General features: G+C 39.2%; 2 protein-coding genes and 1 long non-coding RNA gene across 5 annotated transcripts in view; all 3 read left to right on the plus strand.

Moving 5' to 3' along the window:
- The first annotated feature begins 15,184 nt into the window (after positions 1 to 15,184).
- DNER (delta/notch like EGF repeat containing) lies at positions 15,185 to 149,271 on the plus strand. Its single transcript, XM_074877636.1, has 13 exons — positions 15,185 to 15,537; positions 69,209 to 69,505; positions 80,712 to 80,806; positions 83,254 to 83,420; positions 97,804 to 97,949; positions 104,756 to 104,909; positions 109,686 to 109,799; positions 119,542 to 119,766; positions 130,509 to 130,631; positions 133,864 to 133,977; positions 135,073 to 135,204; positions 141,068 to 141,314; positions 148,186 to 149,271. Exons 1-13 carry the CDS (start codon positions 15,277 to 15,279, stop codon positions 148,295 to 148,297), a joined length of 2,187 nt encoding a protein of 728 aa, XP_074733737.1. The 5' UTR covers positions 15,185 to 15,276; the 3' UTR covers positions 148,298 to 149,271.
- Positions 149,272 to 167,821: 18,550 nt separating this feature from the next.
- Positions 167,822 to 255,648, plus strand: PID1 (phosphotyrosine interaction domain containing 1). 3 transcript variants are annotated; one of them, XM_074878233.1, is made up of 3 exons: positions 167,822 to 167,920; positions 202,230 to 202,376; positions 253,659 to 255,648. In XM_074878233.1, the coding sequence occupies exons 1-3, from the start codon at positions 167,891 to 167,893 to the stop codon at positions 254,133 to 254,135; spliced, it is 654 nt and encodes a 217-aa protein (XP_074734334.1). In that variant the 5' UTR covers positions 167,822 to 167,890; the 3' UTR covers positions 254,136 to 255,648. The 3 variants fall into 3 exon arrangements, with proteins under 3 accessions (XP_074734334.1, XP_074734336.1, XP_074734335.1); XM_074878235.1 differs by lacking the exon at positions 167,822 to 167,920 and adding an exon at positions 170,866 to 171,325; XM_074878234.1 differs by lacking the exon at positions 167,822 to 167,920 and adding an exon at positions 182,008 to 182,121.
- A 17,730-nt stretch (positions 255,649 to 273,378) lies between these two features.
- The window catches only part of LOC141947215 (uncharacterized), a 16,201-nt gene continuing 1,221 nt past the window's right edge, over positions 273,379 to 288,358 (plus strand). Inside the window, exons 1-2 of the long non-coding RNA XR_012630054.1 lie at positions 273,379 to 273,487; positions 286,710 to 286,865. This is a non-coding gene — a long non-coding RNA (uncharacterized LOC141947215). The remainder of the gene's footprint in view (positions 273,488 to 286,709; positions 286,866 to 288,358) is intronic.

A 288,358-nucleotide genomic window follows, 5' to 3' on the forward strand; every position in this document is an offset into this window, starting at 1 on the left:
TAGGAAAATGTACAAGAATTAATTCCAAAGCATGTGTAAAAATCCCCATGCCCATTGCCAAACTTAATCAGATATTCAAATTTTCATATGCAGACTGCTTCTGTTATTGAATTGACTAGCTTCTTCCTTTTTTTCCCCTCAACGTTATCCTTAGTTTTTTTTCTATCTCCTTTCCCTTACTGAGCTCTCTGGGTGGTGGGTGCCTAAGGGTAGGGACTGATGAAATTCCAAGTGCCTGCTGTCACTTGTGCCCTCTTCTCTGGCCATTGCTGGAGGTAGGTCTGTCATCCACAGAGGTTCTGGGCCCTGTCCCACCTGTTTTCAGCAACCTGTCTTCAAATGAGTAATACCAGTTCCCATCATTTGAGAAGCCTGTACCCCTGCAGAGGGCTTTCCAACAGGAAATTAAATAAACAGTCTACTTCAGGGATAACGCCTTGTTTTTAATGTGAATGTGCCTCCCCCAAGCCAAAGTGCTTTTCTGTAGCTAAAGCTGTTGGCAGAATGGAGAAAAACAAAAAGCTTTGCTGAGACAGATTAGAATAAAAAGTTTGGAAGGGCAGCAAAATCTTACTGGTAGTTGACCCTTTTCAGGAATTGACCTGTCTTTCTTGTACTTTACTTTCCTAGTCTCTTCATGGTTTTGAACTGGAAAACCTCATGCCATGTGATATCTTTCTGTGATCTTGCAGGAATTTCACAGCTCTGTGCTCTCAACTTGCTGTATCTCTCCCATTGCATTGTGTTTTTAACAGCTTTTCTCAGAGGGGTGTGGTTGGCTGCTCCAAGAGTAGCAGTAGTCTCTCCACCGCAGTGCACAAGCCTAGGCTGTACAGTCACATGCATTTTAATAGAACATTAGGAACAAACTGGGAACAACAGGAAACAAATTTCATAGCTCTGCTGCTTGTGACCAACGGTGAATGGCTCAAGGAGTAACTGCTTCAGGGGACTGGGGTAAAAGATACCTTTAGAGGAATACTATGTCCTTCTGGTACTGAAATGTGCATGTATTGATGGGACATCAAAGCTGCTTGGGGGGTGGAGGAGGGACAGGTGTGGGCATCTACTTTGTTGTGTGTATCTGGGGAGTCATGAAGTCTTGAACCATGAACAGAACTAAGTGGAGGGAGAACAGTGAGGATACATCTAGTATTTTCAAGGCACTAGATTAAAGGTCCTGAGAGCCTTAGCAAGCAACTTCTAGAAACCTGATTCAAAGAGGAAACACCACCCTGCCCCTCCCCCCCCCCCCCCCAAACTCTCAAACAAAACCAAACCACCCTGAAAAGTATAACAGAGATTAAAGTGTGCACCCCCCCGAAAACCAAAAAAGGGTGGGGGGAAATTCCTAACTCTTGTGACATCTTTCTGTAGCTATAAAGGAAACTGTCCAGTTCAAGCTGTAACAGCATGTTGGGGTAAAGCAATGTGTGTTGTGGGTTGTTTCTTTTTTTTTAGTTTTCTGGTCCTGTCTGTCTCTGTCTTATTCCCCCTCCTCCCCTTTAGTATTAGGCTGTGGCTTTTGCTAAGACCCCATCAAAGACAGGTAGGTAAGCCTGGGAGAAATTGTTACGAGACAGCAACCACCCTGCCCTGAGAACAGGAAAAGGTGAAAGGAAGAGGTTTCCCTTTGTAAAGGTAAGCTTAAACACAATATATTCTTACATACTGAAAGCCAAGGCAGTTTGATGCTATGGAGATACTTAAAAATAATGCAATTATCCCACCTCAATAGGTATTTCTCAAATGTACAACTGAGAGAAAGGTAGAGAGAAAAGATGGTGGGATTTCATAAGCTATCTATAGAGCACTCTTGGCCATTACCTGCTTTTAACTGTCCTGGATGGTGTGATCCTACAGGAAGGGAAAATAACAAATTTTTAGACTCGTGCCATAGTATGGAAAACTACTACAACAAATTACAGCAGAAATTGTGGTAAATAGCTAACTGCATTCAACATTTTTGTGGTATTTAAGTCAGGAGCTAGACATTAGACTCCTGCTTCATCACTTTGCATGTCCTTCCGTTCTTTAATTCCCCTCTATTCCTATGGCTTCTTGTGGCTGTTTCATATGGTAGATGAGGTTAAATACTGTGTTTAATGTAATAATTTCTGACAGAATCAGGGTACATTTCATAGATCTTTGGTAAAGGAAAACCTATGCTTAACTGATGCTTTGTAGTGAGTTAGTGAAATGGGTCATAGGAGTAGAAACAGAATTTAGTGATATTTTGTCTGTTTTAGGAGGCCCCTGGGCTACAGATGATGGGAAACAATATTTAGGGCAAATATCATGTATGTGGCTTTACTCTTTAGCTGCTATGCAAAGTATTTTAGGCTATATATAGGCCTGGTCTGACTGCAGCTCTTCTGTTCTTAGGACTTCTTGTATGCAGAAGCCTCTTTGGCAGACAGGCGATGCAAGCAGTGATCCAGAAATAGTTAGCCAGTCTAGGAGGTAGCACTTTATTTCCCAGCCTCTTCCAACCTTTTTTCACAGACTATTATTTCTATGTATTGAAACTATTGAGACATTGGCTAAACAATGAAAATTTCCTACCTAATTTTTTTTTCCTTAAGCTGGTGTTTCCTGTAGTCTGTACTACGCTTCTCAAACAAATGGCAGAATTTAATCTTTATGCCTTCGCTTTGTAGCTTGCTGTGCTTAATTTACCGAAAGTGTTGATGTTGCTAATCATTCAGAAGGGTTTCCCATGGTTTTGATTATTTCTTTGGTATACAAAGGAGCAAGCCTTGTTCTGGGACACTAGAAGTATAAATGCTATTCAAAAAAGGGGAAGAAAAAAGTAGCTTTAAAATGGTTATCAAACAGCAATGTTATCCCACCTTTAGTAACGCTGAGTTCTAAGACTGGTAATTTCCAATTTATGGCCAGCAGTATCAGCTACTTCTGCTACACCAGAAATTAGAGGTAAAGGAAGAAACTGGCTGGAGAGGAGCTCTGCTGAAAAGGGCTGGACAGAGGTCAGCAGTGTGCCCTGGCAGCAAGGGAAGGCACAGCATCCCATGTTACGTTAACAGGAGCACAGCTGGTAGAGCAAGGGAAATTCCCCTTTGCTTCACATTCCCAGAGAAGAGATTGTGCAGTCTCCGTGCATTTTTCAAGACCCAACTGGATAAATCTGTTTGTTTTACTGAAACATGTTGCAATTCTAAAATTAGCTATCTTTAGAATTTAAAAACAAAACTATGCAGGCATTTACTAATGACTGAGAATCAAAAAAAGTTGATACGCATCTTAAACAGTCTTGCACTGTTTTGTGCTACATCAGTCCTATCAATTTAAATAAGTTCAATGGGAGAAATTGATATGCAGAGAGAAAGGTTTTCCAAATTTTCAGATAAAATGAATAGAAATGACAAGGGTCTTTGTTACAGCTGCAGATCTTGAGTAATCTCCAGAGGACTCTGCTTCAACTGACTGAAAATTACAGGCCCTAATTACTTCTGCTTTTCTTAAAAGGGTTTCAACTTTCAAAAGTTTTTCTGGTATCTTATTTCTGTTTGTAATATTAAGTGAAGTGGCCTTTACCTGTGTTCAGAAGCTGCTGTGTCTGTATGTTCATCTCTGTCCCAACAGGTAGCTGGTCATTTCCAGTTTCTTCCAGGTTAAGTAGTTAACATCATTTGACAGCAATTATGGAGAGATGCCATAATTCCATATACAGGACTTTCTAGAAAGAGCTGTTCTCATGGCTATTAACCAAAAATAACATCCTGAAAACTGCCTAAAACTTGAAAGGTTGCATAGAATTAGGAATGTGAAATGCAAAAGACAGGAGAAAGTTCTACTCCCATCCTATATGTGGAATTTGAAAAATGAATACTGATAGGTGAGTGACCACAGCAGTGCTGTGTATGTCCATGGTGATGCTCAAGATGTTTATGATCAGATTATAGAATTAACTGTCTGTTTTACTGTGCTCTTGCAAATTTTTAGTAATATGTAGCAAAATACATTTTCTACAAAAAGCTCATTGTGCAGTTTACAAACAGATTAATCTAGCTTTGATCCTATGAAGTGGATGAGCAAAAGAACAGAATAAGATGCTGTTTGATGTCAGATGTCCATCTTTCTGAGACCATTGTACACTCCAGCTGACAGTAAAATTTGATATTGTTTTTGACAATTGTGGGATGCCTGATTTTGAGTTGATACAGATCCTGCATGTCCGTAACAGTGTAAACAGAAAAGGGTGTATCAATAAGCTTTTAATTAGTTGAGATCAAGTAGGATTTCACTCTGTGTATCAATTATTTGGGTAGAGGTATTTATGGATTTACCAAGCCATCTTTGTTAATGCAGTTTTGTAGAAAACCATTTGTTTTGTGAATGACGGTGAAAAAACAAGGATGGGAGTTAAAGCTAGAAAGACAGCATGTTATAGGAGGAACATATGTGCTTCGTGAGCTAAACAAAGTTGACACTGTAACTCGGCAGCTATCTGCCTCTTCTCTAGCAGAGATATGATGTCTCTTAGATACGATATTTACCTATTTCAAAAGTAAGAGTATATGTACAAGAGAAGTTGAATTAGGTAGAGTGGACAGCTTTACAACAAATTCTTCAACTTGAATGTGGAAAGCAATATTAGTAATAGGCGGAGATTGTGCAGTACCAACTTTATATAACTATACATTACTTCTATCTTTTGTTATCATCATTGTTGCTACATACATTATATGTTACAATTACTGTCCCCATTCTTGGTTTCCTGTTTTTCTGTCAAAGCTTATTTTTCAGTAATCTTACACTCGAACAGATTCAACTGCTACCTTCATAATAATGACTTTAAAGGTTTTATCCTTCTGTGCTGGAGCAGACTATTTCCAACCGAATTCCAGTCTTGATGTAACACCACTGATGTCCAGATGGTTAATATCTGTAAGTCCAAATAAGGCTTTTAATCATTCTTCCAAGAGCTTTACCTTTTTTTTTTTTTTTAATACACCCATCCTCTCTGTCAGCCTGGACTCAAAAATAGATTCTTGCATCCATACTGGATTTGAATGTGCTGATGCTTTCTGCTTAACAGGTCTTCTCCTATCCACATACATCTTTCAATGGATATATCCGTTATGTAACTGGCACTTTTGTTTAGGTTTTCATTTTTTTAACTAGTAAAGACAGTAATGGGAATAAAATGCTTATTCCCATTCAAGGGACAGATATGCAGACCACTTTTAGTCTATTGCTTTGCTTGTGTCAATCATCTCTTCTCTCCAAGTGTATCTCTTTTCTCCATGACATTAAATATAAAGTTCTTGTCTTCCAGTGCTCCAAAAAAAGAACCTTTGTTCCCTCCTGTTCAACTCACACCTGTACGTATTCTCGGGTTACCCCAGACACCTTAAAATTAATCTTTAAAGAGCTGCTTTGCCATAAATGTTTAGCCTCAAAATGATCATGATAAATGACAATTGCTGTCTATGCTTATGGCTTGTTGTGACAGTCAATATTGTCCCATTGTGTCCTTCATGCTGTGTTGTCTTGCTGTAATGCTTGGCTTTGCCCTCTCTTGTGCTTTAATGGTAAGCTTTTTATAGTGGGGAGCTCTTTTGTCCTTTCTATGTAGAGGGTCAAACAGAACATAGTTGCAAGTATCTCAGAACTGCTACCAAATCTGGAAATAGGAGCAAAAAATTACCAGCTCTCAGGGATTTACTTTTTAATCTTTTGAGAGAAAATCTAACTATTAAACTTCAATTTGATTGTTATCTAAGGGAAATAGTTTAATAGCAAAAGCTTCAGCTTTTTAATAATTCTCAAATGGAATTAGGCGATTCCAGTTGTCAATATAAATACTCTCATCAAAGATGTCTCTTTCTGTTATTTCTTTCAGGAGGCGTACTTCTTTGGTTCTTAATCATGGAAATGCATCTGTTCACACCTGAATCCATGTGAAGATCAGAATAATATATAATACTGTGTAATAATGTCTTTAACACGTCATGTTATGGTAATATAGTTCTAAAATGTTTTAAGAAATCTAGTCTATACTTGCTTTGTATTACACAATATCAGCAAAACATTTTTCCAAAGGGCAAATCTACAACTTTCAGTTTTTATAGTAAAATTACTCTCAGTGCAATGTAGTCTTCTTACCTGGCCAAGGCCATTTATGAAATTCACTGGCAAATTCAATTAAGCAATCTCCTGCAGAGCTTGCCTCACTTTTCATTTGTTGGAGCTTTGTTTAAGTATATGACTTTGACCTCCAGAGCAACAGGGATTAGGTATTTTCCATTTGCTGCTTGGCGGTACGCAGCACGGATATGCACTGTACTGCTGCTCTTCTAAACAGTGTCATTTGCCAGAGAGACTGAGCTATAGCACCTATGCACGTAGCTGAAGCTGTCAAATGGATGACACAGATTATTTCTGCCATATGCTTTTTTAAAGTCAGTATTTAATATCTTGCCTTTTTGACTATGGAGAGTAGAAAAGAAATCATGTGACAGTGGAAAACCAGACACCATGAGATTTATTCCTTGTTCTATATGCAAAGATAGCACTTCAGTTTTCAAGTTCACAGTTTATGTATCTTTATTTAAAAATCTTCAGTAAACTTGCTAATAACAGTAATTCTGTTCCTCTGGTTTTTCATAATTATGCCAATTTTTTGCAGAACTGATAACCGCTGAGGAAATGAACTTTAAAGTGATCAACATCTTGGCATTGTGTTCTGCAAAATCAACCAGCCATACTCCTAAAAGCAAAAGCTTCCTTTACAGAGGTACCACTTAATGCAAAAAGGCCTGCCTGCCTGATAAAGGTCATTTATAACACACTAGCACACACCAAAAATGTGTGTGCTAGATGTTGAGATAACTAGACATATATCTTTGAGATAGCATGCCAAGTTTTTATGACTTAGATTTCTCATTACTTGAATAAAAACCTATTTGCTAGGGACTTCAGTATGTGCCTGTCTACTCTGGAGAATCCTGTAAGCATACTTTCATTCCTTGTAGTTAATAGACATACAAACACTTTAAATCAAAAAAAGAAAAATGAGGTGAAGCTGAATATGGAATATGAATGAATGATTCTGCATTTCCTATTTTGAATTATTGACTTGTTAAACCATGTAAGACCATGAACTTTATATATAGCTACTTACAGAGCTAAGCAAGAAGACATTAAGAAAAAATAAACAGTTTGCTGTTGTTCTGTTTCTATACTAGACAGTAGGATAGTATGAATAGTTGTCACTGCTGTATTACTACAAAAATGTCTGGTGTATAGCCATATCTAATGCTTTTATTACTGTAGGTTTCTTTAATTTTTGTAGTAATTTCAGAAACATAAAACATTAATATATAATTTATTCACCCAGAGCTAAAAGTAAAGGGAGTAATTCCACCCCCTAATGTGTTATATAGGATCTGCCAGCCTGACAAAAGCCAGGTTGGCATATTCAAGTCACTCCCTAAGATTTTTGAGTTGAGGTATGATACGTCCTAAATCACTTTTTGTCTGATGATCTCAAAGACTGAATGATTCTAGTACTAAGGCACAGATTAAGGATGTCTATATTTTGAGTTTCCAAGTCCCAAAAGACATCCAGGTTTCAAGGGTTACAGCCATGTCTGCATAATACTGCAGCTGATCTAGTGAACACCTAGCAGACAGTACCTATCCTGCTATGATTACTGAAAGCAATTAAGAATCTTTCTATTTGCATTAGTAATACATTTCACACCAGGTATTATATTTATTTTTTTTTATTGTAACTTATGTACATGTGACATTTACATAGCCTAATGTTTATTTCTGAAGATTTTTATGGTGTAAGGAAATGCCCATGTAATTTTTGGCCTATTCCCTATGAAGTTTTTACAGGCCCACAGTAAGCTAGGTATATTGCCTGTTTCCTCAGAAACCCAGTACTTGTTAAGGGGAGATGACTGCATGAAGAAAATGTATTTGCAGTGATTATACAAGGAGAAATGGTGAGTATTTAAGTTTTATTGCCATGAAATGTCCATGTGAGCTACAGTACGTTAGTCTCATTAAATACAGCGACCAAAAGATGTTCAGTTCACCTAAAGGCATGTTAACAAATGGCTTGATCTTGGTGTAGAATCACCTGCAGAGGTAAAAATGCTACATAAATGACTCTGATAGCATGTAGCTCCTTAGTCTGTGGGAAAAAAAAGTAAAACTAGATCCAATGGGTGACTGATGAAACTAGATTAATTTGGATTAAAATTGATTTAAGTTCTTGAGAAAAATATACCTAGAGTCTTCATCACTTGTGGTCTTCAGATAAAGACTGGATACTGTAATTTATGCATATTTCTAGTCTTGACATAAATGAGAGAGGTTCTTTATGTGGGAGGCCCAATGAAAACTGACCCAGAACTGTCTTAAAATATTACCATTTTGTATTCAAAGGTTTCAAAAGGTTTTAAGAAACAGTGGATACAATATATAACAGGCTATCATTAACTCTGACTATTGACTATGTGGAATACCAGTACACATCCACTCCCTCTGCAAATGGCACCAATATCTTGAATCTGTTGAGTCTCCTTTTCCCTGACTTTCAACTATGTTAACAACACATATATTGCACAGTGCCCCCCTTTTCAGTGTAAGTGCTGTCATACTGGGTTCATTGTTTTCCTATAAATAGCACATATGTGACATTCTTTATTTTTACAGAATTTAGAGCCTTATTGTTTTCTATAGCAAGCTTTCTCATTGTGTTAAGTCAGTAGTTCAGAGCTATAGGATGAGTTTTCTACTTACCACTGGCTTTCTGTAGGATGTTAGGCAAGAATCTAACTTGTTGGTTAGGTGTCTAAATAGTTTAGAATCTGGGCTGGAGCTTGAGCTGTATAAATGGGATAATATCGCTTCCCCACCTCAGTGGAGGGCAGTGAGGAGGTGGTCAGTCATGATCAGCACTGAATAAGTTAACCGGGAGCCTGGAGATTCAACCTGTAAAGGAGTCAAGGTATTTTGTGGATCCACATTTACTGAAATACATGTATACATGTCTTATTTGAAAGAAATGCTTAGGGAGAGAATTAAATTGAAAAGACAAGCTTGGGCTGAGCCATAATCTACTACTTATAAATGACATGTAAGAGAACACAGATAGAAACACAGTGACATTTATCTGTGAATTTTAAATCTAGTGAGGGTGATATTACTGAGCAATAATAAATTGAAAAACCTGAAATTATTACTTGAAAAATCAGGTTTGAAAGAATAATGGCATGAAGGAAAAAAACCCCACAAATTCATTTTGTATTTGCTGTGAAATTTTGTGTTGAGATTAAAACAATAAAAGCAGTTCTCTGATATTTTTTTCTGATTATTTCTGAGATTTTTGCTGCTGCCTTGAGAATCCCAGGTGCTGGCTCTTTTGTGACTGCAAACCAAACAAAAGCATTGCCTTTTTGTTTACTGCTCAGGAAGAGTAACAAGGAGAAACATGAAGCCTTAAAACCTCTCACTAGATTACCTTATGACTTCTTTTTTTTCAGGTAAAATGTTTACTGATATTTTACTTATTCTTTTCTTCTGTACAGCCTCTAATGTGTAAGGTTTTCCAGTTAACCAGAACATAGATGTCATGTCCTCTGCTATATGAACTTGAAATTCATAGAAATAAGATGTCATTTACTTACTGGATATAAGAATAGCTGCTCTTCAGATATAGTACTTCTTTGAAGTTCTCATGGTCAAATACTTGTTCTGATAACTGTCATACTAAGCACATCATTTGAATTACTGAAATATCTATGTAAATTCTAAGATAAAGACTTAAGATAATTGACATTATTTAAGATTCTGTGCTTTGCACTTGCTCTGTTTCTTTGGCTAAAAATTACTGTCTGTATGAATTATACATTATAAATTTTTTTATCTCTACTGAAATTGTAGTCCCATCAGATCATTATTTGAAAGCTGATGTCATGGCTTAAGAATAGAGTGGAAGACTGTAAATGGCAAAACCTATACATTCTTTCTTAAATTATTTTGTTGTATCCATATCATGGATAAAACACCAAGCACTTGTTTTGTGGTGTTACTTTCCGAGAGACTTTTCGAACAAGCTCCTTAGAAGTTGATTCAAACTTGGTATAAATATGCAGGATTTTACCCAGTGCAGTTTTATTTGCCTAAAGGTGGGTCCAGATCAGTCTTTTTGTAAGATGAATTTCTCATTTTATGAAGTACAGTAGTATTTGCTGTAGTGTCACACAGCGTGGTGATAAAAAACTTTGTAAGAGTATAAAAAGCACATCTTTGCTGCAGAAGTGTCTGTTTTCAAATTACGTGTACAGCTTTTTGGTGAAGAATGCCATAGCTATTGAGACAATTTTTCTGGCAACTTTTAGAGAAAGATCCTTCTTAAATAGCTGACAGTAATTTTGTCTGCAAAAGATCTATACTGTGTAGAGATAAGGATTCATTTTATTCCATTGTTCTAAAAATATATAAAAAATACATAGGACAATAAAGGTTCCTATGAGCTAAAGAAATAGATGAAGATGTGGGAAATACTGCCACTCCTGAATTGTCTGTCTGCCACTGATAAAACAGGCATCATGGATTTTCACAGCACAATGATTTTGCACTCCCCAATATAAGAGTTTAACTTCCGCTTTATGGATATTCTCTTAAAACATGATTTATGATTCCCAGGATTTTATGATTCCCATGATAAAGAATGTTTCTGTACATACTCTCTCTTGATAGTAGTTGTATCAACACCTCTCTACTTGTACTGCAGATCCCCTGAGCAGCAGCCATTAAATAATGACATATATTTTCACTGACAACAGTGGTAAACAAATGAGCATGGTTATCACCAGTTTCATATATCAAAGTTAGCAAACAAAAAGAAGAAAACATGCAAGCTTCAAACAGCTGAATAAAGTGGAGAAAAGTAAAATAAATGCAAATGCAAGAGCTGGGGAGGAAGGCAGATAAATTCATACACATTGTCAGGGATCAGGGTGCCAGGCTCTGTCAAGATAAAAGAAAAATAGCAATTATTCAGGTACATATGAAAATAAAGCAACATTTCCCTCTCATCCAGCTATGGAAGTGAACAATGTATTTTTTAAAACTTCTTCTCTGTTTAGTGTCTTAGACTACCTAACCCAAGATTAGTAGCTAAAAACTACCCTCAGAAACCTATGAACAACATCCAAAATAAGTTCCACTGTGAAGCACCTGAGCATGAAACTTCCGAGGTGAGTATTCTTACTGAATTACATGGGCTGCTTACATGTTTAAATGTGTACTTCAATATTTTGATAAATTGAGGCACGGATCATTCAAACAGTTATATTAATAGAATTTGCTGGAATAGAAACTATGTGCTTGGAAAAAGAGAGTTTAATATGCATACAAAACATTTTGAATAAATGTATTTTACACCTTATGAAACACAATGTTAAAAGTAATAGTTTCAGTGAGTGCGGCAATGATTTTCAAAAGGATTTAGCTTTAAGTTTGGCAGGTGTTGGATATGTGATTGCGAACATGGTGTGCGATTTCAGAAATTGGACTCCAGTTGTGTGAGTGAGACCTTTCTGAAATTTCTCAAATGAAATTAAAACCGCAGTTCTCCTGGTAGATTAGAAGTGAAACTTCTGAGATGCTTTAAAGCAGGCACAAGCTGAGGGAGAGATGAGGAAATGTCAGTTCTGCACTCTGCAAACCAATATCCTAAAGACATGATTGCACCCTGACCCAAAACATGAAACAGAAATGAATCACGGTCCAGACACTGTTCAGAAAAGGCTCAACAGTAACTGTCTCATCTAAATTAACTCCAGTCGTAGTAAAGAAAAGCATAACTAATAGTTAGTGGTTTTAAAAGAACTCATCAATATTTAGAAAAAAAATCGTTGTTATGGGAGACATTTAAAGCACATAAATTCCTCTTAGGAAATCACAGAGATTTTTGTTCCTTGCTAAATATTTAATCAGAACAGATAAAAAAAATCTCTGCAAAATCTTCTTCAAGCCACTAGAGGATGAGTACTTCTCCATCAAAATAAATAGTTAAGATGTAATGTAGCTTATCTAATCCACACTAATAAGCTATTAGACTGGTAATACAATTCAAATTCTAGCAAGTGTAAATGAGGCAGACAGTTCAAATCCTTATTGAATACTATGATTAGTAATTTGTTTATGGAAAGCTGACTGTAAGATTATTTAACTATGCATACTGGAACATTAAAATGCATAAAAATACACAACATTTTGGAAAATCACTAGCTAATTAGGTAAGCATAATATTTTCTGTTGTACAGTTAAATATTATGAAAATGGCAATTCTAAAGGTTGCTCGTATATTCTGTAAAATGCTAAGGAAACTCATGTGATATAGCTATGTCTGGTCTGGCTCAGAACACCGTGTTATATCCTGCTCTGTTGGTTGTGTTGGTTGACTAGCTTATTTCTAAAGTTGTTCTTTTCTGCAAATACCATGCTACTCCATCAACAGTATTCATTACCTGATCTAGTTGTCAGTCGTGAAACCATCTTTTCCAATACTTATCTATATAAAAAGCCTCAGATATAGACCAGAATTACTGAACCCCTTTGGGGGTACCAAGAACAGTTATAAAATAGGGCCACTACATAACCAGTCTATTCAGGCATCCTGACTGTTACAATGGTTGGTCATCTTGTCAACATAATTAGCATCAGCCATGAGAAGAGCTTGAGCAAAAAGAAAGATTGGTTAGGGAGTAGAACATCTTTTCAGCTTGTCTGGTTCTGCAGACTTGTTCTAGAAGATGTTTAAAGAACTGGCGGAAGCTAGTTGTTAACAACTGTCTTTGATAATCTCTGTGGAAAAGGACTGTCATGGTTTAACCCCAGCCAGAAACTAAGCCTGATACAGCCCTATGCTCACTCCCCACCCCCCAGTGGGATTGGGAAGAGAATCAGAAGGGTGAAAATGAGAAAACTCATGGGCTGAGATAGAGACAGTTTAACAGATAAAGCAGAAGCTATGTGCACAAGAAAAAGCAAGGAATTTGTTCATCACTTCCCATTGCGGGCAGGTGCTCGGCCATCTCCAGGACAGCTGGGCTCCATCATGCATAACAGTGACTTGGGAAGACAAAGGTCATCACTTTGAATGTTGCCCTCTTCTTCCTTCTTCCCCCAGCTTTCTATGCTGAGCATGATGCCACATGGTCTGGGATGTCCCTGGGGTCAGGTGGGGTCAGCTATCCTGGCTGTGCCCCCTCCCAGCCTCCTTGCTGGTGGGGTGAGGAGCAGAAAAGGCCTTGACTCTGTGTAAGCCCTGCCAGGCAATAACGAAAACATCCCTGTGGTAGCAACACTGTTTCCAGCACAAATCCAAACCATAGCTCCATGCTAGCTACTGTGAAGAAAGTTAACTCTATTCCAGCCAGCACAAGGATAAACATTTTTACAGAGAAGGAGGACGGAGAGAATTACAACCCAGCTGCTTTAACATCAAATGCCACAGCAACCTGAGATATATATACAAGTTACTTCAGAGCACTTGGAAGATAACAAGAAGACAAGTAGCAGCTCTCTGTGGATTTATCAAGAACAAATCGTGTCAAACCAAATTATTTTCTTGTAGAACAAGGCAACAGATATTGTGAATGGAACAGAATGAACAAACAGTTATTACAACTTGACATGGACAAAGCCTTTGGCATTGCTTTCCACAACATTCTTATGAACAAGCTTAGCCGTTTAATGAAGTGTTTCTTATGGTTGCAAAATGGGTTGGAAAAAAAACATGCTTAAAGAACAGTAAGTATTTCCGTTTCAAACTAATGTTTTCCAAGTCCCTAGATTTCCCTGAGATGCAACCTTTGATAATGATCAGTAAAGAAAAGAAGACGATGAACTTGTCTGGTAAGTACAGCGTGGGGTTTTTGTCTCAGCCTGTGCAGGGCTCTGGTGAACAAATACTGGTAGAAAAAGTAACCTTAAGGAGAAGATAGTTGTAAAATAAAGAAACAACTTAATCCAAGTATATATGGCTAGCATTGTTTTTTATGTGTATTACTACCGTGCCTGTGGGCTGTAGTAAACGTCAGCCCCCGGCGGCGGTTGGGCTCAGGGCCGCTCCGAGCCGGGGCGGCAGCCGGCCCCGCCGCCAGCGCGGGGGGAAAGCGGGTCTGGGGGAGCAGCAGTGGTGCTTCAGAGCGCGTTCAGGCTGCTAGAAACCTTGATGAATTTTCAGTTCAATTAGCACCACCAGTTATTTCTGCTTGGAGTACAGGTTTCAGCCCTACGTTCGTGAAAATTGTAGCGTGTTGGTGCCAGCAATCCTCCTGCATCCTATGATGGAGAAGCGAGAAGGCGGTAGGGACGAGAGATTTCAATACTTCACTTTTGCAGAAGCAAATTAATAGAAGGCCAGAGAATGTGGATTATCTTCCTGCTGTCCGTTAAGTGATTTACAAACCATGTGTTTTAGTTCTAATCCGAGCCCGTAAAAAAATCCCTAAAAGACTACCAAAATATGAATCGATTTTTAAAAATCAGCTGCAGCTACCCTCAGCCGAGCAAACACACAGCTATTTTTTTTTTTTTTTGCACTATGAGACATGACAGGATTAATTTACATGGCTCTACTTCGGTCTTAATAGAATTTTAAAGTAATTATCAGCACATTACACTTGTCAAACAGTAAGAAGCGAAGGGCGCCTTGCCCCGATCCCGGCGTTTCTCTCCCGGGGCGTTTGTCGCGCCCCGCGGGCCCGGCCGCTCCCGCGTTGCCGTTCCGAGCCGCGGCGCGGGCAGCCGGGCGATGCCTCCCGGGCCCGGCAGGAACGCGCCGCTCCCGTTCCAACCCGCCGCGCTGCGTCCCCCGCCCCGAGCCGCTCGGCGCAGCCCGGCCGCCCTTCCCCCGCCGAGGGAAGACGGGGCGCGGGCGCAGCCCCCCCGTCCGCTCCGACCGGAGCTCAGCCGTGGCCCTGGGGCGGGGATCGCACCGGCGCTGCCGCCCCCCGGGCCCCGCCGCCCACCCGCCCCGGCTGTCCCGCGGGGCCGCCGCCTCCGCCCGGGGCCGGGGCCGGGGCGCGCTGCGGGCGGGCGCCCCCTGCCGGGCTCGCGGCGGCGCGGCGGCCGGCTCCTCCCCGCCCAGTCCCCGCCCGCCCGTTGCCTGGGGAACAGGGGCAGGGAGCAGCCGGGCGGCCGCTGCCTCCATCCCCTCCGTCCCTCCCCGCCGCTGCCCGCAGCCGAGCGGCACCCGCACCCGGACGCCCCGCCGCCATGTCCCGAGCCGCCCCCAGCCTCCTCCTGCTGCTGCTGCTCGCCCTGGCCCAGCGCCGCGCCTGCCTTCCCGGGCCGGCCACCACCGCGCCGCCCGGCCGGGACCCCTGCCTCAGCCAGCCCTGCCGCAACAACGGCACCTGCTCGCCCGTGCCGGCCCGGGGCCCCGCCGCGCCCCGCCGCCTCCAGCCGCTGCCGCCCCAGCCTCCGGCCGCCTACAGCTGTGCCTGCCCCGCGGGGGTCACCGGTACCTCCTGCCAGGTAAGGGGCGCGCCGAGAGCGCCCTGCGCGGCCCCCCCCGGGGTGCCCCCGCCTCAGCGCCTCCCTCCCGCCCCGCGTCCTTGTGCCCGTCCCTGCCCTTGGGTGTCCCCGCTCGGGCTGCGGCTGGCTCCCTCCGCTCCTCGGACCGCCGCGCCCCTACCCCGGCTGCGGGCGCCTCCGCCCGCCCTGCCTCGCTCCGCGCCGTGCCGGTGCCGGTTTGCCCGTCCGGTGCCCGCTCCCCGGGTGAGCGGCGCCCCCCCCCCCCGCCCCCTTCCCCGCGCGCGGCCGCTCCCTCCCGCCGGCTCCTCGCGCGGCGGCCGTTGGTGCCGTTAACGGGCCCCCAGGGCGGCCTCGGCTCCCCCCCCGCGCTCTCCAGGGGGCCGGCGGCGGTTCCTGCCGGTGGACGCGTGAAGCGGGTGCCGGTGCTGCGGGCGACGGGCTCGGAGCCGCACCGTGGAAGGGCGCCCGAGCCGAGGGGAGAGCCGCTGCCCCGGCAGGGAACGGGCGGCCGGCGTGTGAGGGGCTCGGTCAGAGGCGGGGAGGTGGACGGGGCTGAGCTCGGCCCGTGCCTTCCAGGGTAACCTCCGTCCTAGAGCCCCCCGCCCCGCGTCCAGTCCTCGCAAATTATTTAGTACTGACTTAGTGAAAGGATGAAAAGGATGGTCCTTGGAAGTGGATCCTGTATCGCATTGAATACTAATCATTAAATCGTGTCTCCAGTGGTCATTTTCATCGGCTAGGAAAGCTTGCTCCCACGTTTCGGGTGCTTCTTGGATTGATTTTGAATTTTGGAAGGTCAGAATGCTCAGAGTAGGGTCGGTGATTTAAAATACAGAGAGGCAGTAAGCAGTATCTTTCTAACGTGCTTGGTCATATTGGGATTTATTGTAATAACAGAATCGAATTTAATTATTGTCACGTGAAGATTGTAATTTTTCTTTTTTTGTCTCTAGTGTTAGTGATGAAAATCTTTGTTATCAGGTTCAGAAATTCACAAAAACTTAATCTTCCATATCTTCAGATAAGGAAGAGCGGGCAGAGGGACAAAGAGGTTTGTTTCCTGCATATCTCTGTGATGGGTTACTTTCTGTGACGGAGGCGTACAAAAGGCTGTATGGATTGGCAACCGTTTCTTTATCAGTGCTCTCTCTTTTAAGTTGATTTGACATAAAAGCAAATGAATTCAAGTAAACTCAGTGTGCTTTTCAGTTTGATTTCTCTTTTTTAATGTTACTTGGTCATGTAGTATCAGAACTATACTGTTGAACGGATGAAAGGGATGATACATTTACTGAAGACTTAATGTGTAGGTGAGTATAAAAGTCATTGTAAAGTAGGAGCACTATGTTCTGTGCTTGCCTTGAAATGTCTCAGCCGATTCAGTGTAACAATGAAAGTGAAAATATTTACACTAATGAGATTCTGTAAAATCAGAGAGATGAAAAGTGGATTAAACAGATTTCTCTTTGGCTAATTTTAGCTCTTGTCCTCTTAAGAGTTTACTATGTTTCTATCACTACAAAGAGAGAAGGAGCATGCTGCATGTTTGCTTCTGCTTGTTGCTGTTAGACTTGAGTGTCTGAGATCCATGACTGAAAGATTAATGACCTTTTTAAAGACTTAGAAGAATGTAACACTTGCTGGCATCATACCTCCTGTGAAGTATCGTGCCTGGGGAACTGGATTTAATTGTTTTTCTAATAATAGAGGTAGGCAATATTTTCATAGCAGTTATGCTTTTTATTAACTAATAAGAGAAGGCTTACAGTGTCACTTTTTTTTTTCTTTTTATAAAATACTGAGTAATGACCCTTGCAAAGAAAACTGGTAAACAAATGAATGCCATTTCTAGCTATCATGTCAGCAGCTGAAGTGTGGATATCAGTTAGCTATGAAAAGTTAATATAGTTTTGAAATGTAACTTTAACTAGAGAGCAGGCAGTTTTTTTAAAGGAGTAATATAAATACAGTATATCTATAGTTGAGGTTTTGCTCATTTTATTGAAATAGGAAATAAGTATTGTACAAATGCATTAATTCTTGTGTTGCTCTGTCATTCAAATGCCTAACAGCTTAACAGATGCCTAATGGCTTAAACTTTTACAAAGAAAGGTAAAACCAATCATGTTTTCTAATTCAATGATAATAAATAATTGTAAGGATTTTAAAATAACTATAGGATTTTTTTCTTGTATCCCTTAAGAGTTATGAGAAAAATATGGGCTAAGTCAGGAGATCATTGGGATGTATCTAGACAGGGGGTTTTCATGAGGTTATTACTGAACAGTTGGACTTGCAGAGGGGAATGCCAAGAGGGGAAAAAAACCCAGGAAGTATTATGCTTGAATACCCAAGATCATGGAAGGTAAGTTTGCATTTTTGGAATTTGTGATGGAGCTGGACATCTTTGGGAACCCTACTTCCCTAAAAATATAGAATTACTTTCATCTTACTTCTTGTAGTGAAGGCAACATTTCACCACTTCTACTCAGATGTGTTGCGATGTAGAATGAAGAAAAAATGTTGTAAATGTGCCTAAAGTCAACTGGGCACAGTGAAGTTGATAATGTAGGAGGATTGCTAACAGTCAAAGTTGGAGATTGCCCACAAGTTGTGTTACTGAAGTTTTTACTTTAACTGGTTTTGATGCACTAGACGCTGGTGCTGGCATGGGAAAAGAATAAAACTGGCTTAACGTACACATGAGATACTTCTAAAGGTCTAGAGCTTTTCTGTCATCAAGTGACTTATTTAACTTGAACTTAAACCAATTCCATGATCTTATAATTGATTTAGTAACTCATTATTTATTTAACAACAGAAATTATAGGTCCTCTTAGTATATCCATTCCATGAATTATGCATGTGTATATATTTCACATTACTTAGGGTTTGAATATACTTTGTTTTGCAGACTTCAGGTTTGTTTTGTTATGGATTGTTTGGTTTCACATTGAATTTAATGCCATTTTCATGGTTGTGAGGTTTTTTTCCCCATGGTTCTGATTTTTTTCCCCACTTCTCTTTACCATACTTCTAGTCTCTGTAAAGAAGAAGTAGAATGAATGTGTTGAAGTATCTTAAACTTTAGTGAGTGAAGAAATCGTGTATTCCAAAGAAAATTGTACAAAAATTATAGTAAATTCAACTGCCTCTGTAGGAATTTGAAATTGGCCAATTCTTAGCTTTACACTGAGAGACTTTGATGAAGTAAATTGAAATGAACTGAGTAACAGATATTAAAGTTCCCTAAACTTTATATTCCCTACACTTTTACTTACATTTTACTTTGAAAAGCAAACTTTCACCTTTATGTCTAATGACTACTCTGTTATTTCAAATGATGTGTATAATCTAATAAAATTGTTTTTCTTGATCAGGAAAGTTTTATGTAAAAAATGATTTGTGTTACTGCCCTATGAAATAATTTTAGAGACATGAGGTACAAAATAACTAGGAAATGAAAAATTTCATGATAGACTTGGTCACTTGCTTAAAAATACAGAATCTGAACAGCTAATTGCATTAAATTGCATGATGTTTATTTGGTTCCATGCTAATGCTAATTTCATTAAAAGACATGAAGAAACATTAATTTATTAATATTTTAAAAAACACTATCATACATGCTTTGTTTGATTTAGTTGCCTCTTTGTGTTTTGGTTTTTATTTTTTTCTTCTCCTTTGGTTGAGAATTTTCCCTCATTCTTTTACTTTGGTGCTTTTCAATATACTTTTAGTTATTTTATAGATTGGGTCAGCAACCAAAATGAGAAAACAAGTAGTGTCCAAGCATACAGAACCAGCATTCTGGCTTTGCAGCGCTTCTCTTCTATGTAGTCTGATTAGTGATGACTGGATGTTCCATTTCTGAGCACGATGTGATAGCCACCGATGTAATACCATTTTTGAGTCAGTATTGAAATTGTTATTTTAGTAGCAAAAAGAACTCTTTGGTCTTGGGGAGGATTTGTTGTGTTCACTCTAATGGCTATCTTTCCACACCTGTAGCAGAAATATTTTTTAAATATAATTGTGGACATCTTATTTAAAATGGAATTTTAGAAAGGTGTAACCTGAGTTTAAAAAAGTCAAGGAAGGAACTGATATTGTAAAAACTAATACAGATGGACAGTAGATTATCTTTTAAGCTCTGTTCTTAGAATTATTCCCCCCCCACCACCCCAAATTTCTGCCCAAATATGTTTTTCTTCATTCTCTCCCCATTTTTTGTACTTTTGAATGCTAGGTGAATTTATTTTTGTCTTTGATCATGGTATTTGAATATTTATAGATTATACTGCAGTGATTTCATTCTTTTGCTCTGTGCCCCCTGCTTCTGTTTTTTAATCCTGAGTTGAGTTTTTGTTTCTTTTTCTTTGAATTTATTTCTGTTCTCAGTAGATTTCTGATAATGTCCTGTTTAATGCTAAATGCAGAAATCCAGGGTTAGCAAACTGCTGCACAAAAAAGGATTATTGTTTCTTGACTCACTGGTCTAATACTTTAGAGTAAGTGGTACAAAATTTTATTGGCCAGGTTATATCAGGTTGCACTGGGCAGTGCTGTGTAAAAGGACATCCTTTAACTGCTAAATCACCTTCATGTCAGTATCCTGATTAATACTTCAAGCGATTTTGTTTTCTATTAAGTGCTGACATCCCTTCTGAAAGGTCTCTAAATGATCCTTGAATTGACAAGAATTCTCTAGCATATTTAAAATGCTATTTTTTCCATTCTGTACTCATTAATGAAAGGTATATACTTAGATTATGTGGTTATTGTGATGCAAGTGTTTTGTTATGTGACCACTCTGTTTGCTCTTTTATCTTTTAATGAGAGTAAATTGTAGTTAGCAGATGCCCTGGAGTTTTCTTGCTTCATCTGGACGTAGTTTAGCTTGAATTCTTAGGTACCATGTCATTTCCTGCTAACTAACTCTGCTAATTCTTGCAGTGCTTTCAAGTTGAAGAATTTAAATATTTGCATTGATGTGCAAATATTACTGTGTGTGAGAAGAGGGTGCGAGAGCTCAGCTTGTTTTTTTTGGAGAAGAGGAGGGGGAATGAAGTGCCATTCTCAGCTATCTAATGGGTGGCCATAGAGAAGATGGAGCAAGATTTTTCTTGGATGTGGTCAGTGAAAGGACGGCAGGTGACACACGTGTTATAGTAGGGGAAGTTCCAGTTAAATCTAATGAAAAAAATTCCTCACAATGATAGCGGTTAAACACTGGAACAGGCACTTAGAACAGTTGTGGGATCTCCATCCTTGGAGATCTGTGGCTTGAGCGGCCAAGACCACAAGCACCTTTGCCTAGCATTAGCCTTGGCCTGAGCAGGGGTTGGACCAGAGAACTCCCTCAGGTCCCTTCCAGCCTAAACCATTGTGTGATTCTGTTCTGTGATTCCGTATATACACACACCTGTATATATCTCTTTTTTTCTAGATTTTGCATTTACCTATTACTCTTGTTCTGTTCTTTCTCCCCTTCTCTGGATATTTAAATTATTTCCATGTTATTATACATATATGTTTTACATCAAGTCTAGACTGTACCTGGAAGCTGACAAACTTGTGTGCAGTGCAAGCAGGAGTTCTAAGATGGCTATATTACTATTAGATAAAACATCCAAAAAATCTTTAGTATTAATTTCAAGACACTGTTTACAGCTCCTTTAGTCACAAATTAGTATACTCACATTTCACAGTTATTGTTGATTTATTTTTTTTTTCAAGTTACAGTTGTATGTCACGCAGGACTGAGGGATATTACTTGTTTTCTGTGAGTTTTTGTGATCTATAAGTGAAGTTTTGTTCAGGTCCCTCAAGAACTTTGATCTCCATGGTTGCAGTGGAACTGATGAAGTTCTGCAGTATGGCGATGTGAGGTATCAAATATAGGGAACATTAGCACAGAATAAATGAATGTGGAAAACAGTTTCTCCACCCAATTTATTTTAGCTATTATAACATCTGTTTTCTCTTAGTACAAATATATTTCCAGTCAGAAATGTAAGCTTTTCAAATTAGTATCTTGCCTTGAAGCGTATAATGTGAAAATATGTGAGTGAGAACTATAATTCAGCAATTTCCAAAGCAGTCAATAAAGAATTGAGCTGTGATTTTTGCCATGGGATCTAAGTAAATTTATTCTAGATTTCTGTAGAATAAAACTGGAATAATGTAATAACCCAAACTGTCTCAATTATATAAGTGGTCATTGTTTGGGTATCATCTGCAGACTAACCTTTGTCAGTCTTTGTATTTTCTCTTTCAATGTCTTGAAATACTCCCTTTAAATCTGTTCAAAATAGTTCTTTTAAAATGCCAGTCAGGTCATTACATAGTGCAAATTATTTGGTTCTGAAAAATTCCATCATATAAGTGAAAGTTTCAAGTATTAGTTTTAATAATTTTTTGCGATTAAAGATTGCAAAGAGATGGATCAGGTGTAAAGTAACTGAGTAATAGAAGATATGCTGTACTAAGATGCTTCAGCTTTTTCATATGTCATATTTCATTGCAGTCTATGTTCTTTGATCTGAGAGAATTACTTTGCAATGATATGTGTTTAAAAACTAGTGTTGCTTTGCTTTCCTTTGAAATACCTAACGTGATATTGTCATTTGTATATATGTAGCTCTGGAAATCCTCTTTAGTGGAGCAGGTTCCCAATGTACTAGGAGAATACCTTATCCTGAATACAAGATAAGAAACAACAGAATATGGACGAGAATACAAATAAACAAGAATATTGCTTAAAGTACTGGAGTTCTATGACTTGATTCAGTATTACAGGAGGTAGAAATACTCCCCTCTTTTTGAGGGCTCTCATAGGATCTTCTACATATTGCCCTTCTGAGAAGTACTTGCTTGAAATCAATAATTTCGGAAGTGGCATTTAGCAGGATTTCAGCTTGATTGTGGGATCACGAGGCCACAAATCTTAGAAGATGATGCAAGAAATTCCATTTTAATAGGCAGACACGAGTCTGCTGAAAGTAGTGTCCACTTAACCCTAAACATAGGTCGGTGGTTTTTTGTTTTTGTTTTTTTGATACATGCTCTCATAGATCACTCTGCTCTTCTTGAGTATCAAGTCCTTCATTTATTCCTAGTGACTCTTTCTGACTGTGATACATTTGTGTTCCAATTAATCCCACAGATTGATTGCATGGAAAACATAATTTTATTAGTTTTTATGTTCTGTCTTTCAATTTAATTGAATTTCTCTGTTGTATTTTTTTCTCTTTTAAAAGTGAGTTATTCCACTCTCTCTGTGCATGTAGTGAATATTTTTCTTTTTCTGCAGTGTCCTTTCTGAGCTGAATAGATTGAGTTAATAACAATATTCCTGTTGGTTGGTGGTTAATCTAAATATAGTCTCTTTCGCACAATGCTAAATCCCATTTTTTATGTACACTGAGAGGTTACCTGTTCTTTTGACAACTGCATTAGAGGGAAGGCTTCAATAATATCCATAGATTGTTTGTTGTTTGTTTTTTTTTTTTTTTATTTAGCTTTTGGTTGATACAGGTGAATTGAGCTCAGCAGCCTACCTAGAGGTGTCTGATTGTGGTGGAGTGATCCCCAAATGAAAGCATCTGTATTTATAGTGCATCCACGTCAATTGAAAGCACAGTGTTTGGCAAGAATAGCGATAATTTCATTAAAAATTTCTTAGAGGCATTTAGGTCAAAATCTGAAACTAAAAGCAGTTTAGTATGTGCATTTAACATTGTAGAGCATCATTTATTAAGAGTCTTAATTGGTTCTCTGTTTTTTAAGAAAAAATAGTTTTGTTCAACTTTTTGTTTCTCTATGGTTTTGTCAATTTGTATGTTACAGGAATAATGCAAACACTGAAATAAATGTCCTGTGGAGAGAAACTTGTCATGCATCAATATAAGCTAGACAAAACATAAAATATAATTGTATTATTAGGAAAAAGATCTTACACTGCAATACAGTTGAAATTTTCCAACAGTTTTGTAACAGTAGAAACACACATCAAGTTACAGAATCATAGAATCACAGAATGGTTTGGGTTGGAGGGGACTTTAAAGGTCATCTATTTCCAACCCCCCTGTCATGGACAGGGACACCTTCCTCTAGACCAGGTTGCTCAAAGCCCCATCCAACCTGGCCTTGAACCCTTCCAGGGAGGGGGCAGCCACAGCTTCTCTGGGCAACCTGTGCCAGTGTCTCACCACCCTCACGGTAAAGAATTTCTTCCTTACGTCTGATCTAACTCTGCCCTCTTTCAGTTTAAAATGGTTACCCCTTGTACTATCCCTACACCGCATTATAAAGAGTCCCTCCCCACCTTTCCTGTAGCCCCTTTTAAGTCCTGGGAAGCCACTATAAGGTCTCCCCGGAGCCTTCTCTTCTCCAGGCTGAACAACCCCAACTCTCTCAGCCTGTCCTCATAAGGGAGGTGCTCCAGCCCCTGATCATCTTCATGGCCTCCTCTGGACCCACTCGAGCAGGTCCATGTCCTTCTGATGTTGGCGGCCCCAGAGCTGAACACAGGTGGGGGCTCATGAGAGCAGAATAGAGGGGGAGAATCACATTGAGAAAAGTAATGTTTGCTTGTCTTTAATTTGTTCTATTGGTTGAGTATAATCTCTTACAGAGAAGCACTTTTGCATTCAAAAACTGATTTGTGTGCTACATATGTAGCCTGTTTGAGTTCGGCAATACATATCACTGCCCTATATTATTTTTCAAGTTTGCCTTGGTTTGTTTTACAATTGTATGGGCCATTGTAAGTGTAACAATTATACTGTATTATTTAATATTATATTCTGCTGTAAACCTGAAAAAATAGCTGTAAACTCTAGAGAAAGGTCTGAAAGTGATACATCCTACTAGGAATGGGAATATTAGAGCTTGGTGCTTGGAATTCTCACTGCTTTGCTGAGTCACGCAGGGCAAAACTCTTACACCTTCTTACTTGGATTTCTCCTCTATAAATTCAGATAATCCTGCATGTTCAAAAGGTTAATTTGTGAATGTGTATGAAGGCTTTAAGAATGTTGAGTGAAAAGCACTTTATAAGGAAGCATACTATGGAAATGACAGGTTCTGAATTACATGTCAGCAGCCTATCAGATTATATTTAAATTGTAAGGAAAAAAGCCTTCTTATTAAAAAAATCAACCTGGCAAATATTCAGGCTATCGCTCTACAGATTAATTTAGTTTTGTAATGTTTTTTGCCCCTGGAAGCAGGGGCAATAGATCAGTGATCAGTATTTCAAAGACTTCTGTAGCAAAGGTGTTTGAGAACAAGGTGCTCTTAAATAAGGTAAGAACAGGATTCGATTTGACTGTGAAAGTAGGGTTGTTATACTGAGATAAGGTCACTGAATGTTAATGATTTGGGGAACTTTGTTGTACTTCATGTATTAGTTACAACAGCAACCGTATTGTCAGTTTGAGAAGACTTTTGGGTATCTTCAGGAACAGTAGCTGTAGAAAGAGTAACAAGATATGATTCCTTTTCTTTACAAGCCTCATTTTTTCAGTCTAGGTTGCCCTTATGTGGTCCTTTGTACTGGACCTAACAAAGCTGAAGCTTTTTGTTGACAAATGCATGAGAGAAGGAATAACTTCAGCTAACCACGCATATTCTGAATAAACTCTGATTATTTGGGAGGAATACCCATATGTTCTGGTGGTGATGTGTTGAATAATCCTCACTGAGCCTGAATGCTCAAAATGCAAATAATTTAAAGATGTGCAGATAATGTCACAAGAGAACAGAAGCTGTTTTAGAATGCTGTTCCCTTCTATGAATGAATACTACTTAATCCTCTGAAATCAAATTCAGGTAAGTTTACTTATAAGATAGAGAGGGCAGAAATAGATATGACCCAGAGAAAGGGCACCAGAAGTGATCAGTAGATGTGGAATGGCTTGAATAACCTGGGAGAAACAACTTGTTCACTTTTATACAGAGACAAACAAGAAGAGTTTGAATGAAAGGTAATATTGTGACAAGGACAATGCTTTAAAAAAAAAACCATCAGGAATGAGACAGTAAAATTCTCCTGGGCATCTGCTAATAATCAACTAATGTGGCTAAGAAAAATATATGGACAATTTTCTGTCATTTTCCAGACCTGGTACATTGCTGTGATCTCCCTTTGAAGTATTTGGTAGGGGCATTTGTCAATAAGGACAACCCCATAAACTATGTGGCAATTCTTGTGTTTCTTATTCAGCCCTAATGATTTGTGCTTTAAGTTCAGCAAATCTGTAAAAATTCATGCAAATTTTATTTGTATTTTGGTTTTGAAGTTTTTAACAGATGTATGGTTTCGTCTGCTCAAGAAATTAGGCAAATTGTTAAATACTTTTTATCAAAATCAAATTAATTAATCTCAGTAATGGTAAACCAAAATATTGGCTTAGGCTTTATACAGACCTAGCAGTCTATTACTAACTTGTGATTGACTATATACGTGTACTTTTATTGTAATCTAATTTTCAGGCAAATGTAACTGCACATTATTAAACAGAAGAAAGTAAAGATGGCCATGTAGAATCTAATAATTTATGATCTAGGTGCCTTTTGTGTTGCGAGTCCAAATTCTGCTGTCTGGTTGCAAGAGAGTTGTTTTCTGGCACTTATTGTCACTGTGGAACACCACAGTTGTGTTCTTGTATGTAGGGATCTGAGAAACTTTCTCACTTGAGAATGCCTTTGAATTTCAGTGAGTTGAGTTACATGAGGTTGACTGACATAGGTAGGGTCTGTAAGACCAGATACTTGATTAATTTTTTTTTAAGGCTACAGAGTACTGTATGATGATGGCATATGTGACAACTGAAGAAAATGGTGTTGAGTCCTCTGGGAAATTAACATGTTTAATTGAAGGAAGGATAAATTGACTTAATTTACATAACTGTAATAGGACTCTAATGTTAAAATTTGGCTAACTATTGCCTCTTAAAAGTAATGGAAAGGTACTGGGTTGATGTTACAAAAATTCTTAATATTTCTGAGGGTGTAGGGGGATCTGGCTTTTATAGAGCGTGCTAAAAATGTGGAACATCTTCTTTAAAGGGCTGCTTGAGACTCCCCTATGACATCTCTTAAAGGTGAAATAAAGTGATAGTCATTTCTTTGTCTATAAAAATAAGAAATGTAAGTTTAGAACTAGTTATTTTAGTAACTATTTGAGCTTGTTGGTGTTCCTGAAATGTAGCAAAGAAATTCTGTAAGGTGAATGAATGCAGGAGCAAGGTCAGCTGTGCCACTTGCTTCCGAAACACCTTTCTCCCAATTAAGTATCTTCCCTTGCAACACCAAATTTTAACTTTTTTCTGCAGGTGAGTGAGAAAGGCTGGATTAATAGATACAGTGATTCTGCCTTTTCACAGAGGCCTGCTTAAGAACAGCATGATAGATTTATCAGTTACAGCTATGCCCTCTGATTATCCAGTCCTGCTAGCAGTAGCATGTAGCAAACCAGGGTATGGGCCAGAACCTCACTATATTTGATTTTGGAATATGGAGGATTTTCTGTTAGCATAACATCTTAGTGAGTGAGGGATTTAACCATATTTTATATTTGTATGAGATAATCAGTTGAAGGATACTCTGAAATGACAGCTGTGCTAGCAAACCTTACTGTGTAAATGACATATAGCAAACACAACTGTAGCACCTTAGTTGATTTCTGCATGATGTATAATGCTTTTCACTTTGTAATCAGTACTGCAGCAGCTTCCAACTTGAGATTTCTAGTTCTGAGGACAACATTTTTATTTTTCAAGATATACTTACATCTAGTTCTATTCTGTATTCTCAGATTTTCTAAGCTCCTTGCCTAGGGTGTGAAAGTAGACCCTTCCTTGGAGGTGGGGCCTTTACTGCAAGCAGCTATTGAGCCCTGAGAGCTGCTGGCTGGTAGAAGCTCTTCCAAGCTCCTTGACACTAAGCAGGTCAGTTCTGTGAAGCTGAGAAGTCTTGAGAGCTTCAAGCCTTATGTGACTTTGAGAGCAGGGCTGCAGCTCAGGGCTTCAAGGTGCTGTGTTACCAGATCTTCGAGCAGAGCACTAGTGCTGCAGTAGGGAGGGTAACTTTGCCAGAAGGCTTCCATGAGAAACTTATCTGTGATTTGGCCTCCCCTGATCCAAGGTGCCAGCACAAAAATCTTTTTAATCAATGAACTGTCATTTTCTGATAACTCCTATGTTCAGTCAGAAGGTTCTACCAACTGTAATAAGTGTGGCACAGTGGTGTCTAGTGGGAAAAGTTCCTGAGTATTTGTGTATTAATTTGATGTTAACATTGCCATTATCTTATCTAATTTTGGAGATAATTGTGGAACTTTAGGGTATCAGTTGTTGATCTGCACAGTTTATTTTCTCTGTCTTTTTAAAATAACACAGATGAGGTTCTCTGTTTTTCAAGGATATTGTAAAGGTATTAGGCTGATTTTAGAAAACTTTAATAAACAGATGCATAAAAGCAAGACTGCAAAGATCTGGGTGTAAATTTGCTACCTATGTAGTTATGTTCGTGCTATCGATGCTATTAGTGTTAATGCTACACTGAAGTTGGATTGAAATAGCTTATGTGTGCTTACTATGGGGTGCAACTATGTCAGTATGTGTCTTAAAGTAGCTGATGCTCTGCAAGCTCATCTGTTTTATCCTGTAGTAACTTGCCTGTTTGTTTATGGAAACAAACATAAATTAAACTTATTCCTAAGATCTAACAATGCTGGCCGTTGGAAGCAGGATGAACAACAAATGATTTTTTTGGCAGAGCTGAGATGATGTAGGTTTTGTGTATTTCTTATGTTAGGATCTGTGGTTTACTTTGGTTAAGAAAATATTTAGTTACTTTTTTCCATACTCTATATCCAAAGTATCTTCCTTTTTCATTGTACCAAATTATTTTTTGTCCTACAGATCTCAAGTTACCTTAATAATGCAGCTGGTTTTCAATTACTGACCTTCAATGTTCTCTTTTTTTTTTTTTTTTTTTTTTTTTTTTGGTCTTCCCAGTGTATTAACAAAAAACGTCACATGGGAAAGTTGCTGATGGAACTTGTATCCCTTATTTTAGGATAATTTTCTTTCTTGTTTTCTAAAGACAATAGTGCCAAACCCAGAGGAAACAAAAGTTGGTGAAGGGATGTTTCAGTGCAGAAACTGATTTGGTTGCAGTTATTGAATTGTGGGATGAGTAGAATAATAAGTCATTCACAGTCCCTTTAGACTTCATGAAATAAGTGGGATGAAGAGTATAGAATATGTTGCTGTGTGTTTCCATTTCTTTACTTAAGACATGAAATAGATGCAGCGTCAGGGAAAAAAGGACAAAAATTAAACTTTATGTTGGATATTAAGCTTGTATATCTGATAAGCTGAAATATTTGCCATAGATATTCATAAGAGAATGAAGAAATCGATATATTCCGGCTTAATCACAGAGCACTTGTGGCTGTGTTGTGGAATTTGGCAGTTATAGAAGTTTATCATGTAAAAAATACACTCTGAGCAAGGGAAGTGTGCATTGCTGTTTGCTAGTTTGGAAAGGAAGAACTGGGCTGGGGTCCTAGTCTGTCGTCCACATCTACAGCAGTGCTGCTCCAGAACCACCAAACTGCCCTTTCCTTTGACCTTTGCAGTGTTTGGAATAATCTTGAGTATACTAGCTAGATGAGTAAATAAATACAAGAAGCAACCATTAGAAGGCAATCTATTTGAAATAATTTCCACGTACGTTTTCCTAGTTTTGTTCTACCTTTATAAGAATAACATCTGTTCCAATTCCCAGTTCGTTTGATGCTTAGGCATCTGTTCAGTGCCGAAGATTTTTTTTCATTGTAGTTGCAGGAACGTAATTTATGTAGCTTCTGTTGATATCTTTTGGCCCTGAGTTGCATAAATAAAGTTAACTTCTAAAAATAATGTTTATTTTCTTTTTAGACAAAGAGGATTCAGATGCTGAAAAAATCTGATAGCTTCTTTTCTTGAATTTCATTTCAATGGCATTGTGGGATTTTCATTTCACTACTGACAGTTCTTCAGGTATAAGTAAAATGATAGTTGGTTTGAATTTTCTATGTCTCAGCTAGGTGAATTCACATAACGTATCTCAAAGAATTTGACTGTTGGCCTTTTCTTCAGCACTTGCCTGTATTCCAGGTCCGAATAAATGAATTAATGATGCTGCATAGTGTGCCAGGTGTCTTTCTTACTCTCATGGGTATGAAAGGATTATGAATTTCTGTGTTCCTATTGTATGTTATGTACCATTGTTCAAGCAGATTCAGCAATCCAAATTATTTTTAGTCGTCTGTATGGTTTTCTAAATTTTACTTCTTAAAACAGCATTGTTCTAAAATACAGAAGCAGACATAGTTAGACATCTGCCGTAGGATTTCACATGAATAGAAATAGTAAGAACTAATTTTTGGCACCAGGGTATGAATTGGAATATACAAGAAGCAGATAGTTTAGAGAAAAAGTAATTATTTTTCATTGCTGATGACTTTCCAAATGTAATGCTATTTTATTCTCCTTTCCTTTTTTCTGTAGCAAATCTAATTCACATTTCCATAGTGAATGCTAGAGAACTAACTGGGGTGATTTCATTTAGTCCTATTAGACAAATTATGGACTTTTCATAGGTAAAATATTATTGCTCAGCAGTAGTCATTACAGCAGTGACTTAACCCTAGTTTTATCTGTCAGACTGATTTTCTAGGGACTAAGGCCTTTAATGAGTTTTTCCAGATGTGCTTGCAGCTTGGTAATTGTTCTACTGTTTCTGTTTTCTTATGAAAAAGTACTTCTGGAGCAAGTAGGTGGCTTGTATCACCAAGGAGGATGGCTCATACACAAGAGTGGGAATTGTACCTGCACATCCTGTGAAGCACAGAGGCATCATTGTGAACAAATTTGTTTTCAGTATTTTAATGTTAAAGTAAAAATGTGTTCTGGAAAATCAGGTGACAAAAGTACTGTGCATCTCTTACTAGTGTTACAATTCAGCTTCTTGCTTTAAGTAACTAAACGATATAGCAACTTCCTTTCTATACTTGAGATAACTCAGTGTACCTTGCTAGTGTAAGTAAAATCTAAGATTCAATTTTTGTATAGTTTTTGGAATAGATCTTGAATAGTCTATCGTTGAAGCTGTGTAACAGTAACTTCTTCCTAGCAATATTTTAAATAATTACCTACAATGAGACATTTGAGTTTAACAATTGTCCTAGACTCCCATCATTAACGTGTATATATAAATCCACTAAAAATGGTGAGCCAACTGGGGTTTAATTTTTTGAGTGAGCAGTGGTGCTGCTGACATTCTTAAAGAAGCCTATTTCTCATTAACAATCAGTTATGCCCTGATTGTCCAGGTACTCTGAAATGACTTGATTTCAGCAGTGCAGCTCAGAGGCCTTGCTCCGAAACCTTGCGTCATTTGCTGAGTTGTATAGATGTGGTAAGCACAGTTTGTCCTAGCTACCCTTGTCTTTTATGCTTTCACTGTGCATTGCTATAGCGTGAGTTCTATGTCTGATTCTATGTGAAGATAAAAGATTTGATATGACTTGAGATGAAGGAAGGTAGAACGAAATGAGTCTGTTTCGCAGGCACATTTAAATTAATAATTAAAGACTGCTTCCCTTGCTTTCAGCTGATTGTGGATTGGATCAATAGTCTGCAATAGGGATCAGTATCCGCAAGATCGCATTGTTGGTCAATTCATATAAAAGAGTTCTGGCTACAAATAATTATTAGATGTAGGAAAAAACCCTGCCCCTGCCCTCCTTTTTCTTCCTTGCCTCCTGCCTGATCTGTTAACATTGTCTTTTTGATCTAAAGGTTTGGAAACTTGGTCTTGCAAGCTTTGGTTTATAGTCTGCCCCTAGAAATTTTCTCAAAATATTCTTCAACATCAAAAGCTTCTGTATCTCTATAAAGTTGGAAAAAAAGTGTTCACACTTCACTCTGCAAATCTCCTGATATTATGAGAAAAATGTAGATCTTCAGACCACAAAACTGGTGCTGTAATTTTAATTTCAAATGTAGTACAAACTTCCTTATACAATCTCACAATATGGTGACCTTTTAGAGCCCATAGAGATGTTCTTCAGAGCTGATAGATATTGTGGTTTTTCCCCTGCCAGTACTAATTTACTTTCATTACAGTCCATTTCAGATTTATTCTAGAAGGTTTTTGGTATATGATCTAGTAATCTGGTGGATTTTGGTTCTGTATTTAGTTGTGGCAAGGTCTTACTTTAGTCCCTCTTTTATTTTTACTTTTCCCACTTTACCTTGTCACAGGACATTATTCTAGTGAATTGTTTTATCAAGTTTGTCTTAATTTCTGCAGAGTGGCTATGTGTCCCTGGAGATGTTCCCTTGCATGGACTATAAACTTCTAGAATGCTCAGTAATGGTTAAAACTCTTCTCATTATAATCAGACATTTTCCCTCTATTGTAACAAGCACACCAAATGCACATTTTATTTTTTATTTTATTGCAGGTTTTTATTTGTGCACCTGTGACAATGCAAAAGGGTCTGCTTTCTGCTACAGGTTAATTTTTCTAACCTCCTCTTTTCCTTGTACGTGTTTTGGGGGAAGTATGTACAGAAGGGCTGAAACTAGAGTGGGACATCTTTGCAAGTAGTCACTTTCCATTATCTTTATTACTGGGAAAATGGCATACTTCACATGGAAGAAAACTCCAGGGTACTGGTGAGGATCATGTGGAGTCACCTACATTTGTCTGTGTAGAGCTGAGCTTTATTTAGAATGGCTAATGCTGATCAGGAGCTAACAAAGCTCCTGACTCCCCGCCAGCTCCATGCACAATTACTCTGGTCCCTGGAGTGTGGTGCTGAGGCACTGCAGCTGACTAGTAATGCAGCATCATGCCAGAATTAACCCTGCTGAGCCAGCTCCAATATTTTCCCCATCTGTAGTCTGCTTATTTTCCAACCTGAAAAATCTGCTAACAACTGAAAGCTGAATGTAGTCATCAAATTGTTCACATGAAATTCCTCTTATTTTTTATGAATATGAACCAGTTCTAATATTATGTCCTAGGAGATTTCACAGAATGCTCTGTGCTAATTACAGCAACCTACAGATGCAGAAATCTTTTTCTGCTCATTGTTCCCTGGCTGCCAGGTCAGCTCACTGTAAAGTTTGATGCATATCCAGCTTTCTCCCAGCTGATTGCCTACAAAATACAAAAGTCAACATTTGAATGTCAGCAAATCACCCTTTCTGGAGTTGGTTGAAGTCAAGAAATTTTTCTTGGGAGTTGGGCTTTGCAAATAGTAAATGGAATTTTTGGCAATAAGAATCCATATTTGTGTCAGTTTCTCCTTGCCCCCCTGGATCCCATGCCATCATTGACTTCTGTAATGGTCTGCTACATAGAATGAGCCTTCTCCAGGAGAATCTCCTCACAGATGATGTGTGGATCACCTGAAAAGAAGTCAATTTTGGTGTATGACTGCTTTAACAGCTTTGCTGTTGGTAGATCAGAGAGACAGTGTTTTATGGAAAAGGTAGACCTTGTTCAATTCTCCATTCTTCTGCAATTAAACTTATTCAGGTATCTGGATTGTTGAAGTATATTGGAACAAGAATTTTGAATGAGCCATGAAAACTATCATGTAGATTCACAAAGTGTATCTTAGCATTTGTTTATTAATTAAAAAATTAGAAATACCTCACAACTTTTGAACAAAACATGCAAAATTTAGGAATTTGAATATGTATATGTAAGATGTAACTAGTTAGACAAAGAACTTTGTATAGGTATAATGGGTCGGCCTTAATCACAAAAGGTGCCGAACTTGATGTGATAGCTGTAGTAATAAAAAAGTTATTCTTAATGGTTATCAGTCACTGCATGTAATCTCTTCTTTATGAAAGCATATTAAAACTAGAAGTTAAAAGTACTATTCAGCACATTTTTAAAATTATGGTTTCCTAATTGTAGAGTTTTGCAATTAATGTCTTTTGATTTACACATCAGTCACTGTCATGGCAACGTATTTTGGACTACTTTGACAAGACCTCCTACTTCACCTTCTATGTCAGTTCAGTCCTTTGTGCAACTGGTAAAACCAGTAAAAATGTCCATTAATACAAGTTTTGAGGCTGGTGCCCTGATATACTTTTAGGTCTCTATCTGGCAAATTACCCTCATATTTCAATAACTTTAAGTGTTTATGAGATCGTGCTAGGGTATGTTCTACTCATGAGAGATCTTTGTCTCCTTAAAATTAACCTAAAAAATTCAGAATTCATTCTGAATATGGGTAGCTAATTATTTACAAGTACTTCTGTTTATCTGGCTTCTAAATGGGTCTTTAAATGGTTGTGTTAAATAAAACGTTGCATTACAGTGAAAAGCACTGAATGATAAGTATTTTTCTGTTGAATCATAATTCAACTCTGTTTCTTAAGAAATTCAGAATCAACTTATTCCTGTAATAAGCATACTATTTTATCCATTTTTTCATTTTGTGCGTATATGTAATTCTGAAAACCAAAGTATTTCTTTTGCTGCTGGAAACAGATCCATATGGTAATAAAAAGTGACAAAACCAGTTGGATTTCTCCAAAGAAATCCTTCTGCACTGGACAAATAAGTAATGGACACTGTATATTCTTGTCTTACACTAGTGTTCTTTGGGGAAATTATTGATGCTGTCTCAGCACCATGGTTGAATGCTCAGTTGATTTTTTTTTTTTAGGAATGAAATAAACTTTCTCCAAAGAAAGAATTGCTTGTAAACACTCTGGTTATATAGCTGTCCATAAAGTAACTGTTCTTGAAGTCTTAAAATATGCTTTAAAAAGCATTAATTTCATATTGATAGTCCAAAAGTATAAACACGATGCCTTGTTTGTAGGTGTATTTTAAACTCTCAGATAAAAGGAATATTGAAAAGTAAGTTTTACATGCTTTCTTTATTTCAGAAGGCAGACTGCATGATTTCAAACTGAGTGAGTCCGGTTGAGAATCATTGCTTTATTTCAGTAGATTTTCCTGGATTCTGAAAAAATGGAGACTAATCAGCACCTCTGGGTCTTAATTGTTTGAGTCATCCATGCATTAACCAATGCACATGCAAAGCAATTAAATGCTATCAGTGTGAAGTCTGTTTATGCAGCTTTGTTGTAAGATCTGGAGAAGAACTTAAAATAGTAAAATCTAATAATAGAGAACCTATAATAGAAAGACTTAATAATGCGGAACAATTCTTTCCAAAGAGGAATTCCCAAACTGCACACAGATCTTTTAGTATTGGATAACTGCTAAATACTCATATTGAACAGGTGCGTATCACTTTTTGTAAACTCACCTTTACTAGAAATTTAGTTAGGCTGCGGTCCTTGATGCTCCTTTGGTATAGCAGGAGCACCAGTCGTGCCTAAGCTCTCTGAAGTAAATCTGTTGCCAGCCTGGTTAGCAGTGGACCTTTAGTTGATTCAACAGCAAATTAATTTCCACGGTTGAATGTGTCACCTATCAGCAGAGAGAATCCATGACAAAAATCCCACTGATAATGGTTGGAAAATGAACTCTTCCCGTCATCAGGAGACAACTGCGGCGTTAAGAGCACTATCAATTCCACAGCTATGGTGTGTGCCAATGCCAGCCAGCCCATCCTGGTCCTGTCCCCTCTGTCCTTCAGCCTAGGCAAGGCTGCTCGTTGCTAAGCGACTGTGTGTGAAGGCCTCTAACCTTGGCGGCCTGCTGCTGCACAGCTACTGTCCCTGGGGAGCTGGAGAATCAGTGGGGATAAAAATACTTCGCTGATTGTAATAATTCAATGATTAACAAAAGATTTCAGTCTAGGAAATATTTTCATCTGTAGACACAAGTTCTCATTTTACTGCAATGCCATCTGCACCCTTTCTTTCCAGTCTCCTGAAATACCTTTACTGCGCTATTTGCACTTTACAGATGTTTGAGATGTGCACAATTAGTAAAGCAAATTTAATGTGACCTCTTATGTTAAAATAAAATGGAAAAAGGTTTATAAAATTGGGAAATATGGAGTTAGACCTGGAGGTTTTCTTACTTGTCTGTTTGTGAGTAGGAGGAAACAAGTGTTTTTTGCTAAGTTTCTTTAATTGTAAAAACAGTAACAATAGGTCATTCTAATATTGCTGCATGCAGGGAAAGGAAAAAAATATTTTCCTTTTACAAATGGGTGAATGATTAAGATTTCACGTGTTTAAGCATTTAATCTTCAATCTCTGATTTCAGCAATGACAGAAGTTATTGGCATATGCTTGATTCTGCACAGAGATAGTTTATTTCAATCTTCCATTCATCTGATGATCTCTTGCAGCAAAGGAAAGAAGGGGGAATGAAAAAAGGAGAAAGAGGAAAGTTCACTTACATAAAGGGCTTTACTTACTATGGTATTGCTGCAATGGATGATAGCAGTTGAAGTTAGATGAAGAAGAAATGTTAGTTTAAGAAGTTACATTGACAGCTGAAACTCAAACCACTGATTAATTCCTGCAACAGTAGCTTGCATGTGTTTCTGCATCTGTGTTCAAAAAGGGTAAAAGCTGTTTACGACATCATATTCAGACCTACCTTTATGAAATGAAATAAACAATTTTGTCAAATGAACACTAGAGTCTGCTTTGGTCTAGAATGCTAGGTTAGCTGTCCAGCTTCATTGTCACATTATCTGAAATCTGTGCTCCCCCTAAGCGTGAGATATTTTGCTGGATTGCACAATTTCAGGTAATGGTAGTTTCTGTTGAAAACCGTCAACCATGCTGGATCGTAGTGTCCGTTATCAGGAAAACACGTTTTCTAGATTGCATTTCGCTCATGAATGCTTAGTCTTGCCCAGATGCAGATAGGTCAGTGAACTGGTTCACTGATGTAATATCCCAAGCATGTGTTTTCTGGACACTTATAAAAATATAAAACCTTTGAAGTTTTATCAAGGTTGTAAGTCAAAATTCAGATTGCTTTTGGCCCAAAAGCTGCAGTGCTTAATGACTTGTGTGCTTGAAATTATGTAAAGTTTTGTATGGTAAAAAAATAATAAATGAAATTGTCAGCAGCATATGCAGTGACACAATTTCTATTCCATTGCATTTCATTTGAGACAGGTTTATATGTAAGGAATTAAATCTAAAGGATTTACATCTATTGGGAAGAGGATTATGTTTTTAAAAGCAAACAGGCCTTTTTTTCTTGAATTACAGAAAATCCAGCCCTTCTGATTTTGAAACCCAGTGTTAAGGTTTTCCTAGTTCTGAAATGTGCTCTTCTATCTGGCTGTCTAATTAAGGATTTTAACCTTTGCTTAGTTGGCAAATTATAGCTTACTTTTTAACCACTGCCAAAAGTATATGTAGTACTACACTCTACATTATCTTTCTTAAATTGAAACAATATATATCTTGCATCTCTTAGAACATTAATTCTGTGGCCTGTTCTTATTTGCCTATCTGACAGATAGGTACTTTTTGGTCTTCTTACCTTGTGGCTGAAGGGCTGAGCTGTAATTTTTTTGAACTCTACTCAGTGAATATGGATGAGCCATTCTAAAGTGATATGACACACATTTCATATGAGGAAGTTATTCTTAATAATAAATAATATTACCAATTAAGAAATAATATAAAAATAGGAAATTGGGGGAGGAGGGAAGGAGTTGTGTTACTTATAGTTTCAGGATGTTATAGTCAAAGTGCATTATGACTGTCTCCTTTTGTGCCAGTGTGGTGGCATAGTATAGTGTCACTTCTGATATATCCTACCTTGATTGATTTTTTGAGATTTTGGTTCCGTATCTAAGATGGTGATTGGTGGTAATTCCTCATTAGCCTCCGTTTATTTCTCGATTTGCTTATTCACTTTAATAATACTCCTCAATCTTGCTCTATGTTATATAGCAAATAAAAAATGCTGAGAAACATTCCTTGCTTAGTATTATAGTAATGATGATATACTTCTAGAATTATTAGAAGTATTATTTTACTCATCTCTTCCTGCCCCCAGAAGTATTTGACTCTCCTTTTTGTAATACATGCCTCAATGTTACTGATGTAGTGGAATTTGCATTTTTTATTTTTTTTTCAAGTTATAGTTGACTATCACTGTCTTGATTGCTTCAGCCTTTTAGTAATAATATGTTCTTCCTTTTGTCTTTTTGCTTTTTAATAGGTAGGCATAGGGTTAAATTTTAACATTCTTTAATAGACAAATTTGACAAGCACGGAAGTTAATGAGATAGTAACAAATGTTCTTAATAACTTTTTTACAAGTATTTACATGTGATTTGAGATCTTGCCAGTTACCTTAGACCTGATTTTAATATCATATTTGTAATTAAAAATGGAAGTTTAATCAAGGTATGTTTGTAAGCTAGGGAGCACTTTCTGCTGTGGTGTTTTGTTTTGGTTTCATTAAAAAGTAAATGGTCCTACACATATGATTCAATAGGTAATGAATTCTCAATTATGGGTTTTAATCTGAATATAAATGGAGAAGTCTGGCATTATGCGTTATGGAGAAATTGAATCCAAATATATGTCAGTCATTGTGCTGACCAAAATTGTGTCTTTTAGATTTTTCTTCTAACATAATATATTAGTAACAGTGAACATTGTTTCTGGATCATTTCAATTTTTTTACATTTTTTCATACTCTTAAAAACTCAGTGAACATTTACTTTGCATAAAATAACAGCAGCTGGATAGACAAAGTTGAACACTATAGTGAAAAGAGAAATAATTTTATTGTCAGGATGCAAATGAGAAAATTTAGATTAATTTTTTTTTCCTTGATTTGACCATCATCATATGGATGACATATGGGTTTATGTTTATGACAGAATTTGAGTTTAAGTCGATGGGAGAATTCATAATAAACAATGTATAACATTTCAATCATTTTTTTGAATCTTTTGTGTTGGGCCTTTTTATTTCTAAGAGAAACTGATGGGGTGCTAATTTTAATAAAGGATTTAAAAAGACAATCTTCTAAGTTGCTTTGTTTACTAGAAGATCTGTGCTTGACAGAGGGTGAAAACAAGTACATATAGGAAGATATTTCTCAAACATTTTTATTCTGTAAGTCATACTCTCCCAACAAGAAACTAAAACCACTTGCACCTAGTGATTTTTATGTTGCTGCTACTGCTTTTTTGTACATGGTTCCACAGCTGCTAAACCAACTTTTTAAGTCAAACAGTTTTGTTACTGTCCTTTTATGCAACCTTTTTTTGGGTAGGATCATTAACTACTGTCCTGATCCCAACTCAAACAAGTGGCACTGGAAAGACTTCTTGAGTTTAACGTATAAACCCTATAAAACACCAAACAGCTTACAAATAGTGTACTAATGTTGGGCTGGTGAAAATTTAATTTAGAAAATGAATCTAATTGGCATTGTGGTGTCTAACAATATTGAATGTTTGAATAGGCATCCAACATAGTATTAATATTGCAGAAGGTAATGTGGGACAGGACTGAAGAAATTGCCAGAAATTATAAGAAAAATCTTCAGAAGAAATTGTTTTCCAAAGCCTTGTTATATGCCGTCATAACAAATTCATTTTCTTTTTTTATTGTTTCAGGAGGTGTATGTACACTTTTTGAAAGTGAATAAAGTAGCATTTTGTAACATAGCATATTTTCTGAAAAAAAAAAATCTGAGTTCTACCAGAGGGAAAAGTTAACGAGAGGTTTCTGAAGCTGGTAAGCTCATGACTGAAGGCTGTTAAATGCAGTGTTGTCTTGTTCTTGCTCACAGAGCATGCAGATTGTATTAGGAAAAGTGTGTCTTCAGTTACCCCTTCTATCAGACTATCGGGATTTGATTTCTTCTACATGTATGGGTTCATATATCCGAATCAACTAATTAACTGAATGGTCTAATAATGGAAAACCAAGCCCTCAAAGCAATATTCACCAACCTTGGCTAATGTTGGCTAGAGTTGTGGTTGTTACCATGTTAGTTGAAAAGTAGTGAAAAGAGGGGTTATTCTGTGAACTTTCAGCCCTCAAAAAGGGGAAATGTAAGTTTTATATATATAAGAACTAAATGTGACAGCAAAACTTTTGGACAGTTTTTTCCCAGCATGAGTGACTATTAATCTATGTCTCTTTCTGTTAGCTGGCTGTTCATTCTGGATAGCCATTTAAGAGTTAAACACTGTTAAATGTAAATAGAGAAATAATTTTAATTAAGTAAACTATTGGCTGTAACAAAGCATGCTTTCAACTGCTTGGTTACTTCTGCATTTCATGTAGGCTGCAGGAATATTTGGGTTCAAAATAGGATTTATTTTTATTTTGTTTCCTAAGACACTGACTTTTTCTTTCCCCTGCAGATTTTTTATAGGTTACCTGAGGTAATTCTTGAGACATTTAAGCTCTAAATATAGAATGGCCACAATAGAATTCCAAATGAAAGCTTTGAGTGTGTTCCTACATGTTTTATTTAACAGCTTCTCACTTTAGGGTCACATGTTTTGGATTCCAGCTAGTTAAATTTTTAGTAGTGTTTATAATATAATGTATGAAGCTTTTGCATTTAGGCTTTCTTATGGTAGATATTCTCAGGTGTAATAGCTGAAAAGCAAAATGTAATTTTTCCTAAGCTACCTTTAGATAGAACTTTTGAGTTATTGAACTGTTTTTCTTGGATGTAGAATCCCTTCCAGATAATAATCAGTGAAGTATATCCTTCTTGGGTCAGATAGTTTTAGGCAGACAGTATAAAATATGTTCTAAAACTCTTATGCTCATGTTGAGAGCTCTTCAAACTGATCTATGTTGTTGAGAGGTGGAGTTTGCATAGCCTGTTAAATTTGGGTCATTTAAGATCACTGCAATAACCTCCCAAATAACATTCTGAATTTTCAGCCATGGTATCAACCAAGACTGTCATTTGATAGCAATCCTGCTCGTAATAGTTCATATATGTTGTTGTAGCATCTAGAAAATAAGCCATGAATGAGGATCCTGCTGTACTTGTGTAAGCACAGAAGGAAAGAATGGTTCCTATGTGAAAAGATTCCAGTTTGTCACAAAAGAAAATGGATGGTGTGACATAGAGACCTAGCAGTGTTTGCTCCATGGCTGGTTTATCATGACAGTGCAGAAAAAAATACAGTTAAAAGCTTGGTTAATATCACATGAACATGAAATATTTTGGATGTTTTCTAAAGTTCCTGGGAAAGCTGCCTGTCTCCAGTCTAATAATCCTCTTGCCCTATTTCCCCTCTTCCTGTCTTCCACCAGCAATAAAAGCATAGGATTTTGAAGCCAAAAGTTCTCTTTAGTAGGATTATATAAAATTCTCAACGAGAATGGCACAACTTTACAGATACGATTTAAGTTGAAATAACTGTATGAAAACCTATTACAAAAGAGTTCTTGCACAAATAACATATTAGTTTAACAAAACCTATTTCAGTTAACCTGGCATGACTTCTGAGTATGGCCAATAACCCGATTTCATGGGAATTGCATGCGTTCTGCTACCCCTGTGTCAGTGATTCATGGTTGCTGTCTAAACACTGTTTTCTAGTTAGTGTATTTTTCCTCCTCAGATTCTCAGAGTTGAGGTTGCTGGTTTTGGTCTTGCTAAACACTGAGGCCTACGTTTATTCCTTTCTGACTGTCTGACATGTCCTAACACAGATGTGTGCAGTAGCCCTTTGCAGGTTCCTCCTCTGTCTTTTTACCCTTTTACTGCAGTGAAGTAAGACTTGGCTGATAGATTTATTCCACATCATATTTCAGGCAAGTGTGACTCTTTATTTCACCAGTGTCTGCTCTTTATTGTCTTATCTGACCTGATATCTGACCTTATCTGATCTACAACTACTTCTCTATAACTACCTGAATGGAGGTTGTAGTGAAGTGGGTGTCTGTCTCTTCTCCCAGGTGATAGGATGAGAGGAAATGACCTCAAGGGAAGGTTTAGTTTGGATATTAGGGAAAATTTTGTCACTGAAAGGGTTATCAAGCGTTGGAACAGGCTGCCCAGGAAAGTGGTTGAGTCACCATCCCTGGAGGTATTTAAAAGACATGTGGCACTTAGGGACATGGTTTAGTGGTGGACTTGACCGTATTAGGTTTAGAGTGGGACTCGATGGTCTTAAGGGTCTTTTCCAACCTAAATGATTTCCAAAAATATAACTATTTTCCAGATATACAGTACTAGATAAGTTCCAGATTTTATTTGGTCTCTAGAATTTATCCTAAAGAAGGATCAAAGGGTGCAGTGTCCCAGGCTGCCTGTTTACTCTGCACTCTTCCAAAGAATAGTGGTCCGGTTTGTGGTTTATTACTAGAACGCAAGACTGAATGTTAGGAAAGCATGGGGTGAGGGAGGCTTTCTACTGTCAGTCAGCACTATTTTCTGCTTGATTTCCTCGTTGGAGAGGGTTTTGGTTCATGCACATTAGATTAGCTATTTTGATACTGAGTTATTAAAACTATAATTATTAATTGCTAAAAAATAGCAGGTTAGTTTTTTATTTTATATTTCAGATGTTACATAAATTGATCTACAGTATCTTTCTCCAACGATATGCAATCTCACTTTACAATCCCACTTTGTTGATGATATGAAGATTGATCCAAATTTGTGAAGGGAAAGGCCTGTGGTTACCCAAGGTGAAAAAGATATGAAAGTGTCCTTTTAACTGTCAAGAAAGCATTTTTCAGGTCATTGTGTGTATATCGTCTCAGAGTCATGGGATCCTGGGTTTCGGGAAGAGTGCAGTCTCTTATTCTGCATACCAACTACTTCAGCTAATAATGTGTGTGTGATACAGAGCTATCTTATTTGTAGCCCTGAACTGGTTGCGGAAATAAAACTTGCACTGAACACAAGTCTTTAATTAAAATATTGGAGACAACATATGGGGAAAAAGGACTTCTTATAGGTAGAATAACCTTTTCATTCATAAGGTTAATCCAAGTTGGTATAGACTGCTAAACAATATTTGAGTAAACACTCCTCTTGAATTTCACAAAATATAAGAGAGTTTTATTTCTTGTTGTTTGGTACTTTTTCATTTTGTAGTTCCCTTGATTTGCTTTCTTTAAAGAATTTAACGTCCAACAACATCAAAAGCTGTCTACATTAAATATTTTATGTAAATGTATTGGCATTATTGTCCATGTTGTGACTTGCAAAATACACAGCAAAGTAGCGGGCCCGTTGTAAATCGGCATCCTCCTTCATTATTTCCTTACTCACCTCATTGTTTCCTTCAGTATGTATCCTCAAATGAAATCTTTTGAAAGTATCTCATTAAAAACTAAAGTTAAAATACCTATTTTATTTAAAAATACCCTTATGCTTTTTCTCCTCTGCTTTTCAAAGTATAGAGGTGTGACTGCTTTGGTTAGTTTTGGCAATTCAGAGATATGTAAAGTCTTATGGGGACATAAAATAAGGGACCAAATTACAAAACCTTGAAACATGATGAGGCAGACTTATTTCTTCTGTAGTAAGGTAAATTTTAAAAATAAAAGACCAGAATCCATTCTTTTTTGTCTTATGTAACAGATGATATTATTAACTTGGTAAACTTTCTTAAACTTTTCAGTAGAAATTTAGGAAAGTTATTTTTAAGCAGCCTAAGCTTTCATATATTACTGAAAATAAGCTGCTTGCTAAAGAGGGCAGCTGTAGTTTGTGAGACTTTTTCCATATTGCCCGCTTTTTTTAACTTCAGTGCTTTTATCTCATCTGTTTTACACACACCTGTGGTGAAAATCATCCCTATTTTTGGACCATGATAACATCTTTGTTTTGGCTGGGGTTCTTGAGCTAATATATGTCTTTTTCTCGGAAGTGCAGCACTCTTGGCACACTACTCTCACAATGTGAAACACACTTTTGCTGCTTTGGAGACGAGACACAGTTCAGTAAAGATTACTAATGATTTTTGTTCCATTACTACATGAGAGTATGTTGAGACAAGATTTCCAAAATGTGTCATGAATGCAAGGAAATGGGAGAAGAGAGAAAAATATTAAAATTCCTGAAATACGGAAGAGAAAACTTTTATTCAAATCCAACTAGAGGAATATGACTCATAGGGTAGGAATCAATCTGCATGCTGTCAGTAAGATTGGGAAATAATGCATGGTTGGTAGTAATGAACTGAACTTACAGCATCTGTCTTATATCCATTTTCTGCTGTCAATTAAAAGATGAGGAGCCCTAAAAGAACTAATTTGCAACCACTGTTTTTAATTTTGAGCTGTTGTGTTTTCCGCTTTCCACATGGGAACTTAATGAACTGCATGCAAACTGCAGTATTGCTCGTTAGATTTTAGGAATGTTAATTTCTTGTGATAAGGATATGTATTTATAATAAGTAGTTCCTGTTTATAATACGAGACAGTGTCGCTCTCAATAGAATATTGTAAGGCAACATGGAAATGAGCAGTTCATGTCCTGAAAACACAAAAATATGTTTGACTGTCTTCTAAGGATACAACAGTTTCTGTTGGAATATGGTTTAGGCCTTGTTAGGAAAAGTAAGTCAGGAATTGCTATTGAAATCAGTGGAATCGGAGCACATACCAAAAAAGGTACGTGCATTTTTTCCTGAATTGGGGTTTTGATGTTTGTTGCTAAACAGGCCATTTTTAATTAAAAAAAAAAAAAAAAAGGGAGTGGTGGTTGTAGTAATGCATGCTCCAGTCCTGAGAAAGTTATTTGTGCATTACACTTAAGTATTGTACTTTTATGTCTACAGATGGATGTGGAGGCATTGGTGTATAAATATATTCGTGTCTTTCTTTAGTAAGGGGTGTATTTCTGAGAATTATATATACAGAGGCAGGAGGATTACAGCTGTAACTACATTTATTTATAAAATATATGTACTGTGTCCTATAATTATTTTTGTGAGCACATAGATACACTTGTTCCAAGCAACAAGGAAAGATTCTTCCCACATGGTGTTTTTTTGTGTTTTTTTTTTTTTTTAAAAATTTTTATTTTTAAATACTTACTAGAGTTATGAAGGGCACTTTGGTTGTGATTGCAGCAGAAGTAGGGACCAAATAGATTTCTGGATCAAGGTAATGAATTAGCCAAGATTGATTGTTGCAATCTAAGATGCTGACCAAGTGGATTCTAGTAGGATTTTAAAAAATATTTATAGCAATTAGAAATTTCAGTGTGAGATGCAGAAATATCACTTTTTTTTTTTTTTTTAAAGCCTTCTTTTCTTACTCTGGAACTACTGAGTCACTGTAGTCCAAATTTTTTTTAAGGATTTTATACTTCTAAAAACATTATTAGGGAAAAAGTAACTTCATGGTATCAGAGAGCTAGAATTGTATTACTTTATTAAAATGAAATTTTTGAAAGGTCATTTTTTGGACCAGATTTTTATACCTGTCAGTTGCAAGTAGTAGCTATATCTAGAACAATATTTCTAGGATTTTTTTCTTTTAAAAAATTAGCTATAGAGCATGTTATGAAACCTTTGCTTCCACATGACACATGCAATTTAAACTGAATCGTGTTTTCTGTAGTCCACCTTACTAATATTTTATAAGCAAAACAGCTTTTAAGTGGGAAAATATAGATAAAATTAATCTAATTTGATATATTTTTTTGAGGCCCAAAAGCTTGGTTTTCAATGTTTTATGACAGCATACATGTAGATGACATTTGTATTATATGGTATAAGGCTGTGAAGCAAAATATGTATGTGCCGGTTTTGGCTGAAGTTTGATGTTTTTAGGTTGTTGCTGTCACTACTGTTTTGTTCTGAAACACGTTAAATATCCTTCAAGTAATTTTTTTCTTTTAATCTCAGTTATTTTCTTAGATATTATTTAGAAAGAATGGAAAAGATACAAAATACACATTTCATATGCTTGTATAAAATGTAGATGTGGCCCTTAAGCATAGATTATACATGGAGCTAAGAGTTCTACCTAATCCTGCTATTTTACTTTATTTGCTGATAACCCCAAGTGTTTTGATATGGATGAGCTTTGTGATGGCTTCTAGATGGAAACGCATGTAGTTGAAGATTTTGTTGTCAGGTGTAGTCAATTCATATTGATGCACAAATCAGAAGGCTCATGTATGTAGACACTTAAAATATTGGTAGGTAATCTAAGAAATTCTGACAAATTGGTCACTTCTGTAGCTCATCAAAGCCCTGGAGGTCCAGTAGAATTGCCAGTACTGGGAGTATATAGACTTTGAAACTGCAAAAGTCAATTCTAAGAGATGATGAACAAACCTCTTAAAGCTGTGATATCTGTTTCTGTGGTAAAGTTGTATTACTGCTCTCTTAACACAGAAGCACCAGCAAGTGTGTGTAGGGAACATTGTTTCATTTACCCTAGAGCTGTCAGAGAAGTGCAGTTTTTAGTGTCTTTTACACAAAAGTGAAAAGCTCAGCCTAGGGCCATAAATTTGAAGAGAAATTAACAAATAAAGCTAAGTATTCCTAAAACTGAGGTAGGTCTAAACCAAAAATTGGAAATAAGTTAAAGACATGTACTGATCTCTTTACCTCAGATATGCTTAGAAATGAGAAGTTTGGAGAGGTTTCATCAGAAGTTCCTAAGCTTCTTTCAATGAATTACACATGGAGGAAAATTATCTTTGGGATGGCCTATTATAGAACTTTTCATGTTGAAGTTCTGTCAGGATGGAGAGAAAATATAGGGACCAAGGCTGGGTGGTTGTGGTATTATAAACGCTTGAAGATTGACGTGTTAGATGCATCCAAGAAAGTATTTATGCACAATGCAGGTCCCAAGGGTACTTCAGATTTCAAGAGAATGAGGGAGAATGAATGAACTATTGTCCTCTGACTTCTCATTCAGTTAATAAGATGAAAGTAATGCTCACAGTTTTTAGTCTTGCTGAAATTTTCTGTGCTCTCAGGCTGAAAATATTTTGTGTTATGCTTTCCTTGTTCTGCTGATCAGTGTTGGGTCACTGGAATATAACATCTTGTTAAAGTATATGTGAACTGGTAATCTAAGATAATTCACTATCTATTTTTTGGATGATGTCTGTGTATGTGCTTGCTAGAGTTCTAGGAATTCTATGGATTTTCCATGACTAGACTCACTCATTAATTTTTTTATATGGTGTATGAAGTATCCTCTCCTGTATTCACAAACAATGTCAACAGAAGCTACTTTACTTCGCCGCCCCCACCCTGCCCTTTGTAAGAACATGAAATCCGTGAGGAGTGTGTTCCTGAATGACTGGATGGACTTTAATTTGTATGGGCAGAAGAGGTTAGAAGGATAAAAGTATCAATTAGAAATTTTTTTTTTTTCTTTCCCCAAATCCTGCTTATTTCTGTATAGTTGAACTTCACATTTTTACCAACCCCTGTTTTCAAAGCACTGGTGAGGACAGCCCATTTCTGTCTTATTTCAAAGGAACACTTTCCTGCTTGACTTTAAAACTACAGGCTCTTACTACAGCTGTGGCTTCGATTCATCAATTACAGCCAGTTCTGGGTGCTACAGAATTCTGATAATGAGACTTTGTCATTTTATATAGGTCATCACAAGGACCCAAGAACAGAAATCAGATAACAGGAAGCAATTGGAAAGAAAATGTGAAAATCCAGGAACTATATCTTTTAACAGGGAGCTAATTGGGTAAAACTTTTATTCCAGAAATTTGATTATCAAAGCCTCAATTATAATTTAAGACATTATATTCTATGGCCTTCCAATTCTGCATGGAAAATATTTTGTGCGGTTCATAGATTCAAGCACTTTCATCAGAAGGATACAAGTCCTTTAAAATGCAGAGGTTCACTGTACATGCCAGGTTTTTTCATATAATCCAAGTGAACACAAATGTTAGTGAACATTTAATGTTTTTGCAGGGATAATCACTATGCAGAAGACTACATATTGCTAAGGTTCTCTCCTCCTCCCCCTAATTTTAAGCATCTTCTGGTTGACTTAAAAATGTAGCATTTAGCAGCCAAGGATATCCTGTAGTGTATGAAGTCCCCCAGAGAAACAAGGGGGTTTTGTGTAGCAAGTGGATTAGTATCATCCATTTGAGGAGTTTTCTTTGATCTTTGAGAAATTACAAAATTATGATGATCCACTTAACAGAGGATCCAAATATAATTCAGTAGATCATTAGTAAAATAAGTATTGGTGGTAGCACTAAAAGGCCAAGTCAGGCTTGGATTAAACTATGATTTAGCATTATACAAATACAAAAAGAGATTTAGAACATAGTTCAGAAACTTACGTCTGGTGTAAATTATAACCAGCTGATACACCAAGAAGGGAATTCATTAGGAAAGTCACTTGCCTGGGTTTTGATAAACTTTTAAGTGCCTACTCTGATAGATACATAATTACCTGTCTGATATAAAACAGTGTTAACAGGTGAAGCAGAGACCTACTCCAGAATAGCTATTATGCTGAAAGCCAGGACACTAACGTAAGGTACATGGGTGAGATTCACGTATTCATTCTCAGACCTTACCAACACAGAAGATAATGAGAAGATTTTCATTTTTGAAATCTAGTTATTCTGGCTCATCCTTCAAAAACTTACTATATTGACAGTAAGTGGAGAAAAATGTAAATCCATTTTTATTTGTAAAGAAGTAAATATAAAAAAATCTTCTACAGTTTTCTGTCTTGAAAGATAAAAGGGCCCTGAGTTAAAAAAAAAAAAAAAAGTTAAGTTGAAAGTATTTTAAAATGGAATACATTTTGGGAATAGATAGACAAAAATTTATAACTGAACATTTTTTTGCTATTTGTGTAAGGTTCTCTTTACCAGTGTGGAATTTACTACTGTTCCATCTTATCTCTAAGAAAATGCTTAGAAAATTTAGGCTGCATTTTCTTTAAAAGAACCTTTCAAGGATTAGTATGATGAAGTAAAATTGTGCCTAAATGTAGTTATACACAGTCAAAACTCATCAATATTTAGTTGTGGAGTTACAGCAAGTGTGTAGAAAGGTACATATTTCTGCTAAGACATACTATAAGAATTTAGCTTTGGGTGGTAGTGGAGTAGGAGAGTGGGGAGTTTTCATCTTTGGCTAAAGTGGGACCAAAGTTATATAGTGAACTGCAGTGGAAACTGTCTGAAATGAAGATTTCTGAACTCAAGAATGAGTTACAGAAGCCTTTGCTTGAGAGTGACATGTTCCCTGATTACCAAGACACGCTATAATGTATTCCATTAATATCAAAGGATTGTGAATGGAGTAAATTCCGATTTAGTTCAACAAGCAGTGGAGTGAAATGTGACATTCTCCCATTTGATCAAGGTGGGAAGGGAGGGTGAATGCAACATGGATGGATAGATGGATGGATAGATGGATGGATAGATGGATGGATAGATGGATGGATAGATGGATGGATAGGTGCAAGCTGGAACAATGGGTGTAAGTGTAAGTTAGAGGCATCTCATCCTGAAGATAAGTCTCAACTACTCTTGACCCTGGCTCAGTAGAGACAGCTTAGCTGACATTTATGTGATTGACAACTTTTTTCTCCTCTTGCATAAAGATAAAACCACATTTCTAAAACAGTTAAGTAGATTTCTACTGAAAGTGTATGAGAGCCTTTATAGGATGGACCTACACTTTAAATCGTAGAAATGTGGCCCTGTTCTAACAGTCTCAGGCTGAGGGGGTCTTTTTGGAATGGCATGTGTATAAAGAGAAGATCTTTTATTTTGTGTTATATGTAAGTAGAAGAGCTATTGCACCATGGGTCAAACATAGGCTGTTTTTCTCTAATTTAAAAAAAACCCCAAACTTGCTATCTACTGTGTTATTACTTTTGGAAATTATCAGAAAGGTGGTTCTGAGACTGTAAAATACATTGCTGTAAGAAATAACAAAAAGGTGTGTCAAAAACCAGGGGAGTTTCTGATGCATTTTGAAAAATGCTTCCAATTTTTAAAGCAGGTGACAGTAATAAACACTGAACAAAGTGATCTATGGAACATTTTATTTGGTAGAAAGTGCAATCTTCTTGCTTCCAACTAGACTATTCATGTATTTAGTATTTATAAAAATAATTTATATTTTGACTGTTTATATTTCAAATTTTGCTTTTCCTCTCAAATATTTTTTGAAAACAACCATAATTGTTGTCTTTCCATTTGTTTACTCCTAACACTTCCATCCGTACTGCAGGTTCATGATGCCCATGCACACTATCTGGTGCTTGGCTTTTGGCCTGTGCGTGAATATTGATTATAAGAAAAATTAAAGGTGATGTCCTGTTCGGTTCAGTTTTTCACTGCAGGGATCAGAAAATCTGTAGTATTAGCTAAGTAGTGTGAAAAATGATACATTCTAAATGAAAATTTCTGTCATTCTGTGATTTACCAGGTGTTTTGACTTTTTCATATCAATTTTGGGAGGCTGTTACTGTATTTAAAGAATGTGACATGTGTTTACTAGGATTTTTTTCCTCAGCCTTGGGGAAGTTGGTTGCATTGTTAGATCATTTCTGTACTGCTAGCTGCTATGGGGTGTAACTTGTCATATTATTGATTCTTCTGAAATACTGCTGTTCATTTCTGAGCGTGTATTAATGATCTATCTGTGTCAGAAGTGTTTAGACTGCCGTATTAAAAATAATAAAACTGAGAACAAGAGCTAGACAATCTAACAGAATCTGTCTGAACATTCATGTGTGTGTATGTATGACTCTAATTAATTAAACAAAGTTTTTTAAAGTTTTCATCCAAAATTTATTATTCTAAAAAAAAATTGTGGAGAAAAGACTTCCAATGCTAAATCAAGAGAATTTCTGTCATCTAGTTATGCAAATGCTTGCATATTAAGAATGTAGGTGTCATACATTGCTTCAGTTTGCTAGATGGATTGATATAGTCGGAAAATCCAGACAAGCTAGTAAGTGCATCTAATAGTAATCATGAAAGGATAGATCGTATAGTTCATTTATATGAGGTATGGAGTAATATGCATTTTTTCTTCCATTGCAACTTGGCAAGAGCTGTTTATGAGAAATAAAAATTACAAGAAGAAAAGGTTGCAGTGTCCTTTTTGAGCAGAACAGGGAGTTATAAGAATAATGTAAAAAAGTGTTCAGTATACTGGATTTGCTCATCTTGGGTAATATAGCTTGGCTATAGGAATACTGATGAAGCTACAGAATGTGTCTACTGGGATGGAAATAAGATAATTCTATTTTTGGAAATATTTCTATAATAAGCAGAGCAGGCTAAATATGTGGAACAGATGTAGTGGTTTTTATTTAAAAAAAAGAAAACAATGAATCTAACCGCAGTGTGATAGTCAGTGCTTTGTTTTGCAAGGTCGTTGCAATTTGAAATCTAATAAAAATTGGTGATGAAGAGCAATAATAAATCATTAGGCAGAATTTTCTACATTAAATAAAAGAACAAGTACAGTTGCAGTAGGGTATATCCTAAATGGCGAATATAATTCTAATTTCAGCACTGTAGAATGTATTTTTAGTTCCAAGCTGATTGTATCATGGGACAAGAAAATATGGGTAGTTACCAACATATGGAAAGTTATTCTAAAGGAAACAGAGTAATTATTTTAGGCATTTTACCAGATGGCTTAACATCTAAAAACTGCTTTGCTTTGCTTTTATTTTTCTGACATTGCAATCAAAGTGTGGACATAAGGAATATATCCTAAGGAAATTTAGGATGGGATAGTGCCATGCTTCAATCTGCTTGTAATACTGGCCTTGCAGTTCCCAAATATTTACCTTGCAGATCTCTGTACACATTTGTGGTGGAATACGGCTTTAGTTTTTATCTGGTAGATGCCACAGCAAGGAGTTATTGGCACACCTACAGCACTACTTGCTGGCTTACGAGGGAGGAGGTTTCTGTGGTTAGTTGTTCAGTTAAGATAGCCAAATTTTTTTCTAGTTGCATTTCAAACATAAATAACGTTGACTGTGTTCTGCATAAGGCTAAAATAATTATTTTGCATGGTGTGTTTCTGTGGAATTAGGAAATACGCAAATATTTCAGATAGTTTTTTACAAATCACAATGTGAAGAAGTAATAATTCAGACAGTCTAAAGGTTGTTCCTTTCCTTTTTATGTTTTCAGGAGAAGGATTTCATGCTTTATCAAGATTCAAATCCTGTTTGATATCACAAATTAAAATGAAATTGCTAATTATTTTGTCCTTACTTGGCATTTTTGTGTGCAAGAAATTATTCCTGAATGTCTTCATAAAATATGCAGTCTGTTCCAGTAAAGGCTAATAGAAAAGTAACAGAAGTGTGACAAACCAAGCTGGAAATATATTGGCAAAGCGATGTGACAACGCTTCTCACTTTTTCCAAATTCAGTACTAATCTACAAGCCCAGGAAGACAAAGATCCCTTAAATTTTTTCTGGCTTACAGCTTGCAGGCTTCTATTTACTCTTTGAATCTGTTGAGGGCCAGTGGGAGTAGCCAGAACAAAACTGACATTTAACCTTACTGTACATAGTCACTAAATTCCAGTAAAACTGTCTTGGGCACTAGTTCATTCCTGATAAACTGTTTTTTGAAATTAAAATAATTAAATAAAAGTGACGGTGTTAGAGAAATGACAGCTTGGGGTATAATTAACTATTGTATTTTTTGTATATCTGTGTTTTAAATACAGTTGTTCTGGATAATTATTTATGCAGGTGTTGACACTTTGATTTGAAGCAGTACATTTTACTGCATGCATTGTTAGGCTTTCTAGTGAGCTGTCCCTTTGTTCCATTTGATATGGCAAAAGCAGATAGTGAAGCAGAATTCAATCCTGCTGAAAGCAGTAATGAGCAAAACAGTTTATCTGATTTAAATGGGAATTTAATGTTTCACTTACTCTTTTTTGTTGTTGCTGTCACAGAAAGTCAGTGATTCGGCAGAGGAGACCGTAAGAATAAAAGTAACTTTTTATGTACTCCTGTATCTCTCCATCCCTGAGGCTTTAAACATAATTTCAGTACCATTTCACAAATCCAGACCTATTTCTTTTAAAGACAAAGATCATGAAGATTTAGTATATGTCTGGTTGTGGTAGTATTTTTCTTTTGATTTTTGAGACCACAAATGGTATTTTGATTCTGTCTTTTTTTTTTTTTTTTTTTAAACCCATGTTTGGTGCTGGAATTCCGGGAGGTATTGACAGAGGATGCATGTGAGGAACAATTAACAAAAACGGGTTGGATTTTCTCCTAATGAAATGCAGGACTGTTAGGATAATGAATTGACTACTGCCAAGCAATATTGATCCTTCCAGATGAACTCATAATTAAACAGCAGATCATTTGAGCATGGAGAAAAAGTTGTATGGATTTGTTAAACTAGCAAAGCAGACTGTAAGGAGGGATGCTTTTTTTTCAGCCATTTTTGGAGAGGAGAGTGGATTTTACAAGCCTAAATATAATAAGAAAGTTTCAGGACTGACTTGTAAGCCAAGTATCCTAGTGTAGCCTGCACAATGGAAAAGGGATTTTGTTCACATGCTGTTGTTTTTCCACCAACTGTACTGCTTTCATTTTCACCTAGTAAAGTGGGTGCGTGTATGAAATCTCAGTGTCTGAGCATTAATTGGCTTAATTGTAATTTAATTGTCGGAGGTAAAGGATGAGCTAAAGAAGTCTACAGTGAAATCTCCTTTGAGGACATATGAGAGAATTTCTCCTGAAACAAGTGCATGGATATTTGGATGATGGTGTTCTCCAAATAAGAGATTAAAGAGATGTTGAGGTTCATGCAAATGCATGCTTAAGCATTTGAACCCAGAGAGACAATATTAAAACTGGACCCAGCAAATCAAATGCTGCAGAAACCCAGGCCTCATTATGAAGTTCAGCATGTTTGTGAACATCAGAATGGAAGATATCAGAGCTGTTGACAGATTAATTCCTAATACCTATTAGGCAGGGCAACAGTATTTTCTAGGATGTTTATTTATTCTCTAATTCTGAGTCTTATTTTGATTTTGCAATTGACACCTCTCTACTCAATGTTGCAAATATATGCAAATGCCCATTGCTCATTAGTGCCTTAGTGCCAATGTATGTTAGATCATCTATTGGATAAAAAAGATAAAAATAGGAAGGCCTAAAAATCTGTAGTCTTTAAGGATGTAATTGGAGTAGATGTCCCATGATGGTACTGCAATTGTAATATATTTTAGCATTTATAAAGAATTTACAGAAAATTTGAACGAGAAGCAGTAGTGGTATGCTGGAGTGTTTCACAAGAAAGCTTTTTTTGAGCAACAGCCTGATTTTTTCCCAAACAGGAGAAAGATGGGACTAAATCAGTGGTTCTCAACCTGTGGTCCACGGACCCCTGGGGGGCCGCAGTGTTGTCATAGGGTATCTGTGAAGGCTTAAAGCAGGGGTGGGGAACATCCTGCCCGGAAACATTTGGTCTGGCCTGCGGCAAGCACTGCACTTCCTTTTCCCACAGCCCCCTCCCCTCAATGCTCCTCTCATACTCAAGCCCCCCTGCCCCTGCCTGCCCTGACACGCTAGGATATTTGGTGCTAGTATGGTTGGTGGGACCCACTGTAACTTGGCAGTTTTTCTCTTAAAGACATTTTCTTAACCCAACCGCCCTCTTTAGGGCCACAATGGGGCTAAAGTCTGTTCCTCCAAGTGGTGGCCCTGGACCCATAAACAAAAATATACGGTGACTGAACACAGACAAACAAGGGGGGATGTGAGAAGAATTGTAAAAACTTATAATCAAATTTTAATGTAAAAATTGGCATCAAATTCGGAATTAGCACGTTAAAATACCGTAACATGGGCCATTTGAGCAAGAAGAGCGTCGATGCTATTATTTTAAATTCATATGGAATCACTGCAATAAAGATATTATAATAGGAGTGTGTGGATTAACAGATTAATTTATTTCCTCTTCTCTCCAAATTTGAAGATCCTTCATGAGAAAATTGAAATAAATATTTGATGCAGTCTAGTGCTTTAAATCTTGAATTAAGTCTTGGTGGTTCATGACCACAAAAGGTATTTAAAGGGGGTCTGTGGTGAAGGAAAGGTTGAGAACGCCTGGACTAGATTATTATCAGATTATTTCTGTCCCAAACTGTAGGTCTCAATAGTTCTAAAAACTTTCTGCTGTGTGCCCTGCAATAGATGGATTTTTGTATTCCTCCTATGTATTTATCTTGTAAGTAAAAGTAATAATGGAAAGCTTGTATGGTACATGTGCATAAATAACGTTTTTGGCTTTAATGGTTTAGAATTTAACTTTTTTTCCTCTTTGTCATATAGACAAACATATCAGAAAGTAGTACTTGCGCTGCTTTGCTTTTTGTTTTAATATAAGCAATTGATATTCTATGAGTATTTTGCAGCTGAGTGCTTCAAGAACACATCTGTAGGTGAAGCTTTCAGGTTAAAGATACAGTACCAAGTCTAGCGAGTGTTTTAGTTCTGACTCATTTTTTACGTGTTTGAATATTATTATGTAAAATACTTGTATTCTTCTGTCCTTGCAATACAAATCTATTTCTTTGGGCTAAAAACTAGCGCTAGCCATATCTTTCCCTCTATTTCATCTGTAACTCAGTGTCGTGTTACAATAGAGAAAAGAATCCTGAACCCATGATTCATCATCTTTAATATTAGAAAATCAGACTAATTCTGTGACTAGATGTTTTGATTAATTAATACTTATTTCTTTTGTATTGTCAAAATATGTTTTTGTCTCTCCTGGTCAACTTCTCTTAGCTTCTTTTATTCTTGCTCTAGACTATCTCCTCCAGTATTTATTTCCTATCCTATTTCAGAGTTATTCCTATTCTACGTTAAAGAAATTACTTGGCAAAAGAACTTTTTATTTAGATTTTAAAAAAAATCTTATTTCTCAGAAAAATATTTTAGTTGTGTCCTTAATTCAAAAAGAATTTCTGTAAGCCAAAAAGCAAGTATGTTAATGGGAAGAGGTTCACCAGTATTATTGGTTAATCACATCATAGTTTTGAAATGTTTTTGACTTTCAGTGGAATCTTGAAGGAACACTGTAAATCTGAAAAGTTTCCTGGACAGAAGGAAGCAAACCAGAAGCAAGATAAATGAAGAAAAAATTGTTTTTATGACTTTTCTTATTCTTGTCCATATTTGTGTTATCCTTTTAACTACTTAGCTTAAGTAAAACAATTTTTGAACCAACAGTGAGGGAGCAGGGGCTAATGACAAAATTTATACCACAATGAGGTTATGTTGTGTTTTACCATTTTGCAAATACAGCATTAAGATCATATCCTAATCCATTTCACTTTCTATCCTCAGAGGGAATGGCACTTGTGTAGTGCCTTAAAATGTCATGTAACCTGACACAATAAGAATGTAGGATATGGCACAGCAGGGATTTAATAAGCCATTTTTTTGTCCATCACCAGAAGCTTCCTGCAAGCCATGCCTGTAGCAGTGGTTTTAAATTGTTACATTTCTTTTCCCATTTTTCCTATCTTTTTTTAAACTTTGTTTTAGTATAAACATATTTGCTGAAGATCAAGAACAAAATACTGATGCAAGATGTCCATGTGTAGTTTTCAATAATTTAAAAAAATATTTGACATTTGTCAAAAGATGCTATCTTATTCCATGATGTAAATACATGCACGTACAAATTGAATTTTACGTCGAGTTGGATGGGCCCCCAGAGATTGTGTAAAATGTACTATACTGTTTTGTTATTTGTAGACTGACTCAGTGTTTGGCTGCCTGTTCAAATGTTTCCTAAATCACCATCTTTCAATACAGGTAGAATAGGAAAAGTTGCATTTTTAATATCATGACTAACACATCATTATGAGCGACAGTATGCAAGTGCCTCACTAATGCGTGTGACTTGGAGGCAACATGCTGGGTGATAACCCCAGAAATAACCCAGAATTCTTTTAGAGTAACAGGAAATATTCCCTTGAATTCTTGTAGCTGTTTCAAAAGGAGGTAAAAAAACCTTGTAACTTGGATGAAAAGAATATCCATAAACACTTGTCCTTACCTCTGGAGTGCTATCAGACACTCTCGTGTGTCTTGCTACCCATTATATCATAAATCAGTATGGGAGAGTACCTCTGGCGTGGTTTAAACCTGTCTGGCAGCCAAACACCATGCATCTGCTCGCTCACCCTCCTCTCCAGGGGATGGGAAAGAAGTTGGAGGGGTAAAGGGAGACTCGTAGGCTGAGATAGAAACCTATGAGATAACTGAAATAGAATAAAACAATAACAATAATAGAAAGTACAAACATGTAATGCACAATGCAATTGCTCACCACCCACTGACTGATACTCAGCCCATTCCTGATTAGGAATCCTGAAATACCAAGATCCTGCAATTGCAATCCCAGAAGGGAGAGAGAAACCCCCTCCTTCCTGGCTGACCCTCCTTTATATACTGAGCATGACCTTACATGATAGGGAATATTTCATTGGCCAATTTGGGTCCAGTGCTCTGGCTCTGCTCCCTTCCAGCTTCTTGTACACCTGCACATGGACAGAACATGGGGACTTAGAGAGCCCTTGATCTCACTAGCAACAACTGAAAACATCAGTGTATTATCAACATTCCTCTCATACCAAATCCCATACTGAATCCAAAACACAGCACTATTCTAACTACTAAGAAGAAAAATTAACTCTATCTCAGCCAAAACCAAGACAACCTTTTAAAAGCCCTGCTGTTTGCCACCATAAATTAATGTTCTGTTATAAGAAATAATGGAATCTTGCAAAAAAATACACAGAAAACTCTTAAAAATGCAAGTATGCATACAAGACTTGAATTAATAAAAGGCTGCTAGAGCTATCTGCAGGAAATAGAATTCTGCTGCTATTTTTTTTTATATTCAATACAAAGCTTTCCAGCGTGGTTGTGATCAGATCTGCAAATCCTTACCCTCCTGATTTGTGTAGGTAGTCGCCATCGAGTATCGCACATGTGTGCAAGAGAATGGTGATGTACAGAACCTCAGAGGGTCTGTGCCTAAACCAGTAAAGGCAATAAATTTTGTTCTTGAATAGAGTGAGTAGAAAGAATTATGTGTCATATAGGTAGGAAATGACATATAGTGGCAAAACAAATGAGGATCATTGTAAGAGTTGGTTTTAATATTTTGATTACTATGATGAAAGGACCAGAGAAAAAAGCTGTACCAGTATATAAATCCAAGGTATACCCACATCTCTGGAACTCTCTCCCTACCTCAGAAAGGGACAGTGACAAGGTATATGAAACAACTTCTGAATATCTAAAACTTATCTTGTTCACCTCTTTTCCAAACACAGTTGTGACAGAAGTCTCAAAAATCATGAGTGATGTGAAGAAGAGAGCAACATATTTGCTAAATATCACAAGATAAGGAGTAGGAACATATAATAAAATTACCAAACAGAAGATTTAAATCAGACTAAAGGAATAGTTCCTTACAGAAAGTTTTCCTCACAGAAGTTCTACAGTTCTTGCTGTAGAATTTTTTTTTAGATGCCATGAAGTATTGCTGAGTTCAGAAAGTGATAAATCTAATTCATAGCATCAAAACATTAAAGGACCAGGCCCATAGACATAAATTCGTAGTGGGATTATTAGCTAAGACAGCAGATTTGAAGTCACTCAAAGAGAGTAATAAAGGATTTTGAGAAGTAAAAAAATATGGGGAATGATCTGTGACATAAGTTTCAACTTGTCTGGATACAGAAATTCATGAGGTTAAATCATCAAAAGAAATGTGTATGAGTGAGAGAAATTGTAGAAAGGTATTGTTTAAAAAAATACTCATCTCTGGAGTTTAGTACACATCAAAATGACAGCATGCACACGGTGTAGTTTGATGACAGATATAAGATCATTTGATATATGACCTCATGAACAAAATTCATAGGAGAATTTATTTAGGTCACAGCCCTGCTTTCTACAGTGGTAGAAAAATGGTCTGTAAAGTATTGTATCTGATTTTGTAGATCCCAGTGTTTAGACCAACTGAAAGAGAGATTTAAGCAAAGCCCTCTAAAGGGACACAGCCCCTTCATTTGTGCCCTTTCCTCTAGAGGGGGCACAAATCCTGTCATTTCTTTCAGGAACTGTTCATTGATGTTGGTAACAGCTATGATCTTTAGGGCAGATATAAAATGATAGATGATGAGTTTATTGCTGGGCACTAGTTTACTGAAACTCCATTTTACCATTTCTACATGTATCCTTCATCATGTTGAACAATGAGTATACATGGCATCCTGGAGACACCAGTGAGAAGATCTTACAACAAACAACTTTCTGCTTGTTATCTCTGATGTGACAGAGAGAAGAAAAAAAGTAAACACACTGAGGAGTAATTCTCCTATTTGTAATGATAGGCTCCCTGCAAGTTGCTGCAGGAGACCTGAGAGTACATACTGCTGTCCCAGAGAGGTGGGCTAAATACCATATTTCTATTTCCCTAGGCTTAGAGATTTTAGAGGTAATTCCCTGTCTGAATTGTCCTAGCAGGAAGGCACAGTCCTCTGCATTAAATAAATGAAAAGTTTGTGTATATAACTAGAAGTCATGAGATCAAGAAGCTGAAATTACAAGAAAATAATCAAAAACGGACATTAGAAAAATTGTATTGGCATCGGCTAAAGAGATAAAACCCTGAACAATTGTTACTGTGTATGTCATGGGAAAAATCATAATCCAGTTTATTTTAATATAAAGTAAACAAAATAAATTTGTTTTTAAGAAATAGTCCCAAGAATGTTGTTCTACTGACTGGGCAAACCAGTTATTTCAGATGAGGTTAAAAGAACCACTGCCTCGAACCACTGCATATAAAGACCTATTTTATGCATCTGAAGATTGACTTATTCTCAAGGTTCAGGCATATGCTGCTGTTGTCATACCTTAACAAGTTACTGTGTGTTAGCTGCCATGAAGCAACTGAGTTCACTGTTAGCCTGTCATAAAATGTGAGATAAAACGTTGTAGTTGAAACTGCTTTCACAGAGCAAATTCACAGGGGCAGAGGGTGTGACGATGGGAATGAGTGTCAACATGAGTGAGTGATGGTGTTTAAGCAAGGAGGAGCAGAGAAATTTTGGGCTTTTATCTCTGTTCCTAACATTGTTCAAATATTTAGTCCAATTACTTCTTGCAGTAAAATGATAAATTCTTCAGGGATTAGGAACTGAATGTTGAGTTGAAACTCTTTGGACATTGCTCTTCATGTGTAGGCAGGTGCTTTGTTATGAGATAAAGTTGCTGACTTTTCTATACTGCCTCTGACCCTGTCGTAAAAGAAAAAATCACTTGTGACCAGAAAAATGTTTAGGTTCCTAATCCAAGAAGGAAGGCTGTGAGTCTTTGTCTGCTGTAACAACCAGAGAACTGAAAGCAGCTACTTCACACTGGTATCCCTTTTCACCGATTCTCTATAGATGTCAGTTCTGCTCAGTGTGTCAATTGATTATTTGATATGTAACCCCCAATAACTGTATTAACAATGTAGCTGGGTCTTCAAATTTTAATCCTGAGCCTGAACGATTAAAATCAAGTATATATTAATATACAGAGGAAAGAGTTTTTAAAATAATGATCACAGGGAGTAACTTAATCCAAAATAGCAATACAGAGAATGCATACTGAGAGAATGCATTCATGCATTTGCAATTTTTTTCATCTTTCTTTCGGTATTTCTCCAACTAGACAATGTTTTAACTTTTGATCTGTCAGGATGTTTAAGTATGAGAAATAAGAAAAAAATCATGAGACCACATACCTGTGATTTACTGTGTTGTCAATAGTACCGGACCGAGTGCAGTAACGTTGGTTGCATTGCTGGTTTGAAAGCGCTGGAGGACCTGTATAATGCTCGGCTGTTTGACCAGGTGCATAAGCATTTTCTGTTTTATTGATTGCCAAATGTCTCAGCTGGCAAAATGTCTCCTTTCTGATGTATTGTGGCTTGAAATGATAACAACTATTTATTTTCAAACTCACCAAATTTTAATTGTTTTTTCATACTTGATTTGGAAAAATATGGCATCAGTGGGCTGCTGATTATATCACATCTCCTAGATACCTTATGGATGTGTTTATTATCTTTGCCTGTTTTCACAACCTCTTGTGGGCAAAAAGCTATGACAATAGCCAGTTGTCACATCTATTTTTCAGGATTTCATGTGGTATTGATGGTTCAACCACATAGTTTTACTGCACAACTCATTGTGTTGTTCAGTCCTCCTCTTGTTCTTACAAGAACTGTGTGCCTATTTTGCTTTATCTCATCTAGAAAATGTCTGAAGTCTCAGACTTGTAAATCAAAAAATGTCATGAGTACTTGAACTAATGAAGTCTTGTTTTATGTGAATTTGTGTCTTGAGGTTGATTGATGTTGATGCTAAAGAAAATGAGAACGCTGTTGCTGTTCCTGTTGTTGAACTTTGTAAGGGTGCTCTTGTCTTGTAGCTAGCTTGCTGTATAGTAAAGTGTGAGATTATGCTATGGTCTTTTTACCAGTTAGAGCACTTACACGGGCTTGATCCTCTATCTGGTTGCCTGTTCATGCAATGGAAGTAAAAGAAGTTTAATTATTTTTGAGATCTCTGGAAAACTATAAAATCTGGTTTGTTCACTGGGGTCAGAATTTGTAAGGGTGGACAGACACATAGATTGTGTAAAACTTTGCATACCTGAATAGACCCTATAGTGTGCTGTTGCTTTTAAAACAGCTGAAAATTTAGGAATTGAAGATCATCTTATTTTCAATAGGATAAGTAATTTCTTTAGTCAGTTTTGAAAATCCCAGTAGCAGATTGTTTGGGATTTTTTGTTTCATAAAGATATTTTGAATGGTATTCCTCCGTGGGCTAGTCCTGATTGTGTCATAAATCAGAGTATTTATGGCAGAATTTGTAAGATTTTGAAGTAATATTATTAGCTTTGAATTAGACTGTGACCCATATGCTTAACTTCAAACTTAAATTAATCAGAATGAATTAATCTTTTGTTTAAAAATATCTTAAAGTCTTTTGCATGTAAGTTGGAACACTTGTTTTTTTCTTTTTTATAGAATATTACATGTCATTTTTTAGGTCAATTAATGACTTCTAGAATAATATAAGGGAATATATTTACTTAATTTCAGCTTCTCACAGTGAACAATGTATTTGAAACAAGCAGAAACTTAATTCTAGAAATAAAAATGTTATGAATTTTCATATCATTGCATATGTTAATGTCCTATCATCAAATTATTTTGTGTAACCTACTGTTGCTCCGGAAAAAATACTTCTAAAAAGGGAAGACAATATTAAGAATAAAGACGCTATTGATAATTCTTTCACTGTGTGATGTTTTCATAATGAAATAATAGCATAAGATCTAAACAAACAAATGTGTTGTGTTACTCTAACAAATTTAATGCTTTGTCTTCAGAATTACGCCCTAGTTTTACTACCAGTAATGAGAGTGCCACTGGGGTCCCATTTAACAATTTTACTGTAGGTTGCCAACCGTACTGAGAGTAAAATGAGGTGATGCTGCAGTAAAAAGCCTCAATGCTAATCTTCACAGATCTATTGATACTTCTTAGGTCAACCACTTATCAGAAAGGATCTGTCTTCAGGACGGATATTCTGACCTAATTTTGTTTTTAAAAGACATCTTTGCTAAGTATGGGTGTTGCCCATACACAGTAAATTGACTTAGGTTGTCTACTTGAAATGTAATATTAAATCCACTATATCTAGACAAATATCAAGCAATTTGAATGGCCTTTCCCAATAGGATAAAGGAAAATGTAAAAAAAAAAAAAAAGGAAGTGTTAAAAGTAATCTGCTGAGGAAAGCTGAGAAAACCTATAAGGTGCTTCTCAGTAATTATCTGCAAGCTCACATCTAGCAGTACTCTGTGGTTAGTGTGAAGTAGATCTTTTCCTTTTCTTGAGGGAGGGGGAAAGTGATCTCAGTTTATTTTGTAGTCATTTCAGTATGCCCTGAGGTAAGAATGAGCAAAGCAGTTGATGTATGGTAACATTACGCACGGGTAACTTAGCCGTTTGCCAGAGCTCTGTTTTTAAAGCCTATCATGCTGTTTAAAATTTGCCTTGTTATGTTTGCTGGTTTTTCAAATAGACTTGGGCAGCCATGCTTTGGTTCTCAATTAAACAGACAATTTCTTTGGGCATTTTTCTGCTGCTTCACTGAAGTAAAGAAAATGTTTTATATCCATTTATTACGTTCACTGGCAGTTTCATTACTCTGAATATTCAAAACTCATAGAATGAGAATGGCAGCTTGGAAGTAATCCAAAATGCTCATGGTTAGTGGTGTTTCAAAGAATCATGTTCTGAATTAACTGACAAAGGTTGCACTTCTTTGTTAGATTTATTGATGTCTTTCCTGATGGGTTGGGGCATTGAGTGGAATTGCTAAAGGAAAACAGTAAACGTTTACTTCTAGAAAGAAGTTGCTTACGTTGTAGTTTCAGTATGATACAGTTCTTAGCATTAACCTTCTAAATCTTAATTAATTCCAGTCCTGTGTGCAGCTTGTAGTTTCTAATAACTAAAACTGATGTAGCTGCCATGTTAATGTTTTCTGTACTATATAAATGTTTTGTCCTGCTTACATTGTTTTGAGGGATGGGAACGCAAGCCCCAATTGCTCTGGTTTCCAGGACCTCTGTATAAAGCACTTGCTGTTACTTTGTGGCCTGTCCATTCTTTAAAGTCCTTGATAGCCAGGGCTCAAATAGATACAGTTCATATTCTGATTCCTGTATGGACTGGCTGGTATCTGATCAAGGTGCAGGTGGTCACTGCACCCTGTGAGGCAGTGTTTCACTGTGACATAGCACCAGTTCTCCACATGTGGTAGAAATACCAAGAGCATCCTTAAACACATATGCAAAAGTATTTGCAGGCAGCTTTTCAGTAACAGCCATTTAAGGTGGAGATACCTATGTGCACCATGGTGCTGTTACTGGTTAATTTTTACATTCTCATGAGGCAAAAAAAATCTTTCCTCCTAACTCTCATAATCACAGTGTATTAGCCACTCTCTTTATTTGTTATGTTTGGTCACAGTTGGAAAAATAATGTATTCTTCAACCTACTTGTTTTCAAGAGATCTTGTTTTGATGAAGAGTATAGTGTCTAAACATGCAATATCAATGTGATTTTGCTGTCTTTTGTGGGTTAATTAGAAAATTATATAATTTAGGAATTTTTCTTAATTTTAAAGAATCTTTGCTGGATATTTCTCTGAACGCTCCTGTTCATCTGAGCAAAGAAGTGTTCGGAAGAAACCTGAATAGCCACAGAGAGAAACAAAGGAGAGAGAAAGAAAGAATAAGAAAGAAACAAACCTGAATAGCCGCAGGTTACAGGTTTAGCCTTCTGTACAGAGATATATTTCTTTACTATATTTATTTGTATTTCACTGCTGCTTGAGAGTTCCTATCTACATCTGGCTCTGTGTTTACCATCCTGAAAAAAATTGCTTTCTAACCAGACAACACAGGCAGTGTGAGAAAGGAAGTGTAATCTCCATTTTACAGTTAGGAAAGAGGCAAAGATAGAGTCTGACTGTTCTCAGGTCACAGAAGATGTCTCTGGGAGAGCCAGAAGCTGAACCCACATATGTTGCTTGAGTCCCACTGAGTGACAAGACAGTCTTTTGTCAAAATCGAAGAAAATGCATTTGTTCAATATACTAATCTCAATGCTTTTTCTGTGGGCACCTTTTGGAACATCTGGGTTTTTTTCTATTTCAATTCATTCTGTTTTCTTGTCTTTCGTTTCCTAGTATGCATTAATATTTAATGTGTGATAGAATGGGATTTAAAACTTCACTATATGAAGGATAGAATGAGGCTGAGTTTAAATAATAGTTTGGACATAATTAAAATTCTTTCAAAGAGATTACATTTCTAGATAATCTTTATTGCCATTGCTATGTAAAAGATTTAAATCTGTTTCCATCTCTTTTTCATAAATTGATGCATATGCATAGATAGCATGATATTTCAGATGTGCTTATAAGAAAAATCTTTTTTTCCTACTTACTGTATTAAAAACAAACTGATAATAGCTTAGACAGTAGGTTTTAATAATTTTCTTTCTAAAGTATTCAGAAGTTGATAGTTTTTAATGTACTGTGCATAGCGTGAAATTGGTGTGTCTGATGCCTTCTCTTTGTTTGTGATATGTGGTGGATCTTCCCATGATCTCTTCCTGGTCAAGTTGTTTGTTTTTGTATTGGGGAATTTCTTCAGAAATGTAGGTGCAAAGCCAGTTTTCCTTTTACTGATTTAAATTTCTCCTAGGATCTATTTTTACCAGAATACATGAAGAAAGTATTTGTCTAAATGCCAACCAGATAGGGTCAGTTTACATATTTGAAAACACAACATTTTATCCTGTAACTGGAAAAATTATCTCAGGGGACCATTGAAGAGTTGGAAACTTATGGACTATATCGGTTTTTAATATCTGACGACTGTTTTGGAGATTGTGAGTGCTACTGCACACATATGTAAAATATGTCTTTGACATTGTGTCAGCGTGGCTTTGTTAACAGGTTGACATTCACTGTGTAGAATGGATTTAAACAATCTGCTGAATTCCTCATATGAGGACTCGATTTACTCTGTTTTTTCCTTATTTTACTGAGGTTGGAAGCTGGTATAATGTTTTCTGTGATTGTAGGCTGCGGCAATAAAAACAGCCAAAAGTTAGTTTTGTACTAACACATCTAAGAGGAGACTCAGAGGTGGAAGACAGGTTTTGTGGTGTTTAGGAGCTCATCTATAGCCTTCTCTTTAGGCTTACTATTCTATTTTTTGAAGCTCTCTGGAGGATCTACCTGGACTGTCTCCAGGTAAAACAAGTAGAACCTCTCTGAAGAGATGCTGAATGAGCATTGAATGGCAAATTGGTGTCACCAAAAGGAGTACTGGCAGAAAGATCTTACAGATTTACATCTTGCAGTGTTTTATCTTAAACTGAAACCTTAGGAAACAATTGGACTGGCTGGCAAACAATCCATGTTTGTGAATGTGATTCTTAAGCAAGCCTAGTGTTTATACCATATTCAGTCTGTGTTTGGAAAATTAACTGCGATACGAAGGGCACCTTGGTATGCATCTATCTTAGGATTCTATTGGAAAAATACTCCAAAGATTACAACTGCCTAGACATATGGAATAGTAATTGCATGAAAATACATTTTATGATTTTTAGCTCAGCTTTGGCAGTTGCAGCTGCTGACTGTGACTATTTAGTCAATGAATGTATTATAAAAACAGACTATTAAATGGAGAAATGGGGATAAAAACAAAAGACCTAGATACTAAATATACTTTCTTAATCAAGATTATTGAAATTCTACACCTAAAAAAACCCTGGGATTTTTTAGTTGTGATTATATTGTGTTATTATTTAATCATGTTCTATATGGATACGTATGACTTGCTTCCTGCTTTTCTCTTTACAACAGTATTTTAAAATACTGTGTACTTCACAAACAATGGCTAAAAAAGGGCTTTTTAAATTGTGTACTCATGGTATACCTATGTTCAGCTCACAACTAGACCAAGGACAGTCTGTGAGCTTTTTTCTGTGAGCTTGAAAAGTTTGTTGAAGGTTAAGCCTTGAAATTTTGCTACCTTTTAATTCTGATGTAGCCATGCAGTTCGCTGTGTCAAGATGTTTCTCAGAGTCCTTGGAGAGGACTAGAGGAACCACAGAAACATCATCCAACACAAATTAATCAATTTTATTTCCTCATCTCTTTTTAATTGCCAAGTAAAATGAGTTTTCTTTAGCTCAACAGAAAACGTATGTACACAAAGGATGTTGGTTTGTTTTGATAGGCTTACTGAAAGAAAAATGAGCTTTAGAATTAATAGTAACTAAGAAAAGGGAATTGTAAGTTAAAATCCTGTGAAGTACTTCATAAAACTCAATTCTGACAAAGTGCATGGCTGAAGTTCTATATCTACACTCATCTTTTTTTGTTCTTCATTTAAAGCAGTCTTAAATTATTTCACTTCCACTGCGTGTGGAAAGTTAGTGGCGATTCATAAGGTGCAAGGTGTTTTTCAGTGCATGGCATGGGTGGCAGTAAGCAGTGCTTGTCATTAAGCACAGCTGTTTCCAGTCAAACAAGCTCAGAACAGTTTACAGCAAATAACATGTATCACAATGCACTTTTTATTATTTTGCTTGTAAAGTGAATGGATGTATTCACTAAGGGGAAAAAGTGCCTTTTGTGATTGCTTGAAAATATTATTTTTTCTTTCTTGTTACTAGGTTTGCAAATAATATTTTACGTGTGATGAGAACAATTAAATTTCATTAGAATAAATGCCGATTTATTAATCAAAAATGGGTTAATGTGAATTTGGATTAATTGTGAAAGAATGAGTAAAGAGCTTATCCAACAATAGGATAGCTGCATGTCTTTGAAACTCAGATCTAGTCCAAGCAACTAGAACATGAAAAAACTGTTGCAAACAATTTTTGAACTGGGCTTTGTTCACACATCAACACTTTTTATCTTCAACCCTCTTAAAGGAAAAGGAAGTTTCTGTGAAAATCTCTGCTACTCAGCACTGGGAGCAAGCTTGAAATGTAACTGACAAACCATAGAACAGAACTAGGTTGTGTTCCTTCCTGGAAACTGTTCTTTTCTGTCACTTAAATATTATTTTGCGAAGAAGCAATCTAGCAATTGTTCTTTGAGAACTTATATATTCTGTTGATTTGCAGGAGAGACTTTAAGGAGATAAACCCATCTGATCATAAAAATCCATACTTACTTGATATATTAAGTATATATAAACTCACTATATAGTTGAGTTTTAAAAATGAGGAAGAATCAGAGTTTGACCCTGCTACCTAAGTGTCACCTGATACGTATGAGATGTGTCTCTATGCAAAGTAAATACCATTCAGAGCTGTAATCAAACCATGAGATTTTAAATAATTAGACCATATATTTTGGACTGTCTTCCATGGCCTCTAACTCTTCTGTATCTGTCAGTACAAAATCTGATATTCATCGTTAACTGTCTCCAACGTTAACTTTCATAATATTGTTTTCTCTGTTTTCTGTCCAAAAATGTTACAGAGGCTGGGGTATAGAAAAATTTCAGCCAAAGAAAGAATTCTAGCTGAGGTCAATAACAGCACTGGTTTATGTAAGAAAGTGTAATACTAAGATTTGGTGTCCCTGACGCCAGGTCTTTGAACTGATGGAAAGGTAAATTCCTTGTGTAGACCCAACACTTTGTTTTTATGACATTAATGATATATAAAACTTATGTAATTCTTATGATAATTGAAACAAATATTTAATAATAAATAACTGTAGTCCTTTACTGAGAAATACAACAAGAAACAGAAACAGTGCTTACGCAGGGAAGGACTGGAATATTGTACAGGGAAGAACTGGGTAACCTTTAGGACTGGAGCACTTGGGTGAAATTTGCACTTACAAGACTGAGAAAATATCTGTTTTCAGTGATGGGTTATCCCTTTGATGTGAAGACAAATCAAGGGAACTGCCTGGCTTAGTTGGTCAAATGATGACAGTGAGTCAGCAGTGTGATTTAGCTCTGACTAAGGCAAACATTTCTTAAGTAATATCAAGGAAGCAATTTCCAGGACAAACAAAAGTATTGATGCATTTGCAAAAGGCAGTGCTAAACTTTGGAGTCTGGAGTGCAAAGATGATCATGTGAATGGAGGACTTGTCCTCCACAAGGAGAGTGGGCAAGCATGGCTTATTTAGTCTATGAGATGAAACTTGAGAAAGGTTTGTAGATGTATTCTATAAATACATCATGGATGTAAGCATCAACATAGAAGAGAGAAAAGACATTTAACCTGAAAGTCAATGATGACGTAAGAAACTGAGTACAAACTAGCTGTAGATAAATTTAAGCTAGAAATTAGAAGAAGGCGGGCGAGCTTAGGACAGGATTTTTCCTACATCACTGGGCTCAGTCCTGTCCTATACTAACAGACACTGTTTTAAAAATAAGCACACTTTTGCCCCAACTTCTAACTCCTGTTAGACAGTTTTCAGCACCAGAATGAATTCAGATTCTGAAACTGCTGTCCACTAAACAAAGTGCAGGTGAAAGGCCCAGCTGTTTTAAATAGAAGTTGCGTCCACAAATAGGATCAGGTGATGTTAATGCTGACAACACAGAGCTGCTTCATGACCTGATGATCTGTAGGAGTTCTGTGCCCCATTCCTACTTCTGTTACAGTGTTAAATTTCTAGAGGTTTGTTGTTTTCCCTGGGTAGGTTAGTCTTTTAAGACTGTTTTTGAAAATTCCTGATTGTGAACAGTGGCCCTGTTGCTACTTTGTGTTTATCACTTTGCTTTAATGTGTCAACAGTGAATTAACATTAAATAGTCTGAGAAAAGCGGTTAATATAGATTAATCTATATTCTTTTTTAATCCTTTGAATTTACTTCCTTGAAGATACATCAAAGATGAGTTTGATTCATGAATATGTTTAGAAGATAAATGCAGTAAGGGAAAAGAACCCTGTTTTATAGTCTCTGTAAAGTTTAGAAATAAATCCTTTATATGCAGTAATTGACCTATATGATATGTTTTTTCCAGTTTGTTTCAGATCCTTGTGCCAGCAACCCCTGTCACCATGGTAACTGCAGCGCTAGCGGTGATGGCTACCTCTGTCTCTGTAGTGAAGGCTATGAGGGAACAAACTGTGAACACTCATTTCACAGCCTTCCAGTCTCTGAATGGACAGAGCTGACGTCACCAAGACAGAGCACACTGGTCTCATCCACCTTGGAACCTGACATTGTTCTTCCTCGTTCAAGAGCAACTGTGACGTTACCTACATGGCAGCCAAAAGCGGGACAGAAAGTTATAGATCTGAAATGGGATGAAACAGAGGTGAGAATATTCTATCTAAACGAAGATGCCCAGAAAAGTGTTATCATTGTTGGGTTGTAATTTGTGCATGATGTTGTGGATGTCTACATGAGGGGACTGAAGATATGATCTCTGTCCTGAGTTAAATATGCTAATAAAATCAAACACAGTAGATTTGGATACTTGTTAAAAGTAATGGATTTAAGTTGGCCAACATGTTGTATTAGGTATTTCTTTGAAACGGGATAATATTGTTTCTTCCAATCATTTGTATGACACCGTTTCTCCAAACATCAAATAAATTTAGGAAAATCAAAAGGTTAAAGCAATACCTTTAATATATTTTTTTCTGTTTGCAGTTATAATCGCATGTTGTTTTGAAAAATACATGTCCTTGCAGTGTTAAGAAAATGTAGTTATTTGGGGATTAAAAGTGGTAGTCAATGTATTATACAGTACACAACTCTAGCGATGCAATGATGATGGAGGAAACTTCTAAACATTTGTTGTATCTTTTAGTAAAATGACAAACTTAGTGTCTGGCAAAGCTACATCTGGAAAGCACACAACATACGAGCCTTAAGAAATGTGATCTTTGCTTTCTACTGTTTTGTACACTGTTTTATTAGTAATTCTTAGATGTCTTGCATAGACTCTAGTTTCTGCAAAAGTAAAAAGAACTATCAAACTTAGCCCAGTTACTGTTAAATATTAATCTTTACATGTGAAAACCAAGTATAGATAGAAAGTACGTTTTCTCACAAAGAAAAACTGATTATTTATCTCTGGATAATTTTTCCATGTATTAAGTTCATTCTATCACATGACCATCCTCCTCCCTTCTTCTCTGAAGTCCATTACTGCAAGAATGATTTGTAGTTCTCTTCATTGTTGTTCTCTTACTTGGAGGTGCAAGACCACTACTCCTGCATATCCTATTCCTACTGTGGTTGGTACTGAAACCTGATCCAAAGATCACCCACCTATAATAATGCTACCTATGTGCAAAATGCATCCCAAAGAACAGTCTGCCATAGAAGTGAGCATCTGTTTTGGGGGTAATGGTAGTGCCTTTTTTTTCATTTTGTTTGAATCAGTAGCAAGCACCTAGGGGTAATGAAGCTTGTTGGTGAAGAAATATTACAATTTCAGTAGGCAAAGAATTAAAATCTTCATGACATCTTTTTCTTAATGAAAAATGCATTGTAGAATTATTTCATTTGAGTTTTTTGAGGGATAAATAGGTTAAATGTCAGCTGTATCTGTTTTTGAAGTGTTTCAAGTAGTGTGATTCTTCTGAGGTGTTTTCACACTCCGTAATGAGAAAGTGAACAGGCATAAGTTTAATCATGGAATAAGTATATTTTTCGTCATTCTTTGCTAGCCCAAACAAATTTGTTCATGTTTTTACTGTAACGTTTATTTAAATCAGTTTTTGAAAGTAAAGTCAACCTATGTAAAATATATGTTTGATGTGTTATGACTCTCAGATTATATCTGAGGTACAAGTAGTTGTAGGGCTGTATCCCATTTCAGTGGGAGTTTTGGTGGGCAATGTCTGGAGAACAGAGCTTTATTTCTTGGAATTCCATCTCCCATATCTCTTATTTTACAGTAGAACATATGTCAGGCACCAAGTATGGAGTTTGGAGAGCACACTGAAGCAGAAACAAACAATGATCTGCTTTTATTACTTAGTTTAAAATAAGTGTCATCTCTGCATGGGTGCTCCATACGTCCTGATCAATTAAGGGCATGCCCTTCTCTGTACCAGATTTCCCTTGTGCTTCTTCCTCAATCTGTCATCTGGTATTGTATAAGTAACATTTCTGCCTGGTTTGCATTTTAGGTAGATTCATTAAGCATTTCAGCCAAACAGATCATTCACAAGTGGGTATTTTAATAGCTGAAATTCACCCCTTCTGTGTGTCTTCCATTACCTGAGAAATACATATATGTTATCAGTTGTGATTGCATTATTAGCACTAACATGGAAATTACTTGTTACCCTATTATGAAATTACTTGTGTTGATATGTGTTTAATAGATTGTGATGGTTCTTGTATTTTTTGTGGTCTTTCTAGTGTAGCATAATGATCTTCTGTCCTTTGGAATTCACAGTGAGAGAGATGCTTATCCGAAAGAAAGAGATTTCAGTTGCTGATTCCGATTTCAGTTGCTCTGACCTATATTAAACTAAAGAGAGTTGATTTGCCTGAAGGTCTGTGTTCCAAAGCCTCTTCAGTGGAGACTTCAAGAGTAAAGAGTTAAGCAGGAAACTACTACCTTTCCTCAAAGCTTTAAAAGCTTTGCAAAGGTTGTCCTTTCTTGCCCTCTTAAAAGGGAAAAAAAAAGTAACTCTAGGTTTTGTGTTGCAAAAATCTACTGTTTTGATCTTCCTGGAGATTCAGAGGCAACAAAGGCTGCTATTATTATGTTGGGATTTTCGTTTATTTGTTTTTGTTTTTTAAAATCTTCTAAGTCATCCTGTTTTTCAAATTATTCTATACTGATACTGCAAGTGAACTAATAGTTTTCATACTCTTTTGTCTCCCTGCTCAGAGAGAAATTTTGACAGAATCTCTCCAAATGAAAGCTCTCACTATCTTGCAAGGACGAAGTTTCCATGGAAGCTTTTTCAGCAGGTTTTGGGAACTCAAAAAATGAACAGCTGAGAGAAGTACACTGTCTAAGAGAGGCATGATGTACGGTTACAGTTGGACATTTTTTCTGTATTCCTTAGATACTAGGGATATACTTGGTACTGCTTGCTTGACTGAACCTTCTCGGTAATGTCTGCACCAGTAGACAACATACGGATGTCTTTGGATACAGTTTATTTTCTTAGACAGCTCTTGCTATAAGAAATTAGTCTTTTCCTGATATGCAGATTAAGGGCTACAAACACAGATCGTTGAGAGAAAAATATTCTTGTCTGTTGGTTTCTTTAGGCTAATAGGAATTTATCTTTGTGTTCAGTTGTTGAAAGAGAACATTTTTTCCTGCTTTGGGTAACTAACTTGTTCCACTTGCAAGAGAGATACAACTAGCAATCCACTTTTCCCCATTTCAATGATCTTTTGTGTTACAGTGCAGGAAAGATATATATTAGCCAATAACAGAAGAAAAAAGAAACCATTTTGTTTACCCTACTCAACTAACAGATCCAACAAAGGTTTCTGTGTACAAAATCAACTGTAAGAATAGCAGTACTGTACTCTTATATATTACTTTTCCTTAATAGCTCTCAATTTTTTTTCAAAGGAAATCAGCAGTATTATTCACATTTTACAGATGGAGACACTGAAGCACAGAGCAGTAAAGTGATTTGCCAGGTACGCAGCCAGGAATTAGAATGCTATGCATGTGAGCCCTAGTCTAACCTTTTATTTATACTGCAATACTACCACTCAGATTCAAGCTTTTGGAGCTAGTGATTAGAGGCTACGATAAACTTGTAATTCCCCTTGCAATGGGGACAGCATTTGTTTTACATGTGTTCTTAGTCAGTAGATTATAAACCTTTAAAAGGCGTATGGCTGGGTCAGGTGGAAAATCCTGAAATAGAGTGCTCCTGCTCTGCAGCAATGCTTCAGGAATAATTCTGCTTGAAACAGAGACCTTTGAATCTTTGACTGCTTTATGTGTTGCTAAATGGTTGTGCATTTTTTGCCAAAGTATGTTATGGATGCTGAAGGAGGCTGAACAGAATCATGGAGGTGAGATCCATTTGGGGTTGCTAAATACATAGAAACGACAGTTTAGGAAAATCTTTCACATGAAAATAGGTGGTGGCTGGAGGATGTATACTTGCCCTTTTCTTATCCTATTTTCTTGGCATTCCCTCTTATGATTGCTGTTGGGGTTAAAGTACTGGAATATGTATGCTTTTGGTTTGACTTAGAACAGCTTATACATGTATGTAAGGTTTATTTTGTAATCCTCGATTATTTATTTTTTTCTTTTAGAAAAATCATTTAAACAAATAAGGAAACTGAAGGAAACAGATTTTGCTAGAATAAGATTAACTTTATTCTAGGATAAATCTGTAACTTCACTAAATCTCTCCTCTACAATATTTATGTATGGAAATTTCTGTACAAATGCCATTCAGATAAGACAACTTGGTGTAAGCATCTCTGGATAGGTGATACCCTTTATTACATTTATTTTCAAAACACAAAACAAAAGTCTCTAAAAGCTCAATATGCTCAAACAAAACTTATGTGAAGTGCACACAAACCTTACTTTAGTATGTTCCATTGCTAAAAGATGTTTAATGGATAGTCATAAAGACTAGCTTTCCTAAAATCAAAACTCTTGTATCCCCTTTAAGGACAGAAATACCCTACAGAAAATTCTAGTGAGTGCAATTATGTCAAGATACCGAAGACCTGCTTGCTGCATCTATATTGTTGGGTGGGCTCAGGATTTTTGATTATCCAGGAATCAGCCCATCTTGAAGTCTTTGAGAGTCTGAGCAAAAAAACCCTGCCTGATGTGTTTACTGCCTTTCAGTGTGTTGGTGTAGAAGTATCTATGGCTGACTTGACAGACTTTGGATGGATTTTACATCGTAGCTTACTCTTCAGTGACCTGCGTTACAGAATCACAGAATCATTCAGGTTGGAAAAGACCCTTGGGATCATCGAGTCCAACCATCAGGCCTACTCTACAAAGTCACACTGCATGTAAAGAATTGACTATGTGGAATTTTTGCTCAATGAACTTGTTTCCACAGTGTTTACCATTATTATTCAGAACAGCTCCATACACTCTGGAATAAGAAATGATCGTTATTTGTTCAAGCAAGTAATATTTATTGAATGACAGTGTCGTGGTTTAACCAGGGGGTAGGCAGCTAAGCCCCACACAGCTGCTTGCTCACTCCCCAACCCAGTGGGAAGGGTAAAAGCGTGAAAATTCATGGATTGAGATAAAGACAGTTTAATAATTAGAAAAAGTGAGAAAAAGAAAACAACAAAGAAAAACCCCAAACAAAAGAAAGAAAACTAAGTGATGCAAAACACCCCAATTGCTCACACCAACCGACTGATGCACAGCCAGTCTCTGAGCAACAGCAGCCCTGGCCAACTGCTATCCCCCACAACCTAGTTTTATTGTTGAGCATGACATCATATGGAATGGGATATCCCTTTGATCAGTTAGGGTCAGCTGTCCCACTGTGCCCCCCGAACCTTGTTGTGCACCACCAGCCTACTTGCTGGCAGGGCAGTCTGAGAAGCAGAAAAGGCCTTGATGCTGTGTAAGCACTGCTCAGCATTAACAAAAAGATCTGTGTTATCAACACTGTTTTCATCACAAATCCAAAACATAACACCATGTAAGCTACTGTGAAGAAAATTAACTCTATTCTGGCCAAAACCCGTACAGACTGATTGTCAGATTTTATGAAGTTGACATTGATTTTGGTAGCCATCCTGAGACAAGAAGGCACCTGACTAATATGATTACCCAGGTAATTTATCTGAGAAAGTGTCATTATGTAAGATAACCTACTGTGCCCGCTGAAGCGTCTACCTCTTGGTGTAATATTGGCATTATTAACCTGTGACAGAAATACAAAGTTTTAATAGTGTTGTCTAGAGGATTGCCATGCACCAGAGTGCGCTGGATCCTCTTGGCAGTGTGATTGCTGACTCTACAAAGTGGCTTTTGCTCAGATGAGCAAAGAAACACAAACTGCCAGCAATAGAATTTGCTGGGTGGATATGCAGCCTTCCTTACACCACATTTCAGTGCTACAATAACTGGCAAGTGTTTTTCATTTGATACTGTTTTTGGATGCAGTCTGTCAGTCTTCCCTTGGTGTTCTTCAGAGAGGCACTACTCCTACTCTAAACAGTTTTGCTTTTCTCTCCCACTGGTGAGATATGTTAGAAGTAAGCCTTTATTTTCTTTCTGTTCTGGTTTTTCTTTCAAGCATTGTCCCATATGAAACTCTGGAGGGTAGAAACAAATACACTTATGTGGAGGCTAAGCTATGTGACACTAGATTTTCAGAAGCAGTCATTTTTCCATGCTTATGGAGCAAGGGAACTGCTTTTCTTTCTTTTATAATTTTGTTCTCTCTGAATGGGATTTCTGTGCTGGAAATGACCCTGGTTTGTTGCTTGGCATCTTGACTACAAGAAACCTCTTATGGTTCTATTATATTGCCTTTTATTTTCCTACTCTCTTTTCCGTTTTTAATTCTTTGCAGACAGCTGTTCAAGATATTATAGACAGGATCTAACCTGTTTTATTTCTTTAACATGATTTTTCCCTTGCATAAGGAAGTCTGACAAAGTTTTCGTGCTTCTTAGAAAATAAAAGCTATCTCTTGCCACCCTTAGAGGGTTGGAAAAGAAGAAATCCTGCAGTCCTTATCCTGATGGAAAATTATGTTCAGAAAAGGCAAAACTGCACATTATAAAACTTGCTTTATTGAATTAAAAGTTAATATGTAATCCCTTGGAAGATGATTTGAAAGAGTTAGCATTTGCAGGATCATTCCTCATAATACATTCATCGTGACAGTTTCTGTCCTACCAAAGAAATGAAAGGTTATCTTTCTTAATCACCATGTCAATTTTAATGGGAGACCACCCCAGAACATAGCCTTGTTTTTCTCAAAGAACTAATTTTTGTACTCTTTTCATTAACATAATGTCTTTTCAAATATGTTTACGTTTTAAAGCACAGTTTTTTCTTTTAAGCACTGATCTTTTCTGTAAGATGAGTTTGTATTCATCTCTTTTATTTAGTTCAAGAATGATGTGTGGAAATGATGTGTGCATTTGTGTATTCTCTTTAATTCCAGACTTGCTTTGGCTGCAAGACCATGCAGATTTCTCTGTTGCCCCATTAGAGGTAAAAATAGGAGAACAGCTTTTTCAGGTGGAAAGACAGGAGATTAACCAATGAGAACCTTCACAGCTAGCAGAGAAGGAAAGCGTCAATTAAAAATACACAGATGCCTGTGTGAGTGTGCACACACATGCACACATACTTATTTGTGTAACCTTGGGAATATTTTCAAAATGAAGCACTCTTACTGTGTGTTGGAATGGGGTTTATGTGAAAGCCGTGATGTCACGGAAGTTACAATGGCAATTTACAGGAAAGACTTGGTAGGCAACTGGCTCAGGGGGTGAATTTTTACTCACAGAATCACAGTGTAGGTTGGAAGGGATCTCTGGAGACTGTGTAGTCTAACCCCCGTGCTCAAAGCAGGGTCAGCTAGAGCAGGTTGCTCAGAACTGTGTTCAGTTGAGTCTTAAATACCTCCAAGGCTGAAGGGTCCATAAGATACCTGGACAGCCTCTTCCAGTGTTTGGAAGTATCTGTTAGTTTTCAGAAATATTCATTAATATCTTGTTAATAAGATAGTGAGGAATTGCTGAGGCTAATGTGAATTTGGTCATTCCACTTACAGACAACTTTAGTCTGAGGCAAGCGTGGCATGTTTTGCAAGAAGTTTTGTCTTCTGTGATTCTTTAAACTCAGTGGGTTGAGATACAAAAGAAATGCAAACATGTATCACGGTAGTAGAATGGCTGTATTTTGCACTGTTGATGAGGCCTTGTAGAATTACAGATGTCTGGTCAGCTTTCCAAGAAACTTACTGTGAAATTTCATATACAACAAGTATCTTCAGATAACTACTATAGTGAGAGGTTGCATATATGTATCCTAGCATAAATGTAGAGTCTGTATGTTACTTTTCTTAGCCTTATTGAACTAAAGGCTAGTACACTTAATTTACCAAAGTAATAAAGGCACTCATGTAAAAAATATTGCCCTGGGATTTATGTATGTATTTCAGCACTTATTGAATTGTCTGTTTCATTATTCTGGTTGGTCTGTAAGGCAGAAGGGTCTGTACAATTCACATGATTTAATTTTTTCAGAAAAGGTGTAATATGGAAGAACAGTCTGTTGCTCTCTTCTTAGGTACCACACCTGACTTCCTTTGCAGTCTCACTATGCTACTGCTATGGCCTGGTAAGGTAATCTTCTAGCCAAGTCACTGCTGTCTTGTTAAGGTCCAGGAAGAGACTGTAGGAATAGGTACTCTTCTGGAGATTTCACTCTTGCTTTCTCAAATGATGCTTCTCTTTTACCTATGTAAAGACTTGGAAGGTTAACACTCTTAAAACATTTGAAGCAGAAATGTAGTTCTTGTATATCATGTTCTGTTTTAAAAAACAAGAACGTGATTTAGATGCAAACTTAAGAACATGTATGTGAAGAGGAATTCTGTGTTTCCTATCAGCAATTTGATATTTAAGCATTTTAAACTCTAAGTAATATATTAAAGAGCAACTGTTCAATATATTCTGTACTGATGTAGGAGCTTATCTTTGTAAGCAGCTCCTAAACATACTTTAGTCTTTGGCAGGTGCGTGAAGATTTTGTTTTCTTTGGTGACTATTTTTAAAGTAGCTACATCATTTGTGTTGTATCTATAAGTCTGTTCCCCAAGGAGCTTCCTTGCTGGCTTAAAAGTTCTGTGTCATTGAATGCTTCAGGGGAATTTTGGAAGAACTTGATGTCCTTGCAGTTATATGTAATTTTTTTTCAAGATTATCTTTAAATGACTTTAGATGGTCTGTATTTTTTACTTCAGCCATTTCACTTTTTAAATTTTGAGGAATTAGGATAGGAATGCTCTTTATTTTACTTTCTGAAAATTATTTAAGTATATTTTCCAGTGAGTTCTGTTTTAAATATCTCCTACCTGTTCTAGCAGCCTTTTTTTTTTTTTTTTTTTTTTTTTTTTTGAGAGTGAGACTTACAGATTGTTTTCATCTTCTCAGTGTCCTTTCTTATTGTAATGTATTGGTCTTCTTTGCCCTCATTCTTCAATCTTTCAGTTTGGCAGAGAGCTCTGTTAGTATAGGAAAGAGACATAAAAATCTTTATGCAAATTTCTCACAGCTGTGAAAATCTGTATAATTTGTTTCCTTATTCAGGTATCAAAGCAGTCACTTTTGTCTCTGTAGTATTTGTCTGAAATAGGACACTTATAGAACCATTTTTTGTCCTTATGAGAGCTGCTGCTTCTTCCTGTGTTTTTTGTCTAATCCAAGTACCAGATTTTTTAATATAAAAAAAAAAAGAAATAACTTAAACTTAATCTGTTATAAAACCCTAGGTTTAGTGTCCTACTGGTTTAGATGATTATTTTATTGGATTCTTAGAACATGAAGTTAAAGCCAATTAGAAATGGAGTTCCTAGATAAAGACATCAAACAGTACAGATCTCTTAATAGAACAGTCAAAAATCCTGCATTTTCCTTTTTGCTCTTCTGATTACCATTGAAATATTTCTATCTGTGCTTTTCATGCTGAGTAATCCTTAATTCTGCTGTGTTTGCAAACAAGTGGTTTTGTTTTGTTTTTTTTCCATTTTCACAAGGTTGAATCTCAGCTCTTACTATGAAGCTGCTTTGTTTGGCTCTTGCTTCTTTAATTTTTTGGGTTTATTTTAATTTTAGTTTCAAAGAGATCAATACCCTTTACTTTACAAACTTCTAATATTGAATAGTAAGGTAAATGACATGCTTAAATTACGTTTTTTCCCCTTGTGTTCCAAGGTAATAAATGCATGGAATTGTAAAACTAATAAACACTTTAAAAGTGTTAAAACTGAGTGTATTTTTAGATGTAGTATAAGACTGTGTGAGAATAGAGATGTTGATTTATTTTTTTTTTTCCTTTGTTCCAGTAGTCATATAGATTCTTAAAGAAAATGAATGTTTAAATGTTGGCAAATAAAAAAGGAAGAGTGTTAGCCAGACTAATTTTGGATTCATTGTGTTTTGAATATTAGCTCCATAATTTTGACTTCCAAGATTGAAAAATTGTAATGGATATATTATCTTTTTTCAAAATTTATTTCAACAAATACAATAAAATTGCATCTCACATTATTTTCATAAACTACATGTATTGATATTATATGCACCAGAGAATTCAACAGTGTATCAAGTAATTTAGACATTTTTGGTGAATGTGAATACTGAGTATTTGTCTTGCCTGAGTCAAAAGCAGCTACGAGTCTCCTAAAAATTATTACTTGCATCATATTCTGGACTTCTGTTTTTCATGTTTTCACAAGTGTTTCATGACATTGTTTAAAATAAGAATTGGAATTTTACTTAAATTTACAAATTAGATTCTGGCTTTTTCTTTGATGGGTGATTAATTCATGGAAGTGTGTCAGGTTGCATTTTCAGTTTGCCAGTAAGGCTGATGTAAAAATGTTGCACACGTATTCTAGATGACTGAGAAAATAACATTGCAAAATCTGCCTAGCAATTTGAAGATGAAAATGACTGATTTTTTTTTTTCTTACAGTGTGATATTTCATAGGCAAGCTGATGAAGATACCTGAAAACTACTTAATTAAAACTACTGATGATGTTATTTTAGGTGATAGAAAGACTCAATTATGCCACATAAAACATTACTTACTTGAAATAAAGGTATCATTGAAAACACTAATAGTTTTCAAACTGTCTTTATGGAATTACTACTTTACAAGATATGAATAATTAAGGAGTCTGCCTTTGATTCCTCTGTGTTGTATGGCATCCTGTATGGTGTCTTGATCTAGTTAATACAGTAACTGATTTCTATGCCTACTAGGCATCACAGATTTGGCAAATACATCCTTTGAACTGTGCTCATAATTTTTTTCCATCTGAAAGCACTGTTTGTGTAAGCAACTTTTACTTGGAAAAAATAGTAATGGGCAAGTGGGTGAGTATTTTTAAAAGTAATCTGTGTTTGGAAAAAGCATATTTCAATGTAGTAGAAAGACAATAACAGTATTTGCTATTACAAATCCTCCAAGACCACCTAAATTAATGATGCAGTATTTCTTGGATGTGGCAAATGTTAGAGCTTTCTTATTTTAAAAGACGAGAAGCCTATTCATCTTTTTTCTAAACATGATCACTTTTAAAGGAAGATGCCTTTAGAAGTTCACATTTATGTACAGGAAGTTTTTGTTAAAAACCTAAAATAATGGTTGTGTGAATTTTCAGAATGTTTATTGATAGCATAAATGTTTTGGTGAATGTTTAGCTCTATCCTGATGATTTTTAAAAGGTGACTGCTGGACTATTAGTGCTATTTAAAAAAAAAAAAAATCTTTCATGTTTTCTTTGGTCAGACTTTCTGGTTTACTGTTAAATAAAACTATTTTTATTTTCAGATAACCCCCGATGTGGCTTGTGGAAATGCCAGTTCCAATACCTCTGCTGGAGGTCGGCTTATCTCCTTTGAAGTTCCACAGAATACATCAATAAAGTAAGAATATGTGTAATGTGTGATGAAATAGAAAATGCTTTTATTTTAATTTGCCTGTATATTTTAGACAACAGTTTTTCGGATAGTCAGGTTTGTCAAATGGCTAAAAGTATATGAGAGAACTTCAGACAGACTTCAGGCATCTAGCAGTGCCACAACAACTCATTGCTTGGTATGCAATAAATAAATAAACATATTTAATGTTTTAGAAGATATAAGCATGTAAACTGTTTCTGGGCTATCGGAATGCATTAGAAATTAGTGCAGATGTGATAAAGATGTCAGTTTGGAGAAGATATGACATTTTCTTTCTCCTTCATGCAGTGAACACTTTTTTTCCCTCCTTTAATCTCAGTCTGCACTTGCTGGTAGAAAATGTTATTGTTTACTATATAAAAGCATGTATTTTGTGCATTTGTATTTGATTTCTGGATTATTGCTTTGGGTGTCATCAGCTGTGAAATCTTTGTGTATGTCCTGCAAACCACAGTTCTCAAAAATTTGAATTTATTCTGTGTTGCTCACTTTTCAAACTCATGCTTTTTTGATCAAGTGTTTGCTTTGTTACTTTTAATTAACAAAACCTGATTTCCTGGAAAGATCTGATTCTGTCAGCTGGAATGAGGCATTTTCTTATTAGAAATTTTATTTCAAATAAAAAGCTGCCAACATAGTTCTCTGGCTCACAGTTTTACTGCCATTTTAGACTTCAATTTTCCAAAAATAGCCTACTTTTCTCATACTGTCATCTTATCTTTCAGAATCCCAGCTTTCAGTTAAAAAAGGCCATGCTCGCAGGAAAAAACAAACTGATGCAAGCAGACAAGCTGCAGACAGTTTGGAGCAGTAACTGTTAAACGTGGGAGCTGTTCTACTCTTCCCACGGGACTTTGAATCGTGCTCATTCATGAGCGTTAAGCCTAAGTCAGGAAGAGATCTGTGAGTGTGGATGCTCTGGCTGGCTGGAATCTGTAAGCAAACAAGTGTCTTTTCTTGAAATCAAGAATAAGCTGGCATTTGTGGATTCTACATCTGTATTTAAGACCCTTCATGGAGGGACCTCATTTTAAAGGAGGTTGCAGAGGGCACAGTCATTTTTGGTCATTTTTTACACTATATATCTTTAGTGGTGTGTTACATTTGGGTAGGTTAATGCAAGTCAATATCTATCTTTATTTCATTGTATTTCCTGTGTTCAAGGCCCCAAGTAGCGTCTCTGGTTCAATGCTGTCTGTGAAAGGAAAATAATTTCAGTTTAATAATTTTGTTTTGATCGTCAGGTGTGACCTAAACTGTGAAACTAGTTGCTATTTTGTTCTAAAAGTGAGATGGTCAGCTTTGGGAGTAGCGATGGGGATAGTTCTTAAAGAGGACACAAGATACAGTAAAAAATTTGCTTCTTAATTTGTCTAGTTGCAACATTTTTCAACTTGTGTCAAACATGATTACAAAACTTTGCATTTCTTGTTTTGAACTCAAATAAGAAGTGACAAGGGAGAAACTGCCTTGTGTTTTTAGCAGGATTGAAACTATTTCATTACAGGAGATTGTGGAACACAACTTCATCTCTGGGTATTTGGAGGCCTGTTTTCTGCAGGAGAGAATTACCAGTTTTCAGCAGTTAGATGCAATTGTGTTTGAATTTTTGGAGGATTGTTCAAACTCATTTGGGATTCATTCAGAGGAAATTAATGCAAATATCTGGGAACTTGCCAGAAACATGACAGTTTTTTTTCTTTTCTTTATGGAGGTGAGTAGGGAAAAAAGTATCCTGAGAGGAAAGAAACACTGACTGACATAGATACAGTGCTCCCTAGTGGAGCCAACAGGATGTATGCAGTTGTAGATACTACTTTATCCAATCTGTCAATATTCAGGAAGGCACCGTGGACTCAGTAACCCTGGGAGCATTACATGACTCATTTGATTTACAAGAATAAACTGTCCTGAACCTTCGATCTCGCATGTCAGACAAATGAGGATTTCTACCAGGATCCATCTCCCTGTATTGAACAAACATTGAATGCTCTTCAGTAAACAAGAGGGCTGGATGTACTTCAGCTGCAGAAAATGATGGCATTGTAGATGTAGAACAGAGGTACTATCCAAAAAGGCATAAATACAAAGACTGAGTAAAGATGCTTTACTATTATGTAATGTTTATGTAAAACTCCTCTTGGGCACTAAGATGGTGTCCTTCATGTATTAGAAATTGAGACTCTGTATTATTAAATCTGCTATTACATATACTATTATGGAAATCTTACTATTGAAACATTTTTTTACTTTTTGTGGACATGCTAAAAACCTTCAGGTCTTTTCCTGATTCCATACTTGCTACCTTTAAATTTTCCTTCTTTGTTGATAATCTTTTGTTCTGCAGTGATGTACTTCCTAATAACACCAATCTTCCTCAGTGTAAATATTCTTATAATTTCTTTTCTTAGAATAAGGCAAGATGCTACTGCTTCTCTTATCCTGCTATGGAAGGTCACAACCACTGGATTTAAACAGTGTTCACTTATTGATGGCAGAAGTGTCACTCTTCTCCAGGCACTGGGTGGACTTGTTCTCTCTGAAGAAATGCTTGCATTGGGAAACAACTACTTTATTGGTGAGTAACATGCTGACTTTCTGTTTATCACTTCTAGATGACAGCTGATGGTTTACCCAGCATTTAGAGAAACAAAGGGGTAATTGCCTTAATTTAAGTGCTGCTGAAGTATCCATATATGATATTGGAACCATGTTTTAGACATTGGTTCATTCAAAGCAGACAAATTCTTACACAGGTGACACCATTCAGTTTAAAATCTAGATTGTGATTTTTGCCTGCTACCTTTAGATGATACAAGGTATTTTATGTGTTCTATTTTAATCAGCTGTAAAGCTTTTGGCAAATGCTACAGTAAATAGCTATGAATGTTTGAGGTGTTTCTTTGTCAGATATTGTATCATGGAATACTTTGTAAAGAAGCTTAAGCCTGTACACAGTAAACTTAAAAAAATGTATTCAAATATAATAGGAAATCTGATATTCTAACTATTCACTTGCACTATTTTTTCTCTTCTAGTTTTGTCTCTGTGAGTATGAAATCTTAGAAATATACTGTATGTTTCATTGGGCAATTAAATGTTAAGCATCTTTGTGGAAGGGGTGTAATGAAAATAGGCCGATATGCTATATTTAAGTGTATGGGAAATCACACTGCTTTAATGCAGTATTTATGCATAGACACAATAGACTTAATTAAATTGAGCTTTCTGGGCAGATGGTTTATTATACCAGTGACATGAAACCAAAGTCATTGTAATAACAGCATTTATTGTAATCTGCTTGAAATGCTGTATGTCTTATAATGAAGTATAAGCTGCCACAAATTGTTATGCGGCAACTTATCATGCTAATAAATGTAAAATTAAAAGCATTCTGATGCAGAAACATTGGGCCAAATTCTAAGTGTGTAGCTAATACAGAAAAAAAACAAATGCAGTAGTGGTGCCATGTTCTCTCCCTTCTGAGCTGTCACTTAGCAAAGATATTGCTTGAAGGCTATTAGTATAATCATTTAATTACTGTCAGCAGTGGTTTCTTTTAGTGATATTTATTTTCTTAACATAATTTTCCAGTTTCATATATTTTATTTATTATTTACTTCTTTCTGGGATATTTAGTTTTAGCTTTCTTTTTTCTTTTAATCTAGTTTTGCAATTAATTTATCAGTTATAACTCTTCTTATGTGTCTTCCTCAGGAATACATTTTTGCATTTGCCTTGTGGTAGTTAAAGTACGATAAAACTTGCTGAAGACAAGATAATTTGTAACTTTTGTGCACTCATGAAAGTACCTAAAGGCAGAGCTTGGTCTATAAGCTCCCAGAGGGCCTAAGTTGCTCTGTGAAGGCTCCACTTGACTGTACACACCATAGAGCAGAGGCTATTAATTTAGATAACTAAAATGAATATTGTCTTAGTCTTTAGTTGTTTGCCTTGTCCTACTTGTCTCTTTGTGGCTGTCTTGCTCGATCATGAGGCGAAAATATACCTTTTCCTCAATGAGTACAGAACAAGAATCTATATATAGTTCATAAAAATTGTACTAATGATCTGGTTTATTTCATGCACTACAAGTTTTCTGAGACCTCTTATTTTAATTACATGTGGTTTTTGATATTTTCTTTGATCTTTCTTCTTTATTTCCTGATAGTGAAATTCTCTGTAGAATTTTCCTGTTGTTGTAATGTGATTTATGTAAAGAACATGAATCATAAGTGCGTATGCATGGAGCAGCAGGGAGACTCCAATAACACAGTGATACATTCATGAATAGGAGCATCTGAGTGCTTAGTAAGGATGAGTGCAGATATAGTGCATTTGAATTTTTATAAATCCTATTCATTTTAGCAAATGGATGGATTACCTGTAGTGCTTTTAATAGAAAATGAATATGAAACATTCCCTCTGCATATATTTTAGTCCTGAGGCATTGCAACTCTATGCTATGATATAATCAAGTAATGAGATAACTGTTTTCTGGAATAAATGATTTAATGTGGCCTTAATTTAGTTATAGCTTTTTCCAGAATGATTTCCTTTTATTAAAACACTTGAACAGAAAAAGGGTGAAATACAAGGAGTAGGGAAACTGAAACATGTATGAGTTTAAAAGTGTTTGTGACCTATCAGCATTTATTGTAAGAAAAACAGAGTGGCCTCTGGATTTTCTTCTCAATTTTATGGAAATATTCTGCTTACTTTCCATCATCAATTCTCGTTCAATAAAGTGTAAGTCTTGGGGGTAAAACTTAAAGAGGAACTCGGTAATTTCATGTGAAAACCACTGAATTTTATCCAAACTCAACTGAAATACCTAATTCAGCTAAGGTCTATATAAAAATAATTAAATCTTTACTTTAAATTTGATCCAGATGTATAGAAATGGTCCGTGAATCTGACACACCTCACTTAAGTTTTTAGTTTTTAATAGTTTAGTTTTCAATAAGATCAGATGAATAAGTTTTCCATATGTTTCTTGATATACACAACAAACTTATTCTAAGGTACAGTAAATTAAAATGGATGATTTTATATAAAAAAACAATAATGTAGCTTGTGTTTTTATTGATGATATTTGAGCTAGAACAATCGTGAGGCCACAAGATACTGTAGGATGCTATAAGCATAGAATCACACAGTAAGGCTGTGGACCATACCAGTCAATATATTTACCTTATGTAATTTCCTCCTTCTCCCACTCTTTTTCTGTTTATTCAAATGAGTTTTTAAAGGATTCTTCTCTTAATTGGTGAATTCTGTACAATGCAATTTTTTTGACCTTTTCAAAAATTTCTAATTAGAAGTGTAAAAGAAAAATGGGGAAGATCTGAGTGGTTTTGTTCGGGCTTTTTTTGTGCGTGTCTTTTGATCTGTGTCTTATTTGAGTTGCTTCCCACTGTGTTGCCTCCAAGTTTTGTTACTCAGCAAGGTGCTTTAATTACCTCTTGCAAATCTTTCTGAATAAGATAGTTATGTCAAAGATAAAACATTTAGGGAAATATTACTTATGTTACCTCATGGTGACACAAGTTTAAAGTTCTTTAGACAAGATTGAAAAGACTCAAAAGTTGGCAGCAATGTACTGATTTGCTGGTCATGTGATTCAGAGCACAATGTCTAGAGGCTGGAAAGAATGCTGTCTCTGAGCTCTAAAAATAGACACCTTGATCATAGTGCTGTTTACCCCAGAGACAGTACCTGCACTGTATGAGAATGAAGGGTTTGAAGGAAGAAGAGTGTAACTCAACTAAATGAAAAAGAGCTGTCTGTTTTCTATAATGTGATTTATAAAATGGCTACTTCATCTGCAAGCAGTCTTTTGCAGTGCAGGAAAAGAGTTATGATGCTGTGATTATGCAGCATGATTATGTTGTTAAATTACAGCATTTACCCCATTAAAATAAGCCCCAGTAGATGGGAAAGAGTCCTAATTTTGAGACTGGCTTGTACTTTCTGTAACACATTCTTAAACTGACTGCTTTGCTTAGAGGATTTTTAATGAGTTTGTGTTTAAGATTTGATACTACACATGTGCCATTCTTGTAAAATAATTTATGATGTTTTATTAGAAACTATACTTATTGGCCAATGGAAAAAAGACCAATAAAGTTCAGGTTTTGAAGTGAAAAAGCCCCTGAAAGTACTGATTTGCTCAGTAGGTTAGGTGGTTTAGGTGCAGGGTGAAGCACACAGCATATCCCAAGGTGCTGGTGGCTTTTAATGCCAGGTTACTACCAGACAAAGGTAATCATTAGATGGTTGATCTGTCGTAAAAGCCCGGTGAACTGTTGATCTCTGCTCACTGTTTGCAACAAAAATGCTTCATTAAATGCCAAGAGAATTTCAAAAGTTTTATGCCCAAATTCAGGACTTGGAGAAAAAAAAAATATTTTATTGAGGGCATTTCTGAATAGCTAATATTTTTAAGATCTGTACAGAAAAATATCTATTCTCTGGAGTGCTATGGGTGGATATTGAGATTTGCCAGAGAGATAGTTGGGAAGTGAAGCAGGAGGGAATTAATCATATTTTTAAATAAGAGATGGCAATTAAGGGATCAACATTTAAAACACATTAATTTACGGAAAGTCTGCCTTTTACTTAAATAGAGTTATAGCTTCATACTATTTGTCCCAATGTTCTTTGAAGTTAGAGAGATTCCTGTATAAGGTATCATATTTATAAAATGTCTCATCAGTAGTTGTTTTCATTCAGGATCTTCATGCTAGCAATAATGGCACTAGAATATTTGAAAATGAGTAACTGCAAAACTTTACCTTGTTACAGTCACACACCTATTCTTCACTGGAATATATCTTGAAAAATTGAAATCAGATGAAATACATTTTACAAGTCTGACAAAATGGGATAAGAATACCCTGATGCACCATCAGTTGGTGCATGAGTCTTTCAGACTGAAGTTCTCATGAATGTTAATAGCTTACAGCTAAGGATCTCTGTGGTGAGTTGAAAGTGCTGCTTGTTATGTGTTTTGGGAGGAATCTAATCCACCCAACATTGTGCACTTCTCTCTTTCAGGGAATAATATACTAGATTTTACAACATGTACAGGAACGTGTATATCTTTTTCTGTATGAGTTTTTTGCAAGTGTATAAGATTTACTAAATTGATTAAATAATATCTCTCTTGAAAAAATAATGCATTAACATTTTCCTTTAGAAAATAAAAAAGGCCCTGCTGAAGGACTTTAAAGGACATTTTCAGCTTGTATGGCAACTCTCTCAAATATCTGCCATTTATTGCATGCATCTTTTTTTATACAAACATGCAATCACACTCTGATTGAAAACTGGAACATTTATTCTGAAAACACAGTCTGCTATCAAAATAGTGAAAAAAACCAAAACCAACACATAACAAAAGCATTAAAATGTTTATTTTTTTTAATACTCACATTTTAGAAGTTTTATAGTGACTGTGTACCATCTGTTTCTTCATGAGTCAGTTAATTTACTCTGGTGCTAAATTAATATACCTGTTCACTAAGGCAACAGTTTTGTGCTTCATGACTCAAAAGATACACCTGTGGATGTGAGATTTATAGTCGGTTGTAATTTCACACAGTTTCCAGTCTACTTGGTAAACTGGTATAGGTATACCTATTCCGGTATACAGTTAGCATTTTATATTTAAAAGTCCAATTCTGCTAGTAATAAAAACCACCATAGCTTTTTTTTTTGTTGGACGAATTTGGAAATTGAGTAATAAAATTGCATATTGTATGATTATCGCTTCAGTTTTAAGAGGTGTTTCTTTTGAGATTTTGGGCATAATGAAGAGCATGGAGTTGGCAGTGCTGACTCTGCATGCAACCTATTTCCTTCTTATCTCCCAACAACATGAAAAAAATACAATTATGTTTTCAGGTCTTTATTATGGTTATTAGGATATTAACTCTGTTGACAAAACCTGTTTCTCATCAGCTTCCATGCTAAAATGTTGAAAAAATTGCTTTTCTGCCTTGGTGTACCCACTGCTGAGGCTGCAATGATGGGAGGTGTTTCAGAAAAATACTAAAACAGATAGTTGGGCATTAGTATTTTGCCTCCATATCCCCATAGGTAATACGATAGAAAAGTTTGTATATCTATAGTTGCTAAAAAATGCTTGTAAATAGCTTGAATTTACTTGCTTTTTGATTCTGTGCTTTATTTAGCACTTCCATTATACAGCTTAAAATGCAGCTTTCATGAGATATTGCTACATTAGTTTTTTAGTTTATTGTCTGCTTGTAAAATAGGAGGAAGAAATTTATATGCAAAATTGCTATTTCTCAGATAAGACCTTACAGATAAGACAGAAATTTTAACATTTAATATTAATTAATATTTTTCTCTGAATAGAAAATAAATCATTCAGCATAATCTCTAAATGATAATGTTTATTTTCATCACAGCAAAGAAAAACTGATGTAGACCAGGTGTGTAATCTGGTTTTCTGCAAGATGCCCAGCCTGTTAGATCAATACAGTTCTAACTAACTGGTTTAAACTATAATTATAAAGTATTTCAAAAGTATTCCCTTAAATAAAATTGGTAGTTGTACAGACTCACTTGAAAACGGATGCTATAGCATCTTTATGGTGAGATGAATACTGATGCTATTCAAATGCCAGCCCCTATAAGGCAGCTTGCTTGAATTCCAAAAAACTTTTTGAAGTTTTGCTTAAAAAGGAAAATTAATGCTTGATTCCTCAAGGACAATAAATCTGTTGCATTTTAAAGTGTGTGAACCATGTGTGTATACATATAGAAAATACAATATTTTTCTATCCAAAATGCTCTTCTGCCTTTCTAATGCAACAAAGTATTTTCTTTAATATGTCTGCCCCAGCACTTATTTGCTCTCTTTATGCTCTTTGGGTTATTCAATGAATTTCCTTGCAACATCTCATCATACATTAACAAGTTGTCACCGCTAATATGACTACATTGAATAGGCAAAATGCAACTTAGTGTACAAAATACTATATTAAAAATAAATAATCTAGAGAGATAACTTGAAACAAGTCAGTCTGATTTTTCTACCTCTTTTTTTCTGGCTGTAGAATTTCAGATTAAGAGGCAAGTTGTAACTGTGTCTTTTGGATGGCGTGTTTTGTGTTGTTACATGTCTTTAAAACACACATGTATCTCCGTTGAAAGAAAGCAGTTTCACAGAATCACGGAATCGTCTAGGTTGGAAAAGACCTTGAAGATCATCTAGTCCAACCTTTAACCTAGCATTGGCAGTTTCCAACTACACCATATCCCTCAGCCGACCCAACTCTTAAACACCTCCAGGGATGGGGACTCCACCACCTCCCTGGGCAGCCCATTCCAACACCTAACAACCCGTTCTGTAAAGAAATGCTTCCTAATATCCAGTCTAAACCTTCCCTGGCGCAACTTGAGGCCATTCCCTCTTGCTGCATGTTGAAATTGTTTTTACTTATGCAAAATTGAAATAGGACAATTTTATTTCATAATAGGAGATGTGTGAATTGAATTCACTGAGAGCCACGTAATCAAGTTACTCTAGACCCATGTGTCAGCTGGGCATCTGTGTGAGCTCCTAGCCCATGGCGTATGTGCAGTCATTTGATTTAACCCCCTTCCACTCTGGACTAAATTAAATCCAATTCCCTTGCACATGCTGCAGTCAGAGTGTTCATGCAGTTCTTGCTGCTCAGCCGACGTGCAGTAACGTGTGTGTGTGTGACTGTTTAGTTACTTTTGTGCAAGTCAGCCTTGCTGGTGGGGGAATTTGTTGACAACTGCTCTGGTTAATGGGGTTTTCGTTTTTATGTGTGCAGTTTCCCTGGAAGGGCCCTGTTGTAGGCAGTACTGAGTATTGTGCTCAACTGTGAACACTTCCCTGGGGCATAAGAGCTAACCTTGCAGAAAATGGCCTTTTGATAATCAATAGCAGCATCAGAAGTGCGAACAGCTTAAAAAGTTCAATGAAGTGTTAATTTCCATGACTTCCGTAAAAGATGGCCTTATAAGGCAAAAAGTTAAGCATTCAGCTGAAATCCAAACCATTCTGAAGAATGCTATTAGTCTATACAGGAAAGGGTATCTTTATAAATATGATAAAAATCAATATACTGCCCTGCCCTTCATGATCAAGTTACATGTACCTCATCTCACGTATAAGTAGATGTAAACATTAAGCTATTTAGTGTTTTTATACATTGTATTATGTTTTAAACTAGCATCTAAATAATTTTTACTCTTTAGAGTTGTCTTTAATGAATCAGTAAATTATTAAAAATTAATTTTTATTCACTGCTACTTCTAGTAAGTAACACTGGGAAATTATTTTTCTAGTCTATCTTTGAAGGTTCATCTGCTCAAATTTGTAACACTTGGTGAAATACCTTTTGTTTGTTTATTTATTTCCAAGATTTGTCTTCAAATGTGACTTTAGTGACCAATTCACAGTCAAGATATTTACATTCAGTTGATCACATCGTTGTTTACACTGTAAGATCTTGAACAGACTGCTTAACCTGCTCTGTAAAATAAGGCTACTAATGCATAATTTAAAGGAAAATGTGAGGCACGTTTTAGTAACACTTGCAAAATGCTTTGAGATCTTCAGCTAGTGGTGTAACATGCTGTACAGTGCATTTAAAAGTAGGGTAGCCACTTGTAAGTCTTTAAGTTGAACCAGTCACTATAGATAAATCCTAGCCAACCTTGCCATCCAATCTACCACAGCTCCCCTTATCACAGTCCCAGCTATGTCATTTGTACTCCACCACACTTAACTGCTTTTGTGAAGTGTGGTATCAGAGATAGTTCACCAAAATAGTTCACCGACAGCTTGGCAGCATTGTTGAGATGCTGATAAATAAGCACATAATGGGAGAAACTGTGACACAGGAAATCTATTAGAAGATTAGTCTTGTCACCCTTTGCTGGGCTTTCACTGTTATTTTGGACGTAAGCAGATTCCTTGAAGCCATGACAGAGGGTCCCACTCTAAGCTACTGTCACATCTCTGTAATAAGCTGTATGCAGGTGGTTTCATAAGTGTAAGTGTATTCTTGCTAGGTGACCCTATCATGGGTTTTGGTCCAGTCAAGCTATGAAGTTGGGTAATAATTTTGTAATACTGAAATTCAGAAATTGCCATTTGTTATGGAGGAAATGTAATGGAATATGTGTTTGAGGATTTCTCTATGCTAAGTGAATCCAACTGGTTTGCTCAGTTTATAAATATATTTTAACTGTCAGTCCTGCAAAACTGAGCTCCAGCTTGGAAGTCAAGCTGTGTGCTATTTCTTCCCAAACTTTCAGTAATAATTTTCTGACACCCATATTTTGCGTTCTGTTACACCTGTGTAACACTATCATTGTCAATCTGCTTCTGATAGAATTGCAGTAATGTTACTGAGAATATAACTTGACCAGCAGCACATTTATCTTTATCACTGGAATGGTGATTATATCTGAGAAGAAAGTATATGTTGGATTTTCAGACACCAGGATGAGTTTGCAGTGTTGGTAGTAAAGGAAGCAAGCATACCTATTTTTAAACTGAATGTCACTGGTATCAATTTGGAGAATTAAAAAAAATGCAATATGAAGTTTTACAGTCACTTATCAACAACAACAAAAATTCTTTAAATTGCTGTTTCATGTGAATTTTTGAAAAATAAAGTATTTGAAACAGTTCTTGAACTGATTCTCACTAAAATTTATATATATTTTCAAAAGCAGTATCTGACCAAGGCTTCTGTGACAAAACACAGTAAACATGCTGATCTACATAGAATTTGGGAGAGTTGTACCACTTATAAATAGTGCTATTTGTGGGCAAAATAGCAGTTTTGTTATCACAGCTGTATTTTTGTATCCCCAGATGCTCTGTTGCCTAGCAGTATCATTAGAGAATGATTTCAGATGTTCTGTACAAGTATCCTGTGGTACTGATGGCACAGAAGTACTGCATCAAAGATTGCAAATATCATTGACTACCTGTTTGTCACTTCTTGTTTTCTACTTATGTATGATAATCATCCTAAGGCAAAGTAGGAAAGGATTCCTGACCCATTTTTTCAAATTCTGAAGAACAGTATTAGTGTCAGGGCCCCGAGGGTATTGATAGGCCTTAATGACCCTGACCATTAGGGTCATGGAGAAGGTGATAAATGATTGTCTATTTTTAAATCAAAAGCATGCTTCTACTATTTCAACATGTAAAGGCAAATTTGCACAATCAAGCGTATCATGAGAACATCTTGTTATGCTTTTTCATTTGTTAGAAATGAGTTGAATATGACTTTCATGAATGAGTGGAAGGATTGAGCTCTCTTAGATTTGCTACATGAATAACCACTACTTGAGATTGTGATATACAGTGCCGTAAGAGGGAACTTGGTTTGTAGAGCTAAGCTGAATTTACTACTTTATGCTTAGATCCAAAAAGGCACATAAGCATTGTGGCAATTAATATAGACCCCTGTGGTGGTCTTCATAGTCTTGAAAGTTATCTATAATCATATGACACATGGACAGTGTGAGTGTCATGGACATGAAAATCTTTGGATAAAATCTGGACATGAAAAATTTTAGGAGAAAGGACTAGAATTAAAATCTCCTTTTGTCTTTTTTCTGGTGAGTACTGTGATCAAAATTTAGTTGTCTTTTTTTCCTGGCTTCCTTTCTTTAAATTATTCTTATGTCTGCAAAGTTCAATGTCCACAAAAGAAAAGGTTGAGCATATTGACCACTCCTGTTTAGCTTGCTGGATAACATTTTCCCTGTGATGTGAGAGATGTAGTCAAACAGAAAGTTCCTCTTGGATCTTTTACACTTTCCATTATCTGTGGATGAACTAGCAGACATACTTATGTAGCTTCTATCCTGGACCACTAAGGCTTATAGTTTAGTATACTCTGATAGCAGCCGTGTTGTTTCTGGAAGCTGAAATCACGTGTGGAAGTATTATAGCTTCATTATGTTACTACGTGACATGAACTGAAGATGTGGTGCAGGCACACACAATACCACTGCTTTGCTCCTGAAGGACTGGTACTATCTGTTTTTCTTCCATCTGATATATCCTAGTTTCCCATTTTTCAAATAATGAATAACTGACTGTACTGTACACCGGGAATGGGGTGGAGAAATTGCATCACCTTATTCTGGGGCCCTTTTTTGTTTTCCTACCCATTTTGACTTACCAGTGCCTTTAGTTCTGGGGCTGTATACTGTGCAGGGAAGCTGTAGGCACTTTGTGTCTTTGAGAACTCCACCGCTTTGCAAAATGTTGAAGTTGGCTACTGACCCCAAAAGCTTTTGGTGTGGGAAAGTGTTGAGAGAGAAGAGAACAGATGGAAACTGATAGACATCCCACTGCTGTCTCATTTCCTTGGGAAACCAGGCTAAAAATAAGTTGAAGACTTGGGGACTGATGCTTCACTGTGAGTGCCCAAATGCCTTGGCAGTCATTCTCTCTCATCCAAGAAACTTTTAGGTGGACTCAAAGACCTATACTTTTGTGAATTGGACCTTTTAATGTAGGGAACTGTTAACTGCATTTCTGCTGTAAAATGGTAATCTGTTGTTTCAACCGTAGGTGAATTTATGTTGGAATACATATATTCACTGTGCAGAATACAGAGAAATACATTTGGGCCAACTGCAATACGCAAGAGTGTTTGTGTGTGTAATAGCATTGGGTGCATAACAAGAGTTAGTTACGATTTGTAGTTCAGTCTTACGCCTCCCATTAACACAATATGTAGTAGGATAACGTTCTGAGTTGGTGGCCTATTAGCTTCAGTCTTCTTTATTTTGGCAGTCCGCTATGGACCAGCTTGCTGACCTCAGTCTGCCGTGCATAGAAGGAAGGTATTGTTCAGAAACGGGGCTTGTGAATGAAGCAAATCAGTTTGTGTAGTCTAGATAATCTACAGTCAATCAGTTAATGTTTGTATAGTGGTAATCTGAATGGCATGATATGATCTTCTGAAAGCACCTGGACACAGTGATGACACCTGTCATCTTTTATTTTGACTTTATTCCTTATTTTTTGTTCTTAACTTTCCTGATGTGAGAGAAACAGGAGCATACATACTTTGTGCTCCTAGGCGTCAGTAGGTGAAGTTACCAGGGTGGAATAAGCTATAGTGTATTTTACCATGCATACTGCCAATGAAATCGTGCAGGCGTTTCTCAGGCTACCAAATGTGTGTGCACAAAGCTTGAAAATGCCTCCTCTGCAACCTAAATGACTACTCCCATCATATTATGATTTATTAGGCTTTAAAATTGGTTCTGTAATATTACTGTAAATAGCTCAACCCTGAATTCTTCAACTTAAAATGCTCTGATGTCATTATGTTTTAACTAGCTTTAGAAAACCATCAAGGTTAAACTGAACAAAATTACATTTTGTTATAAACAGCTGTAATGTTTTTCTCCAGACCTTAGATGAAGGGAGCTGTAAACATGCTTCTGAAATTATTCTGCTACCTAGAATTTAAAAATAGAACTTAAAACTCACTCTAGTTCAGTTGCTGTTATGGGAATTGGAGAAGGAATTAATTGAAGTGCTATGACCTGAGTAAAGCATGGAGTCATATTTAGATGATCAGACAAGCTTCTTCTAGCCTTAAAACCTAGAGATCTCAGAAAGTTGTATGCAACTTCTCTAGAGTGAAAATAAATAGCTGTGTTTTTATTTTTCTAGTCTTTGGAAATTAGATGAGATAATTAGAAATTACAGGAAAATATGTGGCATTCCAGTGAGAATAATGTGGGTTTTTTGTTTTTTTTTTCAGTGGTTTGCCTAAGGGCTTTTGATACCAAAATAGTAACAAGATTCAAAGTACAAAGAAGGTTGATTTAATATTCCTTTAGGGAACTGTCCTGAAGAATATGTAACAATCTGCTTCAGACAAGCAAATGTGAACCCAAAGACATTTTCTAAATACCACATTCTTCCAAGCATTCACATATAATTGCATGACTGCCAGTGACAATTGCATTCAGTTGTTAAAGGAAATAATTTTGGCTCAATCTTTGAACAGATGGGTAAAAATGGAGTGTGTATTAAGGCCAGAATAAATTGGCTTGCTTTGAAGAGGTCAGCAGATTACAATAATCTTCACTAGCCAAAACAGACCATTAGACATTTGGAACTATACCCAATACATTTTTTTTTTTTTTAATCTGATCTTTTAGAATGTTTAGCTAACTTGTAGAGACTATACACAAGCCAATGATACCTATATTGGACATGAGATTTTCCTGCTTTTGAAGATATGGTCTAGGGATCATTGTTTCTAGCACAGACAACTAATTGTTCAAAGGATGCAGCATTTTAAAAAGTGAAGTCTAAAAATTAAGAACAAAGAATGGGTCTTCCATATGATTTTCTATGGAATTTGTAGAATTAGTCATGCTTGACACTTTCATATGCAGAATGTAGTTAATGTTTAGCAGCTGTTCTGTAAAGAGAATTCACCTGAAGTTCAGTGCTTCATGAAACTTTGGTTTATTACTCTTCATTATAAATATTATCTTATACTAATTTTTTTCTGCCTGACTAAATATTGTGTTATCTCCAGCCTATAATGCAAGAGGCTATACTGCATATTTGAAATTCCTTTGAGGATTCTAGATCTTAAAGTGGAAAATATTAGAGAAAACATTGTCATACACTTCCTGCATCTGTTTACTGTCATTCTTTTTAACATTAAAGATATTTAGATTTTAAAAAGCATTCATTTTTACTTAAATACTCTCTCTATTAATTTCTAAAGAGAAGTATAATCCCGCAATGGTTCTGTGTCTGTAGCTTTCCATACTGATACTACAAAGTCTTAGACCCTTAGGAGTCTACCTACAAAAAGGACGGTGGAGTTAAATTTAAGTTTGACAATTTATGGAAGGATCTCAGGGTTTTTTTATACATATATTCTGCATACACTATACCAAACCCACAGTTTTTATGTCACTGCACATTTATTCTGCTACGAGCTCCAGAACAAAACAGCTAACTAACGCCACACATGGAAGGTCTGTAACACAGGAGTCCAATCACTGCGGTGGAACGATGCAGTTCAAGCACAAGCGAAGTATAGGAGTAGGGTATATGTATTTTGACATGAACTCTGACTTGATTATGTCTGTCATAGGCTGTGTATTTGCCTCATTTTATCTCTCCTGCTGTCATTTATTTTTTTCCCAGATATATCTGTTAGAAACATGGGTGACAGGAATGTTGGTGTGCTCCGGTGTGTTTTAATTCCACACAATTACAGGTGCTAGCCAGAGATTTGTGGATTTTCCTCTTCCTTGTCACATGTTCCCATTTTCATGTTTTGTTCATCTATACCTGGTATATCACATTATAGAGTGATCAGATCAGAAATTCAATATTACTTGTAATGCAAAATACAAAGAAATGCTGCCAAGTTGTGTATGTATGTTCTTGCAAACTTCATAAAAAATAAAGCCAAAGGGATTGTCCATCTATTACCAATGTAATGCAGTTTATGATCTGTGATTTTAACTCTGAAATAACTTCTAGAAATTCATTTAAGCGTTTTTCTCCACTGAATTTGATTTTAATATTCCTTGTCATTAAAAAACTTAAGGAAATATATTTTTAATTTATAGGCAAAAGCATTTGATTATTCGAGACCTAAAAAATAATAGCAGAATAGAGTTCTGGATGTAGATCTGTTTCACCAGCCTGCCTTCCTTTTGTTAACCAATATAGTGAGTGTTTGTTTCTAAACTGTATTCCAATTTGTATTTGCATGCATTAAATTTAGATAGGTGTGTATGAAATATGAGCAGTGATGTTCTTAGTTGACAGTTTCTTTCAAATCAGTTTTGTTGTTTATCTAGCAGTAAAGCATTAATATGTATTAGCATTTTTACTCATATGGTAAGACTTTTTTTTTTTTTTTAAGGTTTTTTGAATGATTCGGTTACTAAGTGCATTGTGGCCCTACGCTTGACTGTGATAGTGAAAGTCAGTACCTGCATGCCTGTGGGAAGCCATTCAGATGACTTCCAGTGTTCGGGGAAAGGAAAATGTATCACCAAACCAGATGAGGTAAGGTGAGCTTGTCAAGACTTTCCTGTAGTGTGGAAATTCCATGATAATATAAATACAAGGTGAATTGTGCTTGCTATTCTGAGTGTATGCATACCTTGCTGCTGTGTAATAAACTTCTAAAGCTCAGAGATGTTACTAAATAATAACAATATATTTATTTGCTATTCCTAAAAATGAAGCACTTAAAGTAAGAAAACAACTGATATGAGATGCAAAGATTCATACCCTGCCCTGGCAATAAAAACAATTATTCAAATTAGGTATAAGGTAATGTGTACTGCATCTTACTGTCACTATAAAAAAATATTTCTTTATGAGATGAGGAGCATGCAGTGGGCACTTGGGATCCCCAATCTCTAGACTAGTGTGTTCCAGTTTAAGTCTTCAACCTTCTTTTGTTTTTAGTTTTGATTTAATCTAGTACTTATCTCTCCACACCTCAGTAACTGCTCACTGAGAAACCACTGATCAGTGCAATGGAGTTATCTGAGCATAATTATGAGAAGAAACAGAATGGAGTAATTTGGTAATGCTTGGAAGTTTTCCTGTATGGCTTTCTCCTTTACGTAATACTACACCAAGAGATTACAATGGTGACAGCAATTCCACTGGCCACTGTGAATTTTTTGTGCGATCTAGTAACGTGAGAAAATAAGAACCAAATGTATTAAATTTGCAGTCTGTATACTGCTTTTACAAAATCAGTATGGCCTTCTGTGAATGAGATCCTGCATTCTCTGTTACCTTCTATATGTGTTGATTTTATTTCATGAATTAAAAGTCATTTACAGCACAAATATGCACAGTTAATCTTTGGTTTTATTAATACTCATTTGGGAGATAAAAGCAGTAGTAACTGTTGAGTAAATATTAACAGCTGTGAGCCTGCTGTGAGCACAGAAAATCTGGCATATTTAGGGAATTCACTGTTAGTTCATCTGCTACCATTTTCTGATTTAAATTCTCAATAAGCATGTTTGATAGAAAAATGGCGTTTTGAAATATAACAACAATAATTAAATTCCTACAGTAATCTATATATGCATGGCAGTGCTAACATCTGGAATAATTATCTATTTTATTTCTCAAAAATGAAATTTTAAAATGCTTGAGGTAATGTGTGAACACAACTGTTGCAAGATGAATTTAGAAATGCTACTCTACCATACCAACTGGCTGGTATCCAAATAAATTATTCATTCAGATACAGTGTCCTGTTTCATAGTCCAGTTTAGTTTTTCCACTTTACTATATTTAACATTTTTATTTTATAAATTCAGCATCTTGAATTTGTTTTATGTAAATAATATGTTCAAATTTACTATATATAACAGCATATCAAAATGTCTTCTTTTTCCATTTTTTGTCAAGTTGAAAGTTTCTCCATTTTTATGACTAATTTCTTCCTCTTATTGCATGTCATATGTCACAAAATAAAAATAAATTACTTCCTGTATCTATGCAGAAACATTAATGCTTTTCTGTATTAAGGAAAATGTATATATGGCCTTTAATAATTATCCATGTTTTAGAAATCTTTGAGACATGACAAGTAAAATAATATAATCTTTAAAAAGAAAGACAAATGGGCTTCATGGCAAGAAAGAGGAGCTATTATGTCACACAAAAAAAGAGAAATCAATGCCTGTACATCCCCATCTGTAATCTTGACATCGAAAATTTTATATGTTTAAACTGTTAGTGATAAATGAACCCCCCTCATGCACATGTAGCCTGTTGCTTTCCCTGCAAGATGAATAGAAAAATTTAGGATTGTTCATATCTTTCCACCTATTCTTTCTTTGAACCTGAGATTAATAACGGGAAAATTTATTGAGGTAGTGTTTTTGATGTAACATGCACTAGGCTGCAGTTAACCAACACCCCTGTGGCTGAAGCTGTGGGACACAGAAATCATGTTGAAGCCTGTTTCTGAAGAGGCGTCTATCAATTAATTCATGGTAGTCAGAGAACTGGAATTAGCAGGCTTCTCAATATCTCTTCAAATAAAATTTTAACTTCTGAAATGTAATTGCTTTTAGCTTCACTGTCACAAACTGCTCCTGAATTTTCTAGAACTTGAACAAATGAGGAATGTCCCCAGTGATCCTCTGGAGTGCCATCAAACCTATGCCAGGTAGCCTGTTGGGCTGCGGTAACTCACTAAAAACCTCAGATACGGTGTTTCCAAATGTAGATAATTTATGTCCAGCTTCCTGCTCCAGGGAGAATAAAAATGTCATGTTGTCTATAGTGTTTTTTTAAAAACTGTCAGTTTTCCTTACTCTTTAGCCTATTAGTTGCATGATAGAACTTCAGCCAGGGAACTGATTCAGGCCCAGCATAAGCAACATAGGTAAAAATAGAAGGTGCATATTTCATTAAGCAGGATTTTTTTGTCATTGTTTAACTCGTCTTAGGTGAGATATGCCCTAAAATATCTTGATGATTTCCCTAACGATGGAGCAAACAATTGCCAAAATTACACGCTTGACAGGCACCAACGGTTGCATCAGTTTCCCACAAGATGCATCTTCCGCACTTCTTTTTGCAGAACTGAAACTTTTAATTTTCTTTAGGTTTATAACATGCCTTTTGTGATTTGCTCTTTGGTTTTATCTATAATTCATTCTGTTTTGCACAATCTAGTCTTACAGGATGCAGAGCAACTTCTTACAAGAATGCATAAAAGGCCCTAGTACCGTGAACAAGCTAAGAGCTCTGCTGGCTCTAGTCATTGCTTCCAGTGCCAAGAAGACTAATGATTGTCTTTGTGTTTTTATGTACGTCATAGTTTTATTCCAAATCTAGTTTAATGTAAAAGAATGTAGTAACACATCTGCGTAATGGGAAAGTTAAATATAATTAACAATCTGCAGTGATACAAGTGCAGTGGCATACTGTTATCTATGGAGTACATAAAACTATAAACAGATGAATTTTGGTCTAAGCTGGAAGTCTTGGCCAGTTTTCACTCATTCCTTACTGATACATAACTTAGCTTCTCCTCAGCTAGATGCTTTTTATAGTGTGTGGGTATGAAAAGGAAAGTTTTAATGGCAGAGTTTCTTTTTCAATCATTGTTGCTTTTTGAAAGGAACATAAAATTCACCACTTTGAACAAAATTCTGTGAAGTGAGGTGATACTGAGTCAAAGCGATGCCTTTTCCTTCCTTTGTATGAACTTTGTACCTCTGCTTTGCTGCCATGCTTGCAATTCTTCTACAATGGAAGCAGGAATGTGTCAGAAGGATAATACTGGTCTTGGCATCATCACAATATAAATACCACTTTCACACTCATATACTCAGCTTTATACCAGAATTAGTTATCCTCAAACCAGTTAGCTGTGAATGGAAGAGACAAATCTTAGCATTAACTCAAAGGGAGAGATTTGTTCGGTGTGAGTTTCTGATTCCATGTAGGATTTTAAAGTGAACTTTGTCCATCCTTTGGATTTGAACATCACAATTTTGCTTGCATACCGGGATTAAATGATTTCTTTCACAGATTTCTCTGTTCCATAGCCTCAGCTCTCCCACGTAAAATATGGAAGAGCTGACTGTGTAAATATGAAATCTTATTGTTAGATTTGGAACCCTTAAGATTTACACAAATATGACTGGCCTCTGCCTGCACTGAGAAGTAACATATTGAACTGAATAGCAGTGATTTCCGCGTTTTCTATATTAGCTAGAAGCTTGGGGTAGATCCACTTGATTATATTTATAGAAAGGCTAATTATAAAAAATCCTCATGTATACCTAAAGGCATGCTCTGTTGCATAGGAACTGAGTTTCCTAAGTACAATATACTCCTAAACACAAAACATGTAATTATCGTAGAGCAATGTTTTGCTCAAATATTATAGCAACTCATTGTGAGTTGTAATAAATACTGAAAGTCTTTCTCAGCAAGAGAAAGAATAGACAATTTTTCCTGGTCATCCTAACAGCTTCTTTACTGTAGTTAAAAAAAGAAAAAAGGTGAGCTTTTATGGTATCTCTAGGCTGAAATTTAGAATCTGATAAGCACATTATTACTCTGCTTACTTAAAACAAGTAGAAAGTACTACATTCCAACTATATTTATAATCTCATACTTACAGATTGGATAATAGCAAACTATTTTAAAGAATTTATTTTATTGCCATTCAAAATGATATATTACAGATTTGCACTACACAGTCAAGTAATATACACAGATGAACTGTCTATTGATAGTAGATTGTTTTGGAATTCTTAGATAATGACTTTAACACTAGCATTATGGCAGTTTGTAGCTTCTTGACTTAGTTTTCCTCAAATATGCTAGTACATGTCATCTAGTGAGAAAAAAAAATTAATAGTATCATTGGGAAAAGTGAAGATGACATGCCTAATAAAAATGATGACACCTAATCTTCTCTACAGAGTAACTTGTCTGCATCTCAGAACTGTTACCTGTCATTAAACATTTCAGTTTGAAGTGTTACAATGCTCTTATTTTGCCGCTTTCAAAACTCATTTTGTTAACTACACTTTATGGTAAATTGATCCCTATATCATACAGAAAGATATTAATATTATCTGAGCTTTTCTTAACTTTCTATTTCATTAATAATGTTGAGGCAATGTCTGATTGTTGCATTGTTTAAATATATTAATGCTTACTTTATAATAATCAGTTTCGATTGCTTCAAAATGAAATTTTAGTGCAGGCAGAGCCATGGTGTTTGTGTCTGTGTGGACAGTAGAGACATTCCCTTCTTCTCCAATGAATGGTTCAGGTAATGACATTCTTTATGTCTTACTGTTACATCTAGCATAAACCAACCATGAACCTGAGCCTACCTAACAAACATAATACCTCTCTGTTCTGACAGATGATAACTTTGATGGGATCTTATACTTCTTGGATCTCTTGCTTAGGGATGTCTTTAGCATCAGATAGACGTAGGTAAGCCTGTTCTCATTTCCAGTGCATACACAAAGACCAGAAACATTTAAATGAGATCAAGACTCTGATCTCTTTAAATAACACAGAATCTAGCTACAGTGCCTGTATCTTTCCACATGCTCTACTCATGTCGATTTTAAGAAAAAATACCATTTTTTTCATAGTATATCATCTCACTTTGTTCATCCAGAAGAGGTGTGTTACTGAGACAGGCAGCAACCTTGATTTTGTATTCAGTCTAAACTCAACACTCCATTCCAAGAATGATAACAAACACTTTAAGTAAATAACATAATTTAGTATCAGTAAGAGAACAGCTGTGAAGGATGCTGCAGGCAACATGTTTATGTGCACTATTTACCTGGGTCCTGATGCTATATATGCACAATGGTACTGCATAACTCCATTGATATGAGATGTTAAAGACAACACTGATTTTGAACCACTGATCACTGTTGTCTTTAGGAACCAAAGTGATCCCTGTGCTGATGTGTTTTCCACCAACGAATGCTATATGGAAATGTGGAAATACTTACTGTGTATTTTGTTAACTGTTTAGTTCTTAAATAAAAGTGATTATCTGTTTCACTCTGTTAGCTACTTTCCTGTGTAGCTCATATGAATTATCTTCAAAGTAAGTTGCTGTGCTATGGGATTATAGTAATTTTGACTGTGTTTTGCTTGCCTGTATTTTCTTTCTGTTGAACTACAGCCTTGTTTGGAAACCTGTCATTGCTAATGTGTGAGATACTCAGAGCTGTTTTGTGAAGAGGCTTGGGTAAATACCAGAACATGGATAGACTGTACACTTAGCAAGGACTTCTGGCACTCCTGATAAATAGCATACTCATCATTTTGAGTTTTGGAGATGTATAGTATTAATCCTTGTTTAAACTCTGCCACAGTAATATTTGTAAGGAAGAATGAAATCTGGGTTTTAATGAGTGAAGGTTTATATTTGTATGAAGATGATGATGTTCTTTTCCACTTAGGTCACAGCTGTTTATTCATATGAAGAAAACACGAGTAAAAATAGAAGATAAAATACTAGCCCCATCTCTTTATTTCTAGTTCCATGCACGTTTTGTACTTTGCATTACAATATCTGTGCATGGGACAGCTGTGTTCCAGCCCTAATGACCTGACTTTGAAACGTATGAGAGTGAGTGATGTTGCCATCTAGTGTTTAATGAACAAAGAAAGTAAGATATTTAATCTAAATGAGAGCTTTCCTTGCTTCCATTCTTTGAGACTTCCTTGGCAATCTTAGTGACCTAAAGATTTTTAAAAAATCTAATTTACCTTACTTTATTACTAACAAAAATGTGCTATATCATGCCTACTATAGGTATTTTAAATCTTTAACATGTGTAGTGCTCTTGATTTTTTATTAAGCAGCAGGGTTTGGAAAGTAACAAATATGTTCAGAAGAAGACATATTTTAACTGAATTGAACGGGTGCGTCACTACTGAAGTACCACTAAAGTGAGCCTCTCGGGCCCCAGCCCCTTCACGTAAAGGGTGCATCTTTGTAGTAGGAATTTGTTGAAGTAAATCTGCACATTGCTTGTTCTGAGTTATTCCAGTCTATAAATGTAATTTCTGGAATGGAAGAAAAAATTTATAGTGATTTAGGCATTATGGATCTGATCCCAGCCTCCTTGTCTAGATGAAATTACCTGATATCATTAAAAATTTTAGCTGAAGAATTGGTATTTCAAAGAGTAATTTTGTGCAGTTGATGTATTTATGGCAGCTATTGTTATGAACAGGAAAACAACAAAACCATATTTGTTCAGTAGAGTAGTCAATGAAACATAACCTTTGAAAATTTATTGTGAAGTACATATTGTGTTTGGTTTTAGGCAACTTTTTTCTGCCACTGCGAGGATGAGTATAAGGGTTCCCTGTGTGAAGAATTTGATGCTTGTCAGAGCCAGCCCTGTCAGAACAATGCAACCTGCATCGATGTAGCACAGAAACACGACAGGAATAATTTCACCTGCAGCTGCCTGGCTGGTAGGTTTTGTATTACGCTTTGCATAATGCCTTTTTGTTTTAACATTCAGTGCATGTCTTTTGCAGAGCAGTGAACCGTGCAACTTCAGGTACTAGGAAAGAAGGAAAATACAACAACATAAAGGCAATTTTTAGAAGGCTGTGGAAGATCCTTCATCTGTGAAAAATGCCACTGAAAGCACACATCTGAACCATAACCTAATTAGTGAATTATTCATAACTAATAGAACTTTACCTCCTAAGAAGAGATGACCAAAATTTAGTTTACATCAGCTTTTTCTCAATCGTTTTTTTCTTTTCAGTATAGATTTTAAGTATACATTATATCAATCAATTATATCAATCAACCTATCAATAAACATGCTTTCATTGTAACTAGTAAACTCTTTTCTTCAGTTGCACCAATCGAATGGAAGAAAATTCTCTCCACACTATGCGGTTGTTGGATTATTCCTCAGAATTAACTTAAATTTAGAAAACTTTTAAAAAAAAATCATAAACTAAACAGAGAAATTTGTGGGTTTGATTAATGAACAAGTGTCTGAGTTCTGTGAAGTTACTTTAAGAATATTTGCTTTAAAAATTTGATCAAATGAATATAGACATCTTAATTGAAATTAAAATTAAACTAAGTACAATGGGCATATGTTGGAGGGTAAATTAAAGATACATGTTGATGGAAAAAACCTAAATGGCTATTATAGAAAACTCTGCTATCTGAACTTTACATTTCAAAATCAAACTCAATTATTGGAATAGAACAGTTACTTCAATATATATTTTCTAAAATAATTTAAAAATAAAAGTTGGCAAAGATTATGATCAATATTGGGTAATTTATTTTGCTTCCTACAAACATTTTAATGTACACTTTCATTTCTGTAATACTGGTCAGTTCATATTAGAGAGAAAGGGGACTTATCTGAACAAGAAAAAAAGAGAAAAAAGGAAGATGCTTCTGGATTAGGCCCTAAGATCTGCAGAATATTAGAGCTATATTATAAAAAGCAGATAGAGAAATTAATGATTTGGTCAGGTTTCTAGTGGTTGTGTATAAATGGTAATTGATTAGCTTTAATGCTGGGTGGGTATTTGTGTTCATTAAATATATACAAAAGGTACATGTAACAATACTTCCTTTATTCTGCTCCAAAGCAGGGTCATGGAGTGGGTGTTCTGAATTGTCCTTTAAAGATGGGAATATTCTTAGTCTTTACCCTAATACATGTCAGCACAGACTAGAGAAACTTCTAGCTGCACTAGATTATGTGTAAGTACCGGCCTGAAAAATGACTGAGCCAGAAGCAGGTGGATGCAAGTGATGCTTTAATGTGGCTGCCATGTACTACCCTCTGAACTGTTTTGTGAATTTTGCAGTTCAGTCAATCAGCAAAGGCCCCTCCATTCTCTCCAAAGGCCAAGATGTTTCCTTTTAATTATAATTCCTCTGCCTCTAGGACTTTCACTTCTTCTCTCTTTCCTTAAAGTCACTGTAGCGAATGTGCAGCAAGAAAGGGATTTATATTTGTATTTTTATTTTTGTTATATAATGACTTGCATTTATACTGCTCTGAAAATAAGATGTGAAGTTATTATGCAGGTGTACTCTATTTCACAAGTTTGCCAAAGGATCAACTGTCACTTTAACAAGATATGTAAATACAATTGAATAATGATTTAAATATGAGAAAGATCAGAGTGGAACAAACTTCAAATGTTTGAACAATCCTTACCATTACTGTCATGTTGAATATGGTTGATTCAGAATTCTTTTGGATTTTGAGAAGTAGTTTCCAATTAGCAAAGAAAAAATGTGTGTTTGTTATGTTTGTGTTGTTTGCTTTTATTGAGATAGCTATCTTGGAAATTGTTCTACATCAAGTATTATTAGGCTAAATTTCTTTTTAAAAATTCCCTACCTCAGAAGAAGTACAAGAATGATTCTAAAAAAACCTGCCTGAATTCCATTAAATCAAGATTTTTATTGGAATATAATTTTAACACAAAATATTTTCCAAATACTTCAAAATTCTTGGTTTTAGTTGTGTGAAAAAAGCTTTAGGGGGAATATTTATGGTAATTCTGATGTGCTTATTGTAAAGCCTAAGAGTGTTTCCACTAGGAAAACTTAATATTTTCAAGTTGTACAGCTAAATTTTGCAGAGTAACATAAATATACTTCCCACTTATGTACAAGACTCCAAAGGTGGTATTGCTGTTTTTACTCTTAGATCGAGTCTGTGATAGTTCCTGCTTCTATTGATAAATTACAAATTATAGTGCCTTGATAAAGCAGATGGTATTTTATTTGTGTACTGATACAAAATTCTAGGAGTTTTTTTTTTATTATGATCCTAGATATCTGCATCAAGTGCTTATGTATTTTTTAAAAACTTGGCCTCTCCAGACTTTTAAAAGCTCCTTATGAGTTAAAAACATAGTTGCTATTAGGGACAGGCATTTCAATTGCTTGCTTCATAAAGTGTTAGCACAACTGTAGAAAAATTGATGCCATGAGATGACAGGAATCAATGACTAAGATCATGACAATTTCTTGAAGAAAATGTGTTTCTCTTACATATTTTGGAAATATATTTCCATTCATGTCTTTACTGTCTTATAACTTTGGATTTTATCCTTTCCATTTAAAAACTATTTCTATAAAATATAATTTATGCCTTGTTATTTTCATAATTGTTTCTTCTTATCTCTAGAACAATTGTTAGCTTCTACTGGGGGAAAAAAATAATGTCAAAATTCTAAATACTTCCTTCTGCAAAACCCTGCCTACTTCTCATAGTATAAAACAAAGCTTACAATAGATGGAATGAAATTATTTGGTTTCCGTATGTGAAGGATTCCCTTCTGAATGACAGTGTGATCAAGTCCCTCTTGTAAATCCTCAGTAAACCTTATATAGTTAACTTAATTTACTACATTCTGGAACTTGCAAGGTTGTGCTCCATGACCTCCACACATTATGTTTAGGTTTAGCTTTTAAGTTTTTTAAAATAGTTTTTCTTAATTTTCTTAATATGAAATGTCTAATATTATTCAGATGGCTTAATCATTGGTAACTTCAGTGGCTTGTGTTTCTACCCATAATTTTTCCCCCAAAATTTGCACTTTCACAAACTTGGTAACAGTTTGAAGATGGAAAAATGTTTAAATGAGTTAAGCATATTCAATACTGTGTTATGATTCATAAAAATAATCAGCTGAATGTGAGAACATGAAAAAACATGAAGCCTATAGATGAAAGAAATCAGTTGATGTAGTCTTCTATAATGCTTCAGTGCTGGTTTTGTAGATTTTATGTTAATTTGAGACCAATTAGAATTACAGAAAATCACTAGTTATCTAGAGTGAGGCTGATGTCTCTCCGTGTGCCTCAATCTGGTCCAGATGAGCTACCTCATGAGAACATAGTTCTGGTTTTCAACCTCATTATTTTTCTCCAGTTTAGGTGATTTTTGGGCATTAATCCAGAAACAACATACAAGAGAGGTTTTTTTCCCAGGTTTTGCATTGGAGAAGATAGGATCATAATTTAGCTCTCTATAGCATATAAAAGCAGTAAGCTACACAGAGAGGAAAGTCTTACAGATCTTTTTCTATAGTAGTACTCTAGCAACTCTAAATATAACAATCTATGTTGAGAGCTATTTTATGGTGACATCAGTATATTTGAACAGGGATAGGTATTAGCGTGCCCCAAAGACTTATAAATGTTAATTTTGATTGCATTAAAAATAATTATTTAATCAAAATAAGATTTTTTTCCACTTTTTCTCCCCTGCATAAGCAAAATTCTAGTCCAGACATATTTTCTATCTCACCTTGGAGTCTTTGTCTTAGCTGTTCATAGCAGTGTATTAACAGTGTCACTTAATCATAGCTTACTGGTCTTTAACACCAGCAGTTGTGTTAAACATGCTTGTTATAGAAGATATTTACAATTTTATGTAGGGTTCCTATTAAAAAACAAAATGCTTCTGTGTGTAGTGTGTAGTTTCTCCTTCAGCCATGCATCCAAGATCACTTCTTGGAGGTAAATAAAAATTAGAAAGGGGAATGTGTGGTATTTGTTAAGGAGTTTAAGTTTGTAGTGTTTAATCATTTAGATTGTATTTTGTAGGTTTGTTCATTTTTTGGAGATGTGTTATAGACATCAGACATATGGAACAAAGCAAACTTATGGTCAAATAGTACAGTACACACAATCTGTAGCTTGTGAACTTATAGGAGCTTATTTGGAGGAGTTTGCAACTGTGCTGAGCAGTTCTTCACAGCTCCCACTTAAAATAAACACTCTTTTTGAAGCCCAGAAGTAGGAACAAATGACAGTCATTCAGCATATGCACAAATAATTCATAACGTCAAGTCTTGTTTAAAGTCTTGCTAAAGATTATTGACTTGAGATTCAAGATGTTTGAAAACCATTCAAAAATTACATTTTTGGTTATATAGGTGCTGATGAGGGTCCAGCACCAACCTCTATTATAATAGTGCTGCCAGAATATTGCTGCTGGTAAAATACAATTGATATAATCTCTAGATTTCCACTAATTATTTCTGTTTCTTCAGTAAGAAGTATAAGTTCTAATTAAAAATCTCATTTTATAAGAAATTAGAAGACTGTCCTGGATTCTATTTCTTTCTTTGGCTAATTTTTTTCAGGAAAACTAATAGTACTGTTTGAATGACCTAGTAATACATTTAGTGATAAAACCCCATTTTCGCTATATTTTCTGGATGTTGTGTGCTGTTTTGTAGGTTACACCGGAGAGCTGTGCCAGTCAGAAATTGATCATTGCATCCAGCAGCCATGCCAAAACGGAGGTACCTGCTCATCCAACATCAATGGATTCAGCTGTCAGTGCCCAGAAGGTAAACAGCAAAGACCTATCTAGTACCTCATATAAATTGGTGTTTTGTCGAGTGTAGTTTGTCTAAATTTTCAGTTACATTTTTATATATATGTATATCTGAATTTTTAAAATTGTGCCTTAGGCCATAATCGTAAGCAGAAAAAAAAATCCAGATGAGATAATCAGCAATAGTATATAATGTATAATCAGCGTTAGTATATAAAGTATGGTAGGAACTTAGTGTTTCAGTGTGTATGTGGTGCAGAAATGTTCTCTGGCAACTCTACAGTAGAAATCAGGCTCCAGCACTGTGAGAAAGGTGAATCTGAGGAGACTTAGGTTGTGATTTTTATGTTGTCCAGTAAACATGTGGGAAAAAGCTGCCTCCCTTGTAGTATTTGCATATTTCTGCATATGGCTCCGTTGTCTAAAATGTGTGCAAGAGCAATAATTCAAAACTAAAAGAATGGTTTCAATTCCACAAAGTTTTAATTCATTCTCCTTTCTATTTTGACTTACTCCTTTCTCTATATAAAAGCCTTTCAGTGATTCTCACTGGTGAACACTGTAAATGTGACTATGTGAAATGAGGACACCACAACGCTGAAGTGCTTTCGTAATACTTTGCTGACTGGAATGCAGATGCGTAAATCACTCATAAAAAAATTATCAGGAGTGAAAGCTCTCAATTGTGAAGACTTCTATTAGTTATTTATAATTAAGATTAGAACCTTGAACTAAATTATATTTATCTTCTTATTTGATCTGTGGATGTTGTTTTTATTCTGCCAGCACTTTATGCTTGCTCTAAGGGTACAAGTCTTTGATAACTGCTCTGGTAATATATACTTGCTTAATCATGAAGATTATTTGTAATGTCTTTAGACTGATTGGTCAGAAATTTACATGCATTCTTCTTAGGAAATCTGTTCAAGGATCTTTAAAGATGTTTTGCGGGAAATGATCTTTCCAATAATAAATGCTTGGAAAAACAGCTACGGGGATTTTTGGTTGTTTTAGAACTGCCATATTTGTTTCTGTGTGTGGCATAATTGCTTCCTCCTAATGACCTGTTAATGAATATGCTGACCATCTCTCCACTTCTGTCCTACCACCATTTGAGATGCTGGCCATGGGACAGGGTTACTGGTGGGTTGAAGTCCTTAGATGGCCACATCACTCATCCTCTTCTGTGGGTGTGCTGGGATGCTGTGGCTGGGATACGGTACATGTAGCATAGCTCTTCAGTGCCTCACTAAAAGGCATTTATGCCTTGGTTGCTGTGCAGGGTTGTGGCTGCTCTCCTGCTCAGGGAGCTCATGCCAGCGGCAATTGGCCTCTGAAGGGGAGTGGGGCAGGCTGCCAGCTCTGCCTGGCCCGCAGGCCCGGGCACAGCCGCCAGAAGCAGTGCTGGCTGCGCCAAGGGCGCCGTGCCATGTGGGAGACCTAGAGCACAGGAGAGGAAAACCTTCCCTTCATCTCCCTCCAGAGCTGTCCTCCCCAAAGAGAGTGATGGAGACGTTATCTGACATGCCACTGCTTGATGTGTAGCATTCTTGCTGATAGCAGCTTTTCTGCTGCAGGAGAACCAAGTTACTTGTGCTTCCCTTTTCTCAGTTTTGCTCGTGTTTCGCTATCTCTGTGTTATGCCACTTGGTCCTACAGCCTTGTTGCCTGCTTTGCTTCTTGAGTATTGATCTTCTGCTCCTTCCTTTGCCACTGATCCATACTTGTGTTTGGTAAGTTTCCAGTTGTTTCTGTTGTGTGCTCTGCTTTAAGTAGGCTTATTTTGACACTGTCATTGTACTATCTTAGTATTTAGGCTGTATGCTTTGCTCTTTTTTTCTTCTGGGCACATTGGTACCATTTTTTCGGTATTCTGGTATTTTTGTTTGTTGGCACTTCTGTTCTTGTTATGTGTTATAAATCTGTGTTCCTTTTCTGCTTCTAGTCTTGAGGTTTTCTATGGTTTCTGGATTTTCCTTAAAGATACAACGTGCTTTTTGACCCTTCAAAATTACAATTACTTAGCAACTTCAAGAAGTACCTCTCTGCTCACAGACTTTGTTGATAGGCAAACATGGTTTTTGTGTCGCTTGTCTGAAACTTTTTGTGCAGAGTTACCAGTTCTAGTCTCCCAGTATCATTTCTGTGTTTCCAAGAACAGCAGTGTTAGAGCAAGGATAGAGTTGGGGGAAGAGCTGTTACTCTGCTTATTTATATGTCTAACACGCTCACATGGTATAAATGTTTTCAAAAAGCACTGGGGCAACACAAGAAAAAATTTTTACTGAAATACATTTACAACTCTTGTTAAGATCAGTTTTCATACATTGACCTGTATTATTTCCAATGTAGGAAAAGTGTTTGGAGGGGATAGGAAGTTTCAGGAATCCCTTTCTGGACTGCTCAGGGTTATTTCCCTTAGAAAAAAAAAGTCTTGTATGCACCATGTCTGATTGTTGGTCCCCTGGACATGAGAAAATCATTCTTAGGTTTGCAAGAACAAATGCCATCTTGTGTGCATGGTTGCTCTTCCAGAGTGAGCCTGTGATAACTCAATAGCAGCCACAGAGGTTCTTCCTGACTCCCTAATAATTACCATTGTTTCAGAGAGCGAATGCTTCCCATGAAGTTACATAGCTGTGCTTCCTACTCATGTCCTCACCGTAAAGAGGGGATAGTCAACACTATCAGAAGTGACACAGTCTGTCTGCAAGGGCCAGTGCTATTGCTCTGGAGTAACCTAATGGATGGATGTATTATGTAATAAGGTGTTGCTTTTCCATCTTGTTCTGGAAGACCTACTAGTGCCAAGAAACTCAGGAATTCAGATATTTTGTGGAGGGAAAGAAAGGGTTGATTTAACAAAATATATTATCTAAATTTACTAACGACTGCCTTTCCCATGATTCTTCTTTCTTCTTTTGAGGTGTTATCCTTTCAGAGGCATATTTTGAGAGCTTTTGTTTGGGTTTTGAAGAGGTTTAGTTATTTTTGTAAATACAACAAAGGATAGTTAAGGGAAAATTGCAGATGCACTAACTTGCAGATTTGCTATTTTTAGCATGTCCTCAAATTTTCCATTAAAAAAACCCCTACCAAAAACCCATGATAGGTTTCTAATTTAAGTGAGGTCTCTTGCTCTGCTGCTCTTCTCCTGCTGTGCTTAATAATAATTGCTTGTTGAGAAGAGGCCTTTCTGAAGTGCTAATTCAGCACAGTGGGGGAAAGGTAGCCAAGGAGCTTATATATGTGTAAAAACTAAGACTGGAGATATAATGTGGTCAAGCAGAAGAGGACAAGAGAAGATAGAAAGTATCACAAAGGGAAAAGAAAAAGATGGCAGAAAAAGGAATGAGATGGAAACAATGAGAAATGATCTCAAGATTGTGCATTTCTTTTACAAATGATATCTGTGGTTCATGAAAGCATGTGATAATTTACAGAAGGGGAGATCTGAGGCACTGAAAAAGCAGCCTAGATCAGATATGAACATTTCATGATTATTCTTTAGACAATTTTACTGTCTTAAGAGTCCTTTAGTAAAGAAAATTTCTTTATGCTTGCAGATTCCATTTTCTGTATGATGCATTCTAGATTTTAATGTCCAAAATATGTCAGAAAATAAACTGCTATCTGAAGTTTTTGAGTCACCTGTACTAAAGAGAAAATTGGATTTTATACTCCAATTTATAGTGAAGAAGCTTAAGCAATACTTAGGACTGAAGAATTTGTTCCAAATTTTGACTCTTTATTATTGTGAAAAGGATGTTTGTCATGTTGTACTTACAATGGGGAAGGGATCTTTGATCATCTTCTTTAAATTTTCATGATAATAAACATATATTTAGCAAATATTACCTTCAAATGATCATGCAAAGAAATTTCTAGACATTCTAAAAACCCACATGTAGTAAACATCTGTCAACCTGAACATGGATATTTGAAATTTATATTCAGAATGATTCCATAAATATCCATAATCTCCTCTGGGTTTTTTTTCCACTTATTGCAATGTATAATGTACTACTGTATTGACAGTAATACTAATTCATTTTATTTGAGTTGACTGGGGTACTGCTCATCAATTTATAAATTGGATTACTTCATTTTCTTTAAGTCACTGAGAAGTTACCTATCGTGGTTTGAGCTCAGAGGGCACCCTGAAGTGGAATCAATGTACAAATAATAATTAGAAACATTAAAAAAACAAGTTGGAATAAACAAATATAATTACCATAAATGTTTCAGCGATGGAGAAACTAGTTATCCTCATTTATGTTGTTATTAAATTCACTGAAATCTTTGTTAAACGTTTTAAAAAAAATAAAGTGTATGAAAATTGCCTGATTGTGTGGTGAGGAAATGCAAGTCTCACTAATCTGTTCCTTACGCATGCAAATTTTGTGAAGTTGATAGAATGAAAGACTTGGTACTTGTGTATATATATATTTTACATATTTTAAACATTTGGAGAGGCTTTGTTAATTTTGCTCATAAGACAGTATTAAAATAAATTATTGGCAGAATATGGTTTTGAACAAAGCCAGATAATAATTAGCAAAGCTCAGATCAGTTATTCGAACAAAGAAATGAACTTCTGCTGCAAGATGTTTTTGAAGTTCTGTTACATGCAGTTTTAATGTCCTGATGATGTGTACAGATGAATTGCATTCAGTGTTATAGGAAAACACTAATCTTTGATAAAAATAGCAAGCATTCAGCTGGCCAACCACATGAAACTGGCTTGGATTCTTGGGATTTTGATGCTTTCTCTATGTGGAGGTCACCTGCTCTGACAGAAGTGGCAGAAATCTTTTAATTCAGATTAATATATTTTTGAAAAATAGTTATCAGCAATAATGGATGTCATAGACATCCTGCAGAAGGGGATAGAAAACAGTCTTATAATTAGGAGTTTAACATACAAATTACTTGAAATTCACATTTCAGGACTTATTTATATTAAAAATTTGATTTGTCTAGCTGCAGGTAACTACAGCTAGGCAACACACTGAGCGGAAGTGTCCTGAAATACCTGCAGGTATTTCTGGAAATACTGGAAAGCAGCAAATTTATGAATATTCTTATTGTAGTTTCTGTGGTTTAAAAAAATAAAGAGTTTGACAGCTGTAGGAGATGCTAAGTTGTGATTCATATGTGTTGATTTGCAATAGCAGCTAGAAAATGCACATTGTCACCATGAATTTTAATTGACTGGGAGAACAGAAGTTATTTGCCTAGATTAAGAATAGTTGAAGTTTCAAGGTCTTCACTTTTTCTGAGCTTCATTGTTCATGTAAAAGCCTTTTTATATATTATATCTTGCAGAAGTAATTCTAACTTCTTTAGGTTTACGTACAATAAACCTATTTGTTATCTTGATTCCAGGAAACTAGGTCACACAGCTGTTGCCTGTGGAAGATTTCCCAAGGTTACTGGTGATTAGAGAATGCAGAATTCTTCATATTGCCATCAGAGAGTTTAATTTACCTGAAGAATGTTTTGCTGTTAATTAAAAATTTTTATGGCTGTTTGGTTTCTGGTACTTTCTACTAATCTAATGTTTTTACCTGGCATCTTCCCAAATTGCTCTTATTTTTAATAGACTTCTCCTTAATGCTTTAGCGGGTTTAGCTTCTGTTCATCCCTCTGTTCATCTTTATCTGTAAAGACTTGGCTAGGGTGAATTTCAATCAAAATTTTACAACTACATTTTAATGATTTCTTGTTTCCTTATGAAGTGTATCTTTTCTCCCTTTGCAGAATTCTGGTGAAATACCATCAGACATCTTGTATTTCCTCACAAAACAATTTTCTATAGGGAATATAATAAATTGTCTGTATTTCTTTTAATATTTATCCCTGTATTTCAAATCCAAAGGTTTTGTAATCCCGAGTCCTAGCAATTCACAGACTTAATTTTTCACATTTGTGTAATTCTTGGAAATAGGTCTGACATAACATTCAGGCAAGTTGTTTGTTCTGCAGACTGTATAAAAAGCAGTTGTACAGTATCTTCAGAAAATGATTAACTTCCTTGATTTGTACATGGCTCTTTTGCTTTCAATAGCCAAGTAATTAAAATACCACCATGATGAGAAATCTGGTTTTTATCCAGAGCTTTTCTATCTCTGAAAACATTTCCTGATCTAGTTTCTATCACTGCCCTAGAGGTCTGTAGCAATATATAAAGAATATCACCTGACTTAATACTTTTATTCTTCTTGACAACTCCAAATGGTCTGATCCATGTAAACACAAATATTGCATTGTGTTTTTTAGCAGTATACATATTTTCTAATATTACCTTTCCACTTTACCTTCTGTGTTACTCCTTTGGTAAATTTTGCATTCAGATCTTTGAAATCACCAGTAGTCTTCAGATTTCAGTCATGTCCCTGTTACACCAATAATGACCTAGATGCAGGGTTGGGTTCATGTTAACTGACTGAAGAACAGTTTATCCGCAGAAAAATAATCTTGATTTTTATTTGTTTTTCTCCAGCATTTGTTTCTGTTTTCAATCTATAAACCTCTGAATTTGATTTTTAAATTTATTATTTACATTATTTGTTTTCAACAATTTTATTGATATGGACTTAAATGTACGTTCAGAAATGTCAAAATAAAAGATCTTCAATTCAGATGTGTAACTACTGCTGCTTTGAGTATTTTTGGGTATTTAACTCATACATAAGATTTAATCTTCCAGAATCAACTAAACACATTTCACAGCACAGTCAAAGATAGCACAAGGGCAACATGTTTTAGTGTATTTTAAACCTGCATATGTTCTTGAAGTGCTCTGTCACTTGAAACATTAGCCATCTGCCAGTAGGCTTCTCTTTGTAGGGAAGATTATTGCAAGGATTGTAGTGAAGCAGCATTAGTGTCATTGTGTGACCTCAGATCTCTTTCATCCTTTTTAATCCGTTTTCAGAGTTAGTGTAGAGATTTCACCAGACTCATTGGCTGATCTCCTTCTAATAGTTAAAAGTCCTTGCAGATTCTTTTAAATCTGTCCAGGATTTGATGATAACAATACAGGCTTTTTTAATTTGTCAGCAAATCGTTGCTAGAATTAGATTCTTGATTTTAGGATTTCCGTTCTTTTTAGTTTCTGATGGTTATGCATCTACAGGAGGGACCTCTAATATAGTATCTGTTTTCAAGATCTCCTTCTTCAGCATTGGTGTGCAGGTGGGTCCTGATAAAGCCCATCAAGCAATCTGAGCCGTAGGATAGCAAAATGGACAGGGCAGAAGGCTCTTGCCTGTTCTTTGCCTGTGCCCTGTCAGACCTGCTTTTCTTTCCTGGTCTGTTGCTGAGTTATTAATGACTAAACTGTTAAATGTTCAATATGTAGGTCCTTCCTTTTTCTTTTCTTTTTTTTTTTTTTTTTTTTTTCTTAAATGGGATTATTTTTTCTTCAATTTTCATTCCATAGCTCTGGCGTAAGATTTATGAACATATTTAAGAATGTATGAGGGAAACATGGCTTTTTAAGTAATTTCTCCAGGACCTAATATTGTAAGGATGCTCATAAAATCGTGCTGCCAACAGTGCCCAAGAATATTCTAGTTTTGTCTGGAATTCACAGGGCAGTTGTGGCCTTTCCATTTTTTCTTAGTTACAATAAACTAAGTTTTGTTAATTCTCTGAGTAGATCCCAGTAGTACACTCTGCGTGGGTTACTCACAATTGTTTAATATCAATTTCCCTCTCTGATGCATTTCACTGAGGTTTTGTGGATCTATAATACATGGAGTGTGTCTCCTTGAGGAAGTCCTCAGGATATTTTAAACTAATTGCTGGTTTCCCTTTTTTTGGTGTATGCTGGAAACTTTAATGTCTTTAGGCTGATTATTTCAGCTTTCACTTGCTCTTCAAGTCTTGGAGCTCAGTCAGGTTGACAGACTATGCTCATTTCACTAGATCTTTCTGGCCCAGGTTTTCAACAAATCTAATCAAGAACAAACTATAGAATTTAAACCTATTAGTAAATGTTTGTGATTTTTTTCTAATGCTTTAAAATGTACGTTAATCTATTTCTTATGCGCTTGTTTTCAGACATGCCAACTCCTGACTTGCTACCCATGGTTACAGTGCTAGAACTACAGTTAAACAGTTACAGTTTAACTCATCTGAATGTGAATCATGAATAATTAGAAAATAAAACCAAAATGCCTTGAAAGTAACACATCTGTCAAAGTTAACTAAAAACTATTTCCTGATGAATTGTACCTTGCTTGAAATGTGGAATGATATTGTTTAGAACAAAAATATTTACTGAGTCAGTAAAAGATAATGAGATGCTGTAAAGTATGTATTGAATGTGGTATTTGGTCTTACTTTTGGTTCAGTTCTAATGCATCAACTGCTTTTAATCCAACAGCGAGACTTTATAAATACAAAAATGATAGAAGAAAGACCAAAAATCTGCTTCATTCCATCATGGATAAGATTTCAATATTAAGTGTTAATCCAAAGTGTCACCTGTCATTGTTTTCATGCTCTGAGTGTTGGCAAGCTGCTGTATAACAGAGATATCTTCTCCATCTTGATCTTTTCTTTCACCATCATGCACATTTTGTATTTTTATTTTAAATTTGTTTTTCTCTCTTTCTGATTAAATATTTTTCAAATCCTAGAATAGCTTTTCCTGCATTTACTTATTTTCTTTAGTGTCTGAAATGTTGCTACAGTCTCCTGGTTAGCAGTGGCAATGTGGTCTGTTCTTTGTCTTTTAGACTGGCACAACTGCAGTGGTTTACATTTTCTGTTAGAGTAGATTAGTAAAACTGGCTTGCTGGGTCTTGAGTGGAGACTGGCCTAATTTGCTCCTAATTTCTTATTCCCAGTGATTAGTGTATTGTAATGTAAGAGCTGTTCTACAATGTAAGATATTCCAGGAAACTTTAAGCCTGAAAAGTTATGGTCTATACAAATGGTCCAAATACTCATTAAAAAAATATTAGAATTGAATGGAAAGGACAGTTAGCTCTTTTATTTGGAAGACTGCTAGAATTTACATATACTTTTAGGAGGGTGCTAGAATTGGAATATACTTTTCTGACTTGTTTTTGGGTACAATAACCATGCATTATGTTAGTACATATATGATGTATGTGTATAAACTATAGTTAGTATACTGCAATTTGCTCAAATGTTGTTCTTCTCTACATCTGATTTTAAAATTCCCTTGCAGAAATACAGTTTTCTTTATATCTAATTTTTACATGGTATTGCTTCAATAAATCATTGTCTCTCCTGCTAATGAGAAATATGTTCTTGTAAAAGATATTCATCTAAATTATTGAAACTCAAGTAAACTCGTGCTGCTTTAGAGGTTGTTATTCTTAACAGACACATTAACAATAACCCGAAAAAGGTCAGTTTTGGCTTTTCTTTTTTTTTACCAGGCTAGTCTGTTCCTGATCTTTAGAAAATATCTGCATTTCTAGCCAGATGCACTTTGGAAGGTGGATAAACACTGTCAGTTACAACAAATATTTTTACAATTCACTGCCTTAATCATATGATAGTATGATTCTACCTGAAACATATTTTATCATATCATGTTAATGGGTAGAATTAGGTTTAATATATATAGGAAGTCTGTATTTTTGTAATTTTCATGGAATTTAAAAAGTAGGAATATAGGTATATCAATGGCTTACTTTTAACTTGCTTTAGTTATTAAAATTGTATGCATAGCAGAATGCTTACTTATCAAAACCATTTATTTCTTTTAGGGTTTTTAGGAACCTCTTGTGAAGACAAATTAGACCCTTGTGTGTCATCTCCCTGCCAGAACAATGGAACCTGTTATGCAGATAGACTTGCCTTCTCCTGCAGTTGTAGTCCTGGATTTACAGGACCTACATGTGCTCAGCTGATTGACTTCTGTGCTCTGAATCCTTGTGCACATGGCATTTGTCGCAGTGTTGGAACCAGCTACAGATGCCTCTGTATCCCTGGTTTGTACCAAACTGTTACATGTTTTGTAAATATTCTAATATTTTTATATATAGATTACCTACATAGTTTAAAATTGCTTTCTTTTTTTCTTTTCAGTGTATAAAACACATTGAGCAGATGTTCTGTCTGTTTAGAATAATGATAGGAATCCACACATTCCATTTGGAAAAATCAGAAATTGCAGAGTGAGCACTGAAAATACCCACTGAGATCCAGGTGGCTTGGTTGATATCTACAGCTGTATTATAAACCCATAGTCTGCAGGATAAATCATTTTAAGATGAGATATCAGTGTCATTGAAGTTACAGAATTTAGTAGAGTGCATGGAAAATGACACAGATCATTGGGGGAGTGGAAGCAAACAAGGTAGCTGAACAAAGGTAGAGAAGGAAAAAAAAGGTTATCCCAAAGGGTTTAGTTCTGCCATCCATGTTTACATAAATTGTCTCTCTTCAGAAGTTCCAGGGATACACCTTAGGTGAGCATAGCTAGCAGCTGGTAACTGTTTGACAATATAGCCTAGCAGTGCCTGACGTCTGGGTTGCGTTTGTTTAGCTCTAGATTTTTTTCTTCTTTGTACCAATGTAACAGAATATTGGGGTACTTATAGCTCCCTTTATACATTTTAGAAATTATAATTAATAGGTGAAGTAGCAGTTAGAATGAATAATATTGTGTGCTGCACTACTGCTTAAGCACTTACAGAGTGAAAACCAGTAATTGTTTTCATTTGAATAATTTTGATGCTTTTTTATTTTTCAAGTCTGTTCTTATAAATCTATAAACTTGAAAACTGCAGAAGCTAAGGGGAAAATAAATTCCCAGTGTACAAGGGATAAACTAAGGTGGTACTGGATAGTTAGTAGCTCTACATACACATAACACTGTGTCATGCATGTTGTTCTATGAAGTTCCTTTCAGAGGAATACTCTCTCTGCTGCTTCGCCTTGCCTTGCCGGAAACCAGTCACAGTTCTCCAGCTCTTTTCCCTTCCTTCTCAGTTAGCAGGCTGTGCAGGTGTCCTACGAATCACAAAGGTGTTGTCTGTCCTATAGGTGACGAGTCTGAACTTTAATACATGCCACATCCGTATGTTTTCTTTTTAGCCTTTGCATAGAAAGAAGTCAGCTTCTTTCTCTTCCAAGAAGAAGTTCCTCCTTTTCCTGCCAAGAAAGAAGCCCACAATCTGTTCCTAGAACACTTCAGATTAGGATAGTTGAGGCTTAGGACAAAAAGAAAGTAAAATAACTGTTTAATTTGACTTTCATATATTGGCATTTTGAGGATGAAAGATGTCACTGCTTTCTGTTTCTGCTTCTTACAGCTTTATAGCAAGGTGAAACATAGAGAACTCTTCTATTTTCCTTGAAAGGCATGGGCTTTTATCTGAGATACAGTAGCCCATAGAACTGGTATCTCATCTGAAGAGGGATCCCTGAAGACACAAGCATTACCAGCTAATGTCTTTGTCTTGGACGGTATATTGAGGGCAAACTTCAAAGTGTTGCTGTCAGTAACTGACGCATGTGATCTTAAAGGAAATTCCAGATGTTGAGACTAAAGTCTGAAACTGCTTAAGGATGAAAGCATCATCACTTCATAAGAATAATGGATTGATTTTTGAAAATAAGCCATCACTTATTAAATCAATAAATGTGGGAAGAGCAGGTTTCAGCATTATGAATACTTCATCATAAGGCTTTGTGTTGTGTAGCAAGATTCTCACTGATGTATGCTATCCTGAGAGGGAGGCCACAACATGGTTGTGTTGTTTCACAGTTTTGTTGCTGAAATTTCTTCCTGTAGTGTGTTTTGATTTTTGGAATGAAGATACTTTTAGCGATAGGTTAGACAACTGGCTATATAGTACTTTGTGCAGTTACAAAGTTTGTGCATATACAGAGCATGGTGTAACAGTGAAGTTTGCTTTGACTGAATTTTAGAAAGCCTGTTGAAAAAAGCTAATTTTTGGAACTCAGTTCAATGAGCAGTCCTAACTTTTCTAGACTGTCTAGTTTTCTTACATTGATTCTGATAGGTCTGAATTTAACTGGTATAGAAAACAGTAACCTTCTGGGCATTTTGTGTTGTTTCTCCACCAGAATGAATTAGTTTTATCTGTGGATATGGGGAGTTTGTAATGAAATCTACTAGTGCAGCATTTTTAGAAGGTGTCAGAATTAATCACTGCTATTTAGAGACACAGAAAGAATCATCAGAAGTTGTTTTTGGAGAGGTACTCACAAATGAACAGAAGCTAGTCAAAATTTGAAGTTTGGATTTGACAGATTTATAATTGAATTACATACTTCTTTATAAAGGAGAAAAATGTGAAAGTGAAATGCAAACAATACCATAGTAGTGTTATCTCATAATTCATTTGTTGCCCAGCAGGACATACAGGATTATAAGACTCTCATGTAAGAGCTTTAACCATTGAGACATATTAACTTACTTAACAAAAATAAGAAAAGAAGCTTCCATTTATGGACAGTTTTTCAGGAAGCACCCTCAGTTGTTCTTCTTGCAACCCTTCCGAAACCAGAGGGTAGGTAGACTTTTGTGGCAAGATAGGTCCAGATGTTTAAGTGACCTCAAATGTTTTCAGCTCAGATGTTTCTGTGAATGGCATGGGCAGTTTTCATCTGAACAAAAGAATGGCATTATGTAATGCAGAAGAGTATTCCCTAACACGGTTTGTTTTATATATTTCAGGAGGTGAAGATGATAATTCTTTCATTACAAACTTTCAGTCTTCCTTTTTGAAGTGTTTAATTGCTTTGCTGTTCGTTTGCATAATAGAGGAATCCTTAGAGAAAAGGATTGGGTATTGAGATGAAGAGCAACAGGCCTAATCATATTTAAATAGAGCTAGCACATCCTGTCTTATTGAGAGCACAAACTAGAATTCATATCAGTTGATAATTAGTTCCATGTCTGACAAAATACCTTTTTGATTGCAGGTAGTTGAAATTGCCAGGTGCTGTTTTCCTAAATTCATTTTTAGAACTGAGAATTTAATAGTTTAATATTTACCCCTTCATTTTGGATATTATTCCCCTCACCCAGCCCCCAGAAGGACTAAATAGCAGAGGAAGTGAACAGGAAAAAAAGGGTTTGAAGTTAAAAAAAAAAAAATCCAGAAAGACAGGAGAAGCAGGACTCCGTGGGTAGGACTATGAGAGTTACTTGGTAGCATCAACCTATTCTTTGATTGGCTAGCAAGCATTTTGTTAACTTGTTTGGATTCATAACAGAAAACTGCTGTTTTTCTAGCTATTGAATGGTACAAGCAGTTTGGGCATGGTCAAGAAAAATCTCTACAGAGGGTGGAGAAGCTTTTGAGATGAGGAGCTGCCTAACTCTGGACAATAAGGAAAGTGATCAAAATTTATCAATATGCTTTGATCTTTAAGTGGTTTTTAATATATAACCGACACCACAGTTGACTGAAAAAACCCAGAGACTGATGAAGAGCATTTTTAAGACTACCAGTGCTGTGTATGCTCTGTGAGGTTCTGAAAAGAATTGTCAGTATTCATATGCTTTGAATTGTAGAAATCAAAACACAAGAAGAGATATTATACCTTTGTATAAGCGATGGAAAGATAAATCAACAGAAACCTGAATTTCCCAATTAGTGTAAAAAATTTTTCTTCTTCATTTCTGTTATAAAAAGGGATCCAATTTTCCTGGCCTGGAGTATTGGGAGCTGTCCAGCACAGTGCCCTTTCCCAAGTTGTCCGTGGTAGAAAAAATTAGACATTTCTTTTTCCAAGTAAACCAGGGAAGTTTTAATCTTCTTCAGCATGTTGTTTGCCTGTGGTTCAAACAACAAAAAGCTAGTTAAATATTCTTGGATAAATAAAAGCATTTTTTCTGAAACTTGTCACCTGATTAGAAGTTGTTGGGTTGGTTTGTTCAAATTAATTCTGTGTTTCACGGGACTTAAAAGTAGTCTCAGGCCTCTCATGTTATGAAGACTTGTTTTTATTTAAATAATATTTATGCATTTAAAAGTTAGCCAGATGAAAAGCTATAGAGGTTGCATCCAAGACCATATATGGCACCTCTTTAGTTGAACTCTTTTGTGTTGCTCCATGTGTGAAATTCAATGGGAAGTATTAAAAAAACCCATTTTTCTTCCAAACCTTTTGTAGACTGCTGTAAACTTCACTTTTAAAAATAACAATTTGTTTTAGAAGGCATTCCCTATACAAATAGCATTACTTGCTTCATATAGAGGTGGAACTAAAGCCCAAATTATGTGAGCTTGTCATTAATCTGTCAGTAATTTAAAAACTTGGATAACTTATTTCAAAAGATCATTCAAGAACTGCACCTAAGTGGTAGAAAGATAGGAATAGTCAGAATAATTTGTTTCCTTCTTTTATGCCTTTTTGTTGTTATAAACATACCATTATGGGTTAAGTCATAACAGTGGGATTTAAGCCAATTACCTTTAGGGGTTTTCCTCATGAGTTAAAGGGATAGTAGATAAATGGGAGTCAACTTCTGTGTAGATCAGCATTTAGGAGGCATCATAATACACATTTTGCCAGTGGTTTGTGTAATTAGTGTAAGATAGATGAGCGATTAAACTTGAGGTTTTTGAAGGAATTGCAACCTAGGATTCCTCAAGTAATGACTACAGAGCATGGAATAATGCATTTTTGGTATCTCTATCAAAAAGAGTTTGATAGAGTGGACGAGTTATGTCTCTGGTATATTAAAATGGTGGATTCTATTTACAATTTTGCCTGCAGAGATTTGACAGTCTCTGTTACATTACTTGTAAAGTGGATAAATAAAATTTGTCTGCAGTTTAGTAGCATTATTAAGGGTTAATAATAAACATACTGAACTACATAAAGATATTACCATACATTAGTAGGAAAGAAATGATCTCTGCATCTTGACCCTGAGGCTTTCTGGCTTATAGGGTCTCAGCATCAGTGTGCCAGCTCCTAGACTACTGACTTCTTTGTACAGGAGTCTTTCACTTTCAGACATGTTCCTGAATTCCTATACATTATTTTTTTAGATATATTAATTGTAAGTGTATTAAATAACATTTTTGAACTCTCTTTGAAATTTGTTATAAGGTATATCTGAAACATACTGTTTTAAAAACTTTAGAACCTGCCACTTATTTTTTGTGTTCTGCTCTAGGATGACATGGGGCTTTTTTGAGTTATTTTACAGAGGATATAATTTCTTATTACAGAAGCAAAGCTCTGCAGAGTTTTGCTTATATGTGTGACCTTAATACCATCCTTCCTTTATGCACTGTTTCTACTAGCAGGCATAGTGTCAGCTGAATTTTCATCTGTGTAACTAAATAATAAGAATTCTAAACAGTTCCAGTTAGCCCAAGGTCTGTGAAAGTCTCCTTGCGTGGTAGGCAGTTTGGTTTCCATGCTTTTTTGGCCAGTGTACAGATTTGAAGAATGATGAATGATGTCCAAGTAGAGAGTGGTCACAAGTGACGTTCCTCAGGGGTTGGTGTTTGGGCCAGCACTGTTTAAGATCTTTGTTGGAGACATGGTCAGTGGGATCGAGTGCACCCTCACCAAGTTCGCCAATGACACCGAGTTGTGTGCTGCAGTTGACACGCTGGAGGGGGGGGATGTGCCATCCAGAGGGACCTGGACGGGCTGGAGAGGTGGGCCTGTGCAAATCTCATGAAGTTCAACAAGGCCAAGTGCAAGGTCCTGCACATGGGTCGGGGCAATCCCAAGCACAAATCCAGGCTGGGCGATGAGTGGATTGAGAGCAGCCCTGGAGAGAAGGACTTGGGGGTGTTGGTGGGTGGAAAACTGACTGTGAGCCAGCAATGTGTGCTCGCAGCCCAGAAAGCCAACTGTGTGCTGGGCTGCATCAAGAAAAGTGTTTGAGGCCAGGTTGGATGAGGCTTTGACCAACCTGATCTAGTGGAAGGTATCCCTGCCCATGCAGGAGAGTTGGCACTAGATGATCTTTAAGGTCCCTTCCAACCCAAACCATTCTATGATATATCTTAAAAAAGACTACATAAAAAATTTCTGTCTTTTTGTTAAAGAATTTAGCTGTAAACAAAAGAATTTTTCATAGATAACTTCAGAATAACAGATTCTAGTATAGTTGCTTCCTCTCTTTCTAGTAACATTACAGTGCTGCTGCTTTTATGTTCAGAACCAATGCAAAATACAACTATTTGGTATATAACATTTCTGTGGATGTACTCAGAAAGAAAGAAACAATACCTACATTAACAATACTTCTCCAGCTAAGCAGAGAAAAAAAATGCATTGGGCATTGCAGCTTCAAAAAGGGCAACTAATATTACTAAATATTTTTTTTCCAGGTCACTAAAAATTGGATATACCTTCAATAACAGCATAAAGATGTCCCTATGTTACTTCTTCTCACTCTACATGACTGTCCCTCTGCTACTGGTCTTTACAAAGGCAGAAACAGATCTGTTGCCACTCTCCTGTGGATTCCCAAATCCTCTTTCTCTTTCCTAAGTGACAGGGAGGCTGCCTTGAAGAGGCCAGGATGTTTGTCTGATGCTCTCCAGCATTGTCTTCAGACAGCTCCATGCCAAGGTGCACTGTCTGTGCACATGGCTATGTTAAAAACTGCAAAGGGAGAAAATGTAAAAGGGGGCACACAATCTGTGTCATGCAGGCTGATGAGGAGAAGCCATGGGTTTTCTCAAAGCCTTCGAGAGCAGTTGACAGAGCAAAAGATACAGCAGTGCAACCTCTTGGGAATATCTGTGCTATCAGGTTAACAGAAGAGAGAGGGAGAAGCTTACTCTCCCTTTATAAATCAATAAAGAACAAAGTTGAAAGCTTCTGAGGCTTTCTTAGATACTAGCTCCTCAACAGTAATTCCCTGGGCTTATCCACACTTAACACCAGCAAACCAAGGCAGCAGGACAAAAATCCCATCTCTATGGGAAGGCCTCATGGGATACAATGCAAGGGAGCTCTATTTTGCAGGGAAGAGCATCCATTCATATACATGGCCGCTCACTGTGGTTGCATGTTATATAATCAAGAAATAAATGTGTTCAGTTAAAGTCTGAGCTTATATAGCAATTAAGTAAGAGAGAGAAGAGCTGCTCCAGATGGCAGGAAGGTAGGAAGGCATGCTTACAAGCCACGGCCAGATTGCGTGGAGGGTTGCCTTAATGTAGAATTGGAAACAAAATGAGGAAACAGAAGCAATAAAGGGCTCACAGACAGTCTGGAACTGGAATTAACCTAAAGTCACTTCTGCCAGAGCTTGCGTTTCCTGCCCCAGTTCCAAAATGGGGGAAGGGAAAAGAGAGCGAAAAGAAAAATTGCTACTGCTACAGACAGATGTTGCACTTGCCTCTGCAAAAAGGTACTAAGATAAACCTACGCTCCTATAAACATCTATTAACCTGCATGAGCAAAAAATCAAGTGCAGAGGAAGCATACTCCATGGTACTACCTCTGAAGTTGCCACACTCTTCATACCCTGTAGAATTTTTTCTGACACTCCTCTTTTTTTTTTTTTTTTTCAAATGTTCTATATGTGCTATCATATATATTTATAAAGTAGAGGGCAGGTGTTAATGTCTGTACATGTGCTTTGCGGTTTCAACCTCCATACCCCTATGTCTTTAAGAAAGCCAAATGCAAAAGTTTGCTGCAACATTAAGTTATTCAATTTCCACATAGATTTCTTTGCTTCGGGCCAGACAAAATTAAAAAGAATATATAAAATATTCATATTTTAAATTGATAACAGCAGATCTATTAAAATAATGGAGTATAAAGAGAAAAAGGTTTAAGAGGAGGAAGAAACTGCTTTGGGGTTCAGGGACTAAATAAATGTTCTATGAACAGACACAATGGGGTCCCACTGGTTTCATGAATCAGGTTCTAGATGAGAAATCCAACAAATGAGCATAAGAATTTTTATCAGGATTAGTTCTTTAACATGGGGTAAGCATGAAAACACATGACACAAACTATGAATCTAATGTCCAAACACTGGGTATTTGTTACCTGTAAAGGGCCAGGAGATAAGTATTAATAATTGGGGTGTGTAAGCATATAATTAAAGATTTAAAGGTAAAGTTTCACATATAATTGAAAACTCACACACATAATACAAAGTAGGTATGGTTTCATAGGCTTGTGAATTCTAAAGGACCCTCTCAGCAGACATTTGAAGAAGTGTATTCAACTTGGAAATAACTTACACATTTTTTTCCCCCCATTCTGGAAGTAGGAACATTCAAAAATATTAGACTGCTTACCAAGTTAACTTATATGAATTAGCTTTTCTATGCTAGCTATTAGATGATGTAGGTTATCCATAACAACACCCACAATGAAAGCCAACACACAAAAAAAGTTAGTAGTAAATGCTTGGTTGTGTGTGTTCTGCAAATTGTGCAGATATGCAAGTATAATAACTATCATAGAATGATTAGGGTTGGAAGGGACCTTAAAGATCATCTAGTTCCAGCCCAGCTGCCATGGGCAGGGACACCTTCCACTAGATCAGGTTGCTCAAAGCCCCGTCCAACCTGGCCTTGAACACTGACAGGGAGGGGGCAGCCACAATTTCTCTCTGGACAACCTGTGCCAGTGCCTCACCACCCTCACAGGGAAGAATTTCTTCCTTATATCTAATCTAAATTTACCATCTTTCAGTTTAAAACCATTACCCCTTGTCCTATCCCTACACCCCCTGATAAAGAGTCCCTCCCCATCTTTCCTGTAGCCCCCTTTAAGTACTGGAAGGCCGCTATAAGGTCTCACCGGAGCCTTCTCTTCCCCAGGCTGAACAACCCCAACTCTCTCAGCCTGTCCTCATAAGGGAGGTGCTCCAGCCCCTGATCATCTTTGTGGCCTCCTCTGGACCCACTCGAGCAGGTCCATGTCTTTCTGATGTTGGGGGCCCCAGACCTGGACACAGCACTGCAGGTGGGGTCTCATGAGAGAGGAGTAGAGGGGGAGAATCCTCTCCCTCGACCTGCTGGCCACACTTCTCTTGATGCAGCCCAGGACACGGTTGGCTTTCTGGGATGTGAGCGCACATTGCTGGCTCATAGTCAGTTTTCCACCCACTAATACCCCCAAGTCCTCTCCGCAGGGCTGCTCTCAATCCACTCATCGCCCAGCCTGTATTTGTGTTTGGGATTACCCTGACCCATGTGCAGGACTTTGCACTTGGCCTTACTGAATTTCATGAGGTTTGCCCAGGCCCACCTCTCCAGCCTGTCCAGGTCCCTCTGGATGGCACATCCCTTCCCTCCAGCGTCTTGACTGCATATGTATGAATTCAGTCTAATACATGGTTTATATATCAGCATAATTTAAAAGCAGTAATGCAAAGAGAAACGCTTGTTAAGAATGATATGGTGCCTCTTAGCTCCATGAGAATAAACACATTTCCCTTGGGTGCCTGGTCCCACAGCAGATCTTACTCCCTCACAGCAGTTACAGCAGAAGGAAGCTGCTGGCACCAGGGTGAGGATGATGAGGGTGAAATCGTATGTGGGCAAGATCTGCCCTCTCGTGGAGAGAGAAAATATTTTTCCCTCACTGTGTTCGGTGTCTGACAGCATGGGCTGTCTTAATCCTAAGGAGCTGATATGATAGTTCATATTCATTTTAGAAACCAACTATTCAGTCACAAAACTCCAGACATTGTTTCTGGAGTTGGAAAGCTGCTACCTTAAGAAAGAAGAAAAAAAACAAAAGGAAAAAAAAAAAAAGAAAAAAAGAAGGAAAAGAAAAAAGTAACAAGAAAGTAGAGAGGAGGCTTTGCATTAACAAAAGTATAACCTGGGTCTATTGAAGAGGAATTAAATAAGCTTCTTGGTATCAAATGTAATAGTCTTCAAAATGACCAAGCTTATGATTCTTCATATTTAATACCAAGTAACCAATATTATTAAGTAGACATATTTTAGCATTACAGCTAGTTTTATTTCCTCTGTTACATTATACTAATTAATGCTGTTACTTAATATAAGTAGGTACTACTTTGACCTGATACACTATGTCTAGAAAGTAATTTCAACTACTGTTAAGACCAATGATCATATGCCACACTAAATAATGAGAAAAGTCTGTTACAAGTGGATTAACTCCTTATTTCTTACCTCATGATACAAATGACTCAGTGGTCATTAACAGGTCTCGTAGCTTTTCTGTGCTCCTACTTTCTATGTCTGCATAATCAGGCCATAATACCTGCCTACAGCCTGGGAATACTGTAAAAAATTAAGTATCTTAATGCTTCTACAGTGTTTTGACATGTACAGCATTAAAGTTAAAATATATTATCATTCTAACTACTGTTATACGATTATCACCGCCTTGATGAAAAGTGGCTTTGATGCAAGGATCCAGGAAAGCTAGGAGATACGTCAATATTAGTTTATTCCTTTTTACAGCCAGAGTGTGGGTATTCACATTGTTCCTAGCGGCCTTGGTCACCAGCCTGTGTGCTTACAGCCTTGCTGTGGTTTATCGCAGGGGCAGGGGCTGGGGCTTCTCTGAGAACATTGTGCTACCAGGGTGGGTTTTTTTGTAATTTTCACTCGGGGAGAAGATGTCCTTAAAATCGGTGTCTTAACATGTATCTGTCTGCACAGTATATTTCAATTAGCAAGCATCTGTCCTCAGTCTAGAGTTGTGTAATTGTTAATTTTTACTGAGAAGGGTTTCATGGCTTGTTTTATTTCCTCTTTGTGTGATTTAGGTTACCATGGCCTTTACTGTGAAGAGGAATATAATGAATGCCTTTCTGCACCCTGCCAGAATGGAGCCACCTGCAGAGACCTCGTCAACAGCTATGAGTGTGTGTGCCTTGCCGAATATGAAGGTAGGGTGGGGTTTGCCTGTTGTTTTTGAATTGTTCTATGTATTTTTTTATGGTAGGATATACAATATCCTTAATTGAGCAGAAATAAATCCCACATCTAAAATTAATGAAAACGAACTACAATGTAGATCCTGATCCCATAATCTTGATTCAAATGCCTAGTTCAGATTTAGGTGGTCTGTGAGGAGTGCATGTCCTTGTCTGGGGACACATGGCTTCTCTGTTCTTTTGTACTTTTTTCTGCGGTTTTTAAGATATGTTAGAAAGTGATGAGTTTTTAAAAGAAAACATAAGTGTTAAATAAATTTTTTTGTCAGTTATTATTAGGAGCCATTACATGAAGAGCTTTCCAAATTATTTTTTAATTTATTTTCTTCAGTGAAGTGAGCTGAAAACATAGTAATAAAGGATTAGTATTTGAAACAGATTAGCACAAAGGAGTAAAAATGAAAATTTTATGTTGATTGTTCATTTAGAAGACCATAAAGCCCTGAGATAGTAGTACCTCTGTGACTGCTTTCCCATGTTAACTGCAGCTATGTTTGAACAGAATTGGTCTTCAGCATTTCATATGTAATTTATAAAATAGAGGAGAAAATTATGTGTTTTGCTGTACAAAATCTTTTATCTTGCAGTGGTTTTCAGCTTTACACAGAGTAGCACATATCAGCTGTCTGTGACATGTCCTTCTGTGGAGTGCTAAAATTATACATTTTTTGTGTATTCTGTTTCAAATCATGCTGTGAGAACATTTTGAATGCAATTTTATATGTTACTAGTATTAAAAAATATATACATTTTACATAGAATGACTATGTTTTAAGGAACATTACCCCAGCATTTTCTCATTAAGTGTATCAATCCTTATCTGTGTTGATAAGTAATGCTCACTTAACAGCTGCTTGAGGCTAAATATGTATTTCATGCTGGTGATTGCACTGCTCTTTGACAATAGAGACAGAATTCATCATTTTAGAGGCTTAGTGAGCAAATGACCCTCAGCTTTTCATGACAGTTTAAAGAGCACTTAACCATAATGTTATGACTTCATGTTCTGTTCTCGTCCGACCTGTATGTGCAGCTGAAAGCACTGTGTGCACAGCACATTTTGTTTACATGAAAGCAGGGGACCTGGTCCTGTAAGCAGTTTTTGCTGATTACTGAGCTTTCTACATTCCAGTACTTAAGGTATTCAGTGACTCTAATGAACAGAGCTGAGGTACCCAGCTCAAGATACTATGTGGGCCTCAATTAGGCCTCAAGTTTTACCACCACCAATCCAGACCTTCCCGTCTGCAGACCCCCTTCTGCGTCCATACCCCCCGGGCTGCAGACAAGAGCTGTTATCGCTGGTCTGGACTGAAGTATGTGCCAGCACGTATGTGTGGGCTTCTGGCTCTGATGGCTTCTGCTGCTTAGCTGCAGGATGCTCAGACTAGAGTGCTCTGCCTTTCTGCTGCTGACAGACTGACCAAATGATTTCAGCAGGTCTGTAGTGAGTGAGTACGTGTGTGTGTGTGTGTGTATATCTATTTTTATGTATATGTTTAAAATAAGTTGGTTTTATATATTTTTTAATTATTGCTATTAACTTGAGATGATTGTTTTTATATAACTCATGTAAGCTTGCATTGCTGTACATAACTGCAGTGTCAAATGCTAGAGAGCTAAGTTAATTCCTTTTAGTTGTTCACTCATTAAATAAATTTGCTTGTATACATACATCTGATATGTGTCCAATTTCTTCCTTTTTTGTATTGATTTTTCTTTCTCATATTCTTTTCTCTAAATACTCTATTTTCTCACTAATTTTACCTCTGTATATTTCTGCATCTCACTCTCCAATTTCAAATTCATAAACTGCCCAATTCCCGTTGGGAAAGAGATTGGGAAGGAGTAAGGCAGGATCAGTTGCATGTCCACTTTTCACGTGTATTTGTCTAACCTCTTCTACTCCTCCATCATTGTGGGTTCCGTAATTCCCCCAAGCAACATAATTCCTTCACTGTCATTTGCTACCTCATGATTAGAAACATTTTCCTGATGCTAATGCTGTATTGCAGTTTTTATACATCATAAACAATATGAATTTATGCTTCTATTGACTATGAATCTTTACAGTTTGCAGGACAGTAAGGATTTAGAAACATGAACCACCTTAAAAAGTGAAAAATGTGTTTGTAATTTGTAACTGTTAAAACATGAATGTATTCGGAATCCTGTCCTGCTCTTGTTTGTTGAAATTCTTATTAAAAGTATAAGAATGGGAAAACTTGAAGATAATTTAGGATTTTAGCTAAGTGGTCACTTTGGATTCATTCCCAAGCAAAGAATGGTAATAAGACTTAGATTTAGACTTAAAACTTACACTAATGGATAAATTTAGGCAGGTATTTTAAGTGCAAGCTAATTTCACTGTAGTAGATACATTATAAACAAAGTCCCACCAGTCATTCATTATTCACATACATAATTTTTTTCATGTTTCAGTGCTCTCCACGCACTGATTAGATCCTTCATGTATTGATTTTTCTAGTTTTATCTGAAAAGTAGATCCAAAGAAAATGATGCATGTAGCAGTCAGTGGCAGTAGAACATCTCTCCCCATCCCCAGGTGGGAATCTGCTGTGCTTTCTGTTGTGTATGCCAGGTATGGCTTGTACTGTCTTCTGCAAGGAAAAGCTGCTGAATGCACATAGCCTACACCTGAGAATGAAAGAGCGAAGGTAGTGGCATGATGTTGAGCAACCCAGTTATACATTTGAATAAATTGATTTTTCTTTTTATTGCGTTACTTATACTCCTCAGTTTCCTGGAAGAGTCAATGAGAGGCATCAGAATGCTTATGTATATTATTAAAGAAGTTATTACATAATATTCTTACTGAAGACAATTATTGTTTACATTTTATTGAAGAATATTAAATAGCTGAACAGATTATGCTTTACTATACCATTGGTTTTTCAGACACTGCAGCAGTTCTTGTTAGCAGAAATGGTCCTACCTCTCTTATCCCAAAGCCTCAGTGGGTGGGAAGAGCAAAGAGGAGGCATGTCTGTCAAAAGTTAAGCTGCCATAAACTATATGGCTTTATTTTTATGGCATTAGCCTAATAGGACAGGTTTGGAGGCTACTCATCATTGTGCTCATCCAAGTGAAGTTATCACATGTACTGATTTCATGCTGTCAGTATAGGTCATGTTAATGGCAATTACTAATTTTGCCTTTTCAGGAAGGCACTGTGAATTATACAAAGATCCTTGTGTTAACATCAACTGTCAGAACGGTGGCACTTGTGACGGCGAAGGCCTAAATGCGACATGTATTTGCGCACCTGGATATACAGGCAAGTAATTTATACATTACATAGAATGTCTAGTTGTCAGTGCTCACTGTGTCCAAAAAGACAACTACCAAGTAAGACTGTGTCTCTTCAAGGAAACAAATTACTTTGGACTTTGCTGAATTGTAATCAGTCTAGTGAGAACGAAAAGTTCTTGATATTACTTGCAACTGCTTTGAACTTGAAAAATTTTGCAGCAAAAAAAGCCTATTACTAAATACTAAGAGAATTCACTAAGCTAACAGCTATTTAATATGCCTTCTGACTTTACTGCTGGAGACTAGATTGCATTTTAAAAATAACATTTTGAAGACTTCCAGGTAAGCCGATATACTAATTGGACACTGTTGAAACTGGAAAATGTTTTAACATTGACCTTAGTTACTGCAAGCTGTAGAAAACTTACTCCGTTACATTAATGTGCAATTGCTGAAGGCCCTAAAGTGCTTGTTATGAATCAGTTTACACTTTCAGAGTAATGGTAAACAGCCCATTTAATCCTTTGGACTCATATTTAAACTGGCATGATTGGTGTAATCCAAATATCTGCTGTCAATTTACAACCTGATGCTCTGTTAATCATGCAAGGTAATATTCAGTGTGATCGTAACAGATAAATGCATTCATAGCTGTTTTGTAGATCAAATCGTGCTTTTCGATCAGTGCTAATTAAAGGTGTGGGGGTTTTTTTAAGATTTAGCTTTCTGTTGTACAGTGACTGTTTCTCAGAGGCACTGATTAGCTACATTATTGTATAGCACTTCAGAATATACATGATAAATTGTTATACCACATTTTCTTGGGATAGAATTTATATTTAAAGAAATGAGACATACATAATCTGTGTGAGTTTAGTCAAGTCACTTAGACTTTGTTTTCACCTGGTTGAATGAGGATAATATTTCTTCTTGGAAGCTATGTGAGACTTATTTCTTGAAACAGTTATAGAATACTTTTGATGTTCTGAGAATAAAGATGCTATTGAGCTATAAGCTGTTTTGCAGCTAGAGAAAAATTGACTGATGATGTATCTGCTACATGAGGCACCCATTGTATAGAAGTTTGTTTTTTGTTGTTTGTTCTTTTTTCCAATTTAAGGTGAAGAATGTGAAATTGATGTAAATGACTGTGACAGCAACCCATGTCACCATGCAGGAACTTGCATAGATCAGCCTGGTGGTTACACCTGCCATTGTCCACATGGATGGGTTGGTGCAAACTGCGAAATACGTGAGTTTTGTAGTTTTCTAAAAATTTATAAAAGGATGCATTATAATAAAGAAATTCATATTTGTTTCTAAATACCGATCTGCACAAATACTCTGAATCATCTGTAAGTATCAAAATTCTGTTAAATGCATTTTATTTTAGGCCATAACATTTCAAAAGTGGCTATGAAAGTTTGAGAATTCTGTTTCTGGGCACCCTACTTTGAGATGTGTTGGACTAGATTGTCAGAGATGCTATCTCACAGCTGGGCACTAAGCAGTTTGCCTTTTAATTGCACTTAGGCTCAGAGCTTACTTTCATATTTACCTTGGGTTAAGTGATTTCCATAGCATGATAAGCATGGTCCTAACAGACTTGTATTGACTTCTGAGCACCTACAGTTCTAGTGATGTTTCAGCAAAACAGTTTTGAACTTGCTTACCTAAGAAGGCAAGTCCTGTGTAATTGTGCTGTGACTTGTGTGTGTATGCATTTGCCAACTTTTTCAGGAATAAATTTTCCAACCATAGGCTAATTTCCACTGAACTTGTTAGAAAGGTAAAGGTCTCCAGAGCAAGATATTTCCTAAGCATTTAGTAAGGCTTAGAGAGGTTCCATTGGTGGGTCTAGTGAGGGAACAGGTTCGGTGTGATCTCGCTTCTTAGTATAGAGAAAAGCTTCAGCGTAAGTGCACCCTTATGGAGCAGAAGAGAGTCCATGGGAGGAAGAAAGTATGAAGCCCAACTGTGAAAGAGTTAGAACAGAAATTAGGCTTCATTAGTTCTGTTGCTCACAGAGCTGCTTTGTATTTCCCTGATATCTTGTTCTTGGGCTACAGATGTCTTTATTAGGGAGTTTAGCTGTGTATTTAAGTGCTTGAATGCTCAGGTACTGTGGTCATAGATCCCTTCAAGTCATTATACAAGTTTGAGAGGATTTGCAGTACTTAGCACAGCTAATGTTGCAGGGATAGGTGATAGATTAAAAAATAAACAGGAGGGGGGACTCGGAAAGCTCATATTGTACATTCATGAGAAATTACCTATACAAAAGCTGGAATAAAAAAGGTTTTCTGTATCTCATTTACACAAGGAGCATATGAAGCTTCTCTCCTTTACTCTTTTTTACTTAAACTTTACTTAAACATGTTGATGGCTTTTAAAGTTGATTTCTATTCTTGATGTTAGTCCTTAGTTTAACCCAGAAGACAACTTTGTTCACACCTAGACTGACACAAAAGTTTTATATTGACAGGTTTATGACCTTCTCTCCCTGTAACTGTTGGTTGTGCATTCAGGTTCAATGCTTTCTGTTGAAAGCAAAGACTGCAGAAGAGCATTGTTAGCTAGTCCAGAGATGGTGAAAGCACTGCCTTTGCATTGTCTCTGTGAATGGCACACACACTTCCCTGTGTGGTACAGAACCATCATGATGTTGGGAGCACAATGTTGTGTGCTATCTGTATGCCATATTGCTCATGCTAAAAGATGCTCAGATGAGCTTTTACTGACAAAGCTGCTGTTAGTGATACCTGAAACATTCATGTCCAAGTTGATCAGCAAGGCAGTGTAATTCTACCTGCCTTAGCCACTGAGCTGCCAGACAGATGAGTTTAGTTCTTGAAGAAAGCAATAATCATCCTGGAAAGGTACTTCCTGAAGTACCTTAATGTAGTAACAATTACATTTCTGTTATGTTATGGAATGAATAGGTCCCAAAGGGAAACAGATGGGCTTGCATGCTTTCTGAGCCCTGCAGATGTGCTATATATAATCAGTGATGCTTGTTCTGGAGTCCTCCTTTGGTTGTCACGCTCTAGTCACTAAGAGTTTGGCTGTTTGCACCACAGATACATAGTGAGGTGCATATAAACACATGGAAAAATGAGAGAAGCAGAACAGAGAGTGGAAGGAGCCTTTTCTACTGTCCAGCTCCTCAATTATTCCTGCTTTCCCCTGTGAGGGATGCATGCCCCCAAGCACTGCCTATGACAGGTAGGTTCAAGCTTACGTCTCTGGTTGGTTAATATTAACTCCTTTCAGACCTCATTTGTAAGTGTGTGAGAGAGAGAGTGGATAAAACTCTGCTTAAACTTCGTTCTCTTGAGCAAGGGGATTGTCTCTAACGCACATTTCTCTACACATAGCATCTGTTTATAGTTGAACTGCAGTGGCCTTGCCTCCTGCTCACAAACTTGGATTTTTTGCTTGTATTGCATACTTGTAAACTGTGCAAGTTAAAATGATGGGAAAGAGCAACAGCACTTTGTTGTTGCTGTTTTAAGCCTTTTACTGACTGATTTGTTCTTTTATCTTGTGACTGTTATGACAGGAGACAGGGAGTTATATGAGTGTTAACTGGCATTGATAACACTGCAAGGCTGATTCTCAGCCAGAAATATCAGACCTTTTCTTTCCCTCTCAATATTTGGAGAATAAATCTTATACTATTGTTCATGGCAATTGTTTTCAATTGAAGAGGTTGAAATTTTTATCCCACAAATCAGGATAGCTAATAGAGTCTATATATGTTCTAATAATAATAATAATAACATAGGAGATATAAAAAAATGCAATATGGACAATTCTGGTTTGGATTCGTCTTAAAGGAATCAAAACAGGAAAAAAAATCTTAGCATAATCTCATAAAGATACATTTTGAAGAACAATTAAGTTTAAAATTTGAGGGTTACCTATAGTTTCTTCAATAACCTAACATCTGCAAATGTCTCATGTTCCCCTGCTATTAAAGTCACTTTGACACAGCATCAAAGTAAAATGATGTGTTGTTATGGGACACCATGACACTTCGCAATAGTCAGATGTTAGTATGGACATGCAGCCTCTCTAACCAGTTCAGTGGCTTATACATAAAGCTGTGGAAGCTTCCCTATAGCATGTGGATTTTAACAGGTATATAGAAGATTATGCAAATAGAGAGGGGATTGAGCTTTGAAGAAATCACTTTGCAGAAAGAATTTAAAAGCATTTTGATCTGCAGATTTTTTTCTACAGAACTGTGTATCCATGGGAAGATCTTTGCACTCACTGTCTTTCCCTGAGCTATGCGTTGACCAACTGATGTGAACCCGATTGTAATCATATCTACAAAGACAATATCCAGCTCTTTTATAAACAGGTGCAGCACTTCTGATCTCATTGGAGTTGAGTCAGTGGTGCAGTGGATTTCTGTTCAGCTCTAAACATTGAATCTATCAGTAAATCTGCTTTTGTTCATCTTTCCATATCTCCTTGTCATGTTTATCATATTGTTTCAGCAATTTGTACATACTGGTTAATAATGTATTGGAAATTAAATTTAAACACTGCATACTGACTTCCTTTATATTGGACCATCCCTCTGAATGCTAGAAAAAGACATGATGAAGCCAGGCTTCAGGCTTCTCAAGAGGGGGACAAGCTGGTGTTCGGGGGTCATTTGACTAAATAGATCACATTTTATCTTTTGTGTTTTTCTGTTACTATCCATCAAGGAGGCTGTTGGTACTTAGTCTTTTTTGTAGAACAACTCTCTATTTACTATTAATAGTTCCCCATTTTTTTCACCAGCTGTTTTTTCTGCTTGAAGTGATCACCCTAACAGTATTTCAGGGTTATCTTCTTGTCAAACTGCATGCTTTAATTTTCAAGTGCTGTATATACAACAAACTAGACAGGATATGTGTTGCCTGGATGAACTGAAATGCCTGCCTGAAATATCTGAGATGATACTTATTATATCGTCTTGTGGTCCTTACCAGTATTAGCAATTCCAATTAAATAGGATTAAATCAGTCTTAATTATAAAGAGGATATTCTTCCTTCCAAAATGAAATGTATTTGCCTAAAAAGTTAACGGAGCATTCATTGTAAAAAAAAGCTTACAACATGTCTCATATGAATTTTGTAATGCCTGCTGGTTATTTGTTAATATTATTACATTTGCTACTTTTGTAATTATTAATGTAGTTAGCAAGGTAAGCCAAACCATGTGGTTACTTGAAAACTAACATTATGAAGAATTTATAGTACTGACTGTGTGATGTGCATTGAAATCTAATTCTTAATTAATTTTATGAACATTACTATGACAACTAAGAATACTGTGATTTTGAGCTGTCATAGTTCTTTCTAATCTTTGGAGTATAAGCTGTTAATCTTCATATTTTTATCTGTTGAGGAAGAAAGGAAAAAATTTCATCCTTACCATCCAGAGATGGAAGACGCAGAATCTAAATCAGAACTGTCTTGTCATATATCTGCGCACATTAGATCTGAATTTGGCCTGATCTGACAACCTGACAGAAACCACTGTGTGTGACGAATGTGCTGCAGAACAGAAATAGAAACCCATTCCAGACTGCACAGAGCACAGCTGTATTCTCTCCCTCATATGCTGTCTGGGCAAATTGCAGTAACAGCACTTTAGCAACATTAAATCACTGAATGATTACGGCTGATCAAAACTTTACTGATCTCTGAAGAAGGTAACACCAACAAGCAGTCAGTCCTGTAAACTCAGCTCACATTTATGGACAAAATTCTAAGCAAGCCCAAGCTCAGAGGTGCTCCAGGACAACCTTTACTATTGTAAACAAAGAGCAAGCATTTCTTCAAACTTTGCCCAGGTGAATCCCACACATTACAGCTTCAGGATTTCTCCCTACCTTCCTCTAAAATAGATTTTTTTTTTTTTCTGTACTTATACACTCCCCTGTGTTTCTGCCATAGATGAACATTACATCCACAGATGCCACTAAACTTGTCATTTCAGGTCAGGTGCTTGAATAAGTTATCTGCCATCATCAACATCCTCAAGAGGTGGCTTCTAAGAATATCTTAACATTCCCAAAACATACGCTTGGTAGCCCTGTTCCCAGACTGTTTGTTATTAAGTAAAGGGAGTTTCTAAACCAGTGCAAGCGGGAGTCCATTTGAAAAAGGAACAGTCACCTGCTAGAAATAACTTGAAGCGTGTCAGATTTCTGTAGTCAGAATGGTTCAAGTCTGTTCCTGGTTTGAAGTAATTTTTGAGAGCATAGGCTTAAAAGACTGTCAAAAATGAACCCTAGAGGGAAGTACAGGTTAATTAGAAATACCCTGACCCATGCTAGAGAAAAACAGATCTGAGGACATAGGCAATTGATAGACAATCTGTTTGGCGTTGATAGACAATAGTTTGGGCACAAAGAATATTTATAAAGAAGGTCTGGAATACATAAATACGAGAAACCTCTTCCAGATTGGCTTTACTTTAAGGTCAGCTTCGAGACCTTTCAGGGAAATTATGCTTGAGAGAACACTCTAGTGGGCTCAGTACTGCAGCACCTTATGAGATGCCCTTTTTGTCCTTGAAATGCTGGTTTTGAAGTCTCTGCGGTCTGGTGGAGGTAGGCATAACAAAAACCTGTGTTTCAAATACAAAACCAAGCATGTTTAATACATCTTAAACAACACATTTTAGTGGAAAGGTTCACTAACTATTAGAACAAACTGCACAGAGAATTGGTGGATTACTAGAAGCTTTTACATAAAACCTGCCTGCCTTTAGAGAGCCTGTAAATATTATAACATAATGCAAGAATAAGTAGATGACTTTCTATGACTTGGGTTATTCAGGAGATCAAACTAGATAAGTGTTCCTATATGACCTTAAAAAACTACAAAAAAGCTGGGTGAAGGATCAGGATAGCACTATTCAAATTTGTTGCATGTTAGGCATTGTGACATATCCATAACAGAGCCTGGGGAGGTTCAAATTACATATCCTCCTAGCTTCAGAAGTCTCCACAGAAACATCGAAAGTGAATGTCATAAAAGAATTCTATTCAGCAGGAAGGATATAAATTACTAATTAATGATAACCTTTTATTTCTTACTGGCAGATCTGCAGTGGAAGTCTGGGCATATGGCAGAGAGTCTAACAAATATGCCTCGTCACTCCCTCTACATCATAATTGGGGCTCTCTGCGTAGCGTTTGTCCTGATGCTGATCATTCTGATTGTGGGAATATGTCGCATCAGCCGCATTGAATATCAAGGCTCTTCCAGGCCAGCCTATGAAGAATTTTACAACTGTAGAAGCATTGACAGTGAATTCAGTAGTGCAATTGCTTCTATCCGACATGCCAGGTTTGTTCTGGGGATGGTAATTTAAAAAAAATATGTTACGATATGCAATTTCAGTCCATGCATAGTGCATTTAACTGTGTTGGGAGAGAATGGGCTGCTTCACTGTGAAAAGACAGAATCACCGGCATTGCTCATTGTTCTTTTTTGATCCCTATTCTGTTCTCATCTGAAGTGTGACAATCCAGCACAACTCTTTGAAAACAGAGAGAGTTATTCTGAATTTATTTGGTGTAACTCGTGGAGAGGGGCAGATGCAGAGTTCTTAGCTTGTAAGATCTTCTGTTTGGGATGTAAATACTCTTTAACTGATACACACAAGTAATTTGATTACATATCAAAGGCACCTTGATTTTTATGACTAATTTACCAGATTATTTAGTGAGACTCTTCAAATCACTCATTTTTTGTGCTCCTGTTTGCCTCAAAATTAGGATCTTTCTTACTTGCTTTCCTAGAGAGAGTAATTTTTTGACTTTTAGTTTTAATGGAGCACTTGTAAGCCAGGCAATAATACAAAAGTAGGACTGGAAGGGATTCAAGAGCTCAAGTGTAAGCCATTGCACTGATATAGCATTAATTACACTTAGCTCCCTGCCAACAATTGTGTTTAAAAACCTCCAAAGGAGTTGAATAGCATTAAAAAAGGCTTTCCTGAAATCCAACCTAGATTTTCTTTGCTATCAGTTAGGCTGATTCCTTCTTACTGGTCTTCAGGTTGTCATGAAGAATAATCTATCACTGTTCCCTTTATAGTAATCATGTACATCGTGTCGTCCCCCCTTTTTTTTTATAATAAAACCAAACTAAGCAGAACAACTTTTTTCTTCCCTAGACTAAACTAACCCATTCTTCCAGTATCTTCTCCTGGATCATATCAGCTTCTTTATTGTCTTCCTGGGACACACTCCAGATTGTCTTTCTCTTTTTTTGAAGAGTGGTTCCTAAAGCTGGAAATAGTTCTCTGTCTGAAGCTTTACCCATAGCAAATGAACTGAGTAATCACCTCCTGTGTCTTATTTATGGCATTCCTGTTCATACATCTGAAAATGAAACCTGCTTGCTTTTTTTTTAATTTGCATTATGCTAGCAATTGCTGATATAATTTTGTGACCTGTTAGACCTTTTCCTCACCCCAAGATCCTCTGTGCCATTTTGCTTTCTAGCCAGTATTGTTTCTTCTGCATTTGACATCTCTCTTAATAGGGTAGAACTTTCATTTTTATTGTTTCTTTTTCCTATTTCTTCGATTTGTCAAGATCACTTCAAATTCCAAGAGTGTTCATGTGTGTTACCATTAAAATGCTTTTAAAAGAATGGAGGGAGACACGTTCCTGTGCATGGAGAAATACATGCGTATTGGTTGGTGATTGCTGGTAATTCATTTTCCAAATGCTCCAGTTCTGTTTCAGTGCAAATTAAATAGATTGATTGGTACCACCACTGAAGTCATCAAAGTTATCTGAAATAGATGAGGAGTTCCTACAGACTCAGTTAATCACATTGCAGCTTTGGGCAGTAGCTCCTTAAACTGTTCCAGCTAGATTTACAATAAAACATTTGTTCATTGTCAAAATATATTAGTTAGTAAATATTTTAAACAGAAAGATGTGCATAGTCGATTTAACATAGCAATAAAATAATGTTCTTTCAAGTCTTCCCTCAAGTCTCTTTTGCCACTTAGCCTTACATCTCTTCCAGGAGGAGCTCAGAATCTCCACACCATACACACCCTAAGAACTCTTCTTTTCCTTTAGCAGTGTATTGGGAGAGGAGCGAGTTGCTTTATGGCTCATAAAAAGCTTTATAGTTTTTTATTATTTGGCCTTCTGAATGTCTACTGTTAGGTACTACACATCTCCAAGGGTGGAAAGCAAGGTGCAAAATGATACTGTTAATCTTTCAAATTAAACACTTCCCTCCTACTACTGCAGCAGTGATGAATGTGTCAATCCTGTTCAGTTACTACTTGATGAAGTGGTACTTTGCACTTCCACAGGGACTGGAATTGGTCTCCTGAAGAACAGTGTAAAACACCTGGGTTTTCTTACTTATTTCTTAAAGCAAATTTGGCAACTTTCTATCTAAGGGTATCAAGGAAAAGTGTACCAGCAAGGTAGGATCTTTTTAATCTGAGTTTGCACTGCCTTTTACAGTTTCACCACCAGGTAATGGAAATGGTAAAAGGTTTTCTGTATGAAACCTTTCAAATCTTGGAAGCTGGGCTAGTTCAGGTCTTTATCACTACTGTCTGTACTACTTATAACGAATCTCTGTTTATTACTGAACACAGAAGTTTAGAAAAACAAGTTTTCATCAGGGTTAAATAACACCCAAAGAACTTCTTAGACTAGGATATATTCATGATGATTTTTCAGATCCATATTATGCAGTTGAAAGTTACATTATTGGAACCTGTTAATAAAGGGTTTCCTTATCTTGGGAAAGGTGTTTCTATTTAATGCAAGTGAAACTAAATGTTTTTATTCCAAATAATTCTCTGTGCTTCTCAGAGAATTGGATGCCTTATAAAAATCCAAGATAGAGCTGCCAAGTCAGGTAATTCACAGAGGTTTAGGATGAACATGATTGTGTTTGTTTTGTTTCCAGGAAGATATAAAACACTGCTTTGGTGATTTCACTCCAGGAAGAGGAGCACAACTTTTATAGTTATTTTTGCATAACTCTTAAATCTGCATATTAAAAATACCAAGGTCTGAATTTTCAGAATTGCTGTATCTAAGATACCTACTTTCAGGTAATAGATTCTCAGCGTTTTCTGAAAATCATTCCCTTTCCCAGTTAGATACCCAAACTTATTAGTAATTTCGAGGCTTAAGAAAAAGTGAGTAAATGATTTTCTTTAAATGTAAGGTTTCTGTTAAAGTCAGTAGGTGTCCAGGGCATGTGGATGCCTGTTGCATATTCAGTAAATTATTCTTAAATTACTTGTTCATGTTTCTCAGCAGGTCTTTTTCTTGATCATTTTTTATAATTTGGTCTTTACTAATCAAGGTACTTGCTGTAAGAGAAAACAAATCTGCTCAAGGGTCATTACTAATACATGTCTACTTCTAGTGAATGTTCTTAGGATTAGCAGATCATAACTAGATAGTTTTCTAACAAGGTGAAGCACGGCTCTCTTTAGTATTCATTATGCAGACAGTAAATAAATACTCCTTTTTATGTTAAAGCTTATATATTTTAAAGCCAGAAGGGAACACTGTAATGAAATAGTTGACCACTGGCTACTGCAGCCATGAGACTTCATTGAATTGGAACCAGGATCTGTTGTTGAAACTGGATTGTTCACTTTAGGAGAGCATTCATGCTGAGTTCACTAAGTATCTGGTTACAGAGACTGTACTACTGTAAACTTTTTGTGTGTCTAGATATCATGCACTACATACAGTGTATTTAATTTTACTTTCATATGCTGACTCTTGTTCTGTCTATGTGTGGGTTGAAGAGTCTGGTTCATCAGACTAAGTCATCGTGTCACAGCAGAATAAGTTTCACTCCACTGCACATTCTCTGCATTCTGATGTTCAAGTCATCTGTGTTATATTGCAATGTCCCAAGTTCCCTGAATCTGATGAGCTTCAGCACATGCTAGTTTCTTACCATTTTCTGACATAGGTTTCAGTGATGAGTTTTGGTTAGCTATCTCTTTGTGGAAGTATGATCACATGCACAAGTTCTCTGGTCTCCACAGCACGTGCTAATTGCTTATATACATCTTCTGTCAGTCTCAACTTTGTAGGAACAAAGGATTATATTTCAATTATACCAAGGAACAGAAAATACCACTTGGGCACATGGCCTTTTCTCTGAATAATGCAGAGGAAATTAAACTTCTCATTCTCCTCCTGTGGAGGCAAAAATAATCTGTTCCTCTTATGGGTATGCTTTTTAAAAAATTTTAAATTCTGGTCTCTCTCTTTTCCTTCTCTTGTTTAAACTTTATTTGTGGACTCCTTATACCAGTTGCTGTTTTTGAAGAGAGTAGCAACATGTGGTTTCTTTCTTCTGCTTCTGGGGAAACTCTGAACTCTAGTCTATCCCACAGAGGTTGGAGGATACCATTTCCTTGGGGTTCAAACATCTAACGTTCTCAAAAGTCTTCTACCTGAATGGAATTGTTGAGGTTAATGACTCTATGGTTAGCCATCTTTTGAAATGTCCTTTTAAGGAAGTGGAGGGGCAACCCCATTCCACATGTGACATAGAATTTGCAGTCTCTGTCACACACACACACACACACAAACACACACACACACACGTATGGACCAGCTGCCTGTGCCAAGAAGAATTCTTACGTTGAATATATACTGTCCACAAAATTCTCATGGAACCCTCAGTCTCAGTTACACAGGTTTCTCTTGTTCAATGTTTCATTGCAAAATATATTTTCTAATTCTCATATCATTTACTTGACTTTGTGATGATCCCTATGCCATTGGTAAGTATCTCTGATATACACACTGGAACACTGTTACCCATGAATGGACATGCGAATGCTAAATATAGAGGCCATAGAACTTCCCTCATCCTACTGATGCACTCTGCTTACCAATCTGAGCACATAATTGATCATCAGACACAATATGGCATTAAAGCTAATGTTAAAGTGATTATCCATCATGTCCCTCCAGTCTTTTTCCAGACTCAGTGCTTCCCGCTTCCCAGGGTTGAGATTTCCCAACATGGTGCATACTCTTTGTTAGATGAATAATTTTGTATTTGGTTGCACTGGAAGAAGTCTTTATTCATTTGTTTTGTATGTGCTTTTGTTGTAAGCGGCCTATTAATTGATCCAGTGCACTCTATAGCAGTGATCTGCATCTTTTCACTATTTACTGCCCCTTGAATTGTTGCCTCTTGCAGATTGTATTGGTAATTGTTTTATGTTTTCTTTTATATCGACAATTAAACGATTAAATAGCATCCTTGTGCAATCCTACCAGATACACACTCATTGAACTAGGACTTCCCATGTAACAATTCTGTTTTGAGACCTCTGAGGTTTGTGTTAACTCTGTTTACTGTTACGAGCAGGGACTGGCTTCTGAACCGCCTGATCAAAGCAATGTGGTCTACCAGCTAGATGGCTCAGCCAGGCCACAAACAACTAGCACATGTGCTGTGGTCTTTTCTCAGCGTTTACTAATTAGGGGCACATGTCAACTATGACCTACACAGAAGAACAGATTCTGTACTGCTTCACCGTGTGCAACAAGCCATTTGTTCTCTACCTGTCATAAAAAGGCAAAATTTGACTTAAATCACTGGAGGGTGTTCATCATCATTTGTATCTATGCAGAGCTCTATTTCCTTTAAACCCTTAAGAGTGATGGAGAGAAAGGGTGATTCAGAATTCATTGCTGCCTCTGAGTTAGTAAGATTCCATAACTTGATTCCTTCATTCAATTCTTGGAATTTTATCTCATTTACAGAAAATCAGGTTTATCCATCATGATGCTGATGAGCAAACATGGCCTGTATGTATTTATTAAACTATAGAGGACAGGAGGCATTTGTGCATGGAAATGTACCTGGTGTGGCCTTACTGACAGCTGAAGTACTTTGAAAAATGAAATTTCCACCATATAGATCATAATGCTTCCAGCCATTTTAGTTTTGTCAACAATTCTATATCACTGAAAACAGCCAAGAATTAAATTGGAACAGACAGGAAGTTACATAAAGATCTTGGAATAAAAACAAGTTAATTTTGGTTTGGTCTAAATATTAGCCTCAATATCTGAATTTTCTGGATCTCACCTTCCAGTGTACACAAATTAATATAGACTTAATATGACACATAAGAAGGGGATAAAAAGAATCCTTAGTGTGGATCATTACCTAAATAAGTCTTTATGTTTCTGTGTTAGTATTTTTTCTGCATCAGGTCCATAAGGAAAGCAGACTTGACCCTTTTTTGCCTCATTTTCCTGTGATCCTTTTTGTTATTTAAAGCTCCTGAAATTGTAGTCAGAACACTTTGGTCATTTTTCCACTTTCAAGTTGCATTTTTAGCACTATTTTTGTGTCTTAATAAATGATCAGAAGTGTGATAGACTGTCTATGCAGTGCAAAGGCACCTGAAGGAGTTCTGGATATGCCAGCACCGGGCCACAATGATACAGCTGCACCAGTTCTCTGCACAGGCAGATGCAGCCTGGTTCTTAGCAGCGATGGTTGCCCAGGAGGAGCATGCTGCTGATGGGATTCTGTTGCTTGTGAACCTTTGCTAGATTAGTATGTTTATGTGGCATTGCACTATCCTAACTGCCATTAATTCTGCCAGTGTTGCGAATAGCATGCAGCATGCTGATAATTAAAATGTGCTTCCCAAGTGGATGTCAGGTGAGAAAAGTTTATTTTTTAAATGCTTTGGCTATAGCTCATAACTCAATTCAGTGCACAACTATTGCATTTCCAAATGCAAATGTCACACAGTTGTCTGTTATTTACTTTTTGTAAATATATATGACCTGACCTTAATATTGTTTGTTAGAGCAAGCTCAAAAATAAAACTCTGGGCTCACTGAAACTGTATCAGTTTCACTTTTGCCTTCCACAGTCTTCTCATATTCTGATACTGCTGAATTCTGTAGCAGAATTCCTGTAGCCTTTTGATATGGAATCTGTTTCTTGTTTGCAAGAAGGTTTTTTTTTTTAATTTGATATGTATATTTCAAAAGTCACTGTTCAGGTATTTAAACTTCTGTACTACTGGAATCTTGCAATACAATTGAGAATTTGTCTAGGCTCTGTGTCTGTTTCTGACTGCATACCATAACTCAGTGGGTTCTTGCCATTAATTCATTCATACTTCTGTTTGTTACCAAAAGCTTTCTTTTGTTTCCAGGTTTGGCAAGAAATCCCGACCTGCAATGTATGATGCAACCCCCATTGCTTATGAAGATTACAGCCCAGATGACAAACCTTTGGTTACACTGATTAAGACAAAAGATTTGTAATCTAGTGTATCTTTTTTGGATTATTTTTCAAAAGGATGGGCTACTAACCTAATTTAAATATTTTTAAGAAGAAAGCATAAGTAATTTAAACCATTAGATGCTTCAGAATTTTCTGTAGAATATTTAAGAACCAATTTTCTGCAGCTTTTAGTTTGGAAAAATATTTTAAAACAGAATTTGTGAACTTCATGAATTACATTTTAATGTACCTTGAGCTCTATAAACGATAAGCTTATGATAGTGTGTGCTTTTTTCTTGGTAGACACTATTACTAAACCCAGATGAGTTTCTTGTGGTTGTTACAGAACAGAAAACAATAATTAATGAGGAATTCTTTATGACATGTCAGTGCCAGCTTTCTCAGTAGAGGTAGGAAAAATGTGAAGCATAATATGATATATAATATATCCATTAATTAAAAAAGTCTAAAATGTTTGTGTTGTGAAAAAGAAACTAGTAAAAATTATTATTCCTAATCTGAATGAATTAGCTTTTGCCTTATTCCATGCATGAATAGATAACCTATTTCTCCATTATTTCCTGAAAGTTGCTGAAACATACTCTTGAGTTGATGTTTGACATTTTTGTAATAGTATTCAGGCTAGGCCTTGTATAATAATTAAAGTGCCTCTTGAGGCAAAGTAAGGGCATGATCCTTTAAACATTGAAATCAATGAGAGAACTTCCATTGACTTCAGTGAGCATGGGATTGGATCCTACAATTGGAGTGAATCTATATTTTTCTTTAAAGGTTAAAATTTTTTATATTGTGACTAAACTAAGCATATGGTTTGAGTTGTTTGTTTCCTAAAGGTTGTTGATGTACAGTATTGTTTCATGAAATATTGTGTATTTCTCATAGTGCTTCTTATTTAGGACCAGTATGGGGTTTTTGTGGCTGTATTTGATTGCTTATGGGCTTCTTAAAATTCTTGCTTATTTCAGAAAATATTGAATAAATGTTATCAAGTGAAGATTGCAGCTGTTTCTTTGTTTTTCTTCATTTGAAAGTGCAGTGTTGTATATAAATTTGAAAGGACATGAGCATATAATGTGCTATAAATAATGCTGAAAGAAGATAATCCATCTGTTAATCTGAAAAGGAAAAAAAATGGGCTTTATTATTAAGGTAATCTCTCAAAAGTGAAACAAATACAGCACCAAAGTAAAGATGCAGTCCTGCAGTCCAGGCCACATGCTCCACAACCTGTTCCTGAGTGGATCTGACTGCAAATTTGGGCTCTAAGTTATAGCAAGAGTAAGGTTTTGTCACAGAACAAGCAGTTTATGTGAGGAGGCTCAATCTGACTTTGTGTTTCAAAGAGGCCGGCTAGTGGGGAAGCCAACATGCATGGTATGGAGGCAAATTGCTGTAGCTACTTGTAGAGCCTGCTGCATGGTGCTGTGCTGCGTCCAGTCAGTACTGTTATATTACAGGCTGATAAGCACTGAGGGGCTAGGCTCTGGTTGACTTTTTAATGTTGGGAAATCTTGGAATGCATCCAAAATCTTCATATTTCACGTAAGTATCATTTCCAGACAGAAAAAATTTGTCATCAGGAACTTTGATCATCTCTGTGTGAGGACAGCCATTGTCTCACGCAGTCCTTCCCTTTCCTTGCAACCACTGACATCTCCAGACCTCAGATCAGCCACTAAAGACAAACGTAATTAAGAATTTTAAAGATAAAAAAGCTGCCACTGTTTTTACTCTCTTGTTTAGATGGGCAGAGTGCATCTGGTATGTTATTTTTAATTTTGAATTTCATTATTATTATGGCTTCTGGTTACAGTCATAGCAATTGAATTCTTTCCACATCTTGCACAATTAGTGCTGACAAGAGGTAGACAAATTATTGCAAATCAAGCTGTTAGAGTTGCTAAAATGTAATTTTTATTGTGAGGTTACATTCTAGTTCACCACCAAAAAAAAAAGAAGAGAGTAAATGCAGCAGATATGGGCCAAATTTGAAATTTAAAGTAAAGCAAATGAAATTATGTTTTAGTAGAACTGTTAAAGGCAAGCACTGCTCAAAGGATTCTCTTACTGTTTGGAATGGCTGGATGGTGAATATGTAGGTTAGTAAAACCATGTTGTGTTGGAATTATGGAAATGCCAAATGCATCTCAGAAATCAAGAATACCTTTCCTGACAACCTGTATCTGCTACCATGGGCTATCAATGATGTTGGCCCAAGATAATAGTTACTAGTTAGAGATCTAGAGAAACTAGATTCAAACCTCCCTTTCATTCTTCAGGCAGTTTTCTGTGACAGAGGTTGTACATTTGTGCCTGGTGGCTGTCAGACTAGCTTTTTTCATTGGTACTGTTTTCTGCTGCCGCTTTATTCCAGGTATGGAAATGTTTGTTTATGGTGACTTCTTGGAATGTTTTAGGAACCCCTTAGAAAGAAAGGTCAAGAACAAGCTATACCCTATGTGATTTTTTGTAAGTTGTGTGGAAGAGGGGCAAATATATTGTTGTTATAACTGATTTGTTAATCAAATAGAAAGGAAATACTCATTCTTCAGAGTTTTTGGCCTTTTCAATTGTAAAATACTGGTTTATCTTTGAAGAACTGCAAACCTATACCAAGTAGGGAAGCAAGCGACTCTGTTGTTCTAGCGAACATACATATTCACAGTTCATATTTTACAAGAGAGATGTTCCAATGAGCAGCAGCCCTTCTGCATACAAATCACACCTTGGTAGTGATTCCTGACCATCCTATATTTCTCTCAAGTGACTGACCTGAAAGATAACTAATTTGTGAGGAGCTATTTTCCTGTCAGCTTGTAGCCTCTAGTTCCTGTAAATCATCCTGTGCTTCCTGTGAATTGTGCTTTGAAAATTACTTTTGCTCCTTCCAATTTATTTTATTGAACTCTGATGGCATGTTATGCATGCACTATGCCTGAATCTGTGCACTTCTGAGATATTTGTGAGGCACTGCACTGCCTGCCAGTGGAGCAGCCCTCAGACCTGGAAGGAACAAACCCGTCCTGAGTTTTTATCCCAGCTCTGAAGCTGCCAGGTTACTACTATCTTTATATGCCAGATCATGTCTTCCTGAGGATATACATGAATGCGGACAAAGGACACTTCCATATCCTTTTCCCAAATCAGAGGAGGTTTGTTCTGTATAGGGAGCAAATATAGATATAGAGCAAATATAGATATATAGCAAATACCACCTGCTGTCAATATACTATGCATGTTTTTTTAGCTGTAAATCATCCAGATGCAGAAAGTGGTGATTGTATGTGCTCTTCCCCCTGGCAATGGGCTAACAGCCTCCAGCTCCTCCTGCAGATATGGACAAGTCTCTGGGCTTGTCATTAACCTCCAGTATTTGTTCGCTCCCCAGGTCTGGTTCTTTTTTCCTTCCTCTTCCCTGTGGTAACAGGAGAATATCCCAGGGTGTTTTTCCTCCAGCAGCATGGACATCTATTCTTGCATGCTTCTTGGGGTGGTGTGAAACTTGCAGTTACAGCTCAGAGTGGTGATACATGCGTTAACAGGAAAATGTCATGATTTACATGGATTCTGGATGGAGTCAGTCCAAAATGATGAAGACAGTGACCCTGTCCATGTAGTTGGGCTAACTGCAGTATGATATAAATACAAGGCCCAAGGGAACAGTTGAGGACAACAACTAGAAAATACGTTGACTAAAACCATACAAATTATCCCCATTAAAACCTGCAGATGTAACCTTAACTTTAGCTGAGAAAAATTAGACTGTTGTCACAGCTTGAGCCTCTCTTTGCATCCTGTCTCTAGGAGGTGCTTTGGGGATTTGCATGCTACCTGTGTAGCCTCCAGAGGTGACATGTAGCTGAACCCTTGGGTGAGAAGCCTTGGTCCCCCACCAGGACCAGTTTTCAGTAGCAGACCTTGTACTTGGAAGAAGCTGGCTCTCAATCCTCCCTAACACTTTTCATCTTCTTCTCAATACATGGTGAAAACTCATGTTGAGGGGTGCAGGTAGCTTGTGAAGGAAGGCAGGGTTTCCCCGCCAACGAGGAAGGCCATGTCCCCATCGCGGGGCTCATTGCGGTGTGCTGTGTTGCAGTGCGCTGCTCCTTGGGTGAGGGGCCCTGGCCTTTCTGTGGCCGGAGAAGGCTGCTGAGTGCGGAGCCATCTGTCCATTTTGGAGATACATTTTAAAAACCGTTGATGTGTCTGTGTGCCAGGTATGCACTGACAGCCCGGGCTGGGCAGGCGGCAGCAGAGGCGCTGCTGGGAGCTGGAGTTGGCACTGCCATTCCTCGAATGGCAGCCAGCAGCCCTGGCCGCTCGCCCTCCTGCTGTTCCGGTGAAGCAGACAGAGGACGAAAGACCTGAGGACATGGTCCTGACCTGGCTAGGCCCTGGGTAAGCAGCCAGTGCAAGCCTGTGGGAACTCGTATTTGTTCTCAGCTTACCCTGCTTCTGTTAGCAGATTAATCAAATGGTGGGCTTGGAGGGAGCCTCATGGCCAGGGACATAGGGAGAGTTCAGGAGAGACACAGGTGGTCTATGAGTAGCTGCAAGGAGACTTGAGGCACCCCCTGCCATGAATAACCTTGTGCGTTGTTAATCGAGGCTGGGTAACATCCTACACCAAACCCACCCATCTGATTTTGCTGTTACTCCCTCCACTGCAAATATAGCCAACTGCTACACTGGTGGGAGGGAAATGAGAACTGAGGAGAGATTTAAGCTCAGTAAAGCACATCTCCAAATGGCAAAAGTCTCTACATGTTAATCCCTTTGAAAACAATGTGAGTTTGAAGATGGCATTTGTGATGTTTTGGGGGAAACTGGTTTGTTGTCTCTCTGCATCTAAAAATATAAAATAATCTGACCATAGGTGTATAGCACTACAGTAAACATTGCCTGCTTCAGCAAAGTCTCATGCGGTGAAACTTCAATCATGGCATTGATGTTTACATCCTATCTCAGCTTTGTTTCTGGAAACAGCTTGGGTTTTCTCTTGCAGGGCTTTGTTGAGAAATGCCGGAGCAGATGTGACATTCCTGAAGATGTATAGTTTCACTTTTCATAGCAATAGACACCTGATGAGGAATAAATTCAACACCTCTGAATATTATTCTCTGTGTGGATGGCTGAGAGGAATTAAACAGCCCCTCCTCACTTGTGTTGACAGTGTTATGCCTACAGGGACCTCCTTTGCCCCTTCATGTGGCTAAATCCTTCTGTGTCCAAAATTTCTTTGAGATTCCCTTTTCATTTCGCCCACAACTGCTCAGCTTTTTCAGAGCCAACAGGCACACTGCATCAGACAGCCCTGTCCTTACAGCTGAACAAATCCAGCCCATCCTCCCGTTGAGTGCCTCCAGCCTGGTTTCAGTGCAAGCTATTTGCTGTGTGACCAGCTTTGGGAACCTCTTTTTCTTTCCCTACTGCCATGTTTCCAAGGTTCATGTGCTGCTCAGTAATGGCTGGGCTGATATTGCTGTTTGTACGTTACTCTGCTCTCATATCCCTGACCTCAGAGGGTGTGCAGAAGTACGGGCCTCCCGTGGATCTCTTCTTCCTGCTTGAATGTGGAAGAGAGATGAAAACCAGTTTAATTCAGGGAAGAGTTTAGTTTCTCAGGCCATTCCCTGCTATGAATAGTTAAAATAATGGGTGTATTACCAAGCGCTAACAACAGAAAAGTGACTCTGAGGCACTGTTTGTTTGTCTGTTTAAAATATGTTTTATCTGTCAGAGTCTGTTACCCCTATGAAACGCTCTGCACTACCAGGTGAGCAGTGAGAGAAGGGCAAAGCACTTAGTGCTGAATGAGAGATACAGAGGAGATCGGCTTTATCTTCCCTTTGCAAGTTTGTCCTCCATTCCCTGAGACTGACTGAGCATCTGCCAAAACACTGTAGTTGTGTGGGGTCAGGAGGGATGGCATACGGCAAATTTGACTCCGAGTCACTGTAGTGGCTTGAGCCCAGAGGGAAACTGAGCACCATGCAGCCACTCACTCCTTCCCCCTCGTGAACGGGAAGAAGGAAATAAAGCAAAAGGCTCTGGAATCGAGATAAGGACAAGGAGGGATGATGGTACAGCCACCTTTACGTTCATCTTAAATGTCTCATCAAGGAGATGTGACTGTGACAGAATACTGCTGCTACCTAAAAGAGCTGAAGATTGTTACAAAGATGGGCAGAGTGCAATGTGCTCTCAGCTCCCACCAGCTCCTTCTCAGTCCGACGTGCTGGTCACTGGAGAGGCCTTGCTCAGAAGTTGTCTTTGTACTTCTTGACTCTTTCCTCTCTGCTTGCACTAGAGGTAATCCCTCGTGCGCAATGTCTGTGCTGCAGAGCACCCTCTGTGGGACCCAGCATCTGAATCCTTTATATCCTTTCTCTCCCTCATGATTTGGAAGAGCTCCAATTAGGTGAAGGTGATTCCTTCTGACAGGAAGTGGGTCAACCAGTGAAAACAAACAAAACTTCAAAGTGGTTATGCCACATCCAGCCTCATCTGGGCTCAGCTGGCTTCATTTCTTCTACAGTGCAAAATGGATAACAAAAATGACCTCTCTGGAAAAGTCAGATTTCTCTGTTATGAATTCCAGTTCCAAATCCTTCTTTTAAGAAGTTTATGATAAGATGATTATTGTAAATAAGCTTCCCCTTTAGCAAAGAATAAATCATCAAATAGGCTTTGTTTGGTGAGATTTTTGGCATAAGAATGTAAATAAATAAGATGACTGAATAAACTTTTTTATCTGGTGTGTTGAGCAGAAAAGGCAACAAAGTTAATAATTTAGGAAAATAAGCTGCTGTGCTTTCTCCAATAACAGACTAGGAAGAGCCTAAGGGAAACAATCTGCTCTAGCTTGCTGACCCTGGACTTTTTGCTAGAGTCCCACAGACCAGGACAGATCATGTTTATCACTCTGGAAGCAATGCTGTCTCTTCAAGGAGATGCCCTTCAGTCTGGATTTTTGATTTGTTTCTTTTCCTGTGAACTGGTCTACTTCCCTTCAGAGGTAGCTCAGAATCACAGAATTGTCTAGGTTGGAAAAGACCTTGAAGATCACCTAGTCCAACCATTAACCTAACACTGACTGTTCTCAACTACACCATATCCCTCAGCGCTGTGTCAGTCCAACTCTTAAACACCTCCAGGGATGGGGACTCCACCACCTCCCTGGCCAGCCCATTCCAACACCTAACAACCCGTTCTGGAAAGAAATACTTCCTAATATCCAGTCTAAACCTTCCCTGGTGCAACTTGAGGCCATTCCCTCTTGTCCTATCGCTTGTTACTTGGTTCAAGAGACTCATCCCCAGCTCTCTGTGACCTCCTTTCAGGTAGTTGTAGAGGGCGATGAGGTCTCCCCTCAGCCTCCTCTTCTCCAGACTAAACAACCCCAGTTCCCTCAGCCGCTCCCCATAAGACCTGTCCTCCAGACCCTTCACCAGCTTCGTTGCCCTTCTCTGGACACGCTTGAGTAATTCAATGTCCTTTTTGCAGTGAGGGGCCCAAAACTGAACACAGTCATCGAGGTGCGGCCTCACCAGTGCCGAGTACAGGGGTAAGATCACTTCCCTGTCCCTGCTGGCCATGATATTTCTGATGCAAGCCAGGATACCATTGGCCTTCTTGGCCACCTGGGCACACTGCTGGCTCATGTTCAGCCGGCTGTCAATCAACACCCCCAGGTCCCTCTCTGACTGGCAGCTCTCCAGCCACTCCTCCCCAAGCCCGTAGCGCTGCTGGGGGTTGTTGTGGCCAAAGTGCAGCACCCGGCATTTGGCCTTATTGAAACTCGTGCAGTTGGCCTTAGCCCTTAGCTCCTTGCAAGAGAAAGAGATCTCTTACATGGTCAGCTGTGACTTCTCTTCCACCTCCTGGGAGTAGGGCACACATGGACGATAATCTGAATTTGCAGTGTCTTAAACTTTGGACTCCATTCATGTTTCCATATGAGCAAGTTTACGTGTGTATGCATGGGATCATACATGGATGTCAGTCCACCACTGCTCAAAGAAGTCAGAGTGCTCAAAGATCAGACTGTTCTCTTCTTTGCCACAATTTTTTATTGACTTATGTGGATTTGAACTAATCTGAAGTAATTTTGCCTGAAATCTGAGCCTATAAGACAGATACAAGTTGCACAATTTAACAAAAATGTGTGTAGCTGCTGTGGAAAGAGAAAGTAGCCTAATGCAATTTAGCTGATTCTGGCATGTAGCAGCTGCAATTATGATTAGTTTGTCAGCAGAAGACTTAGTTCTCACCCTCAATTGTAATGGTTTGAGGGGTGATCACTGCTGAAATGTATTTTATCATCTGCTTTCTCCCTTTGCCTGTGCTGTATATTCTGCCTTGTCACTCTAGTGTATCTTATGGAGAAATTTAACCATTGATACCATAGATGAAGAGAAGCAAGAAAAACAGATGAAAATTGGTCAATGAAGAGTTCTCAGCTGTGAATCTATTTGGCAAGCCAGACCAGGATGAACTTATGACACTCTCTTGACTCATCTATCTGTAAGTCTTTGGTCAGTTAAATCTCTTCTTCCCTTCCCGTACATGGTTTGGTTGATGAAAGATTGCATCTGCTATTGCATCAGGACAGCAATAACTCAGCATAACATTGCTCAGTCAGGACTCTAGTGTTTAGCACTTAAATGATGCAGTAATAGAGGTGGTGGTCTGTAGCCTATGTGAATGCCCTTGTTTGTCCTCAAGCCATGGCTTTCTATTGTTTCCTTGTTCAAAGTCTCAGCATTTTGACATAATTGCATTTTTGCCCCTTTTGGGGTGTTTGACATACAAATACAAGTTCGAGAGTGCTTGGAACTCTTCCTGGGAGGAAAGTATCTACAACTTCTAATAACAAAGATAGGACATGTTTATGTCAAAATATCAGCACAAGATGCTTCTGATGACAGTCAGACCACATGGATTTGACCTGTGAATGTATCCACAAGAATGTATCCTCACTCCTCAGGCTGGTGGCTTGGGACGCTTCAAAGGTTAGAGTAAAAGTCTTTGCAAATGCAGCAGTGGCATTGCGAGCACTGTCCTACAGCTGTAGCTCGACGAGACCACAAGAGATTCAAGGGATCTCACCATGAACCTCCTACTGACTATCAGCACAGCCCTTAAATTCACAGGGTAGTGATTTATTCTAAATTCAAAAAATTGCATGTAATTAAATTCACCTCCTTTGCACTAGGAGAGTTAATGAATGTTTCTGAAATGGTCTGAGATCTTTTCATGAAAGGCTTTTTATATGCCCATGATTCTAAAAAAAGTTTCCCCAAACTTCCCATTTAGCTAATGACTTACACGTGTTTTAGTACACGTGAAATTTATGAATCTGTATAAAATCTAACAAATAAAATCTCAGCCAGGTTGAAAAATATGATCAATGCTTTGTTGAATGTGGAAACAATATTTATGACAGACCTTCACTGCCAAGTCTTGCATACTTTATACCTAGTGTATCTGACTTTGGGCAACCAGCAATTTGTGAAAGTCAGCTTATTTCCTATACTGTATTGAGACAGGGAGAGCACAAACAGCAGGTTCCAGTTCTGATTCTTTCTCTAAGAGCACAGTGCAACACATGGATAGATTACAGAGAGCTGAAATCAGTATTAACTTGCTGAAAACTTTTTGTTTGTAGATCCCATTGTATGGCATTAATATTTATTCTACAGACCAGCCTGTGGTTGTTTGACTCGCTATATTGCATCTGTCATGTGTAGAAGGCAATCAGGCAATAACTGTCATGATGCAGAATGATTTCTTTCAAGGATTTTGTACTTAAGATGTGCTGTCCATAATGTCTTATTTGTGGTATGTACGTGACACCAGTACCTCCTATTAATTTAATTTGAACATCTATTTCAGTTGTTTTCCCCTTGTATGGCATTTGCTAGAATGGTCTGTCAAAACAAAACTGGCAAAACGTCATGTAAATAAGAAAGGATCTGCTTTTGCATGTGCCTATTATGCCATTCCACTTTCATCTTGCCATGCATTTGAAATTGAGATTATTCTACATATAAAAGATGATGACCAGTTATTTTTATCTCCAGTACTCAGCACGCTGCTTTCCCTTTCTCCTCTTGCCCTGCGTTGTCCTGCATGCGATAAGGACAAAGCCTGGTGGAGATTTTTAGAGTGCTGAATTAGGTGCAGAGTTTATCAGATTCCCCCTGTCTTTGAACCACTTCATTTCCACAGAGAGAGTATTTTACAATTCCATGGAGATGCCTTAATTCCTGATAGCTTTGAAGAGTTATTATATTTTAATACATGCAACATTTAAAATAGGGTAGTAAGCGAGCAGTATTGACAGACATGTTAAGTTTAAATCAAAATATCTCACAGCTGTGATTTACTTAGTGATATATGTTGCTGAATTTTGAAAGACTTCAATTGGAATTGATTATTGAATGGTAAATATGGTGGTGCTTTGATGACATTTTAAAGTTTTATGCAATACTACAAAATTTCTGTAGAAATTGGTTAATATTATCTAGTTTTGCTCCACTTCAGGGGACTCCTGTCTGCAGAGAAAACCAAAATCTTCCAACAAAACCACTACCCTACTCTGTCAGTAGGGCTGGCACTACCCATGTTTTTTAAATTGTTTTTCAAGAAGCCCTGATTTTGCATAAGCAATATAGAAATCGCTTTTTCCATCTGGCAGTACCTCTCACGAAGGGCAGAAGTTGCGGGCAGAAAAATAATATCAGACTTCAAATTAACAATTAAATATGCTCTTCATTCAAAAGCATCTCAGCCTAGAGATTTCTGAGAATTCATTGTCTCTCTTTTCCGTTTATGTGTCGTCTCTGATTTACATCCCTCTTCTTCAAACTTCAGTGTCAGGGGTGATTTATGAGTGGAATTTTCTCTGTAATATTCTGCAGCAATAGTTGGCAAATCCCTTCCCTCAGCATGGGGATGTATTCTTTGTTACACACCAAAGAGGCACATAACCCTTAAATTTCTTTAAAAAGACAATGCTTAATAAGCTTTTTGAAAGGAAAAATGCAAATCCCAGCTCATAATAATCCATCTCATAATTACACATAGATATGTTACTTGCATAAAAACTGCTCTGGCTAGGTGGCATTGGCATTTTATGTGATGGATCCATCAAGAGCCCCTCCGACTGTCACGGGTCAGTCTGTTTAACCGATCTCTTGCTTTTAGCTTGAAACAAGTTCCCACATGGCACTCAAGCAAAGCATGCGAGTCCAGCTGCATTGCTGTACTGAGGACTGCTCATGCTGAAATTTAAGCATGAGCTTAATGAAGGACTTCTGAGGTTTGTTAATTTTCTTGTATGTATCTTTGCCTCTTCTAGGGTTGAAGACATGTTACATGTTTGTAGGGTTCTTCTATGAGTTGCAAAACCTGGTAAAATCTTGTGTTGAAATGTTGATGACATTAGCCTTATATCTTCAGTGAGAGCTCTGCATTCATTCTGCTTCCCAAAAACTTAGAAGGGACTGAGTACCACTAAATTATTGTACACAAGAGGGTGATTCTTGGGCTTCTCTGGATGATTTATAAATCTGTATTTACAACCTCTATAGGTATTTTCCAGCAATTCAGTTCACATCCACCCAGCAGCACATATGTTAAAAATCTTCCCAGTAATCAGTGCAGTGCCCAGGTTACAGATCAAGAAGGAGACCCTCCACAGCCCACTTACCCATCTGTCTTTTCTTAATTAGGGCTTGGGTGAATTGGAGCCTGGTTTCATCCCTGAACTCTGCTCTGTTTCCTGTCTCACACATTTTATAGTCTAGAACCACTGCAGAGCAGGGAATATGTGTTCCTTGTCCTACAATGTTTTTTGTTTTCTGCCCCTTTATGTGATTTGACATACTCAGACATTAGTGTTTTCTTGTTACCGGTTGTTGTTGATTGTGGAGGACAGCAAGTGCATTAAACAAATGACACCAGTACTGTTACACATCCTATTACACCCTCTGCCATGAACATCTCAGCAGGGCAATGTGAAAATTATCTGGTTTTATCTGTGAAAGAACCTTTGTATGCACAGGCATTTCCAGGAGAACTTGTGTTGTTATAAGAGTGACTCTTTAGAGTGCTCAAGTGGGGGAAGGAGAAACATCTCCCAGATTATCACATAGCTGACCAGTCTCCTTATGCCTATGAATAACTAATGGGTACATGTCACTGAAATAGGAAGTGTGGCTTCTAGTAAACTTCCTATTTTCACGGATAATCTTGAGTCATTGGAAATTGTGAAATCTAGATCACAGATTGCCAAACCTTTTTCTTGTTACAGTGATGCTCTGCAAACAAAAATTTTGATTGAAGACTGTCAAAAGTATCTTTTCTCAGTAAATTTTCTGATTCTGAGGGAATATCCAGTGCATATAAAATGGCCCAAATATTTATCACCTATGATTCTTCATTGCTTTTTATAATTCCATCGTCTTCAGTGCTCTCTCTAAAACCAGCTTATCTATATAGACACGATTCTCCTCTTGCTTATGTTACTAAAAATCAAAAGTAATTTAAATTAAGTTCGCAGAGTGTAACTCAGAGAAGAGTCATGGACAGAAGCTGTGAAGATGCCATGGATTTAGTTTGGTGTAAAACTGATGTAGGATGATGATGATCTCTGTACAGATTTGTGGAGGTACATATTTCTGTTTCACAGACAAGTAAGTATTTAATAATTGTCTGGGGTAATTCACAAATAAAGACAATACAGTCAAAGGTGCACAGAGCTGACAGGGGTCTTAATAGGTCCTGTTTCAAGTTCTTCTGGACCTTGGAGAGAGTGAAGGTGTAAGTTTGTGACACATGTCAACCCGAAGATTTTATGGCAGTCGTTTTCTGCTGCTTACAAGATTAACTGGTGCATTAAGAGCTGGGCTTGAGCTTCTTGGGGTATGTTAATGCAAGATTTGCTGCTAGAGGCTGTCTGGGAGATGTCATTGTCCTGGCAAGGAGGTGTCTGGCCACCATCTGTGTCACTGGTGCCATGGTAGGAGCACTCCCTGGGGAGGTGAGGACTTCTTCTGTCCCATCTCTCTGGCATTTACTCTGCCTCCCGCATGTCCTCACCACCCCCAAACCCCCTATCCTTTGGCTTCCTCAGGCTCTGAGCCTCAGGTTTTTCCCCTTTCTCATCCTTGCTGTCTGTCTCCTCCCAGTCCCACTTCCTCGGTGGGGATCCCTCAGGACACATCCCGCGCTGGGACCCCCTGTGCTCAGCCTTTCCTAACACGGCAGCTGGGGACTGGTGACTGCCAACAGTACTCCCTGTGCCTGCCCTGCCTCTCCCCTGTCCCCACGTCTGGGTATCCCCTGCCTCCCGCTGCAGGACTGCTGCCTGGCCCACAGCCTCTGAGCCACTTTCGCCTCCTCCCGCTTTCTCCAGCCGCTTTTCTTGCTGCCTCCATGGCCCAGATTCGGACGGCCTGAATTCCCCACAGGCCGGTGTTTCCTGCTGGCTGGCATGAGGCTGCCAGGGCGCGGAGCCAGGAGGCCGCCTTCGCCGGGGAGCTGGTGCAGCCACAGCCCCCGAGCCCCAGCCCTGCCCCCGCAGCACGGCCACTGCCAAAATCCACAGATTAGTCCTTTCTTTCCTGACGCTGGTTAGGAAAAAAGGGGCCTAGTTGGTACTGATTTGAGAGGGTTGGCAGCTTCGAAAGATCGACTTTGTGTTTGCTGGGAGGCTGACGCCCCTTCTTTGCTTGCTCACCGGGGGCTTCCGCTGGCTGCAATGGAGGTGCTGCCAGCAGAGGTGACGGGAATACTAAGAATAAAACTTGCTTGTCCCTGTATTATCATATATTTTGTCCTGTGCAGAACTGATGTGGCCTTTTAAATCCATGCAAGACCTTTGCAGCAACCTCCCTTCTGCACTTGACCTACTGTGGCTTTGGTGGTTTATTTTCACTGCTGCTGCAAGGAGGACTGGTACAGTGCCAATGTGAAGGAGGAGTGAGACCAAATATCTGCCTTTCTCAGGATGAGGCCAAAAGGTGAGAAGAAGAAAGGGATATCACATAAATATGGACAAATAGGTCACTACCTGTGCATTGTATGCATTTATTTAGTCCAGGTACCTTCAAAATTGTCCAAGTTATTTTTGGTAGAGGAAGAGAGGTAGCTATCCTGGTTCTTGGGGAAGGTGGTGGGGAAGTTACAGCTGAAGAGGTAATCAGAACCATAACCTCTTTTGGTGCCAGCACAGGTCATTAAAGACACCTGGTTGCTATGGGAACCCCAGCAAGAACTTCTCAAACAAATTGGAAATCAGGACTTCATGATACCTGACAAGCCCAGCCTGGATGGGTGGGAGAACATGGTGTATCGGAACCTGAATTATATCCCTTCCCTGGGATACTTATTGCTGCATCAATTTAACAAATCATTAATACCATGTTGCTTCAGGTTTATAGCATCTCCTGATGCCATTTTAAAATACTTGCGAAAGGGATAATGAGCCAGATGCACTGCGAGCAGAAGTGGCCTCTGCTGAACCACTTTTGGTGGAGCTGTGCTCCCGCGTCTGCGCAATCATCCCAATGCACCTACATCATCAGGATAAAAATGACTACCTAAATAACAGTACTGCACCGCTGGGATTGTACAGTAAGCAAGTATGTAAATAAATTTTCCCTTCAATTTACCAAAACACAATTCTGAAAGGAAATCAAGGACCTCTGGAGATATGTGATCTGCATTTTCCCAGTATTCAAATGAAACATCTTTGTTGTTGAATTGCTGTTACCTTAACAGCAACCATACTTTAGGCAGCTCCCGGGTAAGGAATACAGAGCCAGATCTTTAGATGCTGCTGTGCCTATCGAAGGGTGTATATCTGTCATTTAGATATAACTGTAATTTAAATTGCTTCTCAATAGCCCCTGAACCCTGCAGATGATTGAGTCCCCTCAAAGTCCAGCTTTCTGTTGTCAGCATTTGCAAACTGCCAATGCTCTGACACTGCCCCAGCCACCCCTTGCCTGCACCCCATGGCTGGCCACGGTGCTGGAGGCCCAGCCTGGCCGTGTCCTCCCTGAGCAGTGCCTGTGCCGCGGCTCCCCCACGCCAAGTCTCCAAAGCACCCACCCTGCCACAGGGGCTGGAAATCTCTAGTTTGGGTATTTACTCTGCCATATTTATCTGACATAAAGTTGAGACCATGCTATCCTATCTAGCTTTGACATCTGCAAGAGATGAAGTTCTACTTAAAAATATATTTATTATTAACTTGAATGTTAAAATATGATAGTTGTCAAAGAAAACAGTTTGAATTACTTGGATAGTGTATTTTGGGTTGCTTCCGCACAAAACATTTTTTCAGAATGATATCAGAAAACTTATACAATGTATCTCATGTCCTTCATCTATGCAAGGATGCTGCATTTGCTTGGAGTGAGTTGACAACATGTTTAAGAGTAACAAGCGTATTTAGATTTTGGAAGTATGTTATTAATTACAGCACTTTACAGAACATTAAATTTGCTAATTAGGCAAACTCTTACTCTGCAAAAGCAAATCCAAGGTAAACTGTACACTTTGTAAAGTTGCATAATCAAAAAGAGGATCTTGGAAACAGGACTTGCAAAGTCTGCACAATATTTGGGGAAGCAGAATTTAAGTAACTGAATGACTCTTCTAGTCATGTTTCAGTGAGAAGTAATAGTGCTCCTAAAGCTAAATGGAGCTTGTGAAGTCCAGTAATTCATTGGGATCAGCAATTAGACAATTTTAGTTAATTAGAAAAACAATGTCTACAGTTAAAAAAAAAAAAGGTAGATTATTTTTGTTTTCAAATGCAGAGCAGCCATGTTGCTATAAACACCTTACATTGGGGTATGAGATGATGCAAAAGAAAGACACACTAAATAACTAGGAGCCATTAAAAGAGAGAAAATATTCTGGAGTCACTGGAAACACTTCAAATTTGCTATGTGAATAAAAGTGAAATAGGTCCTATTGCATCAAATACTCCCTCTTGAAATGCAAGAACTCCCCTGGCTCCAGTATTTTTGTCCTGTGAGCACAGAAGTGAAGGAGACTGAGGGAAGTGGGACCAACCTGCATAAAGTATTACAGTCTTCGGAAAGAATTGTCTTAATATTAACTTATTACAGGAAGAGAAACTCCACAATTTGGCACAGTAAAAGGAAAATTAATAGAAAAAATATCTGTATCTTCTTCAGGCACATTCTGGAACACATCCGGGAAATATGAATTCACACTATTTATTTAAGCAAAAGATCTCTGACTGGCTGGCAGCAGGACTTACTTAATGCAGAACAGCTTAGATACCCAATAAAAAATGATGCTTGGATTAAAATATTAGAAAGTCTAGGTAAAAATTACCTCATCTTAGTGAGATTGTGACATGAAGTCACCCGAGTTTAATTGATCGTTTCCTGAGCTGGGCTCTGGTTGGTGCCCTCGCCACCCCAGCAGCGCTCGGTCCAGCCAGAAAGTGAGTTTCCTGCAGGGGCGTCACGGGGCATGTCCGAAAGGGGTGAATTTCCTGACACACCGTAACCCATGTGATGCTCCAGTACTCCTGGAGACTAAACAAACCCAAGCAGGGTGGCTCTGTAGCTGTCTCATCTCCACAGTGCTGCTCACTGCCTTGGTGAGGGGTAAGGCTTAGGGAGGATGCTGGTGGGGCTTGCGGGGCTCACAGATTGCTTTATAATCAACCAGTTTGATTTCAGAAATTTGCAATCAAGCTGCTCCTCTCCACCCATAAGCATATTCCTACCTTCCTGTCATAAAACCTCAGCCTGAAGCCTACAGTATTCATTTTCTCTGTTCTCATATCCTTTTGGAAATTGAGTAAGCGACTGTTCTTGTTTGTTCTAATAGCATGCCACCCATTTTGCAGTAAATGCAGCTTACCCCCTGAATTGTTTTAGTTTGTATAAAAGTCGTGTAAACTAAGAGAGAAGGAGCCTCCAGCCATAGGGTTGGTCTCCTGCTAATTGCAGATCCTGAACTTCCTTTGTGCAGGGCTGCTGCAGACAGCCCGGGTTGTGCCTGCTCCCAGCTGGTTCAAGCAGTGATGGCGGGTGGATTCACCCTTATGGGAAGGAGTGATGAAACTGCTCCTGAGTTCACCGGAGGAAGATCAAGGCTTTTAGAAAATGCCCTTGCACAGAAGTGTAAGCATCAGCTGGAAGAAACAAGAGGGTAACAGGGACACTGTGCTTGCTCAGAGAGTGGGGAGAGCTCTGGTGGGCGTCTTGGTCAGGAGCTGGTGCAGGGTTAGTGCTTCCCTTCCTGGAGGGAGGAGGGTGATGCATCAGTAAGTGAGGCTGCCAGACTTGAATCGCTTTAATTAGGCTGTCACTGCTAAAGGATGTAGTGGTAAAGTGTTTTCAGAAACAATTGAAAAGTTTAAGTTCACTGAGGCCTCACTATGACCAGATGCAGCCTCACCCACATCCTGCAACATGTCTCAGGGTGTTGGTTCTCCAGACTGGCCATGTGGCAGAGCTGCCCTGAGAGGGTCATGGTTTCTTCACAGGTGAAGCTGATACCTGGCTTTTTGAGAAAATGCCCTTAAGTATTGCTTTACTTTGCTATTTAAAGCACTGACACTGAAATGATATCACACTTGCCCCTCAGGCTGGCGCACCCACAACTGATTTGGGAGGCTGGCTTGCAGGCTGCTGGGTGTGGTGCTTAATGCCTGGGACAAGCATGACACATGCTCCTCTGGCTTTTTAACAAATCTTCACGGCACCCAAGCATGAGGCACTGCCAGGTGGCCCTGGGTCAGTAGGGAGGGCCGGAGGCAGCTTTTATGCCTGGAAAAATGTTCTTTGGTGCAGTTCAGGAACCTGTAGAGACTTTCCCTTTTCTGTGGCATTTCTGATCTCCACAGGGAAGAGCAATGCCTGCACGTCTCTGCACAAGCTGGGGGCAGAGCATGTGCGTGTCCTTGCGAGTGCTGGGGCAGAGCCATGGGAGAGCCCCCACCTTGCCGCCCCCACCGCTACCCCCAGGGTCGATGGCTGCATCACACTCCTGGCCCTGCTCCCTCCATCGTGCCAGGTAGCTGGGATGCAGCTCTGCCATGACCTAAAACGTGCCCAAGCACCAATGTCATTTAGGTACTTCTGGAGGTTTTGCCTTTAACCTCCTGGACAGCAGAAGAAGGCTCAGGTCTGGGTTTTTGCCTTTTACAGCTTAAATGGATGTCCCGTGCTGGTGTAGGGCGCTGTTAGCTGACAGCTCATTTGGGGTCAGTGACAGCATCCCCCCCACTGCCTGGGAGGCGCCACGGAGCGGATCCATCTAAGGAGACGGAAACATCAAGTCAGGTAATTGTGAGGGTGACGTGAACGTTGCAATTCACACGTTATTTTAATAACACTGACAGTTTTCCTTATACGCCTGTGTGGCAGCTGGAGCTGAGACCGGTGCTGCCGCCATGCTGTCTGGGGTAAGCTGAGGTGTGGGTGTATCTCGTCAGGTCTTGGGGTGGAGGCGGGTGGGTGTGTGCTGTGGGAGCGGAGAAGGCGAGTTTTTGCACCTCAGTGTTTGGAAACAAATCTGTTGACTGCAAGTGCTGTGCCTTAATCTGCTGCTCCCTACTCTGTCAGAGTTAGGGGGTGGAAATGGTCCTATTTCTGCCGCTCCAGCAGCTCAGGCCTCGCACAGGGTGAGGGGCAGGAGGAGCCCAAAGTGTGGCTGGGGCCTGGGCTGGGCTGCGCTCCGACGTGAGGGAGAGCCCAATGCCTCTTGCTGTAGCTTCAGCAGGGCTGGGGCAGCTCCCCATGGCACTGTGCCCTCACTCCTCCATCTGCACCCCAAATGTAGCACCAGAGGCTCGGGCTGGTTGTGGGGAAGGGCGGTCGAGACGCTCCATGGGGTATTTTCCCGCCCCGTAGCAGGAGGAGGCAGATCCCAAAGCCTGTTCTGGTCCTGCTGGAGCTGATGATGCCAGGCGCTGTGGAACAGCCGAGCGTGGCCTTGACGCTAGTGTGGCGTGGGCCCCTCAGCCACCCCGGGACCGACCGGGCAGGAGGGATCCTGACCCCAGCCGGTGGCCCCCGGTGCCAGCAGCAGCCTGGGCGCGGGCACGGGCAGGGCTTTACGGAGCCGGGCAGCGACCTGCTGACTGGGCAGCGGTTTAAACCTCTCGCAGAACAGGAGAAAAAAGTTTCAGTTGGTGGGAGGAAGGCGGCCTCTGGGGAGGGCTCCCCTGGAGTGCCCCCTCCACCCTCCCGGGCAGCGCCCCTCGAATGCACCTCCGCCCGGGGATCGCGATGCCGGGGGGCGGCGGGCTGTGCGGGCAGCCGGGGGTGTCCGCGCCGCGCCCCGGCCCTGCCCTGCCGTGTCCCCAGCGAGCGGCGCAGGTGGCGGCCACGCCGCGGGGGGAGATGCCAGCCCGCGGGCGATGCCGCGCGGCAGCCGGTCCCCGCGCCGGTGAGTGGGTCCGCGCGTGGCCCCCGCCCCCGGCGCCCCGCGGCGGACACGCGTGGGCGGAGCGGCGGGGCGGGGCGGAGCGCGGCGCGGAGGGGAGCGCGGCCGCAGAGAGCCGCGCTCGGCGCCCGCTCGGCAGCGCCTCCCGCCGCCGCGGCACCATGTGGCAACCGGCCACGGAGCGGCTGCAGGTACGCGCGGGCGGGGGTCCGGGCCGGGGCGGGGGGGCCGAGCCCGCCGAGCTGCGCGGGGAGGGCGGCGGCGGCGGTAGCGGGGCTGGCGGAGCATCACCCCCCGGTACCGGGAGTTTGCTACAACTTCTCCCCCCGCCTCCGCGGAGGGTGGGTGTGCGGCGGGGTGGGGGGGGAACGGGACGGACAGACGGACGCACACAGTGCGCGGGGGAGGGAGGCGCTGCCCCGGCGGCATCCCGGGGTCCCGGCTGCCGCTGCCCGGCGGCTCCGGCGCTCCTGGCGGGGCTCCGGTGCCCGCGGGCGGGGGGGCGGCTGCGGCCACCCCGGCCCCGGGGGTGGTGCGGCTCGGTGGGGTTGCGGCGGGGGAAGAGCCGTTTAGGGGCTTCCCCCCGCGCACCCCTCAGGTGAGGGGGAGCCCCGGCGGCCCGGCCGCCGCCTGGACCCGCCGTGCGGGAGGGGTCCCCCCGCCGCGATAGCGCGGGGGACACAAAATTCTGCGGGAGCCGTTTGCCACCCGCAAATCTACAGGTCCGGATGGCTCATGGGGACTTGGACGCCCCCGCGCCGCCTCTCCGCGCCCCGCCGGGCGGCCCGCTCCCCCTTGCCGCGGGTCGGGCTCTGCTAGCTCGGGCTCTGCTAGCTCTGGCTCTGTCGCTTTTAATGTATGCTTTTATGCATATTTCATATTCCGGGTGAAATCTGAGACAGGCAGAGAGCAAGATGAAATAAAACTCACTTTGTAGTTCCACTGTGTCGACTTCATATAGTTTTCCAGAGCAAGTGTCTAGTGTGAGAGAACTGGACATTTTAAATAAGAATCAATGGTCTTAGTAGATGACAAGGAAAGGTTATTATTGCTTTTGCAATTCAAATTGAGAATTTGCTTTGATATCATCTAGCAGAAAATTCAGTGGTTTGATTTGAGTTGATAGTACAGCCAAGCTGAGCAGATCCATGAGCTTTAATCTGCACCAGCCAGTAACAGGAATAATTCCTGTTCTTAAAAAGACATACTTTTCTCTACAGTGAGAAACTTGATTTTTAGTGGATAGGAATGATGTACCACATCCATAGTTGATAGATTTCAGGGTAGAAACTGTGTGAGCATGCTATTATTTGTTTGTTTCCTCCTGTTAGCCAGAAACCTCTCTGTGCTGAACACAAGCAGCAAGATCACCTGTGTTAAGCAATTAATGATTTGGGGCCAGTTGTACAGGCAGGAGTGTTCCCTGGGGGGTTATGCTGCTGCAGGGAAGGACCTGAGGTGAGGCTGCACCCTACAGTCGGGGGCAAAGAAGGTGAGGGAAGGGAAAGAGGAGGGGAAAGCTGAGGTTAGTAGTGTTGTGCTGGTCTGGATCGTGCTGACTGACTGGGTGCCCCGTTTGTGGAATTAGGAGGTGTTAAAATAACAAGATACTAATATCACAAATACCTGATACTCTTGGCAAGAGCATGCCAGGCTAAAGAGAACCAAGTGCATGTGTTTTGCAGAACAAGGTTGTGAGTGTAACCTTATTTAGGTGCCTCATGTATCCCTGTGCACTGGTAGGGGTCTTGCCTTAGGGAGTGGGTAGGAAAGGCCGTGTGCTGTGGGGAACCAGGGCTGCCTGGAGGGGGGATGCTCACTGGGCCTCTCGCTTACCTGTTGGAGCACAGCACAGGCATGTAGCAAGGGGAGCCCATGATCCTCCCTGTTGCTGGAGGGGAGCCATGAGCACCAGAGTTCTCAGCAACGGCTGTTGACTTTGTGCAACCTACTGTTGGTTGCTTCTAGCTGGAGGCTCCAGACGTCCTGAGCCTCTCAAAATGTTGAGTGCCTGTAAGTGAAGTTCTTGCCAACAGGAGTTGCTGGGGAAGTGCATGAAGAGCTGTGGAGAAGGGGGAAAGCCTTGGAAAAGTCACAGGAAGCCCATAATAATTCTGTGTTCATACAAGAGGTTAAATAACAACATAGTGAATGGTGGACAAAATGAATGCAGTGAGTGGAAGGGTGCTGGGAGTAACTAGCATGTGATCCTGTAATTGAAAGCTGGATCCATCTACACATGATCCAGAGTTGCATGGGCAGTAGACTTATCTAATGTTCCCCTTGAATTTTTTTTCTCCAAAAAACCTTTGAAACCTGGTCATTACAAGTAGCCTGATCTCCCCTTCTGTCTCCAAAAACCGCATGTTGTGCATCAGCAGCCTGGCCAGAGCTGCTGGCAGCGCCGCCTGGCCCTCCCGAGGAGAGCTTGTGCAAGGCAATAAATGGATGTTTTTTCCCTTCTTTCTCCCTGCACTGGGCATGGGGTTTTGATTGTAGCAGGGGGATATTCGGTCACTGGGTAGAGTAGATGATGTCTTATGGTCTCTATTTGTGTGTTCTGTGATTATGGGTAATGCCAAGTCACTACTGTAGGATATTTGGGGCATACTTAATGGCAGGTCCAGTCCTATCTTCTACAGGTTTTCCTTCGAGATGATGTATGCATGCAGAAAATGTGGAGTTGGCACAGCTTTCTTGATGTTTTTATGTGTGAGCTGTATGTGGTGTAATTTTGACCCAGATGTGTCTTAGGTTAATATCCAGGCATGGCAGAGTGCAGGTCTGTTGTTAGTCCATGCTGTAGCTCTGTACTAAGTAAAACGGCAGAGAAAATATTTTCATCTTTCAGAATATTTCTTTTGGCCTGGTTCAGTAAGGGAAAGTATGAACCAGATTTGGAAGTGGATGCCTGTTGGTATGGGTCAGTCCTGCCCTCATTGCTAAGGCAAGCTGCGTATGTTTAACTTAAATGGCAGCGAGCTTCATGGTGTGAAGACCCCTGTCGTGTTCTGACAAAGTGTGCAATAGTCATCTATTGCTCGCGGGTCTCCTTTCCCCGTCCCACACAGTGTATGACAAGGCTGCACGTTCCTGGTCTGTGGCCGTTTGTGTGAAATCTACTTTTGTTCCGAATGTGCTCAGTCCTGTCAAGTTTCACAGTTTGTGCTGAAATTTTTGGCCTTGACTAGACGGGTACAATTCCAGTAGTGAGGTCAGCAGCAGAGCTCATGCATACGCAATAGGAATGAAGTGTCATCAGCAGCTGGGTTACAAAAATGCAGTGAGCTGGGGCATGAGCTGGACTTTCCTCACTGCTGTTGTGGCCACTCACTGCTGAAAGCTTCATCTGCTACTGAAATGTGCCCCCCTTCCTGGGGCTTTGGTTTCTGGCCTTGCTGGAATAATCTGTGATCACTTTTTTTAAATTATTTTTTAAAATTTTTTTGTTGTTGTTGTTGTTACTCTGTTCTCCACTCCACTTTTCTCTGATGGAACCTTTTCCTGTTATCCTGCTGCTTAATGAAGAAGCCTCTCTGTTTCTGGAAGATATGTTGAACTGAATTAAATGGATTAGAAGAATCACCTAGAAAAATGTAAATATCTAGGTTTCTGGAATTTCCTTGAAAATATGATATGGTGAAGCCTGCTTTTCTTCTGCTGTTCCTTTCCTTTCACCTTTTGTGATTCTTTCACCTATAGCAACATTGCAGTTACATGTATTTTTTCCAGAGTTAGTGGGACAGTCAGTTACACGGGAAACTGCACATTTGGGATGTTGCAGGAATGTACCATAGGGATCAGTGAGTCTCTGGTGTGGTACTTAAGAAAACTGATTTTGCAGGTAATACAGGTATTAGCATTATTCACACAATGTAAGAAGAGATGATCTGGGACTGTGTCTTCTTTGAAGACTTCTCCCCCTCTAATGTCGGTGGCGGCATTCCTGGTTTGTGTTCAGTAAAATGCAGGTGAATGGACTGAACATGCGCGTACCTCCCTGTCTCCTCTGCTGGAGATGTCACTAGCGTGTGCTTCAGGTATTTAAGGGTTGTTTTCCGTGCTGGGAATGCTGGGGCTCCAGCCCAGGGCTTGCTATGCCTTCTGGGTATGGTTTTCATTGCTGTGTTTGCAGCAGACCTTATCGATGGTTATAAGCAGTGCACTCTGATTTTTGGCTTGACATTTGTGGCAGCGACACTGGTTGAAACGATGCCGAAAATATTCTGAAATCTTTCTTTAAAATTATTTCCAAATGTACCCCCTGTGCCTGGTTTGGGACGCAAGGATTGGGAGCCCTCGGCAGCGCAGCTGGGATTTTGGAGCTGCTGGCCTCGGCAATGCTCCCATGAGGACTCTGAAGTGGTTTTTGAAAACAAGCAAGGTCTTCATGCAGTTTCGTGTGCCTGTCTGAGAGATGACTGCTATTTGCTTTGAAACGTAAATTTTCCTGGAAGCTTGATGCCAGACATTGTTTCTAGATAATAAATCCCAGTGGGTGCATAGTTTCCGAGGTCATGCTGCTTATAAGCCCTGTTTATAAGTTTTCCTGCTTCTCTTAACATGTGTGGGATAGGGATCACTGCATCCAAATACATTTTCCCCTGATGTGGGAGATGCAGCAGTGCTGGTGCTGCCCAGCCTCGTGCTGTAATGCCAGGTGTGCCTGAGCTGAGCTGTGCCCACGAGCCCTCCTTTTGGAGCAGCTCTCGCGTTTCTTCTGCAGGTGGTACCGTTGGTGAGGTTGCATAAGTTGGGGTCAGGTAGTGGGGAGCAGACAGGCGTGCTGTGTTGTGGAGCTGGCTCCCGTCCCACATCCTGCCCTTGCCTCCGGGTCCGGGTGGGAAAACGCTGCTGTTTCAGATGCTTTTCTTGGGCATGCAGTTGCCTCTGGCCAAGCGGTCGCTTGGCTTCTGCTGTCATCTGCACCAGCGAGAGAGGACCCCCTTGCCGCCTGCCACCTCCCTGCTTTGGGGCTGGACATCATTTGGTGAAGTGGTTTCATAAGGACATGGAAATAGCTAAGTGTTCATGGTAGGACTTCAGTGATTCTCTGTCTGCTTATCTGGAAATTCACTATTCTTACCAAAACCCACAGTTTTGGGCCATTTCTGGGCCAGAATTTAATAGCGGGTGACCGCAGTGTATTCTCATATTGCTAGAAGTTATTTCTTTCATAGCACAGAGTTTTGCATCTCTTCTAATGTGCTGTGAGGTACTGTGAGGGAGAGCTGCGGGTGGGTGAGATGAGACAAAGCGAAGTGGGTGACGGAGGGCAGGAAGCTTCAGGTCCTTCTTTACTGGGGCAAGTTTGATTCTCTGAACCCAGAGACTTAATTTTGCCATCATGTAACTTGAGCAGCCTGTCTGAAGTCTATGGGAAATAAGTTTGTGTAAGGTTGCTTTACCATAGTCTTTAAGTTGCTGGTGTAATTTACCTCCACATCATTAAGATACACAGTAAAAACAGTGTAGCTATTGATGGAAGTGAAAAAAGTGAAAGCAGCAATACTGGGAGTGTTGCTGCTCACCTTCTGGCCTGGTTGCAAGCGTTGCTCTCCAGGGTTTCATAAACGGATTGCTTGTTTTGCTGGGATTTGTTACTGTACCCTGTAACTGCATCTTGAATCTACTGATGCTTTTAGATTTTGGGATGATAGACTCTGTTGCTGAGTACATATTGTATTACATGCATCCACTACCACCTAGTATACACATCAAGTGCATTTCTCATGTCAGGAACATTTCAACTCTTCACTAAAGAAGAGTCAGCTCTCGGCAGACTTACACATGTGTGATGGCTTTAAGGTATCACGGGTGTGGTGGTTTTATGACAAATGTTTGCATGTGTTCAGACATAATGTGGTTTTAGGTGCTATTGGGGCTTTCAAAATCAACTTCTCATCTATTATATGTCCAGTGTTCAGATGCATATGTATGTTTAAAAATGTAGTGTACAGACAGTTGAAACAATAGTTTTCCAGTTTTTGGAAAACCTCCTTTTTAAACCAAACACAAACAGGTTGTAAGTGTAAAGCACACAAACAGCTGTCTAGGCAGAAACCACTGTGAGACATGTATAGCAGGACTGATACTACTACTGAACTCTGGTTTCATTAAATATTCTGTCAGAAGGAAAAAGTGGAAAGTATTTGAAATTTAAGCTTGAGTCATGTGGATGCAAATGTCCGGGAACTCTTACAGCCCAGTATTTTGGCACTATATAGCTTCAGGATATCTTTCAAGGCATCAAAGTTTTTGCACTAGTTTGCTGCTATGACTTTACAGCAGTCAGGGATCTTTAAAACAAAGCTCTGTGATTCCAGCAAGCTCATCTGGCACCACTTAGCTTGGGCAGTTCCTTTTTTCTACATTATTTATTCTTTGTAGAAAATGAATGGCTCTGGAAAAATGCTAATTTTGGGAAGCATTCTATGACCAAAAGAAAATCAAAATCAGTGACTGCCTTGTGGAAAGCCCCCCGGGAAATGATCTTAAGGGTTCGTTTATAGTGTACTACTGGTTTCTGTTTATGAAGCTGACAGCCTGTTTGACCAAGAAAAAAAAAAAAAAAAATAAAGCAGTGATTTCCTTGAAGGAAGACAAACTAAAGCCTTCAGTCTAAGTAGTTCAGAATTTTAACTGCCAGTTTCTTATTTTCTCTTTGTCACTGTGACAGTTGGCAGTGGTGTGTCATGAGCGTTACCATTTCCTTCCGAGTGTGATTGAGTTCACAGGAGAGACCTTCAGCTGGGCGGTGGGAGGTGTGCTATGCTGCCGAGGCTTTGTACTAGCATCCTCGCACATAGAGCAGTACAGTGGTGACTTCATTTGTGATTTGGCTCTCTGTGTAAGGAAGATGATAGTCTGGCCCAGAGACATGTAGATGTGTAGCTGAAAAGTCCCTTTAAGCAATGTTTAGTACTTGCCCTTTTTTTGGTCACAGTGCTTTCATGTATAATAATTGAACTTATTTGCACTTCAGATAATAGCTGGAAAAGTTACAGGTGACACTAGTGTTAGTCTTCTGTGCTGTTTCTGAGTAAGTGCATCAGAAGTCTTTGATCAAAGATTTTAAATGTGTCCTGAGAAGACCTACTATGGCTTTTCATGATTTGTTTTTCCTGCTGAAATACTGAAAATGTGGAGTGAATCAAATATACATACACAAATATACATCAAATATGAATCTTTGATGTATAGAATCTTAAGGAAAAGGAGCAGGTCGGGGGCCTTTTTTGGGCTGTTTCATTCCCCTCTCACAGCTTAATGGCTGGTTGTGCTTCCAGGCAGTGTTAACAGCTAAATTTCTGACCTGAGTTACTAATAATGAGTTTTACTGACCAAGCTATGCTATGAGTGCAGTGCTGTTGGGTTTGGCATCTCTGTGCCGTAGCACCGGTGTAGTCATCGCTCTTGCGCCATACCCCTTTGTGGTGTTGGGTCTGTGTCATGCCAGCAAATTTTCAAACGTCTCCTCATGTGAAAACATTTTCTCCAGATACATTTGATGGGAACTGCCAAGAACACTGAGAGCAGATAGAAAGCTAATTAAGTGTCCTGAAGCTCAGATTTGTGGCCACCTTTCTTCCCGTGCCAGGCTCCCTCTGGGTTTGAGAGATGGTTATTCCATATGTTTTGTGTGAAGCTTTCAGAATGACCCTGGAGTAAGTTGCCAAATATTCGGAGTCTCCATTTAGGGTCAGGCTTTTCCAGAGACCATTTTACCTGGTGGACTGAGCTCTTCTGAAAACTTGCCCATTCTTTCAGTGCCTGGAGAGAAATGATGTTCAGAGTCTGGTCCCACCAGTGGAGTAGCTGACCTGAAGATCTTGCAGTGGGATCTGGTCCAAGCTCCACTGGGGTCAGTACCAACCTTGAGCCTGACTGGATTGTAGAGCAGTGCAGTAATCCTGCCCATGAGGCTGTTATGGGCGATCCATAAAGTTTGTATAGTCTAATTTAAAACAAACATTTCTCCATGCTACGGAGCTTCTTCCTGAGAATGTCTGCTGGCTGGAAGCCAGGACAGAGGAGTTTGGGATCTGCCTAGGACCAAGGGCATGGGACCTCCATGGTGATGGGGTCAACATCACATACATCATCCGAGCCTGCAAGTTTCTAGTTCTCCATTCCCTCCCTGAGCCTGGGTGTTGAGAGACAGGAGGGACGGTCGGATGCAGCATTTCCTCTCCGAATGGCTGCAGGGGGAGGCTCTCCAGAACGAGTCTCAGCTGCTCTGCAACTTTCCTGTAGCTGGGGATGAGCTTTCCTGCTGTCAGGATTAATCTGTGCTTTCTGAGCCAATGATTGTGATACTGACCTGAAAATGGTATAGTTTCTTGGGGAGGGAAATTACACCTCCCTGCAGTCATTCTGGTTAAAAAAAACAGTCTGTTGTTATTTATCAAAATTTCCCAGTCCAAAATAATATGAAGAAGTTGGTTTCTAGTGTTACGTTAAGAAATTTTGTCCTCAGTTTTCTAGTATTTCCTTCTGCTGGAGAGAAGGAACACCACAAGAAGAGTTGTGTAATAGTGTGCTGGTTCTTCTGGCTCCAGCTTGGAGCTGGAGAGTGTAAAGACAAGCAGCAAAATTGTTAGAAAAAAATACGTCAGACTTCAAAACCAGGGTTTTAATCTTTTTTTTCCCTGATTTGAGACTATTTATTTAACAAAATCTTTTTCCCATTTTTAGCTTTTCCATTTGGAATTTTTTTTTTTTCCAGTTTTTGACCAGAAAAGTACTTTTTGGAACTTAGGCGAACACTAAGCTGCAGCTCCCTGAGCTGCCTGGGTGTTGGGGCATAGCATGTACCTCTGCTCTGGCTTGCTGCACTGTGTGTCTGCGGAAGGTAGCAGTGGATTTCTTTCATCTTCCACAAAATTGTCAGTTTAAGTGCATCAGATTAACAGGAGTAAGTCAATACAAACATTGGAGAGAGGATTTTGGTTGTGTGTTGCTATGCAGCTGGGGATTTCAGATTGTCTGTTGGGCTGAGTGATATTGTCATGGGATTGTTTGTGAGGGGGACTGATGAAGTATTACTTCAGGTACAGAAATGGGTGATCTAGCAGATTTTTCATACATAGCTATTTTAAGGCAGAGGTGAACCCAAACCTGGAAGCATTTGTATGTATGTGCAGAGGATGAAGTGAGGTATTTCTGTGGCTGTCTTGCTTATCCCATAGTGTCCATATTGTTTTCTGTGCTGCCAGTCCCAGCATTGCTCAATGATATTAAATCAGTTTTAATGTGGGGTGGTTTTTTTGCTTTGTGGTTTGGTTTTTTTTTTTTCTTTCTTCTTTTCCCTAGTCCATGGCAATTTTCTGTGCCTGACTGTAAATTTCAGTCAGAAATGTAGAAGCTTGAATCTTGTCCCAGTGCTTTTAAGAAGAAGCCTGTACAGTGCAGATCTACACAGGCTCCAGTTTTCACAGCTGTGCTCTGTTGTTTGGATTAGAATCAGAAGGAAAGTTATTTTGCAAATTTTACGCTGCTCCTCTCAATAGTTTGGCTGAAAGGACCTATTGAGCTTGGTACCATGTGAGAAAATCCTGATAGTAAAGACAGCTTTGGTGTCTCCTGCTAAAATGAACTGGTGGAGGGATGTGCAGTGCTGTTAGGGTGCTGGATGGTTAATTCTTCTGGTAGGCAACGAAGAGTGAAACCAGCAGTGATTCCCGAGACACCTGGAGCCCAGTGATCCTCCAGCAGAGGACAAGGCACAGGGGTCGGCCTGGGCTGCCCCTGGGAACTGCGAATTTGGGCGAAGCTATTTGGTGGAGCATCAGTGCCAAGGTCTGCAGAAGAGATGTTACTCTCTACAAGATTGGACAGTTCACTTTGATAAATATGTGTTAAATCACTCAGATTTAAGAATGCAGTATTATCCCCATGCCTTTGAATACATTAAATTTTATCTTGCCATTTGAGATGGCAATATAACTTTTCAGTGGTTCGTAAGGAATGTTTGGAAGCATTTGTGACTGACTGTTTTGTTTTGATCTGGTGTTTAGAGGATCTTTTTTTCATTAAAGAGCCTGAAGCTTGGTGCTAGGATGTGTAACATTTTCAAAGGGGAACCTTTTAATCTTGTACCTCGAAAATAAAGAGTTGCTATAGGAGGAAGAGTTGCACAGTTTGAAAAGCTACAGAAACTGAGATAGGTCCTGTTGTTGCCTTTGCCTGCTGATCAGTGTTGCAATATTTAGTTCTTTCTCTTTCTTGTAGCTTTAAGGTTGCATGTGAATCTCTCTGTACTTCCCTTCGCAATCCTACAGCTTCTGGCTCTGTAATAGGACACACACAAGGAGTTACCCCACTGCAGACTTGGGATTTTGTTTTCCTCAACAGTGACAGAGTTCCGATTATTTCCTTGTGGTGTCCAGTGGGGACTGGGACTGCCTGGTGTAGGAAATAGACCCATCAGAAATACTGGGCTTGCCTCAGGGTCTGTAGAGGTGAAGGGCAGCCTTTCTGTGCATCACAGCCTGGGACCAGTCTCTAAACAAATGAGGTTACTGCCTTTCATAGTCAAGGGTGATGAAAAGCCCTGGCACTTCAGGACAGTGAAAAAATACTCACTGAAGTTCTAGTCACTGCTTAATTGTTCCTTTCCTTAAGCCACTCTCCTATATCCTTCTCATGTTTAAAATGCTGACAAGTTTCAGGTTGCAGAAGTGGTAGAGCTCATCTCCTCTAAGGAGAGTCACATTTGAAGAGATCGTAAGCTGCAAGTGATAGCTGAAATGAGTTATGGTAAGATCTTCACCTGGGAAGAGACATCCCAGAGCTGCAGTTTAGGGATTTCACCCCTGTGGTCGAACAAGCTCCCACCAGTTTTCTGAGCCTAGGACTGGGCTCCAGCAGGTCAGAGCAGGGTCCAGCTGTGTGGGGCAGCGAGGTCTGTATAGGTGAAGGTTTCTGGGGACATTTGTCAGAAAGACAGAATCTAAGGAAGCTTTGGATTAACGTAAAATGTTTTGTAGAGATGTGGACCTCCTTGGGGGTAGGAGGAATGGGTTGGCAGCTGGGGACCAGAGAGCTCTCAGAGTGGCCTGGGGGCATGCACAGCCCAGGAGCCCCATCTGCAGAAACCTTGCATTGAAACAGCTCACTTCTGGTTGATTTAAATTATCTTCAGAGGGCATTTATATTGTAATTTCAGGTTAGGATTTTTATTTCTCAGCATCAGAAGTTATTCAGGCAGCTTACATATTAGAAAAATAGCCACATGCAGTGGGCAGCGTTGACCAGGGAAATGCCCATACCTTGTTTGTTATGAAGTTTACTTGCACCGGTTCTGGAAGTAACAGCTTGACCTTTCGTTCCTTTGTTATGGTCTCAGGGTGTTCCGATGTGGAGCTTTCCAAGATAAACAAAGTAAATATGGTTTGGCATTTAAATCACTAATGTTGTATCAAGCTAGAGAATTTCAGAAGCCATTAATGTCTAAAAAGATGTCATTTTTTTCACTTGGGATAAACTATGCCCCTGTCTATATGTGGGTATTTTTTTTGGTCCAAATTCAGATCTTGAGAATGTTGATATAAATCTAAGTGCTATTACTAATGCCAGCGGAGTTACTCTGTATTTCTTTTACTCTGATTGAGAAGAACCTTCATGTGTGTTTAAGAGTCCAAATCTTAGATCTGATTTTTCTTCTTCCTTTCTTTTTTTTTAAACAGTGGATATATGTGACAAGATTTAATGTCTAAGAGAGCTGAACTGAATGTTTACATATGACTCTCTTTTGGAAAGTGTGTGTTATTGAAGTCATTCTGGACCGGGCCCTAATGCTGTTTGGATAAGGGTCTGCTACGTATCCGACAGAGGAACGTCTGTGTCATGCTGTGAGCTCACCGCTTGCTTGCTTTGGGGTGGGGGGAAAACAGCTTTACAAAATATTTATGGAAGCGTTAATAAGCCTCACAGTTGCACAGTTCCTCCCCTCTGCAAGGGGGAAAAGGGAGTGTGGGTCCCTTGCGGAGGGTCGGTGCAGGGCCGTGGCGGCTGCCCCAGCAGCAGGCTCAGAGCATCCCTGGCTGTCGGCCCCGGTGCCCTGCGGTGCCCGCAGCCTCCTGGCACAGCGTGCAGCCCGCTGCCCAGCTTCGGCAAATATTTTCAGTTTTCAGCTGAAAACCGTGTTTCTTATTTGTGAATCCAGTCTGTTTCTGAGGCCTTTTCTTATTTTCATATTTTCTTGTGAAAACTTCATATACTTGTTTCTTCAAAAGGGTTTAAAATGCCCACTCTGCTTTTTATTTTTTTCAGCATTTCTCAGGAACAAAACGGTGTTTCTTATCCAGCAGCTGTCGTTAGAGAGCAGTCTGCCTCATCATGGGAAAAAAGCATTGTTCCCAACATTTTCTTATTCTCGAATCCATGCACAAGACAACAGGAAAGTGCAGTCATATTCTTCATTACCCCAGAATCTATCTGGTGATTTTAAATTTTTTTAAAAAAATTTTTCAATAGCTTTCTGAGAGATTTTAAAATCTGGTCTCTTTACTGACCTTTACAACTCGATATAAATCTGCATAAAATCAGACTGAAACATTTGCTTTAAAATGATGTAGCCCTTACAGTATCATACCAGTGCCATAGGTGGCTTCCCATATTGGTAGTAAGGTGATGTTGTGAGTCTGAAGAGTCAGATAACAAAGTTAGTCACTGTTAATCATTGCAATTGTGCTGCAGAGCCATCAACACAGAGTGGTTATGGTTGTGTAATAGTTTCCAGAAAAATTACAGTCTTTGTGGCATCCCAGTTAGTAGGTGTCAACAGGCAGCAGTACAGTTTTATTTAAGATAGAGTTTTATTAAAGTTCTTTTATTAGGACTTTCTAGCTAAAGGAGCAGGTAAGGTCTCCCTTTGCAATGCCAGCGGGATGGGCTGGCTGGGGAGGGAGCAGGGACCATTCCGGGGGACTTGGTGACTATTTTGCAATGGGAACAAACTGACACAGCACAACTTGTCCATCTTTTGGAGGTGTGGAGGAGTGACTTCCAAGCATATCATCACCTCCTTAATGTAATCAGTTTTTTCACTTGGAAGGAGGTGATTGTAGCGCCAGCAATGTCAAGGTGATACTGTGCACTGGATCCTCTGCGCTGTGCAGTGACCTTAGACTGGTGAACAGAGGGTGTGATGCTGTCTGCACCAGAATAACACCACTTGCTTTGCCCAGGTGATTCACAATACTTGGCATTGTTGTCACACTCTGGCCCTTCTAATCTTTCCTGCGTATGGACATGAAGAGGGTACAGAGATGCTAAAGTCCAGATCTCCAGCAGAGCAGGGAGTTGGGCTGGCAGCGCACACTGTCCTAGAGAATTGGACTGTAATCTTGTGCTTTGTAAAATTCTCATGTATGTGGTGGTTTGTACAGGTCCAGCCTTCGAACAAGGCTTTGGAATAGAGTTTGGAGGCAGGCACCTGCCTGAGACTGCTGTGTCACTCAGTGCCTTCAGTTGCTTGTGTGCCTTGATCTGACCAGGAGCTAATGGGCTCCATAGCGAGAGTTTGTACTGTGAATGCTGCGCAGTGATTTACTGCTGGGGCTGGTTATCCCATGCAGTGGTTTACTGCACCCTGCGTACGGATCCAAGGTTTGCTCTAGGAAATACTTAATGCTGTTCTGCTTTGTAGACCTGGGGGTTAAAAGGAAATGTGTTTTTTCTAGCTAATCATCATTGCTTGCAAACTAATTGTAAGTAAAATAAAGCAAAGAGAAGGCGTGTGGAGTCTGGCCAGCACTTAGTAATATCTGAATCAGCTAGTCCAATGCAGTATTATTTCTCAGACTTGATTTTACTGAACTTTTGTGGGATTTTGAAGTTTTACCCTATGTAGTTTATCTTAACTTTCACTGTGTGGTGGTTGTTCTTTGTGTTTTGCTTCCCCCCCCCCCCCCCCCCCCCCAAGCCAGTGGGTCAATATAAAGAATTATTTTAAACAGTGGATGTGAGATGGCTTAAAAAAAAAAAATGGTTGTTGCTACCAGCACATACATTATAGATACTCCACTGGAAGTGAAGGGTCTAATGGGCAGGATGCTCACTTACAGGGGTTGTATTTACAAAGATCTGGAATATATCTCCATTCCTGGGCAGTATTTGGTGCCTGAGGTATGTGTTCTCCTTTGGACCTGGCACAGGATCAGCAGGGCACTTTGCGTGGCAGGGAGGCTGCCCACTTCCCTGCCATGTGAGTGAGCATTTCCTTGTTTTTCTGTCTTGGCTGTTCTGCCTTTTCTTCTCCTCCTAGAGCAGCCAGACCTGAGATGCTGTGCGTTTGTCTGCTGAGATACTGGACGGACAAAGGCTGGGTCCTTACCTGAGGAGCTGAAGAATTACAACGGGGAGCAAGATGTTTTCAGTTTCTAATGTACATGTTTCTATTAAATGTCTTGCTAACCCTGTGTTAACCCCTAACACCATGTGGTTACTAGTATAAATATTTATTCTTGGTATGCAGCTACAGATATGTGGTAGGATTAATGCTAAATTGTTAGTACTTATTACCCAGTTTAAGTAAAAAGTTTGTGAGACTGATTTCTTTTGTGTTTTTTGGTGTTTGGCTTTTTTTAATTGGCAAGAGAATGCACAAATAGGGTTCAGATGGCCAGAGCCTCCAGAATCTCATTATCTTAATTGAAAAATGTCACCCTCTGACATTAATAAATGATTTAGCTAGTACATGATTTAGTCACTGGGGAGAAATGGAATCAACTGCTACAACCATCCTTCACTTCTAGATGATAAACTACAGCCCACAGCTCTTAGGGATTAACAGCTCTGGGTTTAGGACATTTTTGTATATTAGAATATCTCAATTCCATTATACTTGGTAACATTTTATTCTGGAATACCTTCACTTAGAAAAAACTGGAAGGTGCACAAAGGACATCCTCCTGTATTCTCTAATGTCACTCTTCAGCTTTTTACAGCCTGCAGATGTGTTGCCAGTGCTCTGCTGCTTCTTTTTTTTTTTTTTTTTTTAAATCAAGATGTTTTGTTTCTGTTGACAATTCTTCACTTACTGGAGAAAATAAGTTGTTTAGACAATGTGTGGGGATTACCTGTGTATTGAACTACCTTAGTAAACAAGTGATTAATTCTCATCCAAATGTACACTGTGCTCTGTGCATGGATTTTATGGAGTCTTCTGGAAAAGAAAATATTTTTCTGACTAAAAAGCATTTCCTACCCAGTGACTAGCCGTAAAAGAAACAGCTTGAAAATATTTCCTGGCTGAAGGAAAGGATCAGTACATACTTGTAGTCTGCCATTGTGGTTACATCACTATGTGTTTTTCTAGCACTTCCTCAGTTTTTCTCAGTTTTATGTACCTAGTGTTAATAAATATAGGTACAGAAATAACAGTCTGTCTGAGCCAACCAGTTTGATCTTTTCTTTTGCTAATGCTGATGCTGGGATTTCACAAAGGATAATCTGAGGATTCAGGCTTGGCTTTGCTCCTGTGTGAAATCACTGTTAAAATACTGACGACTTTGCTGCTGGATCAGGGCATGAGGGTTGTGCCTTGTTTTTTTTTTCCTTTTTTTCCTTTTTCTTTTTCTTCTTCTTCTTCTTTTTTTTTAAAGGACTAAATCAGTGGGCAAAATATAGCATTAGTATGTTGAAGGAGATAAGTCGGTAGGACAGTGTGCCCTGCTGGAGCGTCGTGTATGGGCTGTGCACCATACAGTTGTGCAAGCACAAGCTGAAGTTTGACATGAGATGTGTTTCAGAGCACAGCCAGTGAGAGATGGGTTTTGATGATCAGTTTTTGCCTTTAGAAGCAAAAGTGTAGTGTTTATTTTGACTTCTAAACCAGGTTAGTGGACAACCATTAGCTGTGCCAGGCAACATGCAGCTGTTTGCAGAGTTTAGAAGATGTGTTTTATGCTGTCAACAGTCAGCAAAGGAAAGTTGGGGTCGGCAATATTGGTATTTCCAGAAAATGAGAAATCAAAGATGGCAAACATGTATGTCCTTAGGATTTCTGCTCCGCCTCCCAATTAATGCAGGGTTTTTGCTGTTGTCTTCTGGCTTTGCCAGTTGCAGTTCTCCATGGGCCATCCCAGGGGCTTTTGGCACTTTGCGGGCAGTGTTTTGCAGGTGTTGCTCCCTCTTAGAAAGCTGCCCAGCAAGTCCCCTGAGCTACCTGTAACTCAGGAGGATGAAATGATTCCAAATTTGAGTACCCTGTTCCCTCTGACTTTTCCAGTATTACTTTAGTTGTTTTCACTCCTGCCCTCTCCCGGCCATCTCTCGCGAAGTTGTGTGGTGTGTAGTTCCTAACCAGGTGCTTCCTGGGCGGCTCTGCAGCGCGGCCATTTTCTGGGGTCTCCTGACACTGAGGTTTCAGTGTAATTTTGCTGTTGTATTGTACTGCAAACGACTGCTTAACTTGTCTGATTTCCTTGCTGATTCCTGGCAGAATTGTTTGCCTTCTTTCAAATCATGTATCACTTTAGCCTGACCCTCAGCCTGGGATGTCTGTGGTGCCTCATTTTCTATAGACGTGTGATTATGTGTGATTTTCTGCCCGAAATTGTTGTTGCTTTTTTAAAATTGGCTTATATCTGTTACTGTCACAGACAACATCTAAAACTGCTGATTCGGAGATGCTCAGAAAACCTGGAGGCAAATGGAGAAGATTCCTAAATTTATTCATCCCTTGCACTATTTCAGCCGTGACAGTTTCAGTACTAACAGATACAGTACAACTTTGGGAGATCAGGGGTGAAAGCCAGAACCATTAGGGATGGTGACTTCTGTGGTACCAAAAGCCAGGCTAGACAACCCCAGTGGTTCTTCAGCAGCTGCAAAAATAGATTTGAAATGTTTTTGAAGGCCATAAACAGATCCTGTAAACTTGCTCTCCTGAGTTACAGAACATCTCTCAGTAGCTGAGACCTGAAGACTGAGCTGTTCATGCTGTATATATTCATATGCGAATGTACTGCAGTGAAGTGGTCACAAAACTGGAACTAAAGCAAGCTGTAAATGGAAATGCCATGCCGATCCAAATAACAAAAATAGGGGGCATGCCCCTAATAAATGCTGTAGTGTAATTGCTATAAAAGTGTGCACGTATTTACAATAACAAAGGTCTAATTTCTGCAGAACTTCAGCCATATATGTATTTTTACCTACTGTGAGCAGCCACTAGTGCTCACAGGCCTGTGCATTGCACAGTAAGACAGGATCTGATTTCTTGCAGAACTGAGGCCTTGCAAAGTATTCAATATTTCAATGCACATGTATGTTTTCCAGAATTGAAAACATCTTTTATTCCCTGGGCTGAGCTGGCAAGTCAGCACAGAAGGCAGTCTGCTTTATGTTTATCAATTCAGGGAGAAGTCCAGCTCTTGTGATCGTATTTCTCATCTGCCAAGAGCATCAATAGAAAGTTTAACTATCTTCTAAGCTTTTTTTTTTTTTTAAAAATTACTTAAATATGGCCATTCAGAGAGACGTTTAATTCTTTAAATATTGCAAGTAAGGCATTAGTGAATTCAGGGTAGAGGGTTTAACCCTGTGATTTCGGAAGCTTTGCTGGTGGCTGAATGCCGTGTGATGCGTGTTTGTCCCAGGAGGTGCTGCGGGAGCATCCTCCCTGCTGCGGACCAGCCCCGGGTGGGGAATCCCGTCCCGCTGTACCCCTCATGCCCCTCGGTGCGGGGGCTGCTGCCTGCAGGCTGGAGCCTTTTTGGGGCACCTGCAGAGGTTTTATCTGTGGACTGTGTTTTTTTGGGGAAACTCCGATTTAAACTACTGCTCAGTGCTGCCATCTATGCAGAGTATATTGAGAGAAAATAAGCAGCCTGGTCCTGATGCATTTGTTAAGCTATTCCGTTCATTTTAATTAGTCTAATTTGAGCTGTGATGTATGTGTGTAAAATGGGCCTTGATCATTTCGGGGCTTGGCTGAAACCCTGTGATCTAGAGCTGTAAATAAACCCCTAGCAGTGAGTGAATGCTGAAGGGCTTTAGAAGGGTCTTTTCAGATGATTCTTGTGCCCGTGTGTGGAGAAACAGGGATGTGTAAAAGGTTTCCCTGGTAGCTGAGGCAATTTTAAAAGTCTGTAATGGTGTATTTTACCATCAGAGTTTCTTAATTATTAGAGTTCTGGCAAGAAAATTTCTTGCATAAATTGTGTCAGCCTATTTCACTAACTGAACTCCAGGTTTATTACTATATGAACTTGATAATTAGTTTGTAATCTGTGCATAGGCATTTCATCCTGGCGGTTTTCTCGCAGAGAATAATTTGCCTTTTATTTGTTGAGGGTGTTTTTTTTGGTGAAAACAGGACTCCCATTCATGATGGGCACAGCAAATGTAGTAAAACACTATCATAGCTGGGATTTGTTGTACGCTATGGATTTATGTCAAGAATGTTAATGATTTGTTTATGAATAAGTGAGCCTGTAGTATTGTGAAACAGTATCTGGCAGGGCTGCTGAATGGACATTTTGAGAGCAGAGGATTCTTGAACTGAATAAGCTGTAGATATTTGTATGTCTCAAACTAGTCATAAGTAGTCTTATGGATTTTAAACAGAAGTGTTTATTTAATGCATTATCATCGTCTACAGTGCTCATCTGGCATATGTATGGGCTACTTGATAACAAGCAAAGAGGTTGTTAAGTATTTTTTAAGGGCAGTTAATCTTCTTCTAGTGGGCTTTAGTTTAAAAATAAGGTTTTCTTCCAGAAAGCAACACAAAACCTTAAGCAGAGCAGTGTGATGTTTGCAGAGTCAGTGTGGATCAGGAAGGTACTCTGGATTTGCAGTGTCTTGCTTGGGTGTAGCACCTAGTTTAGCAGAGCCACTACTTGAGTTTCCTGATGGAATTATCACTTGGCTGCCACTATGTTGTTCAGTCCCAAATATGCACCTTCCTAGTGAGGGCTTATCACTTTTCTCTCATCCCTGTTTTCTTGGAAGGATACCTACCAATGGATAGGAGAGGTGGTTCATTCCTGTCTTACATGAGTCCAAAGACCAGTATCTCCTGTGTGTTGGAGAGTACTTGTGAGAAGTGAAACACAGACCTTCGAAAGAATAATTTGGGGACTAGATTGAACATCAACCCACAACGATTCCTTTCTTTACCTGTTCTAATTTGCATGGTCAAGGCGTGGGATCTAATCAGCTGATCAACAACCAATGTCCAGCAGCACAAAGTGAGAGCTCTGTTGCTGTTCTGGACTCAAGTAATTAATCAAAGTAATGTGTGACTTTTTGTGCTGTGTAAACATCATAAAGTTTGCAAAAAATGGTTGCAATATTTATCCTCTCTCCAACCATCCTTCTTGTAATGAGTTTTTTAGGTGGTTAAATGGGTGCAAATGCTTAACCTGGAGAAGGGGTTGTTGCTCAAGTGGGATTCATGCATTTTTAAATGTAGCTAAGCCTCTTGAAAAACTGCAGGTAGAAGATGATGTGTTTACCATTGTAACAGGAAGCTTTGCATGTCACTTCATGAACCATGGGCAGCTGAACCTGAAACTGCGGGACTTCAGAGCTGGATTCAGGAAGTGTCAGAGGCCGTTGGTGTTGTGCATCCAGGCTGCTGTGTGGAGCATGACTGAATTCTGCCTGATAAATTATGGCATTTTTTGAAATAGTGCTTTGTACTTTTTAATGAGCTGGGCTATCAGCTCTGCATCAGTGGATGGTTAAAATGAAGAAAGAATTGCTTTAACATTAAAACTGTGCCTGGAGGACTTCTCTGAGAAATTGCTTATGATTATTAAGTGAATATAATACGGTAAGACAACCTTGTTTCTTTGCTGTTCATTTTTTCTCACTGAGTGTGGTTTTGAAAGTTGAAACATGTACAGATGGAAAGTAATGTTCAAATGGGAATGGCTTTGGAAGCCATACAGTCCTCTCTCCATTTGAATGTGTATAGGGAAGAGAGGTAAGACACAATTTATTGAGATGCAACTTTTATGGAAGAATTTGATTTCCTCTAAATACAGTTTGATTGTTTGCCAAATGGAAAAGAGGCTGAAGCCAGAGTAGTTCATGTGCCGAACTGGAGAATAATCTCTTCCAAACCAAATGGGCTGGGGAAAAAATGAGCCTTGTATTGCTTGTTCCTTCTGCTGTGTATGCACATGTACAGCTAAATAAATGGGAAGATAGCCACCCACTGTGACGATGATGATGACAAAGCAGCTGTGGGGGCAGTGGGGCTAGCTACAAATTTAACCTCCTATTGGGGCAGCAACACCCTGGGAGTGTTTTGTGCAACCTAGGGCAGGTGGCATGGGTTGCTGTAGGTAGCTCTGCCAAGTTACCACTGAGATTTACCCCTGCATCCTGTATGTTAGTCAATGGTGCATTTGTTGCTTACACTATTTTCAGAATTGTCTCCTGTTTCTTTCCCCAAATTGTCTTGTCTGAGATGGTATTTCAGCGAATAAATAGCCCACAAGCTGCATGTTACTCCCATTCTCCAATACAGCAGCACATATTCAGGGAGGAAGGCAAGGAGGGAAACTGTACTGGATCTGATGAACTAATTTGTTCTCTAGATAGATGCTTGTGCCCTTTTCCCACTCAAATACATACTGCACCATTAAACACTATTAAATATTGGCAGCTTCACAGTAAACTGCATTTGTGATTTGTCTACTGCGTAAGCAGAAAAAGCAATCCCAAAGCTGCTTCAGGAACGGCTTTACTCTGCTGGGTTGGGAATATCAGTGATACCCACCAGAGTCTGTTAATTTCCGACTATATTGGTGATAAAACATGAAAGTGGAAGTGCTCATGTCATAGGGCAGGAGTTGGAACTAATCACTTTTATACAGATACTACAGGGAAAATAGATTATAACTACAGCCCTGTTTCATGTTCTGGCTGAAGCTGGTTCCCTTTTAATCTTTATACTAGTGATGAAGTGCTGCATAGAATATCATGGTTTTCAAATGATTTCTAACCTTAATTTCTATAAATTAATTATTTTTTAAAATCAGTGCTTAAGCAGATGTAACTGTCATACAGTTTTTTCATTGTGCTACAGTCAAAACCCATGGTCATCCTTTATGGATATGCCTGGCTTGAACAACAGTAAATGTTGGTAGTTTGTGTTCCTGTTTCTGCAGGGAGATGCTGTAGCTCTTCAACCTCTGATCTTCTCTGTTGTGCTTGTTGTGGTGTGGATGATACTGAGATACACATGATACCCAACCAGCACTTAAAGACAGGAAAAAGCAAAACTTGGAACACTTCAATTATGGTGGTTGCTGGATTGTACCCAGGAGGGAATAGGCTTTGTTGAATGATCAAAGGTCTCCTGTGCTCATCAGCTGCTCAGAGTGGAGCTGGCATGTTTATATAGCTGATTGTCTTGTAAAACTGTAGAATTGGCTTGTGCAAATACCTGTGCATGAAAAACTTGACTGATGTTATTTCAGAGGCTTTTCTAATGTCATCTGAAAATCTGTTCCAGGCAGAGAACCTGGGATCAAAAATTGACTAAAAATCAAACAAGGATGCCTTCTGCTCCTAAAGCCATCTAAGACTGAAAATAGGGTATTTGGATTCAGAGGTGAACTCATAGTGATTAATTAACGTGGAGTTAAAGATCCCTCTCAAAATCTGTGACTTCAGTTACAAGCTTGCCCAGACTTTCCACTTTTGAGGTTATCTGTTTCAAGCTTTGCTTCTGGACTGAAATGACATACTTTTTTTTTTTTTTAAACAAAAATATTTTAGTTGCGGTGGTCTCCCAAGTAACTTACCAACAGTACAAATATTTTTACAGACTTTTAAGAAATGGTAACACTTGGAAAGCGAGAAAACACCCCTCTGTCATCTAGCTCAGAATCAACCCTCAGGAAGAAAAATGTTAATTTTGAGCATTTGGCTCTGATCTCCCTCTGACTTCCCAAGTGGAGACCTAGCAGCAAAGCCTTATTTTGTTCCCACGTGTAACGTTTTGTGCTGGATGTTCTTGACTAGTGTGTAGGCAGAGAAGCTTTGTAGTGGGCAGTCTTGAGGATCTCAGCAGCTGTAATGAAAACTCTGATGGAAGTGAGTGGTGATGAGGCAGAATTGTTGCATAGCTGTTGTATTATTCCCTGTATGCTATATAGGTTCACCAGCTCTCCAGTGTGGTTTCCTTCTGATGATGGTGCTCTGTAAGAGTAGTTGGCCTTGATGATCCTGACTCATGGGTTGGTGTTTAGTTGCTTTCTAAATTATCCTTGCTTTCTGAAGGTAAGAAGCTACAAAAACCACTATTAGCTAGACAGTTACTTTTCCTAGAAGTATTTGTGAAAGAGGCCAGGAAATTTGACAGACTGCCTTGAAAAGTCTTCCGTGGATTCTTCTTCCATTGCAGAACTGGTGCTGACCCATACAGAAGTGGCACTGGAGATTCATATTGAATCCCTGTGTGCATGCATCCATCTGCCTCATACTTGCAGTCTGTCTGGTTACTGTCACATCAGTAAATGTTCAGAATCGGGCTCTTTCTTTTTCTCTCTTTCTTTTGCCCAGATTATGTCACTGCCATCACTTAGTTTGGCTTGGAGATTTTTTGAAAGAACTGTATGGAGATTATATATGCAGACAGCTTAAATAAGCACAGTTGAGAAGCCATCAGTAGGGCTGCAGCATGAAGAATTTCAAGTATTAAAAAAAATGAATTATAAGATTGATAGCCCTTGTGCTTAGTGGTCAGAATGCAAATAACAGAAGCTGCAAATCTGGGCAGAGACACATGCTATAAAAAGCATTATCGCAAGATTAAGCTGTAGAAGACATGTTTTTGCATGGTAATCTATTGGATTTATTTTGACAATTATTTATTTGTGGTCATTGTGGAAGTGGAATTTTTAGCAGTCTTAGTATAATTATAGAGGACTGAATTTGTAAAGCTGCTCAAACATTTGCATCATGGTTGTGTGGGTTTTTTCAGCCAAATACATGCCTTTTTTGATTAAAAGAAATATTTGTCTTTAAACATTTTTTTCCTTGGAGGAATGACTAATTGGTATTCACAAGATTCAATACTTTAATATTTTATCAGAGGCCCCCAAATTCTTTTGCTCCCTTCTCTTTCAGGGTAAGTAATTTTGGTTTCAGATGCATCAAGTTTGATAAAAGCCACCTTGTTAACATCTCCTGTAGAATTGCAGCTCCATGTGCTTTGAGGCATGGTGGAATAACTACATCAGTAGTGCTTCTAAGTTAAATTGAATGGGGCAAAGGAAGAAAACAGTGGGGAAATGCTGGGCAGGCAGTTAATTTGTTTTAATTTATTTTAATTTTGTTGGTTCTTTCACATCTGTTTAAGTAGCTGCCCTATACAGCTACACCAGAGACCATAAATGTAATGGGTATTCAGCATACTTCCATCGTGTTGTATTACAGGAATATATATTAGATCTGCATCTAGAGAAGCTCAGGGCTTTAACAGCCCAGGCTCTTTTCCGTGGATGTTGATGTTCTGTATTATTTCATTTCCCCTAAGCCTGAAACATGTTAAAATATTGTTTGCAATAATTGACAGGGTTTGCACCAAGAAACATTTAATAATAATAAAAACCCCCTCCCATTTACATTCCTGTTTTTTCTGCAACTTCATTTTTCCAAGTTGAGCCAAAACTTGCAGATTCAAATTGATTGGCTTTTTTCAACACAAAATTATTTAAGTTGTAAAGTGGCTGACAATGGAGGGTGGTCAGCAATCAGTGGAAGGGGGAAGAAAGTTGAGTCTGTACTGAGAATAAGGATGTTCCTCTTTGTTGCTCTGCGAGACTGTTTATTCTGCAGCTGTTTTCTGTGTGGAAAACTTGCAAGTCATTGCTGTGATGATCAAAGTTGGGAGCAGTTTGGCCAAAAGTGAGAGTGTAATTACTGGAAAAAGAGGAAGTAGCTTTCACAACGTAAAGAGGTTGAATGATAATCCTTGTACAAGCCTGAAGTCTTCCAATTCTGCTGGTCTTGCTGGAAAGGAGCATTTGGATAGTTTTGAGCTCTTCTATTTTCTTTAGTTAAACAATTTAATAGCTCCATCATTCGATGCTCTTCATTTCATTGGCAATGTTGAATTATAAGACTGAAATAGCAATTCAATTACTACTCTAAAAAGTAGTCATAATTCTTCATGTAGGTGCATGTAGTAGCACATGTAAAGGAGCAGTAAAGATGAGGGTAATTCTGTTCCTGTTGAACTTGAGATTTGTTTTGCCACATATTTCTGTGGAAGCAGGGATGGTTTTTTTTCATGGCATATGGGATTCCTAAAGACTGGGATTTGGTTATGAATGAGCACGTGTTTCCAGAATGGAATTACTTGAGTTTGTTTAATCAATTGTGGATTCCTCCAGAGTGACGCTGCAGCGCCTGTGTGAGGAGTTAGCTCTTTTTAATTGGTCCCATATGTACTGGCAGATAGTATATTAATCATGCCTTGGGGGGATAAGGGCATCTGGTTGAATCTCATGGTGCATATTTTATTTCTTTTCTGGAAGGATTTGCTTTTTTTGGTGTGTTTTTTTTTCTTTCTTTCTTTGTTCTGAGAACTGTAGATATGTATATATGTGTATAATAAATCACTTTTTGAAACTTAATACTTAGCTGAGGGATTAGTTAAGCTTCTGCAAAATTATCTGAACTTTGCTGACAAGTAAAGAAGAAACAGGTTTTACGGAGAAGCTGAAGTTTCTGAGTATCTATGGGTTTGGGCACTTCAATTGTGAGAACTTGGAAGCTTAATCTCCCTTCTCATCAAGGGCTAAGGACTTGTTCTTTAAAAATCAGAAAAATGGAAACGACAGAAAAGATTAATTGCTTTTGAAAAACCTTGAAAACACCATGCAGATTTAACTTTTATATCTGGAGGGCGTGGATATGAGAGGGCTGTCCTGTGCCATAGGTTAGCCCCAGGAAAGGGGAGCGCCATCCTCAGCCCTTCACTTGACTCATTCAGCACTGGAAAAAGCAGAGTTGTTTTGCATCTGGCTGTTTTGGCTCAGCTTAACCAGTGAAAAACAAGAATGTAAATGAGTTGGTTTGATTTTCTTTTGTAAAGGTTTCTTGGTGCGAATCCTGTCAGTTATCCAACTCTAAAGCTTTGTTGAATTAATGAGAGACATTGTGGAAGGGTATTTTTGATCACTTTCTGTAGACTCCCTTATTCCTGATGTGGGCTCTCGGGTGTGTTACTCTTATTCACAGCTTTAAGAAGTGGGATGACCTACTGTGTGAAGTTCCCCTGGGGATAGGGGTTATGCATTTGTACTGCAGTGGGACCCAAATTTTGTCTATATTCTGCATCATCTGCTCGAATGTTTGTATAGCCATAAATCCTGGCAGAGTTCCCCCGTGATGAATAATTTTCTGGTGGAGTCATGAAAGGAGGAATATTGCAGGTGAAATGCCTGTGAGTATAGTTAGGGCTGGGGAAGTCTCCTTGGGAAGGTGCATGGGATGGGACAGCAGTGCTGGCGAGACATGGTTCCCCTCTGGAGCACATACTGACAGTGCTCATGGGGATGTGTGGAGAGAGGGAAGGCTAAAGCCACCAGGCTTCTTTCTTGGCCATCTGCAAGATTTGAGGGGGATGCACCCTGATGGAGGCTTTCCAAAAAGGCTGACTTGCTGAAGAAGCAGGTCTGTTCACTTGGAGATGGCTTGTGTCCATGGGAAGTAGGGGGACCCCCTCTCAGAGACCCTCAGGAATGCCAGGCTTAAATTCTGAGGGTGTTCCAGACCTGGAAAAAGCAGTGCTGTAAATTAGTATCAAAGGAATCAGTGATAAAATGGACAGCTTTAGAGGAAGGAATGGATTCTCATTATCTTGTAGCTGTAAATACAAGAATTCATTAGACCCAAAGTTCATTTGGTTTATATTTAAGCAATACATAAGATTTTTTGGCAAGAATTTATGCCCTTTGTTTCTGCATAGTATTAAGCGCAATGTTACCTCTAGCAAATAATCGGGGCATATTCCCTGTTTGTAGCAGGCAGCTATGTCATCCAGTCCATATCCCTATCTCAGAGAACAAGTCTTAGCAAGGCAAAAGAGAGGTCACTGAACTACATAACTACTTAACAAGTTATTGATTTATTGCAAAAAATGAAGAAGAGTGAGAGTGAAATGCTGGTTTTGAAAGGGCTGTACTGGGGGATGCAGTGGGCTTGCTCTGCCAGGCACAGTGTGAGGAGAAAGAACTTTTTAAAGCATCCTCTGACACAGAAATTATTGGAAAGACTCCAAGAGCAAATTGAAAAAGCAACAGCCGCCTTCATGCTGCAGGATTCCATTGTTTTAATATTGGGCCAACTATACCAAATAATACATCTACTGGAAACTCATGTTAGGGGAAAAATATGTTGGAAAGCAGCTAAGGGGTCAGCTCAAAATCAGAGTGAATGAACTTGACATATCTATGCTGCTGCATGTCCCATTTTGTTCTTTCTCTTCTTGTCAGCTCTTATTTCTTAATTTATTTCTACTCTTTCCTCTTTTTCCTTTTTTTTTTCTTTTTTTTTTAAGCCATTTGTCTGGTCTTGGGCTTGTATTTTGACTGCCATTTGTCCTGAAAAATGCCGGGGCTGATAAATACCTCTGCTTGCACAGAGAAATTCTGGCATACTGGTAGTTCTAAAATTATAATCTAGTTTAAAATTCCAGGCTTGCACACAGACACGGTGCTTTTGGGGAGGTGCTGCTTTGGTGATGAGAAGATGAACAGCAGATAACGGGGATGACTTTGCCTACCTTCAGTGCCGTGTGATGGAGCTGTGCTTCCCAAGCTGGCTTTGCTGGAATTATGAACATAGTTTGAAGATCAACATTATCAGGAATGGGATGGAAGAAAAAGGCAGAGTTGTTACTGCAAGTGTAAATGTTGTTTACAGTGATTTCATTTAATAACATACATGACACAGCTATCTGTTTATGGGGTTTGTGTGATAGAAGAGCTAGTTCAGTCATTACCAAGTTATTAAAATTTGAGAGTTAAGGGTGATTTCTGGGCCCAAAAGTTTGGGAAGCAGTTATTTATGAGAGCAGCTCAGTTGATACACTAGTGAAAGTCATTATGCTTTATTTCTATGGATGCTAAAAAAATGTTGTTCTGGTATAAGATATACACCATGAATACCAGGCATTGGAAACTACAACTCATTTCAAAATATGTTTAACAGTCATCAGCAAATAATAAATTGTAAAAGCCCAAATGCAAACAGACATATTTAGATTTTCATCTTCCATCCACATGCCTGATTTCCACTGAAATAATGGGCTCGGAATTTAGGTACCGCAATGTAGAGACTGATCAAAGAACTTTTTATTGTATTACTGTGACTTTTTTTTACTTGCTTCACTGATATTTTAGGGAGGTCTTATTTTCGTGATTATGAGTGTCCTGAAATATTGACTCCTTCCTACTCTGATGTGGATCTCTATAATGAGACTTCAGGTTTTGAGCAATTACGGCTAAACTGTGAACTTAGTCTCTGAATATCCTGTATATTTAGGTTTGCTTAGGTTGGGGAGTTTAGTTTGGCTGAGTGTAGAGAGATGTTAGAGGATCAGTCATGAAATTCTCATCTGGCTCTGAAGTTCCCTGCAGTTTGGAGGGTGTTTGTATCTGGGATTGTGTTTTGTTTGGGCAGCGATCCTGCTGATTGGAATCGCATAAGCTTGGCAACAGAACGGAGGCATCCAGCCAGAGCAAACTCAAAGTACACAGGGTCTGAGAACAAAACGTTTCACATGAATTAAATTGTGAGGAAATAGAAATTCTTTAAACTTGTAAGAAAACAAGGCAACGTGAGCATCGTTACACAGGCAGCTGTGTCATCAGGGCTATTAGGGAGTGCAAGTTTTATTTATGAAATCGTGATAGTTGTGTGTTTTTAAGAGATATGTCTTATCACTGCAGGAAGAAGACTATTCCCTAAGAAACTGGTATTAGAGTAAGATGGAATAACTCTCAGTGCTTGCATGCAAAGATCCAGTAGCATCTTTGCTGAAAGGCTTTTTGACACTCTGCTGATTTCAGTTTCCTCTGTACCATGCACTGCAGCTGGGCTTGTCGTCCTAAAAAGGTTCCCTGTGTCCTCATTCTGCTTTTCTATCTGGTCCCCTTCCCTTCATCTATCCATTTTTTCTGTATATTATAGGTTTTTCCATCAGAGCTTTATCCTTGACTCCCTTGTTATGTTCACTAATGGCAGAAGTCCAAGAGAGGGTCCCTGTGCCTGGCAGCAAGCAGCATTGCTTGCAGCACACTGGGTGCTGCCTCTCCTGGTGCTTTCCTTTCCCCAGTCTCATGCCTTGCTTGCTTTGATGCCATCTTCTGCTTGGTGAGCTTACCCTGGCAAATGCAGATTACTCTCTTCTGTGCCAAAACGCTCCCTGCTGCCCCTGTCTCTCTTCTATGGTCTCTGATGTGGGGGTGGTAGGAGCAGGGGGATGTGAGGGGGGAGATGGTGGCAGGCACTGGTTTATGTGCAACCATGCAGGGTGGCGTTGGGCATGTGCATGGGTGGCAAAAGGTGTTTTTTTTGTTTTTTGTGTGTGTTTTTTTGTAGTGGTTTGGTTTGGGTTTTTTTTTGTATCATGACATTTCCCAGATGCTTTGCCCCAAGACCCTTGTGGGTGCCGTGCCCTCAGCACACTGAGACATGCCAAGTTGTGCCATGGGCAGGCCCAAGCTCTTCTACTTCCAGAATGTGTCACAAGGTGCCTGCAGGCATGTCTGTCTTAACCCTTGTGCCTGTTGCCATTTCTTAGTGGTTAAGAGATGTAAATTCAGACATAATTATTTGCTTTTTCACCTAAATAGCATCTGTTACCTGAAAGAGATTGAATGGGTTCGGTTTGATAGGCTGGCAAAATATAGCTCTTGACATGGTAGATGAGATACACTTTTAATAACGAGATTTCTGGAGTTGGATTGGTTTCAAGAAGATTACTTGGGATGGATCTGCTTGAGAATAAAGAGTCATGACATGATCTTGGATTTGTGCGTGCCAGTTGGTTTTGTGTTACAAAGCAGGCTGCTGATGGGATCACTTCTGACTTTGATAAGTGCTTCCATCCCCTCTGTAGAGGGTTTTATTGTAGTGTTCAGTACAATGTTTATATGAACTGCTAGTAAAGGATAAATAAATACAGCACAGTAAAGTTTAATATGGGGGAGGCAAAGTATTTAAACTGTATTAGCAATATTTGCTTAACAAGAAATGGATCAGATGTGACATGTATCTGTACTGGATAGCATTTGCTTTAAACAAAACAAAGCCTTGAAATGGATCAGTTTTCATATCTATCAGAATTCCTCTTGCTGAAAAGCTAGAGGCTTGGAGTGGGGTGGTCCTCAGGTCACAGTTTTGCTCGTGTCAGTGATGGTGTAACCATATTGCTAAAGGACTACTGTGCTGTCATCTCCTCTGACCATGAGTAAGAGCAGAGTCTTGTATCTACAGGCTAGATAAATTCGTAGTCAAATTCTGCTGGGAATTGGTGATAATGGACATTTGGACTTTCTCTTGCAGTTCATTGCACTTGGTTGTGTCTTTCCCTTCCTAAATTGCTGTGTCTTGCTGTGGGATGCTGTTGAAAAGTTTTGGTTTCATTCCAGAACTAAGTGGATTTCAAAGGTAGAGCAAGTACTTGCACTGAAGTAGTAAATTATAGAGGTTATTTTTGAATTTCCTGGGGACTGATCTTTTGCTGATGCTCTAACATGGATTTCATCTGGGAATTCCTTTGTAGGTGCTGTAGAAGGATGACTTGCCCAGAGGATTGCTTGTCATTCTGGCAAACCCCTCTTTCAGAGGCTGTGAACTTGTAGAATAACTTTTCCACAAGTTAACATCCTATCATTTTGGGCTTTGCTCTCAGTGTGTGTCTCCAGCAAAATTTAGCCTAATACAGGTCATCTGGAAATGTGATGCCAGTTTACGCAGTCATGTGTTGGTTGTAATGTTGACATTAAGAGATATGGGAGCTGAGGGCTAAGGTGCTGAAGGCTTTCTTACATTCACCTTGTTGCAACCCAGTTAAACTGTGTTCATTTTCTCATTCCCTATTGCTGGATTACAGATTACAATGATTTACAGTCCTCTTTCTTAACATTTAGTTTTATATTCATGTCTAACCCTTTCTTAGATTTATTGAATTTGAATCTTTGTTTTATTTCCATTGTGAAAATGAAAAGATCCACTAGCCCAGGCTTGGCTGCTGAGTACTTAATATTGTGAAGACTTGAAGATGCAGAGTTGTGCAGAAGTGTTAAGCATTATTATTACAAATTATCAGTGCATACTTTTCTCCTCCAAGGCATATTTAATTGTATAGAGTTACAGTTGTTTTCTCCAAGACATTTGGCCTGAGCTGTTTGCTGACAAACTAAACCAAAACCCAAATGCTGTTAATGTTTAGTTTTAACAGCAACAGAAATCATGCTTAGACTAAATACATAGCATCTAAAATTTGCAAATTGAATGTTGTGAAATAGTTAATCTAGAGCTAACGTGTGAGTGTTGAGCTGATAAAATATATGTTGAAAACAATTTAGAAGTTCTGCATTCTTATGTTCAGTTAACCTGTAGCTAAGAGGGTTAGTGATGACAGGGTTTTCACTGAAATAGAGAGCACTTTGAAGGTCACCAAGGAGGCAGGTATACATTGTACCTCTGTAGTGACAGTCTTGGCCTGCTGTGGGTTTGGACTACCAGTTATACACACTTCAGTTTTCTTCTATAGGGGAAAGGATGCCATTAAGACCAGTAAACTAAGCAAAAGAAAATGATGGAACTTGAATCCTTGAATAAGCAAAACTATGGTTTTGTATTAAGATAATTTTCCAATGTTATTAGGGGCAGGGCTTTACTTTAAATTTTACTCTGAATTATTTCACATTCAGCAAATAGGAAAATACAATGCTAATTACAACTCTGATCCTTTCTTTGGCACTTAAGGTATTTTGTTTGCTCAAGGAATTTTAAAACTTGCTGCCAATTTCTTACTGTTATGTTGCTCCTTGCATTTCTTTCAGACGTAAAGTCTGTATCAGTAGCACCATCTAAATGGATAAAGGAAGAATGATGTGCAGTTTTGAGCAGTTATTATAGTCATAACAGTTAAGAATATCTTCTTTTGATGATTTTCAGTGTAAGAAATGAACCTAGTGGTTCTGGCACATGGAATTTGGATGGCATAATGTTCCCTGAACCTTTATTCACTGAATTGCCAAAGTCATGCTTTTCAAGAACTTTGTGAACTTAAAGCACTTTAAAGAAATATTCTGGGTTCACAGCAGTGGAGAACTAATGCCTCTTCTCAAAAAATACATTGGCTACTGTTATAGGTCAGCATTTGCCAACAGTTTCCGCAGGAGATGCCAGTTTGGAGTGGAAACTAAGAAATAGGTTCAGTGAAGCACTTTATCCTGTTCTTGGCTTAAAGCACATGAATAATCCCATTGACTACCCACGTGTGCTTTACTGGGACTGCTCACATAGTGAAAGTTAGGCATGTGTTTAAATAACTTGCTTATTTGGGGGCTCACTGCGTGATGTCTCCTGGCAGATTTTCTTATGGCAGCTATCATATGACCTGTGTGCAGAGAGTGCAGTGCTGTCTATGCTAGCCATGCAGTCTGAAGCAAAAGGCTATTACTGTGTCCGCCCCCAATTCGTCCTGCACTTCTCTGGCAACTAATTATCTGTTTGCTGCCAATTGTGCTCTAGTGTTTTTGGCACCCAACCACTCCAACTTGCTGCTCTTGCAAGTATTGAATTGCCTTTGTAAGGCAGAGAGTAGTCTTGTCCTTGTTTAAGACTGTATATGTGGTTGTTACAACATGAAAAAAGTAGATCATTGTCATAATTTTCCTCATTTTGGTCAAATTGTGCTGTCAGTAAAGTCGATAGAGATGCTAGCAGAGGAGAAAACCATTTTGGAGGTCCAAGCTCAGTACTCAGAGGGGCTAAATGCATTCTTTTAAATCTATTGAGTATCTAATGGAAGTACCATTCTTTATTTGAGAACCTCTGTAAACAGATCGTCTATGGAAACGGAGCTCTTTCACCACACGGGGAGGGAGAAGCTAAATGCCAGGATAGGATCTTCAACCTGATATTTCACAACCATTATCTCTGGTTTGATCCAAAATTGCCCCACCAGCTAAATAATAAAACTTCAGGTTAAAAATACATACAGGTAAATTTTCCACCTCTGCCTTCCTCTCCCATCCCCTGCACACACAAGGCAGCAGATGACCTTGGAGACAGCATTTCCTCATGCTTGAAAAGGGGCCGGTGACAGGCAGGGAATCGCCGTCACCTGTGCACAGCAGGTCTCAAGCTCCCTCTCCCTTCTGAGTATTTTCTCCTCCAGAAATACCACCTCTGCAGAAAGTTTGCAGACTTAGAGCTTATATGTAAAAGCAAGTCAAGCTAATAGAACTACAGTTGTAGTAGTCAGCAGTTAGTTAATGGGACCAGCAAGCCCAGCGCTGCGGTTGGTAATCAGCGGCGCTCCTTCAAACTCAGAATCTCAGACTTTGAGTTTGCTTTACACTTGTCATGGCTGGTTATCTGTTGTTTAGCCTTTGTTAACAACTTAACCAGAGAAGCCTAGGAAACTCCAAACAAAAGGCTCTTAATCACAACTGAAAAGTAAAATGAAATAGGTTTTCTCAGTAAGTTTAGTAATGCTAGCTGGAAAATTGCTCTGTTATCTTCAGAAACATGTCAAAGAATATTCTTTAATGTATAATCATCTTAAATGGAGTACTCTTTTGCTGAAGCTGTGTTTGGGAGGGTGAATGGGATAACATGTAATGTCAGCCAGATGAAAAATAGTATGAGTAGATTTCTTCACTGGGATGGAAACTTGAATGCTTGCACAAACAGCACAGAGGCCCTAAAGTATTGCTATAATAGGCTGTAATTTCACACGTGAGGTAGGAAAGCAAGTACTATTTTCACAAACTGTTAGTGTTTATGCCTTGAATATGCTTATGAAAGTGTTTAAGGTGCTGCAGATCCAGTATCATAACAGTTATAAGATCTAAACACTGATGAGCTAAGGATTAAACTGTTTTAGAACTGTGTTAACAGGCTTTCAGTTAGCTAATGATAAAGTATTTATGAATTGATTAGGAAATTTATTTCCAAGAAATTCTCATGCATTTTCAATAGAATACTTGAATCCACAAAAATCCATATGAAAACAGCATAGTATCTAAATAGTTGATTCATCCCCTGTGTATAAATAAAATGTTTAACAGGCACTCTCCTCACTTAGAGCACAGGACTGAAAAGCAGGGACCTGAGCTGATTTTCTAGCTCTGATAGACTTCTTGTACAGGTCTGGGAAGTCACTTAGCATCTCTTTCTGCCAGCCAGACCCCGTAATGTTTGTCTGCCTTGCAGAGGTGGAGAGGAGGCTGAGGAAAGGGGTGACTGCAAGTTAAGAATCTCCTATCAAAAGTTAAAACAAATAGTTTTGGTTTTGATGTAAGTAATCTGGAGTCATTGCACATATGTCTAATAACTGCTGATTTATAATAGTCAAGTTATGAAGCTTTAATAAACATGTATGTCTTTAGACAGTGCTGCAGCATCTTACTAGCTGGGAATACTACATTGATTTGCTTCATATCTACGTTTTCCCCCTTAGATATGTAGAGCAAGCGAAAATGTTCAGTTTCTCAAATGAACTCAGTTCAAAGAAACATCTAAATGTTGAAAAATTTCTCTGACTCCCTGATTCCACAAAATTGATTTGGAAAAATTTCAAGGATTGGCTTTCTTCACTCTAAGCAATTGCTGAGAAACTTTCCAAGTGGACAGTAATATCATTGAATGAATAGTTCTTCACCCAAGCCTCGGGAGTTATTTCTTGTCATAGCAGTTGACAAGTTTTGAATGACATCTATTTGTTAGTTCGTAGTGGCATTTACATTGGAGACTAGAGGAACTATTGCTTACAGAAGAAGAGAGTTTAAAATTCACATGCTATAAAGGCAAACTGATGAGGCGTTCAGCTCTGTGGAAACAGTAATATCTACACAGGTCAGTGGGATGAGATTTAAGTACAGAGGAAAGAAAACAAGAATGGATGAATCCACAGTTCTTTGAATGGTCTTTGATCCCCTGTCTTCCCTTCATATGGTCATTAGTAGAGGAACTGGGTCTATGAACAGTTTTATAATAGGCCTCGGAGTGATCAGAGGTTGAATTTAGACCCTTTTTGGGACATACAGGGATTCTAATGAATCCTTTCATTTTGTGTGTGTATATCTTTTTAAATTAAAAGCAATCTCCACATTTTTAATAGTAATAATGAATGTTCATTGTCTTAAGTTGTAAAAGTTGTTAACTCTCCCCATGGAAACTGAACAGCAAGTGAAACATGCAGACACAATCAACTATTAATTCTCAATTTTCTGCACTAGAACTGGAGATAATTGTTCTTCTTTCTCTGTTTAGCACTTTCAGACCATGTTAAAGACTAAGTTGAATGTCTTAACTCTTCGGAAAGAGCCTCTCCCAACAGTGATCTTCCATGAACCAGAAGCCATTGAGCTGTGCACCACAACTCCCCTCATGAAGACTCGGACTCACACTGGATGCAAGGTACTTCAGAGTATAAACTTAAGGAACAAGACTGCTGTGGAGGTGTCCCATGTATGTGTGAGGACTCTAAAGAGCCCAAAGTAACCCACATGGGCATTGTTGTTGTTCTGGAAACCCCATTAACTGCTTCTATTACTATAAAGTTTCTAAATGAAAAAAGTCATTGGGTATTTCTGACCAGAAATTTTGGGCTTCAGGAAAAAAAAGGGTTTGGGTAGTGTGGCATGATGCACATTATGGAGGATTTCTAACAGCCTGCAATGAACATCGCTCATTGTAAATGCTGCCATTGTTTCTGTAACTGCTAGTGCTGAGATGGGAGATGAAGGGCCAAATGCTGTGTATATGTATTTAGCAGTCTGTACTAACAGAGGCATATAGCTACTGAAATAGTGTTGCAGCTTAAAAGTCCAGGTTAGTTTGGTGTTTTGTTTTTGTTTTTTAAAAGAGACCAAAAAAAAGGGGCTGGGAGGAGACTTGGATCTTGATTTAGTTAAGCAACAAGATGAAATTGCCCCATTACATCAAAGCACAGCTGCTGAAAAAGCTGCTCTTCTTTAAAGTTTAATGTCATAAGAGCTTCGAGTGTGTTCTTCTGTGGTAAGAAACCATATAAAAATAGCAAACAAATCTGCTCTGTTTGCATCTTCTGTTGGAACAGTTTTCCTTGTTCGCAGAGCTCACCTAGCCTAGCAGAGCCATGGGCAGTCTTGCAGACTGAGCTGGGTACCTTGGTGCTTGGACTGAGTTTGGCCTGTGCTGCCAGTCGGGGCTTGGCAGCCAAGTCCTCTTCACCCAGCCCGGCTGTCACCTGCCCTCAAGTGTCTTGATGAAAATGGAGAGAACTGGGCTTCAGCCTCCACTGCTCCATAAAGTGTCAGCTCTAGAAGAGCCATTGCCTGATTCTACATTTGCTGGATAAGGTCCCAAGTGCAGTTAAATGCCCTAATCCCTTCCACTGCCAGTGTGTATACAGACATGTGTGTGCACACACTCTTCCTTGCTGGAGGATCTGATGTGAGATGGGGTTGGAAGAATGCTTCCTGGTGTGTTCCTCTGCTTCTCTTGGCATACTGTGTGAATGGCATGGGCTGTGGGAATGCCGTGAAGGGCTTTGCTTGGGCACCTCCAGGTCTGGCACTTCCTCAGCAAAGTTTCTTCTTGAAGTGTCATTTTTGTTTGACTTTTTGCCTGTCAAAATAGCCAAGAAACAAGACTGCTGCTGGGTGTTGAAGCAGTGCTGCCCAGTGCTGATGTAGAGGAATGCAGGGCAAGTGACCCTAATATGCTTTATACAGTAGCTCATAGCATCTGCTCTTTCATGGTGATGTCTTTTGTCCTTTATGTTGACATTTAATGAATTTTTAGAGAATATTAGCTATCATAAAAATGGTTCACAAAGTATCTGGCTTTCACCCCTAGTGAGAGAGAGTTCAGACATAATAATGCTTTCTGAAATCAGTTTATCTCTGTGAATGTGTGTAGAATTTAAATGAACCTTTTTGCTTAACCTATGGTCCTTCAACTGGAAAAGATGGATTGCAAAGAGATGTTGAACTTGTCAGTGAAGAGAATCTCATTCTATATTTAGAGATCTCTTTTATTTATTCATTTATTTTTCCTGCAGTGTAACATAGCAGTGGTGACTAGGGAACATCTGCTGCAACAACGCTCCCCTTTTCCTGCTTGTACTGTTTCTCCTTCTCCCCTTCCCCCTGTAGCTAGTCACCTACTGCCAGTGCTGGAGTCTTACGGTGGTGGTTTTGGGTGGTGGCCAGCCCCTCTTTAGATGATTCAGCAGTTCTGATTTTCAGTACCCACATTGGGAAGATGATTCCACATTTATGTTGTTCCTATGGCTAAGAAATCCTCTCCAGTCATTAACTGAAAGGCTCTGATTTTACCCAGGCTTTCTAGTCACAATTTCTTTCTTTTTCCCCTCTCTTTCTTTCTGACTAAATGTATTCTTCTCTTACGGGGCTTGTATCCTCTGGCTGTTTATAGGTAATTAGCTTTCCTCTCCTCTTTCCCCTCTGATTATTAGTTTCTTGCTGAGTGATACAATAATAGTGTTGCCATAACAAAGCCAGTATTTTACAATATGAGTTTTTGCTCTGTGGGGTCTGATCTATCACTGTTATTCCAGGTGTAAGGGGGGAGATGCTGGTACTGGTGCTGGTACTGTTACTGGTACCACGGAGCATCTCCAGTTCTCAGACATGGGCTTTTCAGGCAAGAGCACAGTATCCAGTTTCTACTTTCTTTCATGAGTCACACTTTTTTGATCCTTAATCGTTTTATTCCTCTTGACTGAAATCCCTCCAATTTTTCTATGTAATCCCATTAATGAGATAGCATCATTCTTCTGACAGAGGCTCCAGACATCTAATTTTATTGCACGGTTTTAACATAAGCCTCAGCTGGCACCATCTTGTTATGGGAACTTGACACATGCAATTGCTTTGCTGTTCAGAGGTCTAGGCATTGGTTTTCTTGTGTGATTGCTCCTTTCCTTGTCCTTTCATCACAAGACAGGCTTCTCTTTTCTCTTTCATTTGGTGTTAGCTGCTGAATCCTGAAAAAATGAAACTTTTCTGCTGAGATCCAATCTCATTCTCTAATTGAATGGGATGGTTTTAAGAATGGCAGAGAAATGTCTTCCGTGAAGTAATCTAGGGGGAACCCGCACAAAATCTGTAAAGTTAAATAATTGAACACATTCAGAGAGCTTCTCTTTCCTGCACAATTCCAGATCTGATGCAACTTTCTTGCCATCGTGTTTCCTAAAATACATTTTTTTACTTACAGCGGATGGCTTAAGACTAGTTCCTCCTGTTAGTGCACGTCTACACCTGCCTGCTTAGGCTGGCTGTGCTGTCGCGGTTCCCACTCTTCTAGACTCGTGGGCATGATTTCACCAAACAGGAGAAATGGATAGTATTTGCTTTGATTTGCAGCATAGAGCTTTAGGCGCACATGTTTTGGAGCTTGTGGTGCTGGTTGCTCCCTGAGATGGGGTTGACTTGGAGGGTGTAGTTCCCAAAGGGCACCTTCTTTCCCCGCCTCCCCTCCTTTTCCCACTAGTCCTGCTTGCAAATGAGAAGTGACAGCCCTGCACCCCGGGGTTGGACTGTTGCAGCCCTGCTTAGCAGATGGCCTAAAACAGAGCAGGATTTCTGGGTACAATAAAGCACTTGGACTCTGGGTTTTTCCTGGGGTGTTTTTTACTTTTATCTGAGCTGTGGTATACGTTAGGTGAGAGGCAGATCTCTGGCCCCAGAGGATCCACAGCTTCTCATGCTCTTCCAGCTGAGACTGCTGGGGCAAGGCAGTGGGATGCAGTGCCCAGAGGGTTGTCATCTCTCTGGCAGCCACAGCTGAGCACCCATGTGCATCCTGCCTCTTCCCTGCAACAGATGTAGTGTTTGTGGATACTGGAGCACCAAGTGTTAAGGTCAATAGCTGCTCTGAAGAATAAAAAAACCCAGCTGGCTTACTGTATACCTGTAAATGCCAAGTCTCAGCTTAAGCTAAACCACCCATTGCTGGAGAAGGACAAATAAGAGTGAGAATAAGTCTCTTGTTCTTCCTACCTGGACCACACTTTCAATCACAGGTTCCTAATTTGCTTTTATTTGAAAAGAGCATGTTTCTCTATACAGGCACAAGTGTGATTTAGATGCGTGTATATAAAAATATGTCCATCCGTGTTCAGATCTCAAGGATTTTGATTAGACTGTAGCTGTCCTGCTTGTAGGTCTTTCGTGTCAAATGTTGTGCACTCTTGTGTTTCAGCTGGAAACCTCCTTTTCTCTTATCACAACACTAAGTACCACCAGATGAAGACTGAAGATCTGGAGTATGTCCAGAAAATAAGTGGCTCTTTATTCAGAAATGCATGCTTTCTTTGTGCGTTTTAACAGATTTTGTTTAAGTTCAGTGTGTTTTATTCTTCCTTTATGTCCTAATTGGCTTACACTGATTCTAATATTTCTTGATTTCTGTCCCTTTGAGCTATGGTGGTGGCATGAAGGGAACTGCCTAAATGACTCTCTCTTCTGCTGTAGCTTTTCCAGGCACTGCTGCAGTAATGCAAAAGGACAGAGGTTAAAAATGCTGCCTGTAATTTTTGAAGTGGTGTCGTAGGTTTCGGGGTGTTTTTTTAATCTTTCTATTGGAAGGCTCTTCAAAATGAAATCAGTGCTGAATAATCAGTGGCTTGTTATTTCCGCCTGGATCAGGCGATCTTATTCCTTCGGTTCCCACCAGTGGACAAGCTTTTCTCAGCAGTCTGGGAGGCTGAGATGAGAGGAGCATAAACAGTGCAAATAATTGCATTACTAAATGGGAAAATATGTATTAATGTTATGGTTGTTGCAACCATGATACTCATTGCTTGCCTGTCTTACTGAATTGAAATGGTGAGATCATTAATTCAGGCTTTGTGGAAGGTATGATGTTGAAATTTCTGTGATGGTGTATCTTAGTTGAAGATTGACAAGTCTTGTTTAGCAATTTGTATAACTGGCATTAGAGTGGTACTGGTGTTTTAAAATCAAGCCTTTCACATATTGAGAGAGATTTTAAAAATAGCCAAGAAGTGATATAAATAAATGGAGCTTGGTCTTTCAGAATAGTTTAATTGCTTTACTCAAGAGGCAAAACGAAAATGGTTCCTGTACTAAGCTTGCTGCAGGGAGGTGGTTACGGTGGGGTTTATTCTGGGCCTGTGTAGCAGGAAGGGGCCATTGGCACAGATGGGCTTCCCTGGCAGAGCGTAGTGTCAGCAGTAAGGCACCCAGCTTGACTGCTGCAACTCTGGGGCACACCTGATGATGTTACATTGGTGTCAACCTATTAACTGGATTTGAGGTGTTTTCTGGGAGAGTTGGGCAGTGCCTGAAGGGCCTTAACCTGTGCAGTGCCAAGGGCCTGCCTCTGTGTTCCTGCAGCTTTCTCTCCAAGTGCCGGTCTGTGCCCTTCCACCAAAGCCACTGGGGCAGCCTGTTGTCCTTTGTTGCTGCTCTTCTCCTGGCCTTGCTGGCTGCTGCCAAGTTTTCACTTTCCCTTTTGTGTCTCTTTCTCCCATTTTTCTTCATTTCTCAAAAGTAACTTTTATCATTAGAGACAATGTATACCATCAACTGTGGGCCCTACTAATAAATCTCTGTGTGCGTTGAGCAACAGGATTTACACCATAATAGCAGAGACTGGAAGTTAGTCTGCAAGCGAAAAGTTCATAATAAGTTTATAGGATGAATAGGGAGTAATATTGATCATGATCTGATTATGATCCATAGAAATAAAATGTTTCTCTATGGGATATTTATTAAATAAATAAAACATTGTCTTAAAATTGCCCTGCTAGGCCTGATTCTAATGCCTTGTGTAAGAGAGTCATTTAGGAATAATGTCTGCTCAGATATTACTGCCTATTTTTAGTTTTTCTGCCTTGTTAATTTTGATTGCAAAGGCCTTGCAGCAGGACTGTCTCTTACCACATGCTTGCAAAATACCCCATTTCTACTCTACCCTAGATGCCTCTGTAGAAAATCTATTAATGCTGCGTTGCTGCTTTTATTGGTCATTGCACTTTAAAAATTTAAATTGTTGTTCTTTGGTTGTTTGGGTTTTTTTTCCCCTCTAGTTCAGACCTTCCCAAGTTGTTTTGCCCAGCATTTTTGTCCTCTGCCACTTCTATCCCATCCTAATCAGCTCAGCCATGGCAGTGGCCCAATATATTATTGCTTTAGCTTTCAGGAGACTGCGTGCTCCCCACCTCCTGGGCCTGGTGGCCCCTCAACATTCAGAAAATGTCAGATTGATGAACCATTCTCTGAGCTTCATGCATCCCAGCAGCCCACACAGTGTAGTTTTGGTGGTGGCAACCCCAGCCTCATGCCTCTTCTCCTTCATTGTTCCCCAAACCCAGAATTTTTGCTCTGGCCATCTGAAGAGTAGGCAAATGGTTCCCCTGTGCGGCTCTGTTACTGTACATGGGTTGTTTCTGTGTGCCTTGATACTGAATCCATCAAAATTAATGCAAAGAGAACACTGTCTCTCATTTCAGTATCCAGAGACCAAGGTTCTCTTTCCAGTTTGTGCTGTCCTATTGGCTCAAAAGAACTGAAAATGTGCCCTAAGACTTTCTGAGATGGGAAAATCCAGATGACATAAATGACTGGTTACCAGTCTAGTGTTTTACTTAAATTTCCATAGATAATTTAAAAAATCTGTGCCTCATGAACATTTATGGCTGTTTTGGCTACTGAAACCATAGCTGGTTGGAAGCTGCACATATTCTTAAGACCACCCGACTTTATCCTTATAAAGCTTAATAGAAATGTTCTCTTTGCAGCTATAGCATGGTCAGGAATGATTGTTTTGAGTGCAGGTTTATCCAGCTGTAAATACAAGTCCAGCTAGCTGTCCAGTCTTCATTACCATTTTGTAAGCCTGTAATATTAGGATGGTCATTAACTTTAACAAAGAAATAGATTAAACAAGTGAGACAAGCTAAACTGTACCATCCCTCCCCAGCCTACCGTTTTCCATCACATTTAATGTGACTGTGAAACACAGAGCTTTTTTTCTTCTTGCTTCATTAAAGGCCTTCTGTTGTTATCCTTAAGCATTACATATTTTGTACTGCGAGTTGAGAGCTTGTTTTTCTGTTTCTTTCTCCCCTCATCAAATAAACCAAAAGGATGCATGTGAACTCTTGCATGGGGCAAATCTTAATAGCTTCAGTATATAGTGCTTGTTGGTAAGAGATACAGAGGCGTTAATGATGTGTTTTCCAAAAGTGAAGTGCATCAAATAAACTAATGCCCCAACAAGTATGCTATGTGAAGATGAAGTATTTTGTTTACTTTTTCTTCATGTAGTGTTACAGAAATCACAAAAAAAAAAAAAGAAAATACTGAAGTTAGGGAAGAGTAAACTGCCTGCAGAAGCCTTACACATGACTGTGTCCCAGACTGCTTTAGAGAATTTGGCTGAGTCTTGTTCTAATATTGAAAATGGAGAGTTGCATGTGCTCATTTCATTTTCAAAGCATGACTGTATGGTAAGGTCCTGCTCTGCAGCTATGAAGTTAATGAGAGCTTTGCTGTAGGCTCCATTGTGAGTGTGGTGGGATGTAGCTAAGCAGGATGGCAGCAGCCTTCAGGCAGCACACACTGCATAGCATTTGGCCCTGGCTGCTCTCAGCTTTCAGGTTCAGAGAGGATCTCTTGCATGTGAGTCTTTTTTTTTTTTTTTTTTTTATTACATGCATGGAAAGCCCATTTATGTCAGTGAGGATTTATGCTTTAAATGAACGCGGAGGAGCTAATAGAAATACGAAAGGTAGACACAAGTGGAGAATGTTGTTAAAGTATTGTAATGCTTCATTTTCTGAAGTTCAGGAGTCTTAGGTGGAGAATATAAATTGGCTAAAGCAATTGAATTAATCTTAAACTGAGCCTGCTTTAAATAGGATCTGCAGTGTTCAGTTTTGCTGTGTTGGATGTATTTTGGCATAATTTTATTTGCTTACTGGTAAAGTGGCATTGTAGGACTAATGAATTCTGAGAGCGGTGGAAGTTATGTCCTGTCAGATATGTTGATGGTATTTTTTTTCTTAGCATTTGCACCGGTGACATTTTTTCAAGCCATGGTTCAAGTAAAGGGCATCTTGTTATTCAGGAAGTTCTTACATCCCATCTAAAAATCATCACGTATTTCAGTCAGCTTCATATTTTTGCTTTAACTACCTTTACAGGAGAAAGTATATGACTGTATTCTACATAGAGTGGAGTAAGTTTGCTCTGAATATATGTATATTAATTAAAGGAAAACAGTTTTGCCTATTTCTGTTTGCTTTTGGATTTCATTGAGAATATGTGTCTCAAACCATTTTTAAAAGTTCCATAAAAAGAATAAGACTGCCACCTTGGGAGGAGAGCGCTGATGACAGTGACAGGAGGATTTTTGGGAGCTGCCTAGCATGTTGGTGGCCAGCACAGGGTGTGAACTACCCTGGGTGCAGGGCTTTCTCCCTGTTGTTCCCCTTGGATTTGCTTCAAGAGGGTGGGAGCTCAAGGCTGGGCATATTGTGAGGAAAATTAGGGAGTGAGCTGGGTTTCATAGAGAGGTTTGCAATGAAATTAGTCGTGTGTGTGTGTGCACATTCCCAGGAGGACTAGAGGACTGTGTCCCCTACTCCTTGGGCTGCATAGGAAGGCTTCCAATTATTGTGGACCATGCAGATGATGCCCAGAGAGGTCCCCACCACAAGTCCTGACAATTAGTGTGCTGGGGGTCCTCCTCAGCTGTTTCTGGGAGTGAGGTCTGGGGTCCCTGCCTTTGTCTGTGGGGTGACCTGTTCCCAGCACTGTTTTGCATGAAGAAGTAGGAGCAGAAATGTCATACCAGGTAAGCCAGACTTTGCTCAGATATATGTGTGTTCAAGCCCATTTTCCTTGGCAGTAGGCTGCAGAAAATATCCCCTAAACAACAAAAAAACCCTTGAAAAACGCAAGGAAATAGAGCATTCATTAGCACATTGTGCTTTACTTCTCCCTTTGGTGCGTGTTTTGTATTGCATGCACAACCATTGTGTACCTTACATTTCTTCTTATCGCTGTAGTTCTGTCTCAGTAGTGGATGCAGTGAGTCCCAGTGAAGAAAATGGGTGATGATGCTTGATACGGAGCCTGGGAAAATGAGTTTTTAACATAAACAGAAATCCCTTTGGCTGGAATCAAGCACTTCCTTTGGCTTAACGGCTTTGATGTTATTAGTTGCCTTTGATTCAACAAAAGCTTGAATTGAAAGTCATCAGCCCTTAATTTTGTTAGCAAATGGTATTTATCAGCAGAAGTAATCTAAATCAAGCCTCTTAATGTAAAACAAGTCACTAAACAATTTATATTTCAATTAGTTATGGAAGAGATAGTGATTGACATTCAAAGAGCACTGTGTAAAATGCAAATATATAGGAATTAAAAATGTTCCCTGTAACTTGGTTGAGCATGAGCACCAGCCTTTGTGGAATTTTACCTTTGCTTCTAAAAGCAATTGGGAAACTTGCGAGGTACCAAGGAGGCCAGACACTATGTGCTAGTGAAGGCTCAGTAACTCTTTACTATGTATCATTTGTACTTCTGTAGTATTTCTCACCCAGAAAGATCCCAAAACACCACCAAGAACATCTCTGTTGTCCCCTGCTGTTCAGCTGCCATTCACGGCCAGCAGCCGTGTTTGCAGAGATCAGATCAGCTCACCAAAGCTCGGGGGAAGGCTGTGTGGGCACACTGTACTGTGGATAAAATATGCTAGGGGAAAACCAAAAAAGATGCTGAGAATTAAAATACATACTTCTATTAAGTAATAATGCATTGAAAAAAGGTACTAAAAAGTAATATATATTAATGAAATTCCTTTGATGCATAAAACTCCACAGAGTGCTTTTGTATCTTGAAACCCAAAGGTGGGGGGGTTTTTTGTCAGTTTTAGAAATCCCAGTTTCTAGGGTATTTGGAGCCATTGTCTAATTATAGCTGTCTTTGTAGGAAATAGCATACCAAAATCGTTTTCTCTGAAAGAATATTTAAATATTTAAAAACAATCTCTCTACAGCAAGAAAATTTAAATTTTAAATTCTAAATTCCCAGAACTCAGGAGATAATCTTCGATTACACAAATATATAATGCCATATGGTGCATGCCAATAAGTTTTGTCTTTTGCAGTCTTGTACAAAGCCAAGATACCAGTATGAAGCACAGTGGCAACTGCAAGGTCCTAGATAGCCACAGATATATTAGGGTATTTATTTTTTACACTGTAGAAAATACTGTGCTCATCAGAATTGCTCAGGCAAAGCCTTCTGGTCATAGGAGCTGATTGCTTCCATAATAATTAAGGTTCAAATATCTGAGACCTAATAGCTTTTGACATCTAAAAATTAAAATGAGATTGAAATTTATTATGGTGGTTATGCCGAGCAGATGCTGCAGTCACTGTCGATTGTTTTGTTCTAGCATGTCCTTGTGAAACGTTTCCATCTTGGTGTGGCTGTTTCAGTGTAAGGATGGAGCTGTGACTTGTGCTGCTGGAGAGCACAGGGATGCTGGTGCTTCCCCATGGCCCTTAGGGCATACGGACCCTGCTGTGAGCTGGCTCTCAGGAGGAGGAGGCACTCTTTCTTCATAGCACGCAAAGTTATTCTTTAACAAAATCAAAGAACTTCTGGTTCTGCGGCTGTTGCTCCCTCGTATTATTGCAGTGGGCACCTCCCCGCTCAGCAGCATGAAACGTGCTGGGAGAGGTGTTGGCAGATCTCTATAGGCGTGCTTTCATGCAACAAAGACATGTGTGCTTATTCTGTGGAGGTATTCTGTGTGCCTCTTCCCCTGAAGCCACAGATATTATTTCTTTGATTTCCATTAGAATACTGCAAAATTTGCATTTGGCACTGGGTACCCACTGCTCACACTAGTTTGAGCCAACATGAGCCTTCTCAGGAATTCATAATCTCTGTTTACAGCTGTACTGCGCTCAAAACCATCAGTTCTTATTTTGGGGCTGATCCTGTGTGCTGAAAGCTTCCCACTGAAGCAAATGACATTGGCAAAAAAGGAAGCTGAAATTGGATTACAGATCCATTCTTCTGTAGGTGAGGTACCGTTGGCCATGTTCATAGAGGCACAGGCTGACAGAATGTAGATTAATGTTGCAATCAAAAAAATTTTGTCATCAGAGAAAAGAATGTTTTGTGTGTGCCACCGCTGTTTCTGGTGGTCCCAGGAGTAATCCTGTTCTCCTCATATTATTGCAATATAGTCTGCAATGCAGTGTAATGTATAAATATATGAGCTTGGAATAGGAAAGAATTTTTTCCATTCCTGGGGTTGGATGTCAGTGTCTGAGGCTAATAACATTTTTTTGTTGTTTCAATAAAAATTTTTTTTTTGCATAGTTAATTAAAAGTTCATAACAGTAACCATCTTTAGACAGTACTTCTGGGCAATTTTAAGGCTTAATACATGTAATCTATTGCTGATCAACTACCTCTGTAATCTATCGTGAATATTTGACTTCAGGCTTGTGGTATTCGGAAGGATTTCTTCTCTGAGATTCTAGGTTGTGTAGGAATAACAAGCGCAACAGAGGTATGTTTCTTATATATTTTTTTCCTTCTTTAAAACTGATCTGTCTCCTTTCTTAAAGTTCACAGTCTGGTTTGGAAAATCAGTAAGCACTACTAGGTTAAGAACTTCCCGTGTACTACTAACCCAAGGATCTCTGGTATTCACCTTTAATCATTTCACAGCAAGATCCTATTAAATGATGCATATTGTCACAGAAATAAGATACTGAATTTCACAGCAGTGTACATTTGGAATTAAGTTTATCAAGTTTTATCAGTGAATGAAAAACTAACATTGAATTGGTAGTGTCCTGTTAACTATGATTGAACAGAATATTGTTTTATTCCCACTGAGAGTATGGTCTATCCTTTTCCGGGAGCTGATATTAATTTGCCTGTTATCAGTTTGGCTTTCTGATTGCTAGAGCATAGCACATTGGGGAAAAAAAATAATGAGTTAATCAGCTGAAAGATGGTCTTAATTCTAATGAATCCTGCTCTTCAGGATTTTTTCGCCTGTAAGGCTATAATGACATGATCTTCTGATAAAACTCCTCTCAAGATTTAAAAGGTATGGCAGTGACCTGCACTTGATAATAACAAACTTGTGACATGGATAATCTTATATTTATAATAGGTACCCATACATGAACATTTCAGGTATAAGGAAACTACGTTAACTTAAATGAGCAAATTTTGGAAGAAGAGCAAGGTGAAAGTGTCTTTATAATGTACTTTATAAAATTCACTGAAGATTCATTGAACTGTTCCCTGAGAAAGATTTGAAAATAAGTAGTTATTTGCTGGGATTTTTTTTCATCCTCAGGGACTTGTTTTATTTTGGTGTGTGTTGTGGTTTCCCCGTCCCACTATTTATTTTTCAGTAGCAGAGATAAAACAGGAGGGGAGAAAGCAAGCTTCAAGCCAGAAACAGATTTAAATCAGTATCTCCAAGATTAGAGAAGGATCTGTGTAAAGACTGGTATAGTTGAGTACTAAATTGGGACAGGTGATAAGGAAAAGACAAAATAAAGTAAGGTCAGATAATGTGTTGTGATTATTTTGAGAATGTCATTGCAGTTGATTCTGAGTATCCTCTGGGACAGGATGGGCAGGAAACAAACTCGTTCTAGTTCTTTATGGAAGCTGCTTTTTTGACTGAACTATCTATAGGCTGGGAGTAATTTCCCTGTGCTGATGTCTGACTCATTCTTACAAATAGCACAATAATACACTTCAGCTTTGTCAGCCATTTGTAACCACAGTGGCCAGAATCCCTATGGGAATAATTGTTAATAGGATGCAACTTTTGGGTTGGCTTTGCTATGGTATAAATTGGCATACTTCCTTTGACTTGACTGCCATCCTAAACTATATCGTCTTTTAGTTCAGTTTGACATGTGGCTTGGGGTTCCTAATGATGGAAAGCAGTCTGTTAATGAAATCAAAGTAAGTGAGTACAGCATATGTGAACCAGTGCTGTTTGTCATTTGGTATTAGGCTGAAGTGTTAAAAATATTAAGTAATTCCTGAAATGGTTTTTATGAAACAGCTTGATGGTGATTTAAAGAAAGGTATGTTTTTACCCCAGAGCTTTTGCATTTGAAGGTCTTCATACAAGGCCAAACAGATTGTGTGAGTCTGCATTCCCAAGTGGTAAATATGATATACATCTAATAAATATACTGTATATGTAATTTAAGTTTGGAATAGTTTACAGCACTTCCTTAGAAATAGTGAGGATAAACTGAATGACTTTAATCACCAGTGACTTACTGATGAACTGCTCTAAGGTTTTTGTTCTGCAAGACTTTCCTTATCTGTGTATATATTTTTTGTTTAATGTTATCACTTTTATGCAGACAGTGTGCATCTCCAGGGTGAAACTTGTCCCAAAGCAAGGGACTAGTGTACAGCTATTGCTGTAGCTCTGCTCCGAAGTACATCTAATGCAGGGCGGGTGAGTGAGCGTTGGCTGGAGTGAGAGGCATGTCTCTATCGACAGCTCCATGCTACTCCTCTGAGGTGGGATGCGGGTACATGAGCACTGGCCACCCCTGAAGTCCCAGCTGTCCCATCCCACAGCAGCTCCTCTGAAAGTGTATTGTGAAATCAGAGAAGATAAGTTTGGGTAGTTTAGGCCCCGGACTTTGTGGCATGAGCCTTGTGAACAGCCGTGAGGCACTCTTGCTGTCTCTTTAAATTTGTTAGTGTGCCCTCATTTTGCAGTTGAGTTGTCATCTTCTGCTGTGTGACTCACTGTGGCGTGGCTGGTGGGTGCCTTGCTGGGGACAGGTGAAGAGCAGTGAGCCAGGGCAGGCTTGTGATGGTCAAGAGCCCCGCTTGACATTTGCACTGCAAGGCAAATGGCCAAGGAAGGTGCATCTATCAATTAAATATTAAAATACTACTTTGTAACACATTTCATAAGATTATTTTTATTCCAGTTAGCTCCTCAGTAAAGTGGTGAATTTTATTTTGGAGTGAGACACAGAAATTATGATTAGAGATCCTTCTGTAATTTTTTTTCCCCTCTCTTTGAATTAGGTTGCATGTTTCCTCTCCGTTAGCAATTGCCTTCATGTCAGTATGAGTGCAAGAGGTTATAGAAGTGCATGATGTTTCTCACATTGTAGCAGCTTTCTACATACCAACTCCTTTGCCCTTTTGACTACATGAAAAACTATAAATGTGTCATGCAGGAAGATTTAAATGAGTGCTGCTAAGGTCCCAGACAGTCATTCCAGAGCTGCAATTTCTTAAGAGCTGTCTGAGCTTTACCTTATGTGCAGCCATCACAGTCATGCCGACTGAAATCCTACTAATTATTTTGGAGACATTTTTGTATGACGTGTCTTGAGAAAGGAGTCTGAGCATCTGTGAAACAGATGAAGTGAAAATTCCTCTGGCGTCTATCAGCAAACATAAGCAGGTGGAGCACATCCAAGTTTCTGCAGCTTAGGGAGGGGCTCCAGAAAACAGGGACGTTTAGAGCACAGAGGGAAAATAAAAATAATTATTTAGGTATCTTAATTTGATGGTGGCATGTCATGTAAGGCCAGTCCAGGAACAGCAGCTTTCTGTTTCATTTCAAGGGCTATTATAACTCGATTGTCAGGTTTGTATAGGAAATGAACAGGACACTGCAGACCCTCTAAGATGCAAATTGTTGAATCTAGAGCTGTACACTGCAAATAGGGCTCATTTCTCAGTTTGAAGGGTGTTTTTTTACACCCTTCAAATCTTTACACTTTTTGCCTTGTGCAGGGTTAATCAAGGTAATCACTGAAATACATTGCTGCATCAATCTCCTAATTGTAGTATTCCTGAAAATCAAATGGCTTGTATGTTTTTAAAGTCAATCCCAAGAATTTAGAAATAAAAAATATGCTGCTGGTGCCCACTAAAGGAAATGTGTGTGGTAAGAAGCTGTTCTTGCTGCCCAGGATGAAAGGGCAGCTGGCATCAATTAGCACTTTATGCATATGCACTTTTACAGAAATAATTTTTACTGAGCAGGTCTCAAAGCCTTTTAGTGTCACTTAGTTAATCCTCATAACAATCCTGTGCAGAGCTGCACCATTATACACATGGACAGACTGGAAATTGGGGAGGTTTAAGTGACTAGTCCGTAGCTGCACAGTGAACCAGTTCCGTCCCATCCTATCTGTATTTGCAGGGCAGTACTACCTTCACTCAGATGAAACCAAAATACAACATAAAAGTTATGGCAATGGTTATGGGGTATGGTTTATAACATCCTTCATGAAGCAATGCCTTTAAACAGTGTATGGGATAGAAGCAAGATTTGTTTATTAGATGAAGGACAACTATAAAGGATTAAGTAATTTGTACATTAGATGACTTCTCTACTTCAAGTGCATTGTTGATGTACTTGGATAATTGCATAGACAAAGAATGACATTTCCCAGTACATGAAAGGAAGCCTTGCCTTCTTCTCAAGAAAAAAGAGACTGGAATTTTTGTTTTAAATAAATGCTTTCTTCTTCTAAGAGCATGACTATGCAAAAATGCAGGCGTGCCAAATTCAACTCTGTGTGAAATGAGCAAATGTCCTTCACTACTTTCTCTGAAGTTTGCACCCACTTAAAACGATCTGCAGACTGTTTTCCATAGTAGTCTTTAAAGGCCAAGAAAGTGCAATTAAAACATGCAAATATGTGGCTAACTCAGTAGTTCCTCAGTGGCATGATCTGACCCTTGGATGAGAGCTCGGTACCTTGCTTTACAGCTTTATGGTGCTTGGGTTGCCTGTCCTCATCACAGTGGGGTGTGGAGGAAGTGTGAGAGACTGAGGCTGTAGTTGAGAAGGTGTCAGAAATGTCATCTGTAAAGTACAGGGCTCTTCTCTATAAGATTCTAGGGTGATAAGGAGGAATTTTACTTCCCTCCCCCCTCCCCCCCCCCCCGACCCCAGAAGATTGTTATAAAGGGAGCAGGGAATTAATAGAGAAAACTGCCTAGTTTCCCTAGTATCTCATGCTCCTGTTGAAATCAGACAGTATATAGAGAAATTATCCTATAGTCATGCCTGACAGTAGCTTCAAGATATGAACAGTGTTTCTTTATTTCCAGCTGACAGGAGGTATGACTGATGGTATAAATGAGGATCGTCATTGCGAATGAGCTGGAGATGCCCTGTGGTTTAACCCTCAGGTTTGGTTAAGCTGGTGTGTTGGTTTACATCTCAGGGCTATCTTTCCAATTAATTCTCCCAAAGCTGATGAGCTGAATAACATGAAATTAGGGTGCATGTGTCAGGTGATGATGAAATACTGCCTGATTATATGGATATGAAAAGATGTTTTTAATAGAGTGCTGTATATTAATAAGCAATTTCCCTATTCATTTTATAGCAGTGTAACCCCACAGCAACTGCACTAAACTTGTAGAATTGCTCAGATATCCCACCACTGCAATATAAAGTGCTGTTTCAAGTTCCTCCAAGATGAGAGGAGTGTTACATAAAAAAACTACAAAAACCTACATATTGTGTAATATAGGAGACATATTGTTCATATTCTACCAAGTGAAATCTGTTTTGTATTTCTTTTGCTGATTTCCAGCTCATATAAATGATAGCGGCTGTTGCTGTATAGCACAAAGCAAGCCATGGTCTTTTCACGTCTGGAACAGTTTGACATAATCAACATGTATCTTAAGATATTTAAGATGCTTATTTGGCATCAAAAAACCACTGTGGCTCAGGCTGCTATTCCCAGTTGTAAAATTCAGGGATCTTTAGTAGAAAATGAAACCCCCCAAAAAGCCATGCATTCCTCGCAGATAATATGTATTAACTTAATCTGCTGTTTCATTCTAAACAGAAAAGAAGGGTAAGACAGTATTGGCTACTGTTGTCCTGCTGATTGCCTTATAAAGTGTGAACAATGCCTAAATCCCTGACTTGTCCTTGTGTCCAGTTACCTTCCACACCCAGTGAATGGATTCAGGCCAGAGATGGGTATGAGGGTGGTTTCAGATTTCACATCAAAGTGTGTCCCTACAAATCTTCTGTTCTGACCACTTCTTGGTAAGGGCAGACAGCTTCAGTTTAGATTTCAGATTTTGCATTGAGGGTAAAGACCCTGGCCATACAGTACTGTCCATCTCTGAATTATTTTGTAGAGGCCATACAGAAAAACTAGGAAAGTGGTTATGCTGGATATATAGCAGTACACTCTGGTATTGGTACAGTGACTAAATCCTCATGGTTTCCTTGTGGTGAGAAATGAAGTTATTTCATTTTACCAAAGTTTTGGTGAATCAAAATTCATTTACCTGGTTCACTTCAACATGGAGGGATGACAGAAGTGGAAATTGCCCATTCCCCCCCCTCCCCCCTTTTTTCTTTTTTGTAAGACAGACACCATTATATTTACCCTTGCCTGAATTTAATCAGGTTTCATGTATTTCCTGGGGGTAAGATACACACGCAGAAGGTTGTATGCACACATGACCAATTCCAGCTTACTACATGGTGTGTTTAGCATCCTTCAAGACAACTAAAATGGGCACTTGCCTTAAAGCAGATCAAGGCAGTTTTGCAGGACTGTGAGCAATATGGATTTGTCTTAGACAAGTGCTAGAGATGCTACTTTTACATTTATGAACATTCCTTTAAGAAATTCTCCAAAAGATTGGCTCAAACAAACAATTTTCCAATTTATTTTGTTTTTTAAAAACAAAGAATAAATTATGAACATTATAGGATCATTTTCCTTTTTTTATTTTGAAGCCCTCAGAAATAATACTATCTTGGGGTGCTTTTGTTCCTCTTTGCGGAGTGCCATGAAGAAAATCAGTTACTGCCTTTTTCCTCTGTCACTTTCTCTAGGTTGAATAGAGATTGATTGCTCTTCTGGGATGAGGAAAAACAGGCTGTGTCCTTCTGTGATATTCTGTGCTAGCAGCAGTGGAGAGTATGAAGCAAGCAGTTTAGTGGTGATCTTGATTATCAATGAATGTAGATTGAATTAAGCCAATTTACTTATGTCCTGTTCATACAGTCGGTTCTCCTGCTCTCTCACTGTCTGGAGCAGCTTTTCTATTCATAGTTTTAGATACAATTTTCAGTCCTGTTTGAAGTTCATGATGAACCTTCCTTTGATATGGGTAGTAGTTAGATTCGGTTGAAGTGTGCTATCGCATTTATGACTCCTGTTTGTTTTTTCCTTTTCTATCCATTAAATAGCATACCTTTGACAACCAGATGCTTTGACATTTTGTAGATACACAGGTACTAGAAGAAACAAAGATAAATTGCTCATTAAAGCTGTTAATAGAAGAAGCTGCAAAGCAGAGAAAGACAATTTGAAAATTCACAGTGATCAGATACTTCTCGTGGTACTTGTTCATTTTTTGATATTTGCATATGCAAAGAGGCCTAACGGGCACAGTAGTGGTTGTTTACGGGCAGAAATAGTCCCTTGCAACCACAGTTGGGGTAACTGCATATGCAGGCAGAGCTCATTGATGTTCTGTGTATTGCGTGTCCTGAGTAGTCTGTAGAACAGAAGTTATAAAAATGCTTAGGAGTTTGTTTCCAATGGCTTTTCTCACTATAAGGAAATGTTTTTGTTCTTTTGTTATGTATTTTTATACTTATTTGCTTCTTGGCATTCAGTTCCCCATAAAATCAACATCTATGTTTAAAAATATTTTTTAAAGGCAGGCTGTCATAAAACACATATGCATGTGATGGTATTAATTTAAAATTATACCACAAAGGTGAACTCATTCAAGAAAAAGACTATCTCCATACAATGCAACGTATATTTACCTAAAGAATGTTATTATCTATCTCTAGGGATATTACTAATGAGAGAGGCAGAAAAAGTCAAGGATCATTCACATGTTTGGAGAAATGCTTTCAGTTTCATGTAATCCTGTGGTATGTTTGAGATATATGGAGAAGTACAAGCATTTCGGCTAGACCAGGCTTGCCTCCCCACTATCTGTACATGGTGAGATATTTGTGTCTCATCCACACCTTGCTTGTATGGGTTAAAACAAATGGACCTGGACTGTCATCTTGTTCTGTGTTTGACCTCTAGCAGTTGATGCCTTGAAGGAGGAGAAACTGGAAAGTAAACAAGAAAGCAGTGCCTGCACCTGGCTGGTTGTTCAGTTTCTAAAAGGGTGTGGGATGAAGTAACTTGTGCATGATATCAGCTGGTGATCATCTTATGGATCCTCTTATCCTTCAAGCATGAGATTTGATTACCTCAAGTCTTTCTGTTTGTGCTCACACAGCTGTAAATATAACACCTGCTGTGTTACCTAACTTTGTAAAATTACCCAATTTTATAACCCTTTAACCAAGGAAGCACACTTGGTTAAAAGAGGGAGCCTCTTTGTCTCAGCCAGTATCATCAGGTCAGACAAAGTAAAAGTGATTCTTCCAGCTGTGACCTCTGCAAAAGCTCATAGACTACATCTGCTATGCACCTCAGGTGGAGGTGTCCCACTCTGCCCATGCTGTTCTCGATATAATATATGATGCATACATGGCAATACAGATATGTTCAAAGTTAAACTGTACCTGCTGGTGGTCTTATAAATGGTTTAGTCATGCAATCTGGAGGGTGAGTCTGAATGAGAGGTGCATTCAGATCAGGGCTGAGATATTTGAAATACCTCTGAATCCTCCACGTTAAGCAGAACATTTAGATGGATACTGTTGACCATAGACAATACTTTCACGTTCTTACTGAGGATCTTGCTGACCATGAGTTACAAAACAAACATCAAATCCTGTGCATTTAAAACCCAATTCTATGTATTTCTTCGTGGATGTAATATCTACAGAAAATGTCATTTGAAGTGCAAGGGCAATTAAAAAATTTTGCTTGCAGAAGGGGACATTGTAAATTATTGATAAACGACTGGGCCATAGGCATAGCAAGCCTTATTTTCAGTGCCAGTCCTGAAACACAGCAGCACTATTCAATTGTATTCTGCAGTACATTTATGCAAATTAATTGTCTTTCATACTGATGAAAGCTGTTTTCACTCTGAGCAGGATGAAATGACTCTGATGTCTCATCCTGTTTTTTCCTTCCCTTTTCCCTCCACCCTGATCTCTGGGCGCACGCTCTGATTGTTTTTTCTTTTTTCCCCTGCAGTTCTTCTCTGTATTCCAGATGAAGAACCTGGTTTTAATTTTCATGTGTCATGTCTGTCTCATAAAACACACACACTGGATCATATGACTATTGTGCAATATTAGAACGCTGTTGAAACGAGTATCACATAGAAGGACTTGTAAAGTCATCTTGAAATAAAATGTACTGTTTCAAATTTGAAAGGGGCAATAATTCCATACAGATGACAGAAGTAAAGATACACTGACCATGAATAACAAGTTCATTTAAAAGCAGTCCTTGTGGCTTCAGCCCTAGTCACTGTCACAACAACTGCCCCACGTGGCCCTGCTGAGCACGGGCAGGTGGGGGGGGACTGTGACACGGTGGGACTATTCCCACGTGCTGCCGTGGCAGTGGTCCCTGTGTTGTGCATGGAAGAAATTGGCCATCCAGTGTTGACCTGAAGCGTCATCTCTGGATCATAGTCAGTGTCCAATTATGAAACAGCTACAAATAACTTAGCTATGCTGTTCTGCCCTGTCCTAAGGCTGTGTGTGACTAACGATTTAATAAGGTTTTACTTTGCACATGCAGGCATAGCTCTTTGTCCAGTATACAAGTTCAGTAATGCAGTTTCAAGAAGTCTATGGGAATTAGGCAAAGGAAGAAGATCCTTCATGGATGTGGACTGTAGATTTCAATGACTGGTTTCTCTGCAAGGCTTGTGAAGCAGGGACATCACTGGGTTATTCATTCTCTTTTGTGGTCAATGCTGCATATTTTTGAGTAGGTTGCAGCAGGAGTAATTACAGGAGTTTTAAAGTAAGTAATCCAGATGAAAACACCTTTTTTCTCCTAGTCATTCAGACAGTAATACGCTTCCTAACATGAGACGCCAGATGGGGTTGTACAGGTAGATATATCTCTACTGATTAAGTGGAAAGATGTGGGGATTTTAATGATGCATGTTGCTGCTGCTGAGTTGCCCAGCTGATCTGGAAAGAGCTTCTTTTCCTAGGACTCCTGCAGCATCAACTCCACAGCACATATTGTAGCAGGACCCAAACTGTTTTCAGGCTCTTTGCTCTTCCCTTTGGGAAGGGTGAATTGGAGCCAAAACCAGACCTTCCTCCTCCACCCTCTTTCTCTCCATTAGCAGAAGCAGCACAGCAAAGAGCCAAGCTGACAATGATGTGAAGAGTGAAAGAACAAGGGAAACTGTAAAACATGTAGGATGTTATAGAAGCAAGTTAAGAGGCTTTGCCAAAAAAAGCAATTTTTTCCACATAAGTATGAACCTGTCATTCATGTGCTTTAGATACAATGCAAAACAGGAGGAGAGGAGCTTTTGAGTGCCCACATGGAGGGGAAGGGCTGTGCAGCTACGTGACGACTGACTGGATATCATCATTTTGGAATGACTGTTTCCTTCAGGATACTTTTGTATTCCTGTATTACAGAAATATGAATTGGGGCAGGAAGGAATTCAGAGAAGTCTGTTAACCTGGAGTACTTATATAGTCTTCTCTTGTTACTGCTGTTATTAAACACATCTGTCTTATTTGAAAAAATGTCCTTTGCTTTTCTCTTGTGCTGTGTTTCTTGATTTGCTGTCATCTGTATGTGTTGAATTATAGATATCTTTCATGAAAGGGCACCCATACTGTTAGGTTGCTTCATTTTTTTCCTGAGTCAGCTTTCATGGACATGGGTTGGGGTAAGGCATGAAGGGGCTGGAGCTAAGCAGAATATGTTTGATATGCCTGCTGAGTTTTGGTTGGCCCCTGTACTCTTACAAACTTCTTGTTTGATTACAATGGCTGCTAGGACAGCCAAGGTTTTCCTTGTCCCTTTGGAGCTTGTCCCTTCTCCATCATGTTGCTTTCAGATTGACAGCAGAGGTGTGAAAGTACCCTTTTACTGCTTCTGGGCATGCAAACCAGCAAGCAAGAGAAACATCATGGCCTTCCAAATGTGTATGAGAGATCACTCATTTACTGCAACATCACAGCCCTGTGATACCAGAGGATGAGAGCATCCTACAGTGACACAGCTCAGAGAGGCTGGGGCTGCCTGTCCTCAGTCCATGGCCAAGGGCTGCTGCTGCCGTGGGCTTTGCTGAGAACTTGGCGGTATTTCTTCCTGGCACACGCCACCTAGTAGGGCCGAGCTGTTTGTCTCCATGTCTGTCCCTGCCCTCTGCCGAACCCTGCTGTTGCTAAGGCTGGCACCCAAACAGACTGCAGAGCCAGAGGCAGAAGGTTTTTTAAGATCATATCTTATGGTCCTGAAAATCTCTAGTTTTAAAACACTTAATTTTTGGTAGCACTTGCATGACAGTCTCCAAGGGGAAAACAGTGCTCAGTGAAAAATATTGTCTAGGAAGAAAATCCTGATTAAAATATAGCTTGTTTTATGGAGCTGCTTTAATAAGTACGAGGCAGTCTTCCATGCCATGGACTAGAAGCAATCGCTTGTCAAGAACAGGAGTTTTTGGTTCTTGACATGCAGCTTTATTTTTTAGAAAGACTGTAGTTGGTGAAAAGCCAAAAGCAAACAGAAAGGTCATGGCTCTATCTTCTCCCTCCTCTCCAGGTTTGGGAGAGGAGGAGGGAGTACAGCACGCATGTTTCCAACCAACCAGAGCAGGGTACGGCAGCAGCTGCGAATACTTCACTTTAGGGGTGGAGAGGTAATTTCAGCACTTCTGTGTGCTGATGTTTTGCAAACTGCAGTTGTTTCAGAGGCACTTTTTCCACATGTGCATACTTGGACAAAGCAAAATATTTTTGCTTAGGATTCTTGGACTCCCCTTTGCGCCTCTTGTGTTGTACAGAGATTCTTGGAGTTCTTCAGGGTTTTTGTAGAATTTCTTTGTACTGACTCAGAGGGAGATTTCATATATATGGTGGTAAATTGTAGTCTGACAGGCTGGTGTAAACCTGGAGTTGTTCCAGGGCAGTAACTGAATCAAAATCTGGCACAGAATTACACTGCTATTTCTAGATCCTGAACTTTCCATGATTTCATTCTAATTTGCTTTATCTCACACTGCATTATGTTTTAACAATGCTCAAAATAAAACATATTTGTTTTTATAGTGATGATATTTTTAGAAAAATGATGACTTCAACTAACTATTTTTACATCTGGGTCTGTGTTATGTATGTGCTTACTTTCACCATGTTACTCCTGTGTCTGTCCAAGGATAGGAGTATGCACATGGCACCGTGGACATGGTGAGAGCTGCCCATGGACAGAGCATCTGTACCTATTCTTGGGCCTTATCTTCCCTTTTATCTTGCTGAGGATTTTGCTTTTCAGGATAAATGGCCATCGTATACCCAGAAGAGGTGGTGTTCGCATGCTACATGAACGGTAGTGCAAACCTGCAGAGTATCTTCTTTTAGGGTGCTCTGTATTATTTCTATTTCAACATTTTCTGGCTGCTTGGGAAATGCAGATTGCAAACAAGAGCTGTCAGTTCTCTACGTTCTTTGGCATGCAGTTTGGATCATGGTAACCAACTGCAACCACATTTAGAAGTTTCCATTTTATTTTTCTTTTCTTTGTTTGCCTTTCTTCTTGTTTCATTTCCCCACGTTGTGGCTTAAGCGTGGCCGTGGGTCACAACGATGGAATTGCTTCATCCAAAAGCACTGGGATGATGCTATTGGGCTATCCAGATGAATAAACCCCAGTTGGTTTGAATGTAATTTTGCCTTATTTAAGGAGAAGTTCCTAAACAAAATACTGAGAGTAATTAATATTTAATTTTAACATTCTCTTGGTCTCAAAACCCACCCACAGATTCAAGACTACCATAACTAGAATGCCACAAATCTCTTCACTCTGTGTGGCCTGAGATGAACACCTCTTACTGGGATCTTTGCAGTGGTGGGGCAGACAGGTCCCTTCTTCGGGTCACTCTTTTGCTGAGGTGACAAGTAGAGACAACTGTGCTCAGCCCCACTGGCTGCTGCTGCCACCACTGCTGGAGGGGAGAGCCTGTTGGTCTGGGGAGGTGTCCTGCAGTGCACAGTAAGGGTATGGCAATTTAGTTTTTTAATATTGCATTTCAAAATGAAGAGGAATATGTATTCTGATATCAGAGTAGATGTTGCCACATATGGCCAGATGGTTTTCTTGCTCACTGGGTTAGAAAGGAGGTAGGGTATCTTTCTTTCTAACAGATTCAGGAAAAAGAAAAGTAGTAGAAATGGGAATATTTAGCAGATGAGCTGAATTCTGGAAGAAGTTCTGAAGTAATTTTTAAAATATAATTATTTTGTATTTCTAGAAAATTCATTTCTCTTCTGATAACAATTTTAGGTACCCTTTCCAATTCTCATGGTTGAGAAAATTCATTTTAATGCTTGGTTTTGAAGACTTTTTGAAAAAAAATATATGCATATATGTATGTATTTATATATAATATTTTAAACCTGTTTCAATATAATGAAAACACTTTTATGGAACCCTTTCTGTTTTCTATTACCAAGTTTACACTGAGTTTGTTTAGTGTCACTCATCCTTTCCCCCCCAAATTAAATTGGTGTCAAATTTGTTATGAAAATATCCTTGTACTTTATAACCAGTACATAAAATAATGAATTGGTTTTGATTAAAGGATTGCTCCTGTTAGGGTCGTCCTTCAGTTAGTGATTCTTCCATACAAAAGTTTCCTGCTGAAGACAATAGAAATTCTGTGCACAGACCCACTAGGGGCCTGGGCTGCAGCGGCCTCAAGGAAAAATCCCAAATTCTTTCATGATTACGTGTTTTGACTATAATGTTTCACTGTTGTCTTTGTAATTTAGCCATTCTTACAGCAAGTTAACAATGTTTTTTTTGCTTGGATCGCTATAATGATTTCTGCAAAGCTCATTGAATTTGCTTTCCTATGTGGTTGTGTCCCATGTGGGGTTTTTCATTTTGCCCCTAGCTCAGCCTAACTTAATTTAAATGCATCTCATATCAAAGTCATGGCAAACACAAATGTTTTCCTTCGTTTATAATGTCATTACAAAATTGGCAAAATATTATTTAACCCTGGGCCTGGGTTCCCCACCTAAGGAGAGCTGCTACCAAAATTACCTGAATTTGCAAAACTTGGTGGATAAAATAATGTTGTTTATGGAGATGGAAATAAGCAAATGATGGAGATTTGGAAGAAGAAATTCATCAGGGAAAAGCTTCAAAGCATTCTTGAGTCAACTCCTGGTTCTCTAATCCCTTCTACCAGTAGAGGTCCTTCTGATGCACACTAAATGATGCTTATCAATTGAAGTCTGTTATTTACGTTAGGGACTGATGGTTATCAAATAGGCATCCGTGATGAAAGACCTTCTCTTCAAAGAGCTCATCTCCAGCAGCTCAGCGGTGAAGCATTGATAGTTTTGTCCCTGGAGCCAGAGAGGTTCCTGAGGGCACCCAATCTCTGCAGTCTAACATGTCTCTGAATTTTCCACCTTTGCCAGAGTGGAACCAATTACTCAGTGCAAATCCAGTGCTCTTTGAGGGGTGCTTGGAAGATTTATGAGGCATTCTGATAATTGCAAGGATAAATTGCTTTCCTGCTTAACTGGGGAATCCTTTACTTATGCTTCTGGAGGCTTTGCATGGCAAGAACAGAACATCAAAGGCAGGTGGAGCTTCAGCTGGATGCTTGGATGGGCAGCATCCACTGATGGTTGGGGGAGAAAGGGATACACTTTCTGTCTGTATCTACTTCTGTGCAGTCAGTGCTCTGGATAGGGAGTCACAGCAGGTGGTGGGGAAGTAGGTAACTACAGTCAAACCAAGCCAGATTTTAAAATGTTGGGTAGTAGAACGTAGGAAAAATCTTAATCCCAGCAGATTTCTATGTTGAACCCACATTCAGTATTGCGTAGGGGGTAAGTGCGAATGCAGCATCAGGAATGCAGTGCACGTGGTCTGGCTATGGTCCTTGCACGCCAACTTGTCCCAGCACCCCACCGTGTTATGCCACCCTGGAGGAGAGGGGGAAGCCTGGGGCTCACCTCTACAATGCATTTCCTGTTCATGCAGCCATGAACAGGCTGGCAGTCTGCTGCTTCAGCCACAGTCCATAGCAGAATATATTCCTATTTCTGTGCAATTCCTTCTAAAGACATTATCTATTGAGCACAGTTAGTTTCAGTGGAAACCAGAGGTTTTTGGTGTGACTTCTGCAGTCTCATCAGGAAGGTAGAAAACATGGATAATATTTTCTAGCACTTTCTGCAGTTTCTTTCCGCATGCAATTGTTGGTATGCAGCTCCCCTTCCGGTTTTTCTGCAGGTTGCCACCTGGGAAACCCTCCTCTGCCCTGTTGTACATGGCAGGGGGAGCATAGGGGATGTGACCATACTGTGATCCACTGGTGTGTACCCTGCAGCCAGATTTGTGGATATCCAGCCAGTGCAGGAGGGACGCTGTGCTGCAGAGTGCATGTCGAAGGGCAGTGCAGTGAGATACCCAGGCGCAGGGCTGCAAGGCGGGTGCTGGTAGGCAGGAGGGGAGGATGTGACCTGCTCATAGCAGTTTTCTTGGCTGGTGTTAAAAGCTGTGCAAAGCTGGTCAAACAGCATGAGCCAGACTTATTTCAAAAAGAGTTTCTGTTGTTATTTAGCTATAATGTATGTTTTACTGAGTCATAGGAATGTTATGGTCTAAATTAATCATCTACCCACTTGGAAAATGCCCTAGTATTGGTTTTACAATATCCTCAGTTTTTAAATTCTTAGCCATAACTCTCCAGGGAAATCCCCAAGGAATTTCTTCAAGCCTAGTTGTGAAATCATGTGGGTTTTATTGATTTCCACAGGATAGATCTCTGATTTCCCATTTTATGTACTGTATAAAATATCTTCACTTACCTGTGCTGTCAGGGATGTTGGCCAGCAGTGAGTTAATACATATTTGTGGAAACAGAGATTTATTACTTAAAGTTTTGAGAGCAAGAGGCAACTATATTAGTTGCTATGATATAAAACAGGCCATACCAAAATATTTAGGACTGCTGTGCATTCTTTAGGGATTGTATGGAAGTGAAGAGCTGGGCTTAATGGCAACTTTGTTCAATAATTACAGTATGGCTCATATTTAGCCAAGGTGAATCGAATAACCTGTAATGACAAAATAGGGATAGGACCATTTGTGACAGTTACAGCTTTAGTTTAACAGGTCATCGTGCATGAAATTGGTTAATAACTAATGGGTCTTTATGCTACTATAACATCTGGTTTTGTTTTTTCTGCTTACAATTCTTGGCTTTATCCCAAAAGAAGATGCACCTTCTCTCTGACAATCAGTTGGATTTTCCAGCTGAGCAAGCTCATTTCAGACCTTAGATTTCTGGCTGTGAATCCAAAGCAATTCAGCTGATTTTGAAGAAGTTATTTCATATGTGTCTGCATATATATCTGATGGAAAGATTCATCCTATCATCCCATGTAAAGAGATCTGTCCATCAACCCATATATTGTACCATATGAGCTAATCTTGGCAATGGGATTTTTATCTCTTTCAATGCAGACTTAGGAAATAATGACTCCCATGATTTTTTTGTAGTTATCTTTTTCTCTGATTTTCCCTCAGGCATCCAAGTATTATCTCTCTAGAGAAGACTTCAGCAGCAGACATTAGGAATGGGGAAAGAGTCGCATGATATGAGTCATTAAATAGCAATAAAGAAAAAAGATGATAAACTAGAGCTGTCACAGAACAGGAACCACCTATTGTGAATTTTCAGGATTTTTGTTTGCTTTTGGTAAATGTCTGTTTCTCTCTCTAAATGGAAAGCTGAAAAATGGGCTGCTGAATTGGCGCTGTGTGTTTTCACAATTAGTAAAAGCTTCAGTCATGTCACAGAAGTGACTCAAATGTCCCTATTTCATTCCTTCTCCCTTTTCACTCATCTTAGGTTTCTTGCTTACAAAGATACTAATTGCATTTGGGAGGGGATGAAGGGCTGTATTAGCAGCTTCTTTTGACAGCCAGCTTCAGCTCCTGGAGAAAAAAAAGAAAATAAAACCCCCTTAAGATCTATCTGTTGCAGTGAATTATTTCTGTGGATTCAGGAAGGCTGTGATGTGGAGGGCAGAGTTGCAGCTGGGGCTGTTCAGAGACATTGGAGATGGTGGCTGAGCTGTGTCCTGGGAGGAAAAGAAGAAATACAGGTGGTTTATTTGCAAATGAACTTGAGGGGTGGTTTAGGCAGAAGCTGGGCGGTGGCAGCCTGTTTTCCAGAGTTCAGACCCTGCTGTGACAGATGCAGTACAGGCGTGTGCTGCGTGCAAGATCACCATGGTCAGAGCAGCCTCGGCAGTAAACACTCGTTGCTGCACATCAGCCAGCAGAATGTAAATATTTAAGGGGTCCTGTTGGAGAGTAAGCTCTTTCAAGAGCCTTCTGTTTATAAACATTCACAAAAGTAAATGTTTCCTGTTATACAAAAACCATGTGGTAGGTTCCTGTGCTTAAGCACTTTGCTGAAGTCGTAGGAAAAGCCTAAGGGACTACTAGTCAGGCCCTCGACCAGTTCAGCACAGCTTTCTGCCCCACAGCAGTAGGCTCTATGGGCTTGTCCCAGCCCACCACTGCCCTCCTCAAGCATGAAACTGGTTGGACTTCAGCCTCCCTGAAATGTGGTTGTGGCACATGTCACATCTCAGGTGTGTAGCTCACCTGCTCTCAGCAAGTCATGTCCCTCTTTTTTCTTTTTCAAGTGCTGAATAACACAGGATGCAGCTGCCTGCAGATGTTCACTGATCAGACCACATTTTTTATTAGGACACAGGGATTTAAAGGTATTTGGAATATACTGCTTTTTGATATCTTTGAAGGCAAAAGCTGATGATGGCTTTGTAGCTGATTCGGTAGAAATGTTGGCATCTTTCAGGGCTCTGCTATCACCTCCTCTGCAGAAGGATAATGTGGTTTCAGCACACCATCACTGTTTCTACCCTGGTTTAAAAAAAAGGTGCTACAGAGCCTTCTGCATTCCAAAGCTGCTTCTTGTGGCCCCTCATGCGATGAAATCATAGGGAGCAGTGAGCTCCCTATTTCTTACAAAAAAAATTTCCCAGATTTCTTACAAAATGTGGGTTTTTTCTGATGATGACTTCACTTTGTTCCTTTTTTTTTTTGGTTTGTTTTGTTTTTGTTTTTTTTTTTTAAAAAAAAAGACATTTGTGCTGCCACAGTGCAGGCACAGTTGTAGTGACTTTACTTTGTATCACTGTAAATGTTTCCGGCATCCTAGGCTCAGCTGAAGTGAGCAGTGTAAACATGCCTTCCAGTAGGTCCTTAGCCTCTGAGGTTTTCCCACATGGGTACAAGTCTCCCATGCAGCAACTTCTGGCTTTACAGGTAGTTTCTTGTTCCTTTAGACTGATGCCCATGTATTAGTCATGTCAGGGCAAGAGACTTGTCCAGTGATGTGGATTAATGCAGGGTGAGTTAATGTCTTGTTGAATTAAGAATTAATAGTATTTTCCTGCCTTGTGTTCTATTTGAAAGTTGTTTATGGTCTGATACCAAGTTATAATAAGATAGTATTTTTTCATCTCTTTAAACTGATGTGGATGGGTTATTAAAGGCTGAATATTCAGCTAATTTGATCTGATTGGGATTTATTCAGATAGTAATATTTATCATAGAAGTGCCGGCTGATTAGATTTGTTAAATGTTACCAGGAGCCATTGACCCTTGAGAGAAAACAAGATGTAAAAATGTTCTTAGAGGCTGGCCAGCAATTTGGAAAGCTCATAGTAAAAATATGAATAATAATGGATGTTTGACATTGTTTGGTATAATAAAATCTCATTTCTGTAGTTAAGATTCTTCATCCAAGATATTAATTTTTGCTCTCCATTCCCATATATTGTACTATCCACGAGAAAAAGGAACAGTTAAACTAACTCAGGTGATTGTAAGGAGTTCTCAAATTTTTGTAGTGTTACTTGGAAGTTTTCCTTATTCTCTGAAGGGTCAAAGATGTGAGTCATGCATAAACTAATTTTCTCCATCTTTTCTTTTACCACCTGCCTGCTGTGTGGTGCTTGTTCTGAACGTGAGTGCTGCTGCTGGTGGCTGCTGCATGTGTAAAGAAGCAAGTAGGAACACAAAAATCCCTGTTGCATCTTGGTGTCTGGGAGGCAGCTGAGTAAGAGGAAACAGGTTTTTCTGATAGTATGGGGAGTGCTTTGCCCTCAAGACTGGCCAGATCAGAGTGATGCAAGTTCAGCTCTAGCTTGGAGTTATGAGGTACTGCAAATAAATAAAAAGCAATTTACTCTCCTGTGATGGCAGTGTACAAGTGGTACTATAATGAGATGCTCCCAGTTTTTGAGATGCTCCCAGTTTTACAAGTTGCTGTTTGCCTTCCCCATCTTAGTTTCTGATTCCTTCTCTGTTTGAAATAGGCCTATTGGCTTATGTGAAGAAACTGGTTGTTTAGGTTAAAATAAATGAATGCAATCTCCCCAGTGCTACAAGATCCGGTTACCCACTGGTGAGGATGGGTTATAGGTCCCTCTCTGTGCTTGGTACACACAGGACATGTTGTTACAGCCTGGCTCTGGAGATGCTTTTTTTGGGTGAGAGGTGAGAGATTCAGCTTTTAGAGTTGGAGTTTCTACAGTTCACTGAGGGCATGTTGACTGACTATCACCAGACACCCATGGCCAGAGTTTATATGAGGAGCAAAAATGTTTCTTACTGTGCTAGGCTGTCATACAAGCAACTGCAGAATGATTGTTTCCAAATCCAGTATATCCCAAACTGCTGACTCTATGAGACCACTTGGCTGGTGTTAGATAAGTGTCTACTACAGCAAGAGTGTTTATATGTGGCCACCAAGTGTCACTCCAGACCCAGCAATCTAAGAGGGGAAGGGTCTATTTCTGCCGTCAGGTTGAAAGGATCTAAAATACAATTATTTGCAAGTGTGTAGACACTATTGAATCAAATTGAATTTCTGAAGGTGAAATTACTACCTTCAGAAATGGTTTTATAATATCCATTTTGACATTTCATTATCCCAGTACAATATAAATATCAAATTTGATTATCTATCAAGCAGCAACAAAAATAAACCAACAACTTTCCATAATTTTTGCTCCAGAAAAGTAGTAGTAGGAATCATAAAAAATAGCTGGTTGCCAAAGGTGGATTAAAGTTTAAAAATATCTATTGAAAATGGTATTTGGTCGGGTTGCTAGAATATCTGTTTCCCAGCAGGTGCAGTTATGAAGAGTGTTGGAGGCAGATGTTCAAGCTGCTGCATCCATTGCCAGATATAACTTCATGTAGTTTGGGTAGTGCTAGTTTTTTCATCCAGCTTTAGTTTTCCTTCTAAGATTCATTTTGACACTTTGAGATTGCAATGTGCCTACAGGACCAAAACCTCCTGGTAGCTTGCCCAGGGTTTGTTTTTTTAATCAAGGAAAAATCGAATAAAACATCACATTTAATTGACCTTGGCAAAACCATTTGTGGGTGATAGGCTATATCTGTATTTTTAAATTAAGATAGTATGGGTCAAGCAAACCTCTGGTGTGAATCAAATTCAAGTTGCCCTAAATTTGAATATGGTCCTGTGTGCTGGAATTTAGACAATGCAATATTTAAAACATTATTCAGTGTCATAACAAATCATCCATCATATTCTGTGGATCTAGAATTGTTTATAATCAGTTTTATTACGATGAACAGTTTCCAGCTCATATTATAATTACTATTCAAACTACGTGACATCAATCTAATTCTCTTCTGAGATTAATGGGTAACTCCAACCTACTATTTTGCATATGTAACTCTGAAGGCAGCTGTTGGAAGAGGAACTTTAGCAATATTTCTGAATAAATGCTCTTGATAGAGCTCCAGTTCCTAATGAAGATGGGATATCTCTGCAGCAAAGAAAGAATTACGATTCCCTCTGGAGCATGTCTTGTCACAGTGCATTGTTAAGTTTAACAACTGTTTTTGAAAAAGAGGGAAGACTTGGTCCCATCCACTGCAGATTGCTTCCTTGTTTCACATTGTGCCTGGTGGTGATCACACAGCCTGGGGTGGGATAAATGATTGCAGCTTCACTGACATCTGTGTGGCTACACACTTGTGTTGGCCACAGACATCACCCAGCTTTCTCTAAAGTCTTCTAAATGCCAGCTTCCCATGATGGGAGACCGTATCAGACCAGGAATGAAATTTCAGAGTTTCAGAGTTCTTTCTTACAGTTTTTTTTGACTGCAAATGCCAATTGTATTTTCCATTGACTTTTTATTTTCAGGAATCTTTAATTCCTTTCAAGTTATATAAATTCATCTCACAAGTGACTGTGTACTGTATATGGGTACCCATGGGGCCTGTCTTCCTGTGACATTAAATACTCTAGGGAGTAGTATGCAAACACTTCAAGAACAAAATCTTTATATGCTTTTTGGTTTGTATTCAAGTTGCAAAGAAGGCCATTACTTTCTAGGCTAGTGCTTAATTGCGATAAAATTAAACATTATCAGCTGAAGTTATAGTATTTTGTAAGGGATTTGTACTGCATTATGAGCTGCATCCTTAATGACTGATAATTGCAATCATTTTGGAAGTGTGATGTTCCTTTTTCATCGTAGTAGATCTATAAAGCAGGTTTAACAGCAGTGCAGCAGAAATAGTTTATCCTTTAAAGGCTTAAGATGGGAAGCCATTCTTCATTTTTATCTTAACAAATGAAGAAAACTTTATATTTTCCTTCTAAGTAGCAATGGACTGTCATGGGAAAGTGTATGACTAATTTCTCTTGTGTTTCTGTTCTTGAACCTGATTTCTAGTGATGATTTAGGGGTTGAAAGAGGCATCCAGGAAGTTAAGCTAAACATTTGGAACTTTTAGTACTCCATCTATGTAACCTGGTGGACTCCTTCACTTTTTTATCATGAGTTTCCATTGGTAGTGTCTGATAGTTACACAACAGAAACATGCATTTACATTTTAGTATTTAGCATATGTAGGATATAAAATGCTGAGCTGTTACATACTTTGATCACTCTGGATTTTTTCGTTTGGTTTGTTTTGTTTTTTTTAAACAACCGAACGAAAGGCCTGATTCCCTGCCCCTGATCTGGTAGAGGTGCTCATATGCCAGAAGCACTGAAGGAGCAGGTGCTGCTCCAGCCCATGTCCCAGCGACTGAGGAGCTCTGCCAGCTGGTGCTGGGAGATGGGACAACAATGTGTGAACCCCATCTTTGACTATCTGGGTGAGCACCCAGCTCACCATCCAGGAGCCAGGGTGGGTATGGGGCCTCTCTTACTCCAGTCTTGTTTGGGTGAAGATGGCAGCAGCGTAGGGTGCTAGGGAGGGTGTGGGTGGTTGGGGTTGGGCTCCCCACTGCCATCTCTGCCTGGGTTAGTGCTCCCCACCAGCACCATCCTCCCTGACAGGCCAGCCCACGGTGGTTAGAAATGTTTTGTGGGGTGTGACTGGGAGCTGGGAAGGAGGTCATACTTACACTACAGCTGTACCAATGCTATGGTGGTGATAAGCATTTTATCTGACTTCTTGGCTTTTCCACATGTTGTTGGTTGCTCTGTTTTAGTATAAAATGTCCGTTTCCCTCCTTCTCCTCCGCCTCTGTCAGCCTAGAGAGATCACACAAGCCTTGCACAGTAACTTCTCTGCACTTAACTCACTAATTTAACTTGTCCAAGCAAGTGTGTCATCTCAGTATGACCATGAGCTTTCCTTCCTAATAGGCTTGATCACGCCAGAAGACTTTATGAGGATTTTGACGCCTTTCTGTTTTGGTTTTGGTGCAACACAGCTGTTACTATGGTACCTCAGCTACATTAGGGGCAAGCACAGTATTTCTCTTGGCTCCTGGTTCTTACTCACCATACGGCACCATGACTTTGGTCTTATCTGTTATGGGAGATGCTGTAGTAGGCCCACGTTTCCCTACGTGACGTTGATGTACTAGTGCACTGTGCATAAACCTGGTGTATCAGGCATCTAGTTGTATGTACTAAGCACAGATTTCCACACTGAAAACACAGTTTATGGAACCTTTTTTATTTTTTTGTCAGGTCTCTGTGAGCTTTTCAGATTTGCATTTCAGTCCAAGTCCTTTAATGCGAGTGGCCATTGACTGTGCAGCTGAAGAAGGAGGTGAAGGAGTAGACATCAAAAGGACTTCATCATTAAAAAATGGGGATTGCTTCAAATGACAGACATCAGTACGCAAGAGACTGTGCTGGCTGCCATGTTTCTGCTTTCTGTGTTCTGTGTCAGAAGTTAAAATTGTTTGTTACTTCACAAATGCTGGTGTCTGAGTGCAGAGTGGGTCAAAGCCCAAACAACCTTCCTCTTAGGCAATGGGTAGAAATAACTTCAGGGCAGTATGAAATACTTCAGATAGATGTCCATATGACAACTTGGTATTCAGGCCATGAACCAGAGCCAGGGCTTTGCAGTTGCTTCAAGTTGTTTTACTGGCTAGCTTCTCTTGGTTATGATACATCAAAGAAGAGCATATCATAGGACTCATAAAATTTTTGGAGAAGTATTATTACTGCTGTTGCTGAGGAGAGGACTGTTTGTTTTCCCTCTGTGACATTCGCTAGCAGGAGTTACCTCCTGCATGTCACCAGGGCCCCCAGCTCTGCCCTTGGTTTTTTCCCTGGCCTGGGTATCGTGACCAGCTTTTATGCCTTTTCTTGTCCAAGGGTGTCAAAATCACATTTTCCTTTCAGCTGTTGCTCTTTTGCATGAAGTCACTCTGAGGGGAGCGGGAAGAGGACTGCTGTGCTCTGCTGCCAAAACGTCCAGTGAATTCACATGGGCTGACACAGAGCACTGGAAAGTCCAAGGTCATTTTTGTTCTGTGGCCTTTCTAAGTTCCTGCTGTTGCATTGCTATCAAAGAGTTGGACACCAGTCTATCTTCTTAATTTTTTAAAAAAATACAGTCGTTCCTTAGTAACTTCAAGCTGATCAACTGTTGGAAAAGAGAAGAGCAATAGCTCCTTTAAAAGAAGAATTCAGTGGGTCTTCAGAATTAGGAGGGGGTTGGCTTTCTGGCAGTGCTGTGCATGTGATGATGTCCTTCTGGTATGATTAGGGGCTTTGTTCATCTGAGAATCATCTGCTGAGAAGTGCATATCCCTAACAGGTTATGTAGTGATCAAGGAGAGTGACTGTACATGTACCTAAGTCTTTAAGTGTTGTGAAAGCTGCTGTGTGTGGCTTTATCCATCTGTGTGGAAGGATTTGTGTTAGTCTTTTGTTGATTCTTGCAGAATTTTTCCAGGCCTAAGATGATGATTTTGCCATCTGGCAAAGCCCAGAGCTTTATCTCCTTTTCCACACATGCAGGACACTCTTGGATACAAATTTCTGTTCTGTTCTTTTGCAGTGTGTATGTTTACTTCATTTTCCTTTCAAAAAAAGTAGGTTCCTGAAGGTGACAGCTTAGTTGCTGGAACTGGAGAAGAACCCAAGCAAGATGAAACCTGTTCTTGCCTTTGCATCCTTGATTTAATTAGTTCAACTGCAAGATCTTGGTTATACCTGACATCGTGTTGTGTAAGAGTTTTAAGTGTTGGAAAGTGTGAAGGACATTGTGTCTCCTTTGCCTAAAGCATAAAAGGAAAAGGCCATTTTCCTTTTAAAAAGAAACTCCAGAGCAGTTTGTGCTCTACATCAAAGAGAAATGTTTGGTTTCCTGATCTCTTCCAGACAGTTTGTAATACAAGTCCAAATCCAATCTATAAGTAGTAGCCAAAGTGATTTTTGCCCTCTCTCAAGTTCTCGCTTGCTAGTTGTGCTGGTTATGTATTTTTCCAAAGTGCAGCAGCCTTATATAATGGAGAGTACATTTTGCTTTGGCGTGTGGTACCGTGCCATCATCCAGTTGGACCACCTTCAGGGGAGCACAGGTGGCAGTTCTGCTGGGATCTCACAGCTTCTCTGATTTTATTAGCCTTTTTGGCTGGTATCCTCTACAGTATGACCTACCCCTGAGATGCACTTTCTTTGGACCACTCCATGGAATTTCTTCTGTTCACCTTCTAAAATTTCTTCCCAATATCTTAAATTAAAAATGTCTGGGAAAACCTTTGTGTTCATTCTGATCATTGGTTTATGATCAGATTGACTCCATTTCAGTGGCTGTAAGGAGCCTAGGAGTATCCTTATGGATCATTCAGGGACATCCATGCATTTCCCTGTGAAGCGTGTACTCTGGTTTGCGATCTGGAAACAGCTGCATATCCAGAAAGAGGTTTCTTGGGGTCATATCGTGGCTCTTTCCCTGTTCCACACATTTCCGGTCTTCCCTATATAAAGTTCCCACTTGCTTTGGTTTTCATAGCATCCACACTCTGTCCAGGCTCTGTCCCAAGCAGATGACGCTCACACCTATTTCCATCACCAGGCTGGTGCGGGCAGTGGTGGTGGGGCACTTGTCCATTGCCAGGATTGCACTTTCCTGGGAGGGAAGGAAGGAGGCACAGCAAATAGCAGGCAGGGAGGCAGATGCAGGAAAGTAGTGAAGTTACCTTGCTTCATGAATACCTCTGCTTTGTATTTGCTGATTCTTGGGTGTTTATGTAGCCAGGACCTACTCTGCAAAGTGAGTGAGAGTGTAGCAGACATGGTGGTGTAAAGGCAGTGCTTCCCCATGCTTTTGGGAGACACTTCTCCTAATGCCACGGTGCTGTGAATGAGACGCACGGTGTCTCAGGTGCTGCAATCATTGGAAAACTATGTCTCTTTTTGCAAGGGTAGCACTCTGAGCGGGTTTGCTAGAGCCCAATTTCCTTTTCCATTAATTACACTGCTCCATCATAAATTGCCCTTGCAATTTCCCTTGGTAATAGTATTCATCACCTCCTCTTCTAAACTCTGGATTTGAGGCATATAGGGACGTGTAGGCAGCTGTTGTCTATATTTTTAACGATACAGCTTGCTAAATGCTTCTTTGAAAAGAAAGGTGTTATAAATAATTCAATGGAATTATTCTGTGGTACATATGTATGTATAACATATCCTGTTAGAATAGCATAGTGTCACTTTATGCATACAGATAGGAAGCTGTCTATGTGCACTGCTGAACAATTTGGGATCTTAGGAAGCTAAGGCTGTGACAGGCATTACGGTATGATGCATGAATGCCATTTCTGGGCGTTAGTGAGTTCATCCCCAGACGGGCTGTGCTCCAATTCACTAGTGCATATTGTGTGATCTTGCTGCCACGGGAGGCACTGCCTTGTTCTTGCTGTGGCTGTTTCAAATATTGAGATTTTTGTAATCTCTCTTTGGTGCTTTTGTAAGGAGATGCAGTTGTTTTGTATCTACATTTTCTTAATGAAAATAAAAATCTTACCTTGCTAATGACAAAACATGAAAACAAATTATAATCTATATTGTCTTCCATTATACTTGGCTTTTCAGGTGGGGACTAACCTCTATTTCAGCTTTTTCTCCTTGGGAAAGAAAAGGTAAACAAGATCTCCAAAGAAGCATCATGTGCTGGCTGCCCTTGCCTGGAGTAAGAAACACGTCGGGGAGGGTTTGTTGATTTTATCAGGGTTTTTTTGGGTTTTTTTTGTTTGTTTGTTTGTTCATTTGGGTTTTTTGTGAATTTCTTATAGAAGCAGGATGTTTTCTTCTAAATAAGATTCCTTCCCAGGAATATCTAGGTTGGTCTGTTCAGATTTGATTTTTGCATACATGGCTTGAACTTTAATGCTGTTTGTGGGTTTGCACTGTAATTAAAGAATCTTCTACATGGTTTCAGCCCAACAAGAGATACCAAATTGTTTTGATGAGGAGGCAGCACAGGAAGAGAGTGGAAAGCTAGAGACAGATGATAGGGGACAAATAATATAGTGTGTACTTTTACTGTAAATGTCTACATTTTTAGCATAAAGTAAATCTAAAGTAAATTCTATGTTACCCAAACTGCTGTTTTCTCTCCGTTGTGCTGTCATATTTAAGCTCATGCATAATTAAACTTAAAATATATGCCATTTTCTATTTAAAAGTATTTAACCAAAATAATAACAGCTTTGGTAGGAAACCAGACTGTTAGGAGAGACTTAGCAAGGGCTTTGATCCTGTGAGTGAAAGTACAACTGTGTCTCATACCAGTGTTGTATCAGACGCCCTAGGAACAGGAGCGCTTTGACTTTGCTTACTTCAGCGTAGATGGGGAAAGTTACAGAATTTAAAAAGATGAGTAATTCCTCATTTGTTAATGCACACACCGATCTCTCTTGCCAAATCTCTCTCTGTATTTCTAGATACTGAAAGAATGGTCAGCTTTTCTTAAAATGCTTGACATGTGTTGCTGTCTGTGCTCTTTTGAAAACATCTCTGTCAATATCTCAAAGCAGAGGGAGAGAGGACTCTAAACCCATGGGCTTTCCTCAAATGTCTGGAAATATTTGGTTCCTGCTGTTTGGGGAAGAGAAATCTTCCCCTGCAGTTTATTCCAGTCTTGGCCATTGCTTTGTCAGTTCAGACCCTACTTCTTTATTCTTCCCTTTCTGTCTGATACTGGAAAGTGCTCAAGAAGGTATTATGCACTGGTTGGCCTCTTATTTGATATGATAAAGAACTACTAAGCTCTTAAAAAGATGTGCTTATTCTGTTAAATCATTTTAATAACTATGGAAAATATAGTGTAGGATGATGATAAATGGCTAAGACTAAGTATTTACTTGTTATAGAGCTCTGAAACACCTTGTTAATGGAAAATATTTGAATAATTGTTTATATAGAAAACAATCATCAGACTTCTGAGATTTTTGCCAGATATATATTGCAGTCATAGTTAGCAATATGCTAACTTTTGGTGGTGAGACCTCACTGAGCTTATGGAATGGCCAGTGCTTCATAGGATGGATGTATTTTGCTTAGAGAAAATGCCATAGGCAACCTATAATGTTGCTTGCTTTAGGAAGCTGTATTCTGTTGTCATGCTGAAGAGCTATTTCAGAGAGTTAGTCTTGCTTTACCCAGAACTGACCCTCTGTCCCCAGGCCAAGCAGCAACTGGAGCAAAGGTGTCTGAGCTTCAGTGGCAAAGCACCCAGTAGGCTCTCTGCTCCCTATGGCTTGGCCCTGTAGTCCCAGCAACTGCCAGACTGTGAAGAGGAAGACAGAAAATAGGAATGAGTGGAGCTGCTGTTGCATTTCTTTTACCCTAACTTCTCCTAAAGTAACGTAGGCTCTGGAGAATACATGAATGTGATGCTCTGCAGGTTCAGCGGTTGCTCTGAATCAGTATTGGTCCCACCACTGTGTTTGCTACTGTAGCTTTATATCCTTTCTTTCTTACTATTCATACAAATACAGAAATCCTCTGCAAATATAAATTGAAGCAATTTTTAAAATCCAGATGCCAGTTTTGGTTGGCTGAGATCTGCAAGACTGAGGCCTTTTTATAATGCTATCGATTATTATATTTTTAATTGCAGGTATTTATTGTTGCATGAGGACAATAAGTGTCAAGAAAAACAGTGAAGGTTTTATTTATTTCCATCATAGGTAGTTCTTTTTTTCCTTCGATTCCTAAAATTTGCACCCATCTGTCCTTCGTCAAACAGCAGCGCTATTCACTACAGATTTTGTCTTTGCAAAGTCAACTTCAGGGCCAGTGAAAACTATGAAAATGAATTTTCTGCCCTTTGTAAAAGCCATGACCTCTGTAATACCAGAGAGATGAACTGTGGATATGAAGGGAGCTCCTTGGAGTTTGCTCCTAGTGAATAGTGATTGGGTCTGACCTGCAGCTGTCTGAATTGTACTAGGGGCAAGCTGCTGTAATAGATGATCTAAACTGCAGCAATGATAAGTAGAGCTGTCCCCAGAGAAGAGGACCTTTGCCCCCCTCCCCTTCTTTCCTCCAGACAATGCTCCACTTTGGAGTGCTGCCTTCCAGGCTCTCCAAACCAAGGCTTGGTCTTTCCTTTCATCTTAAATTAGCACCATAAAAGTCTCCATGTCTTAGGTTTTGCTCCAGGTGGTTAAAGACTGTGCTTTCTGGCTGCTATGTGGGCTCATCACCTGAGAGCTGAAATACATGCCAAGAGAATGGGTTGGAGGCAATATAGCTTTTTTGGAAAGGCACATATGTGATGCTGTGATTAAATTAGCCAGAAAAGGAGGGAGCCTCCCTCTGCGTTACTGTAAAGGATGTCTCACTGCCTGGAGAAATCCCCAGGAGACAAACCTCTCTGGAGCCCAGGTATCCTGCATGAATACCCAAATCACTGGATTCTCACTGGGGCTAAGGTTCACTTTCAGATCTTTCTGTACTGGGTGGAAAGACATTATCCAAATGGAAAGTGACTGTAGTGAAGGCACAGGCAAGCACTAAATCCATTGTGAAAATGGGACCTTGGAGGCACTGTGAACCATGGCTTTGGAAATGAATTCAAAACTGTATGGCACCATTGTCTTTCATCATTACACTCTGTGGGCCATATTTGTTCTTTTAAAGTCTTTTCTTTAGTCTGTTAACATACTGTTGCATTGTTGAGTGAAATTTCTATTTAAGTTGTAAGTTGTAAGATAAGTTATAAACCTTACAGGCAGCGACATTGTATTCTTTCTATCTGCGCAGAGCCTGTGTTGCTACAGCCCTGATCCAGAATTTGATAACACTAAAAACCATAAATGATAAATCAGTCATATTTATCTAAGGCTCATTTAGCAATAGAGTTGTTTAACTATATTTTATTTTTAATAATGTATTTAGTGCTTTTTATTAAGTTGAAATATGCAAGGTCTGTTTTTCATTGCTGGAGCGTAAGAGCTCCATCCCAGTGTAGGCACTGTATTTTTTTCGACTCCAGCCTTTGAATAAGACTTTTCCTGGAGATGCTAAAACTTGAGAGCTGGAAAAATCTGTAAGGATTTGCTAAGTCATGGAACTCATTTCACATAGTGATGCATGAAGGGGATGTAAAACTAATGACCAAGTACCTTAATAGGAGACTTTGCAGATGCAGGTATAGTTACATTTATATGGGAGGTGGTATTTCTGCATTCCCCCATTCTCTTCAGGGAATGCATTTCATTTGCAGTGTGTGGAGAACAGCAGAAGGAATAAGTGCTGCAATGTCTGGGAGTCTCTCATGTCTGTGGTTCGTTTCATAAATTTTTCTTTTTTTGAATGTTACTGGTCTTAACAGCACTCAGGGGGAGAGAGAACTGAAATGGTTTAGTTGTCATTATTTTTCTTCTGTTCTTCCTATGATGTAGGCCTGACACTTCTCTTGACTACAGATTGGGTTTGCATTTCATCTTCAGTGGTCCCTGAAGCTGGCTCCCTTCCCTTTTGCTCTTAATTTCAGGTGTTGTCAAGTTGTGCCAGGAAGCAAGTGCAGTTGAGATGTTTGGTCTCCAGAACTGAACGTCTTAGTAACATGGGCTTTGTTCAGTTTTATTACTTGGCATCTTCTTTTAAAAGGAAGAACTAAAGGGGAAATACAATGATCTTGTGGGGAATGCTCAAAGAAGGGAACCTTGAGGACAGATCTCTTAGCCATAAAAGATCCTGAAAAACATGCACTCTGCATGTCTTTCTGGGAGTATTTCAGTGTCCAGAGTCTTGGAGAGTATGTAAAATGCACATGTCTTGGTGGAAACGGTGGCCCAAGTTACATAGCCATTCCCGTACTCGCTCTTTGCATGCTCCATTAAGTACAATTGAAGTTTTTGTAGGACTGGTGCCAAAGTGAGCTTTCTGTGGGTTGGAAAGGAAGGGGAACAAAGTAAAAGCAAACAGTCTGCTCCCCCCCCTCTGCCTGTGGGCTCCTTCCCTCTACTATGAGACAACAGCTGTGAGCAGCCCAGGACCAAAAAGCTTTCTGAAACATGATGAGTTGCTTAATCAGATTTCCATGCTTGGTTTCAACCTCATGTAATTAAAGAATGTGGAGGGAAAAAAGCTTCTGTGTAATTTGAATATAAATGTGAAGGTAGATGTCTGTTTGGGGGGAGATCATGATCATACAAACTTACACCACTGTCTCCTGGCAGAAGGGACATTCTCAAAGTGAGGGTTTTGAGATGGAGGAGGAGAGGTTTTGGAAGGACTTTGTGTGAAGGAAACTCCAAGTAATTGCAACTAGTGACTGCGGTGTGGGTTTGTTTTCTTCTGACTTCCCTGGCTGCCTCCACTTCTCTTCTTGCCCTGGGAAGGCTCCTGAAGGACAATGGGAAATGAACTGGGTTATCCAAGAATTAATTTCAACCCAGTGGTAACTGGGCACAGAGAAAGGAAGTTATGTGAGGCAGTGAAAGGAGACAAAGGAAGAAAGTGATCTAAATAGCAACATAAAGAAAATATTTGGGAATAAAAGTAATCATCAACTTGTACAGTAGGGTGTCCAGCAGCCCTGCTGAGGTTGTATATCATGGATGCATTTGTTCATTCAGTTATGTCTTGCACTACAACATTTTAAAATTGCTGCTAGAATTAAATTGATTTCTTGAGTTTTAAATAGTACAGCATAAATCTTCCACTCACACCAGGACCCAAGTGTCTCTGACTGCAAGCTAACTGCAGTTTGCCAGTTCCACTTGATTTCATTTCAGATTCATCCCCACAAGCCAAACCACAAAAAGAGCTTCCTGTCCAGTGGAAAATGAAATGCAAGAGGCGATCCTTTTGTTGCTAACAGGAGGTTGCAGGGAACAGAGTTGGCTCTTGCAGAGGTTGTGTTTGGGCTTGGTTAACCATTTTGCCTATTAGGCAGAGACTCCTGGATGCTGGATAGATGCTCCTAGGTCTAACTAATGACAGTAGTTTAATACCCAGAGTCATTTATAAAGAGGCTTGTTGAGCAGCAGCATGATGTAATGAAAGGTGAAATGCTTGGACCATTGCGTTTCTCAGGGTTGTGTTTCCGAGGGAGAGCTCTACTTGCTGCCTTACTTGTCCTGCACTGGCTATTTGGCCAGTAGAGCCAGGAGACTTTTTCTTGTTTGCTTTTGTTTCTCTCAGAGCTTCCAAATTAAGCTGTCAAGGGTAAATTTTTCTCTTCTGGTACATTTATTTACTAAATTTTAAACTTGCCAAATGTCAGTGTTTTTTCACCCTTCTCCCCCAGGCAGTGTGGGCTGGTGTTGGTGATGGGGCTGGTCACACGGGGTAAGGAGGGCTCTGCTCCTGTGGGCATTCTGCAGAGATTTTTGTTTTCTGCTCCCCTTCCCAAGTGCTGGCAGCGGGAGGCCTGGCAGAGCTCTGCTCTGGGAGGACTGGGGTTTTATCTGGCTGGGAAGAGGGGCTCTGGGATGTCTGTGTGCTCTTGGGTGTCTTGCTCAGACTGGGACAGGATCTCAGAGATGTGCCATGCGCTTGACGTCCATTGTCTGCAGTCCCTGGAGTGTTTGTCCTGCTTGGTGTCTGAGAAATGAGAGGTCCTTCGTGGGTGAACTCTGCTCTCTCTCAGAAAAGCCCTGTGTCCAAGATGCTGCCCTGGCAGATGTGGGACTGGACTTTGGGACACCCACCCTGGACCACAGTTAACACATCTGCTGTGCCTGCTGCTATGTGTAAGAGCCTTTCTAGGCTAGCTGAGAAGCAGCAGTGCAATTGGTAATATGTTTTTTCTTTCTACGGGGGATGAGCATTTTTCAAGAAAATGCGTTTTCACAGTGCTCCAGCTCTTCCTTCTCCTTCACCTGCTACAGCTACCTGGAAGCATGGAGGCTGTAAAACCTGGAAGAATAATGATGGGTTAAAAATAACCAGAGCTCTTGTGTCCTTTAAAGGGATTTAGTTGGAGGATTGAGTTATGTTGAAAGTGACTGACCTGTGTACACCTTACTTGTATGGTGAACGCTTTCAGGGACTGAGCTAAGGCAGGATCTGCTGCATGGTCACAGCTAAGAAACACATGAGAAAATAAAGGCACCTGTGAAAAGCTGCTGTGAGCGTGGCTGTGGGGACAGAGGGAGGGAGGGAAGGAGCAGCTGCTGCCCAGCGGCTGTTTTTCTGAAGGAGTTCTGAAGATGTAAAGAGTTGAATGCACTTCTTGCTGGGCTTGTTTGTTATTTTTGTTTTTGAGGGGGAATTTTAGCATTGTTTTAAGACTTAGGTTCAGCTTTGTTCCCACAAAAGAAGTCAGATGCTGGCTGTTGACATAACTGCTGAAGAGGTGCTGACATTTCCAGCTTTTTCTGGAGCTACTCTTTGATTTCTGAAAATAAATCAAGATATTAACTACTGATCTTTTTTTCACTCCCTTCTATACCAGAGGGCACCCATCAGAGTCGAGGGTTATTTTCCGTTAAATGGTTGCCCAGCTCAGTCTGTTCTCCCTCTGAATTTAGTCTCCAAAATAAAACAGGTCTTCACATATTTCTGTAAGCCACATTACTGCGTTTACTGAGCATTTCTGTGTGCTGAGGAGCCCTGCGGTTCCCACAAAGACCCTCGTGTTTGTGCTGTGAAGGCTTTGGCTGGATGGTGGGCAGTGTGGGTGAGGAGGCAGTGACAGGCAGAGGGAAACTGTGCAGCCTTTTTCCTTAACTGAGTGAGTTTGTTGGGTCTTACTTAAGCAAACGTTGCTTGAATGCAGTTCATGGTATTTGCTCAGTGATTCAGTGGAATGTCTGGGATATTTTTATTTTTCCTCCAGAGCCAAAAACCAGTTTTTGGCTTTAAATCCTGAAGCTGCCAGCCTGGGGCACAGTCACAGCACCTGAGGGCAAGAAGAGCCGAGCTGCTGCGGAGGTGCGGGGAGACGGGCACCCTGGCTGACACGGGCACCCTGGCTGACACGGAGCGCTCCCTCTGCACCAGGGGCTGAGTGTGTTAAAGATGTTGCAAATGACTCTACAACTAAACAGCCGGACAGCCTGCTGCAGGCCTGTCCTGCTTGTATCCCAGCTCTGCTGTGGATAAAAAAAATCCAGTTTCAGTGCTCAAAGCTGTGTGACTCTCCGAGAGCCCTGACCTGCCCTGGCCACCTCGTGTGGGAAGCACTGTGGGCTTTGTGCATGCTGCCATTGCAGTGAAGCTCCTAGCTGGCCACCTTGTCTCCTGGCCGGCTTTTCAAATGTACACTGGGTCCTCCGGCCCCAGGGGACCAGCAGACATCCTGGTAGGTCCTGCCAGGCTGCCCAGGGCTCCTCTTGGAGAGTCTCTCCAAAGCTTTGTGACCAGGGATGGAAGGGTAACATGATGTGTGAAGGGTAGGTATTCCAGGTGGCAGTGCCATGGGGAAACATGCCCTTTTAATCTTACTTTTTCTTACATATATTTTTATTTATTTTTGTCTCTGAACTAAAAAAGGTGATGTTTGGGATCCACCAGCACCATATCAAATGCAGTCTTTTGATGCCTTTTGGAGGCACTGGGGGGGTATGGGGCAGTATCCAGACAGCTTTGGACTTCACCAAGCCTGGTGCGTGGTGCTGTGGCCAGCTGCTGGGGCACAGGGAGGCCCAAGTGCAGGTTTCCCAGGTTTCCTGAGCAGCAGCTTCTTGAAGTGTTTTCCAGACCTGGTAGTGATGTGGAGATCGAGCTTGCTTTGTTCTGGCTTTGACAATATATGCATGGAGGCCGAGTGAAGCTTGGGCTTTCTTGTCCTGCGTGTGCTTTTGTATTGCAAACTCAGAGAGTGTGTGTTCATCTGTGTTCCAGTGGCAATTCATAACAAGACGTGCACATGTCCTCCCAGACCTGCTTTTGGCTGCTCCTTTCTTCAAGTCTCCTCTGTATTCCTCTTTAAATATTTTTGCAAGTTTACCTGATCTTTAGGCTGATGATTCTTGCTTGGCTGGGACAAGCTGATGGTTTACTTATTGACTGGAGGGTCTATACCTGTGTATCCTGACACAGACCCCTCCAATTGTTTTTTTATTACCACGTGCCCTGAAGATGCCACAGAAGAAATTCTGATTTCAGGAAGAAAATGTCTCATTACCTCTGCTTCCCTCACCTTCAGGTGAGGAATATCTTACTGACTTGGATCAAACTTAATCAGATGCAACTAGACCAGATTGAGGTTAAAAGAATGTTTATTTTAAAACACAGATCAATGAAAGAGACAGTCACTTATTACTAAGATTTGTGTAAGTTTCAAGATCCTCTAGGGTATGCTCTGGTGACTGCAAACATGCAGAGTACATACCTGCTGGTTCAAGTTCAGTGCTCTGTTTGTTTTAATTTTTTCATTTTCTTAGTTAATTTTGTTGACAAAGACCCTCATTATCTGGTGTGAAAGAAATACTTATATTAAAGAAATAAGTACTTAATTTCCCATATGGTCTTTTCATCATGGTCTTGAATAGTGAGATAGCCCAGAGTCCTGTGTGTATATGTGCCAGACTCCTGTGCCAAGAGAGCATCTGCCCTTGTGTAATGTAATAATTATGGATCTTTACAACTTGGATCTGCTTTCTTGGAGCAATGATAGTCTGTGAACCGGGAATAGGGAACAGAGGGAGAAAAATAAATAGGGCTGCCTAACTTTAGGTGCTCAACTGAGGCTTGTGAGTTAGAAGCAGGATGGATTTATGGTCCATAGGGGAGTCAGATCTGAAGTCAGATTGACACATGCAGGAGCTAAGCTGTTCTTTATCTCCTATGAGCTGCAAGTAAACAATGTGAAATCAATGATAAAGAAAAGAATTGAGTATGGAAAGTAAAACCCCCTTACTACTTCTGACAAATCATGCTGTGCTGGAAGTGAAAATGTCTATGGCAGCTGCTGTATTGGTCTTTTCAAAGTTGGTAGGCTCTTGAGCCTAGTTGTTAAAAGATATTTTCACTATATGTCACTGGACTGAAGGGGTTGAACCAACAATGTCAAAACACTCAGATGTTGTTTTGTGTCCAGGACGGCGCATGAAAGATGACATTGATTAATCCTCATGTCCTTTGACACGAGGCATCTCTACATGTCTGATGACTGTAGCTGTGTTATGAAAGGGCACGGCATTTTTCTGTTGAGGACAGTTTTGTCAGATACTGGCACGGGTGTTAGCAAGTCTCTGGGGTGAAATAAGGAGCTCTTCAGAGTATCTTGGCTTTTGCTAAAGGTTTGAATGTTTGCAAGCACAGAAGTGCTGAAACCACAAGTGTATTTTATGTCATGCTGGGTGACAGTGGCTTGCCAGCGAGCGAAGGATCAGTTGGAAAATGCCAGTTTGCCATAGAAAGGCTGGAAAGAATGTGGATAATTTTTAACACACGAGAAGCTGTTGTGAGTTTTATCTTCCAGAAATCCATGGGAAAGATGGAACACACAAACCAAAGGACTGAAAGTGCCATAAAGAAATATATTCCTGCCCCTGGAAGAAGATATGATATGAAATGCTTTTATTGCTTACGGTTAACACAGTGGCATTGAGCTGGCTTTTCCATTCTTTTTCTCACTTAAAATACAGCGTTCAAAACAGGTAAAGGCTGCAATAGCTTGATCATAATTTACACATTACAACCAACCTGTGGCTACTCTGGCCCCTCCTAGAGGGGAGGAAACTGGCCTCAGCTTGTATAGGATGACACTTGCTATAGGACGTGCCATGCTGTCACAAATAAGTCATCTTCCTGGACTGATGTTTGCTGCCAGGTGACCTCTGTCCAGTGTTTTGGAGGAAGGAAAAGCATTATTTGAACTTTTGCTGGTGGTCAGAGCTATATTATCACAGATGAGGCTTTCAGCCTGAGCTGTGGCTGTTGCCAGTCCTTGTCAATCAGTGATTACTCTCTAGTTAGTAAGGCTATATGGTTGATTCTGTTCAGGCACTTCTTCAGTGTGTATTTGCACATGCACACATAATAGTAATAATAATAATGATGATGTCGTCTTTCTGTGCCCTTCACATCTGGTTCTTACAAGTATTAAAGATTAAATTCTTTTTTTTTTTTTAATACTTTCTGCTGGCTTTGCACTGATGAGACACCATTGATTTTAGTGGAAAAGACCAGTGGGAATTTTTGCCTTTTTCACTTGATAACGGAAGGATTAATCTGTTCTTTGATCTCTGGTTGGCAAACTTGGATATCGTAAAGGAAGATGATTGTACTGTAATAGCTTTACTCTAATGATGTGTGTTTCTGGACATTTAAATAAAGAAGGCTGTGCTGTGAGACGTGATGACGTAGGAGCCGGAATGCAGGGAGCATTCCTTGTGGAATAACCTCCTAACTGAGAGCTCAGGCAGAAGTGCCCTATAAATCAATCTTTTGCTGGTTTTAGTTCATAGTGGTACCATCCCTGCAATTATGTAAATGTTTATATCTAAGCTGCTAAATGACCAGCTTCAGTTGGTTTAATTTATAATGGATAACATGTAGATGATATTTAATCATGAAGAAAACTTTGTTCTAAACAGGATGCTGCTTTTTTTGTATCAAATATTCGAGGTGTCTTGCCAGCCACTGTATCCCTGTTCTGTATGTAGCAGGGGACCGTGAAGCAATGAAACGTTAGACATCTGTCTTCACTAAGAGCTTCGGTAATGCTACTCTTGTGAAATACTTGTATCTCAGCTAGGAAAAAAAGGATCATTTGTTTAAAAAGAAACAAAAAATAACATTAGTAGGTGTTGGTGTTTCTGTGTAAGACACTACAGGAGAGACTCTGAACCAGAGGTTTTGTTTATTCTCTCCCCTGTGAACTCCTGGTTGTAATGGCTAAGCACCTCAAAAATATTTATGAACGTGTCCTCAAAGGAAAATGAAATTTATATAATGGAGATGGAAAATGGTGTTAAAGGAAGCAACTTTCCGAAGGTTCCTACACAGTTATACTGGGACAGAGCTGGGACAGTAAATCAGACCATTACATCCCATTTTGGTAAACAAGCCATCATCCCATCCTTCTTAGTAGTTACTTCTGCCTTGGCTGCTTTTCTTTGTAAAATACAAATAATTTATTTGTAAGGAATACATTTTTTTTTTTTGTAACTTCACCCTTAGGCAAGCCATGCACGGATTGATGGCCAACAGGGGGTTGCAGTTAGCAGCAGGGAAGGAACAGTGAGAACATTAAACTCAATTTACACTCCCGTGTGACAACCTGCTACGGTCTTGCTCCTCAGCTGCCAGAGGAGTCCTGAGCGTCACTTGGGAGTCGTCCATGCTGAGAAGAGGATGCTCTGTGTGCCGGGGGTGAATTTGCAGCACCGAGCTTAGCAGTGCTAACTGCCTGGGAAGACCTGTAATAATGCTTCCGAAGTGGGATGTAGATGCCTTTGCTTTCCTCTCCTCTCCCATTCCTCACGCTGTTGCAGCAGTGCAGCTCATGTGCTGTCAACAGCTTCCTCTTGCAGACAAGCCCGTAATGAAACAATTCCCTGCATTTACTGTTGTGCACTGACAAGAGGGGCTTATTTCTGCACGCTCCAAGTGATACCTGTCTTCTCCAAACAGCAGCTGGGGGGACAAAATGTTGCAGTGGTGGCAGCATCTCTCCTGCGGCCAGGGATTCAAAGCTCTGTTTGGGCAGTGACAAAGTGCATGAGCAAGAGGCTAATTCTCTGTTCCTCAGGGTTTAAAGGCTTTGTGCAAATCTCTTTGAAGTCAGTGAAGGACTTCTATTACTGCAGTGGGCTTTGAATCTAACCCCAATTGCTCAGTTAATTTACAGTGTGTGTTAGTCTTTTGTTAGCTGGCTTGTGAATATGAAATGGTTCTGAGCAAACCTTTGGAGAATATATTGAGCGTGCAGATTTGCACACTGATCTTGATCTTTTCAAAGCAATATGACTGCGGATATATGTTGAAATACGCCCCAGTATTTTGCAGATACATTCCTTTTTGGTCTTGTATGTGCTGTTTATATGTGTTTAGTTGGCACCATGAGCTCTGAGGTTTTCTTTTAAGTTATTCTACAGTACTTTAGGGAACTCAACTCTCATCACTAATAAAATAAAATGAAGTAAAACACTGGTAGGTCTTACCTTGTTAACTGTTCTAGCTGTTGTGTTTCCCACTGTTCCAAAAAATATAAAGCTTTATAAGATTTAACATATTCCCAGTCCAAAGCATGAATATTTATAGGCAAAGAGTAAGACTTCCCATTTTGAAAGGTCAGTGCTATGAAATTGCTTTTTTGGCAGGCGTGATTAAGCCACATGGACTTCCAATAATGTTTTGTAAGCTTTTTCCTTAATTACAGTTTAATTTAGGTCTCAGAGTTTAATAAAACCTATGAAGCTTGCAGCAAAATATTTTTCTTGTGGCAAATTCTGTTTGCACGGAATACAAATCCTGAATTCCTTTTGGGTATGATTTTAAAAATATATTTAAATGTGGAAATCCCATATTTTTTCTTTGCATTTCTTAAAACATATACAAAATAAAAATAGCTGATACTGTGTGTTTAATACAGAATTTTTAGAAAATTAGTTTGGAAAGTGCATGTGATTACTTTTTTTCTTCAAGCGCCTTGAGTAAAATGCACAAGCGAGAGGCACAAGATTCTGTCTCAAGCAGTTACTGCTGCAAGAGACAAATTAGAAGCAATTTTGCTTTCATATAGTTGTTCTTAAATGCACCATTCTGACAACAGCAATAAATAGAATAATCTGCATAATTGTATTTATGTGGTGCTGATCTGTCTTTTCTAGAGAAAATCCCTTTTCTCAGATAAAAGAATCTTACATTCAGCTGTAAGTGGAAGAAAGCCTCTTTAGCAACTGCACAGACTTAGGGGAATGTTTCTGCACAGGCTTAATACAAAATTTTGATATGGACCTCAGTGAATTTGATTTTTGGTGAACAAAATACAGTAAGGGTGCTAAAAGCACCTTGGTTCCTGTACAGATTAGATAACAGGATATTTACTCAAAAGAGCTAGACAGAAAAGCACAGAGATGATGTGATTAAACTAAGGTAGATTTATTACTAAATTTTTTTTTCCCAGCATATTTTCTTAAATTGATGTAATAAATGTCTTGGCCCTGCTCAAAGATAGAGTTTTGAACAGCTTTGAGCTATTCCTGGCTTAATACTTAAGTAGAAACAACAGAAGTGGTGGAAAAACAGGATCATTTTGGAAAATAATGTTCAAACCATTTAAAATCCTCTGCCGTGATCGTGCTTTTCTGACCCCCTGCAGCCTTGCGTTATCAAACTGAGAATGTCTCAGTCTCCCTAATATTAATGTTTGAAATACGACACAAATAAATCATCTGAATAAAGTAGAGGGAAAAAAAAAGTGGTTAACATCACAGCTATCTGGGGTCTGCTCCACTGGTACTTAGACTTGCTAACATGAGCTTAGAGGTACAGTCATGGGCTCTAAAGCTAGGCTTTCCAGGAGAGCTGAAGAGAGTGAAATCCCTTCAAACTCAGAGACTCAACATGTTTAACATCTGGGTTTGGATGGTGAAGTCACCATTGGAAAGCAGTTTGAAAACTGTTTTACTGAAGATGATGGGGAAATTGGGGAGTTTGCAGAGTGGGTGCTTTTGTTTTCCAGATAAAGGAAAGTTCCCTGGGATGGCAGAAAGCAACACCAGAGTCTGCTGTCTGTGCTTCACCTATCTTTGCTCTTCTTTGCAGGTTACGTATTTGGGTAAGGTTTCCACAACAGGGATGCAATTTTTGTCAGGCTGCACAGAGAAACCAGTCATTGAATTATGGAAGAAGCACACACTTGCCAGGGAGGATATTTACCCAGCTAATGCCCTTCTGGAAATTCGCCCTTTCCAAGTCTGGCTGCATCATCTGGACCTCAAAGGTGAGGCAACGGTCCACATGGATACCTTTCAGGTAGCACGTATAGCCTACTGCACTGCTGACCACAATGTCAGCCCAAACATCTTTGCTTGGGTCTATCGGGAGATCAACGATGACTTGTCCTACCAGATGGACTGCCATGCTGTAGAGTGTGAGAGCAAGCTGGAGGCCAAGAAGCTGGCCCATGCCATGATGGAGGCCTTTAAGAAGACTTTTCACAGCATGAAAAGCGATGGCCGGATCCACAGGAACAGCTCGTCAGAGGAAGTGTCTCATGAATTTGAATCTGACGATGGCTGACTGAACTCATGCATGGTTCAGCAAAGGCAGAAATGGCCTAGGGAGTGAGAGCTGAGAGATGAATAAGCAACAATTGAAATTGGGGAATGAAAGGACTGCCAAACACTTGTCTGACCAGATTTTAAATCAAAAGAGCAATTCAGTACCTACAGATATGCATCATTAAAGTAATTACATTACACTGAAATCTGCTGCTGTTGTAAAAGTGAGGGGAAAAAAGCTCTCTTCCCAATCTCTCTCACCCACCCATCACTGTCCCTTTCTCCTCTCTGTAGTTCAGGTACATACCATTAAGTAGAGTCATTCCTGTTTGTCGCATAAGACTGGTCAGGCACTTTTATTAGTTGCTCCTCTGGCATTCCTAGATGGGTGCTGATGTTGATGCACAAGAGCAAGTAGACCTGGAAAGCCCTGATGATTCCCGAAGAATCTTTCTCTCCATGATGCATCACAAAAATCCTTTGACCATGTGTAGGCTAAGACAGCCATACATAGCCTTTTAGACTAATGGCCTGGCATTCTGCAGTTAATTCACATTTCACAGATAAAAAAATGAAAGAAGATGCTTGTATGTGTACACATTATATCATATGCTATCCTTTATTTTATTCATTGTACCTATTTTCTTAATATACCTGCTGCCATGTCTTTCACTCAACACCAGTAGTTGCAGTTTCAGACTATATACTGCAGGATACCAAAAAGGGGTGGGCAAAAATATTGCACAATGGCTAGGGGTACAGCAAGCCAGCACTACTGTCGGTGCATTTGCCAACCCTGATGTGCTCCACAGGAGGGGGGCTTACTGGTGGGAGTTGAGGGGCACTTGAGTCTGTCAGTGTTTGAACTGTGACTTCTCATCAACCTCAGGTCCAAAGTGATATGAGCATGGTAGCCTCAGCTCTGTGTGACCGATCTCTGCATTGCTAGTCGAGTGGCCCTGGTGGGATGGAGCTGGTAGTGCCTCGTCACATAGCAGGGCTGCAATACTGTAAAGATCAAAGGAAATGGTCCCTTAAGAGTCAGGTTTGAACATCTGTTCTGGTTGAGAAGCTCATGTTAAGATTCCCATATCTTTTCTTGTTCACAGATACACAGAGTCATGCCTTTCTTAAATGCAGATGTTTAATAAAACTCAAATAAAAGGAAAAACTTGTTTCACTTGATATTTTTTAAGGCCGAGAGCAGATCAATAGTTTGCAAGTAATGCTGCTCCTTTATACAATTTTGTTTGTAATTATGGTAATGTTAGGGGCACTAGGGCACCTTACAGAAGCCTTAAAAGAAAGCTAATCAAAGCAGATGATAGCTCTGTCTGTGTTTTGTGGGTCTATATGTTTGTATGTGAGAGTGTATGTGTGAGTCCAGTGTTAAAGCATGTAGACTGAACATGGAGACATATTGAGGAGGGCCCACACCTCTTGAAATATGCTTGTTGCTTTACAATGTATGTAAACTATTCTCCAGCATAAATGCATTCGTACTTTAATAAAAAAAAATGTTTTGAGTTAAAGCTTGGGAGTTTTAAGCTGTCTTTCCAATTCAAACTCTGTGGGGTTTTTTTATGTGTGTGGGTTCTGTGTTCATTTTGTTTAGTGGAATGAAAATGTTAATTTTATTTCCATTTAGTATTACATCAGTCTCCATGAGAATTACCTTTAATACTTTTAAATTATTTTTAAAAAAATATTTAGGTAAATTATTGCTGTGAGATTTTTTTTTTTTTTTTCAATTTGCTGTGTGTGGACATGATTTATAATTTCTACTTTTCAGGAGGTGGCAAGAGATCCCTCCTTGGTGCCGCCCCCCCCCAACCTGGCCAGTTGAAACGAGCTCTGCTGACTGGGAGCGATATCTTGCCCTGCTTCAGAAATTGCAGGGTGGCTCAGGTGCGGCATTCAATGGTGGGATGGGGAATAAGCACCTTACAGAACTGTTTATCTCTGAATCTTTGGATGATCCGGTGTTTCCAAATATAGCTCTAAAAGTGATTTATTTTTTTCTTCCCACAATGTTAATTTGGAAGTGGAGGGTCATGTATAGGCTATATGCTGATTAAAAAAAAAAAAAAAAAATCATGAGTCCTGCCATGTATGCAACTTTTTGACCAAAGGCAAAACTTCCTTCAACTTTTGACAAATTATTTTCTTTTGCCTAGAGCTGTAATCATGTGTTAGTTTCTTTACTTGTTTGGATGCTCGGCCACCAAAGCTGCTATGAGTCAACGTGTGAAATCCTGTTTCATCCTCTCAGCCAGATGTCCCTGCTGACAACGAAGAGGTTTGACTGCGCATCCCAGCTCTTAACCAAGGGCAGCTCAAGTGTAGGAGTGGGAGAAGGAAGATACCAGCCCTCCTCACACACAGGAGCCAAGAAACCTCCTGCCTGCCCTACAGAGGACAGATGATTTAGGTTCAGGATTTCCACTTCTGGAGCAAATACTTCCAAGTGTGGGGTGTGTTCCTGCCATGGGGATGGGTGTGATCCTTCTGACTGACACTGCCTGCCCTTCTCACTGAGCAGTCCAGGCCAGAGCACAACTAACTAAACAGAAATGTTGTCATCATTCTATTTTTAATCATGATCCTTCCTCTAACATGTTGGGATCAGCTGAAAAGATCCTATGTCCCTAAGTCACCTAGAGGTGTGGAATATGCAAAGAGTACCTTTGTGGGAGTTTTTGTTGTCTTTTTTATTTATCTTTTTTTAAGGACAGTCTGAATTTCTGCAAACAGAGCTGCTTTTATTTGTGAGCAACACACAGAAACCATGAACAGAAATGCAAAGGGTTGCTCCAATGTGCTTTTACTCTACGCCCTGAAGTGGTGTCTTGCTTCTCCCCTTGTCACATCTGTGACTGGCAGCATCTTCCAGCAAGAGCCCTGGGCTATGGCGTTACTTCCCTCTGTAGCCCACAGCCATGTGGTGTTACTCAGAACACGAATAATCTGGGCGTGTGATTTTAAGCTGTTCTGTCTACAGTGATGCTCCATGTCAGGGCATGTTGTCATGTGTTGACATTAGCAGCACTGTGGTGCTCTTGTTCAGCGATGGGGATGCAGGTTACTTGGTTGTGGTTTTGGACTGTCATATTTCATGGGGTGGTGTCAGAGAAGTCGATGCTTTCGGGAACACAGGGCTTGCCTGTTTGTGATTTGCCTGTGTGCATTTGGAAATCTGTTCCTAGGTGCTGATGAGGACCCTGAAGGGGCTGTTGTGCAAGGTGGCTGCCGTGTGTGCAGCCCTTGCTGACCTTGCACTGGTTTACAGTGGGTTGGGGAGTTCTCGCAAAGGTGTTTGATACTGTGGCATCTGCGGTAATTCCTCAGCATTTGGAAGCTGTGGATTACATAAGAATTTTGAATGATAGAAATATAATACAAAGGACAAAATTCTAGTCCTTTTGACTAGAAAATCATACCCTTTGAAACATGAACCAGCTATTTTCTAAGGGTTCAAACATGCAAGGGAATATGAAGGAATACGAACTCCAGTTTGTTTTAGAAAACATAAGATTTGAGAAATAATCAGTATCATGAGTTTGGATCCTTAAGATAATTTGGAATTCAGGCCAAATCCCTCTGCATTATCAATACCAAATGTGTGATGCAATTTGCATGAAGGAGAAAAGCTTTTACTCCTAAACTGTGAGTGTATCAGTTATCGCTGACTATCAGTTGCCAATAGATACTGGAATGAAGCATCAAGTTAAAACTTTTCCTTCAATTAATCTGTTGGAAAAGAAAAATCATAAAGTTTCCATCAGAAGTCACTTCCAATTGGCTAAAGACTTTCCTTTTCAACTACAAAGAGACCAGTTTTGGATGTTACTGCATCCCACTGTGGGTTGATGAGTTCCTTCAACTTCAGCCAGGAAAACATGTAAGAGATTTCTTTCCCTCTTCTGTTTGTAGGGAGAGTAGAAATGGGTCAAAAATCTAAGTGTGTTATTAGATCTGCAAGTAGAGAGCATTTAGCTCATTACACCTCAACAACAATATGCAACATTACCGGTGCTTTGTCAAGGTGATCATAATTGCTCAGCTGCTTAGATGTGTATGGGTTTTTTTTGCCTGTGGGGAAGAAGAAAAGCAGAGAGTCATTTCTTTCATGTTTTAAACTCAAAGGCCCCTAAGAACAGCTTAATGTTTTGTTTTGCTTTAAAAAAACTACTCAAAACACAACCAAACAAAAAAAACGATCTGTAGCTGGTTCCACTCCCTAACTTTCCAGCAGTGAGTGGCTTCATTTTTACGTGAAAAAGCAATTGGACGTTGCCAATGAATTGCATTTAATTTTCCTAAAACCAGCAAATAAGTGGCATATGATTGAGAAGCCTTTGATGCAGAGGCAACCCCGTATCAGTCTTTTAAAAAATTTTACATATATAAATTAGTCCTGGAAGCTTTGAGACTTAACTATCCGTGTATTCACAGTGAATTTTATTTGAATTGTAAGGTTCTCTGTGTGTCTGTGTACACATATATATGCATATATATGCACACACGTGTACACACCTACATCTTGAAACGTGATGCTTGTTAATAAATACTTTATGTATGGTGGACATATGTAATAGTAAGTGTATGTGTGAAGGCAATCTTGCATGTTAGTGTTGAGATAAATGGTTTACTTCTTAAAAAGTCCTTTTTCTTTAGTGGGAAGCAAATTAACTTGTCTATCTACATGCAAAATTTGCTATACTATATGCATTGTTTACCATTTACCACCAGAGCGGCCTGCTGCATGCCCAATTAGCTGCTGTAAGAGTGATGTATCATTGGGCTCATTTTTCCCTGTGGCAGTCAATTATTAATTTATGTATAATTGGGAAGTGCTAGTTTAAATGTATGGTTGTTATCCTGTAGACTAGAGTGTTCAGCCTGCCAAGAGTTTACTGTAAGAGAATATATCCTTTTGTGAAAACAGTGACATTCATTATACCTTTTTTCTAATATAATTTTAAACAGATAGGGGGTGTTTTTTAAAAGTTCCTTTTTTGTTGAAGTCCATTAAAATGCTTCCTTCCTTTCCTTGTACAATTGATCATCACTGCTTATACCCATTGCCACAAGGCTCTTTTATCTCCACGACATGACTTCTACACTGCCCAGGGCCCAGGCTGGGGGAAAGCCAGGGCGGGTCCCTCCTGCCCCAGCAGGGCACATGGACCAGGTGCAGGAGGCTGGACTGGGACAGCGGAGTCGCTGGGTAGCTGCAGGAGGCTGTAAGAAAGTTGGGACAGGCTGTTGGTTTGAATATTTATAGCTAAGTTGTACAGGCTAAGCTTGAAGTTTGGGAAGACCTCTCTTGTATAGCAGTAATTCATTGTAAGTGCCATGATAATTTCTTCAGTTAGGATTGTAATTAATTTTGATCAGGGCCGTTAAAGCAGATACAATGATTTATTGAAAATAATCATATGTTTAGAGAGATGATATCCTGTCTTCCATGGTGCCTTCCCTGAAGAGGGTTGTGAAATGTGTTGGAAGCACAGACATGATGCACGTGCTGACCATGTGCTACAAATGGGGTTAAAGCTGCAAACTGTTAAAGCTGCGTGGGGGGTGAAAGGGCAGGGCAAGGCCCCAGCAGGGAAGTGTGTCTACGGGATAATGGAGATGACCAGGCTGAGTTTTTTGCTGTCTGAGCATGAACTGGATATGTGAAAATCTGGGTAGTTCATTCTTCTTTGAATGGCTTCCCCAAACCGAAGAGTTCAGTGAAGACTGAGAAGTGAGGATAAGCTGTTGAAGAGCTTTCTGTGATCAGTTCAGCAGAGATCTTTTGTACCACTGGGTGATGGGAAAGTCTTCAGGAACGAACAAATGTGATGCGCTCAGCTTCCACGGTGGCGACGGGGTTAGGGGATGCTCTGGTATAGCCAGTGCCTGGAGGTAGCTGGGTTTATGCAGGTTGGACTCCTGCCCAGTGCCAGGACTTCATGGGGTGTGCACAGCAGCAGAGAGTTGCTGGGTTCTGGTGGGACGTGCCCACGACAGGGTGCTCGGTGAGTTCCTCAGGTGGCACTGTCTCTTTTTCCATCAGTTGGTTGATATAAATACTTGCATAGCTGATTTACCCTGCTGAAAGAGAGAGTAGCTTCAAATCATGTATCTCAGCAAGAGATGTGGGTTCTGCAAGCTCTTTTCACAAAAACTGGAAGTGAGAAAGTAGGTTTCTAACGTACAACAGAGGAAGTGTTAAAAATACTTGGAGTAACAATTTCTATCTCCTGAGCAAGTCCTGGTAGTGCATTTGGAGATAATACTAATGCTGTGATAACAGCCTAAGGAGATGAAGCCTGAGCCTGACACAGGAACATTTTAGCAATATGATTTCTAGTTATTGCTAGAAAGATGGGAGGGGGTGTCTGGGGAGTGTTTGTTTTGGTTTTTTTAATGTCTGTGGTGGAAGTTGTCTGTGAAAAGTCTGCTAATGTTTTCTCATCAGGAGGATGTATTAACATAGCTCATGTATTAAGGCAGTGACTTGTTTGTGCACTTACATTGGCAAGGTGAAAACACCTATTGAAAACATGCCATTAGAAGCAGCCCAGCTCTGATGGCAAAGGAGTGCCTTTTAATTACTGTGCACATCGCATGTTACAGAATCCAGGCATTCCTTCATGAGGGTCGTATTACTGTGCAGACTGGAGCATTGTTCTCCCAATTTCCATCAGAGTGGGAAGATAGTGCTACATAACCTTTATTATGCTTTGATTTGCATTGTACATTATGTTATCTTATTTTCCTGTAAATTGTATTGCTCTTGGAAAGAGAGGAAACATAATCCTATGAATAACGCATAATGTGACTGGTATGTTTTTCTGTGGGCAGTATAGATTTTCTGAGAACGACGGACAGGAGTGGATTTCATTCTTGGAAAGCAAGTAATTTTTCAAAGTTGGTATGGGTCATATGCATGTGAAAAAGTAAGTTGCTGCGATCTCAAATTAGTTACCTCTTATTTAGAGATAGCAGAAATAGTTTTAGACATAATTACTGAGGATATAATCAAGGTTTTTTTGCACAGTTGGGTTAAATGGTTGTGACTGAGTGCTTAGTCCCATGCCAGTGCTCCCAGGCTTGGTCTCATCTTTAATGAATTCCAGATCTGGTGGTTTCAAGTAACAACAGCTTTTCCAGATCCCAAGAGAATAATGAAGTATACAGAGGAACTTCAAAGGAAACTCCTCTAGAAAGGAAAAACGAGGTTAAATGATGATATAGTGAACTGTGGGATATTTTTATATCCATAAAAGATGTCAGGCCTATCCCAGTGCAGAAACAGGTGAAATCTGAAACTGTGCTTGACTAATAGACCATGTTTCACGTCTACCCAGACTCTCCTAAATGGTTTGGGACATGATTCCCTCTAGGGTTGCCAGGTGGATTTCTTTGTGTTTTTTCAAGTCAACTCTGGCCACACAAAGAAAAGGTGTTTGCATCTCCCTTCCCTGTTTGTAATAGTCTTTGCTATTCAGTAGCAAAGGAATGGTCAGGGATGATCTGGAGCCAGGTCTACTGTTAGAGGAGCTGCATAATCCCTGCACCCACTCCTCACCACGGTTTGGCCATCCTGCTTCGCCCGTCCTCGGTGTCCCTGGGAGGAGGTTACTGTCACTTCCAATGAGCTCTGCTCTGCTCCCTGGGCCATCGCAGTGTCTTCTGCAGGTAGTGTGCTCTGATCAAATTTGTGTGACATGTCAGAAAAATACATCTTTTCCTATCGGTGTTGTGGAAGTGTTTATATGGTAATGCCTTAGTCTGTGCTGAGCAGAGGGAGAAAGGCCACAGTCTCCTTCCTGCAGTTTGCAGAAGGATGACCAACAGACCAACAATAATTGCCCAGTATTTACTAGTTGACTCGTTACAGGTCTCTGCTGGTGTGCATGCAGTAGGGGAACCGTGTCTGTACCACCTCAGGTCATTATAAAGTCTTGATGTCAGGATGGTGACATGGGACAGGACTGGTGGTTCCAGTTGGTGCATGTGTCTCTGGGACAGCAGCCACCTGTGGGCACGCGGGAAGCACATGGGGCCAGGACAGCCCCAGCGTTGCTGGCTGTGGGGTGCTCTTGCAGCTCGGCTGAGCCACGGGCTGGGGTGCCTGGCAGGCTGACGGCGCTTCAGCTGTTTGCAGGATGAAGTGATGCTGAATTGTGCTGAGCTTTCCTAAGGCAGCAGTGTCTCGTGCAGCAGGTCACCTCATTCCCTGTGCCTTACTTACAGAAATCCTAATTTATGCCATTAGAAATGTTAAGAACAAAGGGTTTCAACATGGTTCACATTTTGCTTGTGCGCTGCAGTGGGTCTCAGCTAATTCATCAGCAGTGGTTTGTTCTGCTTGAAATCCTGGAAAACGGCTCCTCTCCTGAGGTATTTCTTCCGACTTAATTGCCAAGTTATAGTGAAATATGAGGTTCGTTGTTGTCTGTTGGAGCACTGGGGATTCTGTTTTGTTGGCACATTTTTCATGACCTCGTGTCAGCAGCATAACTAGGCTATGAGATAATTTGTATGCTTTAGATGAGCAGCTGCATGCATCTTAGCTGGAGAGAGAAGTAAGTATGATCAGTCTGGCGGAGTTAATTAGTTAAACAGAGAATTAACTCTAATCTTGTAGATTAAGTGATGTCAGACCATGCAAGATGTATGTAACTTTCATGCAGGTGGAAATCAAAATGTTCTGAACTGGTATAAACCAAGATTTAATAAAAATGAGAGAAACAATAGCTGCAAATTGTGGAAAAAAAGAGTCTACAGCCATTTAACAGCTGAAAAGGAAAAAGTGTTGTACCCTTATTTCCCTGTGATGCTCTGGTTCTGCAATGGCTTTCCACTCAATCCCTAATTAAACAGTTCTGAGGTTGTAAGGAGGGAGGACCACTCTTCAAGCCCTGTTCCTTGTCCTTGTGCTGTTGCAGGTGTCACATGGTTATCACAGGCTTTTGGAAGCTATTGAATATACTGACATTTTGTTGGCCACAGGGATGAGGGTTGGATAGTATAGAAGCAGAAGAAGCAGGCTTGTAATGGTGTCTGGTAATCCTTAAACTGTCCCTCCTGTGGAAACTGTGTAAGTTGCTTTGAGAAATGATGGAGGACAGATTCTGCACTGGCTTTTGCCCTGCAGAAACCTTCCTGAATGGGAGGTAACCAATGCTTTGACAGGAGACCTGGTCTCTGAGATGTTACCCTGAGGAAACAGTGGTTAGACATTAGCTCTGCACTGATAGTCACAGCATTTTTCTTATGTTTTCTGATAAAACTCAAATGTATTGAGTATGTTTTTAGTGTGCAATATTTGGGTGGAGGAGTCTCAGCTGTCTTTTGGAAATCTGGAAATTACCTTCAAAAAAGATTTAGAGCTATTTAGTATTTGTAGTTTGGAAAAGCAGCAAAAGCATGTTATTAAACCTGCTTTTATTAAGTTTTATTGAGCCACAATATCTGTCATCCTGGGCATCCTTAACAGCTTACATGGTTCGGGTGCTTCTGTGTAGGAGGATGAAAAATACAAGAAAAAAGCCCCTGAAGTTTATTATAACAATGCAATTATCGTAACTTAAAGTGTGTGATGAGGTGTCACCTCACCAGGGCTTTCTGCCTAGTGCTCCCGGGGGAGAGATGTGGTAGTGGAGGTCAGCTCCCCGTCCACCTGCCGGAGATGATGTGATCAGAAGTGGCTCCACTGTCAAAACTAAGTCATGGTACAGATAAACATGACCATAAAAAATAGGTGAGAGACTTGTGGAAAAACCTTACCTTGGTGCATCTCGCATGGAGCCTGGTGGTCACAGTGGAGCTCCACCTCCTTGTGTTCACGCCCTGCGTCAGTATGTGGTACCAGATGTAAACGACAGTGCCTTGTCTGACTGATGCTTTCTGGGATGTCATCACCTAAAAGGAAAAGGAGAGCGATCACTGCATTAGTGTGTCGTTACCTACTTGAAAATTTACATGGGATTGTCACATCATGAACATTTTTAAACCAAGTAGGGATTGCAAGATTTTGGCCAACACAGTAATAAATGAATGTGTGATAGCAGAGAGCATATCTCAGGAGGAAACCAGCAGAAGTTAAAGGGTCCATTCCTCAAAATCTTGTTACCCCATTAATATTTGTTGGTACCTTTTTCTAAATTCAAGGAGTCCCACAGTGAAGTGCCAAGATAGAAAATCTCATGATGCAAGCAAAAGAAAATGAATTTAATGACTGTTGCATGTTCTACATCCCATAATTTTATCAGTAAGCTCTCAGATTTCTAGAAATTGCTCTGAAATTGGCAGCCCAGGCTTAATATCTTCTACCATTTTGCCATCACATGCAATTTAAGTTCTCAAGTGGCTCCAATTTTAAACTCCCAGTGATTTAAACAGCTGCATTGTGCAAAGGCTGGAGCAAGGACATGCTTTTGTAATCAAGCAGCCCAACTCTAAATTTTATGGTGTGATGGTTACTGTGCCATTCAAACTATGCCCCATTACACAGAAGTGCATTCCTTTGATTTTACCAAAGAGACCATAAATATAACAAAAAGCATAGCTGGAAAACATGATTTCATGCCTGGATTTTTCAGCTCCTTGCTACTACAAAGAATAAATGAAGTAGTCTCTGAAAGGGGCATATCTTTGCAGTGAATTATGTTTGTATTATTTGTGTGGCTAGCAGAGCTCATCATTAAGCTTACCAGAAAATATATCTGCCTGTTACAACGTTTAGAGAAACAGGGAACTCAGTTTTCAAATCGAAAGAATAAAAATGTAACTTCCTATTTCAGTAGTTTAATACATTGGAGGCTCAGGGCGTGGGCGGAGGAGGTTATTATGCTTGATATAAAAATGTAAAAGATGTTTCATAAATGCATAAATAAAATTAATCGTCAGCAGTCATATGCTTGGCAAACTATAAGGCTTATTTGCCTTAAAATTTCTTATTGTATCCTTTGCCCCCAAGGTGATGTAATGTTTTCAACTCTGAAAACCTGGTTTCAAGAGCGATTTGGCTCCGAAATGGAAACCTGCTTTTGATTCATCATTAGGTCATAGCAGACAGTACTTTTCAGTCTCATTTGTTTGATCACTGCAGCCTTTCTTCAAAAAAATTCCCAGTGCGTGTTGCCAGCCGTGATTGCCAGTATGTAGCCTGCGCGTTCTCTGTCAGTAATACTAAAGCTTAATCAGGTTCTATCATTAGTTCACTGCTAACATGAAATAGCTGAATAAATGCAATCAAAATTTCAAAATAAAAATGAATAGCTATACCATCTGGCATTAGTGAAGCAAAAAAGTAAACCAGCATGCACAGGTACAATAATTGAGAATTTAATTTGGGTAATTAAGTTTAATACATAATAAAATTTTATAGTAAACATTTTAAATGCTCCTAAAAATATAAGGGCTTATTTGCTCAACATTTTATAGAAAGGTACTTATTACAAATAGATCTATTGGGTAATTTTGCACTTTGAATTTTTATGTAAAGTATTCACTTACACGAAAGCCCAAGTGCAAGCCATTGGCAAGTGATTTCAGCTGGCACTGAATTAGATCCAGTGGGGCAAGGGGCAAGCTTTATGCCAGCTTTAAAAAATATAATTGCTCTCTTGCAAACCTGAAATAAGTATTTTACCTTGCCAACACTGGTGATTTTTTTTTTAAATGTCCAAAAATAGATATTATTTTCCCTCCCCCCTCTCCCCTTCCCACCCTCATCTTGCTTGGTGCTTTCCTGAGTGGTGGACCTGGTGTCCGGGCATGTTCCAGTAGCATTCGCAACAGCCAAAGGCAAAACAGTACTGAACCAGCTCCTGCCCTTGTCCCACCAATGCTGCTGTCCATGGGATTGTCAGCAGTTGTCCCTGCCACTGCTGCGCCATCTTGCAGAGGGCAGGTTGGATGCTGTCAGTGACAAAGGGGACATGATGGAGAGATGAGCACTGGCTGAGGTTGCGGTCAGATGGACCATCTGGGCTGCGGAGGAACAGGGTTAAAGGCTCCTTGCAGCTCTCCATCCCTGCTTCCTTCTCAAAACACCTTTGAATGGGCTGGTGGCAGTGCTGGTATCAAATGACATTTGCTAAGGAGATCAGAAGAAAGGTTTAATTAGGTCAGTTCCACCTCTGATTTTCAGTGCCTGGGTTGACAGTCCATGGGCCCCACTGAAAGCATGTGAATAAATGGGCTTCAAGGCACTGGATTTTGGACATTTGCAGTGATAAAGTAATAACAATAATGCTGGGGTCCAGATTAATGTCTTAAAAAATGTCTTAGAAATGTTGAGATAGTGGTAGCAATTTGGTAAATTGTTTATGGGTTAACCACAGCTTCAAGGCTCAGTGTGCTGTGCTTCACCATCAGCTTGCTCCAGAGAAACAGGAATTCTTGTCTGGAAGCACCTCAGAGGCGCCAGGCACAGGCAGGATAATGCCAGTAGAAAACCCAAGGCAAATTGTGCAATTTTACATTTATGTGGGTAAACAGCCAAAAATTCTTGTGTGCACTTCAAGGATAGCAAATTCTAATTTTTTTTCAGATGCAAATATAAGAAGACACAGTAAAATGTAATATGAGACCCTTCAGTGACCGGGAATTACCATACCAGGCAGGCAGTGGTCGGTTTTGTGCATTGTCAGGTCTTTGAAAGTGGCTTGTACTCCAGGCTACAGATGATGGTCCTGTAATGCTATACCTGCCCACTGGAGGACTTTTTTCCCCAGTCTCATGAGTCTGCCCTGAAATATGAGTGTTTACATCTTTTCAAACCTGTTTACCTCATTTAGGACCAGCTGATATTCTCATTTTCCATGGAAATGCCCAATTTGTATATGGACCCTATTAAGCTATTGAATGTAATGATAACGAGTGGCAATGAGTTAATAGGTTATGCACATGCTGTGCAACTTTTTTTTAAAATCAGTAGTAAATCTTTAAAGCTGTTTAAAATCTGTTTGCTCACATGTGCACAATTCTTCTCTCTGATAATCAGTAAAATCACCCCATTCTTTACTGTTCTGCCATTATTCACACAACTGACTATGTGCCCTTGTGCTTGTGTTTGCCCCAAACTGAAAGTTTAGCATATAATGGCTGATTTTTATTTCCTTCCTAAAGGTCTCCAAGTTCTGCTGTGTACTGTCTGTTATAGGGACCAACCACTCAATCTGAGTTGCAATAAAACTCTCAATATGTTTCTTAGAGTGGTGCTTCCATTCTGGGCAGATCCTCTGCCTTGGTACTGGAGAGACTGCTATAGACTTGCACCAGTGGAAACATTTAACATCATCCAGAGCATTTGAAAATGTGGTGGTTTGTTAGCAGTTTCTCATGCTTGATGAGCATCAGTAGGAGAAATATAGCCACAAGCACCTGGAGATTGGTGGGCAGCATGTTTTGGGGCAATGCTAGTTCCTGAGGCTGGCCAGGGATTCTTCCTAAAAACCTCCCCTTGGTGACAAATATTCTTGTCCTTCAAGTTTTTTTACATTGACTTTAGAAAGTCAAGCACTCTAAAGTTCAGGAATCTCAAACATAAGGCTATTTGGACAAGTTTAACTCAGCTTTATTTTGCCAGTGAATGGCAAATTGACACTGATTACACAGACACATTGATTACACACATGGGTTTCGTCAGTGTGTGGTGTTACAGCACTCAAGGAATGCTAGAGGGCTTTGCGTGAAGGCTCATGCTGTCTCTGTAAATCCTGCTCCTATTTGTAACAACCAAAGGCAGGTAACAAATGAGGGAGTCAGGGTGTCCCTGGGAAATAGAGAACAGATTGATGGTAGAGTTATTTGAATACCAGCCAAAAATATAATGTAAAAGTAGACCTGGCTTGAATAGGTTTATGTCGGGGCAGGAAACCCTAAAATTGAGATATGTAATAATGAATTGAGCTGTGGTAGATGTCCTTGTCTTTGCAGAAGGCTGCTTTCTGTTGATAACATTACTTGGCTTGTTGACTCCTCCATGGTTTTCTCACTTGAGTTTTCTGCATTTGAGATTGTGGAGCTTGTTCAGTTTCCTTGCCCAAACACAGGTGTCAGCAGCCTCTACAACTGCTGTGTCCTCTCACATCCTCTGTTTTTTCTCCACCTTAAGCTGACCTTTCCTATCAAATAAACCATCTCCCCCAGACCAGATTTTCTTTCATTGTGCTGCTCACTTTTCCCATACACTACACTTGCTGTCCCACGTGAGGTCTGGGCTCTCCATTTTGATCATGGGAGTGTGGCCAAGTGGCCATTGGTGTTCGCTGTGGGACACATGGCAATGGGACTGTGCTTTTCACTCCTTCCTTGGGCACCACTGGATATTAGTAGCACCTGACGTAAGTATTGTTTGAACATCACCTCTATGCTTCAAGAGAAAGCCCCTCCTTAAAATCTCTGGCAGTGAGAAGTGGGGAGACTTTTATCCCCCGTGTTGATGTGCTTTGGGGTGCCAGCTTTCGACACACAGCTGAGATCATGGAGTCTTTGGTTGTGCCCAGTTCTGAGGATGGTGTGACCTGCTCCCGAGAATATGTTGTGGGGAAGGTGCAGGTGAGCATTACCCTATGGGTTATGATGGAGAAGACTTTTTAAAGCAAAAGGTCTTACAGGAGAAGGTAAGAATAGCCATACCCCTGGTTTGTCTGGTCTCGGTGCTTTCTTCAACAGCTGGATCCTTTTAGCCAGGAATGTCTTGTCTTTGGATTTCGTCCAGTTGTGTGAAACCTTATCAAAGCCATAAATATTACCTCAGCCCTTGAACTGGACCTGAAGGGGAAGTGAAAATCCCTCCATCCATAGGCCTCAGAAAGGTAGGATTTGCAAATAGGGCTTTGCTTCGTGACTGTGAAACAAAACACTTTTACCAACAACAAACCTGGGTACACCTAAAATACAAATCTCAAATGCAATACTTGAGACCTGGTCCTAGCTGATGGAAGTAATGAATATGTGATGTATTGGTAAGTCTTGTCTACGGTGCAGTAAATCTGTCTAAACTTTTGTAGGAGTTCCCCTACGGTGCACTATCTCGGCAATAAATCATCTCAAGTCATAGAAACAGGACAAAGCAATGAAGATGACGTAACTGAACTGTAGAGCAGAAGCTAAATAATTTCCAACAAGTATTCATTTTATATAAATATATGTACATAGTACACATTAAAAAATACATGTAAAATATGTATTTGTATAAAGTCTTATTACAGGGCATGACAGATACACAAGTTTATGTGTCAAGTACAGCTTCTTTGCATAACTACAAAAATGTTCCACAGTTCTTTGTTACTTTTAACAAGTCTGCTCTTAAAACCGCAGTTCATAACCTTGAAAATCCATGATTTGAACTGGAATGTTTTATAGCAGTTTTGTAGTGGTAGTTTTCCCACTCATAAAATATCCGTGTGCTTGACATAACTATGAAAAAATTATTTTCATCCATTGCAGTTGATAATTGGTATTCTTTCACTAATTGGCAAGAGAGCTGTTAATCTGGAATGTATTAGTTTCAATTGATTTGGCAATTGTTTGTGATTTTGCACTCTGATAGAGCAGTTGTGTATATGTATTTTGCATAGCGCTATAGATACAAAACCGCTGCCAATTTGGCTGACAAAAGTATTCTTCCCATTTTCGTCTTAAATTGCAGCACTGGTATTAAAATGGGCAAGCTTGATGAAAACAACCCACAAAGAGATAAAATTGCCTTGAAAAGGAAATATGGCATTAGCTTAAGCAATTCTTTTGTCTACAAAATATTCTACGTATCTATTCTTGTATCACTTTGCCAGACTGGGTTGCTGGGTCCGTACAGGGCAGTTTGACAACCGCAGAGGTACCAGAAGGAAATTTCTTGATGCTCAGTATCACAGAAGCATTTCTAGGCCATGCCTGTTAAGCAAACCCACAGATCTGTAGTGAAATCTAAATGAGGCTTCTTTGGGAGATTTAGAAATCTGTTAAAATAACATCATATTGTCAATACAAGCCTTAACCCTTCTGTTAGGGTTTCCAGTTGATGTCAAGTGTGGAGTTTGAGATACGAACTCCTCTCCAGTGTGAGAGGATGGAAACTTTCTTTTCATAACTCTGCAGGAGCTAGTAGATGATATTAATTTTATGAAGTTGCAAAAGATGCAGCTACATTTTACCTGCTCGGTGTCCTATTTATGGCCTCTGATCCACCTCTGTGGTCAGCTTCCATATGTAATACTACTGACAGTAGAGTGGCTGCCTCAACCCACAACATGGGAGCGAGTGCTTGCAATGTTAGGCTTTGCAAAGCATTGAGAAAAGGCAAGTTTGCTGTTAGTGGCAACCCACTATTTGTGAGTAAAGAAAACCCTCGCTTTCTCCAGTAATTAACAAGTAGTGTAACATCTCACCTGTGTCTTCCTGGGACTTGGTGGGCAGCTGCTCAGCTGACTGGCCCTGCTTTGTTCAATGGACTGATAACAACATTTTTTAGCACTGTACGGCCAAGCAAACCCTTCACTGCTGCTGCATAGTCCAGCAAAAGTATTTGCTATGTAGCTCTATTAATTACAAATTAAAGGCATCCACATATTCAGGATAACTGCAACATTTTCCCCGGGAATTTGGGAGATGTTTGGCATTACCAACTTCAAAGAGGGGGAGAGGGAGAGAAGGAATTAAATTCTGCTTGTGTATGAGGTAATGTCAGTTCCTTGCAGTCCGGAGACTGGGGCTTAATTGATATCATATGGTTAACAAACGTACTCCAAAGCCAGCCTCATTTGATTGCTTTTTAATAACTAATAACTCTCGGTGGGAGTCCAAAATATGTATGGATAAAAAAGTATGCTGGAGCTGCCTCTCTTGCCTGCCAAGATCACTGTTACTGAAACAAATTTGTACCTTTTGCAGTCCTGGAAGAGATACCGGCAGTGGCTGGACACGTACTCTTTCCGCCAGTCCCAGCCGGGCGCGTCTGGAGGAGCTGCAGCGAGGTTGCAGGGTATGTCCCCGCCGGCGGCAGCGGTTGTCCGCTCTCGCTGGGGTTTGCATCGAGCCGTGGCTGGAGGGGGTATTGAGTCCCTCCTGGTATTTTCCCCTGCCTGTCCAAGCCAGCTCCATGTGAGTGTTGCCTGCCCACAGCTGCAGAAATCGCAAGGGTAATAAAGAGCCACTGAGTAATATTTCTGTCATGAATCATTTTTTCAGTGGAGCTCATTGCCTTCCCGAGTAGCAGATCTCAGAGCGAGGAATTGTCCTCTGTGATGGTGCAGGAGACTTGCAAAGGGTTCAGTTCCCCAGTCTCCTTTGGTAGCCCCCATGCCACCCTCCAAAGGTGCTCAGAGCCCCCCTGCCTGCTCCCAATCCTGTGGGCAGCTACAGGGGTGGCACTGGCTCTGCTGAGCAGAGGCACCGGCAGTGTCCCTCGGCCCCAGCGCCAGCACAGCTGCCTACAGTTGGAGTTCCCTGAACAGCTGATTGTACAAACGCTCAGCCTGCAGAGCAGAGTCTGGATGCAAGCAGACTTTTGCAGAGCAGGGTATATGTAAAAACATGACATGTTGATTACAGCTGACAAAACCAGAGACTGAGTCCCACTTTCTTCCCTTCTCTCCCTGTCCCACCAGGGCAGCTGAAGAGGAACAAGAGGATTTGACAGTGTCAACGCTGTGTCACACAGTGCCACACGCCTCCCTCCTGCCTGTCCTCCCAGCGGGTTTCCCCCTCATTTAGTGGGTGAGTGGCCAGGGCAGGGCCACGTAGGACCAGAAGTCACGACCACTGGCTGGCCTTCCAGGGCACCTCAGTTGCTGGAAGCGGGTCATGAAGCAGCTGCTGTTCTTGACAGTTAAAATACAGGTAGGCGAGTTACCTGAACGTGCTATGGCTTCGAGCAGTGCAAAAGAGCCTGCTGTGAGAGCCTGAGGGAGCTGGGCAGCTGCGGAGGGCAGGCACTGCCAGGGCAGCATCTGGGAGGAACCCCCACGCTGGAGGTCAGACCTGCTGCTTTTGTGAAACTTCTCAGAGGAGGTTTTCAGGCTTCAGTTTGTGTTTTGAGCTGGAGGTGACTGGGGGCAGGATGGCTGGTATTACTTTCTTTTTCATGAGGTACGCTATATGGAATTTTAGAGCACTTACAGTACTTTCCTGCCTTAGTTTTAATATCCATCTAGGCAGTGGTCAGTGCACTCAAAGTTAAGAAACAACAGAGTGAAGTTTCCAGCAACATAAATTTCTCTTTGTTTGACGCTTTTTTTTTTTAAATGACCTATTAAGCTAAACATTTAACTAGGAAAGAAGAAGAGCAAATGCCATGTTATATACATGCAGCATGGCTGAGTAGAAGATTGTAGCAGTGTATTTCATTCACCTAGTGAACTCGGAGATGTCAAGAAAGGGAAAGGGATCATTTCCTCTCTAATTTGGCAGATAACCGGTGTTGGTGCACTTCTAGGGACACTTAGTTTATGGACTTAAATTAAATTTGTAAGACTATATTATTTATTATTGGAAAACTGCAATTCAAGTAATACAGAGGGAGATAATGTCATGTCTCAGCAAATTTTCAGGTGACTGTTTTGGCTGCTTCTTCGACCTCAGTCTAATTTTGGGTAAGTTTTGTACTCTGCATGTTAAGATGGCAGTGCCTGACAGCAGCAGTGTACCTATGGACACTGCTCTAATACTGGGTTAATGGAGTGGAGCCAATATGATTGAAGAAAGTCTTATACTAAACTTTCAGCCTAATATTTAGGTGTAGGCTACAGTGATCTGCTTTTCAACACTACAGATGCAAGATGAGCAACTAGCATTAGTTTTGTTTACAACAATGGGAAAAACAGGATAGCAGTGAATGGTTGATGCAACCTGACTTTTTCATGATAACCCCCATAAATGCAAAGAGCTAATCAAGTAGGTGATATGTAGGGAAATGCAAAGTCACTTGTATTTAAATGATATATAAAAATGATGTAAGATATCTCATTCTTTTCTAGTACTGAAATGTCTCTCCTGATGGAAGCTACTCCGAATCTCTGCCTCTGTGAGAAGAGAGGACCACCATGGGCGCACATCACAGGGGCTTTGTAAGGTCCATCTCCTGAATGGTTGCAGGGACCATTTCCCTGTGATTACAAATTCTGTGATTACGAATGCTGCTGATGTGGGTCCGTTCAGCAGTTACACAGGCAGGGTTCAACTGGGAGTTCTCTGTGTGAGGGAATTGAACTCAGCAGGAGTTGTGCCTATTACCTCATTAGAGCGTGCTGGAGAAACTGTTGTGGAAGGCTGGGGAGCCTGGCTTAAGACCACTGAAAGTCAAGGGAAAGACACTGTTATCTGTTGATCTTGCAGAGGTCTGGAGTCATCAGGAGAGTGCAGGTAAGTGCAAAAGAGTTTTTTGTTTCTTTGTCTAGACTTGGTTTTTTTGTTTGTGGTGGTTTTGGATTTTTTTGTCCTGTGGCCTCAACCTTGAAAAAATGCTGATCCTTAGTGTCTTTCATTCTGCCCATGATCAAAGATTCTCCTCACTATGATTGCATCTGGGTTGGTGTCAAAAGGAATTCAGATGGCTTATGTCCATAATCAGACCTAAAAGTGGGCAAATTATGCTTGGGATAATTGATGGGTATTTGATTTTTATCACTTAAGGAGAGGATGCAGGAGCAGGATTAATTCAAGTGAATTTGGAGGAAGGATATCAAAATCCATACACTGCAAGCAATTAATGAGAGATCTCTCCTGGCGTTATTAGAAAGACTACTAGGAAGGTAGCAAATTATGGAAAATTAAAGATACTTGATGCATGGCAGAAAAAGGAAAACAAACCCCAGACTGGATAATTAATGGTGAAAACAAAATGATATTCTATTTGGGAAGAAAATAAACACATTGAAAGAGTCCAGAGATACTTCTGTGAATAGAGACTGATGACTGGGGCACTTTCCACTGTTTCTGTGAAGCACTGGTAGTGTTTTAAAATTAGTAGAAAAATTATGAGCTTTTAAAATTATTCCTCAGAAAAGCAGAGGTGAAATGCTAAAAATGGCTATTCTGTGCTGCAAAAGAGAAGAAAAAGTACTGCAGTGTCTGCTTGCTTGCTATTCCCCCTTCTCCAAGCCAGCAGATACAACAGGGACATCAAAGCATGTCTGGCCTTCTTCTCTCTTCCTGCAGACAGAGAACGGGCCCAATTTATAAATATCATTCCTGGAAGCAGTGTCAGGAGAGGTTGCAGACTGCTACCATTAAAACAACTGGTGACTTCGTTTTACATATGCGTGCTGATTTTACTTCATCTCTATAAAGCTGCCTTTCATTACATTTTTGTTAGGACTCATGCTAAATTGCACAATACTAACACAGTTATTTGTGTGGAGATTTTTTCTTTGGCCTTCCACTTTGCCTGTTTCTCCCTGTCCGTCATAGCTCAAAATGACTACATTTTTCATTTTGGAGTATTAGATAATCAAAGGGAACTGTTATTTTATAAATGTCCATTAAAAAAACCAAACCCAAACAACAGAAAGCGACACTTACTGCAATGGAATATTAGCATGTTCTGAAAATGGATACTTTATTTTTCAACTTCAGTAAATACAGTTCATTAAAGCTCACAAGAACTAGCTTATAGCTCTTAATAATGAGAGTGATTTTATGCAGTTAATGATGAAGCAACATGGTTGGTAATTATAGCAGATGATTTTAGGCTGCTTCTAGGTGGGATCTGGTATACTTTTATACAGTATTGATAGACTTAAAAAACCCAACCAAACAAAAAACCCCAAAACCAAATAAGCCAACATTGGTTCCTTGTTACAGAAACGGTGCTGCTGTAGGAAAGAATGGTAAGAAATGGGGTCGATGTTCGGGCCTTTTCTATAAGGTTTCAGCTTTACTGAAGACTGAAGATGCTCAGCACTACGTGTGACTAGTTCTTTATGCTGTTTAAAATGCAGATCTCCGAGCCTCCTCTTCTTGATATGAGTTGTTTAACTGCTAGCATTTTATTCTCTGTCACTTGGGTATGATATTGGTAATGGGAATGGTTTACAGCCTCATGGGGACCTAAAGACTCAATTATTAAGGTTTACATAATTAGAGCTTGAGTCCTGCCCTGTTTGTTGTTACCTCCCATCCCAAAAGGTGCAACATGTTCTGATAATTTGTTTTATCCCTGCCCCGTCTCTGCACTCACTTAACAACACTACAGCTGTTGCAGATCCAGATCCTACCCTTGGGAAACAGAGGTGGTTCCTTAGCCAGTGCCTTGCACCAGCTTACGGAACTGCTTCATTAATGGTCACCATGGGCAGGTAAAGCCTCCTTTACTGTCAGTGAAAGCCATGCGTGGCTCCAAGTGCAGGGTCAAACCCATGGGGAGTTCCCCTTCCACAGCCCTGTCCTCAGTGAGCCATAATAAGTGCTCAGATGTGGCACCACTTCACTTAACTGTTTCCATTTCTACAATAAGATGATATAAAAATTGTTGTGACTGAGCATGCAAAGGCGCTCATAAAAAAAGTCTATTAATTTTTATGCCTCATAAATGTAAACCACAATTCACTTTGTTTGCTGTGAAAACATTCCTTTTAAAATAGTTTTTAGTTTATAGGACACAGAACAAATAAGATTTCAGAACAAAAGTCTGGTTTCTATTCTCTTGAGAATTCTATTATTGTTAATTAATAATTGTGTTTTGCTTTTATTTGTTTTGAAGGCTTTTCAAGGAAAATATTTCTGAAGCTCTGCTGTTTTACTGCTTTTCTTTGATGAATATTTTATCGAATAGTAATCAACATCTTGTAATGCAATTATACAGTTTACAACTGTTATACACCGAAACCTAAAGCAACAGAGAAGCAAAAGCAGAACACAAAACTATCAAACTTTTAAACATTCAGAAAACTGGAGAGCCATAATATTAATTTATCCTAAAGCCAAGCAGTGTTGTTGCTGGTTTTATTACTGCCTGCCACTTCCCTGAGTGGTGGGATTTGGCTGTTAGTGTTTAATTGTACTTTTAATCATGTTTTTGGAAACGTGAGCATAGGAAGCGGTGTTGCTCATGAGGCCACCAGCTGTTATCTGAGCTGTAAAGCAGATCCCTGGCAGACACTGGCGTGTGCTTGTACCTCTCACAAGGTGGACCACTGCTCTTGATGACATTGCAACCTGCTACCTTCCTGACAATTACGACAGCTGAACAAATAATTTATGTAATGAAGAGCTATTTGAAAACAATGTGGTGGTTTTATGGTCTGAGTGCATGGCCATTTCCCCTCAGCGGCTGTGCTGGGTGCTGTACCACCAGCTCAGCCACAGACCTACTTCTGATGCAGAACATCACTGCTGGGTGAGAGCATTTCTAATATATGTGATTTATTTACAGGCTGACAAAATGTAGGCCTTAGGGTTACTACATTAATATTCAGCCTTAACCGCAATAAACCATCTGTTTTTAAGAAGTGCTGATCTCCCACAGCTTTCAATGGCCCTAATTATTTTCCCCATATTCTTCAGTGCTCTAAAATTCAGTATTTCATTTCACTCTCTAAATAGTCTTGTGTCAAGCAGCCTTTAGTGTTACCATTTTGTTTCGGCATTGATACCTGTATTCTGTTTGGGGGACTGTTTCGAAGTTTTTGTGTTTTGTTTTTTTTTTTTCTGAAATATTCAGAAGAATAGCACTATATACAATACTCCCCTGAACAGTACACAGGAACCACAGATATGCTGTCACAATTAAATGACACCCCCAGGGAAGCTTCAAACAATTTAAATGAAGGAAATCTTTCTGGTGGAGGAGAGCTGGCGTGTTACAAGGATGTATTTAGACCATTGTTGCCATTCGTATTTTAAGTTATCAGGTGCAGCAAAAGTGCTAGGAAAACCTGTGCCCACCCTGACAGAAAAGTCTCCTTTTCTCCTGCCATCATACTTCTTCATTCAACCCTGATTTCCAGCTGTATGGGCAGCACCAGGTTTCACCATCCCTCCTCAGTTCACAAGCTGATTTCTAATTGGTTTTGTTTTCTGAGAAATAGATGGAAAAACAAAGGCCACTGTGTGCCGGGGGGAGACGGACCCCCTGCTCAGTGAGAAGCACCATCCGGAAGGCAGGGGCAGGGTGTGAAACAACAGCATGTAGTGAGTGAGGTCTGGAGATTTGACCTTAGTGTGCTGCTATTCCTTAGACTTTATTTTTTAAAAATTTATTTAAACCTGTGAGAGCTGTTTATCTTATTTTGCTGTCCCTCCAAATGATGATTCTTGTACAGCAAAGCCCTGCCAAACTTTCCTGTTCTCGTGTGGTCTTGGGTTGCTGATATACTATTCAGTAAGAAATAGAAGGTCTAAAACCAATACTTGTGGAAAGATGATCAAAAGAAGGTGAGTAGGACTGTTTCTTGCCCCTAAGTAGATGACAGGGGCAATGGCATGAGGAGTCTGCTTTTCTATGGCTATTTTCAAGTCTATTTCTACAAGTATGAAGTAGGAGGAGCTGCAGTGAATGTTTCACAGAAGCAAATTCCGTTCAAGATCAATAAACTAACTTCCATAAGCTTTGGACCAAATTTATGTACTTTGGAGAGGAATTTTAAAAAAATATAAATGCCAGAACCAATATAAAGCTTTGAGCAGAGGGTTTATCATATTCCTATTTTATGATTCTCTTGCCAGAGGGAACTTTTTATCATAACTGCTTGTATTGTTGCATTCATTAAAGAAAAAAAAAAAAAGAGGGAAATTATATTTCTCACCCAGTGTTTCATTTCTGATGAGTGGTCCCACGCACCACGGGAGCTCAGAGCCAGGCCCGTACGGGAAAGCCCTCCGAACACCCCGTGGCACTAGACAGCCTCAACAGCACAACCTTGATACTCCCCATTTAGCTGTGTATTTGAATGGCAAAGCCGGGTGGTAGCTCTGCGCTGCTCTCTGAGAGGTTTTTAGGGGGTTCAGGAAGGAGGCAGCGGTGGGAGTGGAGCTTGACTTGCTGCCCAGAGCCGGAACGGCTGTGGGTGCTGAGCAGCCATAACCCATCAGCTCTGCTCCAGGATGAGCCAGGGTGGAGGGTGAGGAAGAAAATATGGTGTTTTTTCTCAGAATAACAACCTCTCTTCTTCCTCATAGGAGCTGTGTGCACAGTGGAACTGCTCACCTGAGTACATTGGGCCAATACAAATTGCTCAGTTGTGGTTTTTACCCCAGCTGAAGAGCCAAAATTTAGGATTTTTTCACCATTTCTTTAGGCTGACTCCCTACCTCTGTCTGCTGCGGGCTGCTTTAGGCACAGCTGGCCTAACCAGCAGGAGTTGTAGCACATCTTTCAGACTACATCATGCTAGTGTTTATATGAAGTAGCAAGAAGATTTAAGGCAAATTCATAATACGAGTGAAACATCCTGGCTGCGTGTAAATCCTCATCAGATGGCACATAGTTTCCGAAGTAATATGTGATGCATGGAGGAAATGCATCCCTGCATCCCCGGAGGCAGCAAGCAAGAGTAGACTGTGGCTGTGCTCCCCCGAATCCCGTAGAATAGCTCTTGCACCCATGGGGAGCTTGTGGGCATGGGAAGCCCAGGAGCACACGTGGACAGCAGGTCATTCTGCAGGCACGAGGATGGGCACATCAACACTTGGGCACCAAGACCTTTGTTAGGTGGGGAAGATTTACAGGGAGAGGAAAGATATTTGTACTTTTTTACTTTTTTTTTTTTTTTAGTTGGAAGGATGACTGAAGAATTTTATAACTGTTTCACCTAAACACTGAGCTCTCGAGAAGCTGCAGCCGACCTCCTGCCCACTCTAAGCGTGTACTTATGCTCTACGGGTATCAGACAGTTGGGAAGAAATGTGGGTGGAAAGAATCTTTTGGAGGATATTGGCTTTTAATGAAAGAAACTGTTTCTGGGATAATCTTTAATTGTCTCTGTGTCCTCAGGGTGGTCAGGAACCAGCCTTTTTATGCATTGTTAAATATTTGGAGCAGAGTATTGCTATAGCCTGGAGCTGAAACCAGACTTTAAAAAATGTTTAGATACCTAGTTCCCTCTAAAATCAATACTTGCTAATTAGCACATGTATTTAGCTTCACACACATACATATAAATTGCATATTACTGATGCCCTGCACAAATATATGCCTTGGTCTCCAGACATTATTTAGAAAGATATGTTAGATGAATTGAGAAGGTACCTGCAGATCATTTAGTATCCCAAATTACTACTCTTGGATGCTGGTTGTTCTAGGTCCACACACAGCTGGGCTTTTCCAGGTGGAGTTTTGCGCCTGCTGTAAGATGGGTAGGTAACCTGTCTGTGCCCTTCCTCTCTTCAGATGTAATCTTTACAGGGTTGAAGACATGTTTATGGGACTGGGGAGCTTGAGGGTACTTTTTTTTCCCTGGAATTTGTTGTGGTGTGTAAGGGAAATGGTAGCAGAAGAGGCAGAGAGCACAACTGTCCTTTCAGGTTTCCACCCACTCCTGGGTATTTTTAAGGGAAGAGGCAACCAGCCCATCTTCATGTGATTTTTCCCTTTTTTAATGCAGAGAAGAGTAGGGGCTGAAGCTCTCCCTCTCCTCAGCTGAAAGGAGGTGACCTGGATATAGTTAAACATCAATGTATAAAGCCTTGAATTATGTGCTAAATTGAAAAACAAACCCAGAAAGCAGCTGGTGATTGCTCATAGAAATGCAGAATGGAAAAGAAAGAATGCAAAATAAGCAGAATGTCAAAAGATGAAATTCCCTTCAAAACGTGAGCCTGAGAGATCCCAGGGAGGGGATTGAAGGCAAGAGCAGGCAGGTACCTCTGCCTGTGATGGTTTGGCAGGAGGTCACAGCTTGCTTTGTTGCTTTGGATGGTCATATCACCGTGTGCTGGAGGTCTGAGATGCATGTCCTTGATGAGCATAAAAACCCAATCCAACATGAAACTGAACCTCTTTTTTTGGATTTATGTGAAAAACCCTTTCTCCCTTCTGTATTTGGCAGGTCTTGGCCCAGTTTCCCAGCTTCAGCTGGTACAGGCTTCTCAGGAGGTCTTGTGCTAATTCTGGGTGCAGCTTCCAACCAGAGCACTCCATTTTGGAGTAAAATGAAGGCAGAAGAGATGTTCAGGAATGTGTGGGATGACATATGATTCTTCCTGCTCCTTAGTTGGGCAGTGAATATTCATAATCTTAATGTTACCTGATCTTACTTTGTTGACCAAGTATGCAACATGCATATGTTTACTCTTTTCTTTTTGTTTACTTCTTCTTCTTTTTTTCTGATGGGAGAAAAAAGATCTATGTACACTTCTCAGATGCACCAACTACTTTTTGCTAACAGATAGATGCTGCTACCCTGCAGCTGGTCTTTTTTCAAGAAATACTGAAGAGCCTTCAACCCTCACTGTACTGCACTGAGATGCAGGGAAAGGAAACCTGGGGCATCTGTGGGTGGTTATGCAAACTGCAGGCACCCAAAATCAGGACTGTGTTGGTAAAGTCTGGTCTTTCCATTACCTCCTTTTCTCTTCCCAGCAGGCACTTTACACTGTGGGTTTAGGGTGTTTATGAAGGAGATGAATTAGTTGTGTATTAGCAGTAAGGGCAGGGCTTGTCAGAGGGCATTTGGCCACTAACCAGGCACCTGCTCCTGTCTGCAGAACCTGTGCTTGTGAAATACTGCTCTTCTTTTCCCTACATATGTAGGTATGTATAAAAACCCTGGTGCATTTCTGAGCGCTATATATCTGAATTCATTATGATGAAATGTTCTTGTTAAATTTTCCTGTAATTTGATCTGAGATAATACATTAATGATTTTAATTTATTACTCTGACTACAGTAAAAATCTAACAGAGTTCTTTGCATGTTCTTTCAAAGTATGTAGTCATGATTACAATTGGTAATTCAATTTTCTAGTGCTCTCTGTGCATTTTGTGTTCCTTTATCAATAAAGGAAAATAGTGAGAAAGCTGTTTGTAAGCAGCAGTTCTTGAGGATTGTGTTTTTAGAAGATTTTTACACGTCTTTCATGTCAAAAAAGGCAACAAAATGAGGATGAAACTAATGCAAACCGAGTCTTCAAAAATGTGTATTTTAGTGGTGTATAGAGACTAAGAAGAAAGATCTGAGCTTATGCCATTCTTCATTGCACATTTCAGAACAAATCTAGCGCTGGACTCATCTTTGGAAGCTCCTAGGTGTTTTAAATCTGGGATTTCAACATATTTCCAGCAAGGCAAGCAGCTTTTATGTGCTAGGGAAAAGGATGGATGATGAAAATAGCCAGATTTTCTCCTTTCATTCAATGTGATGTAGATTAAGCGTGACTCCTCTGAAGCTGGTGCAGGACCTGCACTGGGGGATATGGGTAGATCTAAAATAGGGCTGATTCTTCTCCAGTGGGCTACATCTGAGCAACCGGATTGGACTCGGAGAGAAGAACTGGGGGGTGCAGGGTTTTGGAATGGCGGAGAAAGGAGGCAATTCTGGCTCGGCTGGTAGGGAGCAGCGGGGTGCTCAGAAGCTGCATGCTGGGCACTTTGGCTGATCCACTGTGAAGCTTTCCCTAAACTGCTGAGGTTTTGTGTGTTGCTCATGTCTGCAGCACAGGAAGCCATATTTGCCAGCTGACCTGACATGAAGCGGTGAGGACTGACCATGGCTGATGTGAGCTCTTATGGTTGCTTGCTAGGCCAGAGCTTTTCTTTGCACTTGGCAGCAAACACTGGCACTGGTGATGGGTGGTCTGGCCCAAAAACACAGCAAGGACCAGACTGGATTGCCCAGGTGACTCAAACTTGCTCCATGGGGATGGAGTTACTGTTCACTGTGATTTCTTTTCTGCTGACATTGTGCTCTGCAAATTGTAAGATACAAATATATGTGGGGAAGTTTTAATTGTGACCCAATGAAATGGGACCATGACTGTGTTAAATCCATGAACCCATTCCCCAGGAACAGCAGGAATACGGGACAGTAGGACTGGGTCTTGCATGGATGGATCTGCATATTTCCATCAAAGGCAGTTGTTTGTCATTTTATGCCTGTGCAGGTTTTTGCCTCAAAATCCTGTAAAAAAGTATCTTTTCAGGTTGATTTTTTTTTTTCTATTGAAAGTTGAGCTGCTCCTAAAGATAGATGTGTTTGTGAAAGAATTAGGGGTCATTGTCTACCCTTACCAATGTTATGGACAAAGCATAAAACAGAGCAGTGACTAGGGGCACAGTCTGGTTCTCTCTGTTCCCAAAAGGCCATGTCTGCTCTTGGGGTACAGTTCTGGGAGGAAACCCGTGTGTACACAGAAATACATGAAAGGCCATCAAAATGGTGTTCACCCACCAACCTCCCAGAGCACAGCCCTGCAAGGAGCTGGTGAGGCATCCTGAGAGCTCACCATGCTTCAGCCGTGTACTGAAATACAACCAGTCTTGTCCTAAAGCCAACCAAATCAACAAAAGCTGTGTCAGTAATATTTTGATGGGCTGTCATCTGGCTGTGACATGCTGCAGTCTGGCCATGCCAGGGCTGTGAGCCCAGGCTTGTCTGTGTACTTCATGGGCTTCAGAGTTGACTGCCTTCACCTTCGTGACTGGCATCCAGAGACGAGGTTGTCAATGCAGTCAGGTCTTGCATCTTTATGGAGTATTAAAGAGCCATCACATGTCTCACTGGGGAAGACCAAGAGAGCTTTGAGTCTTCTAATCAAAATGCTACTAAAGCCAGATTGTCTAACAAGATGCTCCCACTTTATGCTGGATCATCATCCTTTTGTATAGGTGCCTCTTTCATCTTTAGTTTCAGAGCAGGAGATTCTCAGTGACTGGAAGGACCATACTATGCCCTTAAAAAAAAAAAAAAAAAAAAGGCAAATTATAGGTCTGTGGTTTCAGTGCTATGAATATCACTTGTTGTCAAGGTGGGAATTTGGAGTTAGAGAGAAGTGCAGGGAACAATGTGCCAGCCAGCCTCCTTGAACTTCAGTCCTTCTGAACCAAGAAACGCTTTAATTATTTTATGCAATGCGTGGCCTTTTGATTCTGGCAAGCAGAGGTAGAAGAGAAAGTCGCTATGCAACCAAGCAAGCAGCTGCTGAGCTGAGGAGTCCAGGAACTGGGAACTTTTACAAACAGGAATTGTCTTGAAAAATACAAACAGGCAGAATTTTATGGTTGCTTCAATTTTCACGTTTGTAATCATCTTGCTTCTGAGTTTATTTAGCCAATGTTGGCAAAGGGTCAAAGAAATGTTGCCTCAGGTGCAGTCTGGCAGCCTGTTTTGGGGACTATAAAACTATGGGAATTTGGCTTTGGTGACAGTGACATTCAGTACATGCAGCTGACAAGGGCTTTATTTTAGTCTAGACTTGCATTGAATCCAGAAATGTCCCCCTGTAACCGTAGTGCTAGCTCGGGTCTGACTTCCCTCTGGCAGCAGTGCAGATTCAACGTGAGGTTGAGCCCAACGATAGGGCCTTGCAGGGATGTGCTGTGAGGAAGGGTGCCACGTGCTTCATTTGTTCCTAAACCAAAATGAGATACAAAGTCATTGCAGGGACCTTCACCATGGGATGAACATTTGTTAAGATGAATGGCTGAATTTTGCTCGTGTTGCCTGCAAAAATAAACGTGGCTATTTTCTTAAAGACTGGGCAAACAGAAAACTCTGGTGCTACTCCTCTGCTCAGTTCTGATAGGTGTTGCTAACAGGGAAGCCTGTCTATCATTAGCCTTTTATTAAATAGGTAAATTAATAAATTGTAGTGAAAAACAAGCTCCCCTTTGTTCCCTCAGAAGAACTGTGAACTAACAAAGGTTGCTGACAACCTTTTTAGTGGAGTTACAACTGAATTACAACAGGACATAAAATACAAGCTCTGACTAGCACTTGTGCCATTTAACTACTTAATAAATTTCAAGGGAAGTGGGCATTCAGGGGTGTAAACAAGTCCTTTACTACCATCCCTTCCCATACGGGATGTAGACACTGTTTAGACACTGACTTAAAAGTAATGTTTTGTAATAATCACTTGTCCCCCTGCACCACAAGGTAATTCATGAGAGGGGTTAGGTGAAGCCCCTGCATGGGGAGATCAATGGTTAAGGAACTAACAGGGAGACCCACAAATCCTTCATCAAATTACAGCCAGAGTGTTCAGGCTGCCTCCTTCTGCTTTTATTGATAATATCTAGACAGTAAATTATCATATCAAAGTATAAATTCAAAGCAACAAAGTGATAATCATCTCCAATTCCTGGTGGATAAGCAACTAATGAGAGATTTAATGTACTATAAATTCAAGAGATAATAAAATAATTACAAAATGGCAAACTCTTGAAGACTTTTAGACTTTTAGGAAGAAGGACAAGGAGAAAAATTTTTTTCAAGTAGTGCTTGTTGTAAGGAAAACACGTATCAACAGCCCATTTTTGAACAGATGTGTTAGGGAAATTACCCCCAAGCACGTACACTTGGTGTGTTTCCTTGTTCTGCATGTTCCTTAAATTGTGTTCCAGCAAGAGACCATCATCTTTTTTTTTTTTTTTTTTTTTTAATAGTAAAGCTCATTTCCTTGGTCGCAGGAAATGAGTCTAATTTGTCTGTTGATGGTTTGGGATGTTTAGCATACATACAGTGAATGGGTAATGGTGCAGGCACCCAGGAAGCCTTTCAGCCCAAAAGTCTGTTTAAAGATATCTATTATAAGATGTTAAATCAACCTGAAAGAGCTGAATGGGAAAAATCACAGCGTTTTCTGTCTGCGAAGTTGCAATGTATCTGGCTGGAGCTGGGAATCAGTGAGGGACGAGGCAGTGGGGGATGGCAGGGTTTGCCGGTGGGTGGTATATGCCATTCAGCAGTCCACAAAAGGTTTCTGAATGGGGATGAGCAACAAGGTTGAGTTTGTGAGTCAACATTGTATCAGATAGGAAATATATTGCTGGTGGGTTTTTTAATGTCTGAATATATTAAGAAAATTGCATATTACGGATATTATGCATCAAGAATCTGAAAAATGAAGGCATTCCCTGAGAACCTGGAGGGGGAAGATGGAGACTCTGCTCAGGTCCTAGGTTTGCCTGCCAGAGGGGATTGTGCTGGTAGCAATGGAGACTGAGGCAGGTAAGGGAGGTTGGAAAGGGGGTGGAAGGTGGACTCGGGCTCTGCTTGGTGGGGTTGTGCCTGTAGTGAGGAGAAGGCACCAGGAACTGCCAGAGTGGCTGAGTGTTTAATCTGGATAGAAATGCAACAGTTGAGGAACAGCAGAAAGGTAGTTAGGAGTTGAGTTGTGCTGTAGGAGTGAATAAGGGACCTTATGGTGGATGACAGCTCAAGAACAACAAGCTGTGCCTTGGGGAGAAGAAAACACCATTTCACATGTCTGTGAAGCCATCAATTGTCTCCTGGTGAGCGCATGTGTGAAGGCTGATCTGCAAAGACTCTGGCCTTTTTCCAAACACTGAAAATAATGATCCTTGTTCCAAAGAGTTTGCAGTCAAAACCAAAAGAAGACAAAGACTAGTTCAAAAGAAACAAGGACAAGAGAAATCTAAGTGTACAATCTTCAAAATGTCATTAATTGTAAATAATGATTTGCCTGACCTTGGCACTGCTCCCAGGAAGTCACACCAGGCTCAAGAATGCAACACAGTGACGCACAACTTGAAAATATTGTGTCAAGCACCACCTGGTTCCTGTTAGCTGAATGCCTCGTTGACATTGCTCATTCGTTCTTCACTCTGCTGAAAACTCACAGACTTATTGATGGATGGAGCTTGATGGAACTGCTTGGCAAACCTTAATGGTTTTAAAATGTTTCATAAATTGCTAATTAAAGGAGGGGAAAAAACAGAGCTCAAAGAAGTCTGCAAGAATGTGGGTTTTTTCCCCAACATCTTGTAAATTAAGTATTTTAAATTAATTGACAAAAACTTTTTTCTTTTTTTTCTGTTCATCTGCCTTTGAGATGTTTATGGAGACTACTTTGATAGGTATACCCAAATACTGACAGTGCTCCTTATCTCTTCCTCAAGGACCTTGGTATTTTTTGTGAAGATATGATTTCTATGAAACCTGTAAGGGAATTGCACCAATTTGGTTTTTGAACCAGAGCTTCACAGGGGTGCCCTCTCAAAGCCCACCTGATAGGAGATACAGTGTTCATGAAGCACTAAATATTCATAATAGTTGTTGGAGGAGTATGCATTGAATATCTTTTCATACCTCTAGAACAGATATAGAGAAGTATTTTAACTGCTGACATCCCTCTTAGCCTCCTACAGACTAGCTGACCCATCTGCTTTTCTTGCTATTGCTGCAAAACTAGATTTTAACTTTGTGGATGAGAAACTTTGAGGTGACTATAGGGAAGATACCCAAGTGGAAGACTTCACCTCACAGATTAATGTGCCTTTTTGTCCCTTTTTTAAAAAATACTGTTCATTTCCTAAGTAATAGTGGGGTGACGTTTGTTCTTATTTCCTTTCTGTATGGGGAGAGGTTTTGGACTTTTACAATATTGTGTGTGTGTGGTGTGTCTGTGCTCATGCAAGTCATGCACATGTGGATATTTATGTCTATATATCTGCCTTTATGTCACAGATTGCTATGATTGCTATATACTCATGGTTGAGAAAACAGGACTAAAATGCAGCTTGAATGGAGACGGGAAGCTGAAGAGCCCGGTGGTAATAATTAGCATCTCATGAGGAGTGACTCCGTGTTCCTGAGCTGACCCCTGAGGATAAAATCTCTACTGTAAGTGGCACATGTTTTGCTAGAAATCCTCTGATTCAAGCTTGTCTCCTTCTGTGGTGCAAATGAACTTTGATAATGAAGCAGTTCTAATTTTTAAAATCGAGATTAACATATCTAATGAACTTCTGCTCATGCAAATTTGTACTGAACAGCTTCTCTGTGTAACAAGTGAGTAAGAGGAACATGATTCATCAAGTAGCTTCCCCCCATCCTATTTCCTGATAATATAAATAAATCTTGCCAAGTTACTTTTTTGAGAGAAAATCCAATACTCTCTACCTCTCAATGAGCAATTGTGAAATCAACTGTTTCCTCTATTCTTTAAAAATACCATTTGTATCTAATTATTCAAATCAGAAATATGAGGAGGAGCACATAGTTCCTTCTGAGGCCTGAAGAGATCTTACTGTGACTTCAAAACCCTAGCAAACCTAGCAAAACCAAAACAATCCTAAATAATGACAGCTGAATAGAAAGGTATGTGTGTGTGTGTTTCTTCTTCTGAAAGTCTGCAGTTCTGCAGGAATTGATGTTTCTTAATAATCTAAGATCCTGTATTAGTAAGTGAAATAACAAAGTGGAGAAAATGTCTAGAATACCATTCGTAAGAAAACAAACAAATCATCAGGACTTCGCCAAGATGTAATGCAGACAGGCAATTAAACAGGGGAAGCATTCCTGCCTTAATCTTGCTGTGTCTTTATTTGTTAGTCTTAAACTAGAATTTGAATTTCTAGATTTATGTACTGTCTATAAAATAAAAAATCTCTGCTAGAACACTTCTTTTTGCATAAAAAAATAATGTTTGACAGAGGTGATTCTACACTAGAAGATTTGACTTTCAAATCTTCAAATCTCACAAATTAAAACAATTTCTGGATGAACCAGTTTAACTATTCTGAGCATTGAAGAAAAGCATCCACAGGTGATACAAACTGAAGCTCTAATCTGAACATCTGCAGCCAAAGTCCTATTTCTGTTGACAATTGGAATCCCTTCAGCCAGGCCAAGTATGGCAATGACCCAAGGCTATCTAAAAATACCTTAAAATCAAGCCAACCCTTCACTCCTCCTGCCCTTAGGAGACCCTTCCCCCTAAATTAGTGTTTCTCTTTCAGGCTGAAAACTTTCCATTACCTGTAGAATGTCTCCTGAACCCACACCAAATTTTTCCCATTTTATAAGCTTGATTCACCTTTTGCTACAGGAACTCTGCTGTTGCCCAGGGAGATACTGACAAAGCCTGGGTTAGGAAGATTTTGTTCAGTCCATAAAATTTACTGACTTTTCACAGATGCTTTGCACCCAAGTAAGGGTAGTTCAATCTGCTGGATGCGCCAGAACCTGCCCATGAAAGAAAGGGACTGGTGGTGAAGGGGAATGGCATGGCTGATGCCTCTGTGCAGCTCTCCTGGGTTTGACGTTGGCAAGTTTCCCTGCAATTGGCTTCTGTATTGATGGAGGCATGGGGAGGCGGAAGGGCAGGGGCTTTT

This window comes from Strix uralensis, chromosome 9 (assembly GCF_047716275.1).
Source record: "Strix uralensis isolate ZFMK-TIS-50842 chromosome 9, bStrUra1, whole genome shotgun sequence".
NCBI lineage: Eukaryota > Metazoa > Chordata > Aves > Strigiformes > Strigidae > Strix > Strix uralensis.

Bases quoted from the DNA above. Each gene is read 5' to 3' on its own strand.
- PID1 (XM_074878233.1), top strand. From the start codon at position 167,891: ATGTGGCAACCGGCCACGGAGCGGCTGCAG. The intron at 167,921-202,229 runs GTACGCGCGGGC...TTCTCTGTTTAG, and splicing joins CGGCCACGGAGCGGCTGCAG to CACTTTCAGACCATGTTAAA. The intron at 202,377-253,658 runs GTACTTCAGAGT...TCTTCTTTGCAG, and splicing joins GGACTCACACTGGATGCAAG to GTTACGTATTTGGGTAAGGT.
- DNER (XM_074877636.1), top strand. From the start codon at position 15,277: ATGTCCCGAGCCGCCCCCAGCCTCCTCCTGCTGCTGCTGCTCGCCCTG. The intron at 97,950-104,755 runs GTAAGGTGAGCT...GTTTGGTTTTAG, and splicing joins GTATCACCAAACCAGATGAG to GCAACTTTTTTCTGCCACTG. The intron at 141,315-148,185 runs GTTTGTTCTGGG...TTTTGTTTCCAG, and splicing joins GCTTCTATCCGACATGCCAG to GTTTGGCAAGAAATCCCGAC.